Genomic DNA, 284,363 nt, shown 5'->3' on the forward strand with positions numbered 1-284,363 from the left:
GAACAAGGCATTTTAAGTTGTTAGTTCTCCTTTATTGGGGGAGGTAGCAGAGCAGTCCCATGAGAGGAGCAGAACAGGAAGAAGGCAGAATTGAGACCTTTCAAAGTTTTGGCCCAAGCGAGGTGACATGGGACGTCATTTGAGCTCCCTGCCTCAGGTGCCAAAATGTTACGGGCCGGCCCTGCACTGGAAACCAAATTGACTAGAGCCCTTTTTGGTTAAATCAGAGCAAATGATAAAAGAGTTTATAGGGATGAAGAAACAAAAGGCGCTTCATGGAATTCCCGAATCACGGTCCCGAGCAACGCTGGGTAAATCTCGTTTTTTTACATCATCTGGGGATTTGGGGTGAGCCTGCCTGGGACTTTTTGACCGTGTGAAGTTGGCGATACTGCACTTGGCAGGCTGGGTAACGTGGTTGCTTCTGGGGGAGCGGGCGGGCTGGCGCGCTTGCTGTACTCTTCTCGGAGTCTGTCTCTGTGGGGGTGGTTCGCTGAGTCCTGAAAGGACCTGGAAGTCTGGGAAAATATGTCACTTTATTCCCCAGGGCGTGGGGGTGTCACCTGACTTACGGGGAGCAGAGCTCCCCACCGTCCCTACGCTCACCAGACTGTCTAAGCTCAAGCAGCTAGCAAGGGCAGGCCCCTTGCCACGGCCTCTCCCCTGACAGGTACCCCATGCACAGTCCAGCTCTGCTTTCAGCCAACCTACTCAGGTTCCACATTCCAAGCTCCTGGGAAAAGGGCCTTTCGAAGGAAACCTGATCGCTGATAAGCTGGCTCAGGCCTCGCTGGCAAAGGGCCGGGCTGGGACACAAACGGGCCCCTGTGTGCTTGGATGTGCTGTGTCATGCCGGACTCCCATGGGAGCCCACCTGGCTTTGGAAAAGGGGCCGTCTCTGCTCGGCCGGTTGGGAGGCAGCATAAAGGGAAGATTGTGCGGCGATACTGAGCTGAAGCGAGACACAATGCAAGGCCGGGCACTGAACAGCGCCGCGTCCTGGGAGCCGGCCCATTGGCTAGAAAACAAAGCGGAAGCGGGGGGAGGGGGAAACCGGAGCCCTTGGCAGCGCAGGGTGGGAAGGAGAAAGAAATTTGCGAGCAGGCTGGGGATCCTGGGTTTAGCTCCTCCATCCCACCAGCCTCCCATCCCTTCTCCCCAGCATATAGAAAGGGCAGAGTCGTGCTCCAGCCATGGTACGTCCCCCCCTGGAATACAGTACGGGCACTGTTGGTCGCCCCAACTCAGAAAAGATCATCTATGAGACATAGGAAAGGGCTAGAGAAGGGCAATAAAGTGAGCAGGGGGATGAAACAGGCTCCCTAAGAAGCGACATTACAAAGCGTGGGACTGTGCAGCTGAGAAAGGTGTGGCCGAAGGGGGACATGACGGGTGTGCAGAACGGGAATGGAGAAATGTTATTTACCCCTTTACATCAACCCAAGAGCCAGGGGCACCCAATGGCAGCAGGCTTCAAGCGAGCAAATGGGGGTATTTGCTCACACAACGCTCAGACAACCTGTGGAACTCATTGCTGGGGGATGTGGGGAAGGCCAAAAGTGTCACTAGGGTCAAAAAAGAATTAGATGAGCTCCGGCTGGGGCTGGTAGCCGCAATGGTCAGAGGTGCAACCCCATGCACCAAGTGCCCTAACCTGCCGCACACGGGGCCTGGATGACTGGAGGCTCACTTGATGAGTCCCTGTTCTGTTCATTCCCTCTGAAACAGCTGGCATTGGCCACTATCCGCAGACAAAATACTGGGCTAGCTGGACCATTGCCTAGTCTGGCCATTCTCAGAGGGGCCGACAGCTCCTGCGGGCCCCCAGGCAAAGGGGGGGGCTCTGTGCCCCTGGAAGGGGCAGGGCCTCAGGCAGAAGGGGCAGAGCCAGGAGCAGCCCAGACCACGGCACCCAGCCCTTAGAGCCATGCGGCGTGGTGCTCCAGCGGTGATTTAAAGGGCGCAGAGCTCTGCAGCAGCTGGGAACCCCAGGATCCTTTGAATCACAGGGCACGGGGGCAGGTCTCCCCCCTGCCGGCAGCAGGCCTGTCCGTTCTTATGGACACAGGGCAGGCAGCCAGCTAGGTGGATGTTGCTGACTATAATACTGGAAGTTCGTAAAGCCGCAGGCCCTCCCCACCTCCCCACGATTCCTAAGGCGACATTGTTGGCTGGTCCTCTTCGTCAGGGAGCGAGGGGAAAGTGCCCAGTTTGCTGCATTCTCACTCTGGCTGGGGAGCACAGGGGGAAGGCGAACCTGGACCTGCCCCAGCTGGGGGACACGCACCCCTCCCCCGGCTGTCCCCACTGGAGCTGCAGTGGCCATGGAGAGGCGCTTCTCACCTGGCCCAACACTGCTGCGGTGAGAGAGGGCCGGGGTCGTGCTCTCTCTCCCCAAGGCAGCCTGCATCCTGAGCCCCTCCTCCCTGGCCCCACCCCACAGCCATGATGTAAATGACGTTGAGTTGAGTGAAGTTGAGTGAGGGGCCCAAGCAAATCTCCCCGTCCCAGGAGAGCAGGGCTGGAGGCAAAGCCACCATTTGCAGGACGAGGGGTTCGCCCCTCCACAAGTGGAACCAGAAACCAGCTGTGGCTCTTTGAACCGCGAGGCGTATTCACCGCCGGCACTGATGCCGGCAGCATGCGGGAGCCGGCGTGGCTGGGAGCTGGCTGGCTGGCGGCGAGCTCTGCGCCAGCTCAGCCGCAGGAGACGGGCTCGAGGCCGGAATCGCTGGGTGTGTGGCCCTGCTCTGCGGGGACAGCCCCGGGGTCCCGTCTGGCCGTGAAACCGACCATGGGAACGTCTCCCTTGGCAGGGAAGCAGCGTGTGGCAGCGCCGGCAGCTGCACCGGACTCCCCATGAATGCAAGGGCTGGACAGCCTGGACCTGTGCCCTCTGCCCGGCGGCTGCTGATCACTGTGATGTGGGGGCGGGAGGGATGAGAAGGGGCCGTGATGCAACCTGACCATAATCACTGCGAGCTGTTATCTCGCACTTTTCAGCCATTGTTCCCAAAGCAGCTCAGGACTCTCCTCCCCACGTTACATAGGGGGAAACTGAGGCACAGAGCAGGGGTCACCCAGCAGGTTCATAGCAGCCAGGAATAAAATCTGTCTCCTGAGTCCCAGTCCCATGCTCTAGCCATTAGGCACCCCTGCCTTTAGGCCCATGTTCTCTTTCTACGCATGTCCACCCTGCCCTCTGGCTACTCTTGCACCCTGACTGTGCGTGTTCTCCACCCTATGCTTGTGCTGACCAAAGAGGTAGCCCAGACATCTCTCCCTAGCATGCCCCCCTCCCTCTCCCACTGTGGGCCAGTGTTGTCCCATGGCTGGGAGGGGTCGCAGTGCATGATGACATGGTGTGGGAGCGTGGTTCCATGTAGCAGAACATCCTCCTGGCGAGGGGCGATGTCACCCCAATTTTAAGGGTCCCTGGTCTGGCTGGCAACTCAGTCACGAATCTGTTCCCCGCTGAAGCATGAGGTTGGCTTACAAATCCTGAGATTTTAAAAACCGTGGCTCATAGACCCATAGACTTTAAGGTCAGAAGAGACCATTATGATCATCTAGTCTGACCCCCGGCACAATGCAGGCCATGGAAGGTACGTCTAGACTACATGCCTCTGGCGACATAGGAAAATGAAGTGGCGATTTAAATAATCGCTGCTTCATTTAAATTTAAATGGCTGCCGTGCTGAGCCGATCAGCTGTTTGTCGGCTCAGCGCACTAGTCTGGACGCTCCACAGTCGACATCAAAGGCATATGTCGACCTCCCTGGTATGCCTGGTATGCCTTGTGGGATGAGGTTTGCCAGGGAGGTCGACAAATGCTGATCGGTTCAGCGCGGCAGCCATTTTAATTTAAATGAAGCGGCGATTATTTATATCGCCGCTTCATTTCCCTATGCCGGGTAGCCTAATCTACATGCCTCTGTCGCCAGAGGCATGTAGTCTAGAGACATACCCAGAATCTCACCCACCCTCTCCTAGAATAACCCTCTCACCTGTGTCTCAGATATTGAAGTCCTCAAATGGTTTAAGGACCTCAAGATACAGAGAATCCTCCAGCAAGTGACCCATGCCCCATGCTACAGAGGAAGGCGAAAAACCTCCAGGACCTCTGCCGATCTACCCTGGAGGAAAATTCCTTCTAGACCCCAAATATGGCCATCAGCTAAACCCTGAGCATGTGGGCAAGACTCACCAGCCAGACACCCAGGAAAAAGCTGTTAAGTCTGTGACGGTTTCCTGTAGTTTGTCTACTCCTGCCTAGGTCCTTACCTAGGGAACAGACAGTTCCTGGAGCCACTGTGCTGGGCACGCAGCTCTGCGCTCCTTAAATCTGTCCCATCAAACCTGTGTGACGACTCAACATTTCTGTTGTTTCCCCCAACACTGAACTTGTGGGTCCGAGTTTTGATGAATGAGAGCAGCGATCCCTGTTTTTCTTGGGCTGTGAATCAAAGGCCGGGACAGGGAAGGGCGAGTTTTCCACTGACCCTCGCAGGCCTTGCATTAGGCTCTTGGTAGTGTGTTTCTTCAGCACTTTTTATGCAGTTCTTCTCCTCATGGAGTGGAGCAGCGGTTTTCAAACGAGGGGCCGCGAGCCAGGACTGGAGGGTGGAATGTTGGGGCGCTGGGTCTCAGTGCTGCACAGGGGTCAGGTGAGCAGTGGGGGAGCTAAGGCAGCTCCCTGCCTGTCCTGGCCCTACAGATTGTGCTGCAGCTTAGAAGCAGCAGGCAAAAGTGGGGGGTGGGGGAAGAGCGCACAGGGCTCCATGCTCTGCCCCTGCCCCGAGCACTAGCTCTGCATGCCCATTGGGAACCTGCTGCTGGCCGCTTCTGGGGCGCAGCCTGGTCTGCGGTGCGAGCAGGGCCGGCCTTAGGGTGCCCTGGGCAAATTTGTGTTTTGGTGCCCCAGTCCTTTGTGAGCATAGCACCATAGGCTCCTCAACCCCTGCACCTCTCTCCTGTGCATCCTTCACCACTAACCCGACATTGTGCTCTCTTTGCCCCTAAACCTCTGCACAACGCCCCCTTCATCCCAACCCCAGCCCTGCGCTTCCAGCATGCCCCCCACACACTGCTCCCCTGCTCAGTACCTCCCCTGTACCCCCTTTGCCCAGCAATACCCATGGCTAGTTGCCCCTCACCCCCTGGCTATAGCGCCCTGGGCATGTCCCCAGTTTGCCCAGCCCAAAAGCCAGCCCTGGTGCTAGGAGAAGCAGGAAGCTGCCTTAGCACCCTCCCTGCACCGCTGCCCGGGAGCCGTGCAAGACAAACCCCTCCGGCCCTGGCCCTGACCCCTCTCGAAGCCGGACCTCCTCCTATACTCCAAAGCTCAGCCCGCACTCCAGTCACATTCTGTTGGGTGGTGGCATCAACACTTTTCTTCAACTGGGACATGAGAAAAAAAGTTTGAAACCCCCTGGCCTGGCGTAGCCCTGCAGCCCCAGCTGCTGGCGAGATGAAGGCACTGCAGTGTCTTTGCTATGGTCCATTTTGTTCCCGTGAATGGCCTTTTCTGCCGCTCAAATGACTGGTTGCGTATGACACCGTGTAGATGCTCAAATGAGCTCAGGGCCCCAGACTGCTGGGCAGGTGCAGACACATCGTAACAGCCAATCCTGGCCCCCCAAGCCTCTGCGTCTAAATAGCCAAGGTAACCAACATCTGGGAGGGGGGAGGAGAAGTACAAAGATGAAGTGATTAGCACAAAGGTGGTAACATTTTAGATGCCACAAATGCTGGCAGGGGGTGAGACTGGACTAGACAACCATTACCCCCTTCCCACAGCTGCAGGGGGGAGCCGAGCTGGTCTGTACAGGATAAACTTAAAAAAACAACAAATGATGAGTCTATGAGAACACATATAGATGGTCTCATGAGCTTTGGTGACAGGTTATCTGAAGAAGTGGGCTGTGCCCACAAAAGCTCATGATACCATCTACATCAGTGGTCCCCAACGCGGTGCCCGCAGGCGCCATGGCGACTGCCGGGGCATTTATGTGCGCCACATCTGGGCTGGCCCCCTGGCCCGGTGCGCAGCACATGTGGGGTACCGGCCCTGGGCTCAGGGTGCATGGGTGCCACCCCCCCCCCCCGGGCACGCGGCGCATATGCGGCCCCATCTCCGGATGCCTGGCACATGAGCAGCCCCGCCCCTGGGTGCCTGGCAGCCAGGAAAGGTTGGGGACCACTGATCTACATGTTCTGTTAATCTATAAAGTGTTACCAGACCATTTGTTGGTTTTAAGTTTATCCCTTCCCACAGGCAGCAATCCAGCAGCAGCTGCTCCCTCCTCCCCCCTATGAGGGAGCTAACACCTATGAGGGGTGTTAATGGGCCACTCCACCTTGAATGGTCATGTGTTAACTACTTATGCTAAACAAGATGTTTCACCTCTTATTTAGCTGCTAGCCCTGGAGGGCTTGGCTACATTTACAGTCCTGCAAAAGCGGCGAGGAGTCCTGTGGCACCTTATAGACTAACTGAAGTGTAGGAGCATAAGCTTTTGTGGGCAAAGACCCACATCTGACGAAGTGGGTCTTTGCCCACGAAAGCTTATGCTCCTACGCTTCAGTTAGTCTATAAGGTGCCACAAGACTCCTCGCCGCTTTGGCAGATTCAGCCTAACATGGCTCCCCCTCTGATAATTTACAGTCCTGTAACAGTGTTTCTCAACCCTTTTTTTATATAGTACCCCCTTAAAAAATAAGTACCCCCAGTACCTACACTTTTCAGACACACAAATTTTTTTTCTACCATTGCAACACATTTGTTTAAACAACTTAATCGTAGCTGGGCGGGCGGTGAAATGTTGAGGTGTAAAAAGTACACAAATAATAAAGGGCTGTAAGACTTAAAACAAAAAATCAGTTTTCTCCAAATTTCAGTTGTGTTGATGTACTCCCCCAGACTTCTCTTGAGTACCCCTGAAGTACGTGTACCACTGGTTGACAAACACTGCTGTAACAGCCTAACTGCAGCTGTGGCTTTGTCTAAATTTAAGGATTTAAAGCAGGGGTGGGGAACCACAGGCCCAGGGGAGGGGAAGCAATGCAGCCCCCTGGCATGCCTGGATTTGGTCCCCAAGGCTCAGCCCTTCCCCCCCAGTATTGGGGAGCCCATGCTGGTGCTCAAGCCCGATCTGCTGCCTCACCAAAGTCTCTGTCTGTGGGATTAGAGCAGATGCGGTTGTATCGAAGGGCTTGGCTATAGATGATGGATCGTGTGGTGTGTTCTGGATGGGAGCTGGAAGCATGTAGGTAACTGTATGAGTCATACGATCCATCATCTATAGCCAAGCCCTTCGATACAACCGCATCTGCTCTAATCCCACAGACAGAGACCAGAAGCTTCAGGATCTCTACCAAGCATTTATAAACCTCAACTACCCACCTGGAGAAATAAAAAAGCAAATTGAAAGAGCCAAACGAATACCTAGAAACCATCTACTACAAGACAGACCCAAGAAAACCAACAATAGAACACCACTTGTCATCACCTACAACCCCCAACTTATACCTGTCCAACACATTATCAATAGATTACAGCCTATACTGGAACAGGACACTAAACTCCAAGAAGCTCTGCGAGACAGACCCATAGTCTCCTATAGACAACCACCTAACCTCAAGATGATTCTTACCAACAACCACAGGACATACCACACTAATACCAACCCTGGTACTTTCCCTTGCAACAAACCCCGTTGCCAGCTTTGCCCACATATTCACTCTGCTGACACCATTATTGGGCCTAACCAAGTGAGTTACAAGATCAAGAATACATATTCCTGCGCCTCCAGAAATATAATCTATGCTATCATGTGCCGAAAGTGTCCGTCTGCTATGTATATTGGACAAACGTCTCAGACCCTTCGCCAAAGAATCAATGCCCACAAAACAGACATTAGACAGGATCACAAAGAAAAAACAGTTGCTTGTCATTTCAACCAGAAAGGACACAGTCTCAATGACCTGCTAACCTGCATCCTACTTCAGAAGACATTCAAATCTGCACTTGAAAGGGAATCCTCTGAACTGGCATTCATGCTAAAATTCAACACTCTCCACACTGGACTTAACAAAGACCCCAACTATCTTACACATTACAAAGATAGCTTCCCCAATTATCACCTCTAATACTATTTACTCACAGACATTTCCCCTTCCCCACCTCTAATATCATTAACTCACTGGCATTCACCTTCCTCCCCCCCCCCCCCCCCCACATTCCCCTTCTGTTCTGTAATGTGATTTGTCCTTTTCATGTGTGTTCATTTTTTTTAAATTGTATCCTTTGGTATATATGGTTGTGACTATTTTCTTCCATTATTTGATCTGAGGAAGTGGGTCTGGCCCACGAAAGCTCATCATCTAATAAACCATCTTGTTAGTCTTTAAAGTGCTACATAGTCCTGTATTTTGTTAGGGCTGAGAATGGGGCTCCCAGCGTTGTAGCCTGTTTTACACTGTGCTGTAACGTGCTGCCCTTTGGGGGGGGAGGTGCATGATTTTTCACACCTGTGATCCAGAAAGTGACAGTGCAGTAAAGCAAAGCACTAGTGTAGCTTGTGCCACTGCAGGGCTTAGTGTTGTGTTGACTGGGGAAGCCCTCCTGTTGACTACAGCAGGGCTACATCCACACTGCTCCCTCTTGTGCAAAAAAATATGCAAATGAGGAAGAACGGCTCTTGCGCAAGAGGGAGGTTTTGTGCAAAAAGGAGCCGGGTAGATTTTTGTGCTTTTTGTGGTAGGCTCCCTGCATGTCTTTCTCCTAAGCATAGGGGGGCCAGGGTAGCTCCATGTGCTGCCCACGCCCCGAGCCTCAGCTCTGCAATTCCCATTAGAACCTAAGAACGACCATCATGGGTCAGACCAAAGGTCCATCTAGCCCAGTATCCTGTCTGCCAACAGTGGCCAATACCAGACGCCCCAGAGGGAGGGAACAGAACAGGTAATCCTCATTTGATCCCTCTCCAGTCACCCATTTCCAGACAAACAGAGGCCAGGGACACCATTCCCACCCATCCTGGCTAATAGCCATTGATGGACCTAACCTCTATAAATGTGGCCAGTTCTTTTTTGAACCTGTTAAACTCTTAGGCTACGTCTACACTGCAGGCTTTTTGTGCAAGAAGGCTATGTCTACACTGGCATGATTTTCCAGAAATGCTTTTAACGGAAATTTTTTCCGTTAAAAGCATTTTCGGAAAAGAGCATCTAGATTGGCAGGATGCTTTTCCACAAAAGCACTTTTTGCGGAAAAGCGTCCGTGGCCAATCTAGACGCACTTTTCCGCAAAAAAGCCCCAATCGCCATTTTCGCGATCAGGGCTTTTTTGCGGAAAACACTACTGTGCTGTCTACACTGGCCAAAGACTTTTGCCCGAACGGGAGCAGCATAGTTTTTCCGGAAAAGCACTGATGATTTTACATTAGATCGTCAGTGCTTTTCCGGAAATTCAAGCAGCCATTGTAGACTGCTGGCAAGTTTTTCCGGAAAAGCGACTGATTTTCCGGAAAAACTTGCCAGTGTAGACACAGCCGAACTGTTTTGCACAAGAGTTCTTGTGCAAAAGGTCTTATGCAAGAGCATGTCCACACTGCCATGTTCTTTTGCGCAAGAGATGTGCTTTGCACGAGAGCGCCAATGGCAGTGAGGACGCTCTCTTGCGCAAGAAAGCTCTGATGGCCATTTTAGCCATAGGGCTTTCTTGCGCAAGAAATCCGTTGCCTGTCCACACTGCCTTCTTGTGGAAGAGCTCTTGTCCAAGAGGGCTTATCCCTCGTGGGGAGAGAAATAACTCTTGAGCAAGAATCCGTTTCTGACACTTTACTGTAAATTTATTTGTCGAAGAACGCACGCGCAGTGTAGACGCTCTGCAAGTTTTTGCACAAGAACAGCTGTTCTTGTGCAAAAAGCCTGGGCTGTGTCTACACTGGCTGCGTGTTCTTGCGTACTGACGTTCTAATGTATGAAATCAGGTCTTCTTGCGCCAGAACTCTGATGTTCCCACTAAGGAATAAGCCCTTTTGCACAACTGTTCTTGCGCAAGAGGCCAATGTGGACAGACAACAGGGGTTTCTTGTGCAAGAAAGCCCTATGGTTAAAATGGTCATCAGAGCTTTCTTGCGCAAGAGAGTGTCTACACTGGCATGGATGCTCTTGCGCAAAATCACATCTCCTTCGCAAAAGCACATGCCAGTGTAGACACTCTCTTCTGGAAGAGTTTTTGCACAAGAACTCTTCTGCAAAAGAGTTCTTGTGCAAGATCATGCCAATGTAGACGTAGCCCTGCAGTGTAGACATAGTGCTAGTCTTCACCACATCCTCTGGCAAGGAGTTCCAGAGGTTGACTGTGTCCTGAGTGAAGAAAAACGTCCTTTTGTTTGTTTTAAATCAATTGCCTATTAGTTTCAATTGGTGACCTCGAGGTCTTATGAGAAGAAGTAATTCACTTTTTCCACACCAGACATATCCCCCTTAATTTCCTCTTTTCTAAGATGGAGATAGAGTGAGCAAGGAGTGGGGGTCTCTGGGGAAGGTGTAGGCAGAAGTCTTCAGTTTTCCACTATGAGAAAGTTGGCCACCCTTGTCAGCCTGTTGGACTTTTCAGTTGAGACCCTGCTTTGGGTGGGGAGCAAAAGTAAATGCCTGGTGCTACCATGGTCCAGCAGGGCTGAGTGCTCCACTGTGCCCATCACTTCCTGTCTGCAGGGCTGGGAGAGTTTGAGACAGGAAGTTGGGTGGCTGGGAGAGTTTGAGACAGGAAGTTGGGTGTGTGTGTGGGGTGGGGGGGTGGGGGGAGCTGGCAGCAACAAAACACCCTGCAGAGCCTTAACCCTTTACAGACCACGTGTCACCACAGCCCCTCATGGCTGCAAAAGCCCCAGCATCCCCAGCTCCCAGCATCCCCTGCTCCCCTGCCCTTGGCAACAGCCAATGCAGACACTGGAGATGTGTTTACAATCAAAGCGCTTGTACTAGGTGGGCGAGGCGCTATGTTGATAGATGTGGGTCTCAGCCAATCAGCGATGCCAGCAGCTGGGCCTGGCCTTCTCATAGGTGTAGAGACGCCGCATGCCACAGAGGCTGTAGCCAATGAGGAAGGGCATGAGGGGGCAAGTGGGCAATGGACACGGTGTCCAATACAAGGCGAGGGGTTATTTCTGAGTGGCATGCCCGCCGTCCAATAGGATAAGTGGTGGGTCGGGACTGATCTGACCGACAGCCTTTTTTGGCCAATTGGGAGATAAAGAGTTTTGAGTGACGGGCATGCAAGCCAATGGGAAGGGCAGAAAACTGGGGCTCGCCTACACGGCAGCCAATTGCCTTGGGCTTGAAGACCGCACTTGAGTTACATTCCGTTTGGTGTGGGAGAGTGACACTTTTCCCAGATAACTGGGAAGCCCTTCAGGGATCGGCCTCAACCAATCGGTTTAGGGAGTAGGCGGGTCATCTCGTTGAGCATGAGGTTCCCCCACTAGTAGGCTATGGCAGGTGACGTCCTCTTGATTGTCAGGCTCTCTGGCCAATGGATGCGAGGATTAGCCCTTGAACGACAGCCAATCCAGCCAATGAGGATGAGCATGAAAGGAGCTGCGCTAACTGACAGGTTTCTCAGCTAATGGAGAACGAGATAGTAGCAGGTAGCCACCTGAGCTTCTGACCAATGGGGAATGACGTAGGCGGGGTAAGCCCTTGAATGGCACAAGCCGCCACCAATGGTAGTAAGAGTGGAAGGCGGGCTCAGCCGTGGGGCTGCTTGTCTGTCAACCAATGCAGAACGAGGCAAGTGGGACAAGCCCTTGAGTGACGACCAGATCAGCCAATAGAGAGGGAGGAGGGCGGGGACAGTCGCGGAGTGCCAGCCCCGCCGGCCAATGGAGTCGATGTGGGGGGGGGGGGGCGAACCCAGCGGGCAGGGGGCGGGGGAGGAGGAGGGAGAAGCAGGAAGTGGCTCAGGAGCAGCTGTGGCCGGAGAAGGGCCTTGGGGCTGGGATCCGAGCTGGCCCCCTCCTTGCCCTGGCTCTGAGGCCGGGATCCCCCCTCAGCCGCCCGGCCGGGGAGGAGCCGCCGCCGCCTGAGGCCAGTGGCCGGCAGGTAAATCCCCCCCCCCCCCCGCGCAACAACAACATGGGGGGGGTCTTATGCCCCCCCCCCCAGTTCCTGGGGTCCCCCTGCCCCCTCCCCAGCGTCTGGGGAGAGAGTCGGGGGGGGGGCTCTGCGCCCTCCAATGGGGAGGGGGGCTCGTCCGGGGTCTCCCTGCGTCCCCGAGATGCGTGTGAATTAGGGCGCCCCCTAAAGGCGGAAAACCATCAGGGGGTCTCGTTGCCCCCCCCCCCCCGGATCGTAGGGTCTCGCTAGCTGCCCCCCCGATAATGGAGCGTGACTAGGAGGGTCTGGTGCCCCTTCGTTTCCAGGGGAGGAGGGTGCGAATAAAGCGGGGGGGGTGACTCTCTGCCCCCCCCAAACACGGAGAAGATGAACAAGAGTGTTTTATGGGCTTCTCCCCAATTCCTGGGGGAGTGGGGTTTGGGCAAGGCGGGTCTATGCACCCCCCCCCAAGTCGGGTAATGAGTAATGGGAAGGGGGGGTTATGGGATTCCTCAATTCCTGGGGGAGTGGGGTGTGGAGAAGGCAGTCTGTATGTACCCCGAAGTGGGGCAGTGAGTAATGAGGGGTTTGTGGGACTCCCCAGTTCCTGGGGAGAGAAGCCTCAATAAGGGGGTGTTTCTTTGGGGCCCTGAAATATGGAGACGGTGATGTCTTTAAGAGCTTCCAAGTCATGGGGCCGGGAATCTGGATTGGGGTATTCTCCTTCTTGTCCCCCTACCCCTGCTCAGTGGGAGCAATTAGGAGTGTTCAGGTACTCAGGGACGTCCCTTTCCTTTAGCCACCCCTTAGGCTGTGGTGGGTGTCTCACTACACGGCACCTCAGACTGTAGAAACCAAGAGCTGGGATTAGTTGATCCTGCTCTGAGCCCCTTTGGCTCCCTAAACTCAGTGTGTAATACTTGGAGGAGCAAGGTTAACCCTTGGATGTGAGGAGGGGGATGGGTTCTGCAAGGAAGTTATGTATAAAAATGTAACTGTAAAGTCTATCCTAGGCTTTGGCCACTTCCTTTTGAGGCTGGCTAGCTTTTGTACGGAGAAAGTTGTTAAGACACCATGGGTGTTTGGTGTTTTAGACCCAGTTACCAACTCCTGGGCATCTCCCCTACGAAGTCTCTTCCTTGCTCTTTACTACTGTGTGGAATAGGTTTGCAGGGCAGCCTTGTGGCTCTGTAAAACACAATCATTTGTGGGAAGGAGAGCAGGATTAATTCTCGCTGTAGTGCGCTGGGGGGGTGGAAGTAAGATCTGTTTCCTACTGATGTTTAGGTTGTATCTGATCTAAGCAATGTCCTAAGATGTGACAATTTTCTTCCATTATTTGATCTGAGGAAGTGGGTCTGGCCCACGAAAGCTCATCACCTAATAAACCATCTTGTTAGTCTTTAAAGTGCTACATAGTGCTGTTTTTTGTTCTAAGATTTGATGTGTTTCATTGGAGATTGCTGGCCTTGCCCACTCTAAGTGTATGCAAAATAGCCCATCTATGCTGTAACAAGAGTGCGGTTACTTCTAAGCCAGCTCTCCCACCATTGCAAGCGTAGATCGCATGTGCAGGGGTTTGCACCACTGTCTTCTATTTCTGGTGTAGAGGACAGTAAGCAATACTTGTGCTTTGACCTTTGGCCTTAATTCTGCAGTCTCAGCTGTGTGGGAGGAGGGGCCCTTACTTGTTCATGAAGATCAAGCGAAACCTATAGGTCACTGCAGAGATGCTTGCAGCTGAATGTAGCATCCAGCCCTTTGTTAGCAATGGTGGAAGCATTTCAGAAATTCACCTACATAGCAGGTTTTTCTGACACCAATGTGTTATTTTTGTTCCTTTTAGGGACTTAAATCTTGTGTGGTGTATGTCTTTCATTGTTTGCTCAGCGTTTTGCAAGGACTGGGGGCCTTATACAGTTTCCTTGATCTCTTCCAGCTCTGATTTCTAAAGTTCTAGGTCATCTATTTTAATCCATGCTTTTGCTAATGTAAGGTTGTCCCCTACAATATATCTTGCAGGGCTGTAATTTATTTGTACCAGCAAGAACCTAAACACACTTCTGGATACAGTATAAATATTAATGTACTAATAGAAGCTGTGTGCAGTTATGGCACAGAGTCACAATGTGTGTGTGTGTATGTGTCTAGACTATGTATCTCGTTCCTTTCCCCATCTGGCATTACTGTAGGTGTGTGAGATCATCTCTTTCCAGTGGTCCAGGCTGAGATTGAACCTTACGTTGTAAAACACATTGTGTTGAAAATAGCATGAAACTCCAGTGGTATAAAGATAACAATGGTGTCCTTTAGAAGTCTCCAAACATCAGTTTAGGTATTTATTTGACACCAAATGACTTAGTGAGAGAGACTAGGTTAGAAATGCACTGGGAGCGGGGGTTTACGGAGTTCCATTACCCTATGGCAAAAGCATTGGACTAGGACTCAGGAAATACAAGGCAGTTGAGTTGTTGACTCTCTTTGACCCTCTGCATGAGTCCCTTTATTTCTTTGTTCCTTGATTACCCATCTGTAAAATAAGGATATTTCCTTTCCTCCCACCTATGTCTTGCCTGGATTGCAGGCTCCTTGGGGCAGCCACTGTCTCTTAATATATGTTGGGTACGCGTTTTAGCAACATGTTGATTTAATTCTTTAGGCCACTACATGAATATGGCTAAACCAGAGAAAGGATCTAATAATACACATTTCTTCATAAAACAACAACAAATGTTCATGTTAACCTGTTTGTGCTCTTCTGGTGGCTTGGTTCTGTAGCTGTGTTAGCACTGTCTCCCTCACTAAACAGAAAGGTCTAGCTGGGGGCACTAGAAGCAGTACCTTTTCTTCCTTGCTCTGCCCTGAAAATCAGGCCTTAGCTACACTGAGGTATTGCCTCAATGCCTGCTGCATGCATGGCAGTGCCAGGCTGAACTGTGACTTGCATCTGTGCAACTTGACAGCAGGCTAAATGGGTGCAAGTGCACATTATGGTTTGTAGCTACTTCTGTCTACACCAGGAGTTAGCGCTGATGCCGCTGCACTGATGTGTGAAATCGGGGCATGTCCCTAGTGTAGACACATCCTGTAAAATGGAAATAATACTTGTGCGGGGAAGAAGGGTGTAATACTAAATGCTTGCATAGATCTCAGTGAACTATCTAAAGTAGAGAGGGCAGCCATGTTAGTCTGTAACTTTTAAAAACGAGTAATACCGTGGCACCTTAAACACTAACAAATACTCTCTCTCTTTGTGTCTCTGTCTGTCTCTATATAAATATAAATAAAAATCTTGAGCTTTCATAGGCAAAACCCGCTTCTTCAGATGAGATGCTCTTGGGTCTCTAAGGTGCCACAGAACTACTTGTCCTATCTGAAGTAGAACATGTGGAGGCCTTGTTTATGCCAGGAGTGCTTTGCTACGGTAGCTATACTGGTGTACTAAATCAGCAAAATGCTCCTAAAAAGTTTGAAGTTTGTCCCAGCAAAATCACACTTAACTTGTTCCAGCTCCCAGAGTGAAATACTCTATCCTGGCAAAACTGCAGGGTTGCTGCTGTAGCGCTGTCGCTGCTAGTCCAGGGCTGTAGCATAGCTTTGTCTGTCAGGGATCTCACTTTTCATACCCCTGACAGAGGTAGGCTGGTAGAACCTTGTAGTATGTAGACAGCCCTAAACACAGTGTATATGTTGCAAAGGATTCAAAGGCTATCTCTTCCACCTCAGGCTGGCGGTTACTCTGACTTTAAGGTTTAAAAAGAAACACTTTTCTCCCCTTGTTGATGTTGAGAACAGTTTGTGTTAAAAACAACTTCAACAAAAGCCTGCCAATGTTTAAAAACTTCATTTTCCAGGCTGGCCAAATTCTAAACAGCCCTGGATCTGAGCCACCTCTTGTTTGTTTGGTGTCTCCAGAAATTAGCAGATGGTAGAGACTTAATTCTGTTAAACCTATGGGAATTTAATCACTAACAAGCCTCTAGTCGGGTTTTATGTCTTCTCCCATGCAAGGACAGCTGTGATCTGCTAGTAGAGGGAGTATATGGGATTGTGAGTGAAGTTCTCCTTTCAATTTATTGCTATTGTGCTTTATTCTTTGGATTTCCTCTCTGTTCCATGGGAAGAATGGAACTTACCTGAGCTTTGTATAACAGTTCTAAGTATTTTCTACTCTAATAAAGTTTTTTATGGTGGAGTTTTCAGTGCTCTGCATCAAGTCGTTTCTTGGAGTCAGGGTGGAATCCCTGTGTGGAGTGTGGATCTATGAAAACCAGTGTTACCTGCTAATGGAGTGAGGTGCCTGGACCCCTGAGTATACGTCTTGCTAATGATGTTAAGAGGCGTATAATTGACTAATCATGTTGTCGATCCAATTTGTTATCAACTACAGGAAACCCCCGAGTTGTGACCTCCGCTCTCCTGCACTTACAACTATTTTTCAAAGTGCAGAAGGGGGCAAAAAAACCCTGATTTACGTCCTCGGCCTGCATTTATGACTGCGCCTATTGTTAATGAGGATTTGAGTTACGATGCCTCCGACTTGCGATGCTTCCCCAGGGAACTAATCACATTGCAAGTCGGGGGTCGCCTTTACACAATTAGTCGATAAGGGAGGCAATGTGTCCTGGAGCTACCCCACTGCAGCTCTGCAGTTTAAATGTAGAAGGAGCTGGCACGCATGCAGCCCAGCTCCTACTACATTTAAAGTGCAGAGCCGCAGTAGTCCTGGACCAGGAAAGCTGTGACTAAGCCAGGCTTGCTCAGTCCCGGCTCATGCTGGGTCCAGCAGTCCCTGTCTACAGCCAGCCCTTGCCGCCGTGAACATAGGCTGCTTTGCAGCAGCCTCCCCTAGGTCCCCCTGTTTTCCCTGCTGCCTCTGATAGAGGCAGCAGCGCAGAGGGGGCAGGTGGCACCATGGAGACAGTGCTGGGGGGAAGCCAGCTCCCCCCAGCACTGGCTTCTGTCCCTGTCCCCGTCCCCCCGCCCAATGCAGAGGGGGGAGGGGAAGAAGGTACTAGAATAATTGACTGCTCACTTGCAACTCGACTACTCGCTTACATCCCTACTGGTGGCTACTAGTACATTTTAAAGGCTAAAGCAGAGTGTGGGAGACCAGGCATGATCTGGGACAGCTGATTCCCGGCTTGCACCTGGTCCCCATTATGCTTCTGCCTCCCCTACCCCACTTGGAGATGGTGCTGGGGCGGGGGACAACTAGCTCTTGCCCCTCCTCCCCTTGCTGCCTCTCTTTGATAGAGGCAGCAAGAGTGGAGAAGTGACTAGTAGCTTGCATCCCTAGTTAGAACTGTGATTGTTCCCTGCTTAGACTTTCCACCTCCTGCTCCAGGAAAAACTACCCCAGGTGGAGGCAGCCTAGTTAGGTGTTAATACTGGCAGGGCTGCACAAAGCAATGTGTAATGGCCAAGTTCCAGTCATGCACCCTTGCTTAGGCAGGAAGGGAAAACAACCCTAGCTGGTTTCAAATGCCCAATCGGTAGGTGTGTTATTTCTTACCCGCTTCCTGAAGCGGTGGAAAGAGCCATCCTTGAGTGCCCCAGTCCAGAGACAGGAAGGCGTAAGGGCAGGGAATAGAGAGGGATCCGTTTCCCAAGAAAATGGACAGATTCCTCACCGAGCCAGTGGCCGGCCATGGGTTCCACCAGGGTGAACTAATAAAGTTCTAGGAAAGCCTTAAAGTTACATTTCTTTCCTCTTTAGTATCTTGGACTGTGGTGCTGGCAAGCTTCCTACACCTAGCATCTAACATCTAAACCAGCATTTAGCTTACTTGTCTCAGCTGTGCTGTAAAATACCCTAATGTGGAATAAATCAAGTGGGCGTAGCAGGATGGGGGGGGGGGGCGGGGGGCTGGAATTCTGACTAGAGCAGTTGCACAGGAGGGGAGGCATGTTTACCTGTCCTCCTCTCTACCCAAGGAAGATTCAGCTTCTGATCTGAGAGCGCCTGCATGCTGTGGACAGTCGGGAAAGAAATATGCCCACCAAAATCCATCACGCGTAGTATGGTGGTAGGCTGGGCATCAAAAAGGAAAAAGCAGTTAACCTTGGCTAGTTACGCAGCATTTGGAGCATCGGGGAGCAGTTAGGAGCCGGAAACTCAGAGAAAACAGATGGAGAGGCACTTCTCAGATGACAGGAGGTGCACAGGAGAAGGCTTTCCCTGACACAGGTAGATTGTGCGGCGAGCTAAGCTGGGAGGAGCAGAGTGTGCATCGGGGTGGCTGGCTGGTGATAATCCACAGAGGGATTTAAACCCAAGAAGGAACAGGCTCCTGAACCAACACTGGAGCTTGTTGGACTACCAAAGAGAGGAGGTGAATGTGCCCATGCCGTGTGTGGTGAGATAGCAGCAGCACATGCTGGGGGTTTGTGGAGTTGGGGCTGTGGGGAGCACTCAGAGGCTTGATCCCATCCATGAGGAGGTGCCCCAGCAACTTAGGTGCAGCCTGGGGGCATTCCTCACAAACTGCCCCCTGGGAGATGCTCACTTAATCCAATCATGGCCATGTCAGGAAACAATCAGAGCAAGACCAGGCTTTGTTGGGAGCCAAGTGCACTTACATTCTGTGCAAGCCCAGTGAGTCAGAGGAAGTGTAGCAAGGTCCTTGCCTCTGACTTGGATCCTGTGCCTCCAAATGCTCCTCTGGAAACACCTGGGGATGGAGACTTTCTGCCACTTGTCCTTTGAAGCCCCCACTCAACTGTAATTATTACTATTGGCACACGTGGGCCCGCACTGAAGCCTTCCTTTTGGGACTCCCAACATGTGCTTAAAAATATGAAACCCCAGGCCCTTTTCTGGGAGATCCAAGTCCTCCAGCTGGGAAGACGTGGCCCCAGGGAGATAAAGTGACTCTGCACATGATCACGGACGAGTTTGAAAACAACCGGGTGGTCAGTTTTCAGAGGGGCCTGACTCCTCGCCCTGCCACACAGGTCCCCTCAGCATACAGAGAGTGCTGCCCTAAACCACCTCCTTTGAGGTTGATCCCTTCCTCCTTCCGTCTCAGCCCAGGGAGGGAGCTTTTCTTAGAAAGCTCAGAATGTGTCTCCAGGTCTGTTTCATTTGCTGGTGCGGGGGAGATCTCTGCACCTCACCAGAAATGGTAGCCTAGATTAGCTGTAGCCCATGAAATAGAGGAAGAGTCATCCTTGGCCTGTGGAGGTTACGCCTCACAGAGCAGGCGCTCAGTGTGTTTTACACTGACAGTTTGATGATGGATTTTGTATTGAATTAGCAGCAAGAGCTGCACCTTTCTGCTTTACCACGGTTGGCGGCAGGGTCTCACGATATCTTTCCAGCTTGGCTGGGCCAGGCGAGTGCAAGAAACTCATTGGAGCACAGGCCGAAGTGTCAAGACACCTGGAGTCTGTTCTGACTGTTGCTATTTACCTGTGTCTCCAGAGCTGCATCTCCAGGCCTCCATTTCTTCATTCTCAGGGTGGAGGCTCTCCGGCGGGGGGGGGGGCCTGAAGCTGGTAAAGTATCTCTGTTAATACTGTCCCTGGTATAGGTGATGGTGATGGCAGGATATAGGAGAGACAAATTGAGGGAGATAATATCTTTGCTCAGCTTTTGAGTTTACAGAGCTCTTCAGAATGGCTTCAGTGTTTGAATTTAAAAAAAAAGGAAATTGCAGGTTAACCCTGAAAGTAGGGGAACTCCAGGTCTTTTGTGTGTGTGTGTGTGTTTTTCATCAACCAGGAAGAGCCAGCTTTGGCATAAAGATCATGGCTCATAAAAGCCCCTTGAACACTTGCTAAGTTGCTTTGCCTTAGAGTTGCTTAACAATGCCTTGGTTTTAACTAGCCTCTTGAGGTTTAATACTGCCCATCAAGGTGAATCGGCAGGGGAGGGGTCAGTTTACACCTTTGGGGATGCTGCTAATGGTTGTTTTTCCTGCAAGGCAGCTAGGAATCTCTTCACACAGTGTCTGTCTCCCAGCTCTTTTGCCCACCCACCCTTTCAGCTTGAGATCTTGCCATGAGATTGTGGTTTTAACTCCAAATTCTCTCTCCTGTATTTCTGCCCCTGCTAGTCTTGTTTGCCAGCTGTTTCTTTCCCCTGGGTTACACACTGCTTTACCCTTCTCTTTTATCTGGAGATAAAAGGGTCTTTTATCTGGGGATCTTAAAGCACTTTAAATCTTAATGATGCTCTATCTCCCACCCCTCCCTTTTTCTTTTTCCCCCCTCTTCTTCCCCTCTCCTATTTATACTGAGTTTTCCTATCCCCAACTCATAACTCCAGTCATCTGAAGAAGTGGGCTGTGCCCACAAAAGCTCATGATACCATCTACCTGTTTCGTTAGTCTGTAAAGTGCTACCAGACCGTTTGTTGTTTTTTAAATCTCTGTGAGGCTTAAATTTTAAAGATGGAGAAACTGGGGTGCACTGAAGTGAAGGGACCTGCTCCAGGTTGCCCTGCAGAGCTGGGGAACAGATCACAGGTGTTATGTTGTTTAACCTACCACGGGGAAGCCAGAGTGACTGTCCTGAGGAAACACTGCCTGACCTTCTTGAATATAGCCTTTCCTCCTGGCAAGAATGATACAATTCTCACTCTCTCACCTATATCCCCCCGCCTCCAACAAACTTGGCACAAACATATCAACTAGCATGCACACGCCCCCATCCCAAACCCAGCTGGGGTTTCCGTCACCCTGAAAAAGGAGAAGAGCTGGGGGAATTCCATGAGACCCACTAGGGACTTCATTACTGCTGTGGGTTTGAGGCGGGAGGTGCACAGATGCTGTGGTGAAGGGCAGCATGGGAAAACCCTAGCTAGCTGGGAATGGAATCCAGGCTTCCTGTGGTGTGTTGCTGTAATTCCCTTTCCTCGCCGTCTTCCCCCTTTTCCTGGTGCTGTCCCCTGTTTCAGTGAATGCTGCCTGACTGTATTAGAAGCCAAGAGACCTGGAATACCTGAGTTTCTCTCCCCTCCCCCATACGTCCAGCGTGCGTGATGTTGAACCTGCCAGCCTGAGCCAGGATGGACACCGTGCGTGCTGGATCCCAGCCCTGGCAGATGGCGAGGGAGGTGGAGCTCCTCCCACGATTAGTCGATGTTGCTGGGGGCAAGGCAGAAGGGGTGGCAGCGGAGGATTTGTGCATCTGATGGGTAGCTGCTGCGGTAAACCGTGGTCCGACCGCCTCCTAGCCAGGGCCGGCCTCCCAACGAGCCAGAGTTGTTCTGGGCTTGTTTTGCTGAGCTTCCCCTCCCACTGCAGCTGTCCCTGCTGAGTCCTGACCTCATGATGTCACACTGGGCGCAGAACATGTTGCTGCTGCTTGTTTAACCAGTGTGGCTTTCTCTCATCCCCCTCCCCTTTCCTCCATGTGAAACCTGAGCCCACTCTCTGGCCCTGCCTGGCTCCTCTGCTGTCCGGAGCTCCCTTCTAGCAGGTTAGTACTACATCGGGTGCCTGGTTCTGAAAACTAAGGGGTGACAAATCACATCACTGAAGATTTGCTAGATAAGCAAACCCTGATGAGATCGGGCAGGTTGAAAGTGAGAAATGCAGTGTTTGGGAAATCCCCAGTGAGGTGGGTTTTGAAATAGGTGCTGTGCTTTTGGAATAGGTTGTCAAGCCAGGGTGTATTCACACAAGGGTGTATTTGGGGTGTGCAGAACTCTACACCACAGCGATGAGGGTTCTTCCCTTAGCTGAATAGCAAGTGAAAATGGGGCTTCATGCATGGCATTGAAGGTGCTCTGATAGAGAACAGTCTTAACTGAAACGTTGGGTGAGAGCAAAAGAACTGGGATTTTGGTTCTGTACTTAGGTTTATCCCTGGATTGCTGTAACTTTGTGCTTCTCTTTCCCCATCCTTAAATGGGGTGGAATATTCCCCAGCTCTCATATAAAGCTTGTGAGACTTTTGTAAATCTGCAAATTAAAGGCGCTCTCGATGCACAAGGTGGTTTATAAATGGCATCTCTCCTCCAAAGCTTTGCTGAATCCCTTTTTGCTTTCTGTCTTAGCAGCCATAATTATAGCTCCCAAAAGGAGTAAAGTGGGGCGGGAAGAACTTTGAAGTTGAAGATCTTTAGAAGTTGTCCGGCAAGATGACTTGGCTCTTAAGTCGATGCTATAATGCATGTTCCTAGAGAAATCAACTAGGTGTGGCGTAATGCAGAAATCTTGGAATCCTTTAGTTGGCAGAGAGGAAAAAATATGGCTCAGGAACAGCTATGAGATTTGCAGGGCCTACCCATGAAGCCATAGTCATTTAATAATGAAAAAGCAGCAGTTTGGTCTAGTAGTCAGAGCTGGAGACAAGGGTATTAAAAAAGGCTTTTTACTCTGTTTGTGGATGCAGTTGTATTGGTATGAATGTGCTCATGTCAGCATAAGCTGTATTGATATAATATTGTCTACACCAGTGTTCTTAAACTATGTTCCATGGAACACTGGTGTTCCGTGAACGACTTGCAGGTGTGCCGTGACCTCATCTTTGTTTTTGTTACTTTGTTTTTGTCTTTTTTTTTTTTTTTGGTCTGACAACAATTTTTTAAAGAAAATTTTCATACGTGTTCCGCATTAAAAAAAAAAATTGTTTGGTGTTCCGTGATCTCAAAGTTTAAGAAACACTGGTCCACACTAGGGCTTTTCCCAGAATAGTGGTTTGTTTTTGTTTTTTTTAACATCACCTTCCTTCACTGATAGCTATGCTGGTAGCACATTTGAAAGTACACAGGCCTAGTTGTTAGGGCACCTGTGTTTTGCTCTTGGCTCTTCCCACCTTAGATTTTACAGGTGTGGTGGTAGCACACATTAGCTACCAGTGTGGAGAAGAGAATGTACACTTCAACATACACTAAATAGATCAAATTACTGGAGGTTTGTGGTTTGAGCTGTTTAAAATATACACCGCCTTGTTGTAAAAATTGGTGTAGATGTGGTTTACTTTAGCTGACACTATACCTTTAAATCCCACTCTGTACAAAGCCATAGACTTGCTGTTTGACTTTCCCTCCCCTTGCCTCAATTTCCCTGTCTGTAACATGGTCAAGGTTACAGTGTTCAAAATATTTATCTTACCGGGGAAAAAATCCACTAAAACAGCTTTTTGCATCTCCTGTTCTGCTGTTTTTGCAGAGCAGAGTGGCTAAGTGGTTAGAGTAAGGAACAGCAAGTTGGAAGATTCCTGACTCATGCAAACACTGTGAAAGAAGGATTAAATGCAAAGCCAGTTCCGATCGCGCCAGCTTTTGTGAAAACTTGTTTAAACTCCATTGGTCTTAAAATAAACCTAGAGTGTCCCTTTGATCTGAATGATATGTGTTAACCACACAATCCCGGTGAGGTACCTGCTCTGTACAGCATTCGGTGTTGCACTGTTTCAGCCATTTGCAGTTGCATGCTGGGAGAGCAAGGCTCTCTGCTTCTGTGGCAGATGTGCCCCCAAAGAGTTGAGCCTCCAGAACAAGGCTAAGCTTGTAGATCCTGTTGCATACACCAGACACTCCGGTTCCATCCCCACCCCCACTCCCTTGTCAGCACCAGCTGGGCACCATGTCAACAATTAGCATTGATCTTCATGTGAGCACAGCTTCAGGGGGCAATCTACCCCCAGAGAGGGGAATTAGAACAGCTGAGCACTGGCTGTTGCATAAAACAGCAGGGCTATTGCTTGCAGGAGTTTGTTTGTGTGTGGGGTGAGGAGTGAAATATGGAATAGCAAGGCCAGGTGCTTCGCTGCTCTGAGATTTCTCCCTTCCCCTCCTTCCCAGTTCAAGGCGGGTTGGCTAAAACATTGGCTGAGATTCTCAGCCGGGGAGAGAAATGATACAACACCTGACGCTAGTTTTGCTCATTAAAAACAGTTGCTCTTGAAGGTCCCAGAAAGGCTGGCGGAATTGTGTGTGTGTGTGGGGGGGGGAGGCTGTTAAAATAGCTCAAACAGCACTAGGAATGATTGAGAGAGGAATAGTTTGTCCAGCTCCTAATCTGGGTGTCTCTGCCAGGTAAATCTGACATTTTCTTTGGGGCTGCTTCCCTCCGCTCTTCCCCGCTCTCCCTAGCCGTATGCTCTTGAGGCCTGGGAGCAGTGGTCCAGGGGGAGCTGTACTAAAAGGGTTCTTCTGTGCCTCGGAAGCTAATCCATTTGTCACGTGATCTTCCGGCGCTCAGCCATTCCAGTTGGCCTTGGACACTGCGACAGGCAGGGCTGAAGGCCTGGGGGTGGGAGGGAAGCGTTCCAAATGGCGTTTAACAACTTCATTGAGAACTCTGTTTTCTGAGGGTTTTTTAAATGCTCTGGGGAGGCAGGACCCTGCATCCGTCAGGAAGGGGAGCAGTCGAAGCAGTTTTTAGAAACAGCAAGCCCTTTAAATAGCCCCACCGCTCGCAGTCTTTCTTTTTGTCTGAGCTTTGTGTCTCTCTGGCTGTCCCTGGCACTGACTCTCCGGCGCTGTCTCTGTTCTCTGTGCGCTGACTGGGGACTTAATGCTCCCAGCAATTCCAGAGCATCCGTGCACAAAGATGGCTTCTGTTGATAATCCCAAAGACTCCTCCTCTACTGGCATTTTTTAAAGGGAGGGAGAGTAGGGGGTGCTATCTCTAGCCAGCAGTCCTGGTTAAGCATAAAGTCACTTGCACTAAACCCACAGGCTGAGCAGCTGAAGGGGTGTTGGAAGCTTTACAGTGCGTCGGTGCGGAAAGCTGGCTAATATTAGTAGCAATGATTAGGGGTTAGATGCCAGGCTGGGACTCTTAACAGCCGGGGTCCTGCTTTGGGAAGTGGCTTAGAGTAGAGAGGATGGGTTCCATTCTCAGCCTTGCCATTGGCTTGATATGTGACATTGGGCAAATTCCTTCCTTCCTCGTGACTCAGTTTAGGGATGTAAAGGACTAATCACTCCCCACCCCCCTTGCTGCCTCTCTCAGAAAGAGGCAGCAAGGAGAGGGTGGAAGAGGTGGGGGTACTTCAAAGTGGCAGCACTGCGTGGAGCCAGGACCTGACCCTGGGCTCCACACGACGCTGCTGCTTGGAAACGCCCATGCAGCCTGGGGCCAGGTGAGGTGTCCCAAGGCTGCATGCGGCATTTCAAAGCAGCAGCGCTGCGTGGAGCCTGGAGTCAGTGGGGAAGTCCCCAAGCTCCACGCGGTGCTGCTGCTTTGAAATGCCGCGAGCAGCTTGACGCCGGACTCCTGTGGCGTTTCAAAGCAGCAGTGCTGCAGGGGGAGTCCTTTGCTGACCCCAGGCTCCATGAGGCGCTTCTGCATTTGAAGTGTAGCAACAGCCTTGGTCTGTTGCTACACTTCAAAGGCGGAGGCACCCTATGGACTAATCAAATGGTCGATGCAAAATGCATTGACTAGTCGATTAGTCAATTATTCACAATTTAAAGCCCTCGCTCAGTTCCTGTGTACGATAATGACACAAACTCCCCTTGGTAATATTTTCAGATGACACAGAAATGGAGGGAATGGTAAATAAGTCACAGGGACAGGTCAGTTCTCCAGAAGGATCTGCCTCGCTTGGGTGGGAGCTCATTTGAACTTGTTTTAACGTGGCCGAAGGCCAGGCCCAATATCTAGAAACAAAGAAAACCTAGAACCTGAAGAAGATGGAAAACTGTCTCCTGAAAAGGGTGTGGGGGGGGGGGGGGTGAACGTAAGCTCGGAGAGTTGTACTGTAGCTATGTGGGCAAATCTGATTCTTTGCTGTATGAACTGGGGAATATCAAGTAGAGCAGGAAGGGGGAACCTCTGGCCCGGGGGTCAGATGTGGCTCCTAGCTTGCCTGGATCTGGCCCTTGATGCTCAGGGGTCCCCCCAGCACTGGGGAGTCTGTGCTGGCACTCCAGCCCTCTTCCCCACTGCCGCTGCTCACCACAGGGCTGGAGCACACAATCTGCTAGCCTGCCCTCCCTCCCTCCTCCCCCCCCCCCCCCCCGCCACTCCTCCCGCAGCTCCGGTGTGTGTGAAGGGAATGTGAGGAGTGTCTTTCTCCTTTTCGGTCAGGGGCCACCATCTGTGAGGGTGTTTGGGTTTTTGGCTTCTCACTTGTGTGCGGGGCCCCAACTGATTTTTTTCTGTGGGTCAGTAGCCCCTGACCCAAAAAAAGGTTCCTTCCCTTGAAGCAGAGATAGGGAAGTGGCATTTCTTCATATGCAGCATCCATGAGACTCTAGTGTCTGCACTTACGCACTTAAATAAGGATGGTGACAGATTGGGAAAGGTTCAGAAAAGAAGCTGCAATAATGATTCAAGGCCTGGAAAAAATGCCTCTTAGAGGAAGACTAAAGAAACTCGGGGCTTGTGTGGGCTTCAAATATTAGAGCCAACTATGCTGTCCTGCTCCAGTGTAGAATTCTTCCCATCAGCATAAGTAATTCACCTTCCCAAGAGATGGTAGCGAGGTCAACAGAAGAATCCTAAAGAAACTAAAGAATCCTTCTGTTGACCAATTGGTGCTTGTGTGCACCCCCCTCCTCTTGGGGTGTTTTAGGTTTTATGCCCTCCCTGGGGGTCTCTTCTTTTACTTTTTTATATATTGTGTTTTAAAATTGTATAAGCCACCTCAAGGTAAATAGAGAGGCAGGGTCAAAACGTATTTTAAATAAATAATAATAAATAAATATCTCCACAGGGATTTAGATTGGTTTAATTGCACTGCTCAGAAGTGTAGATTTTCCACACCCCAACCAACATGGTTAAACAGATTTAATTTTCTAGTGTAGACCTGGCCTCAAGCTGTTTAGTTGATCCAAGAGGAATTTAAGGGGTGTGGCCCTCGACTGATTTTTCTGTGGGTCAGCGGCCCCCATCCAAAAAAGGTTCCCCACCTCTGGTCTACAAGTACCTACAAGAGAAGCTTTCTAAGAGTTCTTTAATCTAGTGAAAAAAGGAAAGCAAGATCCAGTGGCTAGAAAATAAAGCTAGACAAATTCAGAAGCTTCAACAGGGAGGATAATTTAATTTAGGGAAGGGGTGAATTTTCCCTTGCTTTGGGAGTCTTCAAATCAAGACTCTCTTTCTAAAAGATCTGTTGTAGCTCTACCAGAAGTTAGGTGAGAGTCTGGCCCATGTTTTTCCAGAGCCCAGACTGGCAAACTATTCAGACCTTCAGGTCTTGGAAGCTTTGTGTAAGTTACTTTTTTTTTTTAAAGGCCTTGAGTGAAAGGCACTGTGGGGGGACTTTCTAAAGCGCTCTGCATATTTTTGAAAATGTGGCTTCAAGTATTGCAGTGGGGCTGAAAGTCTGCCCTTGTTCCACATATGTAAATGGGACACAGCTCCTTTGAAATTCTGACCTTCTTTCTCTTAGCCTGTGGGGGAGATAGGTTTGCACCACTCTGCAGAAACACAGAGACTTAACCGCCTAACACAGTGGTCTCCAACCTTTTTATACCCGAGATCACTTTTTAAATGTCAGTGCAAGATCTACCCCACCCCTTCCTGGAGGCCCGGCCCTCTCTATTCCCCTCCTCTCCATCACTTGCTGTCCCCAGCCCTTACTCTCTCTTGGTTCAGGGAGGTGCAGGCTCTGGGGTGGGAAGGGATGAGAGATGCAAGTTCTGGGAGGGAATTTGGATGCCCGAGGAGGTGGAGAAGGAGATGCTGGCTCAGGGAGGGGGCTCCAGGCTGGAGAGTGTTGGGTTGCTGAGCAAGCGGCAGACTTGTGGATATTGGGATGCAGGAGTTCGGTATGTGAGGGGCTTGGCGCGGGTTTGTGGTGCGTGGATGGTGGAGGAGTGTTGTGGCACAAGACTGGGGATGTGGAGGGTGCAGGAGTTTAGGGATGTGGGGGGGGGGGTTCAGGGCAGGGGGTTCAAGTGTATGATGGGCTCTGGGTTGGAGTGGGGAGGGTGCAGGAGTGTTATGATCTGGCCAGATGGGGGCTTGTTGGCCAGGCTTCATTTTTAAATAAAATATGATGTCCAACACACAACTTTTCAACATTGTTGTTCTTTATGGGAGGGGTGAGGAACGTATTTTAGGTCAGGGGCCACTGACCCACAACAATGCGCAAAAAAACAAAACCCTCCAAAACCCCCAAGCCTCACTGATGTGCGTGCTTTCTGAGAAGTCGGATCTGGCACAGAGCTGCCGGACCTCTTCACCCCTCCCCCCGGCAGGAATCTGGTTTTGGCTCTAATTTTGTGAGGGGCAGGAGGCTGTAGCGCCAGTGCAGGCTCCCCGTTGCAGGTGGAAGGGAACACTGTGTCAAGATCGATTGGCAGTGCCTCCGCGATCGCGGTTGGTGACCACTGTCCTAACAGCATACGAGACTCAGGATCCCAGGACATCCCATAGGCAGGCGTGCAGCTTTGACTTCCTCAACCACCTCAGCCCTTCTGGGTTGTGGTGCTTACACCCCACCCATGCCTGAAGGGACGTGTCGGTTGATGATTGAGTGGGGCAGAAAGCAGGGTGTCTCCATATGTCTGGGTTTGAGAACTTTAATCTACCTCGTTGCTAGAAACACTGCAGCGCACCAGCGTAGGTCAGGGGTGGGCAATAATTTTTGATGGGGGGGGGCACCAAGACTGTGGAAAGTGGTCAAGGGCCGTGCTCTTCCACGATATTAATGGGGGAGGTAGGGATGTGAAGGACTAGTTGCTCCCCTCTCCCCTTGCTGCCTCTATCAGAAGGGGGGGGGGGAAGAGGAGGGGTACTTCAAAGCAGCAGCACCGTGTGGAGCCAGGGGCCAGACCCTGGGCTCCAGGCAGCACTGCCACTTTGAAAGGCTGCATGCAGCCCGGGGCCACCTGGGGTGTCCCCAGGCTGCACGGGGGTTTCCAAGTGGCAGCACCATGTGGAGCCCAGGATCAGCTGCGGACTCCCCCGCTGACCCCCAGCTCCGAGCGGCACTGCCACTTTAAAACGCTGTCTGGAGCCTAACGCTGGGCTCCCCGTTGCATTTCAAAGCGGTAGCCCTATCGGCTAATGGAATAGTTGATGCAAAATGCATTGACTATTTAATTAGTCAGTTACTCGCAATTTAACATCCCTAGGAGGAGGCAGCGCAGGGTCTGGGATGGAGGTTGGGTGCAGAAGGGAGCTTAGAGTGGGGCACTGGGGTGCAGAAAGCATTGTGGGGTCTGGGAGGGAGTTTGGGTGAAGGAGGAGGTTGTGGCCTGGAACAGGGGATTGGGGTGCACCGTAAGGAAGATAAGAGACGGGTAATTCGGTAACCATGTAGTCAATATGATTTGTTTCGACTTTACGATTCGTCAGTAAGGGAAGGCGCTCAGAAGGAGTTACTCCCGCTGTGGCTCTGCAGTCTAAATGCCCTAAGAGCTGGGTGCGCAGTCAGCCCGGCTCCTACTACATGTAAACTGCAGAGCCACAGCAGGGGTAGCTCCTGGACCTGGCATGGGCCAGAATTGAGCTGGGCTTGCTCTGATAGAGGCAGCAGCGTGGCAGGGGCAGGAGGGGACAAGTGGCACCATGAAGACAGTGCTGGGGAGAACAGGCTTTTAAGCCGTCTCCTCCCAGCCCTGGCTTCTGCTCCCCCCCCCCCCCCACTTACTGCCTCTGATGTAGAGGCGGGGGAGGGGGCAACGTGAGGACTTGACTCTACTACCCAAAAGCCTAGGCTTATTGGATAGTTGACTAATCGACTACTCTCTTACATCCCTAGTGCACAGTGAGGGAGGGGGTGTGAATGCAGGAGAGGATTCCGACCTGGAGGAAGGGTGTGAAAAGGGGTGTAGGATCTGGGATGGGGATGTTAATGTGGTATCATTTACATGATTAATCGATAAGCCTGGCTTAGGTGGGAGCCAGTGCTCATGGGAAGCTGGCTCTTAAGCCAGCTCTCTGTGCATGCTGGCTCCCATGGAACTGCCCCCTCCCCCGCCCCGTCTCCCACAGAGGCAGCAGTGCAGGGTGCAGGCAGGAGACAGTGTACACGGGAAGCCGACTTTCAAGCTGGCTCCCTCTGTGTACTGGCTCCGTGGAAGCGCCTGACCCCTCCCCTCACTCTGCCTCTGTTTCAGAGGTGGAGGGGGGGAGGCAGAAGCTGCTGGCTCCTGCCTGCTGCACTGCATAACGTCTAACTGTTGGATTTCAGCAGTTACACGTTTACTGAAGTAAACGATTGCTAACATCCCTAGTCTGCGAGGGAAGTATGACCCAGGACAGGGGATTGAGATGCATGGTCTGGGAGGGGGTATGGGTGCAGCAGTGGGGATGCACAAGGGTTTGGGTAACGGGGGACAGGGTTGCAAGGAAGGTGGGCTCGGGTGCTCAGGTGCAGGTTCTGACCAGGAGGCACTTATGTAGGCGGCTTCTCGCAAGCAGCCCAGTGGGAGCCTCAGGCGGACTCCCCCCTGCCTTCCACGCCCTTGCACACCACTCGGACGTAGCTGCGGGGGCCAGGTGCTCTCAGCATGCCACGAGCCTCTGGCAGGTGGGGGAGGGGCTTCATATACTGCTCCCACCCCCCAGCACAATCTGGTAGTTCCCATTGGCCAGCAGTGGGCAAATGGGAGCTGTCTGGGTTGTGCTTGTGGTGTAGGCAGTGTGTAAAACTCCATCCACCCCACATAGCACGTGGGCCCAGCAGCTGGCCACTTTGAGTGATGGCGGGTTGGATCCAGTGGTCTGGTGGGCCGGATCCAGCCCAGGGGCTGTATTTTGCCTGCTCTTGGTGTATGCTTTCCCTATAGCAGTGGGAGAAGTGCTCCTGTTGCTGTTATTAATCCACCTTCCTGAGAGGCAGTACTAGGGTGAGGGAAGAATTCTTCCATTGACGCAATGCTGGCTACACCAGAGGTTAGATTGGCTTAACTATATCACTCAGCAGCATGGATTTTTCTCATCATCCCTGAGAGATGTAGCTGGGTCCACCTAGCTTTTTAGACCTGGTTGTAGTTACTGTACATTTTTGCCCCACCCCTCTGCTATGGGGTTGGCCTCTAATCTGGCACATTTCCCCAGCTCTGCCTAACAGAGAGCAGCAGCCCGTGATCTGGGTTGTCTCCCTATTGCACTGTGTCCTTTGCACTCAGGATGTTAAATATCGGTTAATTGAATAGTGAGTAACCTCATGAATTCTTATCGGTTACTCGTCTATTCTGTAGTCCCCGGGGGCGGGGCCAGCAGCCAGTGCGCTCTGGCCTCACTCCCAAGGAGCCTCCTGCCACTCCGTGCTGCTGCCTCTGTATCAGAGGCAGCAGCGCAGGGTGCCAAGTGGGAGCTGGTCCACGAGGGGAGCTAGTTTAAAAACCTGCTCCCCTCGCGGACCAGCTGCCTGTCTCCCTGTGCTGCTGCCTCTGATAGAGGGAGCAGCGTGAGGTGGCAGCAACCCCGGTGTAGGGCAGGGTCTGAGCTCCCAAACCAGGCATGAGCCAGAACTGAGATGGGCTACGTGCCCGCTCACCTGGCTCCTAGTACACTTTAAATGCAGAGCTGCAACGGGGATAGGTCACGGACCCAGCGTGAACCAGGACTGAGCTGGGCTGCTGGCCAGCCTTCTAAAAAATTTACTGGTGAGGGGGAAGGGAAATGTGTGTAGTCTGTAACATTAACCTATAAGCTTTTGCTTATCAGTTAATCAACTATTCTGTTGCATCCCTGCTTTGCATACAGGCATTTCTGCTACCAGGATCTGGGGGAGCAGGCCATCCTTAGATGCTTGTCATTTCTGCTAACAGGCAGGGAGGGGGCCTGTTTGGAGGGTGGGGATAAAACGTGATTCTCCTTACAGAGCATTTTACAGAAGCGCCTTACTCATTACTGTGCATGCTGCCTATCCAACCAGCAATGGAGGTGAGGGGCTCATGGTTAATGTACGTGTGGACTAACCAGAAACCATATCCTTTGGCGTGAAAGTGAAAGCACAAACGGTCTCTGAAATTATCCGCAGGGGTCACTGTTAAGGGTTCCTCTGTTTCTCAGTTTGCGAGACTGACAGCAGTTGGCCACGGATGCAGTTGCGATCCAGACCATCCGAACCAAGCCCCGGTGCTGGGCACGCAGGCTGTTGTGTTTGCTGGGAAAAGTGGCTGAGTCCATCTCCATTTCAAAACCCACCACTTTGTCCCAGACAGAGTCAGACCGGCCTGTTCTCTGGTGTCTGTGTCCTGCGCTCTCTGGTGGCAGCTTGAGAACAGACCCAGGAGCTTTTAGATTTGAAATCTTACGTTGCTCTCTACTTAATTTTAACCCGGGGATCATGGTGCTTTGGGCGGGTTAGGGTGGTCTGGATCTGGGTTTTAATCCTGGTTCTGCCTCTCACTTTCTTAACTTCTCCCGTTTTCCGGTCTGTGCCTTGGAGAGTGCTCAGAGAGCCGCAGATTCACTGGTGTGCTAAGAACTAGTTCCTGAGCTGCACTGTGCCCTGGGCAGAGTACCTTTCAGCACCATTAGTGTTGCAAGACCCAAACTGTGCTGCAGTGGGGTCCCTCAAAATGATCAGCCTTGTGCTCACTGGGGAGAGGGGAAGGTGTATTTTTAGTCTCGTATTTAGCTAACTGTGCTACTGTCCTTGTGAAGACAAAGCAGTTTGTTTCCACATGAGTTAGCAGATTGTGGTAAACTTTAGGCTGTCCCATGGCAATTTGAGATAAAGATGGTTTGCTGCAATCTGCTATTGCATGTGGGAACGACAAACTGCCTTGTCTTCACCAGGATTTTACCATGCGCGTGTTAACTTGAGTTAAGGACACACCCTGTTTTCCTAGTGAAGACACAGGCACAGTTGCTGCAGTACAAATGAGATCTCTGGCTAGTGACTTCTAAGAACACACACAACCCCCCTGTGGTGGGTGGAGGAGAATTTCCCATTGACTCTAGACCACGCGGAAACACTCTTGTAATCAGCCCTGTGCAGTCAAAGATCCTCCCTAAAGAACAATTTCTTCAGGGAGTGATCAGTTGAAGAGCAGCTCTGGGAGCATGGAAGCGAGAAATGGTCTGTAAATGCCCCTTACTTTCTGTTTTAAACGGTGAGGTTTTCAAAAGTGATGGAAGGAAGTTAAAGTGGGGGGTATAGTCTCCTACAGTGGTGGGCAGGGCGTATTCAAAAAAAACAAACAAAGTTAAATCAGATGACACAGGAGAAAATAATGACTCTTTAGAAAGACCAGGACAACAAGGGGCAGAATTTTACTTAACTCTGCCTTTGAGCATAGAGAAATGAAATGCATGGGATTTTCTTTTCCCAGTGGAGATCATGTGCCCCTGCTTGTACAGAGACAAAACGCAAATTGTTTATAGTAGAATAAGTGGGAGTAAACTGCAAAGCGGATGTTTGGGCAGATGTTGTATAATTGGACTGAGGCATACATCAAAGTAGCATGCAGGTTGTGTGACACCAGGCCGAGTAATGACCGAGCTTGTCTGGGTAGCATAAAAGCCCATGGTAGATGTTTTATAAGCATTCTTTCATACATGACTTGCTGAGAATTCGCTGCGGGTGAGAAGCGATAACCCTGCTGACTTGTGTGTATCAGAGCTGGGATCTCATGGGCAGTGCTAGCTCCCAAGCTAGTTTCTCTCTCGGGTTTGTCCAGGGGGCTGTTCCATTGGGGCTCTTCCTTCCTCACAGTCCTGTCGGAGTGCCTTCCACTTGCGGATTGTAATGTGACCATCGTCTGTCATGGGAGGCTCCTTTCCCCAGGGCAACTCTTATGTACAGTGGCATGTTCTGTTTTGGCCGGGTTTTCTTTTTAAATGTTCCCTGCTGCGTTGTGTTTGTCAGGGAAGACGTGTTGAGAGAGTGCGGCTGGCACCTGTAGCAGGAGAGGGGGAGGTCTGGAATGGAGAATGTGTTCTACTGCCCAAGGAAGCTCTGGACGCCCACCGAGCTGTACCCTGGGGAGTAGAAAGTCCCTTTGGGTCTGAGGAACAGAGCTGCCGACTGGAGTCCCCATCTTGGAATTTCAGGTTCTCTTAGGTTATGTAGGTGGCAGCAGAGAGATGCTGGCTCTGCTTGGCAGTAGTGGAATAGCTGAGGTAGAACAGGTGGCAGCTCAGGTTAGCTGTCCGAGTGCGTATACTGGGTGGGTTTGCCGCCTGTCTCCCCCAGCTACGCTAGCTCACACGGAGCTCCCCTGTGTCTGGTGACCCAGGCTGCGAAGCTGCTCCCTGCTGCAGTACAGGTGTCTTACGTTTGCCCAGGCTGGGCCATCGAGCGCGTCGAACGGGACGACGGCTCGCAGGTGAGTTGGTTCTGGTTACTCGAGCTGTGTCCAATGCCGCTTTTCAGAATTGGTGGGGATGTCTCTCACCTTCCCCCATGTCAGAGTTGCTGGTCATAAAATCCCTCCGGGTTGGTTTTTCTTTCCCATGCCCACGGGCAGATACCTGTTCCCAGTAAGAGAGAAGCTGCGTGTACAGGGGAGCGCTCTGTAACCTTGTGTTTATATTTGATGGTGCGGGCACAGCTAAACTACAAGTCCAGGGAGCATGTTGAATCTGTTCTGGGGGAGAATTTCCCTAAACAAGTCCTTGCTTTGTGAGCACAGGCAAGCTGCCGGTTTTCTCCAGGGCATCTTTCTGTGCAACAGCCTCCTTCTCTCCTCTCTTGACTGTAAATAATCAGACCCTGCCAAACTAGGGCTAAGGAATCGTTAGTTGAAAAGCAAACTTCCATGCAGAATCGTTACTGGGGCTAAGAGAGCCAGTGTGGCAAATTCTGGAGCGCAAGTGTTACATGCAGCGGTCCCTGATCCCGACTCATAGAAATCCCACTTCTTTTCATCACAGCCCTTCTGCAGAGAGGTCTGATAGGGCCTCGCCTCCCCTCTCACTTACGACATCTCTGCATTGTCACCAGTCATGGCTGGAGGAACATCATGTGGTCTCTTGAAACCTGATTGTAAGGGTTTAATCACAGAGGAGGTCTCCTCTCTTGCTAATGAAATCCCCTCTGTTCCTACTCCTGTCCAGGACAGAGTAGGTCCCTCCATTATCTTCTAGTGCTGTGATGTCCAACACGCTAGCCACGAGCCACATGTGGCCATTTGGCTGGTTGAGCGTGGCTAGTTGGCTGTAGCAGTAGCCACTCTATTTACATTTTGAGAATAATGTGGCTAGTTTGCTATAGCAATAGCCACCTGAACTTGTTGGGACACCAGGGTTCTAGTGACTCTCTATCTAATCTGCTTGTAAAAGTCTCAGGAGACAGGGCTCCTAATCCCTGAGGAGAGGACTCCAGAGCCTTAATAAGTCTCCGTGTCAGGGACGTGGTTCTGCTGTTGGTTTAAATTTTCCCTTTTGTCATTTCAGTCCGTTCTCTGTTGCCCCTGGTGCCTCCCGGCCGTTTCCTTTCCTCACATCTAAGCCCTTCCTGATCTCGTAGACTGCAATCCAGTCCCCTGCCCTGCATGGCTTTTCATGCTCGTCCCTTTCAAGTGTAACGAGGACTCAGAACCAACTGTTTGCCACACTCGCCACCTTCATTTGCGCCTCTTCTGATACAAATGCCAGACTTCTAGGGCAGTGTTCTTCACTGCAAGGCCTGCGAGCCGGCAGCGGCTCCTATGGGGCAGTGGGACTGCTGCTAAGGCAGGCTCCCTGCCTGCCTGCCTGCCCCCACCCCATGACCTACCCACAGGCCAGAGTGGTGGAGAGAGCAGAGGTTTCTGTGCTCTGCTCCTGTCTGCAAGCACCATCCCTACAGCTCCCATTGGCTGGGAACAAGGAACTGTGGCCAATGGGAGTTGCGAGAGCAGTGTTTGCACAGACGCAGCACAAAGAGGCACATGCTCCCCCTCCCCCCGAGGGGCACATAAGCCCCTGCCAGGAGCTGTGTGGGGCTAGTGCTGCTTGAAGTAAGTGCCGATCCTTCCTGTACACTGGGCCCCCTCCCAGAGCCAGCCCCATATACTCCCTCCTGTGCTGTGGGAGGGTCCCAAAGCTCATGTCTACACTGACATCGCCACCCCTTAGCCTGAGCCCCGTGAACCCATGTTGGCTGTGTAGACACACCCTGGTACCTCTTTCTCAGGGCAGGGCTAGCTGGCTGTGCATTGGGAGAGAACAACTGACATGAAGCTCACCCCATGTGGATTGATGTCATTGGTGGAGTATGGTGGTGGTCAAGGGACCAAACAGAGATCCCCTTGGAATGACCTATCTGGAGGCTTAAAAATATAACTAAACTACACCTACTTACTAAGGTTACAGTGGCTTTCCTAGTGGTCTTTAAACCCTACCTAAGCTCAGTCCGCAGAGAAATTGGTTTCTAATGAGGTCTGGCTGACATGAGTGAGACCAAACCATGTATCAAAACAGGTGGAGCGGAAACTCAGAGCTTGGTTTCTTAGCCCAGTTTGGGCTCCGCATGTGGTGGCCACCATGTCTACATCATTCTTAAGCATGTTCTTAGAACGCTCCTGGGCCAAGTACCTGCATCCACAGTTGCCCGTGTGCCTATCGTGGGAAATGGCTTATGCAGTGACCTGCTGCAGGTAGCCACATGCCTGCACCATAATGGCCATGTTTTGGTCCTAGCCTTTGGTTTGGTGCCATCACATAGGAGTATCTGTGGTGCCCTTCTACATCAGTGGCTCTCAACCTCTATGGACTCCTCTATCCCTTTCAGGACTCTGATCTGTCTTGCATACCCCCAAGTTTCACCTCACTTAAACTACTTACAAAATCGGACATAAAAATACAAAAGTGTCCCTATTACTGAAAAATTGCTGACTTTCTCATTTTTACCATACAATTATACATCCAGTAGAATATAAATATTGTACTCACATTCAGTATATAGGGAAGTAGAAACGAGTCATTGTATGAAATTGTAGTTTGTATTGACTTCACTAGCGCTTTTTAGGTAGTGGGGATGTGAACGAGTCATGGGATGTGGGGCGGGCATGTGGCTCTTTGTACTTCCTTTCTGCAGGCAGTGCCCCTGTAACTCCCATTGGCCACAGCTCCTTGTTCCCAGCCAATGACAGCTGCGAGTATGGTGTATGATGCTTATGGTAACCAGTTAACCGGCGCCTGAGAGCAGTCCATGGTCTTCCAGGGCCATGGCAGGGTGGCTGCAGTTGGGCTGGAGTGGCTCCCCGCCCGCAGGATTCGGTTTAATCGGTTAACCAGTTCATCTTAACGTTTAGTCAGTTAACAGATTAAATGGGCTTTTACATCCCTATTAGGTAGCCTGTTGTAAAACCAGGCAAATCTCTAGATGAGTTGATGTACTCTCTGGGGTTGTGTTTAGACTACACAGTTTTTTCAAAAAAGTAGCTTTTTTTTTCGAAAAAACTTCACCTGCATCTAGACTGCCGTCGCATTCTTTCGAAATTAAATTGAAAACCTCATTTTGCGAGGAGGAACGCCTTTTCTCGAAAGAGCTCTTTTGGGGGAAAAAAAAGGCGTTCTTGAGCACAAACAGGGTTTTTTCAAAACAGTGTGTCCAGATTGCCTGGGTGCGCTCTTTGGAAAAAGCAGATCGCTTTTTTGAAAGTGTTGTTTCTGCCTAGATGATCTTTTTCGAAAGAGGCTTGTAGTCTAGACGTACCCCGGAAGACGTCTGAGAACAATGGTTGAGAGCCCTGAAAGTTTGGAACACGAGCAGCCTAAATCTAGGTTAGTATCAGTCCACAATCCGCTGTGTGCCGAGTGGCAACAGAACCCGCTCAGGCGCTGATGTGCATGCTCCGTGGCTGCGTTCTTTGCGTGATGCGACTTTGCCATCTGTCAGCATGTGCTGTAATTTCTTCGTTAGGAAGCTTTCCCTCGGTGTGCTGTGAGACCGCTCTCTCGGTGCGCCCCTCTGCTAGAGTCACTGTTGCTTCCCGCCAGCCATGTAGACCACATGCCTGCCTGCGCCAATTTTAAAACAGAACATCAGTCTTCAGACCAACAAGGGCTCTTCTGAGAAACTTGTCCTCTCCCCGATGAACCAAGGGAGACAGAATGGTTTTGCTCACATATGTGTTTATGGGGACTCGGAACAACTTGCTGCTTACTGATAGTCATAGGGCTTGTCTGCACTTCAGATGCTGCAGTGGCACAGTGTAGACGTTATCTGTGCTGACAGGATGAATTCCTCCTGTGGCCTAGGGCTGTCTGCTTAGGTTGGCTTAGCCATGTTGCCTAGGGGGGTGGATTTTTTAAATGCCTCCCCTTAACTTTTTAGTGGAATGAGCTCATAATCTGACACTTCCCTGGGAGCTAAGATGAGGGGTGAAAAATCCACCGACTTGTTCAAAACCTTGAAAGAGTTTTACAAGCATGAAGGAGGCACGGACAAACAGCTGCATATTGGACCTCTCTGGTCTGACCTGTCCCAAATGAGGGAATTTGTGGGCTCAGAGTAGGTCCCCTGCCACCAGCCTCCCAGGACACTGCCCCTCCTTCCGAATGGCTCTGCTCAAGTCTTGCTGCTACAGGTCTTGGACTTGGCTCCAGACCGGCTCTCCAGGGACGGAGCTCCCCAGCCGCCCAGCCGGGGCTTTCTGGGGCCAGAGCTCTGCGGCTGCCCTGCTGCTGCCGTGCCTGGACCACAGATGTTGCCATACCAGAGAATCCTGGATTTAGGGGGTCCAACCTGTACTGAGCGCTTGGTCTGAAATATTGGCCAAATCATGGAAGATCTTGTCATATGTCATCTTAGAATTGGGTTTTTTAAGCGTTTTGGTGTTCACCGGGTTTTTTGCCAATTATTCATACAAAGCTATCCCATCAAAGGGGTAATTCTTCTAGGAAACTTCATGTATATTTCTGTTGTTCCTTGGGGAGTAAGAGGGCTAGATGTGGCTTTATAGCACAATATTCCAATAGGCCGACAGTTACTGCCAATAGGTGGTAGATGCATAAGTCACATTCTGGCATAAGCACGTACGGTGTCAAACAGATGAGTGGAACTCCGCCCACACAGACTGTGTAGCCCCTTTTCAATGAGGGAGGCAGATTTGTTCTATTATTTTTTTCTTGAATTGGTTGAAATTTTTACATCAAAGTGTTGTTAAAAAATTGGAATTTTGGACTAAACCAAGTTTCCCCTGACACATGTCTACCGTCCACTGAGAACTGTTCCAAGAGGCAGTAAAGAATTTTTTTCATCGTCTCGGGGATTTTGACAAGCATTTTCTTCGTAGGATCCAAGCACCAGACGTGACACTAGATTTGTGAATAGTGGGATTTGGGGGTTTGATGGGATTTTTGGAGCAGTCGTATACTTGGTACTTCCTGTGGTTTATCTTTGAGCCCACGGTCACGGTGGCTGGGTGGGCTTTTCAAGCTCGTAGAAATCACATTAACCCTCCGCTTGCTGCGTGAACAAACCCTCATGGCTCCCATGTGAGGCAGGGTGGTGCTTATCCCCATTTTACCAATAAAAATAAAAAGCAACAAACAGCAGCGGAGAGGGGCAAAGTGGTGAGAGGCCCAAGAGTTCAGAAAGCAAAGGTTGGCCTGGGACTTAGGAGAATCAGGTTCGATACTCCCTCCTCCCCCCCCAGCCACAGGCCTCCTGGGTGACCTTGGATTAGGGAAGTAAAGGTTAGCCAGTAAGACTCACCCTAAACAGGGGTGCTTACCAGTTAAGGTTAGCTGGTGGGGGCAGGAGCATGGGCAAGGGGCTTCTCCAGCTCCGTGGGGGGGCCTGTCATAGACAGGCATCCTTGCTGGTGTAGCCCCTGCCTCAAGTTGGGGGAGTACACCCTTCTTACCCCCCCCCCCTTTAATTGGTTAGCCAGTTAGCCAATTCAACAGGATTTTGCATCCCTGCCTTGAACAAGTCAAAAGGGCTGCGTCTCTACTGCGGTTCTAGGTGTAGTCATACCCAAGCTGGTAAGATTGGAGCTAGCTCAGGTCCCTGAGTAGGGAAGCCCCAATGAGGTGGGCTCCAGAGAAGGCTGTAAAAACCATGCCTGGAGCCCTGTGGAACTACTCAGAGCTAACCCATCTGTGCCACACAGCTTCACTACTGCACCACCTGCAAGTGAGATTAAGGTCAGCGTGTGTATGGCTCTGGGCTGCAGTCGTCCCCTGGGAGTTCAGTCGAGACATGCCCTAAATGCCTCTGCCTCAGTTCTCCCTCTGCACGATAGGGTAGCAGCCCCCCTGCTGCACGGGTTGTGGAGAGAAGTACCCTAAGCGGGCCAGAACCCAAGGCCGAGTGGAGATTAGTGTGCCAGCTGCTCTGTGTCGCCAGCGTGGTCTGTGCTGTGATATTAAACTCCCTCTCTTCCTTTTCTTAGGCTCTGCTGGATTCTTCACCATGGGTGACATGAAGACCCCGGATTTTGATGACCTCTTGGCAGCCTTCGATATTCCAGACATCGACACCAACGAGGCCATCCATTCAGGCCACGAGGAGGCTGACGCTCACATCAAGCCGGTGCCCGGGGAGCCCGGGGCCCCCGACCATGTCCTCCCCCATGCGGATATCACTGCTGTGAGTGTGATTGTGAAGAACACTGTCTGCCCGGAGCAACTCGACCCCTTGGACGGCCGTAGCAAAGATGGGCACGTGCTCGGGCCCCGCCTGCTGCAGAACGGCTTTGGCGCACCCGAGATCCCCAGGTCCCCCCCCGCCAGGCCAGGGGAAGCGGTGGCATCGTCCAACGGCGAGTGCTGGGTGACAAAGGAGAAAGGAGCAAAGCCCCTGGACATCTTTTCCCACTTCAGCCCCGATCCCAATGAGGAGAACTCCGCGGATCTGATAGACAGGCCCCGGGACAGCAAACCGAAAGAGAAAACCCTCTCTGTGCCCTCCCTCTCGCCATCCCCCACCCCATCTCCTGCCCCATCGCCAGACTGCAAAGACCCAGCTGGAGAGAGCACCGAGAGCCTCCCGCCAGCTTTCCCGCAGCCCTTTGAAACCAGCGATGCTGGGGGCATAAACGGTTCCCCATCCACCATTCCCCTGATCAAGAAAGAGGAGTCCGACTCGGAAGAGCTGGACCATGGGGCCAGCCCCAAGGGTTTGGCTGCAGCGCTGCGTGACAGCCCCTTGGGGCATCTAAAATCGGTCACTGTCCGCTACTCCACGGACGATTCCCCCATTGCGTCATGGCCCAGCTCAGACCAAAACCTGGACGGCAGCTCCAGCAACCTCCCTGAAGTGAAAGACTCTCCCGCCAGCCCTCAGGAGCCGTTCTTCAAACCTTCCCCTCTGGCTGAAGAAAGCCCCGGCCTCCTTAACTCCCCCAAGCCGCTGGAGAGCAGCCCCCTCAAGGAAGAGCAGGAGGCTGTAGAGAAACCCCCGCCGAGCATGTCCAGCGGTGAGGAAGAGGAGGATGAAGATGGCAGCAATGACTCCCCCTCTTCCAACTCCTCGCGGCCCCTCAAGGTGCGGATTAAAACCATCAAGACGTCTTCTGGCAGCATCACCCGAACGGTAACCAGAGTCTCCTCCGACTCGGAGCCGGGAACAGCCAAACTACCATTGGAGCCAGGCTCTCAGGAGGCTGCCAATGAGGGTGGCATGCTCTCGGCATCAGCGGTGAAAGAGGAGAGCAGCCTGGAGGTGCCCAAAGAGAAAATGGAGCTCTCCAGCCCCCTGAAAGTCATAGAAGGGCCCAAAATAGTCAGTGTGCAGCTGGGCAACGGCACCAAAATCAAAGGCACCGTCCTGCCGGTCACCACCATCCAGAACGCTAGCAGTGCCATGCTGATCGCCGCCAGCGTGGCCCAGCAGAAATCCGTGGTGCTGCCGAGCAAGGCGGTGACCAAGAACATTATCAACTTGGTGCCACAGACCCTCCCCAAAGCTGACACCAGGACCAACGTCAGCACGGTGACCCAAACAACTACCATCACCACCACAGCCAACCAGAAGGTCAACGGCACCACAGTGGTGATGGTGCAGCCGCAGAAGCCTTCGCCCACCCTCGCCGGCACGGTCATTTCCAGGAGCCAGTCCAGCCTGGTGGAGGCTTTCAACAAGATCCTGAACAGTAAAAACCTCTTGCCCACCTACAAACCCAACCTGAATCCTCCAGCGGACTCCAGCCTGACCCTCCCACCCTTCGGGTACCGGTGCTTGGAGTGCGGGGACTCCTTCGCCCTGGAGAAGAGCCTGGCGCGGCACTACGACCGGCGCAGCATGCGCATCGAAGTGACCTGCAACCACTGCACCAAGCGCCTGGTCTTCTTCAACAAGTGCAGCTTGCTCCTGCATGCCCGGGAGCACAAGGACAAGGGCCTGGTGATGCAGTGCTCTCACTTGGTCATGCGGCCTATTGCTCTAGATCAAATGATCGGCCAGCCGGACATCACCCCCATCGTCTCGGTGACCTCCCTGGCGGCCGGCAAAGTGGCAGGGGTTGCTCAGGACGCCATGGCCACCGCAAACGGGGTTCAGGATCTGCCTATCCTGCCCCTGAGCGGCGGCTCGGAGCAAACCAGCTATAACTGCTTCCGGTGTCTGGAGTGCAAGGAGCAGTGCAAGGACAAAGCCGGGCTTGCGGCGCACTTCCAGCAGGCTGCGACCACGGGAACCACCACCACCACGGTAGGTAGAACAGCTCCAGCCTCCTGCCAGGGCCATCTCTCCAGGGTATCCTCGGGCTTTCCTGAGGGAGGCAGCATGACCTAATGGTGAGAGCAGGGAGCATAGCCAGCAGCAGAACTGGCTTCTACTCTGGACTCTGCTATGGCTTCTCTCTGTGACCTCGGGCCAGTCCCTTCCCCTTTCTTTCAGACTCTCCCTTCGTGAGATCAGGCTGTTTACCCACAGGTAGAGCTGCTGGAGACCCTGCAATGAAAGGCCCCGTGTTACAGTAGCAGCTCTGTACACTGCCTCAGCTCCGATTACTTCCTGTACCACGTGGCTGCTATTTGCAAAATTTCCATTCACAGAGGCAGCTTCTGTTGCAGGAAACCAGCCCATTGTAAAGCAGCGACTCGCGACCTTCTCAGGCTCAGGACCCAAGGTGGCTCGGTGCAACCCAATCAATAGCTTTAGTGTGAAAAGTATTTGCCTTATGCAGTGTCTTATAAAATAGACACATTTCCATAGAAAGCACACTGTGTCCCATAGCCGCAGCTCCAGTCCTGTGTGGCTGGCCGGGCTGGGCTTCCCGCAACCTCCCGGGTCGCAGCACCACTGTGGTTTGGTCTAACTCCCCTGGTGGGACGACCAGGCCACGTTTGTGAGAGTGGTGCTGCAGCCTCATACGTATGGTTCCAGTGCCACACAGGTTTGACCTGGCTTGTCCTCTGTCATCACAGAGCTGTGCCAGGCCAGCACCCCAGGACTGGAGCCGAGGGAGCATCCCATGCTTCTGACACATTCTGGCAGCCCAATTTTGGATTGTGACTCTGGGGTTGAGAAACCCTCTTGTAAAGAAGAAAGAATGGTCACAGGAGGCAAAATGGGCTGCACTTGATGCCATTGTGGGAGGTGAGCGGGTGCAGAGCTGGAAGACTGGAAGGAGCAGAGGGGGAAGAAGACAGCTGAGCGCGGTGCAGAGCAGATACTCTGCGACCATGGGCTCGGTTAGCCTGGCGAGGAGTCCCTAGAAAAAGCAGGGAACTGGAGAAACATCAACTGGGTTGATTTACTTGGGATTGGTCCTGCCTAGAGCGGGGGCTGGACTTGATGACCTTCTGAGGTCTCTTCCAGCTCTATGGGTCTATGATTCTAACATTGAAACACTATTTGAAAGGGAATTATTTTAAATTGACTGGGGTCGCTCTGCCCTGTCACTACAGTTCTGTGCTCACTCTCACATAAGAACGGCCTTACTGGGTCAGACCAAAGGTCCATCTAGCCCAGTGTCCTGTCTGCCCCAGAAGGAGGGAACCCAACAGGGAATCCTCACATGATCCCTCCCCTGTCACCCACCTCCAGAGAAACAGGCTAGGGACACCATTCCTACCCCTCCTGGCTAATGGCCATTGATGGACTTAACCTCCATGAATCTATCTAGCTCTTTTTTGAACCCTGCTAAAGTGGTAGCCTTCACCACATCCTCCGGCAAGGAGTTCTAGAGGTTGACTGTGCGCTGAGTGAAGAAAAACTTCCTTTGGTTTGTTTTGAACCTGCTGCCTGTTAATTCCATTGGGTGACCTCTAGTTCTTATATTGTGGGAAATAAATAAACCTTATTTGCTTTTTCCACACTAGTCACAATTTTATAGACCTAGCATACCCCTCCTTAGACTCCTCTTTCCTAAGCTGACATGCAGTTTCCAATGCCCATGAGTTAGTGCCCTACATGCTCCTAGCATCTGTCCTGTATAGTGATGAACATAAAGTTGCACATTCAGTTGTGTAACTTACTCACATCTGGTCCCTTTCAACTCGTGTGTATTTCAGAGATACTGGGACAATTTCCCCAGCTTCTGTCCCATTCACAGAATTAACGATTGGCAAGTAATTAATCTTCCTGTTGCGCTTCTTTAAAACACATTTCTTTGTATTATCACTTGGAAAGTGGCAAATCTCTTACAAGTATCACATTTAGGGTTTAATTCTGTGGTATTCCACGGAATTATCTCTGTCTGGCCATTTTTAAATCAAGGTTGGATGGTTGATCCAAAAGATCTGCTCTAGTTCACACAGGAATTAATTCAGGGCCTCTGTTATACAGGAGGGCTGATTAGAAGATCACAGCCGTGCCATCCGGCTGTTGACTTACGAATGACCTAGGGCCTTGTGCATTATTTAAACTTGGTGGGGGGAGGGGACTTGGCAAAATTTTATTAGCATCTTTCTTTAAGATTAAGATTCCTGCAAGATCTGGTTGCTGCTTCCTGGTTTTGTGGTGCTCCATCAATTAAGTTTGTGGAGAAACTTGGAGGTACTTGCTCCCTCCTTTAGAGCTAGGCGGGGGATCCTGTCTGTTTCCTGTTGCCTGCAAACACATCCTGGCTCGCTCGGCATGATGGCAGCCAGCAGTGTCTATTTGTCTATTAAATAGTATAGCGTCCCCGTCCCGTCCCCCCCTTGGAAAGAGCAGAGAGCTCAAGGTACAGGTTGAACCCCTCTAGTCCAGCAGTGTGAGGACCTCACGTGCTGAACCAGAGATCAATATTTTGCTTAGCAGCATTTACCAACACTTCCATGGCTTACTAGGCTCTTAGAAGACATTTAGAGGTCAATTAGAGGTAAGTAACAGCACAGAACAGAGCCAGGACTGGTGGCTGTAAACAAACTTTATGGGACTGCGGGAAACTTGGCAACACCCATAGGTTAACATCCGTCTAACTAAAATCATGCCGGACCACAGATGTTGCCGGACCAGAGTGTGCCAGATTAGAGAGGTTCCACCTGTAGAAATCAATTGTGTATTCAGAGTCCAATACAGGACCTACAAATTCTGTCCACCTTCACTTTGTCCTTTTCAATTATTCGGCTCATTGGCTTCCTTCCAGTGAAAGGAATTTACTGTTCCACCTTCACTGTTTGTTGTCTCTGGAGCACTGTTGCTGCCAGATCATTGTTTCAGTTCAGGTATTACAGGGCTGTAGTTAAGGCTGAGCATCGCTCTCTGGTTGACAGGTGACTGTTTGCTCTGAACTCCTCGTGCTCACTGAAATCAGCTTGGAACCTGCTGTGCCCCCTGGGGATGCAGAGCGGAGAGGCTGGTCTGAATTTGGAGCTGTTTGAGAAGGGGGTGCCTGAGATCCAGCCCTCTTAAAAGCAGCTTGATGCAGATTCACCCAGTTCTTGTAACGCCTGTGTCATGGCTCCTTCCCCACTCTGGCACAATAAATGCAGAAGTGGAGGGCCAGCAAGTGTACCCCAAAACCTTATCTACCAGGCTTTGGTATAAAACTTCCCCCCAAAATCTTAAAACCCTAAATTTTGGGAATAAACCTTCTTCTGCCACCACCTAAGTATTGATGTGACAAATCAGGGGAAAGAACACTAGGGAAGTCTCACTCTTAAAGTACGAACCAGGACACCCTATTAACCAGTACCAGGTTAATAGAAAGAAAAGAGAAAACTTTTATTAGCACCACAATATTTCTGTTGCAAGCATAATAACTAGATGGAAAAGTAACAGATAATATACTCATGGAGAAACTCCATGGGTCTAGAACTTAGTTACAAAGAAAAGCCAAACATCTTTTAAAAAGTGCACAGGGGAATGTGACTCCAGCCAAGTGTGGGGCAGGGAAGCAACTCAGCAGGGGAGGAGAGGGGCAGGTGTGCAAGGACTTGGTGTCCCTCTGCTCCAGGACGGAGCAAGTTTGAAGCACGTAGAACAGCGATGCACAAACATCTCCAGTTACACACACACACACTCCTCTCCCCCAATTACTGCACAGCCAAGGCAGTTAGGCTTAAGCAATTGTGTAGGGCCCAGCCAGCCCGGAGGGCGGGTTGTTCACTTTTTATCACTACTAAGTCTCCGGTTGGTCACAGATTCCATGATTTTACATGACCTCCATGCTTCGCCCCTGCCAACAGCGAGCTCAGACCAGCTATAAACTTGGGCTGTCAGTGTTGTCCCCCCAGTATACCTGCTCAGGGCCCCCAATAGGCTAGCATTGCTTCTGGGTTATGTGGCCTGCTGCGTTCAGTTGGGAATGAAGGAGGCGCTCCCTCCCCGCCCCACATGGAGTCCCTGCCACCTGGTATCACCGCTCTCCCTTCCTCCAGATAACTTGGGTGGTGTCCCCTCCATGTGGGGGGAGGAGCCACCTGTGTCATGGTCAGTGTCTGCCAGAAGGTTGGAGCCTCTTTCCTGGGGTGTCTGTCGGGGTGTGATGGGCAGATTCCTTCCCTATCTACAAAGCTGAGGCACCCTTTGGATGTGCCCGAGAGAAGATGAATGGGTGAGTGCGGATGGCAGCCGTGGGGGGCCCTGGCTTCTGTAGCTGCTGAGTGGACACGGGGCATGTCACAGATTGGACGGTTGTGCTCCTTAACCTGCCAAACCACAGCCCGCCACCCTGGTGTGGTGATGGGGGTGGGGGCAGGGCACAAACCCAGCAGCTGCTCTGGGGCCCAGCAATTTAAAAAGGCCTAGGGTTCTGGGTTGCCACTGTTGCTACAGGGCGTCCCCGGCACACGTTCAAAAAAAGTGGTCGTCTAGCGAAAGGGCGTAAAGCGGGGGATTTTTTTCCCATGGCTGACTGCTGTTTGCTCAGATTGGTCGTGTCGTGCCCCCCCCCCCCCCCCCCCCCCCCCTCGGTGACAGAGGAGCGGGGAATGGGAGGACTGAAAACAGAACAGTCCCCACAAGCGTCCATGGCACTCGTGCGGAACCAACATATACTGGGGCGACTTATAGCGGAGATGCCCTGGACTGAGGCAGCAGCAGTGGCTGGAGCTCTGGGTCCTTTAAATTGCTGCTGGAGCCCCGCACAGTGCAGTCCTAGCAGCTCTGAGGGCTGGGTGGGGGAAGCTAGGCCCCAGCCCCACCCCTTCCATGGGCTCTGGAACAGAGCCCCACTGCCAGCCAAGTCTGTCACCTTTCCTGCTCCATCCAGATCTGCTTTAGGCTGGGAGTGGAAGGGTTGATAAAGGAGCAAAGGAAAAATACACATGGGCTGTGTCTAGACTGCACCCCTTTTGCGGAAAAGGGATGCAGGTTAGACACAGCGCAATTGCAAATGAAGCAGGGATTTAAATCTCCCTCGCTTCATTTGCATGAACATGGCTGCTGCTCTTTTCCGGCTCGGGGCTTTGCCGGCAAAAAGCGCCAGTCTAGACGGGGATCTTTCGGAAAATAAAACCTTTTCTGAAAGGTCCCTTATTCCTGATTTTAAGAGGAATAAGGGACCTTTCGGAAAAGGCTTTATTTTCCGAAAGATCCCCATCTACACTGGCGCTTTTTGCCGGCAAAGCCCTGAGCCAGAAAAGAGCAGCAGCCATGTTCATGCAAATGAAGCGAGGGAGATTTAAATCCCCCCTCCATTTGCAATTGCGCTGTGTCTAATCTGCATCCCGTTTGCGCAAAAGGGGTGCAGTCTAGACACAGCCATGGGGAAGGAGGTGCTGAGAAGGGAAAACCCACATCAGCCTCATCACAAATGCTGTTACAGCAAGTGAAATAAAATTTTCAGCCTGTGACATAACCCAGGGCAGGGCTTTCTCTCCCTGCCATGTCTCCCTCCAGACGTTTCCCCGTAAGGCCATACTCACCACTGCCCTGTAACAAAGGGGCCCCTTGAGTCACCCAGCACAGCACCACCTTACCGTCAAACCCTCAGGACAACCACAGGTCCCTCCGTTATCCCCGCCTGCAAAGAGCAGCATTTTCTGGGTCCAGGAAAGATCCAGCATCAGTTCCATAGAGATAAAGGTACCTGCTGGCACCTTGTGCCCTTCCAGGATATCGAGGTGAGTTCAACTCCAACTACTGAAAAGCAGAAGCCAGAGTTACGGGAGATGCCAACTGCACAATGCAACCTTGGCTCTTTCCTCTGTGTGATGCCCCAGCAGGTCTCCTAGCAGGCGGGACACAGCGCTCAGGGCGGCGCCTGACACCTACGGGTCTCTGTGCCATGGACCCTATTGGCATTGCCTGTGCGGCTAGAAGGGTTTTTCTGTCGATGTGGGATCCTTGCTTCCCCGCTGCAGAGCTCTTCTGCAGAGTGTAGCTGCAGTTCCAGGGTGGTTTGGTCAAGATAGTGGCGTTGGGCAGCAGCATGGCTTTCTCACACCCCGGGCTGGCACAGCTCTGCCTCAGGCAAAACTTGCATTTAGATCTGGTGTGCTCAGCAGGCGTTACCTTCCCTTTGCCGGGGCTCGCACGGAGTTGGCTCTGCAGGTGCAAGGCCCCACTGGCTGAGTGGTTCAAGGCCATCACCAAGGTTCCCTCTAAATCTTTCCATCCCTGTGTGGAATACATGCTTTTGTGCATATAAAAAGTGCAGATGAGCACCTCCAGAAGAGAAGCATGCTGTCGACTGTGGGCACTCTGCTAATCAGCTGGGTGGCATCTGAATTTCTCCTGAGCGGCTGCACAAGTGTTCAGCTTACAGGGAACACTGGCTGTCAATCCTCTTATAGGGATGTTAGCATATAGTTGTTTAAAATATCAACCAGTAAGCCTATGCTTATCGGTTAATCCAAATGACTACACACACACACCCTTGCTGCCTCTGTATCAGAGGCAGTAAGAGGGGGGCGGGCAGGAGCTGGTGCTGGGAGGGGAAGCCGGCTTAAAAGCCAGCTCCCCACAAGTACCAGATCCCATGGAGGCCCCCAACCCTCCATTCCCACGTTGCTGCCTCTGATAGAGAGGCAGCAGTGCAGAGGGTGAGGGAGGTGGTACTTGCGGGAAGCTGGCTTTCAAGCCAGCTCTCCACACCTGTCTGTTCATGTGGCGTTGTCAGCTCCCCCACGCTGCTGCCTGTCTATCAGAGAGCCAAGTGTGGGATGCTGGAGCAGTTTCTGACCACAGGGAGTGTGGGCCCCCTTATGGACAGGGGCTGCTGCCGCCTTTCTATCAGAGGCAGCAGTGCGAGGTGGCAGGCAGGAGCCGGTCTGCGCAGGGAGCTGATTTTTAAACCATCTCCCCTTGCAGACCAATTCTTTTGCAGCTATACAATTACTAAAATAAACATTATCCCCACAGACCGTGGTCATGGTAGGAAATGGTACCATGGTCATGGTAGGAAAGCCCCTGTCTGCTGCTACTAACACAACCCCCACAGCTTCCTCATGTCCCCTTATAGCATGACCCTTACCAAAGGATTTCCAGGGGAAATCGCCGGTGCTGGGGGCACAGTAAAGGTGATGTTCCTGGGGGGTGATGTACCTTAGCTCCATTTCCTGGTTTTCAGAAGTTTACCTGAATTCTCATGTTCTGGAAGAGCACAAGACACCACTGGGCAGCTGTAACTCTGCTTTAACAAAGCAGTCATGACTTAACGAGGCCATTAGAGTTGCAAGGCTACTGTATTGTCCTTTTTTCCCTGTGTTATGTCCTTGATCGCAGATACTCAGATCTGCTTATGCCTGGCCTGTCTCCCATCCCGCCCCCGCCTGTCTGCTTTCCCTTTGTTATTTACATCTCTTGTGCTGTCTGAATTTGTCAGCAGAGTTCTCTCTGCTTCAGTAACTCCTAGGCTCGGTCAGAGCTGAAGCGACCATGCGCATAGTTCTGGAAGCTTGATCTAATTGCAGCCTTGGTTGCCAGATCTAAATAAGGGTACACTCCAGACAGGCATGCCTTTTCCCTGTCTGTCTCAGGAAAAGCCAGGATTGGCGTGTCCTGCAAACTGCTCTCCCAAGCATGCAGGCCTGATTGCGGCATTGGAGTGACCATCCTGGCCCCCTCGAGTTCTGATCGTTTGCCCTAGTTACAGGCTGTTGCCAAAATTTTTCTCGACTATTGTGTGAGAGAGAGAGAGAGAGAGAGAGAGAGACTTGCTAGTGTCCAACAAGCAGTCCCGATCCCGGCTTGGCTGCTTTCTCTTGTCCAGTCCATCGCTTGCTGGTATTTTCCCGCTGCTGAATTATACTGCAGCGACTTCTCCTAGCTCAGTGGTCTCCAGCCTTTTTAACCACAAGGTCACTTTTTCAATTGAAGTGCAATGTAAGATCTACCTCACACCAAGATACCCTTGCCTGGCTTCCTTCCTCCCCTTCTCCGAGGCCCTGTCCTTGCTCACTTTCACCAGGCTGGGACGGGTTCGGGAAGCAGGCTCTGGCTGGGCACTGTTTAACTGAGACGGATTCCGAGTGGTGGCGCAGTGGGGTTAAAGCAGGTTTATTCCTGCCCTGGCCCTGCACCGCTCCTGAAAGCAGCTGGCATGTACAGCAGCAGTTCCATGGGGCCATGTGCTGCCCCTCATCCACTGGCACAGAGCCCACAGCTTCTGCTGGCCACGGTTCCCCACTATTTATCACTGGGAGCTGCAGGAGCAGTGTCTGCAGGCAAGGACAGCATGTGGAGACCCCCCTCCCCGCTCTGCCTTTCTCAGGGGCTGCAGGGACATGCCAGCCACCTCCAGGAGCAGCAATTACCACAGGGATAATGACTCCAGCCACGACAGGTTGGGCATTTAAGAACTCGCGACTCAAAGAATTAAATTTAGGCGTAAGAGAAATGAAAATGATGAAATGCACAGACCAGTCACAACCCCAAACTGTAACCCCCTTTGCAAGCAGTAAAACAAGTAACAACCACCCCCACGTACGTGTTGGGGGGGGGGGGAGAGACATATGACAGAGACTCATACATTGTGTTCAGACAGATCGGCATTGCCACGCTCCCGCCACCCCTTCTCTCTGTGTGGAGATAGGGTATGGGGGGGGATGGAAGGAACACCCTGACATCAGCACCCCCCCCCCTTCTCCCTCCCACACTCCGCACAGCAAGCAGGAGGCTCCCAGGAGGCAGCAGCAGCATGGCAGTGGGCGGAGGGGCAACTAAAGTGCCAGTGCTTAATAGCTTCCCAGCCAAACCAGTCAGGATCAGCTGTCAGAGGCTCCAAGGTCTACTGGTAGATCCCAGTCTCCTGGTTGGTGACTGTTGGCCTAGCTCAGGGGTGTCCAAACTTTTTTCAAAGAGGGCCAGATTTGATGAAGTGAACATGCGTGAGGGCCGACCATTTTGCCTGACATTCTTTGAACCATTAAAATTAAATGCAAATTAACTATTTTATGCAAAGTTTATTGCAAACGGCATACTTTTCATTTCGTCACATGGATGACAAATCTAAACAGGTGTTAAATCACTCTGCCTTTCATATCTGAAGGCCAGATGAAAAAAAAAATCCAAGAAGCTGAAATATATGTCAGGAACATTGTAAAGTACATTACATATTATTGGTAATAAAGGTTGTCTGTCAACTTTTAAGTTCAAAAAATATGAACAGGAACATAACACCAAGTATACATGTTGTGTCCAAATATATTTATAACTGATTTAGACCAACTGACATTAACTGAGATTTTACAATGTATTCATCTCAATACATATGGATTCGTTGGGGGCCATAAAAGATAGATATTGGCAAATTACCTGGGGGGCCGTATTAAACCGGAACACGGGCTGCAATTGGCCCGCGGGCCGGACTTTGGACATGCCTGGCCTAGCTCTTCAGACTCCAGCCTGAGTAATTACAGGGCAGTGCAGTGGGCGGGGGGGCGATGTCTGGGACTCCAAGACTGAGGACAGGGCATCTGCTTTAGACGGTGGATTTATGTTGCACCTTTTCCATTCCAGAAGCCTCCAAAGCGCTTTCCAAAGTCACAGGGAGCCGTCGGTGTTCAAAGGGTTAATTCAAGCCTTTGTTTTTCTCAGACTCCTGCCCCACGCACCTGTTTTCTGCTTCCTTCCATTGGCTCCCTCAGCTCCTCTGCCCATCCCACCCCCCTTCCTGTGGCCCCCTCCACCCGCAGAAATCCTCATCCACGCCTCTGCTCCCCTAACCGGGGCCCTCGGGAGTCCTGGCCCATGGAGACCCACTAAAACCGGCATCTCTGCCACCGAGCCTGCTGGGTCATTCTAGGACCCAGGTCAAAACTGCCTGTCTTGTGTGGAGTTGCATAAGCCCTACTGTGGGAGGGTGGCGAGGGGGGTGTCTTGCTCTTAGTCCTGCCTGCCTCTTCCATCCCTTGCTTCTCTGCCTGTCTGCTCCCCTTGCATGCGTCTTGCTCCTCCACTCCTGCCACTGGGGGCAGACTTTTCTGTATCTCTGGCCTCCTAGCATCTCTTTTAATCCCAGGTATAAATATCCCCTTCCCCTCCTTGGCCCGTATTCCTCTTAATTCTTCTCGCCCCTCTAATTTAGTTCAGCACAATGACTGAAAATTTCTGGAACCAATTTGCAGGAAAGATGCCTCGCAGAATGAAATTCCCAACAAGCCAGAGCCATCTGCGTTGAAGGTGCATCTCGATCTGAGTAGTTTAGTTAGGTATTTGAGAAGCAGAAAAGGGCGTTGCTCTCCCAGCAGCCATCGAAAAGCAAACTGGTACAAGCAACAGTCGCCCGCAGTACACACGTAACTGAACAAGTGCCGCAGCGCAGAGGAAATCGACACCTCCTTCCCCCTTTGCACTCAGCATTGCCCTCCAAGCCACGGTGCCCATGCAAAGCTGAGCCTGACTGCTTCACACTGAACGTTGTATATTAGCGGAGAGGTTCTTTTCCTGGCTCTGTGTGGCTCTGGGCAGGACTCTGTGCCTCAGTTTCCCCATCTGCCCTGCCTGTCTCTTTTGATCAACACGTGTGGTCAGAGGGGGCTTGGATTCTGTTACCATGGCTGGGTACACAGTGATTCAGGCACCCAGCAGGGCCTTTGCTCAGTCTGACCTTTGTGAGTTTATACAGCATCTCCCGCTAGGGGACTCGGATCTCAGCTGGCGTCTAGGTGCCACCATGATACTAACCACCTGACTGCCTGTGTTGGGTTGAAAAAATCGCTTAAAAACAGGGTTCTCTCCCCCCCCCCCCCCCGGTTTGCAAAACAAAAGCTTGTGCCAGCCCTAATTCAGCCCCTCACCCATCGCTTCTCCCTAACCTCGATGGGCTTGGCTGGATGTCCCCAGGTTTTCCTGGGGCTCCAACCAGAGCTGGGAAAGGACGTGTGGTGCTGCGCGATGGATGCTCACGTTACCTGTGTTTGCTTCCCCCTCCCCCCCCAGGTGTGCACGACATGTCCCATGATGATGCCCAACACCTGCAGCTTTAACGCTCATCAGCGGATGCACAAAAACCGACCCCCTCACGTGTGCCCCGAGTGTGGTGGGAACTTCCTCTTGGCGAACTTCGAGGCCCACCTGAAGGAGGCCTGCCTGCACCTCTCCAGGAGGGTGGGCTACAGGTAGGTGCGGTGCTTTCGGCTTCTCGTTGCGCGACACCAGGAGCTGCATGGGCCTCGCCTTTGGTGTAGCCTAAACTGCCCCAGGGGGCTTGTGCCCTTCCTGCCTTTCCCGCAGTGCCAACGGTGGGTCCTGAGTCCGTCCCAGCTCCACAGGAGTAGCCTGGAGCAGTCCCAGGCAGGTGAAGTTGAGACGCACTGGGCTGGCCTAATGGCACAAGCTGTGAGTTGCAAACTGCGTCCCTCACCTGGCTGCCCTCAGTCCAACCCATGACGAAGGATTTTCCTGCTGGTTTAAGAAGGGGCAGGATCTCTTGGGTTCAAGTCTAGCATTCGTGGGCCATGGCTGAGCCGTGGGCTGGCTGGTGGCCATACGAGACGAGGAGGTTTTGGGTTATGGGGCAAGGCTCGTTCCAGGTCTTTCGGGTCAGATGTCCACAGCGTGCCCCACCGTCACCACTGGCATGGATGGGCCATCCCAGCAGAGGCCAAGCAGTGAACGGTGGCAGAGCCACAATGGCCGGATGACTGTTTGCAGGAATGGACCTGTCCTTTGGCACCCCTGGCCTATTGATAAAATGTCCTTCTGGATCCAGGATTGCCAGCCAGACTCCTGCTGCCAGCAGCTAGGAGAGGAGGGATGCTCCAGTGGTTTGGACTCTAGCCATGGACGTGGGAGACGGTTTCAGTTTTCTGCTACAAAACCTCTTCTGTGGCCTTGGCCAAGTCACTTAGCCTCAGTGTCCCATCTACACAATCTGCATAATCTGGGGGGGGTTCCTGGTGAGGAGGCAGGTGCCCGACCTAACCCTGCCCCTCTGGAATACCTGCCTTCCCTTGTGTGCTTGCTTCCAGGTGCCCCAGCTGCGCCGTGGTCTTCGGAGGGGTGAACTCCATTAAGTCCCACATCCAGACCTCGCACTGTGAGGTTTTCCACAAATGCCCGATCTGCCCCATGGCGTTCAAGTCAGCCCCCAGCGCCCACGCGCACATCTACACGCAGCACCCAGGCTTCAGCAATCAGCAGTCCAAGTAAGTACCCCCCGTGGCGTTCTCCTGAGCACCCCAGGGCCCTGCCTGGGCAGCAGATGGAGAGGAAGACCTCTGAGGAATCTCTCTGGAGGTAGAGAAGGAAAGACCTGCCCCAGTAAGAGCAGTGTCCCCACGTGGTTAGGGAGCGTGGGGCTGTATGGGCCTTTGTCCAGAGCCAGAGGCCCTGACAGCTTTGCACGAAAGAGCCCTGGGTGTGTTTTTGCAGAACTAGAGGGTGCTGGAGAGCAGCATTAGCCTTCAGTTTACAGCACAGGACTCCTGGGGTCCGTCTCTTCCCGAGACCAGGGCCACGCTTGAAAGTGAGGTCAACTCAGCTACTTCAGGGGTGTGAAAAATCCCCATGACTGAACTATGTACTGTAGTTAAGCTGATCCAACCCCATGACGACCGGGCCCGCCTAGCTACCGCCCCTCTGGGAGGCGGGTTAACTGCAGCTGAGGGGACATCGGCACTCCAGCACTGCAGTGATGCTGTTCTGCAGCTGTGGCCGAGCATGTGGCTCTTTGTTAAATGGGTTGGCCACTCCTGCTGTACTGCGTCAAGCTCCAAATTGCTTTTCGAGGGCCTTCATTGGGCCTGGTGTTCCCTCTAATTTTTTCCCCATCCATATGTGGAATACCTTTTGTTATGTGCACTGACGCAGTGGCGGGTGTGCACCACCAGTGGAAACAAAACCCAGCTGTGGGCACGCGGCTAATTAGTGGGGTGGCATTTGAATCTCTCCTGGGCGGGCAACCCAGCCCCTTATGGGAATATTGGTTGTGCCACCCGCTTTCTGTTCTGTGGCTCTGTTTGTAAAATGGGTCTAAATACGTCGGGAGCCGGGGGCTGAGGGGTCACGAGTGGAAAGGGCTGTGAGATCTGTGGATGGGAAGTGCTGGGTAAGAGCCCGGTGTGGTGGGCTAGAATCTCGGCCCCTGCTGAGCACCCCACTGCCCCTCCATCTGAGGAGCTCAACATAATCGCCCCTTGCTTGCTGGCAGGCTACCTGGGAGTGTTTGAAGCCTGTGGATCACACAGTGTCCTCCATACTCCAGGGCACTGCTGAGATTAGGGAAGAATCCCAAGAGACTGAATTTATGCTTAATTAGCAGCGTTGCCTAGTGGCCAGGGCGTTGGCTCAAGACTCAGAGACCTGAGTTCTCGTCCCACCTCTGCCGCCGAGCAGCTGGGGGACTCACGGGCACATCACTTCCCCTCTGGCTCTGACTTAGATTGTCTGTACCGCGGGGCCCTGATCTCAGCAGGCCCCTGGTATGTAAATAACGTTCCTTGGGGGCTTTTTTCATGCTGAACCAAATTCAGGGAAATTACGGTTTGATCTTTGCTAACCCTCCCCTTGCTCCCCCCTCCCCTGGCTTTCAGGATGATTTACAAATGTGCAATGTGTGACACGGTCTTCACCCACAAGCCCCTGCTCTCCTCTCACTTCGACCAACACCTGCTCAACCAGCGGGTCAGCGTTTTCAAGTGTCCCGACTGCCCGCTGCTCTTTGCCCAGAAACGCACCATGCTGGAACATCTGAAGGTAAGTCGGACACCGGTGCCTCCTTCACTAGAGAGGTCAGAGCGGCCTGAGCAAGAATCCCTTGAGCTCTGTGCCTGCCTCTGACGCCGACTCCTTGTGACCTGTGACCATGTGCAATCCAGGCCCTTTCCGTGCCTCAGTTTCCCCTCCTGTAAAGCAAGGAGGAGCCTGACCATGTTGCAGAGCTGTCACGAGCATGCAGTACACCAGCTTCCCACAGGTTAGCCTGGATGCTCCCCATCTTGCAGGACAGTGTATTGGGGCCCCGGTGTGGTCTGCACACTCTAGCATGAGGCCTGTGTCGGCGTGTTGGGCCCTACGGGCCAGTGTAACTGGTTTGAGGATTTGTTGGGCAAGCCCTTTCCGGGCAGTGCCTGAGTTATGCGTTGGTTGGGTCTAGGGCGGCTTCTTCACTCTGTGTACAGCGCCTACTCCGGGATGTCCCAGTCAGGTCTGCTGAGTGCTTCTGCAAAAGGCTACAGTAATAGGAGCATTACTGAGAGCACACGGACTTCTCCACCTCTTGCCTTTCCCCGTCCCAGATTGGGTTAGAATCCTTGAACACTAGAACTGGAAGGGATCTCGCGAATTCGAGTCCAATCCTCTGCCCTCGCGGCAGGACCCAGAACCGTCCAGATCATCCCTGATAGACACTTATCTAACCTGCTCTTAAATATCTCCAGAGATGGAGATTCCACAACCTCCCTGGGCAACTTATTCCAGTGTTTGACCACCCTGACAGGTGGGAAGTTTTTCCTAATGTCCAACCTAAACCTCCCTTGTTGCAGTTTAAGCCCATTGCTGCTTATCCTATCCTCAAAGGCAAAAGGGAACAATTTTCTCCCTCCTCCTTGTGACACCTTTTTAGATACCTGAAAACCGCTACCATGTCCCCTCTCAGTCTTCTCTTTTCCAAACTAAACAAGCCCAGTTTTTTCGGTCTTCCCTCATAGCTCATGTCTTCTAGACCTTTCATCATTTTTGCTGCTCTTCTCTGGGTTGTTAATGGTTAACCAGGAAGCCTCATCCTTGGTGGGTGAGGCTTACTGGTTACAGTTAACCGGTGAGGGGTGAGCAGCCCCCGACTGTGGTGGGCCCAGTGCAGGCGTGCTGTGGGCAGGGCCATTCCAGCCCGGCTGCGGGGGAGGGGGGAGCACACCCACCCCGTGTAATCGATTTACCAGTTAAATTTACTGTTTAGTGGGTTAACTAGTTAAACAGGGTTTTACCTCCCTAGTGTAGCGACACCGCTCCCGTCTGGGCAGGGCGATGGGTTGTCTCCGGCTTCCAGGTGCAAACTGATCACCTCCAGGTTCTGGGGTGCGACTGGTTTGCGTCCCCTCTGGGAGCGCTGCCAGGCAGGGGCTGCTGCTGGAGGCCAGATCTGAGCCTGGCCAGGCTGATGCCCCAGTCTGTGCTTTCCAGAACACTCACCAGCCACAGAAGCCCAAGGAGGACCTCGTGAAGAAGCCGGCCACGTTGCTCATCCCCAAGGAGGAGCCCGTCGAAGCCCCCGTCTCCAAGCTGTCTGAGTCGTCGTCCTCGTCCTCGGAGGAGGACGAGCCGCCCAGCTCCCCGGAGCTGCCCAAGACGAAGCGGGCCCGCTTCCAGCGCAAGACGGACGCGAGCAAGTCGAAGAGCAGCGGCTGGACGTGCGGGATGTGCCACTCCTGGTTCCCGGAGAGGGATGAGTACGTCTCCCACATGAAGAAGGACCACGGGAAGGTGAGAGGGAATCCCAGAGCTGCTGGAGGTTGCTCAGTGGGAGCCTGGCCCTGTGGACACGCCGAGGCCGTGGGGAAGGCAGCATTTCGTACATTGCGCCGAGCAGCGGCTGGGGATTGGGATTCCTGGGGTCTGTTCCTGGCTGGGGGAAGATGCTGTGCTCTAATGGTTACAGCAGGAGAATTGTCCTCTGGGCTCTGTTCCTGGCTGGGGCAGGGTGCTGTGCTCTAATGGTTACAGCAGGAGAATTGTCCTCTGGGGTCTTTTTCGGGTTCTGTTCCTGATTCTGTGTCACCTTATCAAGCAATCAGTTCTCTGTGCCTCAGTTTCTCCATCCATTGAAAGCCCCATGCAGAGGGAGGAGGGGCTGTCTGACCACTGACGCAGTGGCAGGGCAGGTGGTGTTACCCATTCAGAGGAGTAGGAGAGGCCATCTTACATCCTCCCAGGCTATGCCCTTTATCGGCCCGTCACTGAGGGGAGCTATGCTAAGTCTCCCTGCGGCTCATGTGCTGGCTGCTGCAGGGCATTCCCTCATCTAGCTGGGGATGCAACCAGGACAAGGAGTGCCTCAGTTTCTCCCCTCTCCCCTTGCTTCTTCCAGTCGGTGAAAAAGTTCCCGTGCCGTCTGTGCGAGCGTTCGTTTTGCTCCGCCCCCAGCCTCCGGAGACACGTGCGAGTGAACCACGAGGGAATCAAGCGAGTCTATCCCTGCCGGTACCCAGCAGCCTCTTCTCCTTCCGGTTTGGGAGGTGAAAGGGATCCAGCTGCTCCTCCCTTCCACCCGAAGCTCGGGGGGAGGCGTTGGTGCAGTCTGGAGGGCTGCCCGAGCTGGGGGGAGGCAAGGCGCTGGGTTCTCAGCTCTGGAAGGGAGAGTAAATCTAGGGGTCAGATCAGGGGGCAGGCTTCCGAGTTGTAGTGCTCCCAGCTCCTGGGCCTGGTTCTGCCACTGACTTCCTGGGTGAGCTCCTCCAGTCTCGTCACCTCTCCCAGGTGCTTTCCCCGGTGGAGGGGGCTTGGCGCCTGCAGATCACCTTGAGATGGAAGCAGTAGGGCAGGTCTAGGGGTCGTCCGTTGCAAGTTGTCCGGGGGAGCCTCGTTGCCTCCCTGACTCTGCTCCTTCCCAGGTACTGCACTGAAGGCAAGCGCACCTTCAGCAGCCGGCTGATCCTGGAGAAGCACATTCAGGTGCGGCACGGGATCAAGGTGACCGACCAGACCAAGAGCCAAGAGGTCGTCATTGCCCGCACGGGGTCCGGAACCTTGCAGGTACGGGGCCGATGGCGGCAAAGTCGGGCGAGCGCAGCTATGAGAAAGGGGCGTCTGGAGGGGTTCATATAACTTACAAACAAAGCAGCCGCCTCTTGGGGGGAACCTAGCAACCATTAGAACCACCCACAGCAACGAAGTGCAATAGGGCAGGGCAGGAAGGTAAGAATCTCCTCTCCAGCAGGGTGGGGGGGATTAGAAGGAAGAATATCATCGAGCCAAGATGTGGGAACTTCAGCGAGTGGGAGAGCTACTCCCTTTTAAACTTCCTGCCAGGGCCTTTTCCTTTGACCTGGTCCCACGTGATGCGCCAGCGCCACCCTGCGTAGCTCCCTGGCCTTTGGCTGGCTGGGGAGGCATGGGGACTAGAAGGGAGCTCAGGAGCAGTTTAGCTGAGGCTGCAGAGGGAACGGAGTTAGGCCAAGGAGTGGAGGAGGGAGGGGTCGAGAAGGCTGCCAGAGTGGCCAATCGTGTTGGGATTTTCATCCAACCAGAGCCCACATGGGTAGGAGGGAGCCGAAGGAGCATCTTGTCTGAGCTGCGTGTCCGAGGCGGGGGAGGGACGCGTTCATTGCCTCGGTCTGGCAGCGCCAGTTCAAACACCCAGCAGGTCCCCGCACTGAGGGTCAAGCTCTCCAAACTCCTCCTTGCAGGTGTCCAGCAGGAAGCGGAAGCTGTCCTCGGACGACGGCGATTCGTGCAGCGAGGAGCCGGACAGCACCACGCCGCCTTCCAAGACCCCCAAGGCCGACCGGAAAGCCCCCTTCCGCTGCCGCAAGTGCGGCTACATCGCCTGCAGCGCAGCCGAGTTCCAGGAGCACATCCCCCAGCACAGGACAGACGAAAGCTCCCACCAGTGCCGCGAGTGCGGCCTGTGCTTCACCTCCCAGGTCTCCCTCAACCGCCACCGCTTCATCACCCACAAGAAAAAGAAGGGGGCGGGGGAGCTGGAGGAGCCCAGCCCTCGCAGCGACCACGAGGGAGGGGCCCCGCGCCCCGCTGACGGCAAACTCGCGTGCAAGGTGTGCGGGAAGTGCTTCGACACCCAGCTCAACCTGAAGACGCACTTCCGCACCCACGGCATGGCCTTCATCCGAGCCAGGCAGAACGTGAGCCCCGAGAACTAGGGCCGAGCGAGAGGGCAGCGCGTGTATATAATCTCTGCGCAGAGCTCTTGGCAGGCTCCCAGCGGGCGCACCCCTCTCCCCCACCCCGCACCGTTTTAATACAAGTAGGTTGGATACAGAAGCTGTGACGAGACCCGAGAGCTTAGAGGCATGTCGGACAGATCCGCTCCCTGGCTTCTCTCGGCTGGTGGCCCAGCTGAGCCCAGTGTGGGTCTTAGGTTGAGGGGCAGGAGTTGCCCGGTTTACAGTGTTGGGAAGCAACAGCTCAGCGAGGGCAGGAGTCAGGGGTCTAGTGGGGCTCTGAGACTACACGGGAAGCAAACGGTTGGTACGCCGCTCGGAATGCTGCCGCCGGGCCCGGCCGGTCGGGGCTGTGGCTTCCCTGCATTGGAACAAGGCAGTTGGTCGTTCCGACCCAGCAGGGGCATTGTCTGTAGCCCAGGGATTGTTCTCTCCAGCTCAGAGGGCAGATGTTGCATGCAGGCTCAGCTGCTTAATTGGCACCTTTCCCGAGCCCTGTGTCTGCCCTTTCTGATGGGCACTTCCCCTGCTCCCTGGGAGTCTGCTTGTGCCACATTCAGACCTGTCCGAAAGGAGGCTCTCTCTGGGCGTGCTGTGGGGACAGGTGGGGGAAGCCACCAGCCACCTCCCAGGACAGGGAACTGGCTGGGAATTTGTTACTCTAAGGTGATCACAGCAGGATCCAACTTTTTTTTTTTTTTTTTTTTTAAACTTTGCTTCTTTTGTATTTTCATCTTGAGCTCCGGGAAGAAATCTTGGCCTGGCTCTGAGTTAGTTGCCTGGTATCTTAACTGACAGCATCGATCTGCGTTTCCTTGGTTGGTTCACTCACTCAGTTCCCCCTCTGAATGCATGTGCATAAGGGGGACCCGTTTTGAATCCTCTTCACAGGTTCTCTTGCACTAACTTCAACCAGTTCTGGATGTTGTGCTCTTTCCGGACTGAAATCCGTGGACAGGGTGGACAGCTGCACGGGACCTGGATTTCAAAGGAAACGTTTGGCTATTGAGCTGCAGGTGGGGTGGGTGGGTGGGTGTGTGGGTGTGTGTGTGTGTGTGTGTGTGTGTGTCTTGAAAATGAAAGCGGTAGCCTCAGGAAGTGAGGGCTGACAGGGAAATGGACTTAGTCAAGGCAGTGCAGTTAACCCTACATGTACCATATAAAGGGTGTCTGAGAAGCCAGAAACTGCTTCATTTGATCTTTGCCTGCTTCCCATGACAATCCCTCTAACTCACAGACCGGTGATTAGTCCAACCCTAAATCCCTCACCCCATTGCTAGTACTTGTAACAGTCTCTGCTTGTGAACTCTTCTCTCTTTACCAAAAAAAAGAAAAAATGAACCAAGTTACCCACAAATATGAAATCTCTTCACAGCTGTGAGGGTCAGAGAACAGTTAATCAAAACCAAAACCAGCTTTTGGTTTTTTTTTTTTGGGGGGGGGGGGGGGGAAGATGGCAAGGGACACAAAGGATGCATCCAAGTTCCCCTTCCCCCAGGTCTTACTGGTTGAGGTCTGGGCTTTAATCTTAGTTGTAGGGTGAGGTGGAACCCCTAGGCCTTGCTCAGTGTTGCTGCTTTGAAATGGTTTGTATATATATAGATATACTAATCTCATAGAGCTGGAAGGGACCTTGAACAGTCATCAAGTCAAGTCCAGTCCCCTGCCCTCATGGTAGGACCAAGTACCATCTCTTGACACATTTGCCCCAGATCCCTAAATGCCCTCCCCCCGGATTGAACTCACAACCCCTGGGTTTAGCAGGCCAATGCTCAAACCACTGAGCTATCCCTCCCCCAGGCTAAGCAATGATGAGGCAAGAGGATCTTTGGTAACAGAAGAGGGGAGCATTGACTCCCATTTCCTGGCTTGGGGCTGCTGAGAGAACTTGGATTTTGGCTCCAAGGAAGTTAGGAACAGTCTGTTAACTTCTGCCAGGGGTTTCTAACCTCCCCCATCCCTAAGCTCCCGGCTGGTTGTAAATAACGGGGGTGGGAGGGTGGTAAGCGAGCTGGCTTCATTAGAAGCAGAGGGGGAAACTAAACCATCTTTTAAAGAAAGTTTGCAGAATTCAGTTCTTAGACTGACCCAAATGCATTCATTCCTCACCTATATACCTTGGCTGCAGCAATAGGCTCTGCCCACGGTTCCAGCGCACACCCCACGACAGCTGGCATTGCAAACTTGCAGGGCCTCCATCCAAGAGGAATGGCAGGAAAAACTCCACCGGGTCACGTCCATTGATGAGAACAAGCACTGCCCTGAAACTGACCCTTTGTGTTCAGCTTTCATCTTCCCTTCCGCTCCCCTTATCTGCCAGTGTAACACTGCCCTCCTCCCGCCCCCCACCGATAACGCATTCCTACACTGCATGACCAATGTTACAGCCAAGTTAAGGGCTCGGAAGCATTTTAATAGCAGCTTGGGGCTGCCAGTATTGCAGCAGCACCCACAAGGAGTTCAAAATTGTGAAAAGGGCTACAACCCTAAATCATGTTTGGAAAAAATTATTTCTTCTTTTGTTTGTTGCTTTGGCTTCAGTTAGGGTGTTGTGTGAGTAATTCTTTTTGGTAACTTAACTTTGGGTTATTTTGAATAACTGTGTGTAAAAAGTTCTGTAACATACACTAAAAAAAAAAAGCTACTGTTGTGATTTATTTTTTCTTGTTTAGAAAACTTTGCTGTTTTTAAGTTCACTGGGATAACACTTCCCCCCTCCGAAAATGGTTTGGTTGAAAGGAACAAATGTGGTTGGTTGTTGCGTTCATAGTAAACAATTTTTTGGATCCACCTGAATGTTAAGCAGCAGCATTTGAGGTTTTGGAGAAAAAAAACCTTTTTACTGTTTGTATAAATTTGCAATCGAGTATTCCCAATGTTTGTTACAACCTGCCTTCCAACATGGTGTGCAGCTGTCGTGCAGTGGGAACTATTTGTAAGCCATTTAGTTCCGCCTAGTGAGAGTAACCAAGCTGAAATGAAGGTAACTACGTTTTTTAAAAATGTCCTGTTTTTCGCTTTGTCTTAATTGTTTCCTCCCTCAACACCCTACACTTTTAAAAACTGTGTTAGCTTGGGGCTGTGAAAGTGTAAATGCTGTTCAATAATATAGACAAACCTACAATTTCTACAGTTTTAGAGAGGAAGAACAAATTGCTTTGTAATCTTTGGTGATTTTATTTCCCATGCACTTCAGTGCCTTTAGATTGACTTCTGTGTAAAAAAAAAAAAAAAATAAAATGAAATAAAAAGTGAGATTCTGCATTTTGTTTTTAGAGGGGGTTTGTGAACTGATTATGCTACATTAAAAGTGTGGGCACTGCTAAAGGCTCTCAGGTATTCTTTATTCTTGTAGTAATAATGCAATTAAAACTTTTAGTGGTTAAACTTCTGCTGTACATTGTGTTAATTGGTTTGCATGGCTTTAAGTAGAGATGGTTTGGGGGCCTGGTTCAAGGCTGGGTACAAATGTGGTTACTTCCCTGTCCTCCTGGCGCCTGGTGTATGCCACGTGGCCTGGGTCCAAAATCACTCACTGCCAATGGGGCTCGGTTTGTGTGGTATTAAGGCGGGGTAGAGGGGGTGTCTTACCTCACTATGCAAAACCTGATGGGATGCTGTCTGATGGGGACATGGTAACCCTGAAGTCATATTTGCCTGGCAATAAAGGTTAAAAATTGCATCTTTTTGTACAGGCTGCAGGATTAAAAGGGAGGGATGAACTTTGAATGCAAGGAAGTGTGTGGGAGAGGGAAGGGAGGGGGGCTTAAGAACCAACACAACAGCTTGCTATGAAGGCCAGCGTTCCCTCTGTGCTAGTCTAGTTAAAAGTGAATTTGAACGACTGGCATATAGTCAGCTAGGGAGCAGTTACACTGACTGAGCTGGTAAGGAATTTTCCCCCTTTAACCTAGGTATGTGGCATTTGCACTGTCTCCATGTCAGTTTCATAGGCTTAGGGATGGGGAGGTTTAGGTAAACGTGATCCCAGAGGGATGGGCAGGATAAAAAGGAGGTGCAGGTTGCTTTAAATTCAGCAGTTTATTACCAAGAAGGAGATACCAGAACTATCCAAGCAGCTGTGCTAAGGGGCTTTTTTTTTTTTTAAATAAGAAAAACAAAGTGGAGGATTGAGACTGTCTGGGACCGAACTGATTAAAGTGTCCTTTATACAAGTAGTGGGGTTAGGAAACTTAAAGGCTACGTCTACACTGCAGGCTTTTTGTGCAAGAACATCTGTTCTTACGCAAAAACTTTGAGTGTCTACACTCACATGCGTTCTTGCGCAAGTAAATTTACAGCTCAGTGTTGGAAAAGAGGGATAAGCCTTTTTGCACAAGAGCTCTTGCGCAAGAAACCCCTATGGCTAAAATGGCCATCAGAGCGTGGTTGAGAGTGTCCACACTGCCATGGACGCTCTTGCGCAAAAGCACATGGTAGTGTGGACACGCTCTTGCGCAAGAACCTTTGCACAAGAACTCTTGCGCAAAACAGTTCTTGTGCAAGAAGCCTGCAGTGTAGAAGCAGCCAAACTGTTCTCTTAAGCAGAGAGGTTTTCAATCTAGAGGACAGCCCAGGGACTAGACCCTTCTGAGCAAACAGGCATGAAAGCTCCCTGCGGGCTCGACAAAGAAGAAATAGGGTGGTAAGAACAATGCTGCTTTTAGAACAACAAACAGATTCTGCCCCAGCTAACAGTGTTCATTTCCCATCACAGGCTTCAATCTAGGTACTTCTAGTACCAGGGACGTGTAGCTTTTCTGTTACCGAACCAGCCCGGTTCTGTCACCCACTTGCGGTTGCCTTTGTTTGAAGGGAGAACTCATTCCACTATTTACCTAGGGGTTTCGGAGTGTCTGAATCTTCCAAATGTTAGCTACTTGGGAAAGTAGGGGACGCCTCCCTGCAGGAGCCAAATCTCTGCTGGGTAAAGTAAAAAGCACAGTACATCAGCTGCCTGTCCGGCTATGGAAGAAAGGCCAATTTAAACAGCTGAACTTAACCCTGAAACCATTCTCTTGGGTCATTTCAGGGATGAGATTCCTGTGTCCTGCTTTGCCTGCCGAAACGGCACGTTTGATTACATGGCAGTGTTTCTTAAACTTTTGAAGACGAAGGAACACCAAACAATTTTTTTTTTTTTATAGAGAACACCAAGGATTTTTGTTGAGCTCTGTTTACTATGTCCCTGACTCTCGGGGTCAAGATGGACACATGACCAGAAGTAAAAGTAACCCCCTCTAAGAACTTTTCCCACCATCCTCCTACCCGTAGGGCAGTGGTTCTCAACTCGTTTCAGTCCACAGACTACCAGGCCAATCAAAAAATGTTCGTGGACCACCTCCAGCACATACAGCACAGGACGGACGACACCGCAACTGCTCAGCACGATGGCAGCAGCTACAGATACTCAGAGCCTCAGACGGACGTTACTGGCAACACAACATGGTTGCGTCCTAGGTGATGCGTCACGTGCTTGTGAACACGGCATAAAACAGCCTAACGGCGGCGCCTGCTCATGCCGTGTGACTTTGGACAATGTTCCTGTGGACCACTGGAAAAAGTCACCATGGACCACCAGGTGAGAAGCACAGCTATAGGGGATGTTTTGCCACTGCCCCCCCCCCCCCCCGAATCCCTGGTGCTGGTCTCTCCTCTGCAGGTGTCTGCCCTTCTGCTTCACCCCCAGAATCCCCTGGCACCTGCACCTTCCCTTACCCCTGCACCCTCCTGGTGCCTCCCCCTTCCCTCACTGCCCCTGCCTCCTTGCCTTCCTTCTCCCTGATGCCCATCACCCTCTGCCCAAGTTCCTCTCATGCCCCTCACACGACTTGCTCCATCCCTGCCTTCCTCATGCCTGCCCCTCCTTTCAACCCAGCACCTCCCCTTCCTCTTGCCCAGCATCACCCTGTCCCCTCCCACGCCCACTGACACCTCCCCTCCCTCATCCTGCCCTTTTCCTCATGGGCTCCATTTGGCCCGCTGGCATTTGTCTCCTCCACCCTGTCCCTTGGTACCTTCCCCTTTCTTCTCCTGCATTGCCTCCCTCCCCTCTGCACAAGCCCCTTCATCTCCCACCCTCCTTCCCCCTAGTTCTCTTGGAGCCCCTTCCCCCACCTTTTGCCTTCCAGTTTGCGGGGCTGGAGTCTGTGGGCAGGCCCCATAAGTCTCCGTGGCCTTGGCCCCAGCTGCTTCCAAGGCAGGACCGCTTGCTGGGCCTGGAACTGGGCCACCCGTGGTGCTAATGTTAGTGCTGCATTCCAGTCCCTGCACCAGTTTTGGCTCCTATTAGGAGGAGCGGGGGGGGGGGGCACTGCAAGAGGGGGGGAGAGAAAGCCCCCATCCCCCGGACCTGGCTTGCAGAGCACGGCAGAGCAAGTGGGTCCATGCACTGCCGCTCCCCCAGCAGAGTGGGAAGGACGGGGGGAGAAAGGGCCGTGCACGGAGCCACCTGGGCTCTGAGGTCTCTGCCGGGACTCTGGTGGCAGCTCCCAGGAGTGGCTCACCGGCTCCAACCAGCGCCCCGCCGGCAGCGGTGGCGGCCGCCTGTGGATGGAGGAGGCTGGGCTCATGGTGCACAGCGGAGGCAGTCTCACGGTGGGAGGGAAGGGACTTGCCGGACAGCGGCGTGGGAGCTCGGAGCTCTGGACGCTGCGTGCCACCAGCAGTGCCCCTGTTTGCCTGCACCAAGGGAGCCGCTTGCGTGCTGGGTGGAGGTGGGGAGTTGCTGCTGGGCCATGCTAGCGGTGGTTGTCTTTAAATCTGGGACTGTCCCGGAAAAAAGGGACGTATGGGCGTCCTATCTCCAGAGCACACCCCTGTTCCACGGCACACCGTTTAAGAAACGCTGCTCTAGTGCCTGCCATTAACAAAAGGAATTGGTGGTTTTCAAGGAAATCTCTAAAGTAGCCAGGCAGCATTCTACTGCCCGTTGGCCGCCTCCAATCATGTGGGTTTGACTCCCCAGTTCCAGTGTAAAATGGGAGCCGGTGGAAACAGTCAAGTCCACGTCCACCAGGCCAAAGGCTGGCTGGCTCTGTGGGTACAGATCTGAGTTAAAACCCGCCGGCTGGTTTTGAAAACGCAGCAGAGGTTCGTGTAGAAAATAAACCATCAATTTATTCTTTCGATACGGTTGCGGAGGAAGGAGAGTTTTACCCTGTGCAACAAGCCCGAGCGGCTGTATTCAGGTTCTTGGAGCAGCTGGCTTAGTCCTGGCAAGAGCAAGCAGGACGGGCTGGTTGATGAGAGAGGCTGCCGGATGCTCGTTCAGGAGGCCAGGCTAACCTGCATCCTTCCCTGTGCACCCCAAGGCACCAGCCTCGTGGGCTAAAACCCCAGAGGAAGAAGGTGCTCAACACGATCTCATCTTCCTCCTCCCACTCAATTGCCTTAAATAAGCGGCCTCAGTCGAGCCCCGCAGCAAGATGTAATCCAGGAGCAAGGCTGATGGGCTCTGTTCCTCTTTGGATCCTGCAGCTTTCTCTTCCCTCCTAGATTCCCAGCTCCGAATCAGAGCCATACAGCTGGCGTGTCCATCAGAGTTTTTCCACATAGTTCCCTGGGAACAGGCCTTCTTTCCCCCGCAGCCGGCCATGCCACCAGCCTGAGGACTCTGAAAAGGAAAGAGGCCAGTCAGCAGTCACAACGGCTAAATGCTGCGGTGATTTACCCGCCTGGATAGCAATCAGGCTGCAGACTAGGGAGAAACTTCCAATAGTGGGCCCCTCTCGGAGCCAGCCTCGGAGCGGGAGAAAACCCGGCTAGAAATAAGCTGCATGAGGTTCAAATACGCTCGCGTTCCCCCGGGACTTGGGGCCGAGGCTGACCGAGGGGTGTTCTGCAGGAGCGCAGACTAGGTGGCCATATAACGGTCCAACCCAGCACTGAGTGCCTAAAGGCGGGGCACCAGGCGGGCCTAGGCCCTTCCCTAGACAAGCGGCTAGCTCAGATCCTTAGTGATGGGTGGATCCGCCGGCCTGAATGCACAAAGCTGCCCCAGCCCTGCAGCTGCTCAGAGCCCTGCCGCACGCTCCCAAGCCGGGCAGGCAGGGCTCCTACCCCAAAAGAGGCCCTGCAGGAGTATGTGAGAGCCTGGGACGGGGGGCTCAGTGGCTGAGCTAGGCTGAGGGCCCCTGTTCTGGCCTGTCAGCTGGGCGCACCAGGCCTGAGGATGGGCGCTGCACTGCTTGGGGGCTGGCTTCTGCCCATCCCTCCCCTCGCTTGCCCCAGGTCCTGGAGGGGGCCCAGAGCTATAGTGCTCCCAAGAGGGGGGCTGGTCTCGCTGGGTGTTTATTAACCGTAGGGTGCAGCAGCTCTGCACTGACAAGTGAGGAGATAGGCCCAGGCTGCCCCATCTCAGAACACAAGAGGCAGCTGTCCCAGCTGACCAGGGAGGCCCTGGGAGCCGGAGGATTGATCCGGAGCTCCAGCGATCCACGAGCTAGGAATGGTGCCCCTGAGTCCTGTCTCCCAGCCCCCTCCTGGCTCCAACCACTCGCCCACGCTCCCTCCCAGAGTACTGCCCGGCGCTGCCTGCTGGGGGGCGGGGGAAGAGGCCCCGGCCGCGTGCTCACCTTCTCGAAGGATGTCAATGAGGTCGTTGGCGTTGAAGCTGAGCTCGTCCGTGTCCTGGGCGTCGTAGGCGTAGAGGGCGCGGCACTGGGGGGGGCGCGGCTGGGGCTTTGGCCTGGGTTTGGGTTTGGCTCGGCCGCCGCCGGGGATGGGCTTGGCTTCTTTCGAGAGCCTCCGCTGCAGGCTAAGGGGAACAGAGCTCAGGTGGCCGCGCTCCTCTCCCGGTGGGCGCTTTGGGGGGGCCCGTGGGTCGTGGGGGAGGGCAGGTGCTGTAAACCCAGCCGTGCTCTGGCAGAGCAGCCCGCAGCAGGGCCCTTGGGGCAGGCCGGGGGAAGACGGGGCACCCTCGCTGGACACCAGCAAGGGGACGTCTCTCCTACCCCCCCGGGGCTCTGTGAGGCTGCCATCTAGCGGGTGCTGGGGGGAGAGAGCAGCCGCGCCGGGGAAGGCAGTGACGGCGCCATGGCCCCCGGGCCGTGATTCAGGCAGGGGGCCGCGCTCAGGCGGCTGGCTTGGCCTGAGGAAGGGGAGCACGAGGCTTTCAGGGCCGCCCTCCAGCAGCAGCCTCTCTGTGCTGCTGGATGCTGCTGGCAGGGCGGGGCCGGGTGCCTCGCTGCCCCAGCCGCCCAGGGCACTTACCCAGCCACGCCTTGGTCTGGCACGTTCATGAAGTCCAGGTTGAGCGGGGCCGGGAAGACTTTGGCCCGGGGGCTGGCTCCATGCCGGGGCAGGGTGGGTTGCTCCATGCTGCCTTGCCGGGCAAGGGAGAGGCGATGCTGGAAAGGTGCCCGGGGCCCGGGGCTGCCTCCCCGGCCTCTGTAGCCCCTCTCTGTGCCTGGAAAGGAAGGGGGAGAGTCACTTCCAGCCCATGGGGGACCCAAACGTCCTGCCTGGACCCCCCTGTGGGGGGAGGAGACAGTGGATACTCATTCTGGGCAGGCCCTGTGGTCCTCAATTTCCCACCCTCCCTGGGCCATGCAGCTAGGCAGCGCTGCCCAAGGGGCGGAGGTGGCCCTATAGCCTTGGCCAGAGTCCAGCTCCAGGCCCCTGTGGACAGAAGCTGAGTGGCCACCGTGGGCACGCTGAGGAAGGCACCCGGTAGCCATCTCTCCTCCCCTGCCCACAGCCTGGGGGGTGACTGATGGCCTGGAGCAAGCCGCCCGCCTCCCCGCCCCACTTCCCCTCCCTTGCTGCAAGAGGCGCCTCGTACCTGCTGCTGGCGGGTAGCTCCGGCCGGGGACGCTGCTGGCGTTCATGTACCTGCTCTTCCTGGTGTCCCTCCGCGTGGGCCCTGCCGTGGGAACGACAGCGATTAGCCCTCCCCCTGCCGCGGGCCTTCGCCCACCTGTTCTAGGTGCCTCCCCCACGGCCAGGGCTGGCTCCTCGGGCCTGGGCCCCGGGGCTTGGACACTCACGGGAGTTCCTGGGCAGCCCGGGCCCGATGCTGACGATCAGGACCTTCCCGCTGCTCCGGGGCAGCGCCACGTCGCCCTGGCAGATCTGGAACTGGATCTGGCGGGAGCCCGCTGCCCCCCAGGGGCCCCAGCCGTCCTTCTTGACCTTGAACTCCAGCCTGGGGGAGGAGAGAACAGGGAGCGGGTGTGGAATCTGCACAGTCTCCCCAGCTGAGCCCCCCAAGCCTGATAAGCATGTGGAAAAGCACCCGGCTCAGCAAGAACCCAACAGGGCCTGGGGAGGCAGGGAACCCTGGAGGCCTGGCTCTCAGCCTTTCCTGCTCTAACCACTAGCCCCCACTCCCCTCCCGGAGTTGGGAACAGAACCCTGGAGGCCTGGCTCTCAGCCTTTCCTGCTCTAACCACTAGCCCCCACTCCCCTCCCGGAGCTGGGAACAGAACCCTGGAGGCCTGGCTCTCAGCCTTTCCTGCTCTAACCACTAGCCCCCACTCCCTTCCCGGAGTTGGGAACAGAACCCTGGAGGCCTGGCTCTCAGCCTTTCCTGCTCTAACCACTAGCCCCCACTCCTCTCCCGGAGCTGGGAACAGAACCCTGGAGGCCTGGCGCTCAGCCTTTCCTGCTCTAACCACTAGCCAACACTCCCCTCCCGGAGCTGGGAACAGAACCCTGGAGGCCTGGCGCTCAGCCTTTCCTGCTCTAACCACTAGCCCCCACTCCCCTCCCGGAGTTGGGAACAGAACCCTGGAGGCCTGGCTCTCAGCCTTTCCTGCTCTAACCACTAGCCCCCACTCCCCTCCCGGAGCTGGGAAACAGAACCCTGGAGGCCTGGCGCTCAGCCTTTCCTGCTCTAACCACTAGCCCCCACTCCCCTCCCGGAGCTGGGAACAGAACCCAGGAGGCCTGATGCTCCCTCACCATATCGCCCCCTCTCCCCACCCTTTCATTAGCCCCCGTGTCAGACTGGGGGCGCTTTGCACAGTTCCCATGGCGCGCCAATTAATCAGAACAGCTCCCCTCCTAGGAACGGCGCCGGGACTCCTGGCCACCCCGACATCCGGGCTCTCCCAGCCGGCGGGGCCCCTGGCTGGCAGCAGGCTGCACTCACTGGTTACTGAACTTCACGGGCAGCGGCTGGCGGACCCGCTCCTGGTAGCGCTTGCACAGCAGGCTCAGCAGCTCCGTCTTGAAGACGGACTCCAGGACGCTGTCGTACTGCGGCTCGTGCAGGATGAGGAAGTCGTCCTGCAAGGTGCTGCGGGGGGGTAGGGAGGGGGGGCAGAGGCTGTGTCAGACGCCAGCCCAGGGATGCCTGCTGGGCTCTCTCCGAGGCCGGCGCAGGCTGGCGAGGCAGCCCCAGAGCAGGGCTGGGCCCGCTGCAGCAGGGAGCGGTCCGGGCGAGAGCAGACCCCGGAGCCCCCCGGGGCATCGGGGCTGGGCGGCCGATGGGCTCCTACCTCAGCGACACCAACTGGATCCTCTCCAGCTCCACCTGCCGCTTCAGCACCTCCTTGATCATCCCCTTCTCAGGGCCCTGCCTCACCTTCTCCCGCCCGATGAGGTACAGGAACCGGGGCGTCAGGATCAGGTCCCGCTTCACTGTCTGGGGGCAAAGGACGGAGGGAGCCATTGGCCTGGGTCTGGGAACTGGGGGGAGGGGAGGGGAGCCTGCCCCTGGGGCAGGTGGAGGGGCGCAGCGGGGGGAGGGGAGGGGAACCTGCCCCTGGGGCAGGTGGAGGGGCGCAGCGGGGGGGGGAGGGGCGGCGGGGGGGGGAGGGGAGCCTGCCCCTGGGGCAGGTGGAGGGGCGCAGCGGGGGGAGGGGAGGGGAGCCTGCCCCTGGGGCAGGTGGAGGGGCGCAGCGGGGGGAGGGGAGGGGAGCCTGCCCCTGGGGCAGGTGGAGGGGCGCAGCGGGGGGAGGGGAGGGTAGCCTGCCCCTGGGGCAGGTGGAGGGGCGCAGCGGGGGGAGGGGAGGGGAGCCTGCCCCTGGGGCAGGTGGAGGGGCGCAGCGGGGGGAGGGGAGGGGAGCCTGCCCCTGGGGCAGGTGGAGGGGCGCAGCGGGGGGAGGGGAGGGTAGCCTGCCCCTGGGGCAGGTGGAGGGGCGCAGCGGGGGGAGGGGAGGGGAGCCTGCCCCTGGGGCAGGTGGGGGGAAGCCGGGAGGGAGCTGAGCCGACCCAGGCGTGGGAGAAGGCAGCCCCGTGCTCACCTTGAAGCGCCGGTCGTACTTGGTGACGGTATCGGCGAAGTCCACGCGCTCGCGCCGGCCCACGAAGCGCCGCAGCTCGGGCCGGCTCTCCAGCCCGATGTAGTCGCCCACGAAGTTGCGGTTGATGCTGTTGCGCCGCCGCTCCTTCTTGTTCAGCAGGATGTTGGAGGCTGGGGGGCAGGAGACACACGGAGTCAGACCCGGCCCCGACTGCCCAGGAGCCCCCGGCTCCATCGCGTCTCAGGCCTTGTCCGCACGGGGGTGGATCCAGAGCACGGCCGGGCCTGGATTAGTCTGATCCCCAGGGCAGCTAGTCCGACCCCTGAGCCCCGCAGGCCGGAGAGCCGCTCCGAGCGGGATTGAAAACTGGGATCACGAAGCCCTGGCCCCGGGCGACGGCTACCCCCAGGCCTGCCCCTTCCAGCCCGACCGCGGGGGCAACGCGCCGGCCTCTCGCCTGGCCCCTGGGGCCGTGCAGCGCCTGGCCCGGCCTTGCCCCGCTCTCAGGTCGGGCCTCTCGGCGCCACCAGGACACGCCCCATGCTCAGCAGCAGCTGGAGGTGGGGGGCCCAGTTCTGCGTTTCCACAGGGCTGGGGGCAGGACCCACCTTCCTCCCGCATGCGGATGTACTTGCGCACGGCCACGTGCTTGCGCCAGGCCTTCTGGATGACGCGGGCGTAGCCGTCGTAGCGCCGCTCCCGCATCTCCTCCAGCAGGAACAGCTGTAGGGCGGGAGCTCGGGCTGAGCAAGGATCCCAGGTGAGATGCCCCCCAGCCCCAGGCACATCAGGCCCAGCCGGGCCCCGCCCCTAGCACCACTTCCAAGCCATTCCGCACCCCAGGGATGGGGGACCTCTGGCCCAGGGGCTGGATCCGGAACCTGGCTTGCCTGGATCCAGCCCCTGAGGCTCAGGGCTCCCTCCAACATTGGGGAGCTGATGCTCCAGCCTTGTGGCCCCCCTCCCTCCCAGACCCCGCACCCCCCCTCCACTCCCACAGCCTCCCGCCCAGACCCCGCACCCCCCCTCCCTCCCACAGCCTCCCGCCCAGACCCCGCACCCCCCCTCCACTCCCACCCTCCCGCCCAGACCCCGCACCCCCCCTCCGCTCCCGCACCCTCCCGCCCAGACCCCGCACCCCCCCTCTGCTCCCGCACCCTCCCGCCCAGACCCCGCACCCCCCCTCCGCTCCCGCACCCTCCCGCCCAGACCCCGCACCCCCCTCCTGCTCCCGCACCCTCCCGCCCAGACCCCGCACCCCCACTCCGCTCCTGCACCCTCCCGCCCAGACCCCGCACCCCTCCTCTGCTCCTGCACCCTCCCGCCCAGACCCCGCACCCCCCTCCGCTCCCGCACCCTCCCGCCCAGACCCCGCACCCCCCTCCGCACCCTCCCGCCCAGACCCCGCACCCCCCGCCTGCTCCCGCACCCTCCCGCCCAGACCCCGCACCCCCACTCTGCTCCCGCACCCTCCCGCCCAGACCCCGCACCCCCACTCTGCTCCCGCACCCTCCCGCCCAGACCCCGCACCCCCCTCTGCTCCTGCACCCTCCCGCCCAGACCCCGCACCCCCCTCTGCTCCTGCACCCTCCATCCCGCCCAGACCCCAAGCCCGCTTCCCCGCAGCCCCCTCCTGCACACTGAACTCATTTTTGGCCCCATCCCAGAGCATGGGGACAGACGCAAAATCTGCTCGCCTGGGCTACCCTAGGCTCTGCTGTGCGAGGGAAATGTGGGGTGGGTTTTTTTCCTTCTCACTTTTGTGCAGCCCCCCAACTGATTTTACGGTGGGTCTGCAGTCCCTGACCCAAAAAGGTTCCCCACCTCCGCCCCACTACTGTGTGACCATCCCTCCCCACCCAGCAACAGAGGGGGGCCCCTGCTGTGATTCACCCCCATTATTGCACCCCCACTGATCCCCTCCAGGGACTCTCCTCCATCCCACCTCAGGGGGTCAGGCCCCCCCCTCCCCCACCTCCAGGAACTCCTCCCCCCCTCCCCCGCCTCCAGGAACTCCTCCCCTGCTCACCGACTCTGGGGCCTTGATGAAAACCTTGCTCTGGCCCAGCTGGTACTGGTCCGGGTCCATGTTGACCGATCGCAGCAAGTGCACCACCCCCTGTTTCTCATCCCCTCGCCAGGCCGGCCATGTCTCAGGGGTGAGGATGGCGTACCTGGGGGGGAACAGGTTGTCTTAGGGGCTCAGTCAGAGAGCAGGCTGCTATGGGGGGAGCTGCAGAGGAGTGTCTCCCCACAGGGACTCCCCGAGGCTGGGGCTGGCCTTCTGCCCTCCAGGGACAGACCCTGGGTGCAACAAGGGAATCCCAGCCTTGCCCCCGGCACGTTTCCTGGGCCGAAGCCTCCCTGCTGAGCCCACGGGGTACCACAGAAGCCACTGGAGCAGCCACCGCTCCTGCGGGCCAGCCCTTGGCGCCGGGACCGAAATGGACCTCCAGATCCTGAGGTAGGAACCTGAGTGCCGAGAGCCACGGAGCTCCAGCCGCAGCCTCTGACATGGGGGGCAGAGAGGAGGCAGGGACCCTCAAACAGCCACAGGGGGGAGGCCTGCCTCATAATGCCCCCCCCATCCCCATGGGGGGACCCCAGCTCCTCCACCCAGCACCCCCGCATTCCCTATCGGCCCTGCGGCCACGGCAGCTCCTACCTCTGCAGGAACTTCTGGAAGACCCGCCTGTAGGCGTAGCCGGCCCGGCGCACCCGGATGTTCTCCCGCAGGCCCAGGTATTCCACCTGGTGCTTCACCCTGGAGGGAGCGAGGCAGGAATGAGCAAGGGAGGGGAAACCAGACACCCTACTCCCCTGCCCGTCTCCTGCAAGCTGGGCAGCCCCTCCTGTCCACGTAGGGTCCCAAAGTAAGGAGCTGGAGCCGCTCGGAGAGGCCGACCGGGCCTACAAGATAGCGGGGGCTGGGATGGCTAAAGGGAGGGAGTGTGGGTTTGGGGGGGGGCAGAGGGCCAGGCCAAGCAGCTGCCCAAGGGGGAAGAGCAAACAGGCCCCCCCGGGCCCCACCTGCTCTCCTCCCAGTCGCGGGGTCTCTTGGTCTCGTTGGGTTTGATGCAGCGGATGTAGTGCGGGGTGCACCTCGTCAGGGTGCTCACCAAGTCGTTCGCTTGTTTCTTCAAAGGAACAGACAAAGATGGAGTGTCTCCACGGTAACTGGACCCCCGCCCACTCCCGCTCGCCAGCCCCTCCCTCCTTCGCCCGTCGAGCGAGGGGATCAGACACCAGGGGGATGGGCTCCCTTACGACGACACAGACGTCCCGCGGCCACTTTACTAAAGCTCAGCTCTGCTGTCCTGTGTCTCCAGAGCACCCTCCCCCGCAAACCGCCCCCAAGCTCCCCCCCTCGCTAAATGGCCCTGCTGGGGATAGCGGAAATGCAGCTGGTTCTGGGATGGGGCATGGCCAGTGTCCGGCAGCACTAGGCCTCCTGCGCCCAATGGAGGCTGTGGCGGCGGGAGGACAGCGAGGGCATAAGCCAGCTGAGCCAAAAGCCAGCCGAGCCGCAGGGAGAAATCTTGCAAGCGGAGCTCCCGGAGCTGGACGGGATTCCCTGGCGCTTGCCTCAGCCCCTCCAGCACAGAAGCCACCAGAATCCTCCAGTGCGGAGGAGCCGACAGCCTTGCCGGGCCCTTTGGCAAGGCGTGGGGGGAAGAGGGGGGCAACACTGCGCTCTTAGCAGAGGTGGGGGGCAGCCAGTCCTCAGCACCATCTGGACTGCAGTGTGCTGCCCCCCCAGCCGTCAGCGCCACCTGGAACACGGTGCCTCCCCCCTCCAGAGATGCCTGGACTGCAGCGTACCCCCCCACCCCTCAGCACTACCCAGACCACAGCGTGCCCCTTCCCCCGCCCTCAGCATCACCTGCACCACTCCACGCTGCCCACCCCCCCAGCCCTCAGAGCGTGCCAAGCGGTGCTCTGGCCCTGGGCCCTTTTGAATGGGGTAGGGAAGGGCTGGGGCTAATTCCCCAGCCTCCCTTGGGTACCTTGATCTTGCTCCCAGCTGTGGTGGGGCGACCTTTCTTCTCCGCATTGATGTTCTCAGGGAACAGGTCTCGGATAAAGGGGCTAAGTGGGGAGGAAAGGTAATTAAGCCAGTGCCCAGAGGGGTAGGGAGGTGTGGGGAGGGGCGGACTGAGAACGGAGCCTTTTGCCCTGGCTGTGACCATCTAGAGGCCAGACCAGAAGCAACCCAGCCTGGGGTGAGTGCCACCCCACCTGCCCCGGCCCGTGAGGGCCCCTCAAAGGCAGGGTTATTGCAACAGATACGTAACTCAAAGCCATGAAAATATTCAGCCCCTACCAGCTTCACGTCCTAAAGTAGCAGAACTGGGCCTAGAATCCAGCAATGCCGGCTCCCAACTGCCCCATTCTAACCCCCAGACTCCAATCCCTTCCCGGAGCCAGCGAGAGAACCCAGCTGTCCTGCCTCCCAGCACTCGCCCGCAGTCCCCTCCCAGGGCCCGGGAAAGAGCCCAGGAGTCCCATCTCTGGGCCCCTCAGCTCTAACCACTAGTGCGCGCTGCCCTCCCGACCCAGGGAAGCAACACTCACAGCTCACTGCTCTGCATCAGCTCGATGAGGTCGGTGAAGAGCACGTCACGGTTGCGCTCACAGAATCCCTCCACGTCATAGGAGACCTGAGGGCCGGAGAGCTGGGATCTCAGGCAGCAGCCCCCTGCCCCCGAGCTGGCGTGCTGGGGGCGTCCTCACACGGCCCTGCCTGAGGGGAATGAGCCCTCCCCGGCACATATCCAACATCCCCCCAGAGGGGCCCTACCCAGAGCCAGGGCAGCCACGGCCAGGGACCGTGCCCCCCTCGCCCCATCCAAAGACAAGACATGCCCCTCCCACCTCATCTAAAAGGACCAGAAGATGCAGCTAGTGGGGCAAAGCCCCAGGCCCCCCCATCCCACACCCCAAGCATGACAAGCTCCCCAACCCTCAGCCCCTTGCCCTCCAACCCAGCCTCCTCTTCTACCCAAATCTACCCCTCTCCCAGAACCCCTCACAGAGCCCTCCCCATCTACTCCTCCCCCAGCCTCCCCTTCTACTCAAATCTACCCCGAGACCCCCACCCTAATCTACCCCTCCCCCAGTACACCCATATCCCCCTCCCCCAGCCTCCCCTCCTACCTGAATCTGCCCCTCCCCCAGCACCCCACAGCCCCTCCCCCAGCCTCCCCTCCTACCTGAATCTGCCCCTCCCCCAGCCTCCCCTCCTATCTGAATCTGCCCCTCCCCCAGCACCCCACAGCCCCTCCCCCAGCCTCCCCTCCTACCTGAATCTGCCCCTCCCCCAGCCTCCCCTCCTATCTGAATCTGCCCCTCCCCCAGCACCCCACAGCCCCTCCCCTAGCCTCCCCTCCTACCTGAATCTGCCCCTCCCCCAGCCTCCCCTCCTATCTGAATCTGCCCCTCCCCCAGCCTCCCCTCCTACCTGAATCTGCCCCTCCCCCAGCACCCCACAGCCCCTCCCCCAGCCTCCCCTCCTACCTGAATCTGCCCCTCCCCCAGCCTCCTCTCCTATGTGAATCTGCCCCTTCCCCAGCACCCCACAGCCCCTCCCCCAGCCTCCCCTCCTACCTGAATCTGCCCCTCCCCCAGCACCCCACAGCCCCCCTCCTACCTGAATCTGCCCCTCCCCCAGCATCCCACAGCCCCATCCCCAGCCTCCCCTCCTACCTGAATCTGCCCCTTCCCCAGCCTCCCCTCCTATCTGAATCTGCCCCTCCCCCAGCACCCCACAGCCCCTCCCCCAGCCTCCCCTCCTACCTGAATCTGCCCCTCCCCCAGCACCCCACAGCCCCCCTCCTACCTGAATCTGCCCCTCCCCCAGCATCCCACAGCCCCATCCCCAGCCTCCCCTCCTACCTGAATCTGCCCCTCCCCCAGCCTCCCCTCCTATCTGAATCTGCCCCTCCCCCAGCACCCCACAGCCCCTCCCCCAGCCTCCCCTCCTACCTGAATCTGCCCCTCCCCCAGCACCCCACAGCCCCTCCCCAGCCTCCCCTCCTACCAGAAACTGCTCCTCCCCCATTCTAATCCCCCCCAACCACCCCTCCCTCGCCCCACCCTGCCCCGCACACCCCTCCCCCGCCCCGGCGCTGACCTTGCCGGCGTAGTGGTGGACGATGAAGCCCTTGTTCCAGCTGTTGAAGTGCTGGTGGGTGCCCACGGCCATCTGCAGCTTCTGCAGCAGGCTCTGGTCGGCGCCCTCGCCCTTGGCGTGCATGGTGGCGCACACGTCGTCCAGGATGCTCATGAGCCCCGGCGGGTTCTGCAGGGGGCACCGCTCTGCTCAGCCAGGAGGGGGCGCCACCTGGCTCCCCACCCCCTCCGCTCCCGGGGCTGGGCTGGCCAGTGGGAGAGTCAGCGCCCCCTGCTGGGCAGCAACAAGGCAGAGTTCGCTCCCCCCCTCCCCCCCCCCGCCCCAAACAGACCCCGAGAGAGGGAAAGTTCAGGGAGAAGCCAGTTAAGGGAGAGGTGCCGCGAGGACCCTCCTCACAAGGGGATCCCATTTTTAAGGGGCAGCTGGAGGGGCCCCCACATTGCTGTTGACCCTCATTAAAGAGACTGAGGGGGGCTCCCCAGGTCACAAGAGAAACCTGGATTACAAGGGGGGACTGGGCCCCTGACCAAGCTCAGATGGATTCAGGCTGGGGCAGTTTTAGGGACCCAGAATCCACTGGGATCAGAGGCTGCCACACAGCAGGGGTCCCAGGCTTGGGGGAGGGGTCACCAAGGCCGTCCTCTGCACCCCCCCCCCCCCCGTGCCCCTGAGATTTCAGGAGGGGGAGCCCGGCTGCTCGCTCACCACTTTGCTCTCGATCAGGTCACAGACGATTTTGTTGTTGAAATAATCGATGGGGCTCCAGCGAATCCCTTCCTGGACGTACTCCTCCTGAGGGGTGGAGGGGGAAGTCAGGGGGGCAGCCCCGGATCTCGGGAAGGGGGGAGCAGGGGTTGGGCTCTGCTTGTGCCTGAGGCTAGAGGCCCCGGTGATGGGCGCGGGAGGGGGAGGAGGAGCTAATCCCCCTGGTAATCTATTATACCTCCCCAGCGCGTCCCCCATCTGCAGCAACCTCGGGGTGCAGCCACAGCCGCCGTCCCTACAGCAAGGCAGGTTTTGCCCTTGGACAGACAGGGCAGGGGTCCCCCCAAGTTCCCCCAGCAGAGTCTCCCCAAAGGATGCTGAGAGCAGAGCTGGCAGGTTCATGCAACAGCTGCTCAGATGGACACCAAGTAGCCAAACCAGGTGCCCATCAATGGTCATTCTGGCCCTCCCCAGGCCAGTTTCAGCGCCCCCCCCCCCCCCCCAGGTGGACAAGAGACCCAGGAGCTCTGGCACCCCATGCTCCCTGCCCCCAAGTCCAGAGGTCTGGGGACACTGACCTCGCACCCTCTGGAACCAGAGAGGCTGGATCCCACTGGCCTAGGTCTGGCGGGGCTGAAGTGGAAGTTTTTGACCCCACTCAGAGGTGGCCTGACCACTAGAGGGGCCCAGAGAGCCGCTTTCTAATGACAACATGCCCTAGTGGGAAGAGCACTGGGTTGGGACGCCGTTGGCCAGGCTTTTAGTACCACCTCTGCCACTGACCTGCGGGGTTACCCTTGGCAAGTTACCCCCCCCCCCTTTCTGAGCCTCAGTTTCCCCGTCTGTGAAACTGGAGAGCTGGTCCTCACCTCCCTTGCGAAGCACTCGCAGGCCTTGATCTCGAGGGTCAGAGAGGGGACATGAGACCCACCCCGAGGGGCATCCCCAGCTGTGAGTCAGTAGATGCAGGTACCAGCCACCAGAGACACACACAAGTGCTTAGACTGGACGGCCCACAGAGGCTCCAACAGGGTTGTGGGCTGCGCCGCGCCAGGTGCTGCACAAACACCGAGGGGCCCAGTAGGCAATGGGTGGGAAGGGAAACTGAGGCACAAAGAAGGGAAGGATCTTGCCCAGGGTCCATGGCAAAGTTAGGACAGCACCCGGGGTCCTGGGCCCCAGCCCTGTACCTCATCCACTGGCCATGCTGTCTTGCTGAGCTCCCCCATCCATTCCCACCCACACCAGCTCCTTCCCCTGCCCCACATCTGCCTCTCCCCCACTTACTCCTCCCCCTTCCCCTCTCCCTTCTTTTACCCCCCACCGACCCCCCTGCCCTCACCTGTTCTGCCTTCAGCGTGAGCTCAATGAAAATCTGCTGCAGCTTCTCGTTCACAAAATTGATGCAGAATTGCTCAAAGCCGTTTTTCTGGGGGGGAGGGGCAAGGACAGACAGACCCGTCAGGCACCTGGGGGGGATGCCGAGGGCGACCAAAGGGGGCTGAGGCTTGCTCAGTGCATGGGCAGGGAGTGCCACAGAGCACTGAGGCGGGCCGAGGGCTCTGTTCGTCACCCCCCCACACACACCCTGCCCCTCCCCCAATATGCCCCCCCCCCCCCGCAAGTCCCAGAGGAGAGGGGAGTTGCAAAGGGTTGATGGAGCAGCCCCTCCCCCCACTCGAATCTGTTTCATAGGTTAACCGGTTAAACTAGTCCCATGGGTTTTTCCATCCCTAGCCTAAGCCCTGAAAGCCAGGGCCTAAGACCACGAAAGCCCAGGACTGTCTCTCGCGCCCCTGCCCCGTGGTACCTGGAAGATCTCGAAGCCGTAGATGTCCAGCACCCCGATGTTATACTCCTCGTAGTCCTTCTGCATCGCTTTGTTGACGGCCTGGGGGGCAGAGCGGAGAAGGGGGAGCAAAAATTCAGGCGTTTGTCTGGAAAGTGGCAGGCTGGAACCCCACGTGTGTGGGGGCGGGGGGTGGGGGCAGAGGCCTGGAAGGGTCTCTGAGGTGGGGAGGAGCCTTAGAAGTGGGGTTTTGGGGGGGTGCCCCCCCCGGGGCTGGAGGGAGCTCGGCATGCCAGGGCCGGGACTCACGTCCACCAGGTAGTCGAAGAGTCGGGCATAGAGCGCCTTGGCGAGGGCGTCGCGGGTGAAGCTGGCCTGCTCGGCGTTCAGCGTCACGTCGATCACCTCGGACTTGCCGCCCCACCGGCTGTCCATCTTGCGGCTGGTCAGCTTCTCCTTCAGACGGCCCTGGTCGATGCCCAGGAGGTAGGCGGGGAAAGCCAGGACTGGGGAGGGGACAGTGAGGGGAGGGAGGGTGTTAGGAGCACCACCCCAACCCCATCCGGCTGCAGGAATCGCCTCCCCCCCGGGGCGGGCGTCTGCACCTTCCGCAGAGGGAGAGGGTGGAAGGGGGAAGGGAACAGGCCCCACAAAGGACGGAGGCGGATCCACGGGGCGCGCAAACCAGGCCCCAACTCTGCGTCAGGTGCCTGATGCCCCCCACCCCAAGCCAGACCCCGAAAGGAGCCACCCCAAGACCTGAGTGAGACTTCGACAGCCCCCAGAGCTCGGTGGCAACCCGCCTGGACACATCCCCACCCCCGAGCCAGGCCTGATGGCCCCCCCACCCCATATCCACTCTGAGCCAAGCCCCAAAGATAGCGTGAGCCAGTCCCTGACGGGAGCGCCCCCCAGCCCTGAGCCAGGCTGCAACACACCCCCACACACCAATGGGGAGTCCCCTAGACCCATCCCCACCCTCCAGCGGGGCCTTATAGACTCCCCCCCACACACACACACTCCATATCCTTTCTGAGCCTGATCCGGACGGGGCCTCCCCATATCCCCCCTCCCAAGCCAGGCCTCAGTAGGGGGCCCCTTCTCCCATCCCCCCCCAAGCCAGACAGACCCCCTCCCACTCCTTATCCCCTCTGAGCCAGCCCCTCCCTCCCCCCCACAAGCCTTTTCAGGGCCCTGCCCCCACTCACAGTCCTCGCTCTCCACAGCGGCGTAGTTGCCCACCTCCCGGAAGCTGATGTTGCCCAGGTGAAGGATCCCGGCCACGATTTGCAGCACCAGCTCCTGCTCCTCCCTGCAGAGCCCCACCACCGTCATGGCCGCCTGGGGAGGGAGCGGGACAGGCGTCAGGCTGGGGTGGGGGGTGGGGCACATGGGGGGATGGGAGCTCCAGAGCCCAGCATGGGGCGTTCGGGGGGGGCACCAGGATGGGGTGAGAAGGGGAGGAAATACCATAGTGGGAGGCACCAGGATGGGGCAGGAAGAGGGGGGGGAAGTGCCATAGCGGGGGGAACCAGGGTGAGGGTTGGGGGATGGAGAGGAGCAGGGACTGGGGGGCTCTGTGCTGGCAGACAGTGGGGGGCAACAGAATGAGGGTTGGAGGATAGGGGCACCAGGATGGGGCTGGGGGGCACCAGGAAGTGGTTTGGGGGCGGGGGCACCATGATGGGGCAGGCCCTGACTCAAGCCCTGGGTCAGGCTGGCAGTGAGTTGAGGGATGGAGGCCCCATGATTGGGACTGGGGAGGTACCAGGATGGGGGGGCCGGGGACACCCTGGGGAAAGCGAGCTCCTTGCACCACCCTGGCTGTGTGACCTGCCCCCTCCGTACCAGCGTCTCCTGGAACTCCTGCTGGTCGTTCATGTCGTCCACCTTGTAGGACGCCGACTGGTTGAGGTAATAATAATAGTCCGGGCTGGTGATGCCCAAGTTCTCCCGCTGCTCCGGGGAGGCGCCCTCCAGCAGCTGGGCAGAGAGTGAAGAAGAGCATGGGGGGAGGGGTTACGTGCCAGCAGGGGGCCCCAGCACAGACCCTGCCCCCCATCCCAGGACCCCACGCACCTGGTAGTAGACGTGGAAGCTCCTCTCGCCGGGGTTCTGGCTCACCACCCGCGACTTCTCCAGCAGGAAGTTGGAGATCTTGCCCCCGTCCGGCTCCCCGCCCCGGCTGAACTGGATCTCGAAGTACTTGCCCTGGGGCGGGAGGGGAGGCCAGGTGAGTCTGACCCTGGGGCCAGGTCCCAGCAGCTGAGACTCCACCCCTGTAGCATCCCCACTCCTGGGAGCCAGAACTCCTGGGTTCTATTCCCAGCTCCAGGTGGGCAGTGGGGGGCTAGTGGTTAGAGCAGGCAGGATTTTTGAGCCAGGACTCCTGAGTTCTATTCCCCAGCTTTAGGAGCAGAGATGAGTCTAGCAGCTGTGGCAAGAGGAAACTGGGAACCTGGACATTTGAGCTCCACTCCCAGCTCTGCCACTGATGTGTTTTAACAGGTCCTGTCCTCGCTCTGTGCCTCGGTTTCTCCATCAATAAAGTGCAGCTAATGGGAGGAAGCTGCAGGGAGGGCTGCGAGGCTGAGTTGGTGCGTGGATATGAAGCCCTCAGCGACGGCTGGCTGGCAGGGGACAGGCTGGCTGCCAGGCTCTGCTGGGCACTGCTGAGCACCCTGACCAGGAGGGACAGGACGGGAGCCCGGGGCACTCACAAAGCGGCTGGAGTTGTTGTTGCGCACGGTCTTGGCGTTCCCAAAGGCCTCCAGGAGCGGGTTGGATTTCAGGATGATGTCCTTGACGTGCTGGGGGAAACAGGGTGTTCATTAGATGAGGCTGTTGGCTACAGCCCGACCGTTCCCGGCCTGCCCAGTCCCCTGAGCTGTCCCGGTACCTGCACTTTGGGGCCCCCGCCGGACACCTTGGAGATGTAGCTCATGATGTACTTGGCTGCAACGGTCTTGCCAGCGCCACTCTCCCCACTACAAGACAGAAAGGGGAATGCTGGCTTCTCACCCCACCTTAGCCCAGCCCCTTCTGGAGGCCAGGATGCTGGGGAGAAAGCGGGTTGGTTGCATTTACATTTTCCTGTCTTGCTGGTAGCTAGCGAGAGACTCTGTTTTAAGGCAGGCAGGGTGGGCCCCATGGGGGGGAGCAACTAGGATAAATATGGTAATGCTTGGGAGGGGAGCTACTAGGATAAATATGGTAATGCTTGGGAGAGGAGCTACTAGAATAAATATGGTAATGATTGGGAGGGGAGCTACTAGGATAAATATGGTAATGCTTGGGAGAGGAGCTACTAGAATAAATATGGTAATGATTGGGTGGTGTTCAGGTATTCTGGTAATTAGTCAGAAACAAAGGCTGTCCCCAAAATGTGGAGAGGATAGTGGATTTCAGGGCTTGCCCCAGCACAGTGTCCATCCCCACCCTGCTGGGGTTGGCACCAGAAACTGCAGGACTGTGCCTCAGTTTCCTCATCAGTAAAATGTACAGGATGACACTAGGTTGACATGGGAGAGGATGAGGGAGGGGCTCTCTCAGCAACATCAACCACAGCACTGGAGGGCTAAGACCAGCCAGACACAGAGCCACGCTGCCCTGTCACCCACAGTGTGCCACTCGGGCACCTGGAGAGGTCTTAGAGCTAGAACTTGGCACATGCCCTGATGTGGACCTTGCCTCTGCCCCTTCTTGCCCCTAGTGGCCCCAGCCCCGCCCTACCTGATGATGACGCACTGGTTCTCCCCGTCAATCAGCATGTTGCGGTACATGTTATCAGCCAGGGCATAGATGTGGGGCGGGTTCTCGTACTGAGCCTGCAACCAACGCACCAGCAGGAGACTCAATTAATCTGCTGCACGGGACATTGCACATGGGGAGGTGGCAGGGGAAGAGAGGGGGCTAGGCTGGGACCCCGAACAACTCATCATGCTGCTGATCCAAGCCAGGAGGAGACCTCAGCTCTCAGTGATTTGTCTCGGGCTGCACCAGGGGGCCCCATTCAGAGATCCCTGTTGCGGTGAGGGCGGCACAAATGCAGGGCAGCCAGTTCCTGCCCCACAGCGCTCACAGCTCCAGGGGCCTCTGGATCCCATCTTTCCACCTGCTCTGGTGAGTGCTTGGCCAACACGTGCTAAGGGTTTAGGGGACAGAGACCTCAAAATGACACGGGGCTTAGGGGGCAGAGGGCGAGGTCTCTCCCAATCACTTAACCCCTCGTCTTCCAACCAAGGAACAGACATTAACTAACCCTTGCAGGGATGATCGATCAGCAGCAGCCCTATTACACAGATGGGGAAACTGAGGCACGGGGCAGTGAAATGACTGGTGCCGGGTTAGCGGCAGAGTGGGGAAGAGAACCCAGACTGCCCAGTCTGTGTCAGCCTCCCAGCACGTCCCCATGCCAGCCTAGAGCCCCGTGTCCCTGGAAGCAGCCTGGATGGGAACTAGTAGACTGATCTAACCAGCTCTCCATGGCCTTCTTCGAAAGCTACTGCTTAGCCATCCATCTCCCAGCCCCCACGGCTACACTGGGGGGTAGCTCCCGCCATGGATCTGCCCACAGATCTTGAGCCCCGAGTCGATCTCCTGGAGAGGAGACGCCGGCACATCAGGAGTGTGATGGGCACTCGGCCCGCTGCCTCTACCGGCATCCTGGTTTGCTACTGCGAACACCGCTGCAATGGAGCCCAGATCAAAGTGGCTCTTAGGACAGCGACAAGGCTGCTGGGACTTCAGGGAAGCGGTCGGGAACAGCAGAGAACGTCCGCGCCTGAGGCTGAAACCGCAAAGAAATCGGAGCACCCGGGCGCCAATTTGGGCTGTCGCGAGGACCCCAAGCAGGGAAGGTCCCTGCACCAGCCACTAGAGGGAAGGCTGAGAGCAAGGCAGCTCCCATGGGGCGGGGCGATGGGGTGCTGCAGGCCAGCAGCAGGGCGGGGCTCCCAGCTGGCACACTGGAGGAGAGAATTCCTATCCAGGTGACTCACTGGCCTCAGAAATTCTCTTCCCCTCCGAGAGGCAGGAGACTTTCCCTGCTAAGAGTCACTCCCACGGCTCCTTGAGGGTTACCCTGATGGCTGCAGCTCCTCCTGTGCTGGGCACGGACAGGGAAACCTCCACACTACAGCCAAAACCTTCTGTAGGTTAACCAATGCGGGCAGCCTGCTCCGGGGAACACCACCACTGGGTGGCCCTGGGCTTCCTCCCATTCAGGGAGCTGGCCCCACTCTGCTACAGACCTGTGAGGAGCCAGGGAGCAACAACCCAATGGACCATCTAATTCAGGATCCCTCTAGTCCAGTGTTTCCCAAATAGTGTTCCATGGAACATCAAGGTTCCACGAAGTGAAAATAAGGGTTCCGCGAGAAAATTCCATTCCAATAATATTTTATGATTTAAAAAAATAATAATTAACAGGGCTTGCCAAGCGGCGGCAAGCCCCGCTCGTCAGCCGTGCGGAAGCACACACTGCGCATGCACAGGCCGCGCTGCGCGGCCCTGCCGAGCTAAAATCTACTTGCCATGGACGAGTAGATTGCCTAATTTGTCGAGCCCTGATAATTAATATTTAAGCATTTATGATTTTTTTAAATATGTGCAATTAAACTACATGTTGATTTCATGACCTTGTTTAGCATTTGTTTATTATTATCCTTACTTATTTGTGGTCTACTTTTTCAGCTCCGTATAGTAGACTGTTATTAGGGGTTCCGCAAAATTCTTTCGAGTTTAAAAGGGTTCCGTGGCCAAATAAAATTGGGAAACACTCATCTGGTCCGTCACTGGAGGCTTCAGACGAAGGGGGAACACAGTCTCCCACCCCCACCCCGCAAGAGCAGGTCCCCTCTCCTCTCTGTCCTGTAGGTCCCCCACTGGAACAATACCAGCCCACCTCTGCAAAGCACAGAGAGACTGGCGGATTAAAGTCGCTGCCTGTTCTTGTAACAATGCCCAGGGAGGATGTGGCCCTTGGGATACCAAAGCCCCCAGCTCTGCCGTTAGCCAATGAGCCGTCTGGAGCAGCTAAGAGGCAGAATCCAAGAGCGAATCCCCTTTACCGGCTCAGAGGAGAGGTGCAGGGGATGGAGTGTCATGTGAAGGTCAGAAAGGCCCAGTCTGATCATCTACTCTGACGGCCTCTGTAGCCCAGGCCAGAGAACCTCACCAAAAGGTTCCTACCTCTAGCCCATATCGGGAGGCTGAGCTAGAGCAGAGCTTTTAGGAAAAAACAGCCAGCCTTGATTCCATGACTACAACCCAGGGAAAATCCACCACGTCCCTTGGTAAATTGTTCCAAAGAGTAACTGCCCTGCGCTGCTAAAAACCTTATTCCTCATCCGAATCTGTCTAGTTTCAGCAGCTTCCAGCCCTATAAGCTGAGCACGGAGGAGGTTCAAATGCCACCCAGCCGATTAGCAGAGTCGACAGCAGGTGTTTCTACTAGGGACATGAACGGGTAACAGGGTAACGGTTAACCAGTACCCAGGAACAGCCCTCCACCCACATCCACCTGCTGCTCTAGCGCCTGCACCCATCCCCGTTCAATCAGTTAACCCAGTGGTTCCCAACCGGTGGTCTGCAGCCCCCTGGTGGTCCATGATGGTACTGCAGGGGGTCCGTGGAAAGTTTAAAAGTCCTTTATTTTTCTCTCTTCTTTTTTCTTTCCTCCCCCAGGGAGGAAATGTTAATAGATTGAAAAGGGGTCTGTATGCTTGAAAAGGTTGGGACCCACTGAGTTAACCAGTTAAACTTAACATTTAACTGGTTAATTACTCAGGATTTTAAATCCCTAGTTTCTCCTGCTGGTGCACATCCACATATGCCTTGGTGCACACCAGAAACATTTATTCTGCACATGAATGGAAAAAATTAGAGGGAATGTTGCTTCCAGCTGACTACTGGCTCTGGTTCTGCCTTTGTCTGCTGAAGAGCCATCTCCTACCAGAAATCTCGCCCACTGTAACTTCTTACACGTCCCCTCGGCCTTCTCTTTGGTAAACTAAACAGCTTAAAACACCCTCTCTAGGGAGATACTGAATTGTTCTTCTAGCTCCCATTTAAGCTTCCTCTGTTTGCCAACACCCACCGGAAGTGTGGGCCCCAGAAATGGATCCAGCAGTAGTATCCTAAATGGTGCGTACACTATATACCCGTTTATCTGACACCCTATTACCCAAACTGCCACAGACCCCTCCCCCTCTCTCATCCCTTAGTATGAGATACAGGCTACACACATTCTGGGGGGCAAGGATAGGATGTTGGCAAGACGAAGGTTTGGATAACAGGATAGAGACGCCCTGTCCAGGAAGAGGCCAGCATGCTGCTGAATGGCTCCTGCCCTCTCCACGATCTGAATCATATCCGTGTGTCCTCCACCCCTTGCTATCTGATTACCACCCTGCCTAGTGGTACTCGATGGCTCCTGCTGTGGGGTGAGGGGCAGAGCAGACTTGGGAACCCCCGAGAGGGTGTTTCGGAGGCTGTTGCCCCACAGCGTGACTGCCCCTCTCCCCCGCGCGCGCCATGACTCACGGCTCCCTGGTACATGTCAATCTCGCGATCCGTGAAGTATGGCAGCTGTTTGAAAGGGTTGACGGAGATGAGGACTGGCCCGATGTACGTCTGGGGTTTCCGAGATAAGGATCGACCGGAGACAGCAGGAAGCGGAAGAAGCAATAGAAAAGAACGCAGGGAGCCACAGATGTTCCTCAGAGCCCGACCCAGAGCTGCCCATCCCAGATAGCCCACCCTGTATTTAAAGTAGGATTGTTTGAGTGTAATCGACTAACCGTTTAACCAATCCGCTGATGCTTATGGGTTAATGGTGTCGGTTACACCCTGCCAGCTCCCGAGGAGCAGAATTGGCAGCGCCAAGGAAGCTTCGCTGCAGGTTCAGCAGTATAAAGCTTATTTAAGCATTATGCTGCAGAGCCCGCAGGGTGTAAGCACCGAGATTTTCAACGGTTACCTATTTAACCGAATATTAACATCTCTAATTTAAAGGGCCGTGCTATGTGCTTGTGGCACAGTGGAAAATAAATTTGAAATTTACTCTATTGCATCTTAAAATATTAGAAAAATAAAAGGACCCAAATGAAACATTTTCACTGACCCCAACATGATGTTTCCCCTCTAATCTTGTCCATGCCTTTGCAGAATAAATTTTGTTGCATGCACCAAGGCATGTGTGTATGTGCACCACCAGTAGAAACACACACTGCCAGCTGTGGGTGCTCTGCCAATCAGCTGGGTGGCATTCGAATCTCTCTTGGGTGGCTGCCCATCTCTCAACTTACAGAGAACACTGCTCTCCAGGTATCCAGCAGGAAGGAGAGCAGGAGAGACCTGGCTCCAGGCAGAGATAAAGGGCAGAGATGGATGGAAAGTTCTTAACCCATTTTCACTGGAAAATATCATTTAGTCAAAACTGAAGGGTTTTTTGCAGTTGTCTCAGTTTTGATTACATGTCATGAAAACAATTGGAAAATGTTTCAAAAATCTCAAATCACCACCTTTGGCCATTTTTGGGAAAGTTCAAATTTTTCATTTCAGAATGACGGCTGGTTTTGAATTTACTCAATTGTATCTTGAAAAATTAAAAAGTAAAAGGATCCAAATGAAACATTTTCATTGCCCCCTCCCTCCCCCATGATTTTTTTTCAGAATTACATTTTGCAATTTATTTATTTTTTATTTTGGCTTTTCGTCACGATTCGAGAGGAAACAAACACGTGAAACAGAAAATCTGTTTTCTAACCAGCTCTAATTAGGGGATTTGCTGAATGAAATATTGAATCTGGTGCCTCTTCTCCAGAAAGGCAGCATAGACTATCAGTTAGGCCATTTGCTTGGCATGCTGGATGCCTGGGTTGTAGTCCTGGCTTTGAAGCCCTGTTGGATGACCCTAGGCAACTCATGGCCCGCCTCAGTTTCCCCTCCCCACCTTTTTGTCTGACTTGACTATTCAAACTAAGAGCTCTCTAGGTCAGGGACTCTCTCTCACTCTACTGCCTGGGGCTCTGATCTCAGTGAGGCCACTACAAACATACGAATTACACTAACGGTCCCTCATGATGCTGGTGTGATAGTTAAAAGCATCTTGCTCATGCCTAGATTCTTATTCTGGCAATGGACCAACCCAGAACCAGGCAGTCCTGGGACCCTGGAAAATTTGGGGCTGCCCTTATCCCTTTTCCCGTGATCCCCATTGGGTTTTGCAAACTGCTGTCCTTTGGGGCCAAGGAGCAATCGGAGTTTCCCTCCTGCCCGGCCACATCCTCCAACCCGCCCAGAGTTCCTGCTGTCACCCTCCCTGCCTTCGGCCCAGCCCAGGAAGGATACGAAGATGTAGTCATCCAGGAAGCGCTTCTTGAGGTTCTCCACGATGGCGTCCTCGTTGATCTTGGCCAGCAGCACCATGTCGTCCACGCCGCTGTGCTTGACATTCTGCGCCTGCCAGTGGTAGCGCTCCTTGCTGCCCTGTGCGGGGAGGGGGGTACAGTGGGACAGGTCACACTGCGCAGGCCAAGCTCCGTGCGGGGGACCCCAGTGCCCAACACACACAGCAGCTTCCGTCGGGTTTCACTCCAGACAGGCAGGGGCTGGCTTAGGGCTGCTAGGCAGATTGTTTGAGGGTCTAGCATGGGGTTACTGATCAGGAGATCTAGGTTCAAGACCTTACCATGGATGCTCCCTGGGGAAGTCACAGGAACTTGCTGGGTCTTGGTCTCCCAGCAGCAAAACAGTGATTCAACCTTCCTCTCCCCACCCTTTATCTGCCTCAATCGTGGGCTCTGTGGGATAGGGTTGGTATCTGTCATTGGGCAACCCATGGACCAGTGGAGCCCCACGTACAGCAGGCGATGCTATTATTTGTATTATGGTAGCACCTAGGAGCCCAGCCACGGACCAGGAACCCTATGTTGTTAGGTGATCTATGTAATGAGGTGTATTACGGTAGCACTGAAACACCCATGACCCCTACAGTTCTAGGCCCAGGAGGGCATGGGACTAGATGTTGTACATTATCTATTAGGTGTATTACAGTAATACCTATGTGCCTTATTCATGAACCAGGATCCCAGGGCAGTAGGCACTGTACATTATTTATTAAGTGTATTACGGTAGCACCTAGGAACCCAGTCATGGACCAGATGCTTATGGTCTTAGGCCCACGGACCAGGATGGCATGGCATTAGATGCTGTACATTGGCTATTAGGCATATTACAGGAATACCTACAAGCCTTAGTTATGAACCAGGAGAACCCCATGGTGATAGGTGCGGTACATTATTTATTAGATGTATTACGGTAACACCTACAAGCCAAGTCACGAACCAGGACCCCAAGGTGCTAGGCACTGTACAATATCTATTAGGTGTATTATGATAACACCTAGGAGCCCTAGTCATGAATCAGACCCATGGTGCTAGGGCGCTGTACATTATTTATTAAGTGTATTACGGTAACGCATCATGGACCAGATCCCATGGCACTAGGCCCTGTACAAACACAGACCAGACTGCACCTGCCCCAAGAGGCATACGGCATAGGTGGTACGTTGGAAGCCAAAATCTTGTCTGGTCTGCATGAGTTCTTGAGACCCCTTAGCCCTTTGCCCCTGTAGGTGAAACTCTGCCTCACAAGAGTCGTCCTGCATGATTGGCTGCCGTGCTCCACTCTAGAACAGGCTGCATGATTCTAGAAGAGGTGGTCGTAGCTTATAAAGAGAAATTCAGGATGACGATGTTACAAAGACCAAGAACACGGATCAGTCTCTGTCGCTGCACTAAGGCACCAGGTGTGTGTCATTCTCTCTCTCTCTAATGCAGGACGTGCAATGATTTGTGGTCTTGCTCTCCATCCAGCACCAAGACAGCACAGCCCTCTCTCTTTTTCTTTATCTGGACAGAAATTCACACAGTCTCTCCAGCCCCGGGGGTTCAGAAACCAGCCCACAAAAATTGAGACACTGGCTTAAAAATCATGAGATTTAATAAAGAAAGAAATGCTGGGACTCGCCCTTGCCATTTGCTTTTTGAGCCATTAGAAGCGTGTGCTTTCCAACTTTTCTGCATGAACACTGGGGCCAGAACCCGCCCTTATACAAGAAAATTGCAGCTCCAATTCTCACATGATCGTAAGTCTCCGAGGGCTGGGGCTTGAAGCAAAAACTAACCCGATATTGCTAAAAGTTGTGCTAAAATGGCAAAAGTTTGCAACACTGCAGCACAAGCTTATGCCATAAACTGAACTTTGATGGACGACTCTGGGAAAGTCACCCCACACACACACACACACACACACACACACTCTCTCTCTCCCCTCCCTCTCCCTCCCTCCCTCCTCAGTTTCCCCATCTATATAATAGCTGTGGTGCTACTGATCCTCTTTTACAGAGGCTACTAAAGCCTTGGCAGGTGTAGCCATACTGACCCACGAGGGCTTGTCTTTCCCTTCTCTGCCAATCTCCATGATTAATTGACAGAGATGCTTGGCCTGGCTTTAACGTGGGAGAGAAACTGATCCAGATGGATAGAAGTAAAATCCTTCCTGCAAACTGCAGGAGTCCAGTGGGCCTGGTCTGGAACAACCCAGGGAACTGGGAGGGAGGGGGAAAGAGAGAAAGAGTGAGAGCATGTGTGTGTGTGTGGGGGGGGGGATATATGTGCATGCTTCCCACTTGCCTCCCCGCAGACAGACAACCCACAATTTCACTGCTCTCCTCCTGTGGCATCAGTACACAAGGGAAGGGGCCCTGCCCAGGCCTGGGGAACAAGCCTCCCATCCCCACTCTGAGCCTGCAAGGAAACTTCAGACGGGCTCCCGGCTGTTGCCAAGGCGCCTGCCTCTGGCCCGCACAGACAATGCGAGCGGTCAGTTGCTATGCAACGCCGGTGGCACCAGCCGCGGGAAGGCGGGGCAGTGGGAGGAGGGGCAGTACGGAGGGAGCCCTGCCGAGGCTCCGGGCGAGCTCGAGGGACATTCTCCGTGGCAGGCGCTGGCACCGGGGCCACGTTGCCCCAGTCTGCCCGGAGCAGAGTCCGGCAGGCAGGCCCGAGTGCTGCTCACTACCCCGCTCCTAGCTGTGATGCTGCCGGCTCTCCAGTGGTACCTGGGGCGTTCACTCAATCCCCAGCTCCTGGCATCACGTGAGATTCTGTTTCCTTTAAGAAAACCCAAGTTTCTAACCCTTATCTGCTCGGCCCATCACTATAGTATCCAAACTCGTGGTGTCCAACACGCTAGCCACATGTGGCTATCTGGCCGGCTGAGTGTGGCTAGTTCACTATAGAAGTTGCCACTCCAGTGGCGACTGCTTCAGAACTGGTTGGACATCACAGATCTAAACACTTCACACGCTTGCGTATATCTATCCTCCCAGCCCTCTGAGAGGCAGGGCAGCACGATTATCCCCATTGTACAGAGGGGAGAAACTGAGGTGCAGGCAAAGTGACTGGCCCAAGGTTCTATGTGGCAGAGTAGGCTACTGAACTGAGGAACCAGGAGTCTAAGGCTGGCACTGATCTTTCCTGCCTCTTTGTGCAAAGCTTGTCCTGAGCCCTGAAGGCTCCAACAGGATTGGCCAATAAAAAAGGAACCCAAGGTTTATTTAAAAAAAACAAAACCTGCAGATTTTTGTAGTCAGTCTGGTGCTTTTTGGGGTCCGACTCCTGGGTGTTAATTGATTGGGCTTGTGCCTGATTTCAGTGACACTTGCGTCGCTCTCCCATGTGACACAGAGTAAATATTAAAAACCTCACAAAATATTTGGATCGTGGTAATGCCTGAGGGCCCCGGGACACTAGGCGCTGGGCAAGCACAGAGCAAAAACACACACCCTGCCGCAAAGCTCTTCGCATCGCTGAAGATAAAACAAGTGAGAATCGGGTGAGAAGGGACACAAACCCTTGTCAGCACTAGCCAAGCACTAGCTCCATTCTACCCCTAAGCCTGGAGGTAGCCTGAAGGAAGAGCTGGGTCAGGAACAGAAAATGTCTAGTGAGGAGAAGATTGTTACCCCGGGGGGCGAGAATGGTGCTTTCCTTTTCAGCAGCATCCAGAGTGCACCAGAGCTCTGAAGGCTCCAACAGGAGCGGCCAATAAAAAAGAAACCCAGGGTTTATTTAAAAAAAAAAAAAAACACCCTGCAGATTTTTGAAGCCAGTCTGGTGCCTTCTGGGGTCTGGCACGTGGGCAGGGCAACTAGAAGAGCCTCTGTGCCACCCTGGAGAGGAGCAGGTAGCTGGTGAGATGCCAGGGCCAGTGACAGCACCTGGCAACATCAGTCCTGTCATACAAGCCCATGGCCGAGCCACTGGAAGGTAAGACTCACAGGCCCCAGCACATGAGCCTTCCCCAGGGAGGAAAACGACTCAGGCTGGGCCCAGCCCCTGGGATACTCTGGAGCTCTGGCCATGTTATGCCTCAGCAGGCCTGTGGGAAGGGAAGTGCTTTTGCCAGGTCACTGAGGGGGAAGCTGAGGCACATGGGAAAGAAGCGACTCACTTGGTCGAGATTCTGAGTCAGCAGCAGAGCCGGGATTAGAACTACAGGCCCTGTCTGTCAGCTCTGCAGTCTAACCACTCAACCACACTTCCTACCCTCAGGCAGGAAACGAACCCAGAAGTCCTGATTTCCAGCCCTCTAGCCTCCACCATTAGACCTCCACTGTTAGTCTCAATGCAGGGACTAGCCTCAAGTCTTGACTCCCAGACCCTCCCTGCTCTAACCACTGAACAAGGCTGCCTTCCCACAGCCCCACCCATAAGGACAGGACCAGCCTTTATGGTTGTGAAACTGCTTTTCTGGCAGTGTTATTCATTAACAGGAGCTGGGTGTGTGCCCAGCTCAGAGGAAATACATCCACACCCCCAATACACGTGCCATCCTGAACGTCACACCACATTCCCGAAATCCAGAGCGGCTTGAAACCTTGCATACACACAGCCGCAAGATCAAACCTGCCTGCCCAGGGAAGCAATCCCCTGGGGGCTGAGCCCAAATCAGACCTCGTTTCAGCCTGTGTATTCCTAACCCCAGCACAACCTTGTGGGGGGAGGTCCGACAACACAGCCAATCCTGCTACAAGGCTTAGCAAAAGGCAACATGGTCCAATGAGCAGAGCTCAGGGCTAGGCCTCAGGATACCTGGATTCTGGTTCTGGCTCTGCCACTGCTCAGTGATCTTGGACAAGTCCCAGTGGTGCTCTGTGCCTCAGTTTCCCCTCCCAACCTGCGTCAAACTCTTTATCATCTTGTTATGGTGCAGGGGGCAAAGCCAAACAATTTTCCCTGTTCTAAATAGTTTAGAACCTAAATCCACGTCAGTGCAGTGCCAGGGACGACAGGGCCCTGATCTCAGTGGGGGATGGTGTGCGCAGTGCCTGGCACGCCTGGGGGACTGGATTTTGGTCGGGATCTGTGTGTGAGCAGTACCAAGCAGGAGGGGGGCCCCAAGCTTGATCCGGGGGGGGTCTGTGCAGCACCCAACACAACTAGGGGCCTGATCTTGGTCAGGAGCGGCGTCTGCACAGGCCTGGAGCAATAGGAAGCCCCCAATCTCAGACTGGGTCTCTGCAGGGCCCAGCCCAATGCAGGGGGGAGGGGAGTGGGGCTGATCTCAGACGTGGTCTGTGCAGGGCCCAGCCTCCTGGAGGGGCTGATCTCAATCAGGATCTGCACAGGCCCCAGCCCAAAAGGACGGGGTCCCAAACTCATTTGGGGTCTGCGACGGGGCCCAGTCCCGATATCCACGTACTATTAGAATCCACGTGGCTGTTTGTGACAATCTCGCCCTGCTCCCTTTTGGGGCCTGACACGCTCAGATGTCCTGGCCCCTCAGGAGAGTCCTGGGGCAGGTACCACCATGGCGGGGCTGGCGGAGAGGGGACCAGGCTGGCTTTGGGAGCAAAGAGAGATTTCACGGGCACAGGACTAGCAGCAGCAATTCGTGCCCAGCCCACAGAGACAGTGCTGCCCCCGTTAGCCAGCCAGGACAGCGCCAGGCCCCAGTGGACAGGACAAACGCGCCCATTGTTTAAGATACAGGGTCCCTCATGGCAGCGTTATCCTTGCATGGCCCGAGCCAGGATCCTGGCCTGTCATCCCAGCTCATTGAGAGCCCCAACCAAACCCTGCATGGGGGGGCGGGCTGAAAGCCAGGCCTCTGCTACCAGGCCAAAGTTTGCCCCAGTCCGTCGGCTCTCTGTGCACGGGAGGGGTTAGGGCAAGAACTGACCCCCTATGGCCCTGGCCTGTGCCCCACTCCCAACGCACAACCAGGGCCGGCCCACAACATTTTGGCAGCTGAGGCGGGGAGCTCAAATGACGCCCCCTCGCTTGGGCCAAAACTTTGAAAAGTCTCAATTCTCTGGGTCCTAGTGGCACCCCCCCCCCCCCCATACACACAGTCTGGCACCGGAGCTGGCCACCTCAGTTCACCTCATGGTAAGGCCAGCCCTGCCCCCCACTACCCACACATGCCCTCAGGCCTCCCCAGCACACACATGCTCCTGCCCTCCCCCCCACACCTGCCCATACTGCCCTTAGCTCCTCCAGCACAGGGTGTGGTATCCCCACCCACACGGCCCCAGACCCAGCCAGCCCTGCCTACACCCCAAAGCTAACGGGGGGGGGGGGAGCAAGGCAACCACTGAAGGGCCCGGCCAGGAGGAAGAGGGATCCCTTGAACAGAGCCCACGAGGCTGGTGCTAAGAATAGCCCCGGCAGGAGGAACTGAGCAGAATCACGGCCCTGGGACAGGCATTTCAGCGTGGGTGGCTGCTGGCACATGGCTCCACAGGCCCGATCCCATCCCGGGGCCCCCTGTCCTGAGACAGGCATGCAGGTGCCCGGCCCTTGCATCCTGCGCTGTACAAACACCAGGGAAGGGAGCGCAGGTTAAGGATTAACCAGCCTGGTGGTTGGGCAGCCATGACCTGGTCAGGCGGAAGCCGAGGGGAAGCCTGATCCTGTTTTGCTGTGAAACACGCCCCTTCCCTGCCGCCCTCGAGACAGGCGCTAGGGACCCACAACATTACAGATTGGCTGGCCCTCGAATTGCCTCACCCCGCCACCCCCACTCACGGGGAGAGATAGCAAGGCACAGGGGCAGCCTGGCCCCCTCCAAGTCACACAGGATAGAACCCAGCAGCTCCCATTGCGCTGCTCCACCCACTAGCCCTCACTCCCCTCCTACAGCTGGTTTCCAGCCTCACCCCAGGGCTCTAATCAAGTAATCAGTATAGATGACAGGTTAATCACAGTCTATTAATAGCTTCCCAATGACCCACTGGGTGCAGCCGCCTACCAGAGCAGAGCGGCTCTGCGGAGGGGACAGCTGATCCAGGCACAGGACTGACGCTAGCAGAGTCCATGCTCACCATCCAAGCCAGTGAGACTGAGCTGCAACCACTAGCCCGGGCCACCAAGATCCAGTCAGGAATTGGGATCCCCCCGTCCTGGGAAGGGCACATGCCCCCCAGTCACAGCCCGCAGACGGAGACCCCCTGCTAATCCCAGCTTGCAAGTTGCAACCCCTGTAGGGCCTGAAAGGCAGGATGGGGATGCCCCAATTAGGGATGTAACAATGTAGTCGATTAACCAATTAACGGATAAGCAAAAGTTTACATACTACTGACTACATGCATTCCCCCACCCCCGCCAGTACATTTTTTAGCAGGCTGGCCAGCAGCTCGTCTCAGTTTCGGTTCATGACAGGTCCAGAAGCTCAGCCCCACCCCCACCCCCGGCAGGGGCTGGTGCCACCCCACGCTGCTGCCTCTGTATTGGAGGCAGCAGCGCTGGGCGACAGACAGCTAGTCCACGAGAGGAACCAGCTTCTGCCTGGCATCCTACCCTGCTGCCTGATACAGGGGCAGAAGCTTGGGGGTGGCAGAGGGCTCCTCAGGAGTGGGGCTGGAGCACACCAGCTGCCGGCCCCACCCTCCAGGACTCCAGATTAGTTGAGTAAGGGTGAGAATTCATGAGGTTAATTGACTATTCAATTAACTCATATTTACATCTCTAGCCCCATGCTGGCTGGAATCAGTGCCCGACATTCCCCGCCAGTGCCCCATCTTCAGCACCATAAACCCCCGAAAGGGGAGGCTTTATATTTGGGAAGTGGGGGAGGAAAGTTGTGGACACAGAGGCTGCAGCTGCATCAGCATTTGGGGAATGGGAAGTGGGGGCAGAAGAGAGGAGCTGCCAGGATCCAAAACCCCATCACAAAGAAGGCCCTATGAGGCCCCCTCCTCGGGGTCTCAGCAGGTTGGCTGAAACCCTTGTCCCAGGGGTGAGGGGCCTACTGGATGGCCACACCTGATTTGGATAGAAAGGGGGGCTGGGTTGCCACACACACCCACGCAGCGAGGGAGAGTTCTGCAGAACGTTTTAAGCATCAACAAACATTCAAAGGGAGGGAACCTCTGCTCAGTCACCCCCACCCCTGAATTTTGCCAAATTGCAAATGGGTCTATAAGCAGCTCCGAAAACCTCCTCCCACAAACCTGTCGAGAGCTGCTGTTTATGCAGGGTCTGCAGGAGGGACGTAAACGGCTAACTGGTAAGCATTAGGCTTACGGGAATATTTGGTTGGACAGCCAACCAAGGCAGGCTGGAGGAGCCCTGGGTGAATCCAGCCGGCCATGTGGGGATGGCAGACAGGGTCACACCTGGGCTGGGTGGGCAGTTGAGATTCTGGCCTTGGCCACACACTGTGTTGGTAGGTGGTAGCCTGGCAATGTCAGAATGGCTGGGCAAGCAGACAGGACTTTGGCCCCAGCCATGCTGGGGTGGCCTAGGCGAGCAGGCGTTAGAACCCCTGCCCCGGCGGCTCCCACTCGGCCCAGGAACCCGGCCCCGGCTGCCCGCCAATGGTTACCCAGTTAAACATTATAATTTTAAGTCATTTATCTGCTTAACTATTTAAATGGTTATTTATATCCCTAGTCTGCAATAAGCCCAAGCATGGCAGGGGAAGGTTTGGAAACTACACACCTCTGAGGGATCTGCCTCCTGGAGCCTGCCCCACAAGTAGCAGGCCAGGCCCGGGATAGCATGCTTGACCAAATCCTCCTTACATGGGAGTGCAGGCAGGACTTGTCATAATAGTGTTAGGACATGCCTGGATCCATGCTGGGGCAGCAGTGTTGCTACCTCTTACTAGACGCTGCTCTTAGCCAAGCCCCAGCTGCTGGAGTCAGGTGAATAGAGGAGACGGTCTGCTCCTAATTAAAAGAAAAGAACTCATTTCTCCCCATCCTGGCCATCGCATAAAGCTTAGCAACCCAGCCTGAACCTAACCCTAAAACCTCAAATTGCATCACCGCCACCAGCCACATGTGGTTAGCTGGTACGCTTTACTCCTGATTTTCGCACATTTGTGGTTGCTGGGGAGCAGAATTAGATGTGTTTTACATCCCCCTCTTTGCTACATAATTACCCAGCAGAGACGCCACTAAAACTTCAGAGTAAGCATCCCATGTGGAGACACTATTCCAGAATAAAAGTGATTGTCTTCAGGAGTAATTAATGCACTTTGCGCATGGAGTAATTCCTCAAGAATAGAGCGTCCACACGGAAGCTCTTCTGGAATCGCTACACTGGGAAAATTCCCCACAGAGACAAGGGCTGAGGGAGAGTCCCTTGGCCTGCAATTTGGGTCGGTGCCTGGTTCGAGGGGAACTCTGGCCCATTCCACACAAAGAGCGCCTCAAAAATCCCTTGGCAAACCCGCCTGGAACTCAGATTTTCTTGCCACGGTTCTCAGAAACCGAAGCCCAGCCCCAGCTTGCATAGCATGGTCTTGTTAAGGAAACATGAGCTGGGATCCAAACCCCTTGCCCAGAGTGTCTGGAAAGGAAAGAGTGGCCTCTCCCATCACTGCCCTGCCCTCCTTCTCCTCCCCGCACTTTCCAGAAGAGCAGCAATTTGTCCCAGATGCCTTTGGCCAAAATTCCTTTGCCCAAACTACTGCTGCGACTCTCCACCCCAAAGGTGAGTCAGAGCCTCTGGGGCCCTGGGATTCATGGCACCAGGTGCTGTACAAACATTTCTAAGGCGCCTCACATCATAGAGCCAGTAAAAATCAGACTCAGATCCCTTTCGTCCAACCTGTGCGCTGGCCGAAATTCTAGATACAACATCCGACAGCAGGTGAAAAGAGGCGCCTTTCAGGGGTTGCTGGGGTGATCTGACCCTTTGTATTCCACAGACGCGCACTCCTGAAAAATGTCACGTCTCCTCTCCAACCCCTGTGGGACGCCCAGCACCAGAGGAAATGTCCTTTGGAAGCCCCCGAGCCTGCAGGAGGCTCCCCCCCCCCCCAGGTTGCAGGAAGTGCCCCTGGGCAGCAATCCAAAGGCAGGATCAAGGGCCAACCCTCACAAAAGGAAGGGAGCAAATATTCAGGGCAGCAATGGGGCACCCGCACTGCAACGTAAGCCCCTCCATTAGGCAGGGGACGTGCGGGGACCATCCAGGCACAACCACTCCCCCCCGCCTCCCCCAAGGTTCTGAGCCAGCGGATCCCACGGAGAAAAGGAGCCGGAGCCCAGCTCAGGGGACCAAGCCAGAGGAAGGAAAAGGGCAGGAAGGTTTCTTGGGAATCACAAATCAGCCCAGAGACTATTTCTGATCCAGCTGCTTTCTATCCCCTTTGCAAGGTGATTCATGGAATCGGGCTGCACTGGAGCCCAGGTGTGTCTGTCGGGGGGGGGGGAGGGAATGGAGATTTAAGATGCAACCCCCCCCCCCACACACACACACACACCCCTCTTCAAACTGCTCATTCCTAATAATTAAACTGGGGAGGGGGCGAAACTTTTACAAAATTTGCTCCAAGAAAGGGCAAAAGGGGGAAGGAAACTCGAGGAGCAGGAAACTCACCATGGCTGGATCCCGGGGACTTTCTCCCACTTCCTCCACCCAGGGGAGCTTAGCAGGGCCCCATGCCTGGCGCCGGCTGGCCCTAGCTTGTCCTGTCCTGCTGCGGCTCTCCCAGTCCCTGGGGGAGCGGCGGGGGGCTTCGGAGCAGCTGCTCTCTCCCGGGCGGGGGGGGGAGGCAGCAGGAGAGCAGCCGGGCTGGGCAAAGATGGAAGGCAGGGGCTGGCTCAGGGGCGGGGAGGCAGGTACAGGCAGGCAGGCAGGTGAACGCCTGGAGTCCGCCTGGCTGCACGGAACACTCCCGGGTGGGGCAGGGCATGGGGGAGGAGGGGACTGGAGGAGCGCGCCAGGGCGCCCCCTGGTGGAGCGAAAAGCCAGCTGCGCGCAGCTGAGGGCGCCCCCCCAGTCTCTGCTGGCCCCTGCTGGGAGAAAAGGGAACTGCAGGGCTTGGAAGCACTGGGCTGGGTTGGAAACTGACAGGGAGGGCTGTCTCTACACGGCAGAGTGAGCCCAAGGTGTCAAGTTAAGCTTGAGGCCTGACTCCCTTGCCCCCCCCCACACCCCCCCCCCGCACTGACCCAGGCTTCCCAGACTTCCTGAGTGCAACCCCTATTTTGCAAGGTAGCCGTAGGGTTTGCCGAAAAGTCTCAGTGGGGTAGCTGTGGTAGCCTGTAACTTAAAGAAACCAACCCGTAGTCCTGTAGCATCCTGGGTGGGGGTGGGGTGGGGTGGGGGGGGTCTAGATAGCACCCTTACCTCGGAATAAGCTACACCATTTGTGCTATTTAAATGGCATTGCTTATTTCAAATGTATTTCGAAATTTGGTGCTGTCTACACAGCACCAAATTTCAGAATAATGCACTATTTCAAGACATTGCTTAACCCTCAAGGAACGAGGGGCAAAGGCAGGCCGGAATCATAGAACAGTAGAACTGGAAGGGACCTCGAGAGGTCATCGAGTCCAGTCCCCTGCCCTCATGGTGGGACCCAGTACCGTCTAGAGCAGTAGTCCCCAAACTTTTCAGCATCACGCCCCCCCCTTGATTTTTGAAAAAACCCTCATGCCCACCCCCAAAAAAAGCAGCAAAACTTGAGAAAAAAAAGGAACTGAGTGGGGCAGCAAAACTTGATGGGGGAGGAGGAGGCTGGGTCGCCTCGCGCCCCCCCTAGAATTTCTTCGCACCCCCCCCCAGTTTGGGAACCCATGATCTAGAGTAACCCTGATAGACACTTATCTAACCTGCTCTTAAATATCTCCAGTGATGGAGATTCCACAACCTCCCTAGACAATTTATTCCAGTGTTTAACCACCCTGACAGGAAGCTTTCCCTAATGTCCAGCCTAAACCTCCCTTGCTGCAGTTTAAGCCCATTGCTTCTTGTTGATCCTCAGAGGCCAAGAGGAAAAATTTTTCTCCCTCCTCCTTGTAACACTCTTTTAGGTACAGGCAGTCCCCGGGTTATGTACAAGATAGGGACTGTAGGTTTGTTCTTAAGCTGAATTTGTATGCAAGTCGGAACTGGTACATATTGTAGGGGAAACTCTAGCCAAACATTTCTCCAGAGCTTAGTTTTATTCTCCCACACCTCACTTCCCTCAGTCCTTTATTCTCAAGCTGAGGTGTCTGCTGAGAAAAGCCGCCCCGCGTCTCCCTGGTCTGCTGGGTGAGGCACTAGCTTCGCGTCTCCCTAGTCTGCTGGGGGGAAGTAGCTAGTGCTGGGTTGCCTCACCCCGTTTGTAAGTAGGGATCCGATGTAAGTCAGATCCATGTAATCCAGGGACTGCCTGTATTTGAAAACTACTATCATATCCCCTCTCAGTCTTCGCTTTTCTAAACCAAACAAGCCCAATTCTTTCAGTGCGCTCATTATTTCAAAATATATTTTGAAATAGCAAGCGCATGTAAAAGACATGGAATAGCTGTTTTGGAATACTGGAGGTATCCCTGAAATAGCTCCGCTGTCTAGATATACCCTTAAAGACTAACAAATATATGAGTTTTCGTGGGCAACTACTTTGAAGTAGGAATAAGAGATCCTCCGGAAAAGGGCTTTATTCTGGAGGATCGGGCCAGTCTAGACGCTTTTCTCTGGCTTTTCCCCAAGCCGGAAAAAAGCGGCGGACATCTTTATTTAAATCCCGTGGGGGATATTTAAGTCCCCTGCGGATTTCCCTATTACGAAGTTTAAAATTAGCATGCCCCTTTCGTAAAAGGGGCCAGTGTAGACGTAACCCTGCAATGCAGCTGCCACTGTAGCAGCTAGAGTGTAGGCCTCACCCCAGTAGCCCAGGAAGGGCTAGGTTGAGGAATACAGAAATAATTGTTCCTACCACAGTCCAGAAAATGAGCAGGTCAGGAAAGCTGGCGCTTGGTAGTTCAATGGAGAACGATAGACTTAGAGAGACACCCCTCCCCCCCGGAAGAGATTTTAGACTTACAGAATTGTTACTGGAAGTAGAAAAGCCCCAGAAGCAAGGTCACTGGCGACATGGCAGCGGTAACCCAGTTCAGCAAAGTACATTGGTAGCCAACTAGTGCTCAAGAGATCTGGGTTCTATCCCTGACACTGCTAGGTGGCCTTGGGCAAGTCACTGCATTGCTTTGTGCTTCATTTTCGCCCTCTGTAGACTGGAGATACTTATACTGACCTCCTTGGTAAAGTGCTTTGAGTTCTACTAATGGAAAGTGGTAGACAAGAGGTAGGGGTTATCACCATTCACTTTAAATCCCATGGAAGTCTCTGGGAGTTAGGCACACACGTATGGGCTCTGCTTAACTGAGGCCATGCTCCCTTTAATGCAAGGAACATGGCCAAGCCCAGCAGAAGTAAGGTGTTGGACTATGCAGGGTTTAAGAGAAGAGCAAACAGGAAAAAAAAAAAAAAGAAAGAAAGATGAACTTAGTCCAATGTAGGAGAGTTACAGCCCCTGGAAGAGATTACTACTCATCTCTCACAGGATCTGCATTTTCAAACAGCAAAAGGTTCCACCTATGCTAGAGAAATTACACATGCAAGCCACTCTGCTCTGCCCAGGCACGTCCCTGACGGGTGAGGCTTCCAGCAGCAGTTCCTAGAAACCAGCTCTGGCCAGAGTTAGACACACAGATTGTCCAGCTGAGATACAGTCCCATCTACACTAACTCAGCCGGGGTGCTAGTGCCAGGCCTGGTGGCGCAGGCCAATCTAACAGGGCTAACAGCTTGGACTGCTCAGGATTTTGGGCTGTACTAGCTGCTGGGTGAATACGGCTGTAGCTACCACAATCAGCAAGTTGGAGCAAGCATGAAGTGCATGTGCTGGTTTCGGCAGGGGAAAGAAGCAGGCAGGTGAAAGAGTGCGTCTCATCCCGTCCCTAAATGTGTCCTGGATACAGTTTATGGATTAAAATTACCCTAATGACCTATACCCTTTTATGGGGTCAAGCACCCAGCCAACCTTTGACAGGTTCTGCTAAGGAGAAAGACCCCACCTAGATTCACCCAGGAGTAGTTAGTTACCTAGGTGACTTGGGCAGCAGTGAATTCAACACCTGTCTGGCATTATAAAGAGGTATGGGGGCTCAGCAGGGAGCCACAGAACACAAGAGCTGCTCCTGAGCCGAGGGGTTACTCAGAGATGTTTCAAGAGCTCACCTGAAAAGGGGACATAGGAACGGTCCTGCTGGCGGGAGCTGCTCCTGAGAAGGCAGAGTGGCTTAGCCCTATGTTCCAAAGAACTACAGTGATGCAACCTCTCTGAAGAGGCCCCAGTCCAGAGGGATCCTCCCCTAGGGGATGACAGGAGACACTGACTGTGGAGTAGGATCTCATCTTGAAGGGCCTTCCTGGGGATGAGCCAGGACTGAGGGACTTGGGTGGGGATGATTAAAATTAGCCTCCCCCGTCCCTCCCGAGGAAGCGGGAGTTGAAGACTTGCTGCACAGCTGATTAGCCTTTGTTTAAATGAAGGTGCTCCACAAAAGCATCGCTGAACTTACTGAAAACCCAGCGGGGAAACCGAGGCAGAGATGCAAACGCTACACCTGGACACCAGGGAGAGCGCCCATGTGACCCCCCACACTATTGCAGATCCCTTCTGGCCTCAAACAGGTGCGGCTGTCCAGCGCAGGGAGTAGGCTGCCTTGCTTTCCAGAACACTCCCTCTTTCTTATGAGGCTCGCCCACACCCAATTCTGCACAGACCCAGCAGAAACCACTGAAGAGCTGGGCTACATGCCAGTTTAAAAACCATTGAGTGCGCCCCTGCCAGTGCAGGGATCCCAGTCTCAGGCAGAAGGGAACAGGGCTGCAGCCTCACACCCTTCTAAACACCTCCCTCCCATTTCCCAGCACTCTGCCTGGGGCCAGCCAGCCCAGGCACATGGGAACAGGGTACAGAGACTTCCCCTCTCCTGCAGGTGGGATCAAATGCAGCCTAGTGTGGGGAGTCATAGGACAGGAGTCAGGATTCCTAGCTCTGCTAGTGACTCATGACCCTAGCACCTCTGTCTTTTTGTCCAGGACAGGGGGTGGGGAAGCTTTTTTTGGGTCCAGGGTTGCTGACTTACAGAAAAATCAGTCGGGGGCTGCATACGAGAAGCAAAAAAGCCAAAAAACCAACCCTCACTGATTTGGCCCCCGACCGAGGAGAGACACACTCCCCGCATTCCCCTTGCACACCAGAACCTAGAGGGCCCAGGCTGGTAACAATTTTGTGATCCAGCCCCACAGGGGAGTTGATGTGGGTGTGGGGCTGGAGCACCAGCTCTGCTTCTCAAATGCTGCAGGGGGATCTCCAAGCCTCAGGGGCTGGATGCAAGCAAGCCAGGGGCCGCATTACCCGCCCCCAGGTCTTAGATTCCCCACCCCTGGTCTAGGAGGTAGGAATGTGGATGCTCTTTTGGAAGCAGAGCGTGCTCCAGCTGGTAGGTTATTAGTGACAGACCCATTCCCAATAGACAGGTATTTGGGGGCCCCGGGCCAGTTTTCCATGGACACAAACCAGCCGCCTTATTTACATACTGACTGGAACTTATTTACACTGCAACTGATGAGCAGATTTCAGAATGTTCTTTGAGGTGGGTTCTCCCCGCCCCGAAAGTTCTTGCTGGCTTCCCGGCTCAACGTCTCCAACTCCATCACCCACATCCTCAGCTCAGTAATCCAGCTGGAGAGCCAAATGGGAAGCAGGGCGCTTTCCTTTGTCTCCATCATCACCAGAGCTCAGGGACCTCGGTGCATCCTCATGACTGTTGGAAGCTCCCTCAGTGAGACTTGCCTTACCCAAAGACTGCCAGTGGGGAGGCACCGGAGTTGAGTGATTAGACTTCAGTCAACCGTTCTGTTAATGATGCACAACGGGGAAGAGAAGGCAGCTCCCACTCTGCCATGGCTCAGCTGGCTCTGTAGGGCTGCTAACTCAAGTAAAATGTCATGCCCTTCACCAGCTAATCTGACTCCCAATACTCCCCAGATCTACCATGGCCATCTGTAGACATTTCCATTCTGAGTCTCATTCCAGCACCTTAAATACAAGACCATCCTTCCACTCTGCCACTCACTTGCTATAGGACATGGATCAACTTGCACCAGAATGCCTCAGTCCCCTAATGTGTAAGATGAGGATAATACTCACGTGAGTGCAGCGCCTGGAAATCCTCTGATGAGGTTTAGCATTCAAAAGAGATTAAAAGAACGAGCTCTGACCTGAAAGCCAGGCCTTGCCAGTCAAACTCTGTCTACCTGCTTTGTTCAAACCTAGGAGTGTGAATAAGAGGCAGGCACGGAATCCGTAGGAAACGCAAAACAGTATTTCCCACCAGAGTTTTCCCCTGGAAGCTTTTTCTTAAGGCGTCAGCAATTAACGAGATGCAATGGACAATTTCTGCACCAGCTTTTCTGTTTGTTTTTTAAAAGGACATTTTATTAGAAATCAAGTTCCGGTTGGATATTTTATTTCTGAGTTTGGCCCATCCTTACTGAATAGGAAAATAAAAAATCCCCACCCACTGAAAGGTTCACACACAGTCCGTGTAGCCAGCAGCAGCTCTCAGAAAGGGTGTTCGCTTAAGTTCCAGGAGAGGCCATGAGTATGGCCTATTTATTATAATTTTGTCCCTTTCCTCTTTGCACGATGATGTTACATGAAAACTACACTCCAAAGGGTCCCATCCAGATTACGTAGCAAAGGTCTGCAGAAGTTGTACAACTGGCTGGGTAACTTGTATCAAGTATCCCATTTTACTGGTAATTTGCCACTGGCACATCATGTAAGATCCTGGGGTGTCCATCAGTCTTTTGCTACGCTTAAAAAGGAACCTGGTTGCAGTTCATTTCCAGGACAGTAGAAATACAGAAGGGGAAGCTAAATAACAAGATGGAGTCATTCAAAGTGTCTGTTTGGGGCTTTTCCACAGCCAAACAAGTCTGAGTTGAGGCAGAAGCTGAAACATCAGGCTAGCAAGTACAGTAAATCAGTTTTCTGACAATTCAACAGGCTGCAAAGTTACATACAAATGAGTAAACAAAGCCTAAATTTGACCCAAAAGTTAAATCCCAGTGAACCCCACACACACACAATAAAAAAATCAAGCCAATTGCAAAGTTTTAAAATTATCCTCTCTCAGCTTCAAAATGTAGGAGTAGCCAAAATGGTCCACAAACAATAATTGCTACCCTTAGAATTACCGCTGCAGGTTGATTACAGAAGTGTAAGCCCAGTCAACGTAGCAGCCTGCAAATCTGCTTGTAAGCTACAAACCTGTGACAAGTACCCCTCATTTTTCTGACATTCATAGTTACTTTTTGGCCTTATTTTTAGACCAAAATCATGCCATCCCACATGCTGATCACCAGTCTACCTCCACCCCTCTAATGCTGCAACGTGGGGTCTTTCCCACAGAAATTCAGATAGTTCCTTAAAAAACTACGGCCCCTTTTCCAAGCCATTGCTGGCTGCTCCGGGAACAGCTGGGTAGCAACAGATGTTACAAGGAGGAACTTAAAGGGAAAAATTAAAAACAGAATGGACAGACAGACAAAAGCAACTAGGTCCTTTTTTTATTTCCACCAGCAAGGATCTGCATATTGCTACCCAAGCCTTCCCCACTCCTCACAAAGTCAACATTTCAGGAAATGAAATAGACCCTGTAACACAAATGACAGGGTCCGTTTCAAAGGCTCAATGGAACTGTGGAAGTTGAAGCACGGGGGCACAGCGACTGCAGAGGAGGAAAAGAGTTTCAGACCTTTCATAATTCCTTCAGTGGACAGTAAAAAGCCATATTTTAAGTTTTGACAATCGATTTCTAGACTGGCAACAAGAACAGCCAGTTTTGAACTCATGGAGTGACACAAGATTATGCTGCCCTCTGCCCACCCCCCCTTCTCCCAGGTATGTTTTAATTGCAATTGGAAGAAAGTTAAGTCTAGCTTACGGCTCATCTGTTGGACTGCTGGAGGTACGCAGCGGTTTGAACTTCTGTGAATTAGGTGCAAAACACTGAAGCACTGCCTTGTCCTGCCAGAAACCTCTATCCCATAATTTTATGATACAGTTCAAAAAATGCTAAATAATCAACATGGTAAAGTAGCACTAAACAAACATACTTATTAATACGAGAGTCCACATAGAGAAGTAAATAGGGGATGGAGAACAAGGACTGAGGTAACAAATCACACACATTCAGGTATTAAAGGATTCCACTATCTGATCTGCAACTGCAGGAAGTCCAAAACACTGAAGGGACAGAGGACAAGGGAAGGGACTTGTGTCTAAATAGAGTTATATCAATACAAAGAAATGGAGAAGCTTCAACAAATCAGACCTTGCTGTTCTTTATAAAGTACAGATGTTCTCAGCTGGATAGTAGTGAAAAGGGAGTTTTAAAAATGAAATTAGCCCAGCAGAGTTATTTCTGTGCCTTGGATCTGTGCGCCAGACAGTTTGGACTTCCAACTTCAAGGCTGCTTTCTACAGGTTCTTTGCAACAATTTTGTGCTTGTCAGCATCTGCTTTTGACTTGTTTCTGGGGAAGAAAAACTAACATGATCACTTTACTTAAAACTGCTCACTGAAAAACAAAAACCAATCCCTTTCTCCTGAACTCTAGCTAGGTGTGCTAGCAAGGTAAAACGGATTAGCCTTGTTACCCTAGGGGAAAAAACTAGCAACGTTAGTCCATGTTTTGCCTCACGCCCTTGGAGCCACGAAACTTGGTTCAGGGCAATTTACGACATCAAGGAGGGACGAGACAAGGAACATGCTGCTTTTAGAGGTTCGATCCAGGCAGACGTAAAAACTCATCATCCACACAAACGTAACCCCCGTGAAGATACCACACACAAAGCAATGTGCAGCCTTGCTGCTGAGTTCAAGGAAGTGCGAGTTCAGGGCCAAGTACCACTGGGATCGTTAGCCAAGGACAAGACATTCAGTGCGGTACAAACCCATGAAGCATTAAGTCTGATATTACTGGGGGGGAAGGGAAAGTTTCACAGCCCCAGATTTGTGGAACAAAGTCAAAAAGGTGCCCAAGGAAAGGCAAGACCAACATGCGATCGCATGGCCAGCCCATGAGAGAAGTGGATAAAAGGAAACAAAAATATCTAAGTCCGAATAACCCTGCACTCCAGAAAGTGAAGACTGTGCTACATGAGTTGTGGCTACTTTCCTCTGATCTCGACAGGTCTGCTGCCTGACTTGCAACTTAAACTTACATTAAAAATGTGCAAAGTGTGAAAAAAGCCAAACCAATATTAGGAAAGACAAATAATGCTGACAATATTGTACAGGGGGTTCCCCATAACTGCATTCAAGTGGTGCTAGCAGAAGGCTCAAAGTATCGGCAAATACCAGACCCAGGGAGGAGGATGTTGGGCCCACCACCACCCCAGGCCCTAAACGTTTATGAGATCATGGAAGAGTTCACAGGACATCAACAGGCATAATACTGAAATGATGGGAGGAACAGATGTACACATGGTTCTGGTGTCTAGCAGATGCTCTGTCATCTACAGAGCACTGATGGCTTTTGTCTCACCAACCCCTGGACCCTGCGGTCACATTAAACGTGATCACAATTGTTGCCACATGATCCTTTTTGTTTTAGTCAATTTCACGCATGGGTTTTGCTTCTCAGAACACTGTTTTTTGTTGTTGCTTGTTTGAGAGTCTGGTAAACCTGGCACCTGGGAGGTGCTACTGCTCGACTCCCGTCTCCACAGGGGGCGAGACTTTTTCCTGTGGCCAGGTGGTCAGACTCCAGCTGGGCACTGTGGCTGCGGCAAAAGCCAACCTCCAATCGGTGGGAGGGGCGCAACCGTCACATGATGCCATTGGTGAGGTACTGGAAGCCGTCATAGAGCTTGGTGGTGATCGACCGCATGCTGCCATCCACCATCTGTTCAATGAGCATCTGCAGCTGCTCCTCAGTCATGTTCATGTGGAAACGCTCCTTCAAGTTGCGGATGGTACTGGAGCCATGGAAACAGGGCAGCTGAGAACCTAGCACAGCAGGGGAGGAGGTTGGGGTGGGGTGGGGGGAGGAGACAAGAAGCAGAGTTAACAGCAAATTTCAAAGCAGCAGGAAGAACTTACATAGAATAATTGAGAGAAGCGCAGCAGCCTGGTTTGGGAGGCAAGTTTTGCAACTGCTGTCTAGTAATGACAGTGAAACCTGCCCTGAGGCTCCCTCTGAGGTCTTCTCTGCACTGGGAAGCTACAAGAACATGTGTTCACAACCACAGCATTGGGCTACATTGTCAGCTGGTGGAAAACGGAGACATTCCATCAACTGCAATGGAGATGCACAGACATACGCCCACTGGGAATCTGGCCCCACTAGTTCCAATGGAGCAGCAGCCATTCACTGCAGCTGGAGATCTGGTTGTCAGCATAAGCAAGGAGATAAATTCGTCTTGCAACTGAAGGTGGCTAACTCATCCAGGCCAGGATTAACAGACCAGTCAACACCATGTTATGTCTGTGTGCTGAGTGGTGCTTAAGTTGTCTACTTACAGGGCATCTAACACAGAAAAGTGGGCAAAGCCCAAACAAATGGACAACCCCCTATTTCTTAAGCAATCACTTAAAAATGCTCCCAGGATGCCAATACAATACAGTTTGATCTATAGCTGAAAGCCAGTCCCTGCCAGGTGGATGCTTGTAACAAGTGCCAAGTGGAGGAATGTGACCGATTCCCCATTTCCTTCCACTATTGCACCGCGCAGATTTTGAACTGTGATACCTTCACATGGGCTCTTCCCAACTCACCCCACCATGCGACTTTAGCCAAACTCAGCGGGAAAAAGGGAGGGTGGAAGAGCTGCTGACGCAGCATGAGGGATACCAACTCGTTATTCTGAATGTTCACAAAATTGTTGCGAGAGTCCTCGCGTGGTGCTGGAGGGCTACTGGACTGCAAAGGAAATGGTGAACCACACTCGCAACAAGTCATCTGGAAATGGTCCCACAAGGCTGCTGCTAGCTTCTGGTCTGAGTGGCTGGACAGCACACAGAGGGTCAGTGTGTCACTCGAGCTGATGAATGGTGGAAACTCTCTCAGCAACTGGGTGTGCGTGGAGGTAAATGGTGTTTCAATGCACTGTAGCGGTAATTATGTTTGAGGACTACAGGCAGGCAGACTGCATGCTCATAACGGTCCCTTCTGGCCTTAAGCTCTAAGAATCTATGAACTGCTTCAAGCATGTTTAACATGCCACTGGGAGAGCTGCGAACTAGCTGTGTAGTCATCAGCAAAACAATGATGTTAATCTCTAATACCCTCTGTATAATTTCAAAGGGGAACAGATCCAATTCACTTACTGGTAGGTGGGACCTAACACAGCAATGATATAAAAATGGATGGTTATTTCCACACCGCTAAGTTAGGTAACTTAGGGTGTGATAAAAAGGAAATAAAGTTGTAGATATTGTAACATTCCTGATTTCCTTTTCGCATGTTTACATGACCAGGCTGGCAAGAGAACCCAGGAATCCAGATTCCCAGTTCTCTGCTCTAACCATGCGAAAGCTTGACCATAGGGTCGCAGTTGCAAAGCTGTACCCTGCATTTGGGACATCTTCCCTGACCCTATAAGGGAAAGATAGCGAATATGGAAAAGCACAAAGTATTTTAATTCTGTTGCAGTGGGGTTGGTGTATTGGTACATTTACCAGGCTAGGATCTCAGCTGTCCCAGCCAACTCTTACCCCTATCACTCAGCTGGAGCTGCTCTAACCTGTCATTGCGTTTGGACATTTCCTGTCTCTTGCAGGCTCCACACAGGTCTCATGGCAGGTCTGAACATGCTCAGCAGGATGGAGGGCACGCTGGTGGCAGGCTGGTCCCTGCAGAGATTCCCCTCATAGGGGCTCAAAATTCCAGTCCCAGGACATACACTACTGGCTGGGGAGCACTGGGCTGCTAGCCCTTTAAGACCTCATACAATGGAAAACTTATCTGTGAATATTCTATTCTGCTTCCTGACACTCACAGACGACCTGCGCTATCGTATGGACCAGGCTCTGCTGCCTTTCTCCGTAACATCTCTGGCAATCTAGAGGACAAACTGACACACGCTCAGTTATTGGTTTGCTTCTCTCCACACTTCAGGTGTCCACAGGAGCATTAGGGTTAACAATTTTCACTATGTCAGGCAACATCGCAAACTACATTTTAAATAAAGGAGTCAAGATCAGCAAGCCGGGAGCTTGTTCTTCAGAACCTCGGTCTTGCCAAACCTATTTAGCTTTCAATAGCAACCCCCACGCACCACAGTTAAATAGAAGGTTAGACAAAATACACAGGATGAGGTAGGATCAAAGTGTGCTGCAGGTTCCCAGCATTAGCCATCTGACTGAAGGCTTAGTTCTACGCAATGCTTTCACAGGGGCATAATGATCATTCTCCGCTAGCTCTCTCTCTCACAGGAGCTTAGAGAGTGTTCTATACACTAATCCTCACAACGCCTTCAGACAGGCAGAGACCTCCACTTGACAGAAACTTTTAAGTCAGAGAACTTGCTGCGCCCACTCATGTCCGCTGGCCTCATGGGCGTTGTTCAGCACTTCTGAAGATCAAGCCCTACATGACTCTTCCCAAGTCACACACAGAGCGAGTGGTAGAGCAAAGAACAGAACACAGGTGACCTGAATCCCAGGGCCCTGCTCTCACCATTACACAAAAGCTCTGCATTTTCTATAATCAAATCACTACAATTCAAGCAGTTTTATGTGGATGCATCATGCAGCCAACATCAGTTTTACATGAAGGCACCAGAAACTAAACTGTCTGAGCTGCCAAATTTACACGTGATGTTTAACATTTGCCCACATGGGCAATGCGGGGGGGGGGAGGGGTTAGTGATGGGGTACCTGGTGCCCACAGCAGGGGGCTGCACTGCCTGCAGCTCCCAGGCATCACTGTGTCACTCAGGAGAGGGGCAGAACTGCAACACAGTTAGAGGAGCAGAGTTAGCTGAGGCTACGATACTCCACTTCCTCTGCTGCTGCTGGTGAGTTCAAGGTGGCCAGACCTCCACTACCGGTGCAGCCCCAGAGCCCTGCTACTGCGCTGAGCTGCTTTGGTTGGGGAAAGAGGCATAGAAGGGGTGGGGAAGAGGTGGGGAGAGGGTGGAGCAAGGGCAGGGATGAGACACAGCAGGAGCAGGGAGAAGCATGATTTTGGGCCAGTGTTTCCTAATTTTATTTGGCCATGGAACCCTTTTCAGCTTGAAAGAATTTCAAGGAACCCCTAGAGTTGCCAGGGTAAAATCTGTCGAGCCAAGTCCCAATGCAAAAAGGCTCTGTCTCTTTAAGAGGGAGCAGGGGAGCGCCAAGTTCTCATAGAACCTTACTTTCGTGTCGCGGAACCCCAGGGTTCCACAGGGCACCAATTGGGAAACACTTACTTAGGGCATAAGTGGACAATTCTGGTGCTTCCCTGGGATGGAGGGGAGCACATGGCTGGTGGCGCCTGCATCCCCCCTCACCAGTCGCCACTGCCTGCCCAATGCTGCTCAATGAAAAGGAAAACCATTTGGGGGGCAGAGACAAGAAGCAACATTCTGGCTACTCATGTCAAAGCATCGAGCTGTCTCCCTTTCCACTGCACAGATGAGCACAACGCCTGTCATGCGTAAGAGCGGGTTGGAGCCACGAGGCTGGCAAGCAGCGCCATACCTTGCTGCATTATCTCCACAATCTGCACGACTTTGTCCATGTGCTTTCGGGCAGCGATGAGGCCTTGCAGCATCAGCATCTTGTAGTAGTTAAACATGTCACCATCCAGACCGCCCATGACCTGGAGAGCAGATCAGAGAGTGAGCATGACCCAAGCATTCCTTGGAGAGGAAATTTCAATGCCAGCCCCGCCAGGAAAGGCAGCTGGGAAAGCATCTTTATCGGAAGGAGCTAACTTTGTGGCAAGACTGCACTTCTATACCAGATTTCTTTCTGGGGTCAGAGTTCTTTAAGGAATAAGAAAATGGACTTTTCTATAGTTCTGTTCCTTCGAATATTTTACAGAAATCAATTACAATTCTCATATACTCTTCCACAAGAAGTAGGGATCATTCCTCTTCTACAGATGGGAAAGCCAATGCCTCGAGAAGAAGGGATTTGTCCAGGAACACAGAGGAAGTGTGAAATGGAAGAGAACACAGTAGTCTGGGGTCCCAATCCCTGGCTCTAACCACTAGACCACACATCCTCCCAAACTTGGGAAAAGAACTCAGATTTCCTGGCTCCTGATCCTGTGCCTCAAACCACAAGGCTCCTTGGCAGAATTTAGCTATAGCTCACTTACATCAACGAACTCCGTGGTGAGCTTGAAGGCTGATGTCTCGAAGCCGAGGTTCCTGGGGGAGCTGGAGAGAATGAATCCAAAATCGATATGGATGATGTGTCCATCGGCATCCAGCAAGATATTGCCATTGTGTCTTGGAGGGGAAACAGAACGAGAGACAAAACGATCAACTAGCCTGTATTTCAGATACCATCTCCCTGCCAGTTACTTGGAGCTGGAGAACCACACGCACAGTAAATAGCTGCTACATACTCATCCACTGCAGGGAAGCAAGTGCTTGAAGACTACTAAGTAAGGCAAACAGGTACTGGCTTTAGTTTAAACCAGTAGTGTCACCTGCCAACGCCAAGGACACACAGGGCTGGATCTTTTCTCTGCTTGCCTCTCTTCTCTGCCTCTTGTGCAGCACTATCCAAAAATAACGTATTAACTGGATATATTCACGGAGGGTGGGGGGTTATTGCTTACAAAACAACCTGTGATCACACAGCAAGCGCTCTGAGCAGCACAGCTAACAACTCCTATTATTCAAATGTCAGGTTCCTCTAAGGTCACACACCAGACACTTCACCCTCTGCTTGGATTCCCCTGCTAGCAGGTCGATGCTACCAGGGATTCCCTGCTGCATAAAGCAGGGAGGGGAAGAAGACAAAGACTGAGGCAAGTGGCACCTTGAGTAACGGATGCAGTTTTGGAAATGCCTTCAAGCCTTACTGCGCCCCTGGGGGGGTTTAAATACACTTTAAGTGTCAATACTTAAGATACCAGTTCCCTGACTGATGCCTCCCAGGAGTTGGTCCCAAGGGCTAGTGGACAAGGATGACGTGGAAATTGTGTGTGTTCAAACTGTAGCCTCTTTACCCCAACAAACAGGACCCACCTGTCTTTGACCTGTAGCAGGTAACACACCAGGCAGTAGCCAGCACAGCTCTGCACAAAGTTCCTCTGGGCCGTCAGGAATGCTTCAGTAGTGTAGTTGCCGTGCTCCTGGAGGAAGTAGTCCAGCAGCAAGAGCTGGGATTGTTTCTTGACTTGGTGGATGGACACTGCATTGACAACCGGCTCGATCATGCCGCTGTCTGCGGAGATGACGAGGATTTTGTATGGCTTTATCCACAAGGGCACGCGCTCCTGCTCCCAAATAGCCTGAAAGAGAGAGCTATGTGTCACACCCACCAACGGCCTGCATTTACCAACCCACAACACGAGCAGCTGGGGGTCTTGCTCTTTCCTACCTGCAGCTGTTTCAGGACCTGGAACGCTAGCAACTCTTGCCTGAGGTCATCCCCACATTTCACAATCACAGAGAGGAGATGCCAGTTTGGGAGATGGCCATAAGGGGAGCCTTCCCTGATCCGCCTGTGGAGAAATCCCAACGGGTTACAAAGAAAGGAGAGCCTCTCTCTGCTCCACAACATCTCTGGAGAGAGCCTAGCACAACAGCACAGTAACAAGACAGCAGCTATAAGTCCATACCAAGAGGTGGATTTCTAGTCAAGAATGTCTAGGCTGGGGTTGATTCTCTTTTACAGCCAGAGAGGAGCTCTCTTTTAAGCCCTGATTCAGCAAGGCACTTAAGCGTGTGTAAAGAGGGACAGTCTTCGGTGCTTTGCTGACTTGGGGCCTCAGGCCTGGCAGTTCTTGGAACAGAGACAGTCATTTATGATGTTTATACAGCACTGTCACAATAGGGCCCTGACCAAGCACCGTTAAACAAGCAGAGAAGATGTCTGTCTGTACAGCAGCAGGAATTAAGTAGCAATGGAAGGAAATAAGGTTCTTTTCTACTCCCTTTCCTGCCTACCCACATTCACACACCCCTAAAAAATAAGCCAAACACCAAGTTGAGGGGACTGAGCACCCTGGAAAAAGGGCCTGAATCAATCAGTGCTGTGTATGGAGGCCCTTTTGTTTTGGATAAACTGAACCTGAGTCAATATTTACTCCCTAAAGGCTGCCAAGGCCCAAAGCTGAGGCTCCGCATTTACTTACAGAGGAAATCAGCACTGGCAGCCATAAGGGAAGCTATTCTGCAGAGATGTAGCTAGGATTTCAACATGGGCCTATTACAGGAATGGGGGCAATTGAGCTCTCATGAACCCGACCACCTTTGCTCATACCTGACTTTCTCCTGCCAGGGCTCCTTCAGGGCAACCGCAGAAGGATCCTCGGGATCTCTCCTGAATGATGTTGGGGTGTGTGCCAGCTGCTCCGAGAGGCGCCGTCTATAAAAGTCATGACAAAATGCAAGGAAGATGCTCCAGTGAGAATCTGATACCATCTTATACATCTCAGCCCAAAGCACCTTACAGAGCTTGTATAGTCAGGGAATCACTTCACCCCTCACTGAAATGCCGCCTCTGCTTTGGAGTGGAATGTAACAGCTGTTTAAGAACCCTAAATTGCAGTGTAAGGACTAAGACGAACGTGGTATCCCACAGAAGCAGAACAGGTCATTTTTTTTTTTAATGGGCTGAACACACTCTTCCAAATTAGAAAAACGGGGGCGTTCACCACTATGTCAATGAGACCATATGTAGACAGAACCACAGATCTTCAGTCTCATTCCAGCGAGTCCATTTTCAGCAACATTCCACCTTCCGAAAGTGAGCTAACAGGCTATATCGATACCGTCTCCAAAGAAGAGCTCCACCAACTGAACCATCAACTCTAGCTCTTATAGTACCTCAACATTTTCAAGCACTGACTTGGCCTAACCCTGCTTAGCTGAGTTCTCCAATTGATTGTAGCAATGCCTGCTCATACCACATGCCATCAACAACTGGCTACTAATTGGTCAGCTGCCTCCCCAATGAAGAATTTATCTTTTGACTTTGGTCTTGCTCCTAGTTTTCAAAGATACTGAGCTTTGCTTTGGTACAAGAGAACCCAGTGCCCAGCTGCTTAGAAAAGGATTTGGAATTAATTCATACTGAACATCTCATTACACACAGCTGGTACTCAGCTCTCACCTGCCCAATATACAAGCCACTGGGTGCTCAAGCTTAGCAAGAAAGACAAGAAGTACTGACTAATGGACTTCTTCTCCGGAGATTTAATGGAGATACCCTGTGTTACTCGTCCCCACTGGATACAAAGACTGGTTTTAAAATAAGGACAATGAATCCCATCTCCAGCTATACAGTGCTGAAGAATCCCTGTTACAGCAAGGGAAATCTCCCACCCACTACACAAGCTCACTGTTACCTAATATCGCCAGCTGCTATGAACACAGGCTCTTTGCTCTCTTGGCTGGTGATGCTGTCCACAGAGAACTGGGAAATGTTGTCACAGCTGTTGGTGTGCATCTCCGGGAGCTGGAAAGAGAGAGACCCCAAGACTAAGTTACTGACCAGAAAGTCTCAGCATTCTCCTCAGCACGAAATGATACAAATGTTACGTTTATCAACTATTAAAGCCAAAGGATCCATTAACCAAGTTCGGAGCCATGGAAAGGGAGCCACTTCTAGGGTGAATGTGGTCAGCTTACAGACTGTACACCAAAGCAAACCCTGGCTCTGAGCAGCAGGGAGGCTGACAGACTTCACCGGGTGCAGAGGGCAGGGAACACTGGCAGCTCTGGGGCCCAGAAGGAGCAGGGCCTTGGGTGAAAGCAGAGGGGCTGGGGGCTGGACTCCCCCAGACTCAGTTTGTGCTACCTGGGGCTCTGGCAGCAATTTAAAGGACTCAGGGTTCCAGCTGCTGCCGCTGTCATGGTAGTGGCAGGAAGGAGCGGTTGACCTTTCTTTCGATCATCAGGCCCCAAGGCAGCTTTCCCATTTGCACCCACCCCCAGCCTACCGGAGGCTGGCCTGATAAGCCGTGTCCCATTGGATCTCTAATGTCCATGCACAGACCAGTTTTTAAGGTCTCATCCAAAAGAGAAGAACAGGCAGAGAGCACAAACTGCGCAGCAATCGATTATCTACCTTGGCAGGATGAATGGCTGAGCCTTTCCTGCCAAGATCTGAATCCATGGCTCCAGGCTTCCTATTTCAATCTCTGAGCCACAGCATATTCACGTGTTAGGATGCAGACTACACGGTGCTGTTTGCACTCCGGGCCTGGCACGTGCTGCGTTGTACAGAAGCTTTCAGTGCACAAGAGGCTGCTCACAAGAGAAGCTCTCTTGCACACATCACTCCTTCGCAAGCCAGGCAACTACTCCTCCCACGATCATTGTTGGGAAGTTGCTTATTCCCAAAGTTGTTCTTCAGTGCTGCTGTGCTATTGCTAATTCACTCACCGCAGCACACCCAGGACAGGAAGGAGTACGGCATTACAGACAAAGCTGTAGAGGCATCGTGCTGAGCGTGACAAAGAGGCAAACCCTGGTGCCATCCACTCAAGTGACTGCACTCTGGCTGTATATCCCACAAACCATCGCATTCAGGCCTCCTTGGCTGCAAGGAGTCACCAACAGGAGCCAACTAAGCACGGGAGAGGCTGAGGTATCTCAAAGTCTAACAGGCTGCACCGAATGTTCCCTCTCCCTTATCACAAGGACACGGTTCTACAGCTGGGACTTGTCTGTCTTGGGGTTCTAATCTTAGTGACCAGGGCAGCTGGACTTCATCACTGGCTGCCTCACCTCTACCTGCAGTTCCCCGATATCATCTACAGACCAGGCTTCGTCGTCGTTGTCGTAATTGGGAACCGTGGTGAAGCTGCTGGCCCTCTGCTCATGAGTGATCCCGCATTCTGGCAGATTTTCCACAGACCTCGTGCTCCGGATGCGGTTCTCCGGGATCCGGGCGGGCACGTTAGTGGTGTCAAAATTTTCACATTCAAGTACTTCAACATAGATTAAATAGGGCGCCTGAGGGAAGCAAACACAAATGTCACCAACAGGGAGTGACAACTTACACTGGCCAGGGTGAGAGTCCTTCATTTCTCTCTCGCTTTGCAGTTCACCTTTAACACTGGCCAGTGTCAGCTTTTCCATCATCACAGCACCCTGAACATAAATCAGTCCACCTGCTGTCCAATGTTCCCTTTAATCTTTTCCATCTCTGTGTGGAATACATTTTTATGTGCACCAAGGCATATGCCAATGTGCACCACCAGCAGAAACAGAATCCTAGCTCTGGGCACTCTGCTTATCAGCTCTGCGGCATCTGAATCTCTTGAGTGGCCACACAAGTACACAGCATACAGGGGACACTGCTGCTGTCTCATCTCACCCTTCGACAAGTCCCTTCTCCAGAGAGTTTATATCTTTTGTTCTGTATTTGAATAGTGCCTAGCACAGTGGGGCCCTGGCCCATGATGAGTCGTCCTACTTGCTACCATAATACTGTGATTAATAATTATTGTCGTCTTCCAAATACCCAAGGGTTCAGCTGAATCTTTTTACAAATGGGAACACAGATGTTTGTGTATCACAGGCCAAGCTAATTTCACATTTGGGAGTTCCTGACTCTGAGCCCTAGATCCTGCTGCTCTTGCTACAATTTTCAGTGGCACCATGACTGGTGTGTGATTAAAGCCTGTAACCAATAAATATACTTTTAAGTTACATTCCAGATTAAGGTAAGAAGGGGATTATAGTTATTTGTACTGACAGTGAAAAAACAGAGAAACTAATAAAAGAATACTACAGTATCTTGAAGCCAGAAGTGTTTCAACTTGTTTAGTGCACACACGCACACACACACACACACACACACACACACACACACACAGGCTACGTCTACACGGTGCTGTTTTGCGCAATAAATATGCAAATGAGGTGAAGCATGGAATATTGCTGTGTCTCATTTGCATAATTAATGAGCAGCTGCTTTTTGTGCAAGAGGGGGTTTTTGCGCAAAAAGGAGCCATGTAGATGACTCCTTTGTGGGCAAATGTCTCTTGTGCAAAAAGCAGCCGCTCATTAATTATGCAAATGAGGCACAACAATATTCCATGCTTTACCTCATTTGCATATTTACTGTGCAAAACAGCGCAGTGTAGATGCAGCCACAGAGTAAGGTAAATGGAACACGATCTGCTTAGAGTCAGATGCTAACTGCCTTGAGCAGACACCGAAGTAGGTATTTTAGTCTAATGTTTAAGAAACATCAATAACATTCACATCAATACAGAACTACCTACAACCACTAGAAGAAGAAAAAAAGACATAACCCCCCCTCCCACACACGTAATGTTTTCTGCTTTGTATGGAGGGCTCAAGCCTGCAAGGTGCTGCACATTTTGGCACTGACCTAGCAAAGCACACGCTTAACTTGAAACACACGAGCTGTGTCATTGAGGTTAATGGGAGCGCTTGCATGCTTAAGAGCTTTTGCTAGATCAGGGCCAGAGAGAAGCAGCTCTTTACAAAAATAATCTTGTATTCTGCCCCAGATGCCAGTAGCTCAGGTACACTCCAGCTAAGAATTTTACCCTAATATCTTTGACTGATTTTTCCATCATCATTGGATTCTCAGATGCTGAATGCCTGTGGGTCCCTCTTACCTCAATGGGAGTTACGCTGCTCAGCACCTCTGAAAGCCAGTCTTTATCACACAGCACTGAAACCAGGTCACTGCTTTTCTGAAGGGCTGTTGCTATAGTTTGAAGAGGGACCTGAATCCAGGAACATTTCAAATCCACCACGAGAAAACTTTGGGGAATCTTCCTCTCGCCTAAGCCTGCTCCGGACTCTACCCTTGCATGGACTCCTCTTCCTACCATTCTCGAGGCCTTGACCTTCTCAAGCGATGTAGGCCAGACAATTGCAGAGAAGCAACAGGGCTGCTGTGTGCTGTTCTACCTGGTATATCTCTATACCATATAGGGATGACCGGCCCGGCCATGTAAATCTTATTTATGCCTTATTGACAGAAGCTGAATGATTTATTTAGCTACACTTCCAGAAGATGCGGTGAACTACACTCATAACATTGGGTTCTCTGAAGTTAGCTTTTAAGGGAAGTGCCAATCGTAAAACACTTCAACAGAATTCACCTTCCTCGCTCGACCCCTCTTACCTTGTCCTTGGAGTTGAGCACCACCGCCTGGGTGTGGGGTACCCGCACCACATGATGGTCGAAGCCGGCTGTGGGAAGCCAGATACGTGCTGGAAGCTTGTGGTTAAGTAGAGACAGCTCTGAGATAAGACGCTGAGTCTTCTGCTCTTTGGTGGGCAAAGTGGCCAGTCTCTTCCCGATGGCCATCAGTGATTTGATGAATTCTCTCTCTGGGGCAAGTCTGACAGGCTACAATGTTTTAAGGAAGCAGGAGAAGAGAGTTATGAGGGAACAACTGTGTGTGTCTGAAATTGTTGGGATAACCTCCCAAAGAAGAGAAGCTTCCACCACCTGTGATATTCTTGTGCATAAGGGGAAGTGTAAAACAGGACATCACAAAAAATGTTTTCTACTTTCTGTATATTGAACACAAAAACCTCCCTTGAGCATTTCATTCACCTTGAAACTGGCTATTTCCATTAAAATAAAAATATTCATTCCACAATCCCCTAGTGGTGCTAATTTAACACAGCCATTTTTGTTCACTTATTCATGTCTGTGCAACAGCTCAGATCTGGCCACAGTGTTAAGTCTTTACTCCTGGAAAACCATTAGAGGGAGCCCAGATCTTTTTCTCTAATTCTATCAGCCTCACGGTTACTTTGTTAGGTTTGGGGGGGTGGGGGAGAGTATTTTTTTTAAACTCTGAGGATCATTTCTCGACTGCTGACCATTTTATGGGGGATTAAACTAGGGATGTAAGCGACTAGCCGAGTAGTCGACTACTTGATAAGCCTAGGCTTATTGGGTAGCTGAGTCACTACTCGACTACTCGCTTCCTCCCCTTGCTGCCTCTTGTATTAGGAGCAAGTGGGTGTGGAGAGGCAGCTCTTACTACATTTAAAAAGCAGTCACAGAGGTTTGGGACCCAGTGGGAGCTGGGACTGCTCAGTTCTGGCTTGCACTGGGTCCTTTGCTGCAGCTCTGTCTTTTAATTGTTGCAAGTGCCAAGCAGGTCTTACTACATTTAAAAAGCAGAGGTGCAGTGGTCCTGGAGCCAGTGTGAGCCAGGACTGCTTAGTCCCATCTTGCGTCACCCCCAGGAGCTAACTTCTTTATTGACTAGTCAATGGAAATTCCATCGACTACTTGATTAGCTTATTAACCTCTACTTAACATCCTTAAATTAAACTTCAAGCTTAAAGTGCAGGTTTAAGCTTTTAACTGTCAACTTGTCTGTGAATGTGGTGGCTATATTTTGCAGGTTTAGCAGAGTTCTAATCATTATGAGCAGCAGAACTTGTAACTTGAAATGGTAGAAGTTTTTGGTTGAATGCTGCCATTAAAGACACAGAACCAAAAGCTGTAAAGTGCACCCATCACCAATCATGCTAGAAATGCACATGCAAAAGCTATGTAGCATGGGGAAAGATAGCAAAGAAAACATTATAACAGAGCACCTTTTAGAACCATGAAAGACTAAGAGAAGTTGGTAAAAAAGAAAAGTAACCACCTAGTTAACATTAATGTCCTTCCCCATCCTCTGTAAGAGCAGAGACGTTTAGTTTTCAGCAGTAGTTCACATGAAAATGTTTTGATACGTCAGCGTAGCACCACACTCTTTAAAACAGCCAGCCATCCTACTGAAAGCAGCAGCTTTCCCTCACTATACTATGCTGGCTAGCGAAGTATAGATGTCCCTGGGAAAGGAGGAAATGTTTGCATAGCATCCAAGGCAGCATGATCAATTACAACCACCAGGCATAGCGTGAATATTTAAAAACCCTGTACGATTTGATGTTAGGCCCTTTAGCATACTCACAGCAGGACCGCATCCTGTAGGTCCAATACCCTAGTTCGACAATCCCCATCCCAAGTGGAATCACAGTCTGTATGCTATCTTTCCAACTGGCATCCTGACTCCACTGCCCACTATACAGTAACTATCTCAGTGCATATCTAGTAACTCGGTCCCTTCTTGTTTCTGACCACCAACCTGATGCCAACAGGCCCACTACCTCAAGCTTAGGTGCAAACTAGTCAAAACAAATAGTCTAACCCTCCAGAAGTATCCATGACACCGAATCTTTTAGGCTGGTTCAACTGAAACCCCAAAATACTGCACTAGCTCATTATTATTATTGTTACTATTTTAAAGTTTGCTGTGTCACATAGCCCAAGTCAATTTATGTCTTTGGTGTGCATGTGCATCTGATAATTTCACATACAAAAATCAAACAGCATAATTTAATAATGTTGACCCTTTCAAGCCTTGCACAGACTAGATATATTCAATAAAACCTAGTCACTGTGTAACTGCCAACGGATAGATTTGAACCTGGGGTCTCTGGAGCTTAATATAAGAGCCTCTACAGCTTGATGAGCTATAAAGCCAACTGCCTCAGTTTAGACTGTAGAGCTCACCTGTTATCTCTTGCTGTAAGTGTACTAAGTGTCACTACACGAGACAGTGAACCACACTAGGTGCATGGGTTACAACTGCAGTAGTGATTTATGATTTGTGTCCACTAAGATTTCCATTCGTTCATAATCCAAAGTGCATCAACATAGCAGAACATTATGAAACCCTGCTTGCGTTGAGGGGACTGTCTGTGTCTTGATCTGTCAGGAAGAAAGCACTGATAAAGCTATGGCTACACACAATTCAGCTCATTGCTTTGACATCTTATGTTCTCCTGTTTTGTAAACTGTTTTAAGGGTTTAATACTTAGCTTTCATACCATGTTTCTCCTTGGCAAAACGCTTCCCAATCTTTAACCAATTAAGCCTCCCAGCCTCTCAAGTGAGTTAACACTTGGCACTTAAGTCATTATCATCAACTCTATTTTACAAAGAGGGAAACAGAGTGAGAGAAGTAACATGCACAAAGATGTCGTCAGAGGCAGGGTAGAATGCAGGGGTCCTGGGCTCTCCAGAGAAGAAAACCTTATAAGCCTAAAAAGCGCACTCTCTCTCTCTCCAACAGAAGTTGGTCCAATAAAAGGTATTACCTCCCCCACCTTGTCTCTCTAATATCCTGCATTCAACATGGCTACAACAACGCTGCATGGACATTTCCTGGAAGTCTGTCTGGATTATCTGCATTCTGAGCCACCTCAGGCCCTCAATTCCTCCAGTCAGTAGTGAACTGTCAGGAAATGGCCTCCCTATTGGCTACTACTACTAAGTTTCCAGGGGCCAAGCACCTCATGCGCTTTGTTCTGTTGTGGTGTCAACACAGTATGGAAAATTAATCACCACCTTGCATCTTGTTACAGGGGCCACTTTGGAAAATGTAAACACCCCACTGGATCCAGGCTGTCACTGACCTTGAATGGTAACAGCAACCTGAGCCCCGCCTCTATATACCAGCCAATGAACTGCAGAAAGGGCTGACAGACTGAATTAAACCAATGCAAACTTGAATTCCAGCATTAGCCAGATCATGACACTAAACTAACTCCTGAGGCCAAGCAGAGAGGTGAAAGCGAACCCTTATTCCTCCAGGTTCTTAGCATAGTTAAGTATCACTCCAGCATTCTCTGAACCAGTATAAACACTTCCTTGCTACTACAGCACCACAGTTAACTGGCAGAGCTTTAAAACCATTCGGTCCTCTAAAAAGAACGAGTTCAACCCTGGCTTGGTCTGGACACTGAATAACCACAATGGGCCTTAATCCAGTTCTGAATACAGCCCAGATAAACTGACACCCTAAGCTCACACAGTATACTATCTTGCAGGTATAAGAACTAGGGATGTTAAATATCGGTTAATTGAATAGTTGAGTAACTTCATGAATTCTTATCGGTTAGTCGACTACTCTATAGTCCCTGGGGGCAGAGCCAGCAGCCAGTGTGCCTCACTCCCAAGGAGTTCCCTGCCACTTGGTGCTGCTGCCTCTGTATCAGAGGCAGCACTGTGGAGTGCCAGGCAGGAGCTGGTCAGTGAGGGGAGCCAGTTTAAAAAACAGCTCCCCCTCACCCTGTGCTGCTGCCTCTGATAAAGAGGCAGCGGCACGGGTGGCAGCAGCCCTTGTCTGGGGGTGGGGGAGTCTGAGCTCCCGGACCCGGTGTGAGCCGAAACTGAGCTGGGCTGCCTGCCTGCCTGGCTCCTAATACACTTTAAATGCAGAGCCACAGCAGGGGTAGGTCCTGGACCCATCGCAAGCCAGGACTGAGCTGGGCTACTGACCAGCCTGCTAAAAAATTTACTGGTAAGTGTGGGGGGAGGAATGTGTATAGTCTATAGCATTAGCCTATAAACTTTTGCTTATCGGTTAATCAACTACACTATTACATCCCTAATCAGAACCAGGCATTTGCTTTGCTCAGGCTGTGAGAGGGGGGAAGAGGATTTTGGTTTAATCTGGAGCAAGTCCTGTGGTTTGCTCAGGAGTTAAGATGAGTGGTTTAGGGACCAGAGCTTGGGTTGCCTCCTCTAGCAACTCTCCTTTCATAAGCATGTTCCTCCCTCCATGCCATAGTAAGTCATGTTCATCTTATTTCACACAAGCACCATCTCCACCCCCTCAGCTCTTCTTCCCCTAGGGCTTCTGCCCTGTTTAATTTTGAAGTGTCCCAAGTGGGAGGGGCTGGTTTCCTCACTTCCCTTAAGGAACTCTTCCACAATCTAAGAGATCTTGTTGTCAAAAAAGCATTTCCTGATGTCCGACCTGTATTTTCCTTACCACCTATATTATCCTCCATATCCCATTTGGTCTACTCTCAGCAATTCCACTCTCTCCTTGGAGTGTGCAGCCTTCAAATATTTGTACACTGCTATGAACCTACTTAGCCAGGCTATAAAACAGTATTTTCTAAATTCAATCCCCCTCCTGTTTCCCTCACCACATTTTTTTGCTTTCTTCCTGAGCTCCCTCCAGTTTATATCATTCTGGTGCCCAGAACTGAGCAATGCCGTAAGAGCAGTCTCAGCGCTATCTATGGTAGAATCTCAGTTATATCCAGTTTCTCAGCCTAGCTTATATGTTCTTTCACTTCCACTACTAAATTGCTGGAGATTATTACCTGATACACTGAAAGTAGATACGGAAGGTCTGTAGGACACGAAGCAAGCCATGGGCCTTTACAGAAATAGAGCATAGACTAGGACTGATATTCTATAAGGCATCTGGAATCTTCCAGCTAGCTGTACACTACCCACTAGATTTCAAAGTTAACAATGTTTATTATGAGGAATAGCACATGCCTCATACATGTGTATAAAAAAATCTAGGCAATTTAGCTAGGCTCAGGTGTCTGCAGCTGGTTTATAAATAGGACATAAATGTTTGCAAAGAGTCTGGAAAGGCTACAATAAAGGCTTGCTATGTTCAAAGTATGACACAAATAACTAAGGTTAGCCAAGCCTGAAGAATAGATTTGTCTCCTGAGGGAGAAAAGCAGAAGTCAACACCACCCTGAGACCCTTCAGTTTCCAGAAAAGGCATTTAAATTCTAAGTGGATCTGACAGCTCAAGCAACACTGATGTGAGAACTACAAACTGAAATCACTTATAGGAAGGTAACATAACTATAGCTACACACTATAGTAATGTTTTTGCTCTTTTACAGTCCTTCTATGAAAGGATATGAAGGCATTTTAGAAACACTAAGCCTTCCAGCAACCCCATGGATATATTTAAATATTATCCTTTTTATCAGAAAAAATGAGGCATAGAAAAATATTCCAAGGTCATGCAACAATTCAGTGGCAGAACTAGAAACTAAACCCCAAGAGTCTTGGTCTCAGTTTTCATTGCTCTAAGCACTAGCTTGCATTGCCTCTTCAGAAGACACAATATCATCCTTAACATATATATTAAGCTTGGCGGAGTGAATCAAATGCGACCCAGTTCAAGGCGTTGCTTTTAAATTGCTTCTAAATTAGTTATAGAAGAACAGCATTGAGTCACCTTATGAGCCCACTGTAAGGTTTCATTTACCATCCTTTCCTTACCATTTCACACAAAGCAACTGTGAAATAATCCTAGAACATGATAAAACTTCAAACCTACTGAGAGGAGCAAGATACAGACAGGTACATTTCCAAGACCTCATTAACACACGAGGAATTTAACATTATTCAAAATGGGATATAAGACACTGTAAATAATTATATTAAAAAGAAACCCCCACAGCTCTTGATAAGTGATCATGGACTTCATATTCAATGCATGGGAAGCCAATTAGGAATCCCAAAGTGAGAATGTGCACCGTTAGGAAAATGGTACAAATTAGAGAGAGAGATGCCCTTGATTAAAAATGAAAAATCTTTCATATTAAGAGAGGATTTATTAGGAAAAGATCATTTTTGCTCTAAAGTAATTTCAGACAGAAAACTGATTTTTTTTAGGAAAAAGCAAATTAAATTCCATTTGCAAACAACTTGGAAGAAAAATTAAGGAAAACAGCATTTCCTCTAACTAGAGGGGAGAAAACACAGAAGGATTTGAATGAGTATTCAAGTTATTCACCTGTGTTGAACTTTTAATTTATTTTTAAACACAATTGTTTTAACTCAATTGCTTGGGTGTTTATTGTTGAGTTATCATATCTAACTTACAGGCACTCTTATGGCTTGTTTAGTCAAAATTGTACAAGCAAAACTGTCCAAAGCTCTGTTTAACTTGTATTTCACTGCAGACTATTGAAAAGCATAAACTGGACGAATGGTATCCTAGTGTTCAGATCAAAATGTTATCACCTTCTCTGTTTTGCATCTGCGTAAGACAGGATAGCAGAACTATGCTACAGCTCAAGAGGACTCAGCCAATAAAAGGCATGCACTCGGCATAAAATGCTGGCATAGAAAGAGGCTTGCTCTTCTCAAACAAGGCTTAGGCAGTGCAGTGTTCTACATGGAGTGGCTTTATATCAGAGCTGTTTAAACCCCATTGTCAGGTGACCAGAGATTAGTATTTCAGGGCACAGAGGAAATGCTGCTGTAAAATAAGGAAGCGAGGCAACCCAGCCACTAGAATAAAACTGGCCAAACTTACGGAACAGAATGATTTATCAAGACTTTCCGTACTCGATGAGAATTCCTGGGAAAAGGATGAAAAGATTTATTTTTAAAAGAAGAAAGAAGGGGGGAGAAAAGGCAATAGTTTAGCTGCAATTTCATAAGACCGGTTTTCATTTATTTAAAAAACTCTTTAATAAACTGCAACAATCGGATACAGAGAATCTTATTTTACTATGGTCATTGGATAATACCAAAGTGACTAGGGTTTATATGATCTGACTTATTACTAAAATAATACCAGATACATCCACGAAGCTTTTAAAAAACAGACAGGGTTTTCTGCTCCAAAGAATTTGCAATCTAAAATCTGATTAGATTAGGTCTGTTATTGTTGAAATCTTGTAAACAGTGTCAGATGACTTTACATTCATTGGTCAAAATCTTTCCAAAATGCTTCCTCGTCTGACAAAAATGCAACTCAGAAGTACTCCAGATTCTCCAAAACATATTAGTGCAGTCAAATGATCTGCTGTAGAGTCCAAATCAACTGGTGTTATTTAAAGCACAGTCGTGCCTAGAGGCCCAAATCAAGGATAGCGGTCCTACAGTGCCAGGGGCTGCATGTAAAACAAAGTCTGTCCCTGCCTAAAACCATTCAAAATTGAAACAACAAAACTTTTCCTCTTCCACTGCAGTCATCTACAATTTGCCATTGAGTACTTTCATTTGGACAGCCTTTTCACTAGAAAATTACCCTCACGGTAATTTCTCCTAGAACAAAGCTAAATAACCCCCAACAATTAAGCTATTTACTCAATCAAGTTGGCGAGGCAGAATTATAATTAGGAGACAAGTATACTGAAGTAGTAGATTTACCATACTATCTGCAAACCTTCTTTGTGTAAGCAGGGCCACACACACAGACTATTAATCAGACCTCTCTGCAGCAAAGACAAATTTTGTTTAGCTGTTGCAATGGTTATTTTCATTTCCAGTGCACATTGATCCTGAGTAGATGAATGACCTCAATTTAATATTTTTTTGATTCCTTATATTCATAACTCAGTCTGCACATAATCTTGTAGTTTACATTTCCATTTGGGATGTAAAAGGTTACCTGGTAAACATTAACCTTACTGGCATGCTTACTGGTTAATTGGAGGGTCTGCGGCACACCGGGGCTAGAGCAGCCCCATTCCCCCACCCACGGCATGGCTGGGCTGGAGCAGCCCCCCTCACCTGTGGCAGGCTGGCTAACAGGACCCCTACCACTGAGCTCCACCAGCCCTCCAGTTAAACGGTTAACTGCGTGTCCCAAGGTGGTGTGTGTGATGTTTTCTGGCTAACGGGAGCTGTGAGGATTGTGCTGCAGGCAGGGCCAGTGCACAGAGCTCCTCCCATAGGGCATGTAGCACAGTGCAGTCCTTGGTCTCCTGGAATGGGCCCTCGTGAGGCAACATCCCCTCTACTCATTTTCCTGATTTCATAAAGATGTGGTAACACCCAAACACAATAAAAAAAACTTAAGATAAACATTTATGAGCAGTGTTTCTCAGCCGCATTACGTGTAGAGACTAGGGATGTAAGCAACTACTCAAGTAGTTGACTACAGCCTAGGCCTCAGCTTATCAGGTAGTTGAGTTGACTACCTCCCCTTGCTACCTTGGATACATCTCCATGATGCGTGGGGGGGGAGGGCAGGCGGGCAGGGGAGGCTGCTGTGAGGCAGTTTCTGTCTGCAGTGGGAGCAGAGGTTGCTCTGCATCCCAGCTAGGACCCCCCGTGGACAGGGGCTGCTGGACCCGGCGCGAGCTGGGACTAAGGAAGCCCAGATCAGTCCTGGCTTGCGCCAGGTCTGGGACCTACCCCCACTGCAGCTCTGAAGTTTAAATGTAGTAGGAGCCAGGCTAAACTGAAGAGCTACAGTGGGGGTAGCTCCTGGATCCGAGACAAAGCACCTCCCCTTATCAACTAATTGTGTAGTCGATAGTCTAATTTGTATCTACTAAATGATTAGCCGATTACCTGCTTCTTAACATCCTTAGTAGAGATCTGCAACTCCATGACTATCAACTTTATATCAGTGGGTATTCACATCTGTGGATGTGGATCTCCCCAGCTAATTTTTGCAGCTACAGATGCGGATACATTTTTTTAATCTAGAACCCTGCAAATTTGCGGATCTCAGCTTTATATCCACAGGCATCTGCATCCACAGCTGGGTCCATTAAGCTTCAACGCACACTACAAGTAGTAATTCACAGGGACTGCTACAGAGGATGGGGTGTAGATTTGCGTGGGGAAGGGGAGTTCTGTGTTTTAGGGATTCCAATATGACAGCAGTAAACTGTCAATTTTAAGTTTGTAATTTGCGGCAAAGGTGTCTGGGATTTTGGCTAGGACCTTCTTAATTATAGTATAAATCTGAATAAATGGTTATGCTTCAGCAAAACACACTCCCTTTGCTTTTCATCAGACTCAAAGGCAACAATATTGTGATTTCTTGAATAAAATATGTTTCAGAACAAAGTCAATATTTCTGTAGTGCCTCATTTAAAATCCTTCAATCTGCTATTTTTGTACAAAAAAATAGATCATGATGAAGCCTCACACCCTTGAGACTTGGTATGTAATTGATTTTCCCAAAGAAACAAACAGACCTGGGTTTAGCATGTTAATTACAGGAATATGCTAATTCCACAAGGCTTAATCTTACTATGAGAAATAATCGCATTGAAATTAATAACGTCCTCATGAGCACATTAAAAAAAAAGTACCCTACTGAAATGGGGGGAGGAGTAAAGCAAAGCAACTATTTGCTTTCAAACTCAGAAAAAGCATAAAATAGGTGAACAATCCAAGTATGAATATTAACGAGATCTTCCACACAATGAGGAGCAGAACTCAATCAACTTCACAAGGCTGTATTTTCTGCTTGCTAATTACTGAAGCTCTCTATTTGAATAAGAGCCTTTCCTTTCACAGATCAGTTTTCCTTGCCTTGGCTCCTATAGAGCCACATGTTTTGTGGCTTGTAAATTAATTTTGATGTCCCACATTCAGCACAACAATTTCACTGTAGGACTCAGTTAAATGAACAGGTGAGTTGGGCAGTTGAAATCATTTAAACAGAATCACTGTTTGTAGCATAGTGATAGAAATGTAGAACTCTCTACAGAAAACCCACCGACTCATACAGTTACCTACATGCTTCCAGCTCCCATCCAGAACACACCACACGATCCATCGTCTATAGCCAAGCCCTTCGATACAACCGCATCTGCTCTAATCCCACTGACAGAGACCAGAAGCTTCAGGATCGCTACCAAGCATTTATAAACCTCAACTACCCACCCGGAGAAATAAAAAAGCAAATTGAAAGAGCCAGACGAATACCTAGAAACCATCTACTTCAAGACAGACCCAAGAAAACCAACAATCGAACACCACTTGTCATCACCTACAACCCCCAACTTAAACCTGTCCAACACATTATCAATAAACTACAGCCTATCCTGGAACAGGATACCATACTCCAAGAGGCTCTGGGAGACAGACCCATAGTCTCCTATAGACAACCACCTAACCTCAAGATGATTCTTACCAACAACCACAGGACATACCACACAAATACCAACCCTGGTACCTTCCCTTGCAACAAACCCCGTTGCCAGCTTTGCCCACATATTCATTCTGCTGATACCATTATTGGACCTTACCAAGTGAGTTATAAGATCAAGAACACATATTCCTGCGCATCCAGAAATATAATTTATGCTATCATGTGCCGAAAGTGTCCGTCTGCTATGTACATTGGACAAACATCTCAGACACTTTGCCAAAGGATTAATGCCCACAAAACAGATATCAGACAAGATCACAAAGAAAAAACAGTTTCTTGCCATTTTAACCAGAAAGGACACTCTCTCGATGACTTAACCACCTGCATTCTGTTACAAAGACCTTTTACATCTGCACTTGAAAGGGAATCCTCTGAACTGTCATTCATGTTAAAATTCGACACTCTCCGGGAAGGAATGAACAAATGCTCAAACTATCTTACCCATTACCAAGATAGCTTCCCCAATTATCACCTCTAATACCATTAGCTCACAGACATCCCACTCTCCCCACCTCTAATATCAATTCACAGACACTTACCTTCCTTCCTTCCCCCCCCCCCCGCCCCCCGCGCATCTCCCTCCTGTTCTGAAATGTGATTTGTCCTTTTCATGTGTGTTCATTTTTTTAATTGTATCCTTTGGTATATATGGTTGTGACTATTTTCTTCCACTATTTGATCTGAGGAAGTGGGTCTGGCCCATGAAAGCTCATCATCTAATAAACCATCTTGTTAGTCTTTTAAGTGCTACATTGTCCTGCATTTTGTTTGTAGCAGACAGATGAAGGATGAACTGGACAAGAACTGACAATGTGGAGAAATCCCTGTGATATTATACTTTGTATTAAGATCTTGTCCTTTTAGATATATCTTTGTGTTCTTATAGAATCTCTGGAACATTTCTCCTAGAACTTTGTATTAAGATATATAGATCTTGTAAGAAAAAATGTCTTTTGAGCTCTCCCCTTTCCTTGATTGCCCTGTTGAAATGAATGAGGTGTGAATGGAGAATGAAAGGGGAGCACCTCCAGCAGCAGTTGCAAGGGTGGAGAGGGTCTGGGAGCCAAACCCAAGACAATACCTACAAAGTGAGCTCATTAAGAAGACTGGACATACAGACGCCTTGGGAGTCAAGCAGCAAGTGCCTGCCCTCTGAAGAACTCTCTTTGAAACAGCATTAGGAAAGGCCAGTTGATGACTAATTGGCTGCATGAGAGGGATAAATAGGAGGCATCTTGCAGAGGGACCCCGGGTTTTTGTCTTGTCAACATGGGACCATCGATCCGGATCAGCAGAAGCCCGGCTCCACCCCCTCCCCCATCTAACTCACCTGGCCAGTGCAGTTAGGGGGAGCAACTTTTGGTAACAACAAGACGGAGTGTGGTTGTGTGTGTGAGAGTGCATGAGTATGAGGTGTCATATGCATATGATAAGTATTGATTATTTTATGTGTGATCAATAAATGTGGCATGTTGTCTTATCCCCCTGAAAAAGATCCCGAGTACTTCTTTTAAGTACACCAGTAATGGAATATTTCAATGGTATGTTTTATCTCTACCTCACAAATTCAGGTGCAGACTGAAAGTTGCAATCATCAGGGGCCAGTTTTTGTGCCATGTGTCTCTGTCCAGTTACCAAGAAATAAATGTCTACATGTAAAAAAAATCCATAAGTAGCACTAATTGGTCTTGTTAATCTCACTGCAAGATTAGTTCATGGCTACTACCAAGTACTACCCATGCCAGAGCTGTGTGGTTACATCCACTATGGTGCGGTAATAGACCATGTGCTGGGATGGATTTCTAGCAGGTTATTTCAGGATTCTTAGAGGTCCGTTATATGGGTCACTTATCAATACCTCTCCACAGCTTTACCAGAAAGCTGAAGCCAACTCCTGGCAAACTGGCAGCACAGATTTCTTGAGTAGTGCCTCTGTTCAAATGTTGAGGAAGTGCAACAGAAATGAAGCAGGCAAATGTGGGGTTAAAATACCGTGCAGACAGAGGGAGGGCTAAGGCAAGGAAGCACAGCCCAGGTGGAATTATAAGTAGATTGGACTACTGACAGCACCTGTGTGTTCTCACTGCAAAGCAGGTGGATTACTAGTATTGTCTGAAAGGAAACCTGGCCCCAAGCTTCTCACCTTAGCTGTGTCTGCTAGTACCAAAAAGCATCCTGCCCATGGATGGAAGGGAGTTAGGGCAACACCCAAGGTTTGGCAGGGAAGACACACCCAGAGAGATAAAGGATGAAACAGAACCATGCAGAATGAACTCTTGCCCCTCTCAAGATTGGCCCCCCTGGTGATAGACGACAAGTTGATACTGCTGCCTATGCCTGCACTGCTGCTGGCAGGGTACTACCTTCAGAGCTGGGCACTCAGCCAGCATTACTGCCACTGTTCTCCAATTGCCCAGCTCAGAAAGCAGCACAGAAGTATGGTCTGCAATACCGTGACACTCCTAAAATAACCTTGTGATTCCCCTGCAATTCCCTTTTGAATTAGGACCTGCAAATTGAGAAATGCTGGTCTCCCCTGTGAAATCTGTATCGTTTAGGGTAAAAGCATTCAGAAGGCTTTCAAAAGGAAGACAATGCCGGATTTCACAATCCTTGATGCATTCTGCCTGGCTATGAAGTTGGTGGGACCCTACCAATGCCCCATTTAGAAAAACTCTGCACAGATGATTCTTCAATACACTTCCCTTTTTCTTATTCTTTATTTGCAATTGCAGGCAAGTTCTACAACTGTTTTGCATCTCCCGACAATTTTTTGTCTCAGTACTTCCACCCCAGATTTCCTTCCTGAGTAAAGTAGAGAAAATAATAAAAGTGAGATATTCTGTTTCTGACTACAGACCATGGGAGAGTTACCATGTAAGGTTTGAGACTGTCTGCACATGAAAAACTGCTCTGGTTTAAACAAACCAGCTTAAAAAAAAATCTATTTAGTTGAAACAGAATGGACACACTCGTATCTGTGCAAAGCTGCTATCTTTATATAGCATGTATTGGTAAATATACTGACATGGTAAAACTGATGCAAGCCATGTCTAAATTAATTTTAAAAGGATCACACAAAGTTCCTCCCATTTAACTAAAATCAGCGTAAACTCAAACCTAGTTAACTACTCCAACAGTGTGTGTCGACCTACCTGGAAATACTGGGCTGGCTGTGTGTCACTGGAGATTTTGGAAAACATGCTATAGAGGCCTTATCACACATTCTATCTATCTGTACGCAAGTAGTCTCACTAGTTTCTTCAAAGCTAATTTCTGCACAGTAAGGGTACGTCTAGACTACATGCCTCTGTCGCCAGAGGCATGTAGATTAGGCTACCAGACATAGGAAAATGAAGCGGCGATTTAAATAATCGCCGCTTCATTTAAATTTACATGGCTGCCGCGCTGAGCCGACAAACAGCTAATTAGCTGTTTGTTGGCTCAGCGTGATAGTCTGGACGCGCGCGTGTCGACATCAAAGGTATTTGTCGACCACCCAGGTATACCTCATCCCAGGAGGCATACCTGGGTGGTCGACAAATACCTTTGATGTCGACACCCGCGCGTCCAGACTATCGCGCTGAGCCGACAAACAGCTGATCAGCTGTTTGTCGGCTCAGCGCGGCAGCCATGTAAATTTAAATAATCGCTGCTTCATTTTCCTATGTCTGGTAGCCTAATCTACATGCCTCTGGCAACAGAGGCAGGTAGTCTAGACGTACCCTAAGAGCTTCAGATGGATTATGTCCTTGTTCCCCAAGTCTAACATGGCACTTGTCTGCCATCTTTTCAGACTAATGGGGAAGGAGTCCGATGCTCTCTCAAATGAACTGCTGCCCAACTCATGGGGTTGCCAGGTGCTGGGCACCAAAAGTCTGGTTACTGAGAGTAAGGGTGCACAGGTGCCAGGTCATCAACCCACAACTGTCCCTACCTCCTGCATGCATCTCAGTATGCAGGCTCTGCAGCAACTCCTCTCTCCAGAGCAGAGAGAGCCCAACTGAGTGTGTGTGAAGGGAGTGGAGAGGAATCCAGAGACCAGGCATAAGAGAGGGGGAGAGCAGCAAGCAATGGGGGGAGGGGAGGAGTTTCCAGCAAAATTAAAAAGTTGGCAACTATACCAACTCTTGTGGGGAGCTGAGGTTGTCTGGGCTCAGAAAGGCTAAATAAAGGATACTTGCCCTGCACCTCCCAAAACAGAACTCCTATAGTCAATACATCACTGTCTCCCTACGAAAGCACTGTTGTGCCACAAGCTCCTAAAGCTATTTACTCCATGTAGTAAATTAGTAAAGTTGGGCTTTGTTCCTATAACAGTTCAGATATCAGTGCATGAAACATTCATCATCTCAGAAATCTGATGGCACAGATGCTAGCATCTCCTTTACCTTACCAACCAAATACTATTAACAGGTAGATTCCTTCCTAATCCCACATATTACTTACTGCTTTTATAAAAGTCTCCCTTGTGCCTGACACCACTGCCCACTGCTAGTTTGACTATCCATGATATTTGAAATCAAAACAAGCACAGCAGGAGCCAGTCACTTCATTGAAGTGTTCAACAGAACTAGTGGGGCGGGGGTGGAAAGATAATTTGTTTAAAGCAGCTCCTAGCACAAATACCAAACTATTGCAAGCTAGGAATTTGTGCTGCACAGAGTCAAAACATTTCTCATCTTTAGAATTCAATAAAACTTTCAGCCTGTAAGAATTTACCCTCGCACAAATAGCCAGTGTAGGCAGGATGGAATTACTACAGTGCATAGGTCCTGAGCGGGAGAAGATTTGTGTTTCACGTTGGCTCTCTGCAGAGGGATTTATTTCATCTTCAGAAACCTGTAATGCAGGATTGAGAGATTTCACTGAAACAATGTTATGTGCACACTTTTGTTTTGGTTTGTTTTTTAAAGGGCACTTTCAAACGTCACGCAATTAAAATGTAAATTAAGACAACACTGGCTAGACTTGCCGGTAAATCAAGTAAAAGGCTTTCATGTTAAAGGAAATCCAACAGCAAAGAAAAGGAGTTTAAATAGTGTTTTATGTAAAAACAGAAGTGCTTTAGAAGGAACAGCATCTGGCAATACAAAGCAAGCTACCTTGCCAACTACTGAAAAATCTCTCCAATTAACCATTTGTAAGAAGAAAACATGAACTGCTAGTCTGTGTAGTTAAGAAAAAAGGGGAGAAATATATGATACTTGGCTTTCAGGAACACCATTCTGCCATGTTCCTTCTTTTGAGCAGAAAAAAGGGATCTCTACCTCTAAAGGAAGGCTGCAGAATGTGCTTTGCTCAATGGGAATTGAGAAGCACCATACCTCACAGGATAAGGTCCGTATTTCCTTTGCAGTAAAGACCTAATGTTTGTTACAGGCAACTTAAAATACGTTAGCAATTTGAAAACCAGCAGCAACTGAACTGCACAATGGCTTCACTTATATATTAATGAGATATTTCTGCTGCACTAAGCAGGCTGGTGTATGAATAGCTGACTGTTCACGGGTTGTGGCCATACAGTGCATTTCTTCCACATCACAGAGATAACCTTTGTTACAGAGTTTAACACTGCTCTCCTTCTAGTCACACAATGAGCCAACTCCAGCAACTATGACCCAGGTTGAGACAGTCTAGATGAGTCAACAAAAGAATGAAAATTATAACATGGTTGAGTCAGTGGATGAGATGCCTGGAATTTTTCTTCTTAAAGGCAAAAATGCACTATTTTCTTGATCATAAGAACACCCATATTGGATCAGACCAAAGATCCATCTAACCCAATATCCTACCTTCCAACAATGACCAATGCCAGATGCCCCAGAGGAAGAGAACAGAGCAGGGAATCTTCAAGCAATCCACCTCTCATCACCCATTCCTAGCTTCTGAGGGTATGTCTACACTACACTATAACTACAATAGTTATTTTGAAATCACTTATTTCGAAATAACGCATCTAGACACAAAATGCATTTCGAAATAGCGCGTCTACACTGATAGGACACAATCACATTTAAGGCAGGCTGGAACCGGTTCTGGCAGGGCATCAGGTCAAGAGTTAGCGTCAGGCAGCAGCCACACAAGGTATCTGAGACCTGTGCTTAAAGGGACCCTCTCCTCCCCTGGACAGCTGGTTGTAAGGTTTCCCTGCTTGCTTGCCTACCTCGCTGAGGGACAGCAAAGCATTTTTTCTCTGCGTGCTCTGGTGGCCCTCACTCGGGACACCACAGCACTCTGCAGCATGGAGCCAAGAGCCGCCCATGGGCACTCTGGTGCTTCTCCTGGACATGTTGCTGCGAGCCTGGCACCACGTTCTGAAGGCAGTAACAGTCTTCCTGGTGTGCCCCACTGGGGGCTTGTGCCTCGTTCCTCCCTCATGTCCTTCCACTTACCCCTCCCTAATCCCCCTTCCTGCTGTACAATAAAAGACAAGTATTCATTACAACAAAGCCTCTTTATTGAACAAAACTGGGGGGAGGCGGGGGTGAACGAAACTCTGGTGAGACTGGGGAAAGAAGGTGGGAGAGGGGAGGAGGGAGGGTGGGAGAGAGACAAGAGAAACCTGGGAGGAGGGAGCTAGCAAGGGGAGGAGAAGCTCGGGGCTAGGGGTCTCACCAGCCCATCTGTCTCCCAGCACCACAGGTGCAGGGGCCTCAGGGTCCCTGAGGGTGTAGGGAAGAAGAAGTGGGAGGGGGAGAAAGAGTGGGATGAGGAGCGGTAGCTGGGGAGGCAGCAGGAGCTGGAGCAGCAGGAGGCAGCAAGCTCTGCCCCAGGGTCAATGACCACCTGGGGGACACGGACCATCCTACCCCCCAGGATGCGGTCCACGGCATCAAAAGAGGGGCAGGGGTATGGGTCTGCCCCTGTGGCCCTGGCATACGCCTGCTGCAGTTCCTTTACTTTCATGCGAACCTGCTCCTGGGTTCACATGTGGCCTTTGGTGTCCAGGCTGGCAGCCATCCATCTGTAGACAGTTGCGTTCCTCCATTTAGTGCGGAGATCATGGACGTTGGAGGCATCCCCCCCAAACCTGAATTAGGTTCCTGATCTCCGCACTGGATCAGGCAGGCTCCTGGGAGCTGGCAGACTGGTCCTGGGAAGCACTGGAGGGCTGGCTGGCACTGGCTGCCTGGCTCATGCTGGGGCCACTGGGTCAGGTGCAGCAACTGCTGGCTCTGGGCTGGCAGGCTTGGAGCTGACACAGGCACTGTGGCCAGAGTCTATTCCTTTAAGGGCTCCCGGGGGGGTCGGGAGGGGAGAGGAGTTTTCTTGGGTATGCCCAGAGTGGCCACCAGGGCACCCTGGGAAGGGCTGGAGGCCTCCTATTTTGAAATAAGAGTCTACAGAATGCTTATTTCAAAATAGCAATTTCAAAATTGGTGCTATTCCTCATGGAATTAGGTTTACCAATTTCGAAATAAGCCCTCTGCTATTTCGATTTAATTTTGAAACAGTGGTTTGGCTGTGTAGACGCTGGCAAAGTTATTTCGAAATAACAGCTATTATTTTGAAATAATTTTGCTGTGTAGACATACCCTGAAAAAGGCTAAGGACACCATTCCTACCCATTCTGGCTAATAGCTATTGATAGACCTAACCTCCATGAATTTATCTAGTTCCTTCTTGACCCCTGTTCAAGTGCTGGTCTTCACAACTTCCTCAGGAAAGGAGTTCCACAGGTTGACTGTACGCTGAGTGAAGAAAAACTTTTGTATGTTTTACACCTGCTACCTATTAATTTCATTTTGTGACCCCTAGTTCTCAGACCTGCTGACTGTTTCATCTGCCTCTCTGCACCAGGGGAGAGGGGGAAGCTTTGCATGCTGTGAATCCACTCCTTCACATAAACTCCTCTCAGACCTCTACCTTCTCCTGCCCCCCCATCCCCTACCTCAAGCTCCTTTCTGTACCCAATCTCTCTCTCTCTAACAATCTAACATTCAGAGGTATTCTAACAAGTCCAGGTAGCTTCCTTTTGATGGACAGAGATAACATAGGGTTCAACTGCACAGGAAAGTTAATCATACTATAATATTTAGAATGCTATAGGCTCTTATTCCAAAACAAGTGTGGCTTGTTTTCATTTGTGTTAAACCCTTTCTAAAAGGCATAAAATAAACTGAAAAAAGCCACTTATTCTGGGTTTAAAAGTTATACCAGTATCAGTTTAAATTGGCACCTTAGTTTATACAAAACATGTAGATAGTATCATGATCTTTCGTGATACCATCTACATGTTTTGTTAGTCTATAAAGTGCTACCAGACGATTTGACTTTTTTTCTGTAACAGACTAACTCAGCTACCCCCTGAAGCTCCTAGTTTATACAAGTATCTCTTTCCCATGTAAACATCTCCTAACTCTGAAGGAAAACTCAAACAGCCAGACTGAAAATAAGTGATGGCTAAAACTGTGTAAGAAGAAAGGAAAATCAACTGTCTTGGTACTTGGGTGTAGAAACCTGAGGAATCATCCTCCCAGGAGTCCAGCTCACACTGAATGAAACACATTCGTTTTAACAGGCACATATACGGAGAATCTGATCTAACTCATTTAATTGAATGAGCTTTGGAGAGAGTGAAAGAATTGTATAGAAATAAAGGGCAATTCCACTTAATGCTAATCTAGGAAAGCAATTATGAGTCAATTCTCTTGAAGAAATGAGCAAATTTCTATGCTCTACACATCAGCAGGTTCTATTAGCCTGAATTGAACTATGATACTAATAAAACTATCACCTCATGCCGGCAAAAATCAGTAAGTCGGGTATTTCCCACTGCATTATTTAAACAACCATGGCAAATCGGTGCTTCTAAAAAGCAAACTATATTGATACTTCATCCCTTGGTTTTATGGCAAAATCAGTTTGCCATGTATACTGTTAACACAGTGTCCAGATTGTCTATCAGCCAATTTCCTGCTTCTATTAAGCATATATACAAACTCAAATAAATGTGGGCTCTGTTTATATAAATCTGTGGGTCATGGAGTCTTTAAAATCTTATTTATAGGTACCCTTAGTATGGGTCTTGTGATTCTTACAAACAACAGAGCAAGTTTCCTGTTGTGAAGAGCTTACGTCTACACAGCCAAAACAAAGCAGAGAGGGAATGGATACAACATATGAGCAGGTGACTTTGCACCTTGTTTGGCTGCAAAATAAAATATTTGCAAGTGTAATGAGAGCTTAATGAGTGAATAAAACAATATGAGGTCTGAGCAAGATTGAACTATTAAATACAGAAAGGATGTCAGAAGAGACAGATTTTGGAAGAGCTTGAAGAAGGAGAACAAGGTTCAATTGGAGTACTAGAATGGGCTCTCTTCCAAAGACAGGGGAGCAGCATGACAAAAGAAGGCATGGAGTCACAACTGAGAGAGGACTGGTTTGGTAGGGCAGAGTTGGCAGAGCATAGTCTAAGAGCAGGAAATTACAAAGAGCCAACACTTAGGTGGGGTAATAAAAAGGGTGTGATGGTAATACACAGGTGTACCTTATTTCTTGGCCACAATTAGACTCAAGTCAGGATTATAAAGGTCATTCAATCTACTGACTTCAATCACTGCTCTTAAGGGGCCCATGTCATAGCGCAGAAACTTAAAATGAGGCGTTCTGAGCCTGATACACAAGAGAGCAGAAAGCAGAGCAGAGAGCCAGGCTGACAACTTCTGCACTGTAGCACAATTTGACTTATCTACTGACGCACAAGACATTTGCAACATCTTACAGAAACATGACTCAATGCTAGCTCAAGGAAGAAACTACTGAACAGTGCAACTGAAGTTCCTCAAAGGCTGTTTCCATTTTATTATTAATTAAGCCATTAATTAATCAAGCCATTGAACATACCAACCAACATGAGCTTCAGGGATGATAAGCAGACTACATATAAACCACAGAACTGCCAGCATCAAATATGCAAATGCACATTCCAACAGATCTATTTTCTCCAGAAGAGGGGCTAGAAAACATGTTTACAAGGCCACCAGCCAGATCTGGTTCTGCGCCCCAAACTAGTGTAGAGGCTAAAAACCTCAAGGCATGACGGAATGGTAGGCACAGAAATGAGAGCAATATAGGATTCCAGTAGTGCTAATTATCTGTGGAGCTGGACAAACATCTGACATGTGGCAAAGACTAATCGAGATGTTGTGTAACAAACAAATGAAAAGTCAAGGAGGAAATGATTATATTGATGAATCAACGGCATAGCAGTGTATGGCTGATGAATCATTTGGCCGGCTAAAGATCATGAAAAGGTATCATTAGAAATGAGACCTACAAACCTAAGACCTTAATCCATACAGAACAGGTACAGTCCATCTAACCTGGAACAGGAGATGCCTAAAGTTTCCAAGTTAGCACTTTTAGTTATGACCCTGAGAAGTTCAGAATGTCTTAGCACTAGGTCACCCCTATAGTCCAAGTGTAATGCTCTCAGCTATGTGTAAAAAGGAGCAAATAGAACTTGCTTCTCCAGTTCCAGAGGGTTGCTGAATATGAGATGGAAGGAAGTGAAAATGGGGTACCGGACTAAATACTTTTTGCAACCCAAATCCGATCACAAAATGTTGTGAGTGCAGCCACAAAGCCTGAACGTACGCGCAACAAATCAATACGTCTGGAGGAAATCAGCAGCACTTCCTCTACCACTGTCACTGAGGACTTTGGGAGATGAGAGGAGAAATCCAGGAACAATGATGTGATTTTACTCTCACCTCTCTAGTTTATCACACAGGTGAAGAGAGCCCACAGGAAGCACCTACAGCTCAGCAGCTCCTTAGCAGGAATATATCCCACTCTCACAGCATTCTCACCTCTATCTAGGTGCATACTCCAGACACAAATGCTGTGTCTACACTGGCATGAATATCCGGAACTGCTTAAAACGGAATACTATTACGTTTTCAGTTTTTCCGGAAAAGGAGCATCTACATTGGCAGGCTGCTTTTCCAGAAAAGCCCTTTTTCCGGAAAAGCGTCTGTGGCCAATGTAGACGCGCTTTTCCGGAAAAGAGCCCCGATCGCCATTTTCGCGATCGGGGCTTTTTTCCGGAAAAGACTACTGGGCTGTCTACACTGACCCTTTTCCGGAACAGTGTTCCGGAATAAGGACTTATGCCTGAGCAGGAGCAGAATAGTTTTTCCGGAATAGCGGCTGATTTTGTACAGTAGAGCGTCGTTGCTTTTCCGGAAATTCAAGGGCCAGTGTAGACAGCTCGCAGCTTATTCCAGAAAAGCAGCTGATTTTCCAGAATAAGTGGCCCAGTGTAGACACAGCCAAAGAGGCACCAAGACTGCAAGTATCCAAACTAGAATAGACAGCTTTATCTGATGTCCCACCTGTTTGTTTATTCCAGGATGGTGGGTTTTAGCAGGGCAGGGTTTTCTCTGCCCTTCATGGATCCCCAGGTGTAGCGTTGTTATACTTGGTGCTTCAGTTCAGTATCGGTCCGTTTGTGCTAATATGCTGCCAGCCAACCTTCAGGTAGCCAGGACATGCTTTTGAAAACAAAAAAGGAAAGTGAGTGTGTTCAAAGCAGGCCAAAAGCCAACTCCTTTCCCTAGCAACTCAGTGGTATAGATGTGACACCTGTGAATCACTGATAAATTTCCACATTTGTCACCCAGACAACAAGAAGCCTTGAACATTAAATTCTCTGGACTGTCTTGTAAAAATCATAGAACATTCATGGATACTTGCAGCCTTTGATTATTTGATATAAGTGCCTCTAATGAACTGCTTAGAACTTTACAGCATCAGGCTCCTCTGGTACAGTTTCACAAAATTTAAGAATAACACTCAGCACAAGCTTGCTGTGCAATGAACACAGTTATCATGGTAGTGAAAAATAACGTAAGTGATCTTTGTAAAACATATAAAGCTAGACATGCCTGGTTTCATTTAAAAGACACTTTCACTTCTAAGGATTCCTTCATGCCAGGATCTCACAACATTTATAGCTGCACTACTTAATAGTGGTAACCCAAATCATCTTACTTCAGGCATGTCCAAAGTCCGGCCCGCGGGCCAATTGCGGCCCGTGTTCCGGTTTAATACGGCTCCACAGGTAATTTGGCAATATCTATCTTTTATGGCCCCCAACGAATCCATATGTATTGAGATGAATACATTGTAAAATCTCAGTTAATGTCAGTTGGTCTAAATCAGTTATAAATATATTTGGACACAACATGTATACTTGGTGTTATGTTCCTGTTCATATTTTTTGAACTTAAAAGTTGACAGACAACCTTTATTACCAATAATATGTAATGTACTTTACAATGTTCCTGACATATATTTCAGCTTCCTGGATTTTTTTTTCATCTGGCCTTCAGATATGAAAGGCAGAGTGATTTAACACCTGTTTAGATTTGTCATCCATGTGACGAAATGAAAAGTATGCCGTTTGCAATAAACTTTGCATAAAATAGTTAATTTGCATTTAATTTTAATGGTTCAAAGAATGTCAGGCAAAATGGTCGGCCCTCACGCTTGTTCACTTCATCAAATCTGGCCCTCTTTGAAAAAAGTTTGGGCACCCCTGTCTTACTTGGTACCTACAGTGGTTCTTCTAGCACTTTCTCCCTTATTAGATTATGCTTTTTAGGGAAGGGACCATCTGACCATTGTTAACTGTAAAATGATAGTGCTTAGAGGCTCTAACCAAGTACATGGCATGCCCCAGGTGCACCCCAAATTTACAGATGGGGAAGTGAGGCACTAAGTAGCTGGTGATCTGCCCAGGATCACATGGACACTAGCAGAACAGAACTGAGCTCTCCTGCCCATCATGCCGGTCTCCAAGATTGTAACACCAAGGCACACTTCCTCCCTTTCCTTACTGTTCATATAACTTTTATGGTTGTACTAGCGCCATGTTACATGATGCATTGCAAAACTAATACACTTGTGTTGTAAAAGGGGAAGGGGAACCAGATCATGGATGCTAGGACAGTAAGGTTGGGAGAAGATAAAAAGCAGTTTTTAGATTCAGAATACTTCTAGGGGATTACTTTTTATATAAAGTGCAGAGAGAGTTGTATTTATACAACTCTCTAGTGCTACTTCTTAAAATATTGCTAATGCTGTTTAAGACACCGATATCAAAGCCTGTACATTTTTTTTCAAACTGGGATTACTCCAAAGCTCTGAGTTACTTTGCCATACTAAGAAAAAATGTTTCTAACCGACTGCAGAAAGCTGACATTTAAAACCTGTGGTTTTCAATACTACTTCCTGGCAGGCAGCCTAAATTCTTAAGTATTATTCAATTAGTTTTCTAATTAAAAGTGTTACATTACTTGTTGAACCAGCTCGAATAATCATTCTGTTTATGTGCATATCACTAAATTAGGAGCAGATTCTGTCAGGACCCCAAGAACCAACTCCTCACAGTTCACAGAAAGAGCTTGGGAAGGACTACAGGCAGTCCCCGACTTACGCGGATCCGACTTATGTCGGATCCGCACTTACGAACAGGGCTTTCTCGCCCCGGAGGTCGAGGTGGCGGATTGCTACCTGCGAGCTCCGGGGCGAGAAAGCCCCATTCGTAAGCTGCTCCGGTGCCCCTGGTCTGCAGGAGACCGTCTCCAGCAGACCAGGGGCACCGGGCGGGTTCCCGCACTTCTGAGGCTGCCACTCCGGGACTGAAGCGGCAGCAGCGGCGGGGTCCCGCGCCTCAGACTTTGCCAGAGCAAAGCCTCAGAGGCGCGGCACCCCGCTGCCGCTGCGGCTCTGCTCCCCGTGTCCCTGGTCTGCTGGGGGGGGGGGCGCAGCTAGTGTGCCCCCCCCCCCCAGCAGACCAGGCTTTTGTTTTGGACCCTGGGGCAGAGCAGCTGGGGCGCTGCCGATTGGTCCTGCAGCGCCACTCTGGGCACTACTGGACCAACCCGGCAGCACCCCAGCTGCTCTGCCCCAGGTCCTGATTCAGCCGCTGCTGGTCAGTTTCAGCAGCGGCTGAATCAGGACGCCTGGGGCAGAGCAGATGGGGTGCTGCTGGGTTGGTCCAGTAGCACCGAGGAGCAGCGCTACTGGAGCAACCCAGCAGCACCCCAGCTGCTCTGCCCCAGGCATCCCCAAGTCAGCCACTGCTGAAACTGACCAGCTCTGACTACAGGAAGCCCGAGGCAGAGTTGCTCTGCCCCGGGCTTCCTGGAATCAGCTGCTGATCAGTTTCAGCAGCAGCTGACTTGGGGACGCCTGGGGTTCTTAAGTTGATTCTGTATGTAAGTCAGAACTGGCGGTCAGTTTCAGCAGCGGCTGAATCTGGACGCCAGTTCCGACTTACATACAGATTCAACTTAAGAACAAACCTACAGTCCCTATCTTGTACGTAACCCGGGGACTGCCTGTACAGTTAAAGAAAAAAAGTTACAGGTAGAGTAGAAGATTTTAACACTGAATTAGATGAAAAAAATCAGAATTTTTTGCTCTCTGGTTTTTAAAATCTTGTGGGTGGGAGGAGGAGGAGGGACGGGCAAGATGGAGCAAATGAGCCAGACAAAAAGGCTTCTTTGCTGTTTTCTCCATTACAAAGATTCTAGGAGGAATTTAAGCTGGATCTCTTCTTTAAACAGCCTAACAAAATGCAGCACTATCCTTCATCACAAGAGCTCTCTCATTTTGTCAGATGATACTGAAGACAAAAATACTGCTTAGTGACTTTAGACAAGGCTCAAGTTTTTATTAAAACATACTATAACTCCAAAAAGACCCTGTATGAACTAAGCTCTGGAAGTAGAAGCTATGTTCTTAGTGATTTATGTCCACAATCTCTCCCCTCAAAAAACCCACATTGCTCAGTGGTCTGATAATATATGGATTATCGCTTGTATTGCAATGGGGCCCACAATTCATGGACCAAGATCACATCATTCTTGTAACAAGACAAAACAAAAAGAATGGTCCTTCTCTTGGAACTTAACGGAAGTCAGAAGTGAGGTGCATTGGAAGGGCTAGGAGTTTATAGAGAAGACTTAAATGGGAGAGGGCTGCAGAAGGTCTGAATTATGGGATGGATACCTGAAGCGCTAACGTGGAAGATCAAAACTACGATACTAATGAAAGCTGCAAGCTCAAGACTGCAGAGCATTGGCTGAATTGCGTTAGGACCCTGGGCTGGCAAAAATCAAGAGAACCAGCAGAGCTGTTGAGAGAGGGAGTCTGTTTACTTACCTACCTTAGAGGGTAGCTGTATGGATTAATGTATCTAGTGTTTCCAAAGTAAAAAGGTGATACATAAATGATAAATAGAAATATCAGGAGATGCTGAAAATGAGCACTGTCAGCCCCCTCTCTGAGCACAGTGTTCAGATCACCAAAAGATGAGACCTTTCAAGCCAACAAAAGCCATGCAAGCCTCCAAATACCAAAATATTGTAGAACAGCAGGCTAGACCTGCAAAACATCTGCTATGGAACTGATGAATGTACCACTACCATTGATACTATTCATTATTGCCAGCTCTAGCTACAGGAAAGGTCACGAGGAAACTGAGGCAGACACCTTTGCATATTAAGGAAAGCATTCTTTACTTTTGCAACAAACCCCATTTTAAGGGTGCTCAGGAGAACATTCTGCATCTGTACAGTAAATCCTGTTTGGTGAGCATCTGAGAAAACAACATTTTTCTTTATTTAACCAAAGCCAGAAATGAAACTCATCGGCTGATGAGGAAATTTCATACGCTTTAAATTCAATCTTCATTACCTCCCAGAAAAATAAAAAGCCTTACCCGAGGTCAATGACAGGCCTCGAGTACCCTGCAAGACAGGCATAGTTTTGTTGAAATTTAATGAACTGACATGAGTCATGCTGGTTTCCGCTTACAAACAATAATTGGTGTTTGCAACAAAAGGCAAGCTACCCCTCAGAAGCAGTGTCATAACTTTCACTGCAGAATCAGCTCTGACCAGACAGAGTTGGGCAAATCAGTTTTAACAACAGAATTGCCCAAATCCACCTTATTTGACTCAGAGGAGCTCTGCTTGCGAAGTGATCTCAGTTAGCTCAACATATTCATTGAGTCAGCAAGCAGCAGCCTCTCTGTACCCTGCCAGCATGGTGATGTCATTCCAAAAGCTGCCACCACAGCAACTGTTCTCCCAGAAATGGAACAAGCAGATCTCCCCATATAAAGGCTGCAAAGCCAAAAAAGATTGCAAGACGTTTCAACTGAGAAAAAGAGGGCAGAAGGGAAGGCATGGCCTTAAAAAAAAAAAAAAAAAAAAAAAACTAAATTGTGACTTGGAGTTTCTAAAAATCCTTGCCATAGCTAATAAGCAAGGATGGTTTCCAAATGGTGTTCAAGTTCGAGAACTGTCTACCTATAAGACGAGTTCGAATGTATTAAGGCCGATTTCTTGCCACCTGATCTTGCAAAGTCGAAGGTCCATGTCCCCACTTTTGACAATATATTATTATTCTGTCGAAAGGCAGTCACTTTCCCTCAGCAAGTATAATTTTACTAGGCTGGTTTATAGGTGCTATAGACCCTTGACAAAATTCCCATTGGTAAGTCACCATTTTGCAACAAGAACTGGTTAGTAGGTTCACAGTTTGTAGAGAGCACATCACATTGCTTCCTGGCCCTATGGTCTTGGCATCTCCAATCCACCAGGGATAAAGGGGAAGGGATGAATTTTGGACATGACATAAAGGAAGAAAAAGAAAAAACTAATACCATAGTTGCAAACTCAAGTGACTGGAAGGACAGTGATGATCACAACAAAGGAAAAGAATGGGGAAAGAACCAAAGAGTCTCCTCATGCAGAAGGAGCAGAGAATCCATCTCTGATGCATGGAATGCTGATTGGCAAGGAGGAGAAGTTTTGTAGACAGTACTTAATGGGAAACTCCAATGGAAACATACATTGTGAAGATATAGATAACAGCAACACCTCTAAAACTGTAAGGACACCTGTATCATATAGGTTCTTTGCTGTGAAAATGGTAGGAATCTTGTCTTGTTACAGGATGTTCTCAGACATTTCATTCAGATCATTTTCTATGAACAGAGCAGGCACCAGACAGTAGACCACTGTCTTCTGTTTCTGCTTCTTGAATCAGTTTACAGCAAGTTATCCGGTGTCCAGGTCTCAAGTTCTTCAGGTGGAAAATTAAGTTAGCAAAGTAACTGTAATTAGTGTCCACATATAGATAGTATTGGACGCTCACTTGAACTGGTGAGCAGGCAAACCTCGAGGCCCCGTGGTGGTGAAAGCATCAGAAATAACTCAATTGGGAGAGATGAGGAAAAGATTCCAGGAACAGAGAAGATAAAAGCAAACTCAGGTCTTGTCTACACTGGCATGTTGTGTCACCAAAATCTGCCTTTTGGCAACAAAACAGTGGGAGCATTTACACTGCAATGCGACTTTTGTTGGGGGCGGGGGGGGAGGAACACCCGGTTTCGGCAACAAAAAACTCACACACCTATGAGAAGTCTTGTCTTTTTCCCCCTCCCTTAACCGTCGACAAAGAGCCAATGTGGACTCTGTTTTGTCGAGGGAACGGGCTTCTGCCAGTATCCCATAATGCCTATCTTGATGGCTGTGCTCAATGTTGTGTGATCTCTACTGCCTTGCAGGTATGCACTCCTCCCCTTTCAAAGCTCCAGGAAGTATCTGACAGCCGAGTGAGCAGGTACGCTGCTGCTGTAGGGGGAGGGCTGGAGAGACGGCTGTGCTGCTTTGGCATTCCTCAGTACTAGGAGCTACAAGGAACTCCCAAGCAGCGCAGGGATCAGCTTTGCCATCCTACAACATCACACAATGGGATGCTTATTGCTTACCCACATTGTTTTGCTCTGTCAGTAGGGTGCTAGCAATGTGGCCATGAAATGCTGACAATGGGAGGCAGAAAAAAATGATCTAACCAGTTTTCAATGTTGGTGACTTCTGCACGCCGACAGCACTTTCGTCTCCAAAACTTCCTATGTAGGAATAGCCATTGCCTGTTCCCCGATCTAGAAGGATGCAAAGTGGCAATGTTTTCAAGTACAATCCATTTCAGCCTAGAAGCTCTTTGCTACAAAAGCCCAGGCACTAGTTTAAGGGGAACAAATACAGGATCAAACATATACCATTAAAACTTGTCATGAGGTTCAGCTATGCCTGCACAACATGGCAAGAATTAAAAAGAAACACAAGCAAGAGCACTTAAAATAATGCCTCATGTACGGTTACTACTGAGGTTATACAGAGGGACGTGACAACTGAAGCAAGAAGATCTCAACACTAGGGATGTTAAAATTAGATTAATCAACCAATCAAATAGTTCATGGAATTTCCATCGACTATACGATTAGTCGATAAGAGTGCTTCTGCTTTGAAATGTAGCAAGAGCCCACCCGGTTGTTGCTACATTTCAAAGGCAGAAGTGCCATGTGGCTTTCTGCCTTTGAAATGTACAAGAGCCCCAGCGGGGCTTTTGTGAATTTCAAAGGCAGAACGCCAGGCAGCACTTCTGCCTTTGAAATGTAGCAACAGCTGGGTGGATTCTTGCTACATTTCAAAGCAGAAGTGCCCTTACCGACTAATTGAATAGTCGATGGAACACTGCATGGAGCCTGGGGCCAGCAGAGGACTCCCTGAATCCACTGCTGGTCCCAAACTCCATGCAGTGCTTCCGCTTTAAAACATACACTCTAGGGCATTTCAAAGACTGAAATGCTGTATGGAGCCTGGGGCAAGCTCCATGCAACGGATTCTTGTACATTTCAAAGGTGGAGTGCCACTGCTGCACCCCTGCCCCCTCCCATGGAGCTGGGGGGGAAACCGGCTTTTAAGCCGGCTCCCCCCAGCACCCTCTCCTCCTCCTCCCCGCTGCCTCTTTCTGATAGAGGCAGCAAGGGGGGAGGAGGAGTGACTAGTCCACTAGTATGTCAACTATTCAATAACTTTTTGCTTATCAGATAGTCAACTAGTCAGTTGCTTATATCCCTTCTCAACGGAAAGAATTATATGCAGTAATAAAACACTACAGTCTCAGCACATGAAAGGCCAAATTCATGCCTGGTATAATTCCACTGCCTTCAACAGGAACTTCATGTGCTACCCCAGAGCTCCATCTGACCCAAAGTGAAACAAGTATGGTATATATTTAAATGAACCCTTGAAAGCAGGTGTTTCCCACAAAGACAACACAATTCTGGATAAACAGAAAAGAGGCATGAGGAGATGTTGGTGCAGGAAAATTCACAACCTTGTAGTTCAGAAGGCACCTCAAAGCCATTTCCATGACTGTTCAATATTAGTGCAAAGAATAATTTAAGAAAACCAAATATTTTCAAGAATCAAACCTTCTAAAAATATTTTTTTAGGGGGAGGGGGAGGAGGAGAGGCGATGGAGTGCAGGGAAAGACAGAGGGAACAGAGATCTAATTTCAAAATTTCTTGATTCTGACACTTGATTATTCTAGGGAGCAAAAGGACCCATCTTCTTTCCATCAAGGCCCCTGAGCCCTAATCTGACATGCACACAAGATATCATGGCTTCCTTACAGATGAAGGCTATTAGGGAGCAGAGACTTGCACTTAAGAGGAGGAGGAATGGGCAGTGGTTTAGCATCCTGAGTCAGACAGAAATGGTGATTTATTACAGTGACCTAAAGAAACCCAATTGTCTCACCATAAAAATCAAGGTAACTCTTATCTCTAGTATTACGGAGCTAAATCCTACATACTTGTTTACCTATTGGGTTGTAGCACTATGCCTCAGAGCTCTCTACCCCAGTCCCTCATTCAACCCACTCTAACCAGATTTGTGAAGCATGCTAGATTGCTTGGCAACTGATCGGATTGTACAAACATCCAATCAGATTATACTCTGGAAGGAATGCATTCAAAATAAAATAGTATTAACACCTGCTTATACTGGACTAGCTTAATCCAATACTGACAGAGGCCTGAGTGAACAAAAAGCAGTATGAGTGTGTGTCTCACTTTAGACTCCATAAAACAAGGATAGCAGACCAATAATCTTTGAATTATAGATTCATCCCTTAATATTTGAATCACAAAGTCATTAATTAGTCATTTCAGTTCTTCCTGATTCCAACAGGCTGAGGTTAGTCACCTCCCATTGTTTTTAGTTTAAATATTCTCCTAGGCTGGATTAGAGTTAACTGAATGATTTAACTTAAATCAAAAATCTAGCATTCCACTTCATTCCCCACACCCAACCTCTCCAGAACTGCTGTACTGCATTTGCCTTACTTAAATTGAAAACATGTTGCATCTGTTTGTAAAGCCAGGTGTTAAGATTACAGTGCTACAGAAGTGATAAAATTTCTTATGGTTCATGATCAAGTTAAATGAGTTCAGCAAGGGCTGAATTAGAGAGTGACATGTCATTGGTGGAGACTTTGCTGTCTCCACTTCTGAGGCACTCACTACTGGTAAAGTTCTCCTAACACAAGGGTGGGTAACCTATGACCCACAGCTTGCCTTGATCAGGCTCGGGGCTTTAGCCACACAGGGGGAACCCCAAGCCACGCAGCCTGATCAAAGCAAGCCTGGCTCCCAGAGTGGAGAGTTCTGCATGAATATGGGGGGAGGGGAAAGCTTACAAACACCTTAGACCCCATGCACTGACACTGTCCCAAGCGCAGAGAGGGAGTAACTGAGAAATATTTAGCATTAAAAAGCAGCCTGCTAAAATCAACTGACAGTCTGCAGGAGAGTTTGTTTTCATAGTTCATTTGTTAGCTGTTTTAATCCAAGACAACAACGTTTCTAAGAATTTAAACAGCAAATGGAGGATCTTACCCAACCTCTCGAATACTCTGATGTTGGGAAAGTTTTTAAAGTGCCTGGAGAGCCGAGGCCTCCTTCATGAACATACAGAATTTAAAAAGCTTGTGGGCCTCTGTGACGGCGCGTTGGGGGTTCCCCGTCTCCTGCACCCCGAAATGGCACAAACAGACTGCACCAGCCAGTGGAATTGAGGGTGGTTTATTGCTCCTCCAGCACAGCGCAGCACAGATGTAGTCTGGTCACAGGAACTGGGCTAGGATGCCTCAGGCCCCCTTGAGATGGGGGAGACTGGGCCCCTAAACTCCAGCCCCTTCTCCTAGGCTCCCCTCCATGCCCTCCGACAGCCAGCAACCAACTCACTAACTTCCAGCCCTGCCCCCCAGCCAAGGCAGCATTCCACCTTCCTTTGTTCCTCTCCATGGGGGGTGTCTGGCCACTGGTTTGCATAGTGACTCATCCTGTTTTGCTGGGTCGTGGTACCCACGGCAGCCAGTGGGGGTTCCCCCAGAGCCAGCAGCATAGAAACCAGCCAGGTACCCCCACTACGTCACAGTTCTCCCCCCTCCGAGAGCGAACTGAGCAGGGTCACTCCGCTCGTGACCTAGGGAAGTTCGGGTCCTCTGCGTGGGAACCCGCCCCGGGGACATGGGTGCTCCCCTTGACTCGGGCCGGCCGTGGCGAGGCCCCACATGAATTGGCTTCCCTCTGTCCACTCGCCGCCCCGCTCCAGGGCGACTGGCACAGGCCTGTCCTCGGGGGTCACACCCACCCTTCCACTGGCCTTGATCTCTGGCCAGGGTCTCTCGGGCCGGGGCCATGAGCCCAGTGAGCCTTCTCTGGACAGCCAGGGCGGCTTCCACCCCCGATGCTCCATCCAGGGAGGACTTCCCCTCCCATAACTCTCTCAGCAAGCCCAGAGGGTCCTCTATCTGGGGTAGAGACCCCCAAGCCGCTTTCCTACTGTCTTGGGCCTTCCCGCCCCTCTGGCAGGAGTCACAGGACCGGCAGTACCGCTGCACGGCTGTAAAGATTCCCGGCCAATAGAAGTGCTGGAGCAGCTTCAGCCGGGTGCTCCGGATCCCCCGGTGGCCCCCAACGGGGACATCGTGGGCCAAATACAGCAGCTTGAGGCGATACTTTCGGGGGACGACCAGCTGCCGCTCTACCCTCCATGCCCTCGCCTTCCTGGGGGGGAGCCACTCACGGAACAGGAGCCCACGCTCCCGCAGGAATCTCTCCTGGCCACCTCTCCCCCGGGGCTGAGCTGCACGGAGGCCAGCCTGACCCCTCAGCCTCTGCAAGGAGGGGTCTGCCTGCACCTCAGCCTGGAATTCAGCTGCTGAGGCAGGGATCGGGACCTGTTCCCCACCTTTGCCTAGGTCCGGAGTCCCAGCCTGGCTGGACCCCGTGTCCACTGGGATGGGACCCTGAGGACGCTGCCAGGAGTCCTTCCCTGGACCCAGGTTGTCAGCCCCCCGCTGCCTCTGGCTCCGGGTGGTGACTAGAGCCCGCTGGGATTCATGGGGCCACTCCTCTAGGTCATTCCCCATCAGCACCTCGGTGGGCAAGTGCGGGTGCACCCCCACTTCCTTGAGGCCCTCCTTGGCCCCCCATTTCAGATGCACCCTGGCTACAGGCACCTTAAACGGGGACCCGTCTATGCCCTTCAGGGTCAGCTGCGCGTGGGGTAGTATCCGCTCCTGGGCCACTATGTCGGATCGGGCCAGAGTCACCTCCGCCCCCGTGTCCCAGAAGCCCGTCACCTTCCTACCATCCACCTCCAGGGGTATGAGGCACTCGCTCCGCAGGGGCCGTCCTGCCCCCACCCGGTACACGGAGAAATCCGCCTCCTGAGAATCAGACCTCCCAGGGGAGGTGCACTGAGCATCCTTCCCCTCTCTCTGAGCTGAGGTTTGCCTGCCAGCCCCTGCCTCTGGGGCAGCCTGCCCTTCCTCCCGCCCCAGCCAGTTAACCCTGGAAAGTCCCCGGTCCTGGGACCTGGTGCACTGAGCCCTCTTGTGGCCTTTTTGCCCACAGCGATGGCAAGTTAGGCTTTGGGCTGTCTCTGTCCAGGCCCTGGCTGGTTCTCTGGGGCGCAGACGACCTGTTCCTTGGTCTCGCCCCGTAGTTGACTCCCTCCGTCGCTCAGCCGAGATCCGGTCTCTGCGCGATTCCCTTTCTCTCCGGGACTCCCGTTCACACCCGGACCGGCTCTCCGTGAACTCATCCGCCAGTCTCCCGGCCTCCTGGGGGTTCTCTGGTCTCCGGTCCTTGAGCCACAGCCTCAGTTTGGGTGGGCACGCTTCATAGAACTGCTCCATCATGACCAGCTTGAGCAGCTCCTCTGCGGTCTGGGCTCCGACTCCAGACACCCACTTGCGGCAGTATTGCGCCAGGCGGGAGACCAGATCCACATAGGTCTCCCGTGGCCCTTTCTGTACCCCCCGGAACTTCTTCCTGTACATCTCGGGGGTCAGCCCGAACTTGTGCAGCAGGGCCTCCTTGACTCGGTTGTAATCCCCTGGCTGTAGGTCCTCCAGCTGACTGAGCACTCCGGCCGCCTCCTGGCTCAGTGCGGGGATGAGCTCCTGCAGCCAGTCAGCTGGGGGAACCCGTTGCAGTCCACAGGCCCTCTCAAAGGCACTGAGGAACCCGTCTATGTCACCCATGTCCTTCAATTGGGCCACCACGGGCCTCTCCAAGCATCTGGCAGTCCTGGGACCCTGGGGCCCATCCGCACTTGGCGCAGCCGGTGCCCCGCCGGTTCTCCGCTCTGCCATGGCCAGCTCATGCTGCCGCTGCCTCTCTCGATCTTGGCGTTCCTTCTCTCGGTCCTCTACTTCCAATTCCCTGATCCGCAGCTGGATCTCCAGGCGCCGCAGCTCCGCTGGGCTGGCCCCTGCCCTAGATGGGCTACGGCTTGCAGGCCTCCCGGGAGACGCTGTCTCATCTCTCCGTTGGGTTCCAGCGCTCCTCCCCCGCTCTGAGCCTGACACACTCTCAGGGGGGGTCTGGCTGCTTCCCCTGGGGGCAAGATCCTGGCCCTGTGGCTGGTCATTATCTTCCAGCTGGGCAATCAGCTGGGCCTTGGTTGCTTTCTGCACAGGCAAGCCCCTCTCTCTGCACAGCCCCACCAGCTCTGCCTTCAAGAGTCGGGCGTAGGCCATCTGCCCGCTGGGCCCCTCGGTGCAGACTCACCAGTCTAGTGCTGCAGCGCCCCACGATTCCCAGGAACCGCTTCGCTCTGTCTCCAGCACGCCTGGCTCCAGGGCTCTTGCTTCTACTGCGCCTTGTCGCTTGCCGCTGGAAGCTCCATCCACGGGGTGCAGTGCATCCCGCTCCTGACACCAGTGTGACGGCGCGTTGGGGGTTCCCCGTCTCCTGCACCCCGAAATGGCACAAACAGACTGCACCAGCCAGTGGAATTGAGGGTGGTTTATTGCTCCTCCAGCACAGCGCAGCACAGATGTAGTCTGGTCACAGGAACTGGGCTAGGATGCCTCAGGCCCCCTTGAGATGGGGGAGACTGGGCCCCTAAACTCCAGCCCCTTCTCCTAGGCTCCCCTCCATGCCCTCCGACAGCCAGCAACCAACTCACTAACTTCCAGCCCTGCCCCCCAGCCAAGGCAGCATTCCACCTTCCTTTGTTCCTCTCCATGGGGGGTGTCTGGCCACTGGTTTGCATAGTGACTCATCCTGTTTTGCTGGGTCGTGGTACCCACGGCAGCCAGTGGGGGTTCCCCCAGAGCCAGCAGCATAGAAACCAGCCAGGTACCCCCACTACGTCACAGCCTCTGGACCAAAATATGTTTTTAACATTGCCAAGAGAAACTCTTCTCGTGCAGCTTTACATAAATTATAGATGAAAGCTTCAGTTTCCATTATGCGAGCAGCTGCAGCCAATATGCGCTAAGGAGACTTCCACGTGTCCTCCTTTCTGTCAGCCAGCTGTTTTCTACCAAACAGTGAACTGTCAGGCACATGAAACATTCACTCACCCTACCCATATGGTGCCTTCCCCTTACCTCATGACATGCGAATTCGCAGAGTTAGGAAAACAGGACAGGCTGTGTTCAACTGACATAATTAATACTTCATGGCTGCGGAGTCAACAGCCATGCCAGGCCACTGGGCAAGGTGCAGGAGGCTGGCTCCATGATCCCTGAAGGGGCAAAACCAAGGCAGCAAGCACACCATGCCAACCCCCCCAACAGCCTTCAGTGCCATTCGGAGTGCAGCGCACCTACCCATAGCCCTTAGAGCTGATCAGAGCTCACTGTAGTGCTCCAACAGCAATTTAAAGGGCCCAGGGCATCAGGTGCCAATGGTGCAGCAGTAGCAGCAGCAGCCACAAACCCGGGGCCCTGTAGAATTACCAAGCTCCAGGGCAGTTTCCCCCTTCCTCCCTTACATCAGCAGGCATGCTCCATCGTTCTGTAGAGTCCCTTTATTGAAGGATCACAAAAAAAGCTCTCCCAAATTCTAGCCGTACAAGAATTAAGCAGCTCCCTTTGGCATTCGCAAAACAGACTGTGTAGCAGAGGGGATGGGGCTCAACTCCCTGGATGTCAGCTAAACTCCCTGCTGTTATAGAAACAACCACAAGAACTTCAGTGTCTAGACAGAGCAAAGAAGAACTTGGTTTTCAAGGTCTCCTCTGAACAACAGACAAACATACCTACATCTGGTAAGCTGTGTGGAATTCAATTTATCTCTCTTGGAAAGATGAAGGGCTGAGTCAGCCACACTGTGGAGTAATGTAGAGGTGTAACAAGCCTAATTCCCTGCCATCTGAACCATCCCTTCTGGTTCGATGACTCACTACCCCAAGAGAGTGTTCCAGCTGCTTTAGTTAAGGCTGAGGAAGTGATGCAGTGCTTTTCCAATTTGCTGAGCACAGCTCACAGACCTGCACTCTAATACCAGGCCTCCTTATCCTCTCACCCACCAACACTGTAACTCTGGAAATCCGACCTGTGCTCATTACCTTGGTTTCCCAAAGAACATATGTTAAAAACATCCAGGTCATTTGAAAGCAATGTAATAAAGCAGCATAGCAGCTCTTTTTCCTATCCTTTCCCTCCCTCAAAAGCCAAGGACACAGCTTTATCCATTTATTCTGAAAGATTATCTGCCAGGAGTGTCTAGATTCCTTTTGTAAGAAATGTAGCTCCAGTGAAAGCATCAGAAATGAACACAGTACCTGGAAAACAGATAAAGCACACTAAAGAGACATAACAATATGGTAGCAAAGGCTAAAAGAAATCCTGGCCCACATGTATATCTTTTCTACACTTAAGAATAACTACCATCACTCTGCTAGGCACCCAGCCTGTGCGAGCCATTCAGGTTAAGATTGTTAAGTGGGTAACTGACTGATCGTGTAGTCGATACAATTTGTATACACTACACAATTAGTCAATAAGGGTTGGTGCTCTGACCAGGCTCGCGCCAGTCCAGAAGCTATCCCCGCTTCAGCTTGGCAGTTTAAAGGTAGTAGGAGCCAGGTTCCACGTCCCCTCCTTGCTGCCTCTCAGACAGAGGCAGCACGTGGGGGGAAGCAAGTAGTCGAATACTTGACTACTCACATCCCTAATTCAGAAGTGGAAAAAATATGACAGGGAAATGTACATGTGCATGCAAGTTTGATTTAGTCCTTGTTTAATACTATTTAACATTAAATTGCATTAACACTAGACACTGCCATCTGGCATTACCTCATACACAGCATAACCCTTCCAGCTTAACAGTTTGGGTTCTCTCTGCTTTATGGTGGGAGGAAAAGAAGAACCGATTAAAAAGGAGGTCTCATTACAATAGGTAATTTGTGGAACAAGAAAGTCAACCCCTATAAAAATGCCATGGCTATCTTCTCAAAAGCATCAGGGTACTTGCATTAGACATCCCTTTTTGACGGTGAATGAGAATTAGAACAGGTGCAGATGTCCGGGTTTATCTGCACACAGGCAGTTTTGTTTTGCACAGGATTATTTTTTAATACCTCACCAGAATGAAGGGCAGGCACTCTGAAATTGGGTGCCTTTCCTTCTCCTGCCTGATGTACTCAGCTACAAGTGCACTCCCACCAATCCTGGATATTAACAAGCCTGTGTTCTGAATCTCTCTTCAACTCCTTCCTTGACGCAAATGACAGAGATGAGGAATGAAAGTTCAGCAGATGAGTGAAATATTCATTCTGTGCTTTGCATCAAGGCTGCAACTCCACACCAATGTCCTCCCAACATGAGTTTCCAGGATATCTAGGAGCACGTATGCCACTAATACACCAATTTCAATACAAAAACATGAAGTAACCAAAAGATGAGTCTCCAGCTGTGTTTTAATTATGCGCTGATTACGTTTATTAACCAATTTATCAGAGAAGAGACTGATCACTGAGAAAGACATTCATATGATGGTCATGAGACCATGTATAGTAGCTATAACTAACAGGCACAAAGAATTCCTGTATATATCTGATAAATTAACAGAGGACATGCCTGTAATAGGAGGAAGTCCAGCTAGGGTTCAGAGCTGGGGAATAGGAGCCTGGCTCCTATTTGTAACACTAGCACTAAATAATTATGTGACTTAACTACCTACCTACTTATACGGGCCCAACTGGAATATCTTAAACAAGAAGAAGTTTATCTTTCCAAGAACCTTGTAGGTAGGAAACTGCTGTCTCTGTACCAACATCAAAACCAAGATAAAGATTACATGACTTACCCAGGTCATACAGGAAATGCAGGGCTTGGAAACCAAACCCAGAGTTCCTCAATCTCAGCTCACTACCTTAGCTAACCAGCTCACTACCTTAGCTAATCAGTCATCCTTCCTCTCCTAGCTTCCCCATTATTAAAGTAGGGGAATGAGACGCACCTATTTTGTAAAGGCACCTTTAGGGACCTTCAGATAAAGGGCATTAGAGAAAGGCAAAGTATTTTATTACACTAAAGATTTCCTGCACAAATGGGGTCTGAGTTTTCCTGCTGTGGCTACACCACATATTGCTGCTTTGCTTGAGGAAAAAACGGTAAATGAAATGTACGCCATTTGCACTTGTTCATATAAAAATCTCTAGCAAAGAGTTATGAGAGGAGGCCCAAAAGCGCACACACTGCTGTGGTTACACCCTTCACAGAAAGGTAGCATTTTAAAGAGTCTCCAACATTACCTCATCCTCACTCTCGACTTTGGGGTTGCTGGCAGTCCGTTTCAAATTGCTGCTCAGGCTGATGCTAACCGTGGCGTCCGACTTGGACCTCTGGTGAGTCCTTTTGGAAGGTGACAGCCCCATGTCAGGCGTTGAAGTGAGAGACGGCAGCTCCCTCTTTTTGTGAGCTGGCTTCAATTCATCAGAGAGAATGAGCTTCCGCAGCTTGGTCCCACGGGAGTGTCGCTGAGTTGAGATGTGCATGTCCGAGGAATAGGCACCCAGGAGCAGGGCGCACTGGAGGGAAAAGTTGATGCTTTGCCGACAACGGTGCACAATGTAGGGCTTGATCGCATCTCCAACATCTTCATCCATATGGATGTACATGTTTAGCAGCTGTGGCAGGTAGAAGTCCACATCCTCGTTCCTAAAGCAAAACAATCTATTTCCAATGTAAGCTTGTACTCCTGGTTCTTTTGAATTGTACAAGTATGAAATGGCCATGGAGATATCAAAGAGTTTGGATTCAAAGAGACGGAGCAGCCAGGACTGCTTAGCCGAGTTGTTCTTTTGTCGCTTCCGTGCACTTTTCACTGTATTGGCCATGGTCTCATCCTCCTCCTGAATTCTGGAAGGTGTGCCAGGTGGATCGTCCAAGCATTTGATTTCACAGCCATCTCCGACGTCTCCATTGGCTAGTCCCACATTGGTCCGTGGAGCATTCTCCATTTCATTACCATCATCTGATTTAGCTACGCTGTCTGAGGAGACACCATGCATCAGCTTGACCTTCTCTAGAACCTCCTCACAGGCTTTCTTCGCCACCTCAGGGTCGATAACCGCCAACTCCCCAACACCTTCTCTGATGACGCTGAGAGGAGTCCCTCCATTTCCCTGCAGCCCTGGGCCGGATGATGGATCCAAAGCTGTGCTAGCGGCTGTGTCTACAGTAGCGTCACCCATAGCAGTGGCAAGTCTGCACACTTCAAAGCTGAAATGAAAGCAACATGAAGGGTAGTCAATGACACCATTCTGGGAAGGGGAGAGAAAGCATCTGCTTGTTAACCTTCTGCACAGTCATAAGAACGGCCATACTGGGTCAGAAAAAAGGTCCATCTAGCCCAGTATCCTGTCTTCCAACAGTGGCCAGTGCCAGATGTCACAGAGGGAATGAACAGAACAGGAAATTATTAAGTGATCCCTCTCCTGTTATCCATTTCCAGCCTCTGATAAACAGAGGGTAGGGACACCATTCCTACCTATCCTTGCTAATAGCCACTGATGGATCCAACCTCCATGAATTTATCTAGTTCTTTCTTGAATCCTGTTAAAAGTCCTGGTCTTCACAAAATCCTCTGGGAAGGAGTTCCACAGGTTAACTGTGCGCTACATGAAAAAAAAACAAAAAAAACCTTCCTTTTGTTTGTTTTCAACTTGCTTCCTATTAATTTCATTTTGTGACCCCCTATTCTTATGTTATGGGAAGCACTGTAGGTGCATGTGGTGCACACTTTTTGGGATGTGCCTCAGAAGACATTTAGAGTGGAGAAAATCTAATGTAAACATGTTTTGATTAAGGTCTTGTCTGCATAAGGACAGCACACACGCTGGTGCTGCTGCAAGAGGACCAACCTCTAGTGCCTGGGTTCCCAAACAGGGGGGCGTACCCCCCTGGGGGAGCATGAAGAAATTCCCGTGGGGGGGGGGGCGCACAAGGCAACCCAGCCCCACACACCCCCATTAATCCCACCCCAAGTTTTGCTGCTATTTTTTGGGAGGGGGGCATGAGGGTTTCTCAAAAATCAAAAAAGGGGCGTGATGCCAAAAAGTTTGGGAACCACTGCTAGTATATGCACAATTTACAACAATGCAGCTTATCCTTGAAATAGATCACATTTGGCCTTTAAATGACTTCTCAAGGCTCTTTCTACCTAGCCTTGATTTACAAAAAGCAAAATAAAATAACCAGGAAACCCTTTTATATCTTACACTAAAGGAATTTTGCAAGGTTAAATAGCCATTAATGGGATTATGGCTTTATAGACCCAGCTGGGTGTATCCAATGTGCTTTGTTCATAACTAGAATGTAATAAATCCTTCCCGACTTGGCTTTTATTTTAATTTCCCCTTGTGACAGATATTAATACTTAGCGCTTACCTAGCACTTTGAACGCCAAGTTGCCTGACACTCCTGGGAGGTAGGTAAGTGTTATCTGTGTATTACTCTCAGAAATTGAGACTACGTGACTTGCAAAGGGCAAGTCTTGTCAGGACTATACGCTCCACACTCAGACACCAGAACTATGCCCCACTCCCTACAACTCACATTCATTCCTAATATAACTTTAAAAAAAATAAAGCTAAACCAAGAGTTAGAAATACTTCCTGGTTTTGTCATGCCAACCATAACTGCAACAACATATTCTAGAGTCAACCAAAAAGAAGGAACCTTAGTGCCAAGTGGAAATTTTATTTTAAACTGACACGTCTTTCAATAAAATTTTGTTACTGCAATTCTAACCACTTTACTTTCCTGCTTATACTGTACAAGACGACAGCTCACAATCACCATGCAACAAGATTTTGTTCAAATATATAAGTATTGCAGTGGGACTCTTATTTCCTGCCCCCTCACAGTTGCATTCAAACCCAAGAGAATTATTTGCTGTGGAAAAAGTTCACTGAAGAGTTTTCATCTTATTCATTCACAATCTGACCATATCTTAATATTTACAGCCTACACAATCTTTACTGGCAGGGCACAGGACCTGAGACAATAGACTTCCCTGCTAATGTAATTACTTGGCTTATTTATTTCTAAGAGAGAATACCATGTTTATCTGCTAATCCATGACATAAACCACTTGAGTGCAAGCAGTCACATGGTTATTTCCACATGCTGCCTGAAGAGCTACTCTTCCTTTTCCCCACCCACCTTTAGGGAAAAAATTGCTATTTATAGATTCGGAAGACAATCCTGAAACAAATTAACGAGGCCTTATAAATTAGTTTTTGTAAGGCATATTTTTACTGTAACTGTCCAAACAAACCTGAACATCTAAGGCACAGGTGATTTGTTTTTTGAGTCCACCCCAGACACCACATAAAATAATTTAAAAAAAACAATAAGTAAATAAAAAAGATTTTGGAGTCTGTTCAAATGGATATGGTGATCCAGATTTTCCCCAATCTAAGGGATAAAAGATCAATCCTGCGATATGCCATTAGCATCGGGAGAATCCTTTCCAACTTTCTGTACTTACATTTCCCCATCTGTGTAATAGGGGTATCTATTCACATTGCAGGGTGGTTGGGAAGATTTTCTGTCTAAAGTGCTTATTAGATCCCCTTGTATCTGAATTCAGATTCACTGTCTACATTTATCCTCAGCACCCAAGGAGACAGGGAAGAACTAGCCTTCTTATTTTACAAATAGGCAACTGAAGTACATAGAAGCTAGTAAGTAAGCCCAGAGTGACAGAGAAAGTCTGGGGCAGAGCAAAGACTTGAATGCAAGTCTCCAAGTCCTAGGCTAGTATCCTAAACACTGGACCATGGGGTCTCTCACTTATGCAAATAATGTTCTAATAATTGCACTCCTATCTTGTTGTTCTCAGCTTTCATGATGAGAGAGGAGGAATGACTTTATAGGCAAAAATAATCCAAGAATTTCTTTTTAAGTTCTGGAATTGAATACAATATAGGGATGCTTAGTCAGACTATTTCTGTGAAATGAAGATTTTCTCTTCGCAGAAGAACTGTTTTAGTTCTAACATGATGATAAATGAAGTTAGGCCCTTGATGAGTTTAGGTTAGTCAAACTTTCTAGCCACCTGAAGCGATATAACTGCATCTTTCACCACTTTTGAACTAGGAATATGGAGGTTGAACCAGTAAGTTTCACCCTTTAAGGTTAAGGTTAACTGGTGGAGGCTGGAGCAGTTCCCAGTCTGCTACAGGCAGGGGACTGATCCAGCCCCGCAGGGGGTGCACCACAGACAATGGCTAACTCCTGCCTGCAGCTTACCCGGGTGCCCCACAGGAAGGGGCTGCTCCGTGCTCAAGCGGCCCCCCTGCTAACCTTTAACTGGTTAACAAGTTAAATATGTTTAACCGGTTAGCCAATTAAATGGGATTTTACATCCTATTCTGAACAGAAACAACACACACAGCTTTTGTCAGTTACTTTTCCTTGTGGGTGCCATTTCCTTTGGTGCTTACCCCCCACACACTTTGAATGTTTGTGGTAATTAGATCCTAACCATCTGGAAGACACAAAGTTATTTTCCCCACTTTCATTAGCTCTGCTTTGACCCATGAAAATTCAATACTACCAATATAAGGACAAGGGAGATCTCTTCCACTGTATTTCATCAAAGGACTGTGACTGGGGTACAAAAGCAGGCATTGCAGTTTGCTTACAACTGGGAGAAGCAATTCCAAGGGATCTCTGAGAGATGGAATCCTTAAAATGTTATCAAGCCAACTGGGATGACAAACATGAATAAAAAAAAAAGTCAGCTGTGGCATTTGTTAAAGCCCTGCCCTAGATTATCAGCCACATGCTGAGTGCAAAAGTACCTTTTATACCACGCTAACCAGCCACCCCGACTAATATAACAATCTAACATACAATCACAGAGGGCTTTTATAGTCCCAGACTCTGTTTTGTTTGATGCAGAGAATGCTTTTGACAACTTTCTTGTTGGGTAGTAGAGGAAAATACTACAGGGATCCAATTAAACAACCATTTTCCTACATACTTATGTAAAACTTAAGTATACGAATGAAAGCTAGGCAAGAAGCATGTCCATGGGAATAAGAAACTGGACCAAGACTCAGGAGATATGAGCTTAGTTCCCATTTGTGTGTGACCGTAAGCAAATCACTTAATTCCACTTCATCTCCCCCTAATGACCCAAAATCTGACTTGTGTATACTGCACTCCAGAACAGGTACAGACAGTGTTTTACTACAGGTACATATAGCATCCAGCACACCAGAGGAGTACTGCACTACAAATAAAATAACAAGAGCCAGAATTAGGCATAGCAGAGTAGGAAGTATTATTCCATACTAAACTTGCAACACACCAGCCAATAGAAAAACTGAAAGAGTAAAATACAACATCTAGCAATAGGCCCAGAAAAGTAAACAACTCCGTGGTCTGATTTCTACACCCTTTCGGCAGCACCTTCTTTCCCAAACCTTAAAATGGTCACTGGTTAAAGGATCTTAAAGGAGGAAAGGGGAGAGAAAGATGCATGTTCAGTGGACCCTATTAGGAACAGAAATGTTTAAGATTTTCTTTATTTAAAAACTTCTCAGAACACGTGTCATGTTCCAGAATCTTTAGAGCCAAGAAAACGATCACACTGAAATGCTGACCTGTAAAACCTCTTTCAAGTTTCCATGACTTGAGCTACTGCAACTCATGTGTCACCTACAACAGTTTTCATACATGCAGAGGTGTAGTGTTACGCGCCGGACACAAAGGCAAAATTTGTACCTGCTGCCTCTTCCCGCCCACCTCCGTGCAGCGGGGCCCCAAACCTGGCGCACAGCTGACCATAACACGGGGGGAGGAGCTTGTACCTCATCTTCCCTTGCCCCTTTCAGTTTGGGGCTGGGCCCCCACATGCACTAACCTGCCAGCAGAGATGGAGAAGGGTTGGGCTAGGGGCGGAGAGGAAGCTCCAGCCAGTGGCAGCAGGGGGAGGAGGAGCAGGTGAGCTAAGGGATGATAGGGGAAGCAGAGGGGGACTAAATTGGCACCCTCCTCTAGCATGGCGCCCGGGGGCAACTGCCCCTCCACCCTTGCTATGCCACTGCATACATGCAGTCTAGATTCCAATCAAGGCACGTGGGGCTCCCACCACATGTAAAATCTCGAGATGCAGCAGCTGCAAAGCCCAGTGGAATTCTCCCAATCCTTTATCCACCACACACACACAAACCTTCCCCTCTGGAAAGCAGTGCTTGCTCAAGAACAATGCAAGAAGAGGTGTCACTTATAGTGATGCTAAATCAGCAACAAAGGGAGAAAAGAGGAGAGATTTGCAACTTCTCAGTTGGATCAGATTGAGCTAGAGACCTATCTAGGGTTAGATACACAATCTAGATGAGTGGTTCTCAATGCAGGCCATGAACCCCTCTGTCGGGCCATGGCACTTTGCCAGGCTTTTATGTAACCCAGCCTGCTGGAGTTCCCCAGGGAATTCCTTTCCAGCCCACTTACCCAGGCAGAAGCAGGGGGAGTGGGGCAACAGGCAGCCGGGTGTGCTGCAGCTGGAGCTGGGACCACGGTGAGGTTGTCCCAACTGAGGCAGCCTCACCGTGGTTCCAGTTCTAGCTCTGGTGGCTACTACACGGCTGGGCCAGATGCCCCTACAAACCCATTCTCTTCCCTCCCCGCTCCGTGGCCTCCAGCTGCTCCCAGCCAGCAGGTACACACATTATTATTATGCATAGGAAAATATGAATGTGCAGAATGTGTCAGAACTATCAGACCTGTTAGTTCTGCCTTTAATTCTGGTGCAATTGAGGCACAAGGTCTGGGCTGAAGAATACTCTTTAACAAGTATTATTAGCAACTATTTTATTGTGTTTTTTTTTTATTTGTGCAAGCAGCAGTTTTTCAAATTCCTGTTAACCATCATGTCCCCCCTCCTCTGATCTGCCTAAAATACTATGGGCTAAAATTATCATAATGAATATGTAAATATGTCAGTGCAGGTCTGCCCACAGAGTTTGCCAGTCTGTGGTATAAAAAAAGTTTGGGAACCACTGATCTAGATCATCCATCTTACACCTAGTTTATTCAGTGATTTGTCTGTAATGGGGGTGGCTTAAAGAAAGCAAGTGAAACACCTTCCTCTCTCAATGCTCCTTAACATCACACCTCAGGAATGCATTGTCTGCCTTCCACCTCCTCCCTCTATATTTTCCTGTGGCCCATATCAGTTTGGTAAACATATGACAATGTACTACCCCAGTGTTCGTTGGGCTACCAAACCCATCAGCTCCACTCAATGCAGTAATACAGTGGTCCCCAACCATTAGAGGTTGCCGGGCGCCAGGGGGCGTGGCCGTTCGCCCACCGGGCGCCAGGGGGCAGGGACACTTGTGTGCCCGGGGCTGGGGCCCCCCCATAGCCATGGGGCCGGGGCCCCCTCCAAGCGCCGCACACCCAGGGCCGGCGCTCTCCCCCCGCCAAGCACCGCGCGCCCGCGGCTGGTGTCCCCCTCCCCCCCCAAGCGCCGTGCGCCCAGAGCGCGGGTGGCCAATCCACGGCGCTCCTGGGGCCGGCGCTCATCATGCGCCATGTGCCCGGGGCTGGCTCCAGCACCGCGCATGTGCCACGTGTCCGGGGCCAGGCCATCCCCGAGCACTTGGCGGGCGCACACAAATGCCCCCGCGTTGGGGACCACAGCAGTAATATAATCTAGAAAGCACCCTGAATTGAATTCAAGTGGCTCCTACTTCACACATAGTTTCAACCCAGTGGAACATCACAGAAGTCAGCGATTCAACACAAAATAACGGAAAGTCCCCTTTAATAAAAAAAATGTCATGTAGGGAGCAGCGAAGTGTTAACAAAGCCATTGGAAGTGCATTGTTTTTTGACACTCCATGTACAAGCTGGCGGAGACATAATGGAACAGACTAGTGACATTTTTAAAAAAGTGCCCCACTCTTGCCTGACTTGAATAAAGATTATTCACACTGTAGCATTAGGATTGGCAAGCAAATAGGAATACTGGATGGAGAGTCAATAAGACATCTGGTCTCTATTACACAGTGTTGCTTTTTGTTTTGCTCAGTGTTCGTGATTTACTGCATCTCGTTCCAGTTCCAAATATTTTTCAGAACACACTAATCGGGACATGGGGAATAAAGTAATTTCAAGGCGTATTGAGTCAAGACTTCATTTTCAACTCAGCTTTCACTGTATGACTGTTATACATTGAAGAGTGCAGTGGCAATGCAAACTGCTTTACAAATCCTTACAGTGTTCCTCTGAAGAGGTTATCCTTGCCATAAAAGGTGGGAAACTGAGACACAGAGGTAACATGACTAGCCCAAGAGCACGTAGGAAGGCTAGAACAGAACGTTATAAGCATTTTTAAAAGGACCTGAATAAATTGTTCCCATCTGAGATTGTATCTTCTTCTTTCTCGTACAAAATGTCTTTAATAGGAGAAAAATTCTCCTAACATCAACACAGAGATTACCATCCATTTTCACACCTGGCTGAACTGGATTAAATCTGAACACAAATTTTATATATATATATATATATATATATATATATATATATATATATATATATATATATATATATATATATAAATAAAATCCATTTAAAACCAGACATGCTCAAGAGACAGACTCTTCCTAGGGTGCAGCCTTAAGTTCTACAACAAAACATTCTCTGTACTGTGTTTTTCACACAAAACTGTACTCCCCAAAAACAGAATCTACCAAATATGTAGACTTGGCAGAATTCAATTTTTTATCCTTTCATGATTTCAAAGGTCAATACTGATGTTTATTTTAAAGCATTTTTCTACTTTTATCAATTTTCAAGCTGACAAAGCTAGGGGGTTTAAGCATTTTTTCCCATTTTCACTAATTTAAGTGTTCTCAGTTGTGGGAAATGATGGGCTGCTGGTCAGACAATTATTTAATAACAGTAATTGCTGAGATTCAAAAAGTTACAGCTTTAACCATTAAATACAAAGTGACAAAAGCACAGCCAAATATATTAAGAGAATAGTCTTAAACTCTCTAAGTTCTCAAGCAGCTTTTTACCTCCTTTGCCTAGCTGTCAATCTCTGTCATCGACAGAAATATTTTTTCCATCAGTTTGGGTGCGTTAGATGAAATCAACATTTACCAATAATAATCCAACCCTTCCAAGCCTACGAATAAATTTAAATAATAAACAGCAACGGGAGAGCAAGATTAAGAGGGACAAGAAAGAGAAGAGATGCTTTTCAATTGAGATTTTATGTGAGATGGGAAGTCAGTGGTGCGGAGAGATGAACGGAGGCTATTCTGGAGGCGACGAGATGTACAAAGGAAAGGCTTTCCATGCCAGCAGTGGCAGTGTCCATGGACAGACAAGGCTGGTATTAGAGTCTTGATTCTATACAGCAAAGCACTTAAGTACAGGCTTATTTTATCAGAACTCTTGGCCACTAGGTTCCAGGCAGTCACCTCCTTGATTCTGTATCTGACCTGCATCCCAACTGGTGTTACAATACGGGGTCCTACCCACGGTGTGACCCATGCTAAGGCACCTATAAGGTCCAGGATGGGTGCTATGAGGACCATGGCTATCTGGAACAAACGTGAATTTCCAGGTTTGTTCCTTTACTTTATAAATCTCCAGAAAAGAAGGTCAGATTTCCTCCCCCCCACACACACACAGAACCCAACAAAAGCAGTCACAGTGCAAGATAGTCTGCAGTGGTGCTAAGAACCACAGGATGTGCTCATGAAAGTCAGTGGTAGCGCCAGTAATGGCCCCCAGGAGTCCTGAGTCCCAGTCTCCTGCTCTAACCACTAGGATGCTCTCCAAGATATATGATGTAAAAACACAAGACAGGAAAAGTACAGAATAGATGCCAAGGAGAAGTCAGAACACACTACAATAATACAGACTCCTTAATACAGGAATCACAGTCAATGTGTCCTTCTGAGCCTTTGTGGTCTGCCATGTCAAGGTCAAAGGAAACCTGAAAGTTGATAGAGTCGAGAACACCATGTCAAATTAATCCAACTCTTTTCCCACTTAATCAATAGGGTCACCACATAGAGACATCAAAGCAGTATACCAAAACTCTAATGCACCTGCCCTGTAGCTACTTTTCTCAAAAATTGTGTGTGTGGGAGATTGGGTATGCCCTATTGTAGAAGCCAGGCAGAACATCAGCTAAACAGACTCTTCACCAGTGACTTGATCCCACTTAGAGACTCAGCATCAAGTACCTCATAAAATCCATTTCAGCACAAGCACAGTGGCTGGTCACTACGTGGACCTCAGATCAGGAAAGAGTTCCAAACAGTTTAACAAGTGGGCTGAAGTTTTTGCTACAGCCTGACCTCATTAAAAATGCTTGGGTTATAAGCACTTGACGTCTTTGTGGTTTTGCAAGGCTTCATTTTAAGCTGGATTTGATTCAGCCAACTTTGCATTACTTAAATAGTAACATGTCTGGGGCTTCTGCAAGCAAGACGAAGCGTTACTCCTAAAGTTGGATTAAAACAGATCTACTCTGCAGGATATGCAGCAAGGAACAATGACTAGTGATATCAAAGACATTATAAAAATGACTTCTAATAAATCACTGCGCCACAATCACAGCAGGGATAAAGACTAGCAGCAAACTCCTTGCATAAAGAACTCTGCATCCAAAACAATCTGTTTAATAGCAAACTACTAATGCTTTGTCTTTCCATAGCACTTTTCAGAGGTCTGAGACCCTTTATTCATTTAACCTCCCCCTACCCCATACTCAAACCCCATGCGGGAGCAGGGAAACAGAGGCAACCTGGCCAAGACCACAAAGGAAGCCTCATTTCCTGATTCGCAGAGGTCTGTACCACAAGATTATCCTTGTTTCGTTCCCCACACTGAAAAATAATTAAATCCAAGGATTTTTAAATTAATTTTCCATATTAAAAATGTTGAGTCTGATTTTTGTGGTTTGAGGTACTGCGCTACCCCTGTTCTCTCAGTGGTTAATGAGTAAAGCCCTGCAGGGATACAAAATTTGTATCCACAACTGTATCTGCAAAAAAAGAGCTATGGACATCCACACTGACATCTACGGATGCGGATACCCGCAGTATAAAGCGGATATGCTGGGCTCTATCAATGAGAGCTGCCGGGGCTAAGCTCCTTTGGAAATGGGACCTTAACGTCCAGGCTAAGCAAAATTATGAACAAGTCAGATCATCTCAGAAGGCAGAGTTTGAGATCCTCCACAAACACATTTAACTGCAACAGCCACTGAAACATGCTACTCTCAAAAACACGTACACAATAATTTGCCCTTCTCCAGCTCTCTTTCATCTCCAAGTACTTTGCAAACATTAATCACCAGTCTCTTTTTAACAGGGATAAATCAAAGCCTGGACTATAGTAAAAGTTAGGTCGACCCAACTATATTGCTCAGGGGTGAGAAAAATCCACAGCCCTGAGCCAAGTCACTAATAATGCTAGCATACAATGTGCTACGTCAATGAAAGACTACCTCTTGGGGATGAATTACCTCTGTCAACTGAAGAACCCCTCCTGTCAGCAGAGAGAGAGTCTACACTGCAGCAATGATGTGGTAGCTTTTCAAACATAGACAAGCCGTAAGGTACAGAGGTGTAAACTGGTCTGGCAAATCCTATCTAAAGCAGCAACTTGTCTCCAATAACAATCAGTGCCACAGGTTTCGGAGAAAGAAACCATGCAGCCCTCCCCATAGGAGTTTCCTCCTAGCTCTCCAACAGTTAGAAGAGTGTTTATGTCTGGAAGAATAGTGGTAGAAATGTAGCCGTGTTAGTCTGGTGCAGCTGAAAGCTGAGGTTTATATCCCTTCCAAAGCTCTTGCCTATCTTTAGTTGTTCCAAACATGGAAACCCAAACTCTGCAGCAATCTAAGGACCATAGGACTGTAGTTTCTACTCAAGTCACATTCAGATTTCCAGAAAAAAAGTCAGTCTTATTGCTGAAGTCTTCTATCTCCATCAAATGGAAGCTGCTGTCTTAGGCCCTGATTCTGCAGCTGGATCCACACAGGCAGATCCCTTGCACCCACGGGAACCACTAACTTCAATTATTACAATTATTACACAGAGGGCAAAATAATAATAGCACATTACCCAGCTGAAAACCAGAGTAGATGAAATCTCTCAGCTTTCCTAGACATTAACAAGACCATTAAGACAAGAGGGAGGAGTGACCTGAGAAAGAATTGGGAGTAAGAACTTCCCAGTTCTTCATCTGACTTGTTCTGTGACTCCCATCAAATTATTTCACCCAGCTGCTCCTCAAGTTTTACCATGTGAGAACACTTTGAGATCCTCAGACAGAAGATGCTATGAGAGTGCAAAATATTACCTGTGTCCAGATACCAAAAGGTGAATGAATTGATAGGGCAATACATATTGCCCATCGGATTGTAAAGCCTACAGAACTATCAATTTGGAGCATCTTCTGTAGAAACAGGTCACAAGAAGAGTCATACTGGATCAAGATCAAAGGTTCATTTAGCCCAGCCTCCAGTTTTCTGACAGTGGCCAATGCCAGTACCACAGAGGGAATGAACAGGTAATTTTCAGGGGATATCAGATCCGCTGACAATGTCTATAGTGAAACTCTAATGTTAATAAAAACTGCCTCTTGGAAGGCCACTTGCCTTGTATATCAAAGGATTTTAAAAATTAAGTTGATCTTTTGGCCATTTACAAAGCACAGGAAGGAAAAGATGGTTCAGGGGATTGGCAAAGCCCTCCACGTATAAACTGTTCAAATTCAACCCTCATTAATGACAGACGTATTATCAGAAGGCCGATAGAATGAGTTTGAGGCGGGGGGGGGGGGGAGGCCTGAGTCCAGCTCCTAAAAAACAATCATCATATCAGAAGAACCAGCACTAAGTGGATTTGCAGCAAAGTCAATGACTGACTGGAATACAGGACAAATCATTATAATGGTTAATTTTGGAATTGGGATTGAAGCATAGCAAAGGAGACACTTGTCTTATCATTATCCATATGTACCCATTAAAGGGAAATTCACAGGACTTTGGTCTCTGTGCACCAAATCATACCACCTTTCATACTCACACTCACACATTCTCTCACACACATACACAATTGATTGCTGGAGACCATGAAGTGTTTAAAATAGAATGACTGATTGCTTGGGGGTAACAAATTACAAAACAACTCATGAGTCTGTGGCATACCTGGTGCAATCGTATCCAACGCGGCAGCTTCTCCCTCCTCGAATGCATGCACACAAATATGATTGAGCTATTCATCTTTGGTAATGTGCACTCAAGTGGATTCCCAGATATTATCCTGATCAGCTGTTTGAAGAAGGGAGAGAAAAAAAGATGCTACTCTAGCATAAAGATATTACCTTGTAACTGAAATACACCAAACAAGCCCAGGTTGCTGCTTGGCCGCATTCAATAATAATTCATAGCTGTTTGGATAATAAATATCAGCTCTTGTAAGTCTGCAGTCCAGCTGAAATCATGGCCCCTGGAAAACCTGCTTTGTCCAACCCCTAGTATTCTTAGGTCAGAGTCCTTCCTCCCCAGCTTAATAAGAGTCAATTAAGGCTCCATCTAACCCTTTAAGCTTTCTCTTTTTCAAAACAAGGTGAAATTTGGCTGCAGTAAGAGACTAGCTACAAATCGCATCAGAAAAAGGCCATGCTAACCACATCACAGAGAACAAGCTCTTCTGGAGTTCTAAGGCCAGAGGGGGTGGGTGAATTTATTCAAAGCAATAGCTACTCATGCCAACAAGAGAATCACAACAGCCTCCCCCTCACAGCAACTGGAAGGAAATTAAAGAGACACCAGAACAATTCCTGTCCAAGCTTTTGGGGGATTTCTTTTTTGCTCTGGTCTGTTACGGTCAGTGGCATTTACTGGGAAAGAGACCGAAAAGCCTTAACACCAGCTAAAACAACAAGGAGTCCTGTGGCACCTTAAAGACTATTTGAGCATAAGCTTTCATAGGCAAAGACCCGCTTGTCAGATGTATGTCTCCTCATTTTTTGAGGATAAAGACTAACACGGCTACCACTCTGATACTTAATACCAGTTAGGCCACCATAAAGCCCAGGGTGAGGGGAAACAGTCCCAGACTAAAGAGAGAATAAAATCCCTGGAAGACTGAGGTGGTTACACCAGAGCAGAGAAATTCAATCACTGGAAGTGGAATCCCAGACAGGGTGCCTAGACAGAGGGAGGAAAATATAACTCCATATGGGGCAGTGCAAGAACTCAAGAATACCTGGAGAGGCTATTAAGAGCCTGGGTGGGTTCCAGGAATGGGGGGGGAACAGCAGAGTTTTCCCTATGGGAGGAGGCAAGGGGATTCTGTTAGGAGCAAACTAGGGGAAAAGCCTCAGAATGTTCTGGCTAGGGAGGGGGCAACAGAGACCTCAAGAGCGGCATCAACTTGGGGGGGGGGGGGAAGGACACATGAGAGTCCCCAAGTTGATGCAGAACAGGGAGACAGGGACACAAAGTGTGTGGGAGGAAGGAGGGCATTGGAGTGACCCCTATGGAATGGGTCCCACTGGGCAGGGGGAAGATGAGGACCTAAAAGGAGTGGGGGCTGGGGGATGATGAGGAAGCTCCATGGGGAACTCTGGAGGGGCTCTACGGGATCCCAGTGAGGGACAGACAGCTCGGAGGGGTGGAGAGGGCCTCCTGGAGACACAGAGTGCGAGGGGGTGAGGAACTGGGGGTGGGGTGAGGAGGAGAAGCTGGGGAATGAGGTAACCCTAGTGTGGGGGAGCAGCTGGAGGTGAGGGAGGTCTGGACATACGACAAGGGGGTGAAGTGGGGGAGAAGGGGACCCACGGGAGGGGAGGGAACTGGGAGAGACCGGGACCAGGGGAGGGGAGAGGGGAAGTGTGTGGGGGGGGGGGGGAGATGACCCGCGGAACAGGAGGGGATGGAGGAAAACGGGGAGGGGGGAAGGGGACCCACGGAGGGTGGGAGGGAAGTGGGGGAAGGGGACCCGCGGGGGGAAGAGTGGGGGGATGGGGGGGAGAAGGGGAGCCAGGGGAGGGGGGGGGGGGAAGGACCCGCGGGGGGGGGGGAAGAGTGGGGGGATGGGGGGGGGGGAGAGGGGGGGGGGGAGGGGGAGCCAGGGGAGGGGGGGAAGGACCCGCGGGGGGGTGAAGGGGAACTGAGGGGGAGGGGACCGGTGGGGGGGGAGGGGGGAGAAGGGACCCGCGGGGGGGGGGTTGGGGGGGAAGGTTTTGAAGCGGGAGATTCCGGGGGGGGGGGGCTGGGAACTCCCCTCCCCCCGCCGCGGAGCCGGCCTGTCACTCACCTGCCGGCGGGGGACGCGGCTCCCTCCCCGGCCGGGACCCGCCGGCAGCAGCCGCCGCAGCCTCCGCACAGCAGCAGGCCCCAGCTCCGGGGCTGCCCGCTGTGCCGCCTGAGGGGCCTTCATACGCACCCCACCATAGGGAAGCGGGGAGGTTCCCCAAAAATTAACCACGCCCCCATGCGCCCGAGTCCCCTTTCCGCGCGCCCTCGGGGGACTCCTACCTTGACGGGAAGATTTGTCTGGCGGGGGGGTACTAGGACCCCGGACACCCATAGAAACCTACGATCTTTCTCGGGGTGTCTACTTTATTGCCTGATCCGAAAAGGGCGCAGGCAAGTCAATGGCTCACGCAGGCTGCATCTGGGACAGTGGGAGGGGAGGCTGGGGGAGTTGCAGTGCGCAAGGGAGACAAAGTGCATGTGACATAAAAGCAGCATAAATGCGTCCCCTCCTCCCTGGGCTTGTCAGGGACCCGGCGGAGTTGTGACTAGAGAAAGAAAAAACAAGTGTGCAAGTTTGGGCACATTGCAATATTGCACTTTAAAAACAAGGCATCTCTTAGTAGCCATAAACACTGCAATGTTAATCGGGGGGTCGCCCAAAGTTTTTCATAGGGGTCCGTTCACTGGTGCATAGGGCCCTCTCCCATCCCGTGTCTTTTGTTTTTGTTTTTTGGGGGGAGGAGGTGTGTGTGTGTCTGCCTGCCTGCCTGTCTGTCTAATGGATTAGAGCAGGGGTTGGGAACCTCTTCGGGTAAGGGGCCACCGACTCAGAAGAATCAGTCAGGGGCCACACACAAGTGAGAAGCAGCAAAAAAGCCCCACCATCCTCACTGAGTGGCCCCCAACGGAGAGGAGAAAAACACTCCCCACGTTCCTCTCACACACCACAATGTAGGGGGGCCCAGCCTAGTAGATTTTGTGTGCTCCAGCCCAAGGTGGAACAACAAGAGGGCTGGAGTGCCAGAGCAGGCTCCCCAATGATGGGGGACCCTGAGCCTTGGAGGGCTGGATCCAGGCAAGTCTGGGTCTGCATCCAGCCCCTAAGCCTGAGGTTCCCCACCCCTGGATTAGAGGCTCTACAGGTTTTAGCATTTGTAATTTTGTGTTTTTCATTAACCATTGAGGGTACGTCTACTACCCTGCTGCTAGCTACCCTGCATCTACACAAGCTACCCATTATTTCAAAATATTTTTTGAAATAATGGGCACGATATTTCGGCATCCCAGTAACTCTTGTTCCACAATGATTAAAGGGATGTCTTGAAATAGCACCTTCTTTCGAAATTTGGTGCTGTGTAGACACGCCAAATTTCAAAATAAGCTATTTAAAAATAGACTCGAAATAAGATATGCAGTTTGCATAACACAAATTGCGTATCTCATTTTGAGTTTAGGGTGTTCTGTAGACACACCCATATTTTGCACTTTTTATTGACAGTATTTTTAGTAGACAATAAAAAGTAGACGTTACTAAACCATAGATACTTTAGTAGCTAATGCTGCAAAGACAGTACTAAGCCATAGGTATTGTGGGTAGTGATGATAATAATAATTAATACTTTAGCTGTTATCTAGCCCTATTAATCAGTAGACTTAAAGGTGTTTCACAAAGGAGGGCTGTTTCATTACCCTCAGTTTACAGAGGGGGCAAGAGGGAAGTGATTTACCCATGGCCACCTGGCAGACCCCATAACAAAATCCAAATTCTCAACCCCAGCCTGGCTCTCTAGCCAGTAGGCCACACTGCTGGTGCTGTTATAGTCAACAGGACAATGCACAGTGTGTAAAGTTAAACATAGAGCCCAGATCCTGCAAACACACTCATGCTGAACTTTACCCTGATGAGTATGGTGCTTAATTTGTAATGAAAGAGCTGCCACTACTCAAAGCATTTTTTTTTACACTCATAACTGAATCAACAAGTGAGGTGCCATAGCTACAGACTGCCAAGACTACAGGTGTCATGGCTCAGCCCTGGCAAAAATTAAGCATTGGATGAGTAGCCCTATTGAACTCAGTGAAGCTTCTGGTAGAAGTGGTGTTAAAGCATATATGTAAGTGTTTGTAGGATCACAGCCTAAGCTGCGGCTGTGACTTGCCACAATATTTGTCTGTCCTTATTGTTCATTATTATTTGCATATTAATGATTTTATTATTTTCATCAACTTTGGTGCTATTAATTATTTCTCCCATGTAGGCTTGGTATTGCAGTCTCTGGTGTGCATTTTCATTTTTATTTTCCAATTTTGGATTGCTGTACTTTACTTTCTACACTTTTGCAATTTTGGATTGCTGCTAAATTGGCATTTTTGAGTCCCTAGTGCTTTCCTGGCTTGGGGGGTAAAATTTTCAAAAGTGCCAATGTGATGTAGGAGCTTAAACACCATTTTGAAATGTAGTAACCTACATCACATTGATTTTCAATGGGACTTAAGATGCCTAAAGCCCAGAGGAGCCTAAACATGCTTGAGGATCTGCGCCTCAGGAGTCTGCCTCTTTTGAAAATGACTCCTACAGCAGTGTGCATGAAGTAAGGATGTTAAATGTAGATTAATCAACTAATCAAATAGTTGATGTAATTTGCATTGATTATTTGATTAGTTGATAAGGGTGCCTCTGCCTTTGAAATATAGCAAGAGCCCTTCCAGCTCTTGCTACATTTCAAAGGCAGAAGCGCTGCAGTCTCCCACTGGCCCCGCGCTCCCTGCTTTTGAAATGTCTAAGAGCCCTGGAAGGACTCTTGTACATTTCAAAAGCAAAATGCCACAGGGGTCCCCAGCTTGCCCCAGGCTTCCCACAGCACTTCTGCTTTTCAAATTTAGCAAGAGCTCTTGCTACATTTCAAAGGCAGAAGCACCACCAGTTCCCCCCTGCACCCCTGCCCCTTTTTCCCACGGAGATGGTACTGGGGGGAACCGGCTTTAAAGCAGGCTCCCACCAGCACTGGATCCTGCTCCTCCCTTTTCTGCCTTTCTCTGCTAGAGGTAACAAGGGGGGTGGGGAAGCGATTAGTCGAATCAACTATCCGATAAGCAAAAGCTTATCGGATAGTTGACTAGTCGACTAGTTGCTTACATCCCTAGCACTAAGTGGCACTAAGAAATTTTGTTACTTTTGAAAATGTCACCTTTAACAGGAATTTGTTCCCACAATGTTGAAGGCTGGGGTGGCCCCACATCAAATTTGTCTTGCTGCAGTTTTCATGGAGATCTTGTGTGTGTCAGAGTTTTGGACAATGAATTGAAGATGTGTACATGTTCAAATATCATCATCTCACATGTACTTTGTGGTAGCACCTTGGGATCAAGGAAGTCAGAGCCCACTGTGCATAGGGGCTTTATAAATATGAAATGATAGCCCATAGCCCAAAGAGCTTGCAATCTAAAATACAAGATATAAGAGGCAAATGAGAATATACATTCCCCCTCTTGATCCTATGCAAGGAGGCTGTATGCGGCAGCAGATCTGTAGTAATAATGAGTTCTTTTATATATAAGCCAGGTTATTCAGCACACTGGGAATTGCAGGATTCATTTTTGAATAGGAAGATGTGTCTAGCTAAACTGCTTGCCTTTATAAATGAGAAGATGCTTGGCTAGTGATGGGTCCCCAAGATCTTTGGGCCGCTTTGTCATATGGTATCTCAGTAGATTTGTTGTTAAATGCTGGATGCAGAAAAATCCAGAGCTAAGGCCTTTATTCTGCAAAGACAAGCACAGACACTAACTTTATGGGCTGAGTCTAGTCCCAGTGGGACTTAAGCACATGTTTAAATGCTCTGCTGAAGAGGAATAGAGTTAAGTATGTGCTTAGGTAACTTGAGCCCATAGTGACTCAGTCTCCTGCCTTGTGGCTTAGGAACACACCAAAACATAGTAACTTTGTTACATCTCACTGTGTGAAGCTGACCATTGTGTGAATATTGTTAGGATGGCCGCGTCTTCCAGCCTGAAAAATCCCATAGTATTTCCCAGGGCCTATGAGTGGTATCCTTCCTGCGCTAGCATCTATCTATTTACTTTGATCTACTTAAGGGCTACATCTAGACTGGCATGATTTTCCACAAATGCTTTTAATGGAAAAGTTTTCCGTTAAAAGCATTTGCGGAAAAGAGCGTCTAGATTGGCACGGATGCTTTTCCGCAAAAGCACTTTTTGTGGAAAAGCGTCCGTGCCAATCTAGACGCGGTTTTGCGCAAGAAAGTCCCGATCGCCATTTTCGCCATCGGGGCTTTTTTGCGCAAAACAATACGACGTTGTCTACACTGGCCCTCTTGCACAAAAGCATTTTGCGCAAGAGGGCTTGTGCCCGAACGGGAGCAGCATAGCATTTCCGCAAGAAGCACTGATTTCAGACAGTAGGAAGTCAGTGTTCTTGCGGAAATTCAAGTGGCCAGTGTAGACAGCTGGAATGAGGCCCTGTCTCACACAGCCCTGCCTTTTTTCTTTTTCTCCCCCCTCTCCTTCCCCTCTCCTATTTATTTCGAGTTTTCATATCCCCTACTCATAACTCCGGTCATCTGAAGAAGTGGGCTGTGCCCTTGAAAGCTCATGATACCATCTACATGTTTTGGTAGTCTATAAAGTGCTACCAGACCATTTGTTGTTGTTTTTTTAATATGCACAGTGTCACTGAAATGCAGCCTCTTCTGGGGTGGGTGACAGCACAATTTCTTAACTTGGGGAGGAGAAAAAGGAAACTGGCCAAGAGCAGAAAACACACACCTTCCACCCTTAGTTATAAAAGACATGAGGACAGGCAGTAAGACTGGGCCGCAAATCTACCTCACTCTTGGATGGCTGCCAACCTTCTGACGCATGAGTAATGCGGTAACACTCCTCAAGAGCCTGATAATAACAATATAGGTTTTTAATAACACTTAGCTTCCATCTCAGTGGTTGACATCAGTAGATCTCACAGTGCTTTAAGGGAGTTCACTGTCATTAGCCCCATCCTCATCCCCAAAAGAGAAGATTGAGGGGGGACATGATCGCAGTTTTCAGGTATCTAACAGGGTGTCATAAGGAGGAGGGAGAAAACTTGTTCATCTTGGCCTCTGAGGATAGAACAAGAAGCAATGGGCTTAAATTGCAGCAAGGGAGGTGTAGGCTGGACATTAGGAAAAAGTTCCTAACTGTCAGGGTGGTCAAACACTGGAATAAATTGCCCAGGGAGGTTGTGGAATATCTGTGGAGATATTTAAGAGTAGGTTAGATAAATATCTATCAGGGATGGTCTAGAGTGTACTTGATCCTGCCATGAGGGCAGGGGACTGGACTCGATGACCTCTCGAGGTCCCTTCCAGTCCTAGGATTCTATAATTCTATCCCTTTGTTACCCGGGGGGAAACAGAGGCACAAAGTGGCAACTTGCTCAAAGTCATTAGACCCAAGGACTCCTGAGTCCCAGTTCAATATTCTAGCTGCTAGGCCAGACTGAACTGTGTCTCCCTGCCACAGAGTGCACAAATGTGTGGATCTGTTTCTTTCTCTGGGGAGACAATTTCCTCCTGTGGGGAGATGGGAGCTCAGTCTGCCCTTGGCCTCTTTGCTGAGGTGGCCACAGAATTGGGGGAGTGGTTAGCACCCTTAATGTTGGTGATCTGGATGGTATAGATACCGATTGCTATCGATCCAGGCAGGATTCAAATCTGTGTACGTTTGGCCTGATGGTGAGATGAGTTAGTAGGTAGCAGGTTTAAAACAAACAGAAGGCAATATGTCTTCACGCAGCACACAGTCAACCTGTGGAACTCCTTGCCAGAGGATGTTGTGAAGACCATGACTTTAACAGAGTTAAAAAAAGAACTAGATAAATTCGTGGAGAGGACAGGTCCATCAATACTTATTAGCCATGGTGGGCAGGGATGGTGTCCCACTCAACAAACACTTGAACTATCTCACCCATTACCAAGATAGTTTCCCCAGTTATCACCTCTAATACCATTAACTCACAAACATCCCACTCTCCCTACCTCTAATATCATCAATTCACAGACACTTACCTTCCTTCCTCTCCCCCCCCCGTGCATCCGCCTCCTGTTCTGCAATGTGATTTGTCCTTTTCATATTTGTTCATTTTTTTAATTGTATCCTTTGGTATATATGGTTGTGACTACTTTCTTCCACTATTTGATCTGAGGAAGTGGGTCTGGCCCACGAAAGCTCATCATCTAATAAACCATCTTGTTAGTCTTTAAAGTGCTACATTGTCCTGCATTTTGCTTCAGCTACCCCAGACTAACACGGCTACATTTCTATCACTCTTTTTGTCAGGGGCTGGAAATGGATGACAGGGGAGGGATCACTTGATAATTCCCTGTTCTGTTCATTCCTTCTGGGGCACCTGGCACTGGCTACTATGGGAAGACAGGATACTGGGCTAGATGGACCTTTTGTCTGACCCAGTCTGGCCGTTCTTATGCTGTTCCATGGGTCTCAGCCCAGTTCAGGATAAAGACGGTTCCCTGTTCTCTGCAGGGTCTGTATGGAGTGCCAAGAATTGCACGAGAGGCCAAAGTTCCCTCCTTGCCTGAGGAGTTACTCCTGGACAGGCCCATTGCCTGTGCTGCACCTCCCAGGCCAACAATCAGCCAGCCAGCCCCATGGGCCCGACTCTGAAACAAGCTCAGAAGAGCAAGACCATTCGGCCAGGCTGGGAGCTGCAGCCTGTTAAACCCTTTGAAAACCTGGCCTGTCTGGGGATGTCGAAATAGGAGCTGAGCTCTGGGAAATCTGCCCCTGGGAGCTGGGAAATGAGATTCTAAGATTCCAACTGGACTTTCCCATGCCAGCCCCACTGGGCCCCTGACTCAGAGAACATAAGTACAAACCTCCCCCCTCCCCCCCCGCCCCCGCCGATGGCTGGCTGAAACCCGCCCAGCATCTCGGGGGTTAACATCCACCCTGCTATTTCTGGCTTCCCCGGGTAAGTTAAATGGATGAATAGGAACTGAGGCCGCATAAATAGCAGAGGGAGCTGCGAGCCAGCACAATGCTTTCCAGCAATGGTCACGCTGCCTTCCGTACCATCCCAAGCCACCTACTCCAAGCAGAATGCAAGCAGCTGGCATTGCCCTGGAGCGCCCTCCTCGGCACACCCAGCCTCCGGGACTTGTTAGCTAATGTTTATGAATGGCTGCGGCGATTCTATTCATAGTCACTTGGGAGCTGTTCTAATTTTGGTCCGAGGCTGCTGCCTCATCACACGCATTGGCAAGGGCTGCAGCTCGTGGGAAAACCCTGGGTGAGGGGAGTAGCTTAACAGAGGAGCACAGAGCCGGGAAGTGACTTGGCCCGGGTCATGCTGCACATCAGCGACAGAACTGAAATTAGGACCCATGAATGCTGGTGCTGCATCCCTTGCTTCCTCCCTCAGATTGCCCGTCCTCCTCGACATGGGGGCAGAACCCAGACATGCAATTGCCCAGCTCTAACCACTAAACTCTACTTCCATCTCAGGGCAGGGAACAGAACCCACCACTCCTGATGCGTATTCTCACTACTAGCTCCCCATTCCTTTCCCAGAAGCCAGATGGCCTGATGCTCTAACCACTAGGCACCCCTCCCTTCTCCTCGTTGGGACTGGAACCCAGGAGTCCTGGCACCCAAGCCCTGCCTTCCTCCTGAGAGCCAGAGGAACAACAAGGGAGCTATAAATCTGCCCTGGTCAAAATCTGACCCATGCGGAACTCGTTGTGTTAGTTCTCTGCTGGGCAGAGGGGACTCCCATGTCTCCTAGGAGACCTGCACTAGTGGCAATTCATGGGGAAAGTCCCAAGTTACCCACAGGACTGCAGCACCCATAAAGCAGAAGGGCTGGCTCCCTTTGGAGCGACTGCCTGAGGAGCTGTTCCAAACCTGCTCTCCAGCTTGTCTATGAATCCCTGCGGACAGCACGTCACAGGCTAGTGAACTGAGCTCACACTATCGTTAATAATCATTTGCAGAATGAAATGACAGATGCCCAAATCGAGATCTGGGACCATGGTGCCAGGCAGTGCTTAATTCATGCCATCGCTGAGCCCCTGCACCTCGGGGCTTGGTGGTTTCAAGCCCCAGCACCTCTGGGCTTGGTGATTCCGAGCCCTGGTCCCTTTAGTCTTGCACCTCAGTTATGAAAGTAAAAAAAAAAAGTGCTTTAATCTCAGCACTTTTTTTATTACACATTTAGCACCAGCACCTGGTGCTGCACAGACACAGTGCGAGGCAGCCCCGCCCCAGACCAGAAGCAGTCACAGTGTGAAGACACAAGGATAGGCTGGGACATAGGTGTGGAAAGTGACATCAGGTCCATGACGAAGCAAGGACCAGCGCTCAGGTGTCCTGGAGTCCAAGCCCCTGTTCTAACCACTAGACATCACTCTCTCCCAGAGCTGTAAATGAGGCTCAAGGCTCCTAGCCATGAAGTGTTTGGCACAGTGGAGTGTTTTGCAAGCTGTTATTTCGACATCATCTTGAAATAGTGTTGTGCTGGAGGCCTGTGTACTCCAATTCTCGTAACCCTCATTGTACAAGGAGTAAGGGAAGTCGGAGGAAGAGGGCTCCACTTCGGCCCTCCTGCTTTGTAGACAGCACCAAAAGCCGAAATAAGCTATTTATTTCCTGTGTCCTGACTTTATACATGAGTGGAAGGTATCCAGACAGGATGGTGATGAGGATGGGGTAAGAGCCTACATAGAATGGAATGGGCCTTAGATTGAACTCAGGACATTTTGGTTCTATTCCTGGCTCTGCTTGGGACCTGCTGGGTGACTTTGAGCAAGTCCTCCCTTCCCCCCCCCCACACACACTATGTGCCTCAGTTTCCCCTCCCATCTTTTGTCTATTCAGACTGTGAGCTCCCCAGGCCAGGACCATCTCTCATTTTGTGTCTGTACATTGCTGGGCACAATGGCACCTTGATGTCAGTTGGCCCTCCCCGGCATCATCCTGACACCCCACGTATGAGCTGTCTGAGCAATGAAAACAACCCATCCTCCATTCACGCCTGCTTCCTCTCCGCAGCAGCTCAGAATTGTTCAGTCAAAATGTTTTGCGTTGGTTCATTTTGAATTTTTTTTTTAAAAGGGCTCTTGATTAAAAACAAACATTTTCACCATCCCTCCTAATTCCCCCTCCCTGATATTTTGATGATTATACAAGCTTTTAGGGTGTGCCCCCATTTTTCCATGCTGGAAAAGTCACAACATTCTGAAAAAGGATTTTTATGGCTTTTCCTAAATGCCAATGACCCGCCATCGTTTTTAATTAAAAAAAAATCACCCAACAACTCTCTTGTTTAAATGTGTGGAACCTGCATTCTGCTCCCAGCTTCCCAGCCACAAACTGGAGTCCAAAGGCTTGTGATTCATGCCGGTTTGTCTCTTTGGGTGCCAAACTCCAGTGGGAGCCACTCCAGATTTAAACAAGTGTGAGAGCAGAATCTGGCCTATGATGTTGCCAGAGCCTAGGCTAATCTCCCACCAGCAACGAAAGAGCCAATTCTAGGTGAAACCGTATGGAAAAACCCCTTTGATTTTTCCTAGGGAGGGTGGGCATTGATGGTGATACCAGGAGCATAGGCTAGTTTCCCAGAACCGGGGCCTTGGCCACCTTTCATTGGGTGCCCTGCTCAGCCCCTCATTCCAGTTCTAACACAGGATGGAGACTGTGATCATTTCTTACAGGTGTGTTAAGACAGGTGTCTCTAGGCATCCAGGAAGGTTCCAGTGACCAGGGTTCGGGGGCGGAGGGAGTCATCGCTCTCCCACTGGGGCTGAATATTGAGGGCTGGGAGGTGGAGATGGAAGAGTAGGGGGCCTTTTGAAGCCCCTGACCCCTTCTGTATCATTCAGCCACCTAGATAAAATAGATGCCATCCGATTCTATTCCAAATAGGGAGTTTGCAGCACTGCCAGCCCTTGCAGGCATGTGGGCTTGTTGAGGGGCTGGGAGTTCAAGCCTTTGCTGGAGCATGAGGGTGTGGGTGCATGTAGGGCTGGGGGAGGCAAGCCCTTAGCCCTGCCCCTTCAGCCTGAGGCCCCGTCCCCCAAGGAAGCCAAGTCCACCCCCCATTGCAGGGGCAAGTCTCCAGCTCCACACAGGAGCCGCCCCAGTCCTGGGAGCACAGGGAAGGCAGGCGCATGGCCCCAGCACAGTTGAAGCCATGTTGAAGCTGGAGGGCAGAGTGTGGGCAGGGCCATGCCTCCCAGTTTAGGAAGGCATTACCTTCCCCTGCCTCTTAAACCCGCTGCCCATGAGGGGGCGACTGGTATTTACGTGTCCAGACTCCCCCATTGCTCCAGGAGAGGCTGGGAAAGCGGGGACAGCATACCGAGGGCCGCCCCCCACCCTTCCAAGGTTTTTATCCTTTGCTGGGGGAGGGAAGGAGAAGGGGGAGGAATTTGGAATTTTAAAGCAAGGTCCACTCAGTGTGCAGCGGCAGTCAAAACCACAAATAGAATATTAGGAATCATTAAAAAAGGGACAGAGAACAAGACAGAAAATATCTTACTGCCTCTATCTAATACCATGGTATGCCCACACCTTGAATACTGCGTACAGATTGTAAGAAAAAAAACCCTCCCCCCCAGTAAAAAAGTTTGGCCAGGCCGCTCTTGCTATAGGGGGCTGCAGTACTCCTTGGGAGAAACCGGCCACACCCTTCCTGCATACCATTGCCTTTAGAAAAAGGGAAGGTGTGAAAAGGAGAAAATAGCCTCAGACTCTCCCATCCGTCACCTTGGCGTGAGAACTGCGGGGCTCACTTGGTCTCATGAAACCTGCACAGTTTCGGCCCAACCCTTGGGACACAGACCCCCCACTTGGTGACCATTGGGCCATATATGGTAATATGCAAGCGCGGGAAAGCGATGTGCAGACTTGGGAATAACTACCCATCGCACAGTTCGCTCAAGGAGGTCTTCGCAACACACGTACCACCGTGCGTGTGCCTTCCCGTATACTTCCAAGCACTGCCGGCCTGATCAACCGACCAGCCACCTCCCCCGACTCTCGGGCATAACCAAGGCCTTCGCAACCAAACCAATATCTTTGAAATGTTCCGTGTGCTGTGTAAGTTGGTATATATGATTTGATTTTTCTTGATGTATAGCTTAGTGTTATAGTTGTTTTGGTAGTACCTAGAGTCTGTAGTTATTATAGTTATTAATTAGTATAGCTTGATATCTTTAGAGAGAGCAGACTATTCCCCTTGCCATTCCCATCCTTATATTTCTGATACATTCAACTAGAAATCGTAGAATAAATATAATAAATATTGTAAATTCATTACTGACACGGTCAATTAAAAATCTTAAATACTATAAATTCATCACTGTCATAAATAAATATCTTTAATTTACTAAAACGGTCCACCTGGTTCTATCCTTCCTCTCTTGGGTATGCATCATCGGACCTGTGGTTCTCGTGACACAGATGTGGTCACCTCATCTCAACCAAAGATATATTGGCACTGGAAAAGGTTCAGAAAAGGGCAACAAAAATTATTAGGGGTTTGGAATGGGTCCCATATGAGGAGAGATTTAAAAGACTGGGACTTTTCAGCTTAGAAAAGAGGAGACTAAGGGGGGATATGATAGAGGTCTATAAAATCATGACTAGGGTAGAAAAAGTGAATAAGGAAAAGTTATTTACTTGTTCCCACAATATAAGAGCTAGGAGTCACCAAATGTAATTAATAGGCAGCAGCTTTAAAACAAACAAAAGGACGTGTTTCTTCACTCAGCCCATAGTCAATCTGTGGAACTCCTTGCCAGAGGATGTAGTGAAGGCTAGGACTTTAAGAGGGTTAAAAAAAGTGCTAGATAGATTCATGGAGGTTAGGTCCATCAATGTCTCTTAGCCAGTATAGGTAGGAATGGTGTCCCTTGCCTCTGTTTGTCTGGACGTGGATGACAGGGGAAGGATCATATGATTACCTATTATGTTCTCTCCTTCTGGGGCACCTGGTATTGGCCACTGTTGGCAGACAGGATACTAGGATAGATGGACAGTTAGTCTGACCCAGTATGGCCATTCTTATTTTCTGTTATTTTTCCCCTTTGGTGTGTAAGGGTCTGTGGGGCTGGTGGTGGGCACGACACCTCTGTGTGTGAACGTGAGTGGAAACGTGAGAGTCTGTGAGCAAAGGGTGAGAACCTGATAAGGAAGCATGTGCCTGTGCATGTGGGCATGCCTACGCCTGTGGGCATGGCCACGCAGGTGTGCACGGGTGTTCGATGGGCATGTATATTCTTTGCGTGTGCGCATGTGAGCACATGTACGTGCAGGTGTGCATCCATGCACTATCGTCAGCACCTCGCTCCTCATGGGAGGGTGAGAGGAGCCTGCTGCCTTGCACTCACCTGTTGAAATCTGCTGTTCTAACTCCCCGGTGGCGGCTCACAGGAGCTGGGGCCACTGACCCAGCCCAGAACTGCTCTGGGGGCTTCTCTGCTCAATGATCCACAATCCTGTTCGCAGCCCCTGCACTGAGCCGAGCAAACGCCCTTGGCACAGCACTGCTTCCGACCGGCAGAACCAGAAGAGCAGGAGATCAAGCTGCGTAGGTGCCGTGAATGTAGCAAAGTCAGTCAGGCTACCCAAGTCATCCAGCCCTTCTGGGGCCACTGGTTCCCAGGTGTTACTGCCATGGGCTGGCTTCAGCCAGGGCAGCCCCCTGCCTCCCTTTGCCCAGCTCAGCAGCAAGGCTCCTGACCCTCCTCATAGGTAAGTAGTGTTTGCAATGTCCAAGAAAGGCCACCTGCATTTGGGGAAACTGAGGCATGAGGAGGCTGAGTGACTGGAGCCAAGGTCACACAGTAGGTCAGGGACCGTGGCTCCCAAACCCCAGCTCTAACCCCTGACCCACATCCTGGGGAAGAGCTGTGGGTCAGGCTTGAGTGGCATTGGTAGGGCTGTGGGGGGGGGGGTGCAGGGTTGGCCTAGCAGGAGGTGGAGATCAGGATTGAGGGGCACTGCCAGGGCTGTCGATGTGTGGGGGAGGAGAGTCAAGGCCTGCAGGTTGGGGGGCATCAGCAGATGGAGAGGGGTGTGTGCAGCCCAGGGTTGGGATAGCAGGGGGAAGGGGAGCTGATAGCCTGCATGCTCAGTGTGCAAGTGGGGGTGGGGGAGGGCGGGATCTGGCTCCAAGCTCCCAGAAAGGGCAGGGCCTCAGGCAGAAGGGGCAGGGCTGCAGACCCCCCCCCCCTGCACTGCCAGGGCTGCATGTCTGGCATTCTGGCAGCGATTTAAAGGGCCCAGACTCTCTGGCCATCACCAATGCCACAGCAGCAGCCATGACAGCTGGGAGCCCTGGGCCCCTTTGAATTGCCAGGCCTCAGGGCAACCCCACCCCCGTCAATGGGTCTAGCAGGGGGCTGCAGGTTGGGATTGAGGGGCACCAGCTGGGTGGGGAGAACTGGCCTGGCCTGGCAGGGTAGGGGATTTGGAGGACCGAGCTGCATTAGCCAGGCTGGGCAGGAGGATTTGGGAGAGCAGAGGATTGCTGGGTGGGGGGGGCGCTTGCATAGCGCTTAGCTATACCTCACCTGGGCAGTCGCCCTCCCCCCCCCGCCACCGTCACACATCCAGGTGCTCGCAGGTTTCCCCTGGAAGGGTTGATTTGCCCGTTCTCTCACCTCCCCAGAGCAGCTGCCCAGGCGGCAGCCTCCCGCCTGTAGAGCCTGCAAGGGTAACACTCTGGCCACCCTAGCATTTAAGGGGCCAGGGTGTGAGGTTTCTGTCCCCAGGCTGGGTGGCAGCCAGGCAGATGCGGGGGCCCTCTGCTGGGGACTGGCAGTATTAAGCCCTGTGATTCGGCTCCACTGCAAAGCTCATTCTGCATCGTAATTGCACTGTAAAGCCTGGGGGCTGAGGGGCGGGATATAAATTTAGGACCAAAGTGCTCTCCTCAGCCTCCAGCTGATCTCTCAGGCCAGGGATCAAGGTTGGAACTTGGCTGCCACACAGGAACAGAACTTGGAGCTGCTGTAACGATGTCGGCCTCGGCTGGAAAACATGCTCCTCCTGAAGACCCACCAACACCTTCCCCATGGCCAGTTCCCAGCCCCGACCAAGGTTCCCTTTGATCCTTCTACCCATTGTGACAGGATGGGCCCGTCCCTCCTCCTGGGGCCGGAAGCGCGAGAGGCTCCCGGCCCGGAGTCTGGCCGGTGCAGCCCGGCCCCCCCGCACTGTTGCGCATGCGCCCTGAGCCGCGCGCCGCATTCAAAAGCGGTGCCGGCTCAGCTGATCGGGGGGAAGCCGCCAGACATGCAGGACATGCCGGGGCCAGAGAGGAAGCCGCCGGAGGCGCCGGGGCGAGAGACGCCAGAGACGCCGTGGCAGCGGGAGAGAGACACGCCGGAGGCGCCGGGGCAGCCACAGGCGGCCGGCCCACAGAGACAGCCCCAGAGGTGGGTGGCTAGGCTCCCAGGCAGTGGAGGTGGGGAGACCAACCCCCGAGCGGGGACATTCACTGCCAGCGCCGGGGTGGCCGTCTCTCAACCCCAGAAGGAGCAGCCGACGCTGGAGCATCTAAGCGCGTAGGAAGTGGTCCCTGGACGGGCATTGTGGAACATGGCGACTAACCCCCAAGAGGGGTGGGGAGTGGCTAATCAACGGCTCACCATTCAGGTAAGGTCCCTTCGGCCTCACCTTAGGGTCCTGGGGCTGGAACCCGGAAGTGCGGGAGGGCCCGGGTTCCCCTACCCTACACAAACTCAGACAGGCAAACCAGAGAGGTAGACACTAAATGAAGCAGTTTTATGGTTCGGACTAAGCACCACGGGACTCAGGTGAGTGGCAAGCAGCAGGACGCCTGATCCAGGCGGGAACATTAGCCCAGCCGCAGGAGTCGCGGTTGAGGACGAGCGACCTGCCGGGAAAGAGGCTACCGTGCAGGCTGTACAGCCTTCGTGCACGCGCAAGCCTCTCCCCAGAACCTGGCGGGTCTAGAGTAAGCTTGGGGATTGGAGCCCTCTGAGTTATCACGGAGGGCGACTCGATCCTAAATAAAAGGAGAGGGAGTCAGTGTGTGACACCCATGTGCAGAATAAATGTTTACAATGCATGTGCAGATGTGCACCACCATCAGAAACACAAAACCCAGCTGTGGTCGCTCTGCTAATCAGTTGGGCATTATCTGAATCTCTCTTGAGCAGCCACCCAAGTGCACTGCTTACGAGGGGCACCTGTCCCAATCAGTGGGAATTATGCCCAGTGCCTTCCTTGTATTGCTGCAATAAAACAAAAAGCAATGATGCAGTTCATGCTGACATGTAAAGGGTCTTTTGCATTAACAACCCCAGGGAGATTCAAGGCAGGTGGGGAAGTTCACACCTCTCCCAGCTGACTAGCTGCAGGTTGAGGCAGACTCTGACTGGGAGCCACTTACACTGGCTTCCCATCTGGATGGTTATCAACATGCCCTATGAAGGATGCATCTTTTCTCTTTAAAATTGCAGCTGAGAATATGCCACAGAATACACCATGCCAGCCAGTCCTGGCCCTGCTATAAGAATTCCCACTCCTCTGATCCACAGAAAATGGACTAAATAAGGGGTTTTAAATGGTTTTATTTGCAATCTTAAAAAAAAAAAATGCTGAGCCAAGGTCTGCCATTGGTGGGAAGTTTCTTCTAAGTCTGTCTCAGAGCAAGCAAATTAAGAAGCCGCAAAGGACAAAAGTTTGTAAACTCCATGATGCAGGGCCTTTTCTTCTGTGTTTGTAAAGATAGTGCCAGGAGGTCCTGATCCGGGACCGCAGAGCTTAGGTGCTCCTGTAATATACCGAATAAAAATCACACTACCGCTGAGACGTCTACAATTTGCTGGCAGAAAGGGAACATGGAAGCAAAGTGCAGCAAGGTCTTTTGAGGGCTCATCTGCCAGGGGAGTTATTCTGGAAAAAGTGTGCACAGAACAATAACCAGGAATAGTTAATCTGTTTTAAAACTGCAGCCTACTTTAATGCTAATTAATGATCATGCATAGCCAGGCCCTGAGTAAGCAGGTTGTGTTGCTTACTCACTGTGATAACTAACTGGGTGCTTTATCTTGAGAGCATCCAGAGGAAGTCTCTGCTCTGATTGACAGCCCGAAGATCTCTAAGAATGAGTGATGGGCTATGTCTATTTTGCATTTTTTGTGGAAGAGAAAATGCAAATGAAGCGCTCGTCAGCATTTTTTCACGCTTCATTTGCATAATCTCTTCTGATGCTTTTTGTGCAAGAGGGTTTTGTGCAAAAACTAGCAGTGTAGACGGATCTGTTTTGCGCAAAATGGATCTGTCTACACTTCTAGTTTTTGCGCAAAACCCTCTTGCACAAAAAGCATCGGAAGAGATTATGCACATGAAGCACGAGAAAATGCTAATGAGCACTTCATTTGCATTGCCTCTTCCACAAACACTTCCCCCTAGTGTAGACATAGCCGTGGAGAAGGGGAACACTCCATTCTAGAGGAAGAAAGTCACTCCAGCTGCTACATCCCCCCCAGCACCAATTCTGGGCTCCCTGCTGTCCATAAATATTGGATCCTCAATTCACTTTCACATTTCAGACCAAAATCTGGGTCTCAGATCCACAGGAGGAGGCTGATCACTGCTCCTGTGCTCTCCTGCCTCAGCAAACACTGGAAGAACAGTTTGCAGTTCCCACCCCCTATGCAGGTCAGCAAGGAGGACTTTGTCCATAACACAGACCAAACATCACTGTTTCGTGTAGCCCTCACACTGGCTGTGTCCAGACTCAGGGTTTTTTTCGAAAAAAGTAGCCTTTTTTCGAAAAATCTTCCCCTGCGTCCAGACTCAAGCCGCGTTCTTTCGAAATTAATTCGAAAGAACGCGGCTTTTCTTTCGATGGCGGTAAACCTCATTTCACGAGAAAGAACGCCATCTTTCGAAAGTTCCTCTTTCGAAAGAAGGCGTTCTTCAATGTAAATAGGGCTTCTTCAAAAGAGAGCATCCAGACTCACTGGATGCTTTCTTTCGAAAAAGCAAGCCGCTTTTTCGAAATTTCTCCGTGCAGTCTAGACGCTCTCTTTCGAAAGAGCCTCTTTCGAAAGAAGCCTGCAGTCTAGACAAAGCCACTGAGGCTAGCATCAAGTATATGGACACCAAATACATACCCAAACTGTTCCTCTGTATGAGGACACTAGAGGCTAATGCATCTGAATAATCATTGCTTAGCCAGCCCTTCACTTAACTCTCCTGTGCACCAATGAAACACGGGGGGAAGTTCTATCAAGAGAATCAAGAAGGTTCCCTCTTATTCATAGAATCATAGGACTGGAAGGGGCCTCAAGAGGTCAGTCCCCTGCTCTCATGGCAGGACCAAGCACCCTTTAGACCATCCCTGACAGGTGCTTGTTTAACCTGCTCTTAAAAATCTCCAAGGATGGAGATTCTGTGCTTAACTACACTGACAGGAAGTTTTTCCTAATATCCAACCTAAACCTCCCTTGCTGCTATTTAAGCCCACTGCTGCTTCTCCTATCCTCAGAGATTAAGGAGAACAATTGGTGTCTCTCCTCCCTGTAGCACCCTTTTAAGCACTTGAAAACTGTTATCATGTCCCTCCCTCCTCAGACTTCTCTTCTCCAGACTAAAACAAGCTCCACCTTTATTTTCAGTCTTCCCTCATAAGGGTTTTCTAGACCCTTAATAATTTTTCTTCCTCTCCGCTGTACTTTCTCCAATTTCTCCACATCTTTCCTGAAATGTGGCACCCAGAACCAGACAACAGTACTCCAATTAAGGCCTAATCAGCATGGATCAGAGGAATTCCTCTGCTAGCTAAGAACGCAAGCCAAGCTTGGTGGTGGTGTAAATACCAGGTGTTCATGTGTACTAGCACTTCCCACCCTCTACAGCAGAGGGGAACTGCATCTAAGCTAGTGCAATGCTAGAAGATAAATAAAATGCTAAAGCAGACAGGGCCTAGGTGGGCACAAACGTTAGTGAAATAGTGACATCCTGAGAGCAAACACTGAGCTAGTGAGAATGGAAAGGGGTGTAATCAGTTTTTTTTTTTTTAGGGGCAAGGCTTATTCAACTCCAATGACTAATTAACAATTTGGATAAAGGACATTTCTGTTAGAGTGTCAACATCCCAGGTCTTTCAGTTAAGGTAGAAACCTCTTTTAAGACATCCAGCCAAACTTGGGTAGACTGGATTGGACGGTCTCGGTTGTTTCTAAGATTGAACCCCCCCCCCCCCAAAAAAAAAAAAAACAGGCGATGCCTTCTATCCGCTCTTTTCCGCACAAACCAGGCTTGTACAGGGTTCTCCGTTCCTGACACTCGCTAAATCAAGCCTGGCTGTTTTTCTAGCAGATCTGCTCTGGGACTTATTTTGGGGCCTGTGTTATCTAGGAAGTCGGCCTAGATGTTCCCAGTGAGCCCGTCTGGCCTTTATACCCCAGACAGTAGCAGGAGAGCCCCTTCCCTTTATGCCCTTTCAAGCATCTTTGCTCCCTTGTCACAGAGTGGCTGAGATCCATCTATTTGAGGGCCAGAAAGGGCCGGTGTGCCCATCTAACGATTCCTGCCGGACCTCCTGTGTAGCACAGGCCAGCTCACGGCTTAGGTTAGCAATGCGTGTGGGCACCTCAAAACACAGACCAAAGGGAGAAATTAAGAGAGACCCACATCACAGGAAAAAAAAAAAGTCACCAAAACCTTTAGCTTTAAGAGCAAAACTGGGATCAATGAGAACACCAGTTTCCATCCCGTGGGATGCTCAGCACCGGGGATGCCTGCCCCAGGACAGCCGCAGCAAAAAACTTCCTCTAGATGCAGGGCTGGCAGTGCGCCCCAGAGCTTCTGATTTCTGCCCAGGGCAACAGCAGCAGTGCACGTGATGCTGTCTGGGGGCGAATGGCGTTGATTCCAGGCAGTTCCTTTGGGACAGTTACCACAATGGTCTGAAACCGGCCGCGCAGTCCAATGTCCAAGAACAGCACGGTCTGCAGAGGGTACCATGGATGGGATCTCGTGGGGGACTTCTCCGCTGCACGCTTCCTCCGGGCCTGTGCATAGGGCGTGCGGACTCGGGCAGTGTTCGACCAGCCACACTGCCTTGCAAGTCCGGGTTCCCAACGGATGGATTCAGGTCCGCGGCTTGAGCTGCATCCCCGCTGCAAAACGACAGGGCTCAGATCTGCCCCGCAGTGGGAGTTAGACTCCGAGTTGCACCCCAACAGGGCCCGCTGAGCTGGGTCACTGATTGGCATGGACAAAAGGAGGGGCTGAGTCTCATCCCAAAGTCGGAACCAGAGTAATGTAGACACGCCCCTGGTGGCTGAGGTAGGGAAATCTCACCCAAGTCATTTCGTGACCTTCAGGCGTCTTACTCCCGTTGGATCTTTCCCACCCCTTTCCTCTCGGAAGGGGCAGGAGCGAAGGTGCGGCAGCCTGGCCTCCTGGCGCAGCAAAACTAACCTGCTGGGCCAAAGGAGAGGGAGTGGCTGCCGATCACAGCAAACTGCGTGTGGCAAAGCTGGGTGTTGTGTAATTGCATGGCAACAGCAGAGCAGGGAGGAGGGGGGTTATTCTGCAGCCCTGGGAAGTGACGGAGGCAGTCAGCAAATGAATATCATTTTAAATCTTCCCCGCCAGGCGTCTGGTTGCAGCAGAGCACTGGCTCCTGCCAGCAAACCTGGGGGCAGGGCAGACGACGAGGTTGGTTTGTGGAGGGAGTGCTCAGAGGTGATCCACTCCAGACTGTGGGCTCTGGAGCCTTTGGGAAGCAGAGCTGCGCTGGCATGGGGCTGCTTTGTCCTCGCTAGGGCACAAACCCGCCGATGTCAGCGACTCCTCCCCCGAGCCCGACGCGTCTGACAGCAATTCGGGAGAGCTCCTGGAGTCGGACAGCTGAGTACAGTTGTTGGGGGATGAAATCGCTGATAGCAGCAGCAAGGCCGGGCTTTTCCCCGGGCTCTCCAGTTTGGTGACTTTCAAGGGAGAGCGGGAGTGAGGTCTTCCCTCTCGGGGGCCTTGCGGTGCCCCTGCTGCTGCTGGCCCAGCCTCGTCTTGGCTCATCTGCACCTGCAAATTGTCCTCCATCTCTGGCTCCTGGGCACCAGCGTTCACCCAGGTCTGTCCGCTGAACCGGCCGTCCTGAATGACACTCACCTGGGAGGTGCCAGTGGCTTGGTCAGCCTCCAGGGAGCTGCCTCTGTCATCAGTCACGGGTGACGCTCCCCTAGCCCTGCTGTCTGGGGCTCCTACGCAGAGCCCTCCCATCTCTCCAGGACACAGGTTGGGCGATCCTCGGCTCCCGCCTGAGCCCCCCGATAGGCAGCCCTCTCGGCTGGCGTCACTCCCCTCTCCGGTCTCAGGAGCAGCCCCCTCCTCCGTGCTGCTGCACTTATCCGGCGAATAGGCCTCCGCCTCATCCAGCCTCTTCCGCGGCCGCCCGCGCTTCCGCTTGATGGTGGCAGCCTCGCAGGGAGACTCCAGGGGGCGCTTCGCCCCTTTGGCTCTCTGTGCCTCCTGCGGGCCGTCAGCAGGCCCCTCGCTGCTCTTGGCGGGGCTGTGCCCTTTGCTGCTGCCGCCCGCCGCACTCTTGGGGTTGGCCACGGGAATTCCCAGGCCAGCCGGCATGTTGGGCAGGATCATGTTGATCACGGGCACAGCTGCTTGCTGGCTGACCAGCCCTGCTGGCCTGCCCGGCGCCAGGTTGATGGGCAGGGAAGAAGTGGCGCCCATCGGGAGTGGCAGGGCGGCCATCTTGACTGCACCCCCGATGGGCGTGGCCGTGATCTTGGGCCCCAGGATGGGAGGAGAGGAGTGCACGGCCTGGATGCTTGGTGACATACTAGCCTGGAGGCGAGGTAGGAGGAACGGCAGGCGAGCCACCAGAGCGTTGACTTCAGGGCTGCTCACCGGCTTGGGCGTCTCGGGGGTTTTCTTCCTCTCAGCTCGGGTCGGGAGAGACTGTTTCAAGTTGTTCTCCTTTTTGTTCTGACAGGCAAAGACAGGGAGATGTTAGCAGTTTGGGAAAGGCCGCCTCCCTTTCTGCCCTTTTAAAGCAGCGATCTTTGCGCCCTTGTCTCAGGGTGGCTGAGATCCATGGATCGGAGGGCTGGCATGACCATCTAACGAATCCTGCCGGACCTCCTGCGTCGCAGCCGGCTCACCGCTTACGTTAGCAATAGGGATATTTAATATCAGTTAACTGACTAGTCGAGTAACCTCATGAATTCTTATCAGTTAATCGATTATTTTATAGTCCCGGGGGGCAGGGCTGGCAGCCAGTGTGCCAGGCGGGAGCTGATCTGTGAGGGGAGCCAGTTTAAAAACCAGCTCCCTTCACGGACCAGCTGTCTGTCACCCTGTGCTGCTGCCTCTAAGAAAGAGGCAGCACTGGGGGGTGGCAGCAGCCCCTGTCCAGGTGGGATCTGAGCTCCCAGACCTGGTACAAGCTGGAACTGACCAGGCTCCCTGTCCACCTGGCTCCTAATACACTTTAAATGCAGAGTCGTAGCGGGAGCAGGTCCCAGACCCGGAGCGAGCCAGGACTGAGCCAGGCTGCTGGCCAGCCTGCTAAAAAATTAACTGGCAGGCAGAAGGGGAAAAAAAATGTGTGATGTCTATAGCATTAACCTATAAACTTTTGCTTATCAGATAACTGGTTAACCGACTATACTATACATCCCTAGTTAATAATGCTTGTGGGCAGCTCAAAACACAGACCCAAAGGAGAAATTAAAGGAGACCCACACCACAGAAAAAAACACCAAAACCTTTAGCTTTAAGGGATCAGTGAGAACACCAGCTTCTACCCTGTTAGGATGCTTAGCACCTGTCAAGCCACAAGCATTCAGCCTGTCACAGGAACAGTAGCAGCAAAAAAATTCTTCTAGATGCAGTCCTACACCATATCCATCTCCAGAGCCTCAGACACATTGCTGCACCCCACTTGAGCGCAGCTCTGACGGCCCACAGCTCCATGCCCCCGGCTACTGCCACCCCCATTTTATAGGGAGAGACTGAGACACGCAGAAATGAACTGACTTGCCAACGGCATACATTCATTGGCAGAGGTGGGAAGAGAACCCATAATTCCTGGCTCTCGGCTCTCACCATTAGATCTCACTCCCTTCCCACAGCTGGGGGTAGAAACCAGGAGACCTGGCTCCCAGCCCTCCTACTCTAACCATTAGAGACCACTCTTCCTTAAACTAACACTAAGCCAAGTTCCAAGCAGGGGCTAACAATAAGAGCCCTGCAAATCCATGGATATCCACTTTATATCCGCAGGTATCTACATATCTGTGGCTCATTTTTGCAGATACAGATTCAGATACAAATTTTGTAACCCTGCAGGGCTCTACTGCCTTTCAGCTCTTTGGAGAGGGGGCACACGATGGGAAGGTTTCTCCCCAGCACCCAACACTTCTCTCACCTGAGGCTGTGTTTTTACAGTGCCGTCTGTTGTTTCCACTCCATTTTTCTTGGCAGTTTGTGGCGTTCGAGAGTCTCGCTGGATATTTTCCGAACTTTCTATAAACAAACCAACCAAAAGGAAAAAAAAACACATGGATTTAAACTCAGAGGGGTAGCCATGTAAAGGACTTAAACTCTTCTTAAAAGACCACTCTCTCTATAAAAATTATCTTTCCATTTAAAAAAAAAAAGTCCTTTCCCTTCAATAATTAGTGCTTTGAGATGTGTATTCAAGATAGCTACACTGGTTTAATTCAGGGTCTGTCTACAGTTGAAACACAACAGCAGCTGTGCTGCAGAACAAACACTACCTATCTCCACAGCAGTGGTTCTCCCAGGGCATGTCTACACTACAAAGCTTTTCTGGAAAAACAGCCATTTTTCTGGAAAAAACTACACTCCTGTCCACACTGCAATTGCATTCTTGCAACAGAAAGTCGAAAGAATGCAGGGGTTTTTCCGACAACGGTAAACCATTTTCTAAGAGGAAGAAGCCTTTTTCCGAAAGAGCTCTTTTGGAAAAAGGTGTGTGTGGATGGGGAAGAAGGTTCTTTTTCAAAAGAAGAGGCCTCCAGGAAAAATCACAGGTGCCTTGGTGGCCACTCTGTCCACAGCAATCAAAACTGGAATCTGAGATAGCGTCCAATGAATGCAGATGCTCTCTTTCTAAAAAGCACATCGCTTTTTCATTATGCTTTTGCTGTGTAGATGTTCTCTTTCGCAAGAAGTTTTTCTGGAAGATCTCTTCTGGAAAAGCTTCTTCCGAAAGAAGCCTGCAGTCTAGACATAGCCCCTTTGGGGTAGAAACTACCTCCCCGAGAGGTGATTGACTGAAGATTTCTCCCGCAAACCTAGGTACTTGCCTCTCTGGGCGGGGGACAAAATGACAGTGATGGGAAAGCCACCACCAGGGTACCAAGTATCAGCACTGAACTGCCCTAGTGGAGCAGCTGCCGTGTTTTCAGTGGCCTTAGGCTGGTGCAACCTCTTGCTTCAGTTTCAGAGTGGGCTTATTCTGATTCTCCTTAAGCCAGTTCTTGATGACTTGTCTCCCTGCCAACATTGCACCAGATTCACTTAAACACTTTTTTAATGGACATTTAACCACCAAGAGGCTGCATCATGTAAGCAGGTTGTGGGCCCACTTTATTCAAGATGCTGGTTTGGTGCAGGCACACCAAAACTGGAACTCCACCTCAAGGCCAGCCCTTCCCCACTCACCCAGATTCTCAGGGAGAGCGTCCATCCCAGCCCGGAGTGAGCAGGGTACACAGACTCTGCTCTATGTATATACAGCACCAAGCACAATGGGGCCCTGCTCCAGGACTTGGGCTCCTAGGAGCTAGCCTAGGTCTAAATACAAACCAGTATAAATGATAAAGAGTGACACACCAGTATTACTGCATCAATACGAGGGCTGTGTGTCGCTTCCATTGGGCTGGTACGCTTAGAGCGGTGCCGCTTTCGGTTCACCTAATCAAGACGGGCTCTGTTTACACAGAACAGCCGTGTCATTTTAGCCAATCTGGCACAGTTTGGTGTAAACTGTTTGCAGAGGCATTAATGGAGATTGGGAAATTCTCTCCCGAAGGGCCTGTCCCCCTGGGTTCTACAGTGAGGTAGGAACTGAAAGGGTTCATCTCAAGTGGTGACAGACCTCTGCTAAGATTAAAGGGAACTTTGCCTGTGATTTACCCAGGACCCAGTCCTCTGGCATAGGGCAGCTGGAGACAGGTTCAGCCCCCAACCCACCCTTCAGCCCCCGTCACAGAATTAGCTTACCTCCCTAGGTAGGGAGAATGAATAAAGTCACAGACAGGCAGGACATGTGGCTAAATCAGGCTTTCGGGATGGAGATGAGGCAAAGGGGCAGAATGGGGAAACGCGGCTGGGGGAACACCTTCCATCGGCCCCCGGCACCACAGCCCCAGAAGGAGTAGGGCCTCCAGTGGAAGGCACGGGGCTGGGGCAACCAGTCCTCAGCGGCACTCAGACTATGGCACTGCCCCCCATGGTGCTCAGAGCACAGAATCCTGAGCCTCTTTCAATAGCTGGGCCTGGGACAAGTGCATCTTTTGTCCCTGTCCCTCCCCCCACCCTTATCCGGGCTTTAAAATTGTCAACCAACAAAACCCAGGGAATGAGAGTCACTAAAAGGAAAATGTAATGAGATCATAAATTGTATCTATGGGCCGCAAATAAGTGTAGTTAAAAGCTTCCGCTTTTTAGGTGTGATATTTCACAGCAAGCTCACACGGAAGGACTGCACTGTAAATATTAGAGACAAATGTAAAGGCAGATCAACCTACATAAAAATATTTCTGGCGCCTCCCAGGGTGCAGGGCAGAAAGCAGCAGTAATGCTGCCCAAAACGCTAATAAGACCAATTACTGATTACGGTGCCAGGGTTTCAGTGCGGCATCAAAAACCAATTTGAGAAAGCTTGGCTCAATCCGAGCTCAGACGACTGTAACATACTCCACGTGGTGCCTTCATCCCACGCCACTGTGTGAACTGCAGATAGCAGGTGGATAAAATGCCTATTACTTTGAGAATGGAGCATTTAGATGTAATCTTTTGGGCTAACGCCACTGGAAACAGAGAAGCTAGATGCACTAAGCCAATGTCTGATGAATGCTGAGAATTTAATGGCTGAGTAGGGCAAAAACTCAAAATGCCTCATGGAAAGAGGATGAAAACATCGATAAACGGTCTCAGTGTGAAGAAAGACCTAAGGGGGGAGGGGATGTTAAAAATCTATACTTTGGGAAATACATTAAAATTGGAAAATGATACCTTCGGAGGTAGATACAGAATTGTATGATGAAAGTGAAAGAGGAAAAGGAATGTTAAAGGGATAAAATTCCGCAGGTCAGTACATCTGTGATAAGGGGGGATGGTACTGTCAAATGTATGCTAACGGCTCCAAAGAGACAGAACAGAGTGGGAACGGCATTCTGCCTTCCCGGATGTAGAATCAAGAAAGTTGTACCGCTACCAAATTTTGGGGCTGTTTCAATAGCAGTGACAATGCTGGCATTAAATTGGGTCAAAGATGTCTGGCCAGCCCCTGCTGTCTTCCTGTTTGACTCCTTATCGGAACTCCTGGGCTACGTCTACACTGGCGCGTTCTCACGCAAAAACTCTTTTGCGGAAGAGTTCTTCTGCAAAAACTCTTCCAGAAGAGAGCGTCTACACTGGCACGTGCTTTTGCGCAAGAGCATCCGTGCCAGTGTAGACGCTCTCTTGCGCAAGAAAGCTCGGATGGCCATTTTAACCATCGGGCTTTCTTGCGCAAGAAATTCATGTTGCCTGTCTACACTGGCCTCTTCTGGAAGAGCGCTTGCGCAAAAGGGCTTTTTCCTGAGCGGGAGCGTTAGGGTTCTCGTGCAAGAAGCCCTGATTTTATACATTAGAAACATCAGTTTACTTGCGCAAGAGCGGCCGCTTTTGCCAGTGTAGACACAGTCCAGGTGATCAGAAACGGCTCTCCAGACAGCAGAAATGATCAATGTCACTTTAACAGGGCGGCCTCACCACCAAGAGCCCCTCCAGCTGGTCACTTGGGGAATTAGCCTTTTTGGTGCTGGAGTGCCCCCTTCTGGCTGGTGTCTCCCCCACTGTTACTCTCCACTACTCTAGACAGTGGCACTCTCCTACCTGGGTACTGCCCTACCACAGCGCCCCCACGCTCTGGAGTCCTCCCCCTCTGGGGACTCTCAATCCCCCTATGCCCACCTCACCTCAGCGACCCACTGCCAGTCATCATCTAGCCCCTGCCACGGGGCGAACTGCAGTCTGCAATGGCCGCTCCTCATTGGCAAAAGAGTGTGGACCTGCTGCTGTTGCCTATCCTGGCTACCTTCCCACAGCCCCAGTACCCTGATGCCTTGCCTGGCCTGAGCTTCCCCAGCCCTGCTCTAAATCAGGAAGCCTCTAGCCCTGCTCTCCTAGCAGCTAAGTCCTGCCTACTCCCCACCCAGAGCAAAAGCGAGTCTCTCCCTTCCTCCCTCCTGGAGCCCTTATTTATACACCCCACAGCTGGGCCCTAATTGCCATCTATCTGCTGCAGCTACTTGCACCATGGCTCCGGTCCTCCGGCCCTCATCCAGGGCTGGGTTTTAACCCCTTAAAGGGTCAGTGTGGGGCAGATGCCTCATCACAGTTATGATTAACAACAGAACCGGTGCAGCTTGGGTGCAATTCCAGGGACAGCACGGAGCCCAGTGGTGGGTAATGACAGAGTGACAAAAAAAAAAAGCCATTGAACACCAACAAGTTGATTTAGACCCCCAGGGTAAGTAAATAACAAGACAGAACAGAAGGAAGGAATACAAGGTGAAAGGCCCAGGAACAGAAGAGCGGCCGTACTGGGTCAGACCAGTGGTCCAGCTAGCCCAGTGTCTTGTGTCCCAACAGTGGCCAGTGGCAGATGCTTCAGATTAGTGAAAGAAAAACTACAGCTGCTGATAAAGCAGTTCAAGGGAGAAATCAAATACAGGTTGAACCTCTCAAATCCGGGACTCTCTGGTCCGGCAACATCCGTGGTCTAGCAAAGCCAGCAGTGGCTTGGCTGGACAACTCCAGTGTCAGCAGGGCCAGGCAACATCAGGGAGCCTCTGCTCGGCCGGGGAACCCCCCACGTAAGTGGGGTCAGGTTGCTGAATAGCCCCTGGAAGCCAGGCACCCCCAGCTAGGGCATCCCGGGAACCCCTCAGCAGCAGTGGGTCTGTGATGGCCGGGCAAGCTGGCTGGGAAACCCTGGTGGCAGTGGGGCCAGGCAATGAGGTAAGAGTGGAATGGCAGGACATATGGGCCCAGCAACGGAGGAAAGATGCTGTGAAACGTGAGCATTTTCAACTCGGGGGCACATCTACTCCCATGGGCCTGGGAGACGAGTGAAGCGGCTCCACTCAGAATTTTAGCTGACCGTTGTGGCTTAAACAGGAATATGTTCCTAACAAAGAAACAACTGCGGGTCCAGGAGAGAGCTGATCAACTTTGGGAGTGCACAGCTGAGCACCGAAAGGGGAAAAATGGAAAGCTTGGACGTATCCAGACCTGTAAGTATCCACATTTTCACTGCAACCCCCAGGAGAAGCACCAGGAAAATACAGGCCTATGGAAAGCAATGCTGCAATCCTGAAAGAACACTGGGGAGGTGAAAGACTTATCGCTTCTGCTGTTACAAGCCAGATGTGCATTGCTAAGTTCCACTGACCCAGCCACCTCACCCAGGGTGCGAAAAACCCACCCTGCTGAGTGATACGGCAGAGCGAGCCCTCCAAGAAGACACCGGGTGGGGAGGGCCATGCTCAGAGGTGGCCTGGAGCATTCTCCGTATCAAGGGCTGGGCTGGCTGGCTCCTGCTCCCATGCTCAGGGGCTAAGCCAGGGGAGGGCAATAATTTTTGACAGGGAGGGGGCACGCCGAGATTTTGGTAAGTGATTAAGGGCTGCACTTTTCAATGGAGGGAGTGCAGAGTCTGGGACGGGGGGTGGGTGCAGAGAGGAACTCTGGGTAGGAGACTAGGGTGCAGGAGAGGATGGGGGGCTGAGACGAAGTTTGGATGAAGGAGGGGGTGGTGATCTGGAGCAGAGGCTTGGGATGCAGAGTCCGAGAGGGGGTGAGGGTGAAGGAGAGGATTCTGGCCAGGGGGAGGGTGTAGGAGAAGGTGCAGGGTCTAAGAGGGAATTGTGACCTGTGGAAAGGGGGTGCAGAGGATTTGGATGATGACCTGGGGCCCCAGAGGCAGGTTCATGCCGGGAAGCACTTAGCTAGGTAGCTCCCAGCAGCAGTCCTACAGGACCCAGAGGCAGGCTCCTTGCCTGATGCAGTCCCAGGCTGCTAATGGAGCAGAGAGCCACAGGAAGAAGCCAGCCAACTGGGGGGGAGGGAGGGGCAGGGTTAGGAGACTTCACAAACTGCCGACCTCTCAGCGAAATCTCTCAGCTCCTATTGGTGTGCTGGCTGTATCTTGCCCGCCCCTGGTCTAAGCTATCACTGCCATATATATGAAGTCAGGAAAGAACTTCCCCCCAGGTCAGAATAGCCGGTCACTTGCGGAGATCAGCTGGGTTTCTTGCACTTAATTCTCTGCCACTGCAGAGGTGTTGGGCATTGGAGCACCAGGGTCTCTCCCATTCTCTGCTGTGGTGCACAACAGCCGAGGCTCCCGCAAGCTGGGATACTTTGGTCTTAGTCTGGTTGCTTTTGGGGTGTAGATGGTCCAGCTGGATGATGTCTGTGTCTAAGAGGCCTGTGCGCAGGGGTGGGAGTCGGTTGGGGGGCTGGGGTGGAAGCAAGTTCTCGAGTTTCCTTGTGAACTTGATCCAAGGAGAGTTACTCAGACCGGGAGTTTTGATTCAAATACCGGGGGATAGAAGAAGGGGAAACAAAGGAGCAGCTAGCCTGAAGCCAGCCCAGGTAGGCAGGTCCTGAACCCTGCAACAAGCATTCCACTGACAGATCCCAATCCTCTGCTGAGCCCCAACACACGCGCAGGAGTGGATCCAGCTGGGGGAATCCCTCTTCTGAGCTCTAGACCCACCTGAGACCACCATGGCCATGACCAGGTCGGCACGGGCAGAGCGCGAGCTGATGATGTGCTGCTGGATGAGGAACTGAGCCACCTCCACGATGTTGTTGAAGGAGCGCTTGAGGATCTTCTCCGCCCAGTGGCAAGTCAGAGCACAGGCCGCGTCCACCAGCTCTTCATGGTACGACTGCACCAGGTCTGTCAGCTCCGACTGCACCGAGGAGAGGAGGGAGAGTCAGCGAGTGGCAAGAGGCCTTGTAGCGGTTCTACTCCCCTCACTGGGCACAGTCACTGGGTGCCCAAAATTCCTGGGGTGCTCCTAATGTACCCCCCGTGCTCAGTCATCAGGCACCTGAAATTCCTGGGGTGCTCCCCATGTACACCTACTGCTACCGCCTGAATTCACAGGGGGCCACATTGAAGAAAGCTCACACAAATGGGTCATGGTCTACAGCAACATCCCAGAGCGGGGGTGAAGAACCGACTTTCCCAGCAACAGGTGCACTGGCATTTCCAAAAAGACAAAAACTAACCATAAAGAATCGAACAAAACGACTCTTTATAATGATTTAAAAAAAAAAAAAAACCCACCCTTGAGATGACAACATTTCGAAACAAAGAACCGAAAGGTCAAATGTTTGTAACTTTTTCTTAATCCTTTTTTAAAAAGTTTTCCCTCCCCAGTTGTAACCATTCGTCTGAACTGAGATGGTTTGGTGTTGCCAAATCTGCCTTTTTTTTTTTTTTTTAAACAAAAAGCTTGTTTTCGGTGAAGAGTTTCACCCAGGTTTATGTTAGGGATGCTAAATTTGGATTAATCAGCTAAGTGAATAGTTGATGCAATTTGCATCGACTATTCGATTAGTCGATAAGGGCGCCTCCGCCTTTGAAGTGTAGCAATAGCCCCAGCGCTGTTGCTACACTTCAAAGGCAAAAGAGCTGCAGGAAGCACGGGGCCAGCTCAATCAGTCCCCCACTGGCCCCATGCTCCCTGCGGCATTTCAAAGTGGCAGCGTCGCATGGAGCCCGGAGTCAGTGGGCGAGTCCCCATCTGACCCCAGGCTCCACCTGGTGCTGCTGCTTTGAAACGCTGCGTGCAGCCCGGGGCCAGCTAGGGACTCCTCAGCTGGCCCTGGGCTGCAAACAGTGTTTCAAAGTGGCAGCGCCGCCTGGGGTTTGGCCCCGGGCTCCACGTGGCGCTGCCACTTTGAAGCACCCCATCCTTTCCCCACCCTGCCTCTTTCTGATAGAGGCAGCAGGAGGGGGAAAGTAACTAGTCAACTGATGTGCTGACTATCCGATAAGCATTTGCTTAGTCGGTTACATCCGTAGTCTATGTACAAACCCCTCAACATCCCTGCCAGCCGTAGAGAGGGAAAGGGGACAGTTACCGCAAGAGTCCCAGTGCCCTCCTCATGACTCTTCTATGGCCAATGGGACTGAGCTAGGACCTTCCCCTGGTCTGACAGCAGAAACAGACTCATCACTAGATCTAAAAGTCACAGCAGGAGTCTTAGGTAGCTAGAGCTGGGGAGCAGGGATCTATTGAGACACCTCCTAACCATGGAGGGCTTTAGAGCCACGGAGCACCTAGATAACCTACTGAAGCTCAGGCAGCCTTCCCACAAGGAGGCAGTGCTTTTGGAGAACTTACCGTCTCGGTAACTTTGAGGTCCAGGGTGGGCAGGGGAGGCATGCTGACTACCGTCTTCCTCCTGATCCCGCTGTAGCAATATGTTTGGCAAGGTTAAGGGATTTTAGTGAGCCATGGGAAGGAACGAAATAAAGCTGCAAACATGAGATGCGAAAGCTTGAAAGGACGCTGTTTATCTCCTTCATACAGACTCCCGCCACTGCCAGTTAAAGACCTAGGAATCACAATTCCGCTTGCTGTTCACTGCCGATCAGTTTGTGCTTCACTGCGCTCTGGGCTAATTCTGTCCACCTCTCAGTTGCCATGAGAGAGTGCCGATCTGTTCTGGGTACACCAGAGCTGGAAGAGGAAAATAAACTTGCCTGCTTTTTCTGACTCCCAATCTCAACTCTGACAGAGACAGTCCCTGAACTTCACTACAGGTTGAACTTCTCTAGTTCAGCTCCTTTGGGACCTGACCGTTGCCAAAACAGAGAATTTGCTGGATCATGGGAGGTCAATATTGTCTAGCAGCATTACCCACACTTCCACGACTTACTGGGCTCTTAGAAGACAGTTAGGGGTAAATTAGAGCTTAATAACAGCACAGAACACGAAGAGCCATGACTGGTGGCTGTAAACAAACTTTATGTGACTGTAGGAAACCTAGTCACGCAACAAGTGAACTAGGCAAAGTAAATCATGCCGGACCACAGCTGTTGCTGCACCAGAGTGCCGGATGAGAGAGGGTCAACCTGTAGTTGAATAAGCTGAAATGAAAGGAATATTCTCTCAGGACTTGCAAAAGAGGCTGGGTTTGCAGGTCAACAAATCACACCGGAAATGAGGCATCACTGTTTAACAGTGAGAGTAATTAGCCATGGAATTAATTTATCAAGGTCTGGATGGACTCTGGATGGGAATTTTCAATCTGAGATTGGATTTTCTTGTAAAAAAAAATCAGCACTTGTTCAAACAGGAATTGTTTGGGGAGGCTCCAGGGTCTGTGTTGTACACAAAGTCAGACTGGATGATCACAACACTACTTTCTGGGTTTAAAATCAAGGGTTTAAAGATAAGCCATTTCCTTTTGTCACCGCTTTTATTAGAGGAACTCAAAGTGTGCTCCAGACTTAATGGGACTGCCAATAATTGTGGGTCAGATACCTCAAAAATCAGAAGAGTTTTAAAAATAATAAACTTAGGTTCTTTTCTATTTGCATTCTGCTTTTTGAACCTTTAGGGTTTGCATTTACAAGCTTTCCTGTGCGACCACAAGAGCTATGAAACTCGGGGTTGGGGCCAATGACTCCACTAATTCTTCCATGTGTGAAATAAATGTTGTGTGCACCAGGGAAAGTGTGTATGTGCACCACCAACAAAACACATGCTGCTGGCTGTGGGCGCTCTGCTCATCAGCTGGGCAGCAACTGAATCTCTCCTGGGTGGCCATCCAAGCGTTCAACTTACAAGGATCTATGGTGGGGGCCGTCACACAAAAACCTGATTTCTCAAGGAATCACATGATTCTAAGAGTTGTAGCTTTAAGGAATGTGCCAAATACCATGAGGGTTGGCAACACTGTTTTTGCTACAGGATCCCGAAGCACTTACATGCTTTGTTCGTAAGAGCAGGGTAGAGAACTCAGAAGTCCTCACATGCAGCTTCTTGTCTCACTCACTACATCCCACTCCCTCCCAGAGTTAGCAATAGAAATTAGGAGTCCTGATTCTTAGCCTGCTCTAACCACTAGACCCCCATTCCCGTGAGAGATGGGAATAGAATCCAGGAGCCCTGCTCCCAGTTCCCTGCTCCAACCACTCAATTCCTCTGTGGCACAGCAAAATGTAATGACTAATCAATTCAAAACAAATCATTTCTATTCATTCTTCTCTTTAAACCTTACAAAAAGCCAACCCTTTCCGCACACAACTAAGTGGCCATCATCCCTTTGTTGGACTAAGAGTCTGGGTTGTAGGCAGTGGCTATTTTGCATATAAGGATATTTTGATTGTCCTCGTCCTCCCAGTCTTCTGGCTTTGATGTTTGGGAAGATCTCCCGGATGATCTTTCCAAAGTTAGCTGCACTCAGAGGGCGGCAACAGAGGTTTTCACAGTATCGCCTGGCGGGTGAGACAGAATGAGGGGTCAGAGGGTTACATCCTAAAGCCAAAGTCCAGCACTTTATACAATTGTCTTTGCATGGTGTTAAATTGCTCCATTAACTTTTTCCATTTCCATGTGGATGACCGCTAGTAGGCACAGTGTACTATTGAACACTAGGGCTGTGTCTAGACTGGCCAGTTTTTCCGGAAAATCAGCCACTTTACTGGAAAAACTTGCCAGCTGTCTACACTGGCTGCTTGAATTTCCGCAAAAGCACTGACAATCTCATGTAAGATTGTCAGTGTTCTTGCGGAAATACTATGCTGCTCCCATTCGGGCAAAAGTCCTTTTGCGCAAAAGGGCCAGTGTAGACAGCCCAGATTTGTTTTCCGCAAAAAAGCCCCGATCGCGAAAATGGCGATAGGGGCTTTTTTATGGAAAAGCGCGTCTAGATTGGCACCGATGCTTTTCCGCAAAAAGTGCTTTTGCGGAAAAGCGTCCATGCCAATCTAGACGCTCTGTTCCGAAAATGCTTTTAACGGAAAACTTTTCCGTTAAAAGCATTTCCGGAAAATCATGCCAGTCTAGACGCAGCCTGGGAATTCTTCTAGTTAAGTCATATTCCACTTAGCACAGAGGATCTTTGAAAACTCAGCCTCTGCAGACTCAATCTGATCAGAGAGAAATCATTCCCTAGCACTGAAATGCCGACACCTCTGGCTGAAACAGCATTTTAACTAGGGATGTTAGAGTTAAATCGATTAACTGTTTAACTGATGAGCTGATGCTATACTCAGCCGGCTCCTGGGGAGGCAACTTTGCTGTGGCAGGGCTGCAAAACCTTCTCCTTTGGAGCCGAGCCAGCAGGGGGTGGGGGCCCCACTGCTGGGGGCCCCACTGCTAGGGGAGTCTTTGCTGCAAGCTCTGCAGTATAAAGCTACAATCATATGCTAAAATTATCACAGTCTAAAACTAAGCTTTATACTGCAGAGCCCACAGCATGTGTAACCGCTAAGATTTTTCACAAATTACCGCCCAGTGCTACAATTCTGATTCAGGCAATGGATTTTTGCCCAAGTAAGAACAGCAGCTTGTGGTCCTATAATGACATGATCATATCTGTGTGTGTGTATATCAGAAACACCATGGGGAGCTTAGTAACACTGAGCATCGCTAGCAGAGTTGGAACTTGATCGCGATTATTTATTAGGTATATTACGGTACCACCACATGGAGCCAGAAGGATCCCACTGCACCAGGCACTATACTGTATTTATTAGGTATATTATGGTAGCACTTAGGTGCCCCAGTCACAGACCTGTGCTAGACACTGTATTTCTGCAGAAGAGCATGCTCCTGCCCCAAGGAGCTGGCAATCCAGGACGTTATGGGTGCAGATAGACTGACCATGAATGAACTGAAGCTGGACATCAAAGGCCCTCCTTAGAGGCCTCCCAGCCAGGCATGGATACAGCCTGCTTAGCCTGCAAGATCCAGGGCACCAACAACACAAAACAGCTGGCTGCACCACTGTATGCCAGGCCCTGTATGCATGCTCACTTGTATGTATCGTAGACATCCTGCTTGGGCAGGCAGGTGTCCGTGTGTTCCTCCAGGTGATCCCGGATCCAGGTGCATGCGTGCATGTGCTCAGCGCTGCTCAGGGAGCTCAGGTCCAGGCTGCTGCTCCCCAGGAGGCAGGTCACAGCAAGGAGATGGGATCAAATCAGAGACAACATTAATTAGCACAAGGACAGCATCCACTGGGGTGCAAGGGTGTGGATGACAAAGGTATCAGCTTGCCAGGCCTGGCTTATATTACTCACTGTAGCAACTTTCAGAGGACCACAGGCATTATTTAGACACCCCTTCCCTTTCCCACCCATGAGCAGTGTTGCCTCTAATTTTTTCCATCCATAGACGGAATAAATTTTATTACGTGTGCTGAGGTATGGTCAGTTGTCCACCACCAATAGAAACACACATGCTGGCTGTGGGAGCTCGGCCAATCAGCTGGGCAGCACCTGAATCTCTCCTGGGTGACCATCCAAGCGCTTAGCATACAGGGAACACTGCCCATGAGACTGGGAAGTAATGTAAAGTGAGAGAGAGAGAGTGTGTGTGTGTGCGCGTGCGCGCATGCATGTGTGTGTCGGGGGTAAGTCTATGGGAAATTGAGATACAATGCATCAGTGGCACCGGCTTGAATATCCAAATGCCCAGAACCCCGGCATTTCCTTCCCAGAACCAGCAACAAACCCCAGGAATCGTGACCCCCTTCCCCCCCCCCCCACTTTCCTCCGATGTAGTGAAAGACAAGGCACAACAGGATCCCAGGTGATTACCTTTTTTCCCCAGAACTGGGACCAGACGGCAACTGTAGGTACAGGTAGAGTTTATCGTTGTCTGAAAATTTCTGCACATCTTGCTGTTGTTGGCAAGGGCCCGGGATGGAAGGGACAAAAAGGTTAGCGAATCAACGGAGGCAGTGAAGCAGCTAGATGTTGCAATAATTTGCTAATTGCAACGATTAAAAAAGACTTCCTTTGGAGATACAATTTTATGGCCAACAGTTATGTTTGGTGCTGTGCAAGGCAAGGGAAAGAGACTCTTATGCACCAGGGTATGACTTGACCAATAAAGGGGTCAGGAAGGAAACATGCCTTCTTCCAGCCCTCCATTTCAGAGGTTTTCAAATTATGGGTCACGACCCAGTACCGGGTTGCGGAATATCGGGCACTGGTAGGGTTGCCAGGTGGTTTGAACAAAAATACCAGACACACTTGACATGACAACACAATCTACATTACATCTTATTTAGAAAATATCGGACATTTCTATTTTCTCAATGTGTTTCCCAAACAGAAAGCTCAAATACTGGACTGTCCGGTTTTGAACCAGACACCTGGCAACCCTAGGCACTGGGTCTCATTGCTGCAGGAGTGTCGGGGGGGGGGGGGGTGCTACAGCAGCTCCCTGCCTGTCCTGACACTGCAGACTCTGCTGTGCCCCCAGATGCAGCCAGCAGCAGGCCCGGCTTCTAGCCGTAGGGGGAGCGCACAGGTCTCCATGCACTGCCCCTGCCCTGACTTGCTCTGCACTCCCATTGGATGGGAACCTGCTTCTGGCCTGCGGTGCCAGGAAGCTGCCTTAGCCCCCCTGCTGCACCGCTGACCGGGAGCTGTTCAAGGTAAGCCCCTCCTGCCCCAGCCAGAGCCCCCTCCTACACTCCGATGTTCTCATCCTCAGACCCACCCTCTAGTCAAATGTTGTTGGGTGGCAGGAATAAACCATTTTCTTCAACTGGGTCATGAGAAAACACGTTTGCAAACCGCTGCTCTATTTGGCAATACGCCATTGGTCACGGGCCGCCTGGGGGAAGGTGGCCTGACTAGCTCTGAAGGAACACGCCTTGCTCGCTGCTCCTCCTAGGGACAGGATCCTGGATTGCCTACCCTTTGAGCTGCTCCCCTCTGGCAGAACAGCTGGGATGTTGCCAATGAGAACAGATCCAGAGCTGGCACTCACTGGTGCTGGTCTCTCCCCTATGGGGCTTTCTAAGCAATGTAAGAGCTGTCCAAGACACTCACCAGGATGCTGTCCACTTTGTTCTGCACGGATTTGCTGTTTAAAATGGGAGCAAACACAAAGCATCAGTCACCGTTGTTCCGAAGGCGCAGAGCGCAGCGTGTACAGGACTCTCTGTGCTAAGCAGAACCACAGGGCTGGAAAAGCCCTCTTGGTGCCAGCCAAACCCTCCGCTGCCTCCAGTAAGTAGGAGTCAAAGTACAGCTTCTATGTGTAACAGAGAACGCTTTCATGCGCAGCAGCTGCTGCAACACAACCTCTTCTCAGTCAGCAGCTGCTTGTACATCCAACCCACAGAACCATTTCCCTGACATAGATGCATCCGCTTAAGGATTAAAAAAAACAAAAAAAACACACACACACCATACTAGGAAATTAACAGGCAAAAAACTTTGTTGTGAAACTTTTTGGCTTGCTGCAGATACACAACCAATTCACAGGAGCAACGAAGTGAAAATTGGGAACACCCTTTATTCCTCCACCCACCGGCCTACTCCTTGGCATTGCCACAAGTAGCATCTACCATAACCCACACCCCTTAACTCTGCCCTCCGTGAGCCAGCAGGGACAGCTGAAGGCATGGGCAAACTAGGCATGTGGCCAAGGCCCTCAATGGAAAGGGAGCCCCAGCAGGATGTATAACAAAACATTATTAATTGAGTCGACCTCTCAGTAGCAATTCAAGTATCACCCAGCTGCCCACAGCTGGCAGCCTGTGTTTCCACTGGTGGTGCACATCTGCACATGCCTCAGTGCACATAACAAAATGTATTCTGCACATGGTTGGAAAAATTCAGAGGCAACATTGGTAGCAACCCTGACTGATTCACAGCAAAACACTTTGCCTGGTCATATCATTTTCCTGCCTCTGCAGGTGCCACACATTTGTATTTCTCAGTCCCGCTTCTCCTCTGCCTGCAGCCCTCGACACAATCTAGTCTCCTGTGGGCTGGGACAGTTTGGCCTCATTTCGGTGGATGGGTTTAGCATGCAAGTGCTGGAGTTGACCTGCTCTCATCAATCACATACAGCTCCAGCACTGCTGCAACTGAAAGAGATAGTACCACCCAAGATGACATAGCGTCTCCAGAGCTGGGCAGCCGGCATCTTTCACTAACATGAAGAAAAAAACTGAGGAACCGGGCTTAGGAAAGCGAGAGGGAGAGGCTGCCCTTACGAGATGGTGCTCTTCAGCTTCTGTAGCAAGGTGCTGGGCTCTGACGCGTCTCCTCTGGAGTTCCCAGACTGTGAGCTTCCCTTTTTAGAGACTTTGGGACCGGCTTCGTCGTCAGCCATGACATTCGGCGACTGCCTAGAAGAGAAGAGCCGTGAGAAAGCAGCTCAGGACAGACTGCCCCCAGGCAAACATCCACCCGACCCGGTGCAGAAGTGCCATTTCTTATTACAACCGAGAGCTCCGACCCGCTCCCTGCAACGTGGGGAGAAACCTTACAGCTGAGGGTACGTCAGGCGTCACCGGGGAGGCAGAGGTCCAAAGCCTGAGCAGGACTGGCCTGTGTTTGTGCAGCGCCTTATCTGCAACTGGGGTGTCTTGATGGTGTCACAAACAGGTTATCATTTTGCCAGCAAATAAATATGTGAAAATACAAGTCACGCTTGTATGGCTGGCTAGGAGAACTGGGAGCAAAGGCTGACGAGGCCTACCTTTAGGACTGCCATATCAGCATTTTGGGCACCCAAATAAGCCAGCTTTTTTCATGAGTATTGAGCGCCCTCAATTTCCATCTACTCCAATACAGCTGTTAGACCAGGGGTGGCCAATAACATGGCGATGGTTCACCAGGGTTACTCCTTGGCGGGCCGCTGCTCTCTACTTACTACAAAGGCCACAGGTATCCATGATCACGGCTCCCACTGACCACAGATCGCTGTTCCCAGCCAATGGAAGCAGTGGGATGTAGCATAGACTAGGACAAGGCTTCCCGCAGCTCCCATTGGCCAGGAATGGTGAGCCACTACAATCACCCACACCTGTGGCCGTGCAGGTAAATAGCTCCTGGCGGGCCCCCACCACTGTAACCCTGAAGGGCTGGTATTTTGCCCACTCCTGAGTTAGAGGGTTGCATTGTGGGCTCAGGAGAGGAAGCACAAGGAAAGGAAGGGACAGCGAATCCCATTAAGAGCATGAAAGGGAATTTCAGCTCCTAATTCTGAAAGGAGAGTAGCCCAGAGAAGACATGAAAGGCAGAGGCGCTCCGCATGGAGACAGAACTTTGCCTGGAAAGAGTTCACTAGACTTCATTATGTAGAATGCAACATCCCCCACCGGAATTTGACGCTCCAGCCCAGATTTTTGCAAAAAGTGTCATTAAAGACCCCACCCAGTCAGAATCTCACAAACAACCCCACATTTTCCCTGGTAGGGCCCCGGCCTGCCGTGGGAGTCTTGTGGGTTTAGAGTGCATTGCAGGACCAGGGCCTAGGATCGTAAACGGTTCCTATGAGTTTGTACAGCCCCTTGCACCCATGCAGACGGAGGCCACAGGACACTATTACACGATTAAAATCATCAGCATGAAAAAGGACGGTAAGGAATCCTGCTACCGAACTCAAGCTGAGTGCGCGAAAGAAAGAACTCCCATTGAAGGGTTCTCCCCCAAGGTTGCCCTTACATTGGGGTCAGAACTGGAAACAGAATCCAGGGGTCCCAATGTCGAATGCCTTGGTTCCGACCACTAGAGCACACTCCTTTTGAGAGCCAGGAGTGCTGACGCTCAGAGTCCCCGTCCCCCCCAGATAGCAGTTGTCTTCTTTCCCTTCCCTCCCCAAAAACCCCAAATTACATCAGCAAGGACAGGCTTTTTGCTGAGCTTTTCCCTGTCTAACTGTGAAAGTGAGGCTTCAGCCCTCATCACCCTGCAATCAACAGACGACTGGATCTAATTTAATTATTAGTTAAATACTATGCATTTGTCCAATGCCACCGTTCTACAAAGCTCAGCTCCAGAACACCCTGTTTAGCTGTAGGGCCCTGTATGTGTGTATATTTCCTTCTTCAGGGAGCGCTGCTACCACTGAGAGGAAATCAATTAATGGCTGGAATGCCCTGGGGGGAGTGGGGAAAAATCATCCAGAAAGAGGGAGATTTAAATATCTGCAGTTGAAGTAGGAGTCAGCAGCTTCCATGCACTCAGACCTGCCAATTCGCAGACTGCCCAGGCTGGGAGATTTTCCTCCTCCCGGCTTTCAAAGCATCTCAATTTTTGTAACCTGTATTTCCCTAAGATCTCATCGATTATTTTCAGGGGGGCGGCTTTGAAACTTCCCCCATCCACCCTTGTCCCAAAGCCTGACAGTCGCGTCCATGGTGCAGACAGCAATACCCGGGCACAACTGAGCCAAACTAAGACCATGCTTTTCAGCCTGGAAAAGCAGATTCTTCTCTGTTCCTTTATTATTATTTGGCCAGATCGGTTTCCTCTCTTTGGAAGTGACCAGCGCTTTGCAACCTTTCCCCCCACCCCCTCCCCCACAGCCTTGGCTAGGTTGCAAAGCAAGAAAGAGATTGGGAACAAAACAAAGGAAACTCACCTACTCTCAGATCTCAGGGTCAAAACAACCCCCCTCTAGAGGGAGTCAAATTGCCAAAGATGCGATTGCAGGAATGGAGAAGTAGGAACACACCCAGGCCGCTTAATCCACTGCAAACCTTTCCTTTTTAGTCCCAGATTTGCAGCCCAGTTTAGCAAGAGTTCCCCTACAACATGCTTTAATCTCTGGCGTCTTTCCTTTTATTGCCAAGCTCTCTGGGTTGCTTGTTTTCCCCCTTGCACACACACAAAACATGCATGTGCCACCCCAATTGCAAAACAGAAAAAGAAAGTACCTAGGCACCAACTAGTCTTGCAAGGAGGAAAAAAAAAAAACCCACCCCAAAATCCCCTGATGGCTGCTTTCTTTTTCTGATTGGCTCCCACACCTTTGATCTGCCCGGATACTTTGGCTTGTCATTAATGTGATTGGCTGCAGTTGGCTTTTCTACCCGGATACAAGCCAGATTGGTCTGTGGATTGGACGGCTGCAGTTCAAGTCTGCCTAGTAACAAGCTGCGGATTGGTGAAGGGAGGAGCTGCAGGAGGAGGAGGTTGGGAGGTGAAAGTTGCAAGGCCTTGCTCACAGGGCTACTGTGGGAGGGGGGAAGACAGCAGCAGCAGCAGCAGCAGCAAAGTCTGTGCTCTGAGGCTGAGCTGGGTTGCAAAGCAATGCACCCACACCACCCCCCATCCCTCATTGTAAAGAGGAACAGTCTCGGAGCCTGCCAGCAACACCTGACCCTCCATGCCTGGCCATGGGCAGCACCAAGCATCCAACACTGGTGTTATGTGGAAATGTTTTTAAAGCCCCAGCTCCTGGAGGCACGTGATTAGCTCAGCTTTCCTTCCCTCTCTAGCTCTCCTGGCCCTGGTCTACACTTGGATTATTATTTCAAAATAATCCCCCCATCCACACATGGTTGAATTTATAAGCAGAGCATCCACACCGCAGAATTCGAAATCTGCTTTTCGTCAGGAGTAACTCTAGCTCTGAAATAGTTGTGTGACCCCTCCTGGTGGCTAGCCCAGTGTGAGGTTATTCAGCATAGGCGAAGCCTTCTGACTTCTTATGCCACTGTGGGAGGCTAGGCCTGAGGCTGCTTGGTGCGCTCTGCGTTGTGTATTGTGTATGTGTGAGTGCGCCTCAGACCAGACCCACTCAAACAAATCACCAGGAACAGGCTTTATTCTGTAAAAAACAGGAAAACAGTGCAGCAGCCCCATCTCTCAGCATGCAGCCTATGTGCTGCTTCTAACACAGTCCTTGCTGAGACCCTGCTGGGAGCAGAGGGCACATCCAGAAGGAACCAGGAAGTTCTCCCAACATGCCGCAGTTTGTAGTCCACAACTTGTAGTTCCCAGGGCTGCTGCTGAAACACACTAGACCTTGGGTTACAGTTGTTTCGCAATAGCGTTAGTGTGGACGCACTGGTGCCACTGTTTTGAAATAATTACAGTACTCCCCAGAGTAATTCAAACTAATTACTCCCCATACTTTCTGGGGCTCCAAGTCCAAAGTAGCACATCCATATTAACGGAGCCTGCCTCGGACTAATTTCCAGGCTTCCCCATAGTGTGGACACACTAGTTGGAATTTGTTAAATTGGGAGATTTTAAGTAGAATTTAGTAATTTCGAAATAATTTCCTAGTGTAGACATGGCCCTAGTGACAGAGGAGGGTGTGTAAACATGACCCAAGCTTACCCCAAAAGCTCAGAAAGCAGCAGATGAATAACACAAGGGCCAAAATCATTATTTTTAAAAACCCAAATTAATTCTTTTTATGCCAGTCTCATTATTTTTTGAGTCCTGACTAAGGATTTTTGAAGACTTAGAGTGGGGGAGGACGGTACAGAAAAAAGCTCCCTGACCTCTTCTCCCAAAATGATGAAGGTTTTTAAAACCCTGATTTTTAACAACGAATTAGGGGTGGGGTTGTGTTTGCCCTCTGTTTCTGGCCTTGAGGACTTTGCTTTATTTCAAAAGTGGAAGTGGCTGTTCTCACAGTCAGGTGACTCTGGGAATGGGCAGGTGAGGAAAAACAGCAGTGAAATATGACCAGTGCAACACTGCACTGGCTCCTGTGCAAAGCAAATGTTGCTGGGCTGAAAGGAGCAGCACAGGGCGATGGGGTGAATGGCTGCCCACAGGGACCTGACAGCAGGGCAGCAGGCCCACACAAGGCTGGTGCGAAGGTCACAGAATAGAGATTAGATAAAAACATGAAAATGCCCTTGGCTGGAAGGTTTCATTGTAACACAACCTAATTCCTCCGCATTCAGCACCCTGAATCAAAACCAGAAAAAGGCAAAACACATTGGCGCCTAACACTCCTCACCCCATCTTAGTGTAGACTGTCTGGCTGTGTCTAGACTGGCAAGTTTTTCTGCAAAAGCAGCTGCCAGCTGTCTGCACTGGCCACTTGAATTTCCGAAAGAACACTGACTTCCTACTGTCTGAAATCAGTGCTTCTTGTGGAAATACTATGCTGCTCCCGTTCGGGCAAAAGTCCTTTTGTGCAAAGCTTTTGCGCAAAAGGGCCAGTGTAGACAGCCCAGATTTGTTTTGCGCAAAAAAGCCCCGATCACGAAAATGGCGATTGGAGCTTTTTTGTGGAAAAGTGCATCTAGATTGGCACGGACGCTTTTCCACAAAAAATGCTTTTGCAGAAAAGCGTCCGTGCCAATCTAGATGCTCTTTTCCGCAAATGCTTTTAACGGAAAACTTTTCCATGAAAAGCATTTCTGAAAAATCATGCCAGTCTAGACATAGGGTATGTCTAGACTACTGGGTTTTGTCGACAGAAGTTTTGTCGACAGTCTGTCGACAAAACTTCTGTCGACAAAGAGCGTCCAGACACATTGAGTTCTGTCGACAAAGCAAACTGCTTTGTCGACAGAACCCTGTAGTCTAGACGCAACCCTACAGGCAATAACACCTTCTGTCAACAGAACTCTGCTAAGTTCTGTCGATGTTATGTCGACAGAACTCAGCGGTAGTGTAGACGCTGGTATAGTTTTGTCGACAAAAGTCCACTTTTGTCGACAAAACTCAGTAGTCTAGACACACCCATAGCCTCTGTCTGCAGGACAGACTCTCATCGCATGCTCCCCTACAGAGCCCCTGGCCTGCAAGCAGGATCAGGAAAACACAGGATTTAAAGGGACAGCTTCTAATTTTTTACACCCTGAACCTCATCTTTGTCCCCATTTATCAGTGGGGTAGAGCAGGAGGAGCAGAGGCGGCCCGTGCGTATAGGCCGATTCAGCCGTCGCCTAGTGCACGGCGTTAAACGGGGCGCCCAATGATGACGTCACGCCATTGAGGGCTGTGGAGGCGGAGGCGCCAATCGTGCATTCCGCCTGGGGCGCCAGCTGCCGGCAGCCCGCCTTGGGCCGACCCTGAGGAGGAGAGCCAGCATTTAAACCATCTCCACATCCTCTGTAGAGGGTACTAGGCAGGGAGGAAGGCATTTGCCTGCAGCCAATCTCCCACTCCATGAGTGGTTCCCCACCTCATTGTCCCCCGCCGATGGGGGGAAGGGGTAGGATGGGCAAAGGGGGCATTTGCCCCGGGACCAGGTGATTCCAAAGGGCCCACTGCTGCTGCTACTGTGGCAATGATGACACCCGGAGCCCTTTAAATCGCCGCTGGAGTCCCAGGTGGCGCTGAAGGGCTGGTGGGGAGGAGGCTACTCCCACCCCACCCCTTCTGTCATGCCCCTTTTGGGAGCACAAAGCAGACCCACCCCCCCCCCCTTGCTCAGGGGCCTGGCAATTCTGTTGGCCCCCTGCCTATGGGATGTGTGAAGTGGTAAATAAACCCCTCTCTGGAGAGGACGGGGTTAAGGTGCAAGTCTGAGCTAAGGAGACGCCACCCTTCTGTCGATGCCAAGCATGCTGGGATTGGAGGTGGCGTTTAAAAGGCAGCCCCTGACCACTTAGTGGCAGGCCAGGTATAAGGATGTGCTCTAAGAGATCCAGGGAATGACCATGAGCTGAGCCCTTGAATGGGGTAGCTGCTGCCCACCCTCATTTTTCTTGTATCTAAGTGACTTCTGGCTAAGCAGTAGGACTAGCCCCATCGTGCACAGCTGTCTCTTGCTCATCCTCTCCCCGTTGTGCATTAGAGTGCTTGTTTTGGCAGGGTATTGCTGTTATTTATTCTGAAATGGCCACATGGCTCCGTCCAGGCCTGCCTTAGACCGAAGAAGGGCACCTCACTCAGAGAGTGGAAGATGCAAGAACCCTTCCTATTGTGAAGAGGTTTGGGGCAAATGGGACCAAAGCTAAGCGGCCAGGTTTCCTCCTCCCCCACTTCATAACAGTGGTCCCAGTCCAAATCCCTATTATAGTGTCCCTGATGCCCAGGCCTTTGGCAGGATCAGACCCACAGAGTTGAGCTATTGCATACTCAGATATGCAAGAGGAAGTTTTCAGTATCTGTCTGTGAAACAGGGACTCTCCATGTGTGGTGGAATGAATGTATGATTAGTGATTTGTCTACAATTTCAGTTCCAGTTTTTTGCTAGCATTGTAGTTTTATTACATAAATTTTTAGGGGGGGCTTTGGTAAAATGGCAGAGATGATGTCCAGTGTCCAACCAGTTCTGAAGCAGTAGCCACTAGAGTGGCTACTGCAACAGCCAACTAGCCACGGTCAACTGGCCAAATAGCCACATGTGGCTAGTGGCTAGTGTGTTGGACGTCACAGGTCACTAGATATACTTATAGGCTATGTCTACACTGGTGGCTTCTTGCGCAAGAACATATTGCGCAAGGGTTCTTGTGCAAGAAGTCTTGCGCAAGAAAACGTCCACAATGCCATGTGCGAACTGTGCTTTTGTGCAAGAGCTCCCATGGCAGTGTGGACACTCTCTTGTGCAAGAAAGCTCTGATGGCCATTTTAGCAATAGGGCTTTCTTGCGCAAGAAATCCCTGCCGAGTGTCCACTCTGCCCTCTTGTGCAAGAGCTCCTGCGCAAGGGGGCTTACACCTGATAAAAAAGAGCGTAACTCTTGTGCAAGGAGCCCTCTCTTACCCTTCTCATACTGTAAATTTCCTTGCGCAAGAGCGGGCGGGCAGTGTGGACGCTCTGTGGATTCTTGCGCAAGAACGGCCATACTTGTGCAAGAAGCCAGGATTGTAGACATAGCCCCCGATATGTGTAGTATTCAGATGCAAAATTACTGGAATGGGGAGATTCATGTCACAATGACTTCATCAGATCCCTCAGAGCGAGGCTATTTAGCTTTGGAAGCCCCGGGGGTCACAATGATACTCAAGGCACATGCCGAGGGCCGCAACTTAAGTGTGGTTGCATATACATGCAAATATATGTAGATATATGCAAATAGCTTCTTTAACACTGACGGGCATGAATACAAAGAGTAAGGCAAGACTACACAACACGCAGGCCCCATTTAAGTCAGTTCTGCTGATATTGATAAGGAAAAGTTATTTACTTGTTCCCATAATATAAGAATTAGGGGTCACCAAATGAAACTAACGGACAGCAGGTTTAAAACAAATAAAAGGAAGTTCTTCACACAGTGCATTGTCAATCTGTGGAACTCCTTGCCTGAGGAGTCCTCCTTGCCTGAGGACTATAACAGGGTTTAAAAGAGAACTAGATAAATTAATGGAGGTTAAGTCCATAAATGGCTATTAGCCAGGATGGGTATGGAATGGTGTCTCTCTCTGTTTGTCAGAGGGTGGAGATGGATGGCAGGAGAGAGATCGCTTGATCATTACCTGTTCGATTCACGCCCCTTGGGGCATCTGGCATTGGCCACTGTCGGCAGACAGGATACTGGGCTGGATGGACCTTTGGTCTGACCCAGTATGGCCGTTCTTATGTAATACTTACCCTATTTCCACCCATATGACAGCATTTTTAATGATCATCCACTCACTGCTGGATCCAGGAGCTAGGATGGCTCCCCTGTGTGTGGGAGAGAAACAGAGTAGGAGGGGGTAGGGCCTTAGGCAGAAGGGGAGGAGCCAGAGTTCGGGAGCTAGCATCTCTCAGTGTCTGGGTCACTGGCTGCCCATGGCTGACAGCTTGCACCCCGTCATGCACAGGGTTGTCAGCCTGAGCCCCCAGCTGCTATGAACTCACATACGTGAGGTTCTGTTATACTAATGGGGGGACGTGTGCATTGCAAATCTCAAAATGTATGCAAGCCTTTGGTGTGCAGAGTAAGCTAATTACAATCAAAATGGCAGTGAAAGCCTAATGTTGCAGGAGCTGCAATTTTTGTAGTACTGCTAATTTAGCAGGGCCATAGTGATGTCTATATATTAACAATTCTGTTCTACAGGTCTGTGAATAAGGCAGGTCACCAAAAGGTGAATCACACACTTCTGTCAGGCAGCGGTAGAAGAGGCGCTTACCTCATTCTGGCGGTCACATGCACATTGAGTACTGAATGGTGCACATGGGTCCCACATGTACAGTCTGAGCAAAGTGATACTCAGTAGATAGAGGGGGCTACAGGAAAAAGCAGGTATAGTGGGGACCATCCTAGTTAAGAGTAAGAATGAACTAAAGCTTCAGTACAGGGAAACTCCCAAGCACTGTTCTCTCTAATTTTTCCATGTGCAGAATAATTTTTATGTGCACCCTGGCACAGATGTGCACCATCACTAGAAACACAGGCTGCTGGCTGTGGGTGCTCTGATAAGAAGCTGGGCCGCATCTGAATCTCTCCTGGGTGGCTGTCCAAGCGCTCAGCTTACAGGGAACACTATGCCCCAAGTATCCTCCCATCTCTCAGGCCAAGCAGCCAACCGAGTTAATCTTATGAGAAGGTGAGATGGGGTGTCTGGCCCACAATGGCCCTTTTAGGGCTAAAACCCAACCCTGGAAGAGGGCTGAGATGGTGTAGCCAGAAGTTGAGGCAGATACAGCCAATCAGGGCCTAGCTGGTGCTGCATAAATAAATGCTCCTGGAGTGGAGGAAAGGAAACTCTTGCTCCAGCAATGGAGCAGGAGGGAATTGGCTGCCAGGGAAGCTGGAGGCTTCTTGAGACAGAGCAGTGGTGGGAAACTCTGGCCTGATCCCACTCCCAGGCTGCAGGGCCTGAGGGTATTAGGACTGCAGGGAGGCTGCCAGGGCAGAAGAATGCAGCAGATCCACCCCCTGGCCAATGAGGAGTGGCCATTGTTGTAGATACATCTCTGTATTAAATCATACATCTCTGTATTAATCATTTTCTCATTGAAGTTTTTAACCTTGTATCGAGTCCTTTTATATAGAAACTTTGTGCCTTTTCATATAGAACACAGAAACTTTGTATTATGTGTTTTGTATTAAGTCTTGGTAGAATACTCCCTAAGAATGAGTAAGGTAAAAAGAGAGCCCCTGTTGAGTGAATGAGGTGTGAATGGATAAGGAGAAAGGCAAGCACCTTAGGGCAGTTGCAAGAGTTGGAGGGGGATGGAAGCCAGATCCAAGAACAATGAGACCTGTTAAGCAGGCCCATTGAAAGAAGAGTGGACATATGGATGCCTTGGGAGTCAGCAGCAAGTGCCTGCTTTTGGAAGCTCCCTCTTTGAAGGTAAATGTAGCAGCATTGAGACAATACCTAGAAGACAGCACCACAGACGACTAACTGTATAGGAATAACTCGATAATGGCAGAGGACTAACTAAGCCTGCCTAGCTCAGTTGGTAGAGCCTCAGACTCTTAATGTGTGAGCCCATGGTTTGAGTCCCTGGTCAGGTGACGGGGTTTTTCCTCAGGAGTCTTCTGTGTGTGTGTGTGTGTGTCTCTCTCTCTCTCTCTTCCCCCTTGATATATCCAGGGAGTCTTTCTTTCCCTGCAGGGGGCTGGACTTGATGACTGCCTGAGGTCTCTTCCAGCGCTATGATGACTGTCACAGATTTTGCATAAAACAAAAGGAAAAACTATGTAGCACTTTAAAGACTAACAAGATGGTTTATTAGGTGATGAGCTTCCGTGGGCCAGACCCACTTCCTCAGATCATATTCTGGAAGAGAATTGGCATGACCATATATACCAAAGGAATACAATGTAAAAGGTGAACACATCATTAAACTGACAAATCAGATTTAGTACAGAAGGTGGGATGAGGGAGAGGGAGGGAGGGAATAGCTATTTATGCATCAATGAATGGCTGATCGGGGTGATAAGTGGGGAAGCTATCTTTGTAATGGTTAAAGTAATTAGCATATTTGTTAAGGCCCATTCCTAAAGTGTCAAATTTAAGCTTGAAAGTAAATTCTGAAGTTTCCTTCTGTAATCTGTTGTTAAAGTCTCTTTGATTTTGCATATAGAATCATAGAACACTAGAACTGGAAGGGACCTTGAGAGGTCATCGAGTCCAGTCCCCTGCCCTCATGGCAGGACCCAGTACCATCTAGAGTATCCCTGAATAAGATGATAGATTTGCATGAGAAGGGAGCTACTATAAATCAAAGGTATCTTGCAGGAAGACCTTGGGTTTCATCTTGTCAACATGGGAGCATCAATCCAGATCTGCAAAAGCCCAGCTCCACTCACCTGGCCAGTGCAGTTAAGGGGAGCACCTATTGGTAACAATGACAAGACAGAGTGTGCTGGTGTGAGTGCATGAGTGTGATATATCATATGCATATGATAAGTGTTGATTGCTATATGTGTATTACCAATAACTGTGGCGTTTTGCTTTTTCCCCCTGAAAAGATCCCATGCAGTAAATCAGAACAACATAAGAACATACTTTAAGTACAACTTTTTAAAAGTACAACACTGTGGCAGGGGCTTGAGATAAGCTACACTGTAGTAGTGGATAGGGGAATGCCTTGTTAGTTAAATTTAGGCTCTCTTGAAAAGCATGTTATGATTTGTTTCCAAAAGTCTTACTTTCTGTCACTTGAATCTGTTCTTTGTTAATAAATGCATTCTTGTTTTCACTATAAATACATGCGAGTGCTGTGTGTTACGCGGAGTGAATCCAATCAGTGGGTATGTGCCGTTTCCTTGGAGCAGAAGCCCTGAGAGTTCTGTGAGAGGACCCAGGTGTTGGCTAGTGATAGAAATGTAGCCGTGTTAGTCTGGGGTTGGCATGGGCCTATTGTTAGAAGAGCAAAGCGAGGTGGGACGGGGAGCACACGTGGGAGGCAGGGCTTGTGTTGCCAGAGGCTGGTGGAGTCAGGGAAGCAACTAAATGCCCCACACCCTGGCTCCCCAGGGATGCGTCGTATTTGTTCTATCCAAATGAAAGCCCTGCCCTTTCTCCCACTGCTCCTGGTGGCCACCCAGCAGCCAGGTTAAGCTCAGCATTGCCAAAAGAGAGCGCTTAGTGCCAGCCCACCCTCTCGCTCAGACGTTCTATCTTCGCTGTAGTTCCTCACATCCAGAAAGGACTCACCTAAATGTTGCCAATTCTTTCTGCACCACATCTCTCAGATGTGGACTTTCCTTGTCATCCCCCTCACTGAAGTTCCTGAGCAGACCCGCATCATCCTGCATTTCAGAGGGTGCCCTCTTCTTCGTGGCCTGGGTGAAAGCCATCCTGCCCCCCTTTATTAGGAAAGGGATAGAAAATAAGTCCCAGAATATCTTACTGCCCCTGTATAAGACTATGGTACGCCCACATCTTGAATACTGTGTACAGATGTGGTCTCCTCACCTCAAAAAAGATATTTTGGCTTTGGAAAGGGTTCAGAAAAGGGCAACTAAAATGATTAGGGGTTTGGAACGGGTCCCATATGAGGAGAGGTTAAAGCGACTGGAACTTTTCAGTTTAGAAAAGAGGAGACTAAGGGGGGATATGATAGAGGTCTATAAAATCATGAGTGGTGTGGAGAGGGCCAATAAAGAAAAGTTATTATTAGTTCCCTAAATAGAAGAACTAGAGGACACCAAATGAAATTAATGGGTAGCAGGTTTAAAACTAATAAAAGAAAGTTCTTCTTCACACAGCATGTAGTCAACCTGTGGAACTCCTTGCCAGAGGAGCCTGTGAAGGCTAGGACTATAACAGAGTTTAAAGAGAAGCTAGATAAATTCATGGAGGTTAGGTCCATAAAAGGCTATTAGCCAGGGGATAAAATGGTGTCCTTGGCCTCTGTTTGTCAGAGGCTGGAGAGGGATGGCAGGAGACAAATCGCTTGATCATTGTCTTCAGTCCACCCTCTCTGGGGCACCTGGTGCTGGGCACCTTTGGTCTGACCCAGTACGGCCGTTCTTATGTTCATTCAGAATGTGGAGGGGAAGATCACTCTGCTGCACCTCCCTTTGCGGTAGAGCAGACTTCACTTTCCCTTCTCAGTGCCTCTGGGTTCCATACTGCCCTCAGCTGAGTGTTCCAAGCTATGGAGACCTTCCCACAGTTCATCCCAGACAAGCCCCTACATGTAAAACCAACAGACTCAGGTTATTGGCAGGAGGGATAGAGCCTGCAACCATAGGGGCTAAAGCCTCATGCCACTGCAGCCTGAGCTAAATACCAACCCGCTTTTAGTTCAGGCTGTAGAGCAAGACTCCCCTCTCCCTTGTCAGCAGTCTCTGTGCCTCTGGGTTATAACTGTGTCACCCCTCTCTCTGCATCCCTGGACTGGCTCCCTTTCTCCATGCATCAAACACAAATGACTTGTTTTTGCTTTCATGGCCTATCCCCACCTACTTCTCCTCTCCTCTGTGGCTGACAGGTCAACAGCCCTGCCCAAGATGGCACCATCATTCATTGCCCACTTGTTAAATTCTGGAACCAGTGTTGTCCCTCGTGCATGGGAGACGTTCACGACAATCTACCATGCTGGTCTCCTTGAAATCCCTCTGCTCTCGTGATGCCTACAGAAAGGGTGGTAATGGTGGTCTGGGTGAGCACTACTCTCCCTGTCTGTTCCATGCACCTGCTGTCTCTCCTTATACGTGGAGTGTTACGTGTGCGGGGCAGAGATCATCACAGTTACATGTTTGCACGGCCAACACCCCTTATAAGTACCTGCCTCTCCACCCCCTGCATGTCACCCACAGGCAAAGTGAAGTGGTTCCCTCTTGATAGTACCAGGTGGAGGGCTGAGGCCCCTGGGGGAAGAGAAGATTTCAGTGTGTGCACTTACCTGGCTCAGGGAGCACTGGCGGGGGAGGCCTGGCCTGGGCCCCCCCAACCCTTGGTCAAGTCCAAATGTTTGCCTAGCATCAGTTCAACCTGCTAACCAGTGTTAAAGGCCATGCTAGAGTGACACAGCAATTTCTACATCCCTTTCATCCTAGTCAAGACCTACCTTAGAAGCACTGAAAGGCTCATGAAGATAACAGTTACAACTAGATTTGTGCTAGAAGATCATCTGTCTTTGGGACTTCTATGGCTTTAGCCTTTGAGCACTTCACAGTCATTACTGTGTTTATTCCCCCAGCCTTGGTGCAAGGACCTGGGAGCAGCTGATAATCCCACAGTGCTCCTAAGAGGCCATGCTGTGGTACAGCCCAGGGAGCTGTGAAGGGTGGGCCTTCCAGGAAGTACACCCAGGTGACCCGGAGTGACAGTACCCTGGGGCCTTCGGATTGGGTAAGTCCCCCTACTTAACCACACAGACCTTGGACTGCTGAAATATCAGAATTTCATCTTCTTTTTATTTTTGGATCTGGACTTTTAAACTCTGTTCATCTGAAGAAGTGGGCTGTGCCCACGAAAGCTCATGACATGTTTGGTAGTCTTTAAGGTGCTGTTAGACTATTCATTGTTTTTCAAGTTTTCCCAGTTAGGGTCTGTCTACACTACAGCACTAATTCGAACTAAGCTAATTCGAATTAGCGCATCTAGACTTAAAAACTAGTTCGAATTAGCGTTTTGCTAATTCGAACTACATGTCCACACTGAGTGGACCCTGAACTGAGGTTAAGGATAGCCGGAAGCAGTGCCGGCAGGGCATCAGATTAGGACTTAGAGCGTGGAGCTGCTGCCTCAGGCTAGCCGAGGGCTGTGCTTAAAGGGTCCCGACCCCCACCCCGGACAGACAGTTCTCAGGGGTTCCCCGCTTGCAAAGCAGTCCTGGCTTGGAGTGCCCTGAGTGCCCACACTTGGCACATCACAGCACTCGGCCATCAGCCCGGCTGCACTTGCCGTAGGCTGCCATCCGGGGGGGGGGGTCAATCAAGGGGCTTCAGGAGAGCTTCTACCCCGAGGAACCTGCAGAGCCAGCCCAGTCCTCCCCATCGGGGGCTCGTACCCCATTCCTCCCTCACCTCCTTCCACTTACCCCTCCCTAGCCCCCCTTCCTGATGTACAAAATAAAGGACAATTGTGTTCAAAAATGGAATCTGTCCTTATTGAACAAAACTGGGGGAGACTGGGAAAAGGAGGTGGGAGAGGGGAAGAGAGAGGCTGGGAGAGGGGAGGGCAACTAAAATGATCAGGGGTTGGGAACAGGTCCCATATGAAGAGAGGCTGAAGAGACTGGGACTTTTCAGCTTAGAAAAGAAGAGACGAAGGGGGGATATGATAGAGGTCTCTAAAAACAGGCGTTGGGTGGAGAGGGTGCATACAGAAAAGTTCTTCATTAGTTCCCATAATAGAAGAACTAGAGGACACCAAATGAAATGAATGGGTAACAGGCTTCAAACTAGTAACAGAAAGTTCTTCTTCACAAAGCAAAGAGTCAACCTGTGGAACTCCTTGCCAGAGGAGGCTGTGAAGGCTAGAACTAGAACAGAGTTTAAAGAGAAGTGAGATCAAGTCATGGAGGTTGGGTCCATGGAGAGGCATTAGCCAGGGGGTAGGAGTGGTGTCCCTGCCCTCTGTTTGTGGAAGGCTGGAGATGGATGGCACGAGACAAATGGCTTGGTCACTGTCTTTGGTCCATCCCCTCCAGGGTAGCTAGGGTTGGCTGCTGTCGGCAGACAGGCTACTGGGCTAGATGGACCTTTGGTCTGACCCAGTACGGCCATTCTAAGCTCAGGGCTCAGGGTCGGGGGTCTCAGTGGACCACCTTGATTTTCATGCACTCCTGCTCCTGGGTGGCCAGGCTGGCAGCTCTCCTGCCCTAGCCGGCCACTTTCCTGTGCCTAGTGCGGAGGTCGTGGATGAGGTCCACGATGTCTGCACTAGACCAGGTGGGCGCCCGTCTCTTGCGGACCCGGGCAGGCTCCCGGGAGCCACCAGCCTGGTCCCGGGAAGAGGGGGAGGGCTGGGGGGCATCGGGTGGCTGGCTCGAGCCGTGCCAGGTGCAGGGTCTGCTGGCTGGGTGCTGGCAGGCTTGCACCTGGCACAGGCACCGTAGCCAGCCCGTGCCCCTTTAAGGGGTCCGGGGCCGGGAGGGGGGCAGAAGAGTTTCCCTGGTGTTGGCCAGAGTGGCCACCAGGGAAAGCTGGGGAGGGCTAGCCTCCCACTAGTTCGAATTAAGTGGCTACACAGCCCTTAATTTGAACTAGTTAATTCGAACTAGGTGTTAGTCCTCGTGGAATGAGGTTTACCTAGTTCAAATTAAGCGCTCCGCTAGTTCGAATTAAATTTGAACTAGCGGTTTGTATGTGTAGCGCCTATCAAAGTTAATTCGAACTAACGTCTGTTAGTTTGAATTAACTTTGTAGTGAAGACATACCCTTAGAGACTAACTCTGCTACCACTCTGAAGCTTTCATCCCCTGGTCTGCTCCAGCCTGACTTCCACCCCGATTCCTGTCTCTCAATTCTAACCTGGTACAACTGATCTCCAGTCCCAGCCCCTTAGTTTGACTCTCATTTATGGGACCTGGCCTTGCAGAGTCCTCCAACTCCAGCCTGCCCACTCCTGTCCCTAATGGGCAGATTTCAGCCCAGCTGTGACTGCTAGGCAAGACTGCTGTTGCTCTGGTCCCTTACACTCAGGCTATGTCTACACTGCAGGGTTTTTGTGCAAGAAGTCTTTTGCCGAAGAGTTCTTGCACAAAAACTTCTTGTGGAAAAGTGCATCCACACGTCAAAGTGCATCGCTTTTGTGATGTGCTTTTGTGCAAGAGAGCGTCCGCACTGCATGGATGTTCTGGCACAAGAAAGCTCCAAAGGCCATTCACAGAATGGCCAACAGAGCACCTGTGCTTTTTTGGTTAGGCTCTGTTTGTGCTAGAAACCCCTGTGGAGCATCCACACATGCCTTTTTGTGCAAGACCTATAGCGCAAAAAGGAGTTATGCCTCGTAGGAGGTATACCTACACCAGAAAAAGCCCTCTGTTCTGTCATAGAATCAGAGAGCTGGAAGAGACTTCAGGAGGTCATCAAGTCCAGCCCCTTGCCCAAGGCAGGACCAATCCCAACTAAATTAACCCAGCCAGGGCTTTGTCAAGCCGAGACTTAAAAACCTCTAGGGATGGAGATTCCACCCCCTCCCTAGGGAACCCATTCCAGTGCTTCATCACCCTCCTAGGGAAATAGTTTTTCCTAACATCCAACCTAGACCTCCCCCACTGTAACTTGAGACCATTGCTCCTTGTTCTGCCATCTGTCACTACTGTGAACAGCCTCCCTCCATCCTCTTAGGAACCTCCCTTCAGGAAGTTGAAGGCCGCTATCAAATCCCCCCCCCCTTCTCTTCTGCAGACTAAACAAACCCAAATCCCTAGTCTCTCCTCATAGGTCATGTGCTCCAGCCCCCTAATCATTTTGGTCACCCTCCGCTGGACCCTCTCCAATGCATCCATATCTTTTCTATAGTGGGGGGCCCAGAACTGGACACATTACTCCAGATGTGGCTTCACTAGAGCAGAATAAAGGGGAATAATCACTTCTCTGGGTCTGCTGGCAATGCTCCTCCTAATGCAACCTAATATGCCATTAGATTTCTTGGCTACAAGGGCACCCTGCTGACTCATATCCAGCTTCTCATCCACTGTAATCTGCAGGTCCTTTTCTGCAGAACTGCTGTCAATTGATGTAGATTTTCTTGTGCAAAAACCCGCTTGAAGTGTGGACACTCCCCGGGTTTTTGCGCAAAAACGGCTGGTTTTGCACAAAAACCTTATAGTATAGACGTAGCCTCACAGTGGTAAGCCACAGTGCCATTATCTCAATTTTACTGATCAGGAACTGAGGATAGAGTTACTAGATAAATGGAGAGCGGGCTCTGTTCTAGTGATTTTGGCAGCAGTAACATAAATATATTTTGGTCTTTGGGAACAGGAAGGCTACGTCTACACTGGCACCCTTTTCCGGAAATGCTTAAAACGGAACAGTTTTCCGTTATAAGTATTTCCGGAAAAAGCGCGTCTACATTGGCAGGATGCTTTTCCAGAAAAGCACTTTTTCCGGAAAAGCGTCTGTGGCCAATGTAGACGCGCTTTTCTGGAAAAAAGCCCCGATCGTCATTTTTGCGATCGGGGCTTTTTTCTAGAAAAGACTACTGTGCTGTCTACACTGGCCCTTTTCTGGAATAGTTTTTCCGGAAAAGGACTTTTGCCCGAACGGGAGCAACATAGTTTTTCCGGAAAAGCACTGACAATTTTACAGTAGATCGTCATTGCTTTTCCGGAAAAGCAAGCGGCCAGTGTAGACAGCTTTCAAGTTATTCCAGAAAAGTGGCTGCTTTTCCGGAATAAGTGGCCCAGTGTAGACATAGCCCTCGGGTTTATACCAGCTGGTTTCTGGAATTAAAAAAACATTTGCGTGCCAAGTTCATGGCCATGAAAAATTATCATGGACCATGAAGTCTGGTCTTCCCCTGTGAAATCTGGTCTTTTGAGTGCTTTTGCTCTATGCTATACAGATTTCACTGGGGGAGACCAGTGTTTTGCAAGTTGGTGGTCCTGACCCAAAAGGGAGTTGCAGGAGGGATTACAAGGTTATGTGAGGGGGTTGAGGTCACGGTCCTGCCACCCCTACTTCCACGCTGCCTCTAGAGCTGGGCGGGTGCAGAGTAGTGGCTATTCTCTGGACACTCAGAAGCAGAACAGATGCAGTGGCAATACCATGCCAGGCCGTCCTTATTTTTGCACCGCTGCTTGCAGTAGTTCTATGTTCAGAGTGGACTTCCCAGGCAGTAGTTACTGCCCTCCAGCTGCCCAGCATAGAACTATGGGCAGCAGTACTGCAATCCCCCAGCAAAACCTTGCAACCCTTCCTCCAACTTCTTTTTCAGTAAAGACCCCTACAATTACAACAACATGAGAAAATTTCAAATTTAAATTGCTGAAATTTGCAATTTTTAACAAAATGAACCAAAATGGACTGTGAATTTGGTAGTGCCCGCCCCATAAGAGATTTTAGGCACATGGGTTTCCTTCATTTTTAGAAACATGATTAATGAATCACTCTCTTACATATTCTGCTCCCTGAAAGATGTGGAAGAGTTAAAAGTTAGGACATGGAAATTTAAGTGGTGCAAAAAACAATTTTATTATTTGTTTAAGCAGTTTCAGTGCTCCGTTGCTGCACAAGAAAGAAAATACAAACCAGCTTCAGGAAACAGACATCAATTTTTGGACTACAACCCAATCCTGTTTACACAATGCTGTGCAATAGGCCATTGACTAAATCATAAATGCATGAAATTAAACAGAAACAAGTTCTCTGTGCTGGAATAAGGGTGTCCCTACATGCAGTATTCAGTTATTGTGCTTTACATTTTCACTTTACCTTAATCCATTTAATGTTTGAGTACAAAAAAACCCTCTAAAGCTTGAATGATTAAAGTTTACTGGAAAGAGAAAAATCAATGTTTCCACCACTCTCTTGTATGGGATTAAAATAGGAAACTAGTCATTACAAAGAATGGTTGGAGCCTTGTGCTGGCACAGGGCTGTTGTATTTGGTCTTGGCTACCACCCTAGACATGCAGATCACAGGTTCCTTGTTATTAGGCCCAGAGACTGGATGGAGAAGAATTTAAGTCCAAGCCTAATTATAAAAGCATTGCCTCTCAGAGGCGCCTAGGTGTGTGTGAATTTCCCAGGCTACTGGGTGGGGGCTCAAGCCAGTTCTGTATGAGATGGATGAAAAGGAACCCCTAAATATTGAACCTGTCTCTGGCTGCTGCCGGCGCTACCTGGCAGAAGGGTTCATATACGTGCCCCAAATAGCCCTGGCCCCTCCATTAACTCTTCCCATTTAGGAAGTCTAGCAAGATGTTAATGTCTGTAGCATCATTTAGGAGACTTTGGCATGAAGGCAGCTGCCAGAATCCCTCTTTACAGATGACCCCCAGGAGTCAGACTCCTACATGTTTATGGCCATCAGTGAATAGACAGGCCATCAAGCATAGGAGAGGGTAGAGAAGTAAGCAAGACACCATATTCTGTGGCTGGAGACATGCCCTTGGCTGTCTCAGCCAGGAGCATGCAAGCAGGTACAGGGCTTCTGTGGCTTAGCACCCACGAAAATCTAGACAGCTGTAGTGACAAAGCCCCATCTGATCAGACCCACCTATGCCTTTATACACCGATCATTGAGATGAGAGAGCGAGACACACACACCCACACACCCCAACAAGCACCTACATGCCACAATTAGATCCAGATATCAGAGCTGCAGTCTCCACCAGGGTAGCGGAGCTCATGAGCGAGTACGGGTCCATTCGGTTCTTTCCCAAAATCCACTAGGAAATGTTTGTTCACCTTCAGTCCACCTTTTTCGGTGTTCACATCAATCTGCAGCATGACAGAGCCTTCCCTGAACAAGGGACAAGAAAGCACATGTTGGGAGGGGGGAAAAAAGAGGGCTGGTTTAAGAGATTCCTACATTTTGCTCTTCTCTTCAAGATTTTCTAGTTAAACAAGAGTTCCTTTAGACAGTGTATAGATGAGCCCCCAGCTTCAACGTTTGCACACTGCAAGGGTGCTCAGAACTGGAATTCCAGTCAGGGACCCAGACCAAGGAGGTTAAAATGAGCTTATTTAGGTAAACATGTAACTGCTGAAAACTGTGTAAGTGTAACCACATATTGGCTCCTTCTCCACCCCCCTACTGTATCAGAGGCAGCAGCCAGGGTGGGGGGCAGGTGGCTCTCCAGAAGCTGATGCTTGTGGAGAGCCAGCTTCAAAGCCAGCTCCCGGTGAGTACCAGCTTCCTGCTCCTCTTACTCATGAGGTGTTGGGCGGGGAGGGCTGCGTGGAACCATGAAGGTTAACTAATGAGCCCAGGCTCATCAGTTAACCATGTACACAACTACACTTTCACATCCCTAACCCAAATGTAATCCCTAACCCATTGTGATAGGCAAAGTTTTCAGCGTCATTACAGTGCAGGTTCTCTGAACTCCACTGAACCCCCAGCAGAGGCCTGGGGGTCACACTCAGAGAGTTACACCGCTCCCTTGAAAACTTTGACCTAATGCAGCCAATGAACGAGAGGTGACTATGACTAGACGTGTAGCTATGTATTAACTGCAAGTGAGAAGCAAGCTGCACCAGGCCCTCATGTAATCATGTGGGAAACTATCTGTTTCGTGTAATAAAAATAAAGGTATCTGAGCAATTCAATATTGAGCATGTGGAGCAATTTGAGTATTGAATGTATGGAAGCAAAAGGAAGTACTCACCCTGTGCAGTAATGACTGTTCAAGGTGTGTGTCCCCGTGAGTGCTCCCCTGTAGGTGATGGGACTTCCCAGAGCTGCAGAGTGGAGCTTTTTTGAGCAGTTGTCAGCGGGCTGCACATGCGTCAAGAGCACCTCATGCCGCTCTCGCTTTGATGCACTGCGCACCCGGCCCGACTCCCCCTTCAGTTCCTCTCCGCCCAAGTGACTAAGACGCTGAGTAGAGGGGAGGGAGGGAGGGTTGTGGAGCACCCACGGGGGAACACGCCTCGAAGAAGTCGTTACTGCACAGGATGAGTAGCTTTCTTTTCTTCTTCAGGTGATGCCTCCATGGGTGCAAAGAGAGCGTCTAGACTGCACGTTGAACTTTCGAAAAAGCGGCTTGCTTTTTTGAAAGAAAGCATCCAGTGAGTCTGGATGCTCTCTTTCGAAGAAGCCCTATTTACATTCAAGAACGCCTTCTTTCGAAAGAGGAACTTTCGAAAGAAGGCGTTCTTCCTCGTAAATTGAGGTTTACCACCATCGAAAGAAAAGCCGCGTTCTTTCGATTTAATTTCGAAAGAACGCGGCTGCAGTCTAGACGCAGGTGAGGTTTTTTCGAAAAAAGGCTACTTTTTTCGAAAAAACCCCTGAGTCTGGACACAGCCCTGGTGACTACAAACCAGTACTAGCCATGGATGGTGGGATTTGGAGTCACTTCTTGGCAGCTGAAGATAATACCACAGTAGCCACTACTGTACCTGCTGCCAATTGAGGCATTATGGCATAGTGTCTGGCAAAAGTGTGGTCTGATGACCAAGTGGCAGCTAGGTACATGTCCTTAAGGGCCACGTTGCCTTGGAAAGCCGTGGAAGTTGCAGTGGCATGGGTCGAACATGCATTCAGTGGAACTGTCAATGGTTTGTTGCGGAGGGCACAGCACGGCAGTATACACGATGTTATGTATTTGGAGATAACGTTGCACAGAAATTGGTGTGCCCTTTGAATGTGTCGTGATGGATATGAACAGATGTGGGGACCTCCAGAATGACTGTGTCCTGTCTATATAAAAGGCCAGAGCCCTGCAGATGTCGAGGGTAAGGAGCATCGCATCCCTGGCGGATGCATTAGGCTTGGGAAAAATGTTGGTAGTGCGATGGGCTCGTTGACATGGAAAGCCATGCTGATCTTGGGTAAAAATGTTGGGTACGGTCGTAAGGTCACTTTGTCCTTGGTAAAGATTGTATATAGTGGACCCACCCTGAGGGCTCCTGTCTCACTAACTCTCCTTGTAGAGATGATGGCTGTCAAGAATAACACCTTAATTAGTAGGAGTGGGCAAGTTGTTATGGGCTTAAAGGGAGATCTCATGAGACAGTCCAGAACTAGGTTCAGGTCCCAGGAAGGGGGAGGAACATTATGTGGAGGGTAGATGTTCTGGAGACCCTTCAGGAACCTCCTTGTTATGGGGTGTGTAAAGACAGATGATCCATCTATTAGTTTGTGGTGTACTTTGACAAAGGAGATTGATAAGCCTCCGGTTTTCAGGTGGTATATGTAGTTGAGAATATAATGAAGTGGTATGTTGTGACCTGCTGACACCAAGAGGAAAACCGCTTCCATTTCTGCAGGTAAGTGGCTCTGGTTGATGATCTTCTACTCAGTAGAAGAACAGATCTCACTTGTTCTGAACAGGGATTCTGTTCCGTGGAACCAGACAGGAGCCACGCATGCAGGTGAAGAGTGTGGGGTTGGGGCTGAAGCAGTTTGCCTCCATCCTGGAAGAGGATATCGTGACGGGACAGGAGCAATAAGGCCTTGCTATGGACATCAAGTGTAGGTATGGGAACCAGGTTTATCTGGCTCATGATGGAGCTAGGAAGATGACCAGAGCTCAGTCCGTACAGATCTTGCATAGGATTCTGGGAATGAATAGGATGCCAGGGAAAGTGTAGTGTAGGGGCTTGTCCCAGTGGATCCCAGGAATGTTCTGGGAACTTTTGCCCAGTGCCACTCATGAACAGAAGCGGGAGCACTTGGTGTTGCTGGGGGTTGCAGAGAGATCTATGGAAGGATATCCCCAATGGCAAAAGATGGAAATAAGCACTGTGGAGTGTAGTTCCTACTCATGATCGATTGAAAAATTGCGGCTCAGCGCGTCTGCCCAGATGTTGTCCACCCAGGTAAGTATGACGCTTTGAGGGTGATCCCGTGATGGATGTACCAATTCCAGAAGTAGGTTGCTTCTGCACAGAGTGACGGGGAGTGGGCCCCTCCCTGTCTGTTTATATAAAACATTGTGGTCATATTGTCGGTAAGTATATGCACAGCACGATTGGCGATGATGGTGACAAAGTGGTTGCAAGCATTCATCACAGCCCTGAGTTTGATGAGACTTATATGCAGGGCAGATTCGTGCAGCAACCATTTGCCCTGAACGACGTACTGGTGCAGGTGTGCACCCCAGCCCATGAAGGAGGCATCAGTCGTAATCTGTATCGATGGTTTGGGTTGGTGAAAGGGTACTCCTGCTAGGTGGTTTCTGGGTAGCATCCATCATCTGAGTGAGTCCAGCACCTTCTTGGGAACGATGACCTGCTTGTGCAGAGAATGATGAGCAGGCTGGTAGACAGATGCTAGCCAGTGCTGCAGAGCTCGGAAATGGAGGCATGCATACTGGACGACGCAAGTGGTGGGAGCCATATGTCCCATCAATTGGAGGCAGGTAAGTGCCGTAGTGGAAGGGCCGGTAGTTAATATAGTCACGAGGTCGCATAGCTCAGTGAAGTGGTGGTGTGGGAGTCAATGAGTCGAGACAGGCCCCAATGAACTCTATGCCCTGTGCGGGCTCCAGAGTTGATTTCTGTTCGTTTATCAGGAGGCCCAGATGATAGCACAAATGTTTGGTTCTTGAGACTATGTTGGTAGTTTCCACATGGGTCTGGCCTTTTATAAGGCAGTTACCTAAGTATAGAAAGATCACGACTTCCTGCTGCCGGAGGTAAGCTGTAACTGCAGCAAGGACCTTTGAAAAGACCCAGGGGGGCAGAGGACAGCCGAAAGGTAGGACTCTGTACTGGAAGTGGTCATCTCCCGCAGTGAATCAGAGGTACCATCTGTGTGATGGGTGTATGGGGATGTGAAAATATGCGTCCTGTAGGTCGAGGGCTGTGAACCAGTCCCCTTCATCCAGTTCTGGTATAATTGAAGCCAGAGTTACCATCCTGAATTGTTGTTTCCGCAGGAATTTGTTTAGCTTGCGGAGATCTAATATAGGTCTCCAGCCCTCTGTGTGCTTCTGAATCAGGAAGTATTTGGAGTAGACTCCTCTTCCCCAGAAAGCATCCAGTACCCTCTCTATTGCTCCTAAATAGAGGAGGTGATTGATTTCTTGTTTGAGAAGAGCTTCATGAGAGGAATCCCTGAAGAGGGACAGGGAAGGGAGAAGGGTAAGGGGAAGAGATGTGAAGGAGATGACATATCCTGTGCAGATGATTTCTAGCACCCACTAGTCTGATGTTATAGAGTCCCATTGGCGGTAAAAGAGACAAAGTCTGTTGGTGAACAGGTGGTAGTGGCTTGTTGGCAGAGGATGAAAGGAGAAGTCGGGCGGACCCTCGACCAAATGTTCAAATTTGCTGCTTAGTTGCCTGGGAACTGGAAGACCAGGACTGAGGTGGGCACTTTCTTTGAGTTCATTGTCTGGGACGGTTATAGTCGTATGGCTTTTGTTGTGCACAGTTGTGATAGCTGTCTCTATTTCTGTTCTATGGGGTATAATGCTTCCGGTGATACGGAGATGTGTACATGTCAAGTGTTCGAAGTGTAGTACGTGAGACCTTGCTGCTATGCAGCTAAGCAGGCATTTGCCAAATTTCATCTGAGACTAAATGTTCTTCAGGAGACGATGTTGTTTCTCCTTGACTTCCTACAACTGGACGTCTTTTCTCACAGCTACTCTTCTGAAAAGCTCTTGGAATTGCTTCAAATCATCTGTCGGGTGAGAATCTTCTGGTATTACCGCTTCATCAGGGGATGATGATCAATTATTGGCCGGAAAATCTCCATGGTCTTGGACTTCCATGTGTTCATCAGGGATTTGACCCTCCTTCTCGTCCGAGTCCACAGTGGTTGGCATGGTACGGGCTGGCAAGAGTGGAGGAGGTTTCCTTGCTGGAGTAGATGCGGCTGTGGACCGTCTTCTACGTGAAACGCAGTGGTCCCATGACGACCAGCAGGGAGGGTGGTGGGGTTGAGAATATGGCCACTCCGAATACCAGAGCGGATGCCGTGGTCTACCGTGGTGGTAATAGAGATGATGATAAGTAGTGGGGGAGGAGCGTTGTGATGAGAAAAAGTTCCTCTAATCATCATCATGAAACACAACATGCTCAGAAAGTACAGGAGAACCCACATAGTGTGAGGAAGCATACGTTGAGAATGGCAGTGGAGAAGTGTCCCTGGAGGGGACGGGAGGAGAGGAGCGCCATGCCTGCTGCTTATCTCAGGTGCCAGCAAAGCGCATTGTGCCTGGCTCCTGTCATGGTGAGCGGAATGTGCTGGTGCCGAGGTCCCTTTGGGGGGAGGTATTGGCTCAGGTGCTGAGGAGCATGGGTTTGACATGAGCCCCTTGTGTGCGGGCTGTTTGTTTGATGGTGCCACTTTTGTCGGTGCCACGTCTCTTAGTATTGCCGGCACCGACGTGGACGCGCACCGGTGAAAGCTCTGTGGCGCCGATGATGCTTTTTTTGGCACTGGGGCCATTCACAGTGCGGCAGTAGCTGTGCCAAACTAAGAGCCTACTACATGGTGCCAGAAGTGCCCGGTGTGTTCCCTTTGGCCACACTGGGAGACAATGATTTCAAGGGGGACGGTCTCTTTTCTGGGCATTTGTGGGGCAGCAGGGAGGTAACTCTTTTTGTATTGAGCCTGCCCTGGAGGCAAAGAGGATTGTGAGTCCTTAGCCAGTTGAATAGCTTTCTTGAACAAAATCATTCGGAGCTGGATCTCCCTATCTCCCCTGGCTCTGGCTGTGAGACTGCAGCAATGATCACATATTGGGGGCACATGAGCTTCCCCTAAGCAGCAAATGCAGGCTGAATGTTTGTCTGAGACCGGTATTGGCTCCTGAAATGTCTCACATTCCTTAAAGCCAGGCAAACCCAGCATTGTGTAGTCAGTGAACGTCTGAATCTCGCAGAGGTGTTAACTGACACTCTGCAGTTTCTCTCGCCTTCTTTTGCCTCCCTGTTTGCTCTTGTTGTTTCATTTTCTCTTCATCTTTTTTTCTTTTCTTTTTCAGGAATGAAGAGATAAAACACAAATAATAATAATAATCTGAAGAGAAGGGATAAGGCTAACTCATTTTCTCCGTGAGGAGGATGAAACATTGAGGTGAACAAAGAGCTCCGTCTGTGACCAAAGGCAGTAGAAGAGGTACTGAAGGGGGGGAGAGGAGGGAGGTTGGGTTGTGTGCATAGGGCACCAAAGTGAGAGTGGCGCTCGGCGCTCTTTGCGCACACACATGGCCTGCTGACAACTGCTCAAAAAAGCTCTGCTTTGCGGTGACGGGACGTCCTGTCACCAATAGTGGAGTACCCACGGGGACATCACCCGGAGAAGAATATAGGTTTCCCGTAGGCTAGGTTATCTAATGAATTCTTCCCCGACCACCCTGCTGCAGGACTGGAAGAATGATTTCAACATCAGACACTGTTAAAGTGGGCAGATGCTCATGTTCTGTTGTACCTATAAAATGTGGGCTAATTCTTACAGGTGTGTTAAACCCTCATGTAGGTTAGTAGTGTGCAACGAGCTAATAAAGCCAGTCTTCCTGCGAGGGAGGTGAATGGTTAACCAGCAAGGACTGGAGCAGTCCCCCGCTCACCATGGGCAGGGGGCTACTCCAGCCCTGTGGGATTCACCATAGTTAGGGGCTGCTCTGGCCAGCTGCAGCAGCCTCCATCTGCAGCAGGGTGTGTATTTGTGCTCCTGCCTGGTTGCAGCAACCGGGACGACTGCTCCAGCCCTACTGGACCTGGAGCAGTCCCCCCTGCTCGCCCTTTAATCATTTAAACAATTAAGCAGGGTTTTATGTCCCTTCTTCCTGCCCACATCCATGCGTCATTGGAGGTGCTGCAAACAAACATCACCCACTTCCACTGAGGGGCTTCTGCGGTAGGCACAGCTGCCTATGGCCGTAAGTTTTCTCATCCAAGAAAGGTTTCTTACTTGACAAGATCTGGGTAAAACTGCTTGTCCCATGCGCTGTAGAGGGAAGTGGTGACATACAGTCTCTTGCCATCCAAGCTCAGCTGGATCATCTGAGGTCCACCTTGAACTCTCTTCCCCTGGTGTTACAGGAAAACAAGACTTGGGTTTATAAGCTGGCAGTGGCATCACAAGGAAAGAAGAACACAACAACAGGGAGCCCATCAGCATGGCAGGTTCTGCTCCTGGCAGAACATCAGCCAGCCAGCATTCCTAGATTCTTGGGGTGGGGACCCCCAGCATTTGGGCAAAGTTCAGTTCTAATCAAGATTGACTGCTTGCTGAAATCATTAGTTGTTCAAGGGGGAGTGCATTTTCCAGTTGGATTCTTTCCTTTAAATCCATGCCTCTGGTTCTTGGGATGTGTCCCAGCTACATACATAGACTGGGTTATGCCAGAAAGGGCCTCATTACACAGCATCTAGTGACACAAAAGTCCTATTGTACATAGATGGCAGTTTTCCCTTAGTAAAATGTGCAGAATCTGGCACTCACATAGGAAGTGTGAGCTGCATGCACTGAGAGAGCTGCCAGTAGAGATGAGACTTAACGGAGGAGTGGGGAAAGAGCCAGCATTGCTCACCTGGATCACAAAAGGCTCTGGCTGACAGTTCAGCTCGTGGTCTTCCACCACCACTATTGGCCCGTCTCTTGGGATTTTGCCTCCCAGGAACACCTGTAAACAAAGGGATGTGCCACAAAGACATCAGGGGCTGCATGGGCAGTGAGTGAAGGTAGGGCTGGGGAAGACAAGCCCACAGCCTTGCCCCTTCTGCCCAGGCCCCAAGCTATCCCCACAGCACCACAGAGGTGGCAGCACAGGCCCCAGCCTCCCTGGCCCCAAAGCTCAGGGAGGGTGGAGAGCACACGGCACCGGCCCCCCCCCCAGCCCCAGAGCATGGAGGGGGCAGAGGGTGCATGGCCCCAGCCTCCCTGGCCCTGAAGCATGGAGAGGGAGGAGGGCCCGCAGTTCCAGCCTCTGTGGCCCTAGAGCCTGGGGAGGGCAGGTGCTCAGGGGCAGCAACACTCCGCCCCAGAACGCCTACAGTAGGCGTTCTGGGGTGGAGTGTGGGCAGAACCAGGCTGGCAGTTTGGGAAGGCAACGCCTTCCCCCGTCTAGCATGCCCAGGAGGGTCTGCATGTATGAAAGGAATACGGCCATGAAGGCACGGAACTGACCATCTATCCCCTATGCAAAATAAAACTATCCTTTTCTCTCCTAAAGAGATGGGGATCCCCAGCTTCACAACCGAGTAAAAGAAGCCTTTATGACTCTGGTTTACCTGTCCCACCAGTTTGGGCTTCCGAGTGTTGGAGATGTCATATTGGCGAATGTCTCCATGGAGCCAGTTGCTGAAATACAGGTACCTGTCATCCAGTGAGATCAGGATGTCGGTAATGAGACCTTAGAGAGAGCAGACAGAGGTGGAGTCAGGACACACTGAGAGAGCAGCTCGCATGGCCATGCATCAGTCTCGCTTAGAATCCCAGCCACAGGACTTCAGCACAGACCCACATCAGACAAACCTAGTTCAGATATGAAACCTGGGCCCCAAGCACCGTCTTTCAAACTCCAAGCAGCCCGCACGGGTGGAGGAACCAAACCCAGTCTCCTGCACGGTAGTTCACAAGAACAGCTGACCAGAACCTACTCCTCAAGCTAGAGTATTCTCAGTCAGCAGCTAGTGATAGAATATTAGCATGATCCACATGGACACTATGTTGGAGAATCCAAACTGATCCATGGATCCAGGATCGGCATGTTTAAGCTGCTTTGGGAAGGAATAGGTTCCCCGCACAGGCTGGCATCTGTAGGAGTTGGACCCAGACTCATCTATGATTGAATGGCTACCTTTCTATCTGATCTAGGTCAGCTAGAGCAGTGTTTCTCAACCTTTCTTTTATAAAGTACCCCTTTTTAAAAAAACAAATTATAAGTACCCCCAGTACCTACAGTTTTCAGACACACACATTTTTTTCTACCATTGTAACACACTTGTTTAAACAACTTAATCGTAGCTGAGCAGGCGATGAAATTTTTGGATGTAAAAAGTACAAAAATAATAAATTGCTGTAAAACTTAAAACAAAAATTCAGTTTTCTCCAAATTTCAGGTGTGTTGACGTATCTCCCAGACTTCTCTCAAGTACCCCTAAGGGTTTTCATATCACTGGTTGAGAAACACTGAGCTAGACTATGTAGCTGTTTAATTATTGTGCCTAGCTGGGAGGGGGTCCTGAGATGGCTACAAAGGATGAAAGATCTGCCAGCAAGACAAGCTACAGAAGAGTTCTTGGCACCTCAGGGAGGTGCTGGAGAAAGGTAACTTCAAGGCAAATGGCCTGAAGGAGGGCTGAGGAAGGACAAGAGGAAGATGGCCTCCAGTAGTCAGCCCTGAAATAGGAAGGACAGAAAGGAAACAGGGAAAAGCCACTGGGAACTGTAGCCAAGGCCGGGCCGAGAAACAGTTTTGTTTTGAGGTTTTGCTTAAGTTTTATAGAAGGAGAATAAAACCACGCCTGGAAAAAGAAGACTCGATGTGGCAATGAGTCCTCCAAGGGCTGGAGAGACATGTTGGTGCTTTACAGACACTGTTTCTACTATTGGGGGCATGGGGAGAAAACTGCAGGCAGTGATGTTATGGTCGTTAAATTGGAGATGTGGAAGGACGAGAGGCATGGATTGAAAGGAGAAGGTCCAATTGGAAAGTGGGCCAACCAGTGATCTGGATCTCAGTTGAGAGACCCGCAAGTCCCTTTAGATGAGGAAGGGGTGCCCCAAATACCGGGGCCAGTTGGCATTCACCCTCCCATATATCTGCTCAAGGGCAACCAGCTACCTCAGGGAGAAGGTGATAACTATTGTGTGAGAGTGATGATTAACGGGTAAGGGTCCAAAGGATCCATCTTGGAGTTCAAAGGGGATAGCAGAAGAATCTTCCATTGGACGAGATGCTGGCCCCCTCCTTAGAGCTTCAGTTAAGATGAGCCAGATTTCCACTCCCAACACACATTGGCAGGTCTTAATACAAATAGATTTGCCATTTGAGGGTTACTTGCAATTTTCTGAGGGTATGCCTAAGTACTTGTATAACTAATAAGCTCCTCCATATGTTTCCTGCAAAAAGTGTTTGCCGTTCATTGACAAGATGCTCAACCTAGCTGCAGAACCTGATACATGCTGGAGAAACATTTTTAAATGTGCTTTCACTAACCTGGCATTTCAGGAAACATCCAACCCTCCACCTTCTTGCTGGGCACTTGGACCACCTTCTCTGCTGCCCAATTTCCATTCTGTCAAGAGTAAACATAATATTCCATTGCGGTAAGTCAACAAGAACTCAGTTATGCAAGGCAGAGGCAGACTAAGTACGTGATAGTGTATACCTAGAATATACCAAGGTACTGCAAATATACGTTAACAATCAAGGTGAATAGTAAATAAGCGACTAATTGGAAGCACAGAGTTAATGATTACACCACCTGTCAGTACTAAAAATAGAAGCATAGTTCATTGGACCTCAACAATAGCTTAGGTTTTGAGCACAGATTAGGGGTTGTGTCTACACTACAGATGCTACAGTGGCACAGCTATGGCACTACAACAGCGCTGCTGCAGTATAGACATGTGCTACATCAACATACAGGGTTCTGAGTTAATCACCCCTCTGAGAGGCTGCAGCTAGGTGTATGGAAGAATCCATTGTCCTAGCAGTGTCTGTACCAGGGCTTTAATCAATTTACCTAAGTCTCTCTGGGATGTGAATGTTGTATGATTTAGCTAAATCAACCCAGGCCAAGGGGGCACCTGTCCTGGAAAGCCCACATCAGGCCATCCTGAGGGGGGGCGCAGAGGCCTGGGGCAACACTCCCCCCTCAGTATCCCAGGTACAGGGGTTGGGGTAAGCCCACTCCCACAGGCCCCACGCCCATTCCACCCCTTCCCCAAGCCTCACCCCACCACCTGGCTCCCTCTCCCGAGAAACATGGCCCAGACAATTATGGGGGCATGGCACAGTGGCAGCAGGGTTCACCTCCCTCCCCACTCACCCCACAGGTGGTGAAAGCTAGAACAGCCTAGCAACCTGCTCCGCTCTGCCCTGACCTTCCATCCCACTGTGCCCAGCTTCGTCGGGGAGCTTTGCTTCCCCCTGCTACAGAGAAGCAGAGTGCAGCAGGCTGGGAGAAGAGGGTGGCAGGGCAGAGTGGAGCAAGCTCACTTATGCTCCTGCTGCCACAGTGGGTGAGGAGGAGGTGGGCGGGCGAACCCTGATGCTGCCATGCAAGGTCCACTTAATCCCCAGACTCTTCAGGGCCCAAGATTCCTGGCCGCTGCTCCTGCTACCATGGCAATGGCAGGACTGGTGCTCTGGGCCCTTTAAATCACTGACAGAGCCCCAGGTGGTGCACTCTGGGGGGCACTGAAGGTATGGTTGGAGGGAAGTAGCCGCCAACCCTATACCTTCCTTCTGAGTCCCCACCCATTCTGGGGGCCCAGAGCCAGGCCTGACCCAGCCTCAGTTTGTCCACCATCTGATAAAATCTGTTGGCCACCCTGGATCAAGTTAGCTTTTAGGTATAGGCCAAGGAGAGGGGGAAAACCATGAAGGGTTTGGAGGCTTGGTGCAGTCTATGGAACTGAGGCTGTATCTCCCCAATACAACCACTTTGCACAAGCCATTAGCACAGAACATAAAGAACATGGGAGGGAAAATACAGCAGCCAGTGTGCCAGTTAGTTCACTGTAAGGAGTCTAGATAATGATCTACGCATCTTGGAAAATCCATTTAATACCACTTAAGCTGTTCTCTAAATCCACCATAAGATGCAAAATAAATGTCTTTTATGTGAACTTCACCTTGTACTTAGTTGTGAACAAAGTACTTTCCCCAGACCTGAAGAAGAGCTTTGAGTATTCTTGAAAGCTTTGTCTCTTCCACCAACAGAAGTTGTTTTAGTACAAGATATTACCTCACTTAACTTGTCCTCTCAAATTAATTGCAGTCAGAACAAGAACGCTATTGTAAGAACAGATTGTTTGGCAAGACCTCTCCAAGCCACCCATTTCTCAAGAGCTGAACTGTTCATTTTAAAGTGGTTAGAGACTGGGGGCATATTGTTTCACACGGGATATTGGCTCTTCTTGGGCTCCCAATCTAGCAAGTACTGGATTTGTTAACTACCTCTTATTTCCAAATGTTTACTGTTTTGTAAAGGCATTGGCAGGGCTCAGTCGACACTGAGAATTCAGAAACTTAGCCCAAAACATAGAACTTTAAGAGTTTGTGGGAGCTTCCAGTCTAATAATTTGTATTGGACTACTGATTTCCTCTGGGAACAAATAGTATTTTCCTGGGCCTGCTAGACCAAAGATTTGGCTCTGTACATAGTCTGTCTGGGAGATGCATTATTTCATAGAGCTACACAACTTAGTGAACTTGGATGCACCAAAAAAAAAAAAAAAAAAAAGATGCTGCCCAAATCTATGATTCCCACTAAATGGCCATGTGATTTTCTGAAATATGCTTATGTTTAATATGCTTGCTTTTTGCCACATGCTGCTAGAGAGCTTACCTCTGTCTTGTAGAAGCGATGGATTGCACTACTCAGAGCACAGCCAACATATCCCTCTGCTGCATCTGGATTGTGGAGAAATCTAATTTCCAGAGGAATGGAGTCTTCCCCCAGGTCAATCGATTGGGTGAGGACATGAGTGGTCCAGTCCCACACGTTAATGTAACGGCCATAGCGCCCTGAGAGATCAAGTCAAACAAAATCAAGTCAGGAGAGTTGATTTTAGCCTTGGAGAAAAACCAATTTGGAGAGTGCAGACTGACAGCTAAGCTATTAAATACCTCTGGCAAGGAGAGTTATTGTAGCTGCAGCCTTTCCTAGAGGAATACATGAGAACATGAGGAAAACAAAGGACAAGATAGGCCCATTACTCAATGAGGGGGGAAGGGAAAACAATATAAAAAAATATGGAAATGGCAGATAAAAAAATGGCTTTTTTGTTTTAATTTTCACCAAAAAGTTTAGTAATGAGGGACATCTCCGGGGCACCTGGTGCTGGCCACGGTTGGCAGACAGGCTACTGGGCTAGATGGACCTTTGGTCTGACCCAGTATGGCCGTTCTTATGTACTTCTCTCTGATAGAACCTATCCAGGTGACTCATTGGTTCACAAGAGATTTAAATGATGGACTGACTGAGCAATGGTTACCCAGATCTATTAGTCTCTAGCATCATTATACAGAGGGATGGTTGGGATGTGTGTCTGGTGCCCATCTTGTTAAGCACGGGAATAAATTGCCTAGGGAGGTTATGAAATCTTTATTATTAGAGCACAGCCAAGGAGTTGTGTCTACATTATAGATACTACAGTTAGACAAACACCTGTCAGAGATTGTCTAGCCAGATAATAATACTTAGTCCTGCCTTGAGTGCAGAGAACTGCACCAATGGACTCTCGGGTCCCTTTCAGACCAATGATTATATGAAAGGTTTCAAGTGCTCAAGAGCATAGCAAATGGGCATTGACTCTCAACCATATGAGCATGCCAAAAACCTTCATCCATTTTAAAATTGTCACAGGTGAGGAGTCAAGCGTCAGATTGTGCGATTCTTGTCACACCACAACCCCTTGACTTGTGTCCAGTAGAAAACAGAGATAGAATGTGTTCATTGGGAGACCAGAGGGCCTCCATTCATTGAACTCTTAGGTTTGCACACACCAGGTTAGCTATATGCAGGTCTTTTCAAAAGCAGCATGTGTGGTCCCCAACAGTTTGGCTGTGTCTACACTGGGCCACTTATTCCGGAAAAGCAGGCGCTTTTCCGGAATAACTTGCCAGCTGTCTACACTGGCTGCTTGCTTTTCCGGAAAAGCAATGACGATCTACTGTAAAATTGTCAGTGTTTTTCCGGAAAAACTATGCTGCTCCCGTTCGGGCAAAAGTCCTTTTCCGGAAAAACTATTCCGGAAAAGGGCCAGTGTAGACAGCACGTTAGTCTTTTCCGCAAAAAAGCCCCGATTGCGAAAATGATGATCGGGGCTTTTTTCCGGAAAAGCGCGTCTACATTGGCCACGAACGCTTTTCCGGAAAAAGTGCTTTTCCGGAAAAGCATCCTGCCAATGTAGACGCGCTTTTTCCAGAAATACTTATAATGGAAAACTGTTCCGTTTTAAGCATTTCCGGAAAAGGGTGCCAGTGTAGACGTAGCCTTTGGGTCTGCCATTGTTTCCCATTGCAGTGACTGGGAAGGACAAGGTGGCCACAGACTAAATTAAGATGCCCCTTACCCTGCATAGCTGAATTCTGATACTGGGTACAAGTCTATATCAGCCCGTATGGAAAGTCTAGTTCCTAAGGTTTTGCTGAACTTCTGATGCTCAGTCTATTTAAAGAACACTTACAGTACATTTGTCTGCTTTGTCTGGAGCCATATATATTGTGATCATTAACAACTGCTATAGACTAGCTCTGTAGACATCTTAACATGATAATTTTGCTTATGCACTCTGATGAAATCACCAGCTTCCATAGAAGAGTCACTGCATGCAATCCTTGCTTTACTGAAACCGGACCAGAATTTCACAAAATTTTAAACAAACATGCCCTCACCAGTCTTTAGGTCTGCTGGGTCTAAACCATATGCCAAGACTTTTGGGACTCCCCATTCCGTGCTCATCAGGACATTATGCCGTGGCTGGTACCAGAAGTCATAGCCAAGCGCAGGGATATTGGATCCTTTCTCCCAGTTCCCCTTCACCTCAAAAGTCTTTCCATCGAGCAAGATAAAGCCAGCTGAGACCAAAACCGAAACAAAACAATGCACAATGTAAGAGTTCAAGCAGGATAAGATACAATGTCAGAGTGAACTCCTCTTCAAATAGTCTGTAGCACATTTCCTGTACTCTGAGGAGGGTGGTGAAAGAATTCTGTAAAGAGATGGTTTTTTTCTGTACTTTCCATTGCAAGAGATTTCATTAATATTTCCAACAGGCATCAACATAACTCAGAGTTTTTCCTACCAAAGATTCAACGGGGAATTCTCTTAACATACAAGTGTTCCTAACCGGACATATATGTCAACTGGCCAAGCAAAGTGAAGCCCAGTACAACTCAATGGCATTTCTGTTGTTCTATATGAAAAAACTCTGGAAGGCAGCATCTGATCCAATTCTAAAATTTCAGGGAACGATATAAGAGTGGATTGGCACAAGACTATTTGGGTGCAAATCAGAAAAATAGAAAAGCCTGATTCAGAGGAAAATCAGGAGCCCCAAACTGCCTGGTTCTGCAGTACCTGCGGGCAGGTGCCCACACCACAGACACAGCTGTCACCTTGTTAGGCTCACAGCTCTCAAGGACTGAATGATGCATTCTGGATACTCCTATTACCCTGAGGGGATGTCTCCTAATCAGGATTGAATGACAAGGTGTGAAATTGCTCTGCCATTCCTCCTGAAGTACCTATTCTGTAGTTAAGCAGAGAACTTTAGACTCCAGGACTGCTAATGGCCAGCAGCACAAAGGGATTGCAAGATCTCAATAAGGCTTTCAGTTCTGTAGCAAGGATTCCCTCTCTTGCAGGGGTGAAAGTGACTTCCATTTCTTATAGGTACTGGGGGTGGAGGGGAGGAGTCGGGTCAAGGCAGGTGCTGGGGGAGGGGGTATTGTGATACAACAATATCTGTAAGAAATTTAAATATGGGATAGAGTGCGGGGGCTCAGGGCAGTGGATTGGGAGGCATGGGGGAATCAGGTGAGGGGATGGAGATGGGTGTATGTGTGGAGGAGTGAAGACATGGAGTTTGGCAACATGGGTGGGGGGGAAATCAGGCAATTCCAGAATGATGGGGTGTCTTGGGGCTGCCCTGCGGCAGTCCCTGGGCAGGCCGGGTTACCTGGCTGACTGCTGGGTCCCTGCCCCATGCTGCTGTTCTTCTTCCTGTATTGCCTGATGTCCTGTAAGTGTGGTGAGAGAGGTGCAGCAGCACAGGTCAGATATGGACACCAGGAGCCCATCTGGATGTGCACACACCTCTTATAGTGTGTCCCCCCTCACAGCTGGCCCTTTTAATCCACCTGGCTGCCCGCTGCTGCTTGTGGGGACACTGCCAGCCTGCAGTAGAGCCCCAGGAGCCTAAATAGGAGCACATCATGTCTCTTCCACTTGCTGTGGAGTGTCTCAGCGCTAGCCAACTCCCTCTTACCAGAGCGGTGCACCACCGTACTGTCCCCGTACTCTCTTGAATGACTAAGGAGGATAAATACCTTTGCCATTGCCAGACGGGTCTCCCATAGTGCTGATCATGATCTCACCATTGCCCAAGCAGTGAGTTGTGTGCGGATTGGCTAGGTTGCACTTCCAGAATACATCCACTGGCTCAATCATCTAAGGAGATTTTAAATGCAGTTAATCTTTGGTCAGGCCACTCCTCAATCAAAATCAGAGTATTAACTCCCATCCCCATGGGGCAGAGTTTCCTGTCATCTTAAAACTCTTCTGATACCATCGACATGTTTCGTTAGTCTATAAAGTGCTACCAGACCGTTTGTTATTTTTTCAAAGTTCTAGGCTGCTGGGTTTTAATTTCCACTTGCAAACTCAACTCCTGTATGTTTTGCACTTGGCCAGACAGAAGGAAACTATGAGCAAAGCTGGGCAAAATTTTTCCACTGAAACATTCCCCCAGCACCCTAAAAAAAAAAGCAGATTTGGGGCTATCAAAACATGTAATAAATTCATGTCAATTTAATCAAACTGTTTTGTTTGGGAGGAACTAGGGACGGGGTGGGGGGAAAGAGACCAGGAGAATCAAGGAAAATATTAATGAAAAAAAACTTAAATATTTAGATTTTTCTTAATTGATGATTTTTTGTTTCAAAGTTTTAAGAGTGAAAAAAAGTCCGAAATTTAAACAAAATGCATCATTTTGGATTAAACAAAACTAATTTCCTTTTTCTACTTTTCCAGAATTGCAAATGAACTGAAAAATATATTGTTTGCTCAGCTTCAACAATAAAGAGAGAATAAACAAAACCATAGTGCTTTTCTTGCCTGAAGTGCAAAGGTACGAGTTTATATATGTAATCAATTCCCCTATCGCTAGGTGGTTCTCCTGAAGAACATGTACCCTGCTGCTACTTTCAAAGCAAGCATGGCCCAGAGATACTCAGTAAATCAGAAAGCCAGAGCCTATATCTGTGGCACACTGGAGTGGACTGTTCCCTCAATACATGGATAGACGAACTAGATGGAATATAGTCTGTCTGTGACTCAGCAAGATATCAGTCAGCTAAACCGTGACAGCAAAATCTTTATAAACGGGGATTGCATTAGAGGCAAAGAGAACATTGCCTGATTTTCAGCTGGCAATATTGGTAAGAAAAAGGAGGTAATTCTGTCTTAATAAAAGTATTTTTTTTTTAAATAAATGAGCTAATTCAAAGCAGACTTCATTGCCCTAAAGCAGGGACTTTTTCCCCCTTAATGCCCAAGTATGTACTGTATGTCACACTTGTTACCCAAGACTATGAAAAGAAACGCAGTAACCCTAAACTACAAGTTGCACCTAGAGGGCACCAATTGACAGCAGGTTGTGAGATGTTGGTGTTCCTCTCCATCAGTGTTTCTGAAAGTGTTCCGCAGAATCACTTTGAGAAAACACATTAAATTGGCTCCGTTTTGCTCTTTACAGCCAAGGGAAGCATCAGGAAGTGGTGGCCTGGCCCATGCCACTTCCCACAGCTCCCCGTGGCTGCAAAAGATGAAACAGAGCCAATGGGAGCCACAAGGCTCCATGGCTGCGGCGCCAGTAAATAAACAAACCGGGGAGGCCAGTTAATGTGTTTCTCAAAGTGATTCCGTGGAACGCTTTCAGAAACACTGGTCTACATATAGAACTCAAGGATTTGAGAACTTTGAGTCCTCTTTGGCTGTGGAAAAGCAGCAATTTTCTTAAACGTGAAGACTTTTGATCCTGACCAGTTACGTTCTCCAAGGGTATGTCTATACAGAAAAGTTATTTCAAAATAACAGCCATTATTTTGAAATAACTTTACTAGCATCTACACAGCCAAACCGCTATTTCGAAATTAATTTGAAATAGCGGAGCGCTTATTTCGAATTTGGTAAACCTCATTCCATGAGGAATAACACCAAATTCAAAATAGCTATTTCGAAATAAGTGCTGTGTAGACACTTATTTCGAAATAGGGGGCCTCCAGCCTTCCCAGGGTGCCCTTGTGGCCACTATAGCCTCAACCAAGAACACTCTTCTCCCTCCCCACTCCCCAGAGCCCTTAAAGGGGTTGACTCTGGCCACAGTGCCTGTGGCAGCTCCAAGCCTGCCAGCCCAGAGCCAGCAGTCACTGCCCCTGACTCAGTGGCCCCAAAACATGAGCCAGCAAGCCACTGGGAGCCATCCCATCCACCGCTCCCCAGGAGCAGTCTGTGCCAGCTCCCAGGAGCCTGCCAGGGCCCAGAGAAGGTGGGCACCTTCCTGATCCAGGGTGGAGATCATGGACCTTATTCAGTTTGGGGGAGATGCCCTCAACGTCCATGATCTCTGCACTAGGTGGAAGAATGCAGCCGTCTATGGCAGGATAGCTGCCAGCCTGGCCACCAAAGGCCACATGCGAACCCAGGAGCAGGTTTGCATGAAAATCAAGTTGGTTCGGTGAGACTCCACCAACCCTGAGCCCTGAGCTTCTCCTCCCCCTTCTTCCCCTTGCTTCCCCCTTCCAGCTCCCTCCTCCCAGGTTTCCCCCTCCCCTCTCCCACCCTGTCTTCTCCCCTCTCCCACCTCCTTTCTCCAGTCTCTCCAGAGTTTCATTCACCCCCCCCCTCCCAGTTTTGTTAAATAAAGAGGGTTTGTGTTCATGAAAATACATGTATTTTATTTGACATCAGGAAGGGCTGTTAGGGAGAGGTAAATGGAAGGACGTGAGGGAGAAATGAGGCACAAGCCCCCAGTGGGGCATACCAGGGAGGCTCTCAGTGCTCCTCAGGTGGAAGCTCTCCCACAGGGCCTCCTGGATACTGACAGCCCCTTGAAGCACAGGCCTCAGATAGCCTCAGGCAGCAGCCACACAAAGTAACTCTTGACCTGAGACCCTGCAGGACCTGGTTCCAGCTGGCCTTAAATGTGATTCAGTGTCCAATCAGTGTGGACACGCTATTTTGAAATAGCAAAACGCTATTTCAAAATGCATTTTGTGTGTAGATACGTTATTTCAAAATAACTTATTTCAAATGAACTATTTTGAAATAAGATATTTCAAAATAATGCTGTAGTGTAGACATACTGCAAAAGTCCTAAAAACCTGCTTTGGATTTGTTCATCCACTCTTATAAGTCTTATTTCCCAGCTCCTAAGTAAGACAGATATCTTGGAACCACCTCAGACATACTTTATGCATCCTGGGAGCCCGCATATCTGTGCCCACATCCACCACATAAATACGGGAGGAAATCAGACTGGGAAGAATCAACCGGTTCCGTTTCTTTGTGACATCACCAAAGCTGCTGCTGCAGGTGTTCCACCCAGAGTGATGGAGCTCATCTCGGAGGTTGGGCATGGGCAGGCGATGGATCACCTATACAGTCAAAGGCATGGTTCAGATTCAGTCAGTACAAAAGGCAGTTGCTCCCAGAAAAACAGTTCTTTAGAGATACTCTCACTCCAGGCCGTTAGCATAGGAGACCAGAAGCCAGGACTCCTGAGTTCTATTCCTGGCTCTCTTCTTTCATCGTGCTGGGTGACATCTGGCAAATCACTTCACTTCTCTGTGAATCAGTGATAGGGTGTCCATCCCACATAAGGCCGGAAGGGGTTAAAATGCACCAATTAAACACTTAGGTTGCATTTGGGGTAGGAGCCAGGGAGCAAGGAGGACTAATTAGAGATGAAGCTAAGCTAAAGAGGAACTGGAGGGGCCTGTAGCTGAGAGTAGGAGGCAGGTGGGCAGGCACTGTTAGGCTGAGAGAAGGTCAGGTCACCCAGGCTATGTCTACATTGCACAGTTATTTTGGAATAAGCTATTCCAGAATAGTTATTCCGAAATAGCACAACTACACTGCAGGGAAGCCTCAAAATTAGTCTGAGGCCAGCTTCCCTAACGTAGACGTGCTATCTCGACTTAGAGCCCCAGGAGGAATAACTAAGAATGACCCTGGAGAGGGGCTATTTTGAAATAGCCGAAGTGGAGCATCTACACACACCTTATTTCGAAATAGATTTCGGAACAGGCGTTATTCCTCATAGAATGAGTTTTTTACAGAAGTCAGAATAAGCCATCCATTATTTTGAAATAACGGAATTGCTGTGTGGACGCTCGCAAAGTTGTTTCGGAATAATGACCGTTATTCCGAAATAACTTTGCTGTGTAGACACACCCCAGGGATACAGCAGTGAGAGATAGGACCGTGCAGACCTTATTGTAAGGTGCTTGGGCTGGAACCTAGTGGAGAGGGTGGGCCTGGTTTTCCCATGGGCTTGATGTTCCCTATTAGCCATTGGGGAAGTGGCACCGGTAAGGGGGCAGTGAAAGAGAAGACCAATGGGGACAACAAGTCCTGAGATACTTTGATACACATGATTTCCCCAGAAAGAGAAAACTACAGTGACCTGGCTGGAGGGCTGAGCTATGAAGCAGGAGTGGTTGAATCCTGAGAGAGTAAGACAGCGAGTAATAGCATGCAACCACCACAAGAAGGGACGGTGCCCTCACAAAAGCTAATCCTCAGATGCAGCCAGAAGGAGGCATGCTAGAGTGAAGAGAGCACCTTGTGACAGCATCACGCTTGAATTTGGACATCATGGTATCCTAACCTTTGTTTTTTAATGGTATGTTGTGAAATGTAGCTAATATTGGGAAAATAGAAAGACTTGGCAGCACTTGCAAGAAATACAGAATAGCAAGTGAAAACAATAACATTTATCTCAGCAGGAATGCTCTGAATTTACAAGATTTATCTGATTACAGCTGGGACAAGTCGTGGCAAACTGATTGCAGTTAACCGTCATTTACATTCTTGCTGCTGGTTCTTAGCAGCATTTTGTGTGCAGTTAAGAAACATGGAGAGATCAGTAGTTAAGTCTCTTTAAGAAACTAGGTTCCCCAGTAAGAGTTTCAGCAATAATTATGCACAGGAACAACTATGACAAGATGTCTTGCCAATACAGATCAACTTCCCCTCCAGTGCATTTTAATGCTGGAGATCCGAGACTGGAATGCATTAAGCAATTTGAGACGTACAAACATCTTAGTAGAGGTTGAACCTCTCTTATATGGCACTTTCTGGTACAGCAACATCCGTGATCTGGCAGGACCACAGACATTGCTGGGCCAGAGAGCACCTGGACAAGAGAGCTCCAGCAGTTCCGGGACAGGGAGCCCAGCAACTAGGGCTGGCAGTGGAGTCTAGCCTGGGGGAGGGAGCCGGACTGGTGGCTGGGTCAGAAACCCAGGAACAAAGAGCCTGGCAGCTGTGGCTGGTAGCAGAGCCAGGAAGGCAACCAGGGGGCAGGGAGCTTGGCAGTCAGGGCCAGCAGCAGAGCCTTGTGGTCAGGAAGGGAAGCTGGCCAGGTCTGCTGATGAACTCTGGGAGAGTCCAGAGTCCATCAGCAGAGGGGCTGGAATTGACCTCCCCTGGTCCAACAAACTCCCTTGTTCAAGGTTCCAAGATTGCTGGACCAGGAAGGTCCAACCAGTATTTAAAATGCAGTTTAAATTACACTTAAAAAAACAACAACTATGCACTCATTGGTCCTAAAACCCAGGTCTACCAGGTAACTGGAAGCTGTAGTCTTGGCCAAGACTGTGCTTTCCTATTTCATGACAGAGAGGGTTAGTTTCATAGACTTCCTAAATCACTCTAGGGAGGTAAATAACTGTTAAAACAGTGAACTGGTTAAATGGATAAAATTATCCTGGTTAACGAGTTATCTGTTGGCAGCTGGGTGGACAGCAGCTGGGGCCAGGTTCCTGCCCACCCTCCTGGGCTGTGTCAGAGGGGCCTAGTCCTGCATGATGGCCTGTGCCAGTGCAGCCAGGGTCCTACTTGTCCAGCAGGGCTGTTGCAGCTGGGCAAGGGGTCCCGCTAACCCGCTTACCCAGGAGGCTCCAGCACAGCTGGGGCACCACCTGCCCTGCTTTGGCATGGCTGCAATCCCACCTGACTGCCTAGGATGCTCCGGCCTGGCCAGAGCCAGGGTCCCGCCTAGCCGCCCAGGCCATGCTAGCATGGCCAGGGCTGGGGTTCCGCCAGCACGGTTGGGGCTGAGGTCCCATTGGTGTGCTCCAGCACAGCTGAGGTCTGACCGGTCTGACAGCTAAGACCACTCCAGTGTGGCCAGGGCTGGGGTCTGGCCTGGCCGCATAGGAGGGCTGGGGTCCTGAATGGCCACTCTGGCCCAGCCAGGGCTCGGGTTCCACCAGTGTGGCAGAGCTGAGGCCCCACCTAGCTGCCCAGGCCACTCCAGCACGGCTGTGTCCAGGGTCTTGCCTGGTCACCTGGGCTGCTGTGGTGCAGCCTGTGCTGGGGTTTCGCCTGCGCGTTCAGGACTGGGGTCCTGGCCTGGTCATCCCAGCCATGCCTGCATGGCCAGGGCTGGGGAGGCTGATTCAGTCATGGTCCTGCCTGCTGCTCCTGCACAGCCAACAGGACTCAGCCAGGGCTGCTCCAGCCTGGCGCAGTTGGCTGTCCAACCGGTTACCCCGTATGCATTCCATCAGCCTTATGCTTACCAGATAACGGGTTAAGCAGTTAACCTTTTACATCCTTAAATCACTCTAATCACCTTAAACAAACCAATAACTGCGAAGCCTGAGGGACACACCAAATAAATTTGTTCCTGCAGTGATTAGTAATCTTGCTCAATATCCATTGACAATGGCATTTCGGAGGGACCTAAGTTGCTCACTAAGTCTTTGAAAGAGATCTGGGAACAGTAGCTAAATATTGGCCTTCAGCAATCCCTGGAAGATTCCCAAGCCCAAGTTTAGAAAGTGGCTGAAAACACAATGCAAATACACCGCTAAGCCACTGAGTTGTTTTCTTATAGCTTTGATGTGAATTCATAAGCCGTTCAAATCCAAGAGAATGAAATAGGAGCCAGCTGAGCTACCCATGACCTGGGGTTTCATTTTGAACTTGCTGCACATCTCTAAGAAACGTAGCATGGCTAGACTGACAGTCAACACAGAGATGTCTGTTTGAAAGTGGTGAGGAAGAAAACGGAGGAGACAGTAGACAAAGTAAGATTAAGGCGGAATCCGTGGGATCCAACCTACTTAGCCATAAGAGGCCCCAGATAGGATAGCAAGAAGTTGAGCAGGAGAAAATGCAACATAAAGCAGAGCTGAAACAACTAACGGGCTGAGCTGCCCCATTTGGCAGGAAAATCGATGGCTCAGGAAAGGGCACAAGACAAGAATCCATCCAGGATGGAGGAGAGAGAGAGAGAGAGAGAGACTGTCCAGGCTCCTTCAAATTTTGGTGCATCAGGTCCTCATTTAGGTCAAGGATATTGGCAAAGACAGAAAGATTTTCCCTCTGAAGAATGGGTTCAAGGAGCTGCAGCAGAGAGTGTTACTAACCAGCAGTAAAGCAGCCTGGGTCAGGCCAGGCTAGGTACGGAGGATTAGAGCCAGAATCTTGGCAGAAGGGTACCTGACAGTAGTGTGGAGATTTGGGGTCAATATCCACGGTAGCCAGATAGTCAGGCTTCTCTATTCCAGTGTTCCTGTAGATACAGGGCAGGTACACAATCTTCTCTCTGGGACCTTGCAAGGCAGAGAGCTGGTTTAAGTCAACAGAAATCAGTGCAATGCTACCCCCAAAGCAAGCCTTGGAGGAATCTCTCACGGGGCTGGATTTGCTCAAATGGGGAATCTGTGTCTTCATTGTGTAGGGAAGCACACAAGACAAGGTCAGTCTGAAGGAGTTTCCCTGCCTGTAGTGTGGCCCGTTCCCAGTCTGCGACTCTATTAGCCCCTCTTTGCTCATGGAAGACTCATCCCTGGATCAGAGAGATTTCTGAAGGGCCCTCGAAATGCAAAGTGTTCTCGGAGAGAGCGGGAATCTCCCTGACCCTTACAAGGATTTTCAGTCTTTCTATTATGCCAGTTGCTCTAGTCAAACGTCAGTGTACCAGCATATGCTAGCCAGCTATGGAGCATCGCACTGGTTATATCAAGCAGGGGAGCAGCAGCAGCCTTTAAAATACATTGAGCCCTTAGAATAAAATCTTGGCCTCAGTGAGGTCAATTGCAAATGCACAATGACTTCAGTGTGATTAGAATCTCATCCCACACTGCTAACAACAAGATTAGAACGGGACTATCCATAGCACCCAATAGTGGAAGAGTAGGACCCAGTATGGCCGTTTTTATGTTAGCAGGGGCTGGGTCCTCAGAAAAGAGGTGGGACATGGGCAAGTAGGTGTGTTCAGTTTTGTGCAATTAGGAAGTTGGTAACCCTGTCTCAAGGATATGAAGAATCCAACCCCCTGAGAGATGTAGCTATGCCGACCTAACCCCCAGCTTTAGGGATGATTTTTTCCACTGAATTTTATCACCTCTCAGGGAGGTGGAAGATTAGTGACAATGATGGGAGAACCCCTCCGGTCCCTGAAGCAGTGTAGAAGTGGAGCTGCAGGTGTGCCACTGTCGCATATTTAAGTATAGACACAATCCCAGTTAGAGCCTAAAAGCCAACTTCTGTTTGGCACAGGTAGCCCACATCAGTATCTCATGTCAAACCAGTCACATGAAATCCATGGCATAGCATCTAAACAACAGATCCAACAGGCACCACAGGCACCAGGCCAAGGTGTGTGTGGGACCCCAGCTCCGTGGTCCCAAAAGGGGTCAGGACTCAAGTGGAAAGGGTGGGTCCCAGGACAATCAGCCCTTAGCACCACCCAGACTGGTGCACCCTCCTCTAGCCCCCAGAACTGCATGGAGAGATGCTCTGGTGGCAATTCTGAAGGGCTTGGGGCTCCGGCCGTGGCAGCCGGGAGCAACTGCCACCTTTGCCCACCCCACTTTCGTCAGCAGGCCTGTCAATAAAAAGTTCTAGTTATGATAACTTCGATTTCAGAATACAGATGAAAGGACTTGCCTTTCATGGCATCTAACGGAGTGCTGTAGCCAGGACCACATGCTCCACATTTTTCTGCTGAAAGAGAGGGGGAAAAAGAAATAAGTTACATATCTCCAAATTGTTTACCTGCATATTTCCCAAGGGGTTGCAAACTTTGGGTGCTCAGCTTAAAGAGATCTTTGACCCCATTTTCAGAAGTGCCAAGCATCCACAAATCCCACTGATCAGTAAAAGCAGAGTACACACAAGACCCAGCATGTCAAGTTGGGAATCCAAATATTGAGGAAAGTCTGAGTGTTAGTTTTCAAGATGTCCCACCCTGCAATTAACACCAAACAATTCAATATTAAGCAGATAAACATCTGGACTTCAGAAAGACTTGGCTGGTGAAAGGTTTTAGGGATTAGTAGGGAAGCACTGATAAGAGTTCAGCAGCTGGATTGCTCAATTTGACAAATCCATTTTATTATTACAAGAAGAGGCCTGCACAGTTGTCTGTGTATTAACCCTTAGAGTGGCTGTTTCTAAGGATTCAGAAACTGGCTGGGGAGCAGGAGCGCAGAAGACCAGAAAGGATTCCTAGCAGAGTTTTTGCTTAGTGGAATTCCTGACCTGTACCATTGTCTCACTGCTGGAAACTCAGTTCCCCAGAACCCCGTCCTACCTTCCTGCCGACTGAAACTTTCATGGGTCCCCAGCTGTACTCCTCAACTACCATGATGCAACCTAGCTGTTGCATCAGGAACCAGTAGAAGGGGGTCAGTTCAACTGGGAGTTCATGTTCCCAGAGACTGGGAGGGAATCTGATCAGGGCTGGACTAAGGGGTGGGCGAGCCGGGCGCCAACTGATGGGGGGTGCCTGATGGGGGCTGTAAGGGGCATGTAGCGTCCCTTATAGCTGCAATCAGGCGCTGCGTGCCTGGCTCCCACAGCGTCGGCCCGCTCATCCCTGTGGTGCCAGCCAGCAGAGCCCTTCCTTCCATGGCCACGGGGCCCTGCACGGCCAGGTGCGGCCCAGGCCGCGCGCCAGCAGCGGTGACCGGGCCGGGCAGCGCATGCACCGTGCGCCCCAGGGGTGGGCCCCGGGATACATGCCAACGGCCATGGCCGGGCAGTGCATGCACTGTGCACCCCGGGGGTGGGCCCGTGCACCTTAGGGGGGGTGGAACCGCACATGCACCGTGCGCCTAGGGGCGGCGCCATGCAGTCGGGCGCCAAAATGGCTTGGATCGGCCCTGAATCTGATGAGTGGCAGTGAGTGAATCTGGCAGGTGACAGGGGAAGTAAATATTTGACTGGAGACTCAGGACTTGTTCCTTTATCAGGTTCAGATCAAAGTACTTTAAAGCAGCAGAGGAACTGAAAAATGTTCCTGCTTTAACCCTTAAAACAGGGCTACTCAACACGTGGCCTGTGGGCCGCATGCAGCCTGCGGCCTGTTTGTTTGCAGCCCGCAGTACAGTTTGGGTTTACACGGGGCTCAACATGCAGCCTGCAGGTGGGATCCTTTGAACATAGCCTCCATTGTGAACATGCTCCACAACAGCGAGGCATCTCCCAGGTGGGGTGAGCATTGAAAGACACAAGCGGATGGGCTGGCTGGAACAGACAGTACAGGGTGTTGGCATTTCTAGCCTCCAGAAAGGAGGTGATGGGAGTGCCGGGGCATTGTGGGAAGTGCTTTGTATTCACGCTCGTCAGTGTGAAAGCTATTTGCATATATATTTGTATGTATGTGCAACCACACTTAAGCTGAGGCCCTTGGCATGTGCTGTGAGTATTATTGTGGCCCGTGGGGCTTCCAAAGTTGAGTATCCCTGATTTAAATCATTGGTCTGGGGTAGAGCTGGGGATGAGGGGTTCAATATGCAGACGGTTCTGGAAAGAGAGACCTACCCAGCCCTCTCTCTCTATAGCGGTTTGGGACCAGGTGAGAAGGGTCCAGTATTAAAATGACTATTGAGTTGGGAACCACAGTGTGCACCATTGAGAGACACATGCTTTAGGAAACCTTCTCTATTCAACACTCTAACCCAGCCAGATTGAGAGAATGTACATCCATCTGAGCATCCGTGTACTCCCGCCATCCCTTGCAGGACAACTGGACATGTTACCCATTATTTTCCTTGTCACTATCATCTTCCCCAATGGCCCTCATTCTGGTACCACCCAAGACTACATCTCTCCCTCCTCCTGCCCACGGGCTGGGACACAACTCTTATAATATGATATGCTGATGCCATTGTGTCTAGTGCATACACAGTAGGGATTTCTCCCCTATTTATTTGTATTTCCTCGCCCTATTACTACTGGGGTACCCTTCTCTTACAGGTTAGTATATTTACTGTACAATTTATTATCACATATGTCAATTCATTTCCATGGCACTCTTGTAGTCAACATCTGCAGCCAAAAGTTGGTGTTAACTCATGTTCCTGTAGTTGGCTAGTGTCGTGGACAAACTTCCCCCTTAACCACTCTAGTCTCAAAATTTGGGGGTGGCCATTTATCTGTGCACCAATTTCATAGGCCTCAAGCCTTATGCTAACCACTGAAGCCAATGTTTTACAAGACACAGGCCTGTAGGTTCCTTGCCTTATTGCTAAATAAGTGCTACCAGACTATTTGTTGTTTTTTAAGTTTTTCGTGTTACAAACTAACTCGCCTAACCCTCGGAAACTGCTAAATAAAATACATGCTAAATCTAGCTCAGTGGGTTACACATTTTCCCTTGGCACAGAGCTTCACAATTTGGAGCTACTGTTCATTTTCAAATCAGAAGTGGGACAAACCCCCATATATTGGGACATCTAGAAGGAGTGGTACAGCAAACTTAAATATTGGACAGTTGCCAGTTACTAGCCACATTTCTAAATGTTTCTTGGCTCCCTTTGTAACAATGTAAGTGCATGTTCATTTTAACTACTTAAGAGTACTAGGGTTGATCGTTAAAATAAAATCATAATAAAAGTCTACTGTATGTAAGGGTCAGTATTCCAGACAGTCACAGAAATCGTGTTTCAGGTTTACATTAACAAAAAACTATCTAGGATCAAGAGAACAATGTTGACGCTGTTTAAAATACATATTAACACCATGTTGCAAGTTTATATACCTTGCTATACAGTCACAATGCTCTAGTCCTGAGGAAATCATTCCAGCATGGAGGGAAAGTTCAGCTGCCTCTCCCTGTCCCCCATCTCATACAAATAATGAGTGGCATGTAGCAACATGATAAATTGAGATAATTCTGAGCAGGATTAAAGGACATGATGCCTGTTTTACTGTTGACTACAGTGCTTTAAGCACACGTCTGATAAATGACTTGCCATTTTGCTCAGTTTCAACCTTGTCTTACAATCTTATATTGTGACTAGTAAGTTCTTCAAAAACAAACGCTACAGAATCAGATACCTTCAACTTGATAGGACGTAACAACTGCATTTCCCTGTTTCATCAGATTGTATTCTTTAGGAAACAAAGATGACAAGTTACTTTGTAGAATCCACTCACTACATTCTGAGATTCATTAGTTTAAAACATGACTTCCTCAAAAAGTGAGGGTGCTTTAGTGCTAAATAGACTGTAGAAGACAGAAAATAAGCAAAAAGGAAGGAAAAACGGTTGTATTCCACATCATTGCATGTCTAAGCGATAAGACAAAATTTAAGCTTTATTAAAAATAGATGCATGATATAACTTTCTGGGTGTCTGGCTGGTGAGCCTTGCCCCCATGCTCAGGGTTTAGCTGATCGCCATATTTGAGGTCGGGAAGGAATTTTCCTCCAGGGTAGATTGGCAGAGGCCCTGGAGGTTTTTCGCCTTCCTCTGTAGCATGGGGTACAGATCACAGCTGGAGGATTCTCTGCATCTTGGGGTCTTCAAAGTATTTGAAGGCTTCAATATCTGAGATATAGGTGAGAGGATTATTCTAGGAGGGGTGGGTGAGATTCTGTGGCCTGCACTGTGCAGGGGGTCAGACTAGATGATCATAATGGTCCCTTCTGACCTTAAAGTCTCTGAGTCTATAACTAAACTCTATCCTATTTTTCTCAGTCACCTAAATTAGCAGGGACAAAGCACGTGTTAGACCAGTACTAGATTAATATTACACAAATATGTTGTTCTTTTGCTGATTAACAGGAGAGCACTTAAACTAGGATGTTTGCTAGAGATAACACTGCTCTACAGCCAAAATGCTTCTGAAATAAATGTAGTCAAACTTTACTAATTGTGGGTCACTGAGAATGAAAATGATGCTTAAAATTGTTGATTGGCTCTAGTTTTCAAGATATGCTATTGGGTCAGTATATACAACCCTTGACTTGCGAATGGCGGAGGATAAGTGAGTTATAAAGGGAAGGGATCTCAATTTAAACCAGAAATGACTAAAATACATCTTTGACTGGATCTATGAATAAATCTATGACTGGGTTTGGACAGTACTTGCTTTTTAGGCAAAACAATGAATGATGCAATCTGAAGCTGGTATTGTGTCATACATGATATGAATTGTACCATGTTATTCCTAGAAGTCATGGATGTTTTGCTGCATAATGGCAATGTTTTGCCATCAATTCCAGTTGGTCATGCAGTCCATATGAAGGAAACCTATGACAACATGAAACAACTTTTGAGGTGCATAAACTATGACCAACATCAGTGGCAGCTTTGTGGCGATTTGAAGGTTGTTGCTCTCTTGCTTGGTCTGCAGACTAGATACACAAAGTACTGCTGTTTTCTCTGTGAATGGGATAGTCGTGCAAGAGATTCCCACTACATCAAGATAGATTGGCCACTCTGACAGTCATTGGAGCCTGGGAGGAAAAGTGTTCAGCATCCACCACTTGTTGAATCAAGGAAGATTTTGTTACCACCCTTTCACATCAAGCTGGGTCTGATGAAGAACTTTGTCAAGGCCATGGACAAAACACAAGCAGCTTTCAAGTACCTCCGTGGAAAATTTCCAAGGTTAAGTAAAGCTAAGATAAAGGAAGGTGTCTTTGTTGGTCCTCAGATTCGTGAACTTCTTCAAGATGATGCATTTGACCATGCACTGCGTGGCAAGGAAAAGATGGGATGAAAAACCTATCCGTTAGTGGCAATAAATTTTCTCAGAAACAACAAGGCAGACAACTACAGGTTGTTGGTGGAAAACCTCCTCAAGGCATACAAAAGCCTTGGTTGCAACATGTCACTAAAGATACATTTTTTGAACTCTCATCTAGATTTTTTTCCACCGAACTGCGGAGCAGTGAGCGATGAGCATGGCGAGCGATTTCACCAGGACATTGCAACAATGGAGAAACGCTATCAGGGCAAATGGAGCCCATCAATGCTTGCAGACTATTGCTGGACAGTGACAAGAGATGCTCCATTTAATGAATACAAGAGACAAGCCAAGAAGCACCGAGTAGACACTGAATAGGACTAAACTATGTACATAATGGTTTTTTGCCTTTTGTTTCATAATACATTTTATTTATATAACCCTTTTGCTGATTTTTAAAGTGTTACATAAACAGGACAGGTGAAATATTATCATGTAAAGGAACCATAAACACAGGAAAAGACCTAGGTTTACAATTTATGATTAAAACTCTACTATCTACACAATATACATAGACGTAAAATGTAAAAACTTAAATATCTTGGAAACAGTAGCCAATCAGTTGTTTTAATTGTCATATTTGAATTCAGCACATCAAAATACATAATAAATAGCACATTTTATCTCTGAAGCAGATGACTTCTAAAAAATTGTAGACCAGTGTAATCTAGGGCAAAAGGATGACATTTCATCTCAGCCTCCTTTTTACTCTTTTTCCTTTCCTGCCACTGTTTCCTTCCCTACTTGTTCAAATTAGGGATGTAAGTGACTAATCGACTATTCACTTCCTCCCCCCCTTGCTGCCTCTATCAGAAAGAGGCAGCAAGGGGGAGAGGGGAAGAATAGGAAGGAGTGCTGGGGGGAACTGGCTTAAAAACCAGGCAGAGCTCCGGCTTAAAAGCCAGTGCCTCCCAGCTCCAGCTCCAGCTCCATGGGAGGGGGCAGGGGTGGTGTCCCACCTTTGAAATGTACAAGAGTCCCCAGTGGGGCTCTTGTACATTTGCCTTTGAAATGTAGCAACAGCCAGGAGGGATCTTGCTACATTTCAAAGCAGAAGCACCTTTATCAACTATGAACTAGTCAATGGAAATTCCGTCGACTATTTCATTAGTTGATTAATCTAATTTTAACATATCTAGTTCAAATATTCTAAACAGTGGAGCATCTGTTTGAAGCTGACATATAGCTTTCACGTTATTTTGCATCAGACTCTTCATGAACACACAGGTCGTGAATCTGCTATTTGTAACATTTTGTAGCAAGATGTTGATAAAAATGTTGACACTCTAGATATTAACGTGTCATTACACATACAAGTCACCATTACATTGCAGCTATCTTGGCATCTTACTGAATGTTTAGAATACCTTGAAGTTGGACTGTATTTGTGATTGAAGTCTAGCGAAAGACTGATTTGCTTTGCAAACTAGGGTAATTTATCACAGGGGCTACATTTAGACTGCAAGCCTCTTTTGAAAGAGCGTCTAGACTACAAGTAGATTTTGCTTTTTCGAAAGGGAGTCTAGACTGTCTTTCGAAAAAGCACAGTTTGCATTCATTAGAACCTTTATTCCTCATAAAATGAGGTTTACCGTGATCAAAAAAACTATTGCGTTCTTTCAATTTACGTTCAAAAGAACATGGCTGCGGTCTAGACGCAGGTTAAGTTTTTTTTGAAAAAAACCATGTAGTCTAGATATACCCAGGGGCTACGTCTACACTGGCCCCTTTTCCGGAAGGGGCATGTTAATTTCAGAAGCCGTAATAGGGAAATCCGCGGGGGATTTAAATATCCCCCGCGGCATTTAAATAAAAATGTCCGCCGCTTTTTTCCGGCTCTTAAAAAAGCCGGAAAAGAGCGTCTACACTGGCCCCGATCCTCCGGAAAAAAAGCCCTTTTCCGGAGGATCTTATTCCTACTTCAAAGTAGGCATAAGATCCTCCGGAAAAGGGCTTTTTTTCCGGAGGATCGGGGCCAGTGTAGACGCTCTTTTCCGGCTTTTTTAAGAGCCGGAAAAAAGCGGCGGACATTTTTATTTAAATGCCGCGGGGGATATTTAAATCCCCCGCGGATTTCCCTATTACGGCTTCTGAAATTAACATGCCCCTTCCGGAAAAGGGGCCAGTGTAGACGTAGCCAGGGTGACTGGGATAAGCAGTTAGTTCCATTTACTGCTAGATTAGGATTAATTGAATTTTTTCCCCAAAATGTGGAGGGTATCTTTATTGACAAAGCTCCTCTGCCATGCAGTCCATTTTCCCTCCCATTCACCATAAAGACAACAGCCTTGTCATAATTACAACTATTGCAGAAGGGAAGCTATATTTTTAGTGCAGAATGGTTTGTCCTTTTTCACAAAGAGGTCACACTAGGTCTGATTTTTGGTTTCCCTGTAGTTTGCGCAGTCATTTGCCCCAGTGCAAACTGAGCATAAGACACTGCTATTCTGAAGCTAGTAGCATTCTGTATCCTCTTTCTGCAGTTGTTTACACCAATGCTAAGTGCAGGAAAGTGGGGTGACTTCTTTGTTCTTTATTTAAACTCCCTCTTCTATCTGTCCTGTTTCCATCAGTGAAACCAGGAACAGAGCCAACCCTATGTGAGCTGCTAGCTTATCAACCACCAGCAAGTGCTCCATGGATCACTGCATGCCAACCTCTGTTCTAGTTAACAAGAGGGTACATGGATGGGCTCTTGCAACATTTACTGTTGTTTTAAAGCTGGGACGGGAAACCTTTTTTGGTTCAGGGCCACTCAGGGTCACACATAAGAAATGAGACAGCTCTCGCTGCCCTCACCCCCCCCAAGTGAGAAGGAGGAGAAAAAAACCCTCAGAGATGTGGCCCCCAACTGAGCTGCAGGAAAAAAAGACGGCCCCCTCAAACTCCAACCCGAAGGGGGGAGGCACGAAGGCTCAGGGCTTACCCATAGGGCTGCATTAACTCTTCTGGGGCCCCAGGGCTAGTGAATTTTGTGAGACCCCCTTAGGCTCTATGATGAAGTGTGAAGAAGGGGGGTACCAAGAAGTAGACTGGAGGTAGGAATATAGGGTCTGGGAGAGAGGGAGGGAGGGAGGGAGGAGCAAGCTGGGGGTGAGGGGTCTTGAAAGAAGGAGGGTTCAGGAGCAGGGTGGGGGGAAGGTTGCAGGGTCTGAAAGGGACAATGAGTGTAGTAGTGGGATGGGGACTCTGGGGGGAGGAAGAGTGAAGAAGCAGGGTGGCAGTGTGGGGTCTTGAAGCGTGTGTGCGTGCGATGGGGCAGGGATTGGAGGCTCCTACCTGACACAGCTGCTGGGGAGGCACAGGTGGCTCTGCACACTGCAGGGACTGGGAAGCACTCCCTACAGTCATTGCCCTCACCCTGCTGTTCCCATGGGACATGATTCCTACTCAACAGGAGCGATGGAGGATGGTGCCTACAGGCAGTACTTCCCTGCAGTGGAGTCACTTCCTCCCTCTGCCAGGCAGAGCCCGCGAAACAGATACAGCCCTCAGCTTCTTTTGTTTAGGTCTTTGAGGCTTGGGGCTCCTCCCCCTGCAGTGAGGAATGGGTGCTAGTGCTCTGACCATGGCACCTCTGTCACTTTATTGGATTCTAAAGATCACTGTTGCACCCATGGGGTGGGGGGGGGGGTGTTTGCCCCAAAAGTCTGTACAAAGAGGGTCATGTGAGATGTTGAATGAAAGCTTATGTTCTACTAATTCTGTATATGCTATTCATGTACTTGTATAATATCTGTATGTGGGGTTATAAATATGTACTCTGTGTTGATGCTGGAAAATTCTCTGTCTGAGACAGAGCAATAGGCAAAGAATGTTCAGCCAGTGGCTATGCTAATTAGCAAGGAGACAATGAATCTCTTGGTGCCAATACACCCCTGAGGAATGTGACTGATACCTGCAAACCAGCCAGGGCATAATAGCTGCCAGCATGTGAAACAGAGATAGGTTGCTCAACCATGTGACCTGCTCTGGCCAGGAGGATGCCAGGAGAGGTATATAAGTGCCATGTGGCAACCTCCATCTTATTTCCAGTTCAGCTCCTGATCCCAGATTCAGCCTTTCAGGGAACAATGAGCTGGAAAGAACCATGGACCCACCCTGATATAGGATGTACACCAGAGACTTATAAGATAGCAGTTTATAACATCTCTGCTAAGAGCCTGCATTGAGAACTTGGTGATTCGATGCATGTAATGTATTCTCCTTAACAACCTTACTCTCATGCTTTTCTTTTAGTAATAAACCTTTAGATTTTAGATTCTAAAGGATTGGCTCAGCGTGATCTTGTGGGTTAGGTCCAGAGTGTAAATTGACTGGGACATGTGGCTAGTTTCTTGGGACTGGGAGAACCCATTTGGGGTAGGTGAAATTGGGTTCTATAACCCCTCACCTGTGTGTTAGGCCCAGGGCTGATTGAAGCATAGGAAGAGCTGGGGTGTCAGAGGGGTTTTGCTCATGAAGCTTCTGGCTGGCCAGATTGGCAGCTGAAGCGCTCCGTGTGACTAGTTGTGGCCTATTTGGGAAGATCTCTAGTCTGGAGCTGTAAGGAGCCCTGAGTTTGCGCGGATGCCCTCGGCTGTGCCCAGACCCGGCCCATCGGTCACAATCCCCCCAAGCCTCACAGGCCAGATCAAAACAAGCTGGGGTCAGATCCGGCCCGTAAGGCATAGATTCCCCATCCCTGTTTTAAAGATAAGAACCATCAGTGAAAGAACACACTGTTAGAGAAAAGAAACTGCCCCCCCCCCCCCGGTAAAAAAGTTTGGCCAGGCCGCTCTTGTTATAGTGGGCTGCAGTACTCCTTGAGAGAAAAAGGCCGCACCTTTCCTGCATACCATTGCCTTTAGAAAAAAGGAAAGGTGTGAAAAGGGGAATATAGCCTCAGACGCTACCACCCGTCACCTTGGCGTGAGAACTGCGGGGCTTACCTGGTCGCATGAAACCTGCACAGTTTCGGCCCGACCCCTGGGACACAGACCCCCCCACTTGGTGACCATTGGGCCATATATGGTAATATGCAAGCGCAGGAAAGCGATGTGCAGATTTGGGGATAAATACCCATGGCACAGTTCGCTCTAGGAGGTCTTCGCAACACACGTACCACCGTGTGTGTGCCTTCCCGTATACTTCCAAGCGCTGCCGGCCTGATCAACCGACTAGCCACCTCCCCCGACTCTCGGGCGTAACCAAGGCCTTCGCAACCGAACCGATATCTGTGAAATGTTCCGTGTGCTGTGTAAGTTGGTATGTATGATTTGATTTTTTCCTGTTGTATAAGCTTAGTGTTGTAGTTGTTTTTGGGTAGTACGTAAGAGTTTGTAGTTATCACTGTTATTTAATTACTGTAGCTGGATAGTTTAAGATTAGAGACTATTCCCCTTGCCATTCCCATCCTTATATCTCTGACACGTTTTACTAGAAGCCATAGAATAAATGTAATAAATACTGTAAATCCATTATTAACACGGTCTATTAAAAATCTTAGAATAAATACTATAAATTCACCATTGTCATAAATAAATATTTTTTATTTGATAAAACTGTCCACCTGGTTCTGTCCTTTCCCCCTTGGGTATTTATCATCGGACCTGTGATTCTCGCGACACACACCTTGGGCCTGCAGTACTCCTCCCACCACCCAGCATGGTTTAAAGTTGGGGGAGACAGTTTTCGCAAGCTCATAGAAATAGAAAAGGGCTGTTCTTTTGAGGATTCCAAGGACTCGCATACAACCAAAAGTCATCCCTGAGAATGACAGTTCATCTCCACTCTAGTTTTTTAACCACACCAAGTTCTGCTGTTGTGCTAAAATGATAGAACATGCTGTACAAAGTCAGAGTGCAAAGACCGTATCCTCTAGTCCAAGAGTTCTCAACCAGGGGTCTGAGGCCCACTGGGGGACTACAAGCAAATTTCAAGGGATCTGCCAAAATCAACCAGCGAAGGGACCAGCAGGGCTGACAGTCTCACTGGGCCCCTCCACAAGGTGGTAGAGAGGCCTGCTTTGTCCCCCAAGAAGGGTCAGGACTGGGGCTAAGCAGCCCTTAGCACCACCAGGAGAGCACCTCATCTCCCTCAGGCAGCGCTCTCCCCTCTCTGGGTATGTGTACACTACCCCGCTAGTTCGAACTAGCGGGGGTAATGTAGTCATCCGCAGTTGCAAATGAAGCCCGGGATTTGAATTTCCCGGGCTTCATTTGCATGAAGCCGGCCGGCGCCATTTTTAAATGCCGGCTAGTTCAAACACCGTGCTGCGCGACTACATGCGGCACGGAGTAGCTAGTTCGGATTAGTTCGTAGTCGCACGGCACGGTGTTCGAACTAGCCGGCATTTAAAAATGGCGCCGGCCGGCTTCATGCAAATGAAGCCCGGGAAATTCAAATCCCGGGCTTCATTTGCAACTGCGGATGACTACATTACCCCCGCTAGTTCGAACTAGCGGGGTAGTGTAGACATACCCTTTGTCAGCAGGCTTGGAAGGGACGGTGTTAGACTCTGAAGCTACCTTGCTGCTCAGAGCAGAAGTTGAAATCTAAGCAACTTAGCTTCGTGGGGCCCTGGGTACTTGCTCTGCTTATTACCTCTAATGTCAGCCCTGGCTTGTAAGTTAGTGGATATAAAAAAAAAAGTTGTTAGGGTTCCAGTGGGCCTCAGAAAGAAAATGTTATAGTATGTTGAGGAGGGCCTTAGAAAGAAAAAGGTTGAGAACTGCTCCTCTAGTTTAGTAGTCAGAACAGTGGACTAATGCCAAGATACCAAGGTTCTAGTTGTAACTCTTGCTGACTCATTGTGATCTTAGGGGAAGTTACTTCATTTTTCTGTGCTTCTGTCTGAGAATAATAATACTTCCATAGATTCTCAGTCCAGAAAGGACCATTATGACCTTCTGGATAATACAGGCAATAGAACTTCCCCAAAATAATTCCTAGTGCAAAAATATGCCCTATTTACATAATAATATAAGAACAGCCTTTTCCTGGGTCAGATCAACGGTCCATCTAGCCCAGTATCTGGTCTTTGGACAGTGGCTAATGCCAGGTGCCCCAGACGGAATGAACAGAACAGGTGATCACCAACTGACCCATCCCCTGTTGCCCATTCCCAGCTTCTGACAAACAGAGGCTAGGGACACCATTCCTGTCCATCACGACTAATAGACATTGATGGACCTATCCTCCATCAGTTTATCTAGCTCTTTTTTAACCCTTTTATAGACTTGGACTTTACATCATCCTCTGGCAAGGAGTTCCATGGGTTGGCTGTATGTTGTATGAAGAAATACTTCCTTTTGTTTCTTTTAAACCTGCTACCTATTAATTTCATTTGGTGACCCCCTAGTTCTTGTGTTATGGGAAGAAGTAAATAACACTTCTTTATTCACTTTTTTCACACCAGTCATGATTTTATAGATCTCTATCATATCCTTCTTTAGTCTCCTCTTTTTCAAACTGAAAAGTCCCAGTTGTATTAATCTCTCTTCATATGGCAGCCATTCCATACTCCTAATAATTTTTGTTGCCCTTTTCTGAACCTTTTCCAATTCTAATATATATATATATTTTAGTTGAGGTGACCACATACCATAGATTTATATAGAAGCAATAAAATATTCTCTTATTTTCTATCCCTTTCTTAATGATTCCTAACATTCTGTTTGCTTTTTTTTTTTTTTTTTTTTAAACTGCTGCTACACACTGAGTGGATGTTTTCAGAGAATTACCCACAATGACTCCAAGATCTCTTTCTTGAGTGGTAACAGCTAATTTAGTCCCCATCATATTATATGTATAATTGGGTCTAGGGATGTGAAAGTGTAACCATGTACATGGTTAACGGCTGAGTCTGGGCTCATCAGTCAACCTTCATGGTTACATGCAGGGCTTCCAGTATGTGTGGGGAGACTACTTAAAAGCTGGCTCCCTGCATACATTAGCACCTGGGGAGCTGCCTACTTCCTTGTGCTGCTGCATCTGTATCAGAGGCAGCAGCACAGGAGAGGGCAGGCAGGAGCCGCTGTGCACGAGGAGCCAGCTTAAAAGTCGGCTCCCTGCACTCACCCAGCTGCCACCCTGCATGTAACTGCGGTTACTTATTTACGTAAGTAAACATATTTTAACATTACTAGTTGAGATTATAGTTTCCAATATGCATTACTTTGCATTTATCAACATTAAAATTCATCGTCATTTTGTTCCCCAGTCACCTAGTTTTGTGAGATCCTTTCTAAGCTCTTCACAGTCTGTTTGGACTTAATTATCTTGTACAGTTTAGTATCATCTGCAAATTTTGCTACCTCACAGTTTATCCCTTTCTCCAGATCATTTATGAATACACTAGAAGACTTACCTGGTGTTGCATGAGGGCAGGCTCAGGGCGGCTGTGAAGGTCTGCCATTGGCTCTCCCTGGGTCCAGGCTGGGCCTGGGAGGGGGGGTCTGGCCCAGGGACAGAATGGGGCAGCCTATGGATGGGTGGCGGCCACGCAGGCCTCCTGCTGACGCTCCCTGAGCCCAACTGGGGAGTCCACTCCAGGGGCAGAAAGGGGAGGCTGTGCAGGCTAGCTGGCTGTGGCTTCTGAAAAGGGCTGCAGCAGTGGGGCTCAAGGGGCTTCCCCCCTCTGGTTCAGTGCTGGAGCTGATGGGTAGGGTCATGTGGCAAGAGGGCCACTCTCTTGATGATGTGGCTGTCCCCAGCGGTCACTGTGCAAGTATAGCTGTCCCCTGCAATCGTTGCCCGCAGTGGTGACTATGAATATAGCTCTGCCCTCTCCCTTTCCATGTTATGGAAAACAATAACGTTCCAGGCATATCCCATTTTCCTGGCATAACCAAACCCTGACCTTACTTTAAGTTAGGATAAGAGTAAGCTGCATACCAAATGGTGTTCTTAGCTCTTACCATTTAGTAGAAGTTCTTGAACAAACAGATTTGCAGACAGACAGAGGGACTCAGTCACACAATTCTCTAAAATTTAGATACAGATTGAATAGGATTGGTCTCACTACAGATCCCTGGGGGACATTTCTATTTACCGCTCTCCATTCGGAAAACAGTTTATTTATTCCTACTCTTTGTTTCTTATCTTTTAACCAGTTATTAATCCATGAGAGGACGCTCCCTCTTATCCCATGACAGCTAACTTTGCTTAAAAGCCTTTGGTGAAGGACCTTGTCAAAGGCTTTTTGGAAATCTAAGTACACCATATACACTGGATCTCCCTTGTCCACATGCTTGGACATTTCTAGTCTGAATTTGTCTAGCTTCATCTTCCAAACCATTGGATCATGCTATTCTCAAAGGGTTGTCGAGTTTTAATAAATAGCAGTAACGTGCATTCAGATCTTTGGGGAAAAGATGTCATGGAAATACAAAGACATCTAAAGACACTGAGTACCATGCAAGTGTTAAAAATTGAACATGAGTGCCTATTTTCAGAATAGATTTTGAAAAGAATAATCTTTTTATAATGAAAAGATCATTTCCTTTATGCTTATGCAACCCGGCGGTTACATTATACGATTGAGCTATAAAGCCTGTTGAGGCAGCTACAGTAAACTTGCAGACTGTTCAGATAAAATAGGAGTTGTTGGAAGCCTGCCTAAAGAGATTATAGATTTTATAGATTTACAACATGCAATAGAATCATAAAAACCGTTTCAGCCCCTAGATAAAGTATTGCATGCTAGTTAGTTCAATGTAACAGTCATATCTGCACAATCAAAGGATACCTCCCCACATAATTTGGGTTAAAGTAGTATATTTGAGGTTAAAGGAATAAAGAAGATTCCAGAATGTTTAACTGCACCACCAAACTGCTACCCTTTTATGTATATGAGTGCACAATTTCTGGGCTAGACTTTGTGTACCATAATTCAGCAACAATAAATTATAACTGCCTTCCCTAAAACAAAAACTCATACTGTATAACAAGCCTAACAGACCTTTCACGTTGATCATCACAGCACACCATTATTATAGTGCGTATGTCTGTACAATAGTCTTTGTGACATGGAAACCCATTTACGGCAAATCAAATGGAATTAAGTCTTTAGATTTCCTCTGAAAACATTAGATGGATGGAATTGCTTTTCTACATCCCCTGCTTGTTTTGGAGTTTGAACAAACAGACAGTTCCCTTATCACGCTACAAGATTTTGTTTAACTTATCCAGTAACATCTATTTAAAAAAGGAGTTAGCTCACTAAGTTAGATTTATGACGGAACTTTGCCTACAGTATACTGATGAGAGTATACATCAGACCTGGAGGATAATAGCAGTAATTTTGACATTGTTCAACTGTCACAATGTTCGGAAGCTTCAGGGGATAGCCAAGTTAGTCTGTACAGAATAAACTTAAAAAACAACAAATGGTCTGGTAGCACTTTATAGACTAACAAAACATGTAGATGGTGTCATGAGCTTTCGTAGGCACAGCCCACTTCTTCAGATGACCAGAGATCATTTGAAGAAGTGGGCTGTGCCCACGAAAGCTCATGACACCATCTACATGTTTTGTTAGTCTATAAAGTGCTACCAGAACAACTGTCACAATGTAAGTGTTAACAGTAAAAGTGGGCCAAAAGTAACACTTGTGTGAAAAATTGAGATAAGAGTCCATCTCACCCAAACAATAAATAGCAAGCACATGGAGAATGCCGATTCTATCTCAAGTCTGAAAGCTGCACAAAAGGACAATCCAAATTGTTTTAGGACTCGTCAGAAAACCATGAAGCATCTGAACACTGCATTGGGTCAGATGTCGTTTTCTCTACATGTAAGATATTAACATCACTCTTTAGGCGTGTACACTGCAGTCATTATGATAGGAGCCTTATCTGTGTTACTAATCGGCCCTGACTAATAAAGAAACAGATCTCAAATTCTAGTTTACTTTTCATCATTTATTCTGTCAGAATGGCAAAAAATATTCAGGTTGGATAGTTAAACCAGTCTAGCCAGTTTAGCTTTTCTGCCTTTATAAGGGATTTTTAACCATAGTCACCATGCACTTTTTCATGTACCATGACAAGCACAATGTACTAGTTGAGGCTGTAAATAATACAGGCAGTCCCCGGGTTACGTACAAGATAGGGACTGTAGGTTTGTTCTTAAGTTGAATCTGTATGTAAGTCAGAACTGGCGTCCAGATTCAGCCGCTGCTGAAACTGACCAGCGGCTGACTACAGGAAGCCCGAGGCAGAGTTGCTCTGCCCCGGGCTTCCTGGAATCAGCCGCTGATCAGTTTCAACAGCGGCTGAATCTGGACGCCTGGGACAGAGCAACTGGGGCGCTGCCGGGTAGGTCCCCGCAGCGCCGCAACTCAGCGCTGCGGGGACCAACCCGGCAGCACCCCAGCTGCTCTACCCCAGGTATCCCCAAGTTAGCCGCTGTTGAAACTGATCAGCGGCTGATTCCAGGAAGCCCGGGGCAGAGCAACTCTGCCTTGGGCTTCCTGTAGTCAGCTGCTGGTCAGTTTCAGCAGCGGCTGACTTGGGGACGCCTGGGGCAGAGCAGCTGGGGTGCTGCCAGGTTGGTCCAGTAGCGTCAGCTGGGGTGCTGCTGGGTTGGTCCAGTAGCGCCGAGGAGCGGCGCTGCGGGACCAACCGGGCAGCGCCCCAGCTGCTCTACCCCAGGCGTCACGAGAAAAGCCTGGTCTGCTGGGGGGGGGGGGCGCACTAGCTGCGCCTCCCCCCCCCCACCAGCAGACCAGGGAGACGCAGGTGGCGGGACCGCCGAGACGCGCCACGGTCCCGCCCGCGTCCTCCGAGGCTTTGCTCCGCGTCTCCCCGGTCTGCTGGGGCGGCTCCTCCAGCAGACCAGGGAGACGCGAAGCAGCTTTTCTTGCCCTGGAGGATGCGGGCGGCGGGACCGCGGCGTGTCTGGGCGGTCCTGCCGCCCGCATCCTCCGGGGCGAGAAAAGCCCCGTTCGTAACTACGGATCCGACATAAGTCGGATCCGCGTAAGTCAGGGACTGCCTGTACAGGATGATATTTACATCTCAAGAAAAACATCCTCTACTTGTGTTCATTATGTTTCCTCAAAAAATGTTTCTAAAAGGAGTTTATATTAATAGTAGGATTTGTAAAAAGCAAGTAAATATGTTAAATGCTAATCCTTAGCTACCTGGCAGTCTCCCTTAAAGGATGGGAGGCTCAAAATTACAGTCACTCAGCAAGATTACTGTTATCACACCTTTCATGCCACTTCCAAATTCTGAAATAAATTCACGCAGCTGTTTCTCACCTACCAAAAGATTCATTTAAAGATTATAAACATAGTGGTATTTTTAGTTAGTTAAAATAGTTTAAAGAAATAAAGTTTAGTCCCCCACACTTCTTAAGTTTACTCTTCATTGCTTATTCAGTAGCAAATCCACTAGTCCCTGCTTAGGGGAAAGTTAGGAAGTCTTAAAGGATAAATGCTGCAGCCTGCAAATACCAACAATAACAAGATACATTACGGAACCACCAGCCACAACTGTGGGTCTTTGTGCCTAATGCTACTTGCAGACTGGAGACAGTTTCTTACCCATGTTGAATGGCTTCAGATCAGGTCAGATCTTCCCAGCAGCTTAAATCCTGGAATAAGAAGCAGTGTGACAGGAGAAGATTCCACAGAGAAAAGGCTAGTGTTGAGGGGTCATATATAGCAGTTTAGAGGGTGGGCAGGAGGAGGGACTGGCAGGGCAAGCTCTAAGGGGAGGTCCATAGAAAGGGCGGAAAGCATGTGGGAGGTGCCAGAACAGCACACCACCTTCTCCTATCCCTGCAAATACAGGGAAGCTACGAAGGTTGTGAAGGACTCTGCTGCTCCCTTCCCCAAATGCTGGGTAATGCAGCTGGTTCTGGTGCAGCTCCCTCCCACCTGTTTTTCCTCATACTCTGGTCATGTGCATGTCTCCTGCAGCCAATAGTTTGCTGACACTGAGAAAAGACAGGCTTTTACCAGTGAAAAGGAGAGGAAACAATTCTGTTCATAAAATTCTTGCTTCTGGGCACTATTTCAAGTTCTTCAGCAGGCAGTGAAATGCATGACCTAGTTACAGCTCCCAATTGTCTCTTGCTTGGCAGGCCAGTGGGTTTTTTTTCTATTCATATGGTTTTCAGTCCTCTAAGCAAGACAGCTAGCTGCAAGAGCTCTTCCTGCTAGTTGCAGTTAGACTCATTTTTCCCATGAAAACTCAGAGCTTAATTTTTTTTTTGCAGGGGAGCCATCTTCCATCTCTGCTCCCAGGGAAATCCTCCACTTTGGATACTGCTAAACAGTCCCTAATCAGGAATTATTATAATATATTCCCCCTGGCTGTTTAAAGAGAAATATATATATATATATATTGTACAGGCAGTCCCCGGGTTACGTACAAGATAGGGACTGTAGGTTTGTTCTTAAGTTGAATTTGTATGTAAGTCGGAACTGGTACATATTGTAGGGGAAACTCTAGCCAAACATTTCTCCACAGCTCAGTTTTGTTCTCCCACACCTCACTTCCCTCAGTCTTTTATTCTCAAGCTAAGGTGTCTGCTGAGAAAAGCTGCTCCGCATCTCCCTGGTCTGCTGGGGGGGGGGGAGGGCACTAGCTTCGTGTCTCCCTGGTCTGCTGGGGGGAAGCAGCTAGTGCGGGGTTGCCTCACCCCGTTTGTAAGTAGGAATCCGATGTAAGTCGGATCCATGTAACCTGGGGATTGCCTGTATTCTACAATGCAATCAGCTTCCCTGCCATTTCCAGAAATGTTCCCAGGAGAGGATGTAGCAACCCAGTCTACAAATCACTCAATTTAAAATCTAACCCCTTCTCAATACCCACCATTGAGAATGCCCTTGACAATCCTAGAGCCAAGGGTCTGGTAGGTAGAATGACATAAACCAACCACAGCTAACAATTTATTTAATGAGTTGATCCCTCTTTCCAGTATGAAAATTGTACATGAGCAGTGTGCATTTATAACTAATTTGTTTGCCATTCCTAACCACTTGCCAAATGCTTCGTGCAAATATATCTCAGCTTAATGGCTGCTTGAAAATTATTTGCTGGGGATTCCTCCAAATACTTGATAGTTACAATTCAATATTCCAGGTGCATGATGGTCCATCTAAGTCACATGGTATTGTTTCTCTTTCCTAATTTGATACTCTGCCCTCTATTGATCACTTCCAATCAAAAGGCATTTCATTTTGTAGCAAAGAGTATTTTGTTTTGTGATTAAGTTAATGTTGACAACAGGCCTGCAAATGGTTGAATGAGCAAAGTTTCACTTAAATGACACTTTGATAGGCTTGCCAGGTGTCTGGTTTTGAACCAGGCAGTCCAATATTTGAGCTTTCTGTTCAGGAAACAAATTGAGAAAATATAAATGAGAAAATATGAATGTCTGGTATTTTCTAAATAAGATGTAATGTAAATTGTGATGTCATGTCAAGCGTGTCTGGTATTTTTGTTGAAACCATCTGGCAACCTTACAGTTTGCGAATAGTGCATAAAAAGGGATGTAAGAAAATTTAACAATGTGTTATTTAGAATTCATTAAATATTTGCCATTATAGGATGCATGTATTCCTACCTTAGTCACTGATCTGGTGGGTGTAATTTGTCTAGTCCAGGAGTGAGCAATAAAAAATGGCGGACATCACAGGGCACCGCTGCTATATTTACCTGTGCTTCCTCAGGTATCAGCTGATCGCTGCTCTCATTGGCTGTGGATCAAGGACCAGGACACTGTTTCCCCATGATCCCATTGGCTGCGAACAGCAATCCACAGCCAACAAAAGCTGCGATTACCTGATACCTGTAGAGGCGCAGGTAAATATAGAGGAGGGGGCCCACTGGAACTAATCTTGTGAACCAGAATTTGCCCACCCATGGTCTAGTTTTTTAGAAAGATGTAAATGTTTAACAGTGAGAGTAGTTACTCATTGAAACAATTTGCTGGGAGTTGTGGAGGCATCTCCAACCATCCCTAACAATTTTTAAATCTAAATTGGAAGTCTATCTAAACAATCTGCTGTAGGAATGATATTGGAGGACTTCCTGATCTGTCTTATATAGGAGATCAGACCAGCTGATTACAGTTGTCCCTTCTGGCATTGGAATCTATTAATCTTCTTTGTGCCTCTGTTTCTTCATCTACTATATATTTGAGAGAGTTTGAGTGTCTGTCTGTGAGTTTGTTTGTTCAAGAACTCCTCCTAAATAGTAAGAGCTAGAACCACCACATTTGGTATGCAGCTTCCTCTTATCATAACTTAAAGCTAGGCAAGAGTTTGGTTGTATTAGATCAATGGGATGTGCCTGCAATGCCATAGTTTCTCATAAAATGGAGAGGGAGGATTCTGCTAGCAGGGAAAGTTATGCTATATAATGACCACATAGTGGCAGCTAGAGATGGAGACCAGGACAGGTATCAACTCATTGGGCAACAGGGGGCAGGAGTAGAGACAGGGACAGCAATCTACTATATATTTGAGAGAGCTTGTGTGTGTGTCTCTCTCTTGTCCAGCTGGGAGATGTGCATCCCTCCCCTGGCTGTGACCGCTGCAGCTGCAGCAGTCATGTACAAGTGCTTTTCATTTGGCCCTAAGCTGTTGCAGTGACAGAGGGCTGGGGTTTTCCTCTCTCCCAGAGGCAGCCTCCATCCTGAACCCCTCATCCCTAGCCTCACTCCAGAGCAATGATTTAAATGAAGAAAAAACAAAAAAAACACTAAATTATTTCAGTTAAGCACCTAAACAACGCCAGGTAAATCCTCTAGTCTGTAATAATGAGGATAATACCAAGTTAGCTACAGATTAAAAGCATCAAATAAAAGCTTTGTATTATTATTTTAGTATTATTTTTCTCACTCTTCACCCTACTCTCCAGGCATATTAGCAAACACTGCTCCCTCTGGCTCTGAACAAAATAATTGCTTTAATCAGACATAAAGAATCACTCAAGAGAAACATGAAGCTACAATTCCTACCTGCCTTTGGGCTGCTCATGGTTGTGTTAATAATTACTTCTGTACCTCATCAAATTCTATACAGTTTAATTTCTGAGGGCTGGCATGATAATTGGGCTGAAATTGTACTTTAATTGTGAGCTCAATTGTAAAAAGAATGTAAAAGTTTATAAGATGATACAATAACCTGCAACAAGAAATGTTGATGGAAAAAGGAACAAAATGGAGACTAAAAAAAAATTGGTTGGAAGAAAAAGCCTAGTATGATATGATTCAAGGATTGATTTGAAATCATGGTTGGTGAAAACAAAAGCTATGCCAAGATTGGTGTGCTGAATTATTAGACATAACTGGTAGACAAAATAAAATAATGACGGAGTGGGCTATTCCACCCACTATATATATATATATATATATATATATATATTTGGGGATCCTTAAAAAAAGATAATTTGTGGGAATTACCCCCACAATCTGCTAGAACTCCAGACTTTTTTTGACCATTCCAGAGACATGTTCTAACCAACTCGTGTCAGAGAGGGACTCCAGATGACATTGCTGCTACCTCCACCTGAATCCCAGCACCACCTGAGATGAACCAGGTTTGAATTTTAGCAACAGATCCAGCCCATTTCAAGTAACATCTTCTCTTTTCCCCACAAGAATAGTTTTTACCATCTTGAACACCATCTACAAGACTGTTGAACGAGGATTTTCCTTCTAAACCTCTCTCCAGGGAAAGGGAACAAGGGATGTTGTTAAAATGAAAGCCTGACTTAATGCTTTACATTTCAAATGCTTTTCCTTCTGTTCTGTCCTTTAATAAAACATTCAAAGGACTTTTAATAGTGTCTCAGAGGGGTAACCGTTTTAGTGTGTAACTTTAAAAACGAGTAGTCCTGTGGTACCTTAGGGAATGTTTACACTACAAAGTTAATTCGAACTAACAGCCGTTAGTTCAAATTAACTTTCATAGTGTCTATACATGCAAACTGCTAGTTCGAATTTAATTTGAACTAGTGGAGCGCTTAATTCAAACTAGGTAAACCTCATTCTACGAGGACTAACGCCTAGTTCGAATTAAGTAGTTCGAATTAAGGGCTGTGTAGCCACTTAATTCGAACTTAATTCGAACTAGTTGGAGGCTAGCCCTTCCCAGCTTGCCCTGGTGGCCACTCTGGGCACAACCAGGGAAACTCTTCTGCCCCCCTCCCGGCCCTGGAGCCCTTAAAGGGCCACGGTCTGGCTACGGTGCTTGTGCCAGTTGCAAGCCTGCCAGCACCCAGCCAGCAGACCCTGCACCTGGCACAAGATGAGCCAGCCACCCGCTGCCACCCAGCCCTCCGCCTCTTTCCAGGACCAGGCTGGTGGCTCACAGGAGCCTGCCCGGCACCACAAGAGGCGGGTGCCTGCCTGGTCTAGTGTGGAGATCGTGGACCTCATTGAGGTTTGGAGGGAGGCCTCCAACGTCCATGATCTCCGCACTAGCCACAGGAACATAGCCGTCTACAGCCGCATGGCTGACAGCCTGGCCACCAGAGGCCACATGCAGACCCGGGAGCAGGTCTTCTGTAAAATTAAGGACCTGCAGCAGGCCTACTCCAGGGCCTCCCAGCCAGGGGCCGACCCGGAGGCATGCCCCCATTATGAGGCTCTGGACCGTTCCTGGGGGCTCACACAGTGCATGCCCCCTGGGTGGTGATCGACCCTAGGGCAGAGGGACATGGAGGAGGATGACGCCGAGAGCCAGGAGCCTGCAGGGAGCCTGCCCAGGACCCAGGACCCCCGAGGCATCCCACGGAGCACATCGGCTGAGGACTCCACATGTTAGTGCCATCAAGTTCCTCTTATGAGTATGGGGGATGTGGGGGGAGAGGGAGCCCAGGGACCATGCGCCTGGGCCTTGCCCACCATGGAGCAGCTGGGTGTCATGCAGGGGCCCTGGCCTGTTCCCCACACGCCGACCTCACCTTGCAGAGAGGGGCTGGGTTTCACCCACCGTGTCCCCAGGGAGAACTGACCACTGCTCTTGTTTCACCACAGCCGCAGCACCTGGGACTGCAGGGCGCACCACCCTGCCTGCAACAGCCACCCGCACACAGGCCAGCAGGTGCACCAGGAACCTGGAGGACTACCAGCGGCGGCACCTGAGGCTACTGGAGCAGCACCTCCGCATCCAGGAGCACTGGGCCCAGGAGGACCTGCGGCTGTGGCAGTGGAGCTTGGAGGTGCTGGAGGAGCAGAGCTGTGCCCTCAGAGGTCACCTCCAGACCCTGGTGGACAGGTTCCTGCCTCCTCCTGCTCCAGCCCCTGCGGCCGCCCCAGCTCTCGCTCCTTCTCCCACTCCTGCTCCCCCTCCCACTTCCTCCGCACCCCCCATCCCTCCTGCCCCACCCTCCACACCCACTCCCCCCAGACGCCCCTGCACCCGCAGTGCTGCGAGATGGGAGAGCCAGCAGGACCCCCAAGCCTGAGCTTTCTCTTCCTTTCCTCCCCTTCCAGCTCCCTCCTCCCAGGTTTCCCCCTCCCCTCTGCCACCTTCACTCTTCCCTCCCCCACCCCAGTTATGTACAATAAAGAGAGATTTTTGTTGGCAAAACAGGTGTGTTTATTTTACATTAGGAAGGGGAGTTAGGGAGGGGAAAGGGGAAGGAGGGGAGGGTGGAAGAAGGCCCCAGTGGGGCATGCAGGGAGAGTTCAGTCCTCCTCCTCCACCTGGAAGCTCTCCCGCAGGGCTTCCCGGATCTGGACGGCCCCCCACTGGGCCTTCCAGACTGCGGCGGTGTGGGGCTGCATGTACTGGCCAGCCATGTGCTCAGCCTCAGCCATCCAAGGTGGCAGGAAAGCCTCCCCCTTCTGCTCACATAAATTGTGCAGCATACAACATGCTGCCACCACGGGAGGGATATTGTGCTCGGCGAGGTCGAGGCGGGTGAGGAGGCATCGAAATCGGGCTTTCAGGCGTCCGAAGGCCCCCTCGACCACGATGTGGGCCCTGGTGAGCCTGGCATTGAAGGCCTACCGGGAGAGGTTGAGGTGCCCCGTGTATGGCTTCATCAGCCAGGGCTGTAGGGGGTAGGCCGCATCCCCCACCAGGCAGACAGGCATGTCCACGTCCCCGACCCTGATGTGGCGGTCAGGGAAGAAGGTCCTGGCCTGCAGCCTCTGGCACACGGAGGAGTTGTGGAACACCCTGGTGTCGTGTGCCTTGCCGGACCAGCCCACATTAATGTCCGTGAACTGGCCCTGGTGGTCACACATGGCCTACAGGAGGACGGAGAAGTACCCTTTGCGGTTGATGTACTAGGAGGCCTCGTGTTCCGGGGCACGGATGGGGATGTGCGTCCCATTGATGGCCCCCCTGCAGTTGGGGAAGCCGAGGGTGCCAAACCGCCGGATGACCGCGTCTGGGTCAGCAAGGCGGACCACCGTGCGGAGCAGCACCCAGTTGATGGCCTTGACCACCTGCAGAGAGACACAGCAACCTGTGAATCACTGGGGCGCCTGCGTGGCTGGGAGTGTTCGTTTCCTGGCACTGCCCCGCGCCCCACTCCTGGAAGCAACCCCCACGGGCAGCGTGTAGTACGGCCGGGACAAACCGAACCCTCCGGTGCGGGGCACTTTCGCCTCCTCCACCCCCCCGTTTTCCCTGGGGCGGCCCATCCCATCCTTGCAGCCCCGCTCCTCCCCCGGCTCAGTGGACGGTGGGTGCCGTACTTGCATGAGCACTGCTCCGACGGTGGATCTCCCCACGCCGAACTGGTTCCCGATGGATCAGTAGCTGTCCGGCGTGGAGAGCTTCCACAGGGCGATGGCCACGCGCTTCTGGAGGGGGGTGGCAGGCCTCAAGCGAGTGTCCTGTTGCCGCAGAGCAGGGACGAGCCACTCACAGAGCTCCAGGAAGGTGTCCTTCTTCCTTCTGAAGTTCTGGGTCCACTCCAGGACAATGCGGTCCCACCAGTCGCTGCTGGTGTCTAGATGCCAGATGTGGCGGGGCATGCTGGCATCTGGGCGCTGCTGCTGCTCCTCTATGACCCCCGGGGAGGCCGGGAGAAAGGCAGAGGGCTGATGTGCACCAGATGGTGCAAGGCAGCCTCCACCCATTGCTGGCAGGCTTGCAGCAGCAAGTCCAAAAACTGGAGCAGCATGCCCAGGGTGAGATCTGGCTCCATGGTGCCAACTGCGGCGGCGTCCCCAATGGGAACCACCGACACAGCCAGGCGGAGAGAAAAGCGCTTTGCTGTCCCTCGGCAAGGTAGGCAAGCAAGCGGAAAAGCTGAGAATCGGCTGTCCAAGGGGATCCCTTTAAGCACGAGCCTCAGATAGCCTCAGACAGCAGCCACACAAAGCAACTACTGACCTGATGCCCTGCTGGAACCGGTTTCAGCTGCCCTTAAATGCGACCCAGCATCCAATCAGTGTGGACGCACTAGTTCGAATTAGCAAAATGCTAATTCGAATTAGGTTTTGGGTCTAGATGCGCTAATTCGAATTAGCTTAGTTCGAATTAACTAATTCGAATTAAGTTAGTTCGAATTAGTGCTATAGTGTAGACATACCCTTAGAGACTAAAAATATATTTGTTAGTCTCTAAGGGTATGTCTACACTATAGCACTAATTCGAACTAACTTAATTCGAATTAGTTAATTCGAACTAAGCTAATTCGAATTAGCGCATCTAGACCCAAAACCTAATTCGAATTAGCGTTTTGCTAATTCGAACTAGTGCGTCCACACTGATTGGATGCTGGGTCGCATTTAAGGGCAGCTGAAACCGGTTCCGGCAGGGCATCAGGTCAGTAGTTGCTTTGTGTGGCTGCTGTCTTTTCCCTAAGGGTATGTCTACACTACCCCCCTAGTTCGAACTAGGGGGGGTAATGTAGTCATACGGAGTTGCAAATGAAGCCCGGGATTTGAATTTCCCAGGCTTCATTTGCATAAAGCCGGCCGGTGCCATTTTTAAAGGCCGGCTAGTTCGGACCCCGTGCCGCGTGTAGCCGTGCGGCACGGGGTCCGAACTAGCCGGCATTTAAAAATGGCACCGGCCGGCTTTATGCAAATGAAGCCCGGGAAATTCAAATCCCGGGCTTCATTTGCAACTCCGTATGACTACATTACCCCC

At 50.3% G+C, this 284,363-nt stretch overlaps 5 protein-coding genes across 14 annotated transcripts; 1 reads left to right on the forward strand and 4 right to left on the reverse strand.

The window, feature by feature from the left end:
* The first annotated feature begins 11,944 nt into the window (after positions 1–11,944).
* On the forward strand, positions 11,945–64,559 carry ZNF687 (zinc finger protein 687). Of its 3 annotated transcripts, XM_089772652.1 has the most exons (10): positions 11,945–12,114; positions 37,529–37,634; positions 40,253–42,510; positions 53,557–53,735; positions 54,588–54,764; positions 56,151–56,313; positions 57,739–58,038; positions 58,643–58,755; positions 59,166–59,307; positions 59,961–64,559. In XM_089772652.1, exons 3-10 carry the CDS (start codon positions 40,273–40,275, stop codon positions 60,432–60,434), a joined length of 3,786 nt encoding a protein of 1,261 aa, XP_089628778.1. In that variant the 5' UTR covers positions 11,945–12,114; positions 37,529–37,634; positions 40,253–40,272; the 3' UTR covers positions 60,435–64,559. The 3 variants fall into 3 exon arrangements, with proteins under 3 accessions (XP_089628778.1, XP_075763780.1, XP_075763782.1); XM_075907665.2 differs by lacking the exon at positions 37,529–37,634; XM_075907667.2 differs by lacking the exons at positions 11,945–12,114; positions 37,529–37,634 and adding an exon at positions 19,615–21,534.
* A 2,995-nt stretch (positions 64,560–67,554) lies between these two features.
* Positions 67,555–101,471, reverse strand: LOC102461036 (unconventional myosin-Ie-like). Of its 2 annotated transcripts, XM_075907668.2 has the most exons (28): positions 101,178–101,471; positions 90,628–90,765; positions 88,819–88,908; positions 85,006–85,100; positions 84,173–84,260; positions 83,994–84,083; positions 83,353–83,484; positions 83,122–83,256; positions 82,482–82,614; positions 81,583–81,779; positions 81,295–81,375; positions 80,827–80,913; positions 79,485–79,571; positions 78,780–78,947; positions 77,222–77,307; positions 76,654–76,735; positions 75,677–75,783; positions 75,312–75,410; positions 74,676–74,820; positions 73,255–73,369; positions 72,647–72,816; positions 71,900–72,045; positions 71,551–71,697; positions 70,445–70,602; positions 70,240–70,320; positions 69,669–69,864; positions 69,032–69,213; positions 67,555–68,070 (listed from the first exon to the last, which is right to left on the reverse strand). In XM_075907668.2, the coding sequence occupies exons 1-28, from the start codon at positions 101,178–101,180 to the stop codon at positions 67,994–67,996; spliced, it is 3,315 nt and encodes a 1,104-aa protein (XP_075763783.2). In that variant the 5' UTR covers positions 101,181–101,471; the 3' UTR covers positions 67,555–67,993. The 2 variants fall into 2 exon arrangements, with proteins under 2 accessions (XP_075763783.2, XP_075763784.2); XM_075907669.2 differs by lacking the exons at positions 88,819–88,908; positions 90,628–90,765; positions 101,178–101,471 and adding an exon at positions 87,345–88,810.
* A 5,578-nt stretch (positions 101,472–107,049) lies between these two features.
* PI4KB (phosphatidylinositol 4-kinase beta) lies at positions 107,050–175,854 on the reverse strand. Of its 4 annotated transcripts, XM_075907997.2 has the most exons (13): positions 175,516–175,532; positions 173,400–173,522; positions 160,450–161,419; positions 128,920–128,964; positions 121,938–122,165; positions 119,555–119,782; positions 118,171–118,280; positions 117,084–117,188; positions 116,199–116,322; positions 115,844–116,109; positions 114,964–115,096; positions 114,339–114,459; positions 107,050–110,660 (listed from the first exon to the last, which is right to left on the reverse strand). In XM_075907997.2, exons 3-13 carry the CDS (start codon positions 161,389–161,391, stop codon positions 110,479–110,481), a joined length of 2,484 nt encoding a protein of 827 aa, XP_075764112.1. In that variant the 5' UTR covers positions 161,392–161,419; positions 173,400–173,522; positions 175,516–175,532; the 3' UTR covers positions 107,050–110,478. The 4 variants fall into 4 exon arrangements, with proteins under 4 accessions (XP_075764112.1, XP_075764114.1, XP_025035918.1 ...); XM_075907999.2 differs by lacking the exon at positions 128,920–128,964; XM_025180133.3 differs by lacking the exons at positions 128,920–128,964; positions 160,450–161,419; positions 175,516–175,532 and adding an exon at positions 175,737–175,854.
* A 15,203-nt stretch (positions 175,855–191,057) lies between these two features.
* RFX5 (regulatory factor X5) lies at positions 191,058–215,704 on the reverse strand. Of its 3 annotated transcripts, none has more exons than XM_089772375.1 (10): positions 215,373–215,704; positions 212,994–213,128; positions 211,819–211,852; positions 210,574–210,656; positions 209,789–209,911; positions 208,125–208,245; positions 206,144–206,221; positions 204,502–204,700; positions 197,911–198,008; positions 191,058–196,466 (listed from the first exon to the last, which is right to left on the reverse strand). In XM_089772375.1, exons 2-10 carry the CDS (start codon positions 213,110–213,112, stop codon positions 195,204–195,206), a joined length of 2,118 nt encoding a protein of 705 aa, XP_089628501.1. In that variant the 5' UTR covers positions 213,113–213,128; positions 215,373–215,704; the 3' UTR covers positions 191,058–195,203. The 3 variants fall into 3 exon arrangements, with proteins under 3 accessions (XP_089628501.1, XP_089628502.1, XP_089628500.1); XM_089772376.1 differs by having other exon boundaries at positions 212,994–213,124; positions 215,369–215,704; XM_089772374.1 differs by having other exon boundaries at positions 215,369–215,703.
* A 15,965-nt stretch (positions 215,705–231,669) lies between these two features.
* Positions 231,670–276,010, reverse strand: SELENBP1 (selenium binding protein 1). Of its 2 annotated transcripts, none has more exons than XM_006113944.5 (12): positions 275,835–276,010; positions 258,211–258,264; positions 256,759–256,871; positions 252,495–252,680; positions 249,354–249,474; positions 247,698–247,880; positions 245,647–245,825; positions 243,288–243,366; positions 241,357–241,478; positions 240,657–240,749; positions 240,035–240,153; positions 231,670–232,960 (listed from the first exon to the last, which is right to left on the reverse strand). In XM_006113944.5, exons 1-12 carry the CDS (start codon positions 275,836–275,838, stop codon positions 232,798–232,800), a joined length of 1,416 nt encoding a protein of 471 aa, XP_006114006.1. In that variant the 5' UTR covers positions 275,839–276,010; the 3' UTR covers positions 231,670–232,797. The 2 variants fall into 2 exon arrangements, with proteins under 2 accessions (XP_006114006.1, XP_006114005.1); XM_006113943.5 differs by having other exon boundaries at positions 258,211–258,267; positions 275,835–276,008.
* Between the last annotated feature and the right edge of the window lie 8,353 nt (positions 276,011–284,363).

This window comes from Pelodiscus sinensis, chromosome 22, assembly GCF_052426305.1.
Source record: "Pelodiscus sinensis isolate ZL-2025 chromosome 22, ASM5242630v1, whole genome shotgun sequence".
NCBI classification, from domain to species: domain Eukaryota; kingdom Metazoa; phylum Chordata; order Testudines; family Trionychidae; genus Pelodiscus; species Pelodiscus sinensis.

Bases quoted from the DNA above. Each gene is read 5' to 3' on its own strand.
- ZNF687 (XM_089772652.1), top strand. From the start codon at position 40,273: ATGGGTGACATGAAGACCCCGGATTTTGATGACCTCTTGGCAGCCTTC. The intron at 42,511-53,556 runs GTAGGTAGAACA...CTCCCCCCCCAG, and splicing joins CGGGAACCACCACCACCACG to GTGTGCACGACATGTCCCAT. The intron at 58,756-59,165 runs GTACCCAGCAGC...GCTCCTTCCCAG, and splicing joins AAGCGAGTCTATCCCTGCCG to GTACTGCACTGAAGGCAAGC.
- LOC102461036 (XM_075907668.2), bottom strand. The intron at 84,084-84,172 runs GTACCGGGACAG...TGTTTCCCCCAG, and splicing joins GCGGGGGCCCCAAAGTGCAG to CACGTCAAGGACATCATCCT. The intron at 76,736-77,221 runs GTGAGTGTTGCT...CTCCCCACTTAG, and splicing joins CTGATGCAGAGCAGTGAGCT to CCCCTTTATCCGAGACCTGT.
- PI4KB (XM_075907997.2), bottom strand. From the start codon at position 161,391: ATGGGTGACGCTACTGTAGACACAGCCGCTAGCACAGCTTTGGATCCA. The intron at 119,783-121,937 runs GTAAGAGGGGTC...TGCTTCCCTCAG, and splicing joins TGCTCAACTCCAAGGACAAG to GCGCCCTATTTAATCTATGT. The intron at 110,661-114,338 runs GTATGGCGCTGC...CTGCTGTGCTAG, and splicing joins TGTGGAGATAATGCAGCAAG to GTTCTCAGCTGCCCTGTTTC.
- RFX5 (XM_089772375.1), bottom strand. From the start codon at position 213,112: ATGGCTGACGACGAAGCCGGTCCCAAAGTCTCTAAAAAGGGAAGCTCA. The intron at 210,657-211,818 runs GTGAGTGTCTTG...TGCCAACAACAG, and splicing joins ACAAAGTGGACAGCATCCTG to CAAGATGTGCAGAAATTTTC. The intron at 208,246-209,788 runs GTGAGCATGCAT...CTCACCCGCCAG, and splicing joins GATGTCTACGATACATACAA to GCGATACTGTGAAAACCTCT.
- SELENBP1 (XM_006113943.5), bottom strand. The intron at 252,681-256,758 runs GTACCCTTCTGC...TTGACTGTATAG, and splicing joins AATCTCCACACTACTGTCAG to GTGATCCATCGCCTGCCCAT. The intron at 240,750-241,356 runs GTAAACCAGAGT...CTTTGTTTACAG, and splicing joins AGCCCAAACTGGTGGGACAG to GTGTTCCTGGGAGGCAAAAT.